We start from the raw sequence: 226,402 nt of genomic DNA, 5'->3' as shown, positions 1-226,402 counted from the left end.
TACCGATATAGGATGTATTAGAACAACTTCATATTTTACATACACAAACATGTACGTGTATGGATGACAACCACTAAGGAAATATCTCATTTAAGGTATATTTTTTTATACATGGCATGTAAAATTACATAAAGGTGTATTTTAATACTGTACATTTTAGATATGTGGTTTCTGCTTTCCTATTATAAACCTCCTTTAGAATAAAACATTAACGTTACTATGGAATCTAGTAAAACGTATTCTAACCTGAAAAATGTATGAACATGGTCTTGACCAAGCAAAAAACTTTCAGAGGTTAGTGTCAGTTGATCTGTAAAAGGAAAAATAAAATATTTTGACTGAAAAATAAATATTTGGACAGAAGTGTCTCAGACAGAGAAAAGTTTTATAAATTGGAAAATTCTTGAGTTGCTGCTCTGACATACCAGAAAAAGCTGCAGGAGCTTTTGGTGATTAGAGATTTTTTAGCAGAATAAGTGAAAAAGTACAGTCATTTTTGTAGATGTCAGTGTTGTCCCTTGCTGGCTGCATACAGGAATTAGTGAGAAGAAACAATTCATGTCAAGTTGTGGAACACAAGACCCTGTTGCACAAAAAAGTCTTTTTTACTTTCTGCAACAGTATCAAACTGCTTCTGGTAATAGTAAAAGGGAAAGTGATTTCTACTTCAAGCCTGGTGTGAAGTAAAACAGTCAGTGATGGTGGTGAACAGGGGTTTGGTTGGCTAATGAGTAAGTGGAGCTTGGCCTCACCAATGCTTTAGGGAAAATGATAAAGAAACTGTTTAAAACCATCTCTCCTTCCTGTGAGAGCAAGACAGCTTTTTACTAGTCCATTCTCCCCTACAGGCAATAGGGTTACTTTACTTAGGATCAGTAATTGAACATAGGAAAAGCATTTCCCTTAAAAATTATAATATCTGGCCCTCATAAGGGTATATTATATATTCAACATGATTTTAAAGTATGAAAAATTGGAAGTATGTAATAGTTTAAGTCTTGATAAGCATTATGCTACATTTTTAATAGATTTAAGTAATAGGTGATATATAAAAAAGAAGGAAAATGAGGAATAAAGAAAGCTTGATGACTTGTGTGATATCTATGTCTAGACCTGGGTGTAAATCTCCTTCTAGCAGCCCCCGGTGGGTTTCTTCACCAGTTGGTTTGTATGCTCAGCTGAGGGCCTTCCTCTGCCAAGAGGGAGGAGAAGAGTCATCCTGTACGGTGAAGAGAGAAGGGATGTGTCTGTCACCTCACCTGGAGAAGACTGTGAGTTATGAGAAGCATTTTCAATTGGTGATACAAATGACACCTAAGGGAACACATTTGTGTGTGGAGCAGGTCTTACTCTTCATGTTTGTGCCTGGGAACAAGCACAGTACCTTTTTAGTATTTGAGTTGAGGCAAAAAGCACAATGAAAATATTCAGTGTTAGCTATTCTAGATACAAAATATTCTTGAGACCTTTAGAACTGTGTTGTCAATTCCTTTTAAAGTCTTTTCTTGAACAGTACGTATGCTTTAATTAAATGTTTTATGTTGCAAATAAAATAAATAGGAGCTTGGAATAGATAAAAGAATTTGGATTACACTTCAAAAAAAAATTGTCTGTGATATTGCCAAAGCTATGTTGTGCTAAGGAGAGAAAGTACCAGACTGACACAAAAAGGATGTAAAGTGTTACAAGCAACTTCAGAGTTTTTAACATTTCCTTGAATTCTTTAGTGTAAATTACTACCAGTTACAAAGTTTATACCTACTTAAATGTGTCTATGCTAGAGGTTTGATCTGGCATATTTTTGTAACCTATATATGATGTTAATTCATATGCGACTTAAGCACTCTTGGAGCAGTCATTGAGCTTTAATTTAACTTATGATGCCAATTCTGTGTGACCTTGGACAAGCTTGGATAACTTTTCTGATGATCAGTTCAGTACTTGGCAGGAACTCTCTGAAACTTAACTACATGATAATACCTATAGGTAGGTGTAGATGTAGATGTAGATGTAGATGTAGATGTAGATGTAGATGTAGATGTAGATGTAGATGTAGATGTAGATGTAGATGTAGATGTAGATAGATAGGTGTTTAAATTTCTTGTATGTAGAGTATTATTTACTTCAAACAGTTGTAAAACACCTTTGTGAACTATTTGGTCGTTGAACTATGGTCACATTTGATGATCAGATTAATAGAGGACTGGGAAGGGAGGCAGGAAATTGGCTTCTGTTCTTAGCTGGACCACTGATCTGTTCTATGGCTTCCACCCTAACTCTCTGCCTGTCTTACCTGTTATCTGGGACATTGCATAGCTACTGGGGACAAGGGCTCTCTCTTGGTTTGTGAATAGTCTTGACCAGAATTGGACTTTAATCTCAGGGGGCTATCCACATTTCATTTACATAAATAATAACTAAGATGTTAAAATTTTGAATTGTTCTTCACATTGTGAATAAACGTTTCTTATGATATGTGTTGGTCTTAAATTATTTGTTTGATGGGTAATGTTGTGTTTTATTGTAAATTGGTCTACACATCATTCTTCTGGCACACATGTAGATTATGTTTTCAGACAAGTGACTTCAGACATGATCCCATGTCTACTGAACATAATAGATCAGTTCAGCAGAACCTAAATAGAACAGGTGGAAGGTATTTTGTGACAAACTGCAGCTCTTATTGCAATTAGACTGATGGATTTAAGGGTAAAAATATGGTTGTATGACAGGTAACTAAAAACTTATTTTGTGTTTACAGAATAGAAACTTGTTAAGCAGTGCCTTTTCTGTACCACACAGAGGTGTGGCAGGCTGTCTGAAATGGTGATTGAATCTTCTATTCCATTCTACAATTAGACAGTATAACTCAGAAGTTAGAAGAACCCACAATAAGATTTTGAGTCAATGGGAAATGTAGGTGTTCGGTACCTCTGGAAGCTGTAAGTTGTAACTGATTTCTCAATTCCTTTTTCTACAAATTTTCAATTGACTTGAAGGGCAATGAAAGAGTGGACATACTATACAAACACCTCCTCCCCATGTATTAGTATGAGAAAAATAAGTATATTTTGTCTTAGTTCACCATAAATAGGATTCATCTGATCTGTCTTTAATATCTAAAGGTTACTGTCTAGTCTTAGCTAGTTGGATATGGTTCTTCATTAGTCAATAGAGAGAGATGGCCTCTTCTAAAGGATGATTCATCCCTTCTGTGTTAAGGTGAGATAAACTGCTGTCTGGAGGTGTCTTTCTGTTGTTTATAAAGGGAACCTAGAGAATGAGGCAGCTAATGCTTGGTGAAGTGAATCCTGCTTTAAGTGCCATCTGAATTTTGTGATCTAAATTTGAGACTGAAAAGTAGCAAGCTCTGTCAAGATAATTCAGAAGTTACTAAGCAGTAATAGCTCCAGGATGGTGTTCTGGTTTGTATTCTTTCTGAAATAAAGTAATTGTTTACTTTAAAAAGCAAGACCAATGTATTATTTTCCTATTAATCATTAAGTATCCTCTCAGAAGACTGGAACATCTCTTTTCTATCTTTGGGCACCCTGGATGAAGTGCTATCTCCTGGCAAAAATCCTCTTGCCATGAAGACTGAAGTGGTGGCTTCGCTTGTCTTTTAATGAAACTGGGTTATGTGCTTGCATTTTGCACCAGGATTATTTATTGAGGATTGCAGTCCTTTTGCTTTTATAAGGGGTGAAAGCTATATTAGCATCCATTTGTAATCAACTTTGGAGAAATTAGAAACTCATCATCATTTATATCAGATTGGAAGCTGTTTCTAGGTGACGGTGATTTAAATTTACAAATAAGTTACTTCTGAAGGATAAAGGAAACAGTGACATTAAGGAAACAGTGACATTAAGCAGCTGCCTGATAAATTCAGGTCAAAACTCTTAACTAAAAAAGCATTAGGTATCTTTTTGGCTAGAAATAAAAATTATAGAGAAGAACAGCCAAAGCTATCTCACATAAACATTTGGAAAACTTGAAAAGTTAAGCTTAAATTAGGGACTAACCTGTGCAGCCTGTAAAACAAATGAACTTGCACACTTTCATAATTTATTTACTTTTAGTAGCTACCAGCTGAACTTCAAATATGATATAGGCAACTTTTGTTTGTATTATTACCCACTGGGAAAGAGAATTATTAACTAATAACTTTCATAATAACTTTTTTTGACCTCTGTTCTCCTCATATAGTATTTTCAACCCTCAAAATTATAAAAAGTGCTGGAGAGAGTTCACAAAAACACATCTAGTGGCAAATCAAAGACAGAGGCTACCTCCAACAGGGAGGGTGTAGCCTTTTCTGCAAGGTCATCTGTGTCTGGAAAAGGACATGTATCCACTGCCCATGCAGAAAAATCCAGTTAAATGGCGAATTAATGAAATATTTTGAAAAATAATTCCACTCCGTTTCTCAGGGATTTTTTCCAGCATTATAGCTTGCTAGCTACATAAAGTAGTAATTGTTTTAACCAATAAATTGAAATTGCTCAAGGTGCCATTTCATTTCCTAGGTCTTGTTCATAACGTACTTATAAATGTGCAGTTACTGAAAGATTTAAAATGTAAAGTTATTAAAGGTTAGATTTTTGGGAAGTATGGGAATCCCAAGGGACATTGCATGGGCTTAGCATCAAGGTTATGTCCTGAGCTTCTTAAAAATATCTGTGGAGAACTGGCATCCAAGAAAAGGGGCCTCAGAACCCAAAATAGCCTGGAATTAAACATGAAAAATGATCTAAGTAGGAATGAAATGTGGAAAATATGAGATGCTTTGACACACAACCAGTTCAGATTTCCTTTCCTGAGAGTCCTGAGTGTGAACATTCTCCTGGAGAAATGTGCTTAAACCAGATCATCTTCTTAGTCAGAATTTTTTTTGTAAAAAAAGCCACACCAAAAAAACCCCAAAAACCCTCCGAAAACCCCAGAGGGAATAAGACAGCTAAACTATACAATAGCCAGGATGTTTATATTGAATATTAGTGTTCTTTTTAAGTCCCTATACTGCCCAAATACAGCAGGGACTTGAACTTACACCTGCTTGGTCCCAGGTAGGTGCGCTGATGCTGTGCACTGTGCTCTCTGTGTGTCTGCTGGTGGTTTAATTCCAGCCTTCTAGCCGTGGGGTACTGCAGGTGATGAGTGTTTGGTGCTTTATGGATGAAGGAGATATGTATGAAGGTGTACAGACCCTGCTGTCTATTGACATCCTCGTATTCCTGATATTTGCCGTATAATAGGATTAGGACTCTCATTGTGTGATGGTCCAGGCCTATGCAGGGAATTCTGTTAGGGCATACTGGGTTATATGAGAGGTTTTCCTGGGCACGTAATAAGGGAGAGCTCAGGGCACTAGCTCACTGTTGGGGACTATGCCTCCTGCACTCGGGGGCTCCAGCAGGTTTGGAGTTTGCATGTAAAGAATTGGAGGGAAGAAGTGGCTTACATGGAAACATGGAAGGAGAATGAGGGAGGAGTCAAAACACTGAGTTAGACTCAGCACTGGTGACTCGGCAGGCTCTTTCAGCTTTGGGTGTCCTGGGTTTTGGCCTAAATTAAACTTCTCAACAGCTTGTTAGCTCATTAGCAATGTCACTTCCCAGTTGCTGAGTGGCAAAATGGTAAATATCTAGGGGTTTAGACATCCAGGAGTGTTAGCTGTGCCTAAATGATAGATTTAGTAGAGGAAATCCAGGTGAAAGTGAGAATGAGCATTGTAGTTCTCAAGTTCTGCAGGTATGCCTACACTGAGAAGCAGACCTACATGTACCAAGCAAAGCCCCTGACTTATTTCTTGGTGTGGCCTAACAGGGGCTTGGGCTAAAATTGCTGCAATGTGCTTAGGAAGAACTAAATCTCAGGTATTTCCTGCAATGTACATGGCTGATCCACACTGAAAGCAGGTCCAAGGCACAGGATTGAGGATTTATGGGGGGAAGAGGGGGTGGAAACGGGAAAGTCTGGCTTTGAGAATGTGTTTACCCATGTAGCTAGACTCCTTGGTATATATCAACAGAAGTGTTTAGGCAGCTGTTTTATCTCTTTAGATACCTTGTTGACTTCGGTGCTTTAACCCCATCTACATCTTAACCTTGTGCTTGAGACAAAGTGCATTCTGGTGCTGCTCTCTGCTGCTGACTGCAAAAAACTGTGTTCCATTTTTCTTGGTTTTGCTAGCTGACACTGGAATAAATACAAATTGTTTTAAAATGAGACACATTAGCAATGGAAATATAGATATGCTGTTCTTTATTTGGGAGTTAAATGTAAATACTGTAGATGATTCAAGACTTCCCTTGAAAGAAGAAGCATGAAGTACTTCAAGAGATGGTCAGTCAGTGTAGGTCACACTCATATGCCTTGTTCAAATACTGACAAAATTATTTTACTGCTGACATTTGGAATGACCTTCAACATATAATGTAATAAAAAGGATCACTGATTGACAGCCAACCCTGTAAAATTAAATTCTTTCCTTTCGAATTTACAAGGATCTTCAAACAAATACATAAAACATCTCATTGTATTTTTTTTTCTGAGGTGACAGTGAAGCACGAGAGGTGGTTTGAAAGAGCTTTGGGTCAGAGCTGGCTGAGAACCAGTCCCCTGCGATGAGGGGCTGGTGGAGCAGCTGGAGGAGCGTGCAGAGGGGGCCCGGAGCCTCCTGCAGGTCCTGCAGCTTTTGTGTTCATACTTAATTTTTTCTTTAATTTTACAGGCAATATTTGGATATAAAAGGACACAGTTTTCCACATTTTAGAGGACTTCTTTCAGTTGTATCACTGTGCAAGAGAAACTAGTACTTTGGCTGAAGGGAGTGGCTGTGCGTGCACCATACAAAAGGAAGGTGGGCCATTCTCGCAGAGCGCAGGACCCACGAGTGTGGTATAAGAAAAAGACCACTAGGACAAAGTTATGCTGGATATTTTTTTTCCCTCTTGAGATGACATTTTCAGTGTATTAAGTTTGCAGGCCTCACAGAAACTCTCCCCACCCTTCTATTTGGGGTGATCAGTGTGAGTATATAGGAGAATATACAGTGTGAACAGGTGGTTGAAGCTAGAAGCAGCTAAACTGAGGATGAGGTAGTGGTTTCTTTGAATTAAATGTGTGTTCAACTTTTTGTCATCCAGATTTCTGCAGCCTAGCCCTTTTGGTAGGATCCTGTGTGGCATTACTTCTTCTGAGAAGATGGCGAGTTTCCATCTCCCCAGCTACCTGCACCTTTTATTGCTTCACACAGGAATACTGGAATATGATCCACCATGGCCTGCCCAGGACAAACACACAAACTTCAGTTAGATTTAGCAGGATCCAACAGCCTACTGAATTACAGTTGTTTGCTTGGTATGATTCAGTGTTGCCTTTCTTCAAGAAAACATCTTAAGGTCTGGGTTTCCATACATTAGAAAACCACTATACTTGTGTGCTTTCCATCAGTTTGGACTGGATGAGATAATTTAGCTTATTACACTCACAGGAGCAAAACCACTTTGCTCGACCATTTATTCTTCCCTCCCGATCTGTGACAGTCCAAGAGTCTTTAGTTTCAGTTTGTGTTGAAAACCCTGTTTCCACCATTTCTTGTCCACGTGTTTGTCTGTTTGAGGGGTAGTAACAGCAAGTGGGGAAGCTGCTTTTAGTGTCTTGAGACAATTCAAATGAGTTGGTTTGACTTTTCTTTAGAATAAGCAGGATGTGCATTTGGAGACTTGTGTAAGTAAGTACTTCAAAAATATTTTCCCATGTTAAACTATGACATTAAAATTTCTATATTCTGTCAGTGTTTGTGATTGGATTCAGATGTCTCCATTTAGTAGGTGGACCCATTGACCTCAAAAGATGTGTGCTGTGTAATAACAGCATGTGTTACCCTGGAAGAAAGGCGGATATTACTGGACACTAGGATGAAAGCTGTCTTTGCCCCACAGTTACCTGCAGTATTGACGATACAGGGGAGGACTAAAAATGAAGAACAAGCTTACCATGAGAGAGAGAACTTTCACTGGGACAGGGATGTCAGTGGAGGTAAGCTGAGTAAGCATATGCTGTGCCAGTGTGGAGATGGTGAAGGGAAGGCTTGTATTGAGTTGTATTATATTGATATTACATTATTTAAAAAAAAAAAAACAACAAACAACACAACACCAACACACCCAAATCTAACTCCAGGAAATTAATAAGGTGTATGGACTTTGTTTTTGAACAGGTGTCATCATCATTTCTCAAACTTGTTTACATAAGGATTAAATTGGCTTATGCCGATCCATGTGTGCAATTTGCAGGTGTACCATTAAGAAGTTTTGCTGGCTATGACTCCCACAGCTGATTTAGTAATTGTGTAGTTGTGTTACCAGACACTGAAGTGGCTCTGAATCTGTCTGCTGAGGATGATTTTTTAAATGTGAAGCTGCTAAAGTTTGTTTAACATGTCAGTCATGTCAAAGTCTGTTTAGATACTTTCTAAGTTTTCATAGAATTGACCCATTTCTGTAAAAATAGCTCAAAAGGGATCATTATTATAGATTAATATAGATGAGTCCGCATGGCTATCATTCATGCATCATAAAAATTCCATTTAATTTTTAAAATCTGTTGCTATATTTTTATGATGCAATATAATCTTGGGTCAGGAAGGATAAGTAACCATTGTAATGCAACAAAACCGGCTTCACAATACAAAGGGATTAATTTAAGGGTGATCATTTAAATAATAGCTAATAAAATCAAACTCATTTAATGCACATTTTAAGAGCTAGACTAATCAAAGCTTAAAATGTGATAGGATAATAAAGCAAAGCTCATTAATTTGGCATAGTAAAAATACATACAACCAAAAAGAGCTGGAATAAGCACAAGCTTACGGTAAGAGAAAAGTGGAAAAGTGCTGAGCATTTAATCTTATTCTTGTTGAAATCATTGTAGAAATTCAGAGCAACTTCAGCTGGAGTCACAGCACACTGGTAGAAGGCCAGTCTCACTGTTATCAGCAATGCCTGTTTGGCTGTGCTGGAGGGATGTGGAAATTTAATGTAAAGGACGGCATTTCATAGTACCTACCCTTTGTGTTGAAAAGAAGGGGGGGGAAAAAGGAGAAGAGGTAACCCATTAACATGCAGTCATAGGAACCAGGGTTTCATCAGCAAAGACTGGTGGTCAATCAGGCACATTTCTGCATATTCCATAGATACATAATCTGGTAGAAAAATGAGGAATCATCAGAATATTTAATGGAACATTTAAATTGCCAGTGCAAGTTCAGGTGTTTAAGTAATTCTAGCAGAGTTATACTATGAAATAAATGGTCTCATTAATCTGAGCCTGTAACAGGTTAAGCTGTCCTTTCATTTTCTTTTGCTAGGTTTCCTGTAGAAGAAAGCCTTGTGCATTTTGGAGCCCCATCTGATTTCAACAAAATTTGAGAGACGGGTAGTATTCTTAAAGCTATTCAATTGCAATAAGAAAAGATGCCTGGGAAGAAGAGAGAAAAGCCACAAGTGCATCTCTCTGAAAAGCTGTCCCTCGGGATCACGCTTACACAAAAAAGAGAAAATTTGAAGTTCCCCAGGATAGGAAAAGCTTCAATCAGCCATGAGGTAAAATCCATAGTAAACGAGACTTCATTAGTTCCAGAGCTCACAGAACTTGTTATTATTCAGCTTGTTTAGCAATTTCAAATTTTAGACAACTCTTTTTCTTTGATATGTCACCTGAAGCTTAACAGGGTATTAGATCTCCTGCTTTTTATCTGTGTAAGGCTACAATGAAAACAAAAAAACCCCAACCCAGTGTTCCCTAGGTGATTTTCTTTCTGTGTGTATATGCATATATGTGACAGGAGAGGAGGAGGGGAGAAGGAAGGGGAAGCATAAAAGAACTGAAATGTCCTTTTTCAGGGTTTGGTAAGGGTGTGTATTATCCAGTCTGCTTTCTGCCTTCTGACATCTGGTGGCAAAACCTCTCCATTACAGTGCTTGCTCTGAATTTTTCAGAAATATGCCCGCCCCCCCCGCCCCCCCCCCCCCCAAGTCTATGGGCTTCTCTGACATTTGTGGGTGCTTAATTCCAGTGAAAACCAGGGCACTTATGGATAAGGAGGTAATTTTGGTGTCTGACAGGGAGCAGCAGATATGCCATGAAGCTTAAAGTGGGAGGAAAACAAAGAAGATTTATGTAGCAGGTTTATCGCTCTAGCAGCAGCAGCAGCATCTCTCTGCATCCCAGGCTGTGCCTTCTGTGTGGAGCGGAGACATCTGAGATACCTCTGAACTGCTTGGAAAAGCAAATTTTTCCACGCTGAGCTCTGAGCACTGAGCGTGCTTCCAGTTGCCAAATCCCTGCACAGCGTCCTGACACTGCATCTGCTATGGATGTGTGCTCCCCGACCACAAGTAAAAACACTCATTTTGCTCATTGTGAATACTGAATTTTGGGGCTTCAAGTGCATGTGGAAACGATTGGTCCTAAAATATATTTTTAGAAGAAAACTATAAGCAATTAAGCATTGGTCAGAATGAAAATGTCAAAATGATTCTCATGACCATACAAGATACATCCCCAAGGGCTCTCTCAGTTATTGCTTACCGTCCTTGCGTTATATTTGGGCTGGGTTTCAGAAAATAAGCATTACCCGCATCCAAGATCAAGCCAAGATGTTTATGTTATGTTTACCATGCCCCGTGGGTGAGAAAGAAATGGAAATTTGAACTGACTTGGTACGTGAAGCAATCTGGCAGATGGTGAAGTTCTTCAGGTTGGTCAGAGTTGAGGCAGTTGGTCCCTCAGGGCAAATGTTTTGGCAGGATGATGGATGCCAGGCAGGGCATGTGGGGTGCAGGGAGTCATGTGGTGACGTTTCTGTCCATCCACTAGTGGCTGTTTAGCATGGGTAACCAGGTAATAATTTCACCTCAGTCAGGTGAGGGTGGACTTCGTTTTAACACTGGAGAGAGGCACACACGAACTCTTCTGAGCAGGATCGGGGCATCCCAGTACTCTGCCATCATGCAGTCCAAGCTCTGAATAAGACAAGGTTAATCTAAAGGACTGCCAACTACAAATTTACTCCCTGCAAGGGAATCAGACGACAGCCACAAAAGCAGAAAAACTCAAAGGCACACATCCTTTAGCGTTTTGTACCATGTATTTGATGAAAGAGGAAAGGCTTGAGAAAGAAGGCAGAGTTCAGTCAGTCTGACTTCCTAGCCCTGCAGATCCTGAGATCTAAGTGTCAGTAATGCTCTCTAGGTACATATAGTTTTCTTTCATATTTATACAAAGAGAAATTACTTATATTAAGACTATTAACTATGTAATCCATTAGCTCCATATTTGTAATCTCATTGAAAGGTATAGCTAGTCTAAATAGAAAATCTAACTTTTTACATACACAGAGTGGATTTTTTTGATTCTGCATTAATCAGAGGCATTTTTTTCATGCTGAATTAATAGCTGTTTGTCCTTAGCCAAGCCAAAATACTCTTTGGTTCTCTTTTCTTAAAAAAAAAAAAAAAAAAAAAAAAAAAGTTGTTTCCTTTTGGTCTTGTTCTTGAAAATATCTTGAAATCTGAAATTCAGAACATTTAAATATGATCATATTCCATTCTTGTTTTGGTTTCCCTCCTCCCTCCGCCCAATTTCAGGCTGCTTTGGAATAAATACGGTAGGTAATATTCTAAATAATAGTACTTCTTCTGCTCTTGACTCTTGGAAAGCTCTAATTTTACCTGTACTTAATACACAGAAAGATGATCTCAAAATACACCTTTTTGCCTTACTATTAAAACACCATAGAATGCAAAGTCTGTAACAACCTTTAGGGCGTCTTTTAATGTTTTTTAATGCATGTACACAAGCCTAGTACATTCTTGAGTGCAATTCTCTTTTATTTTTCCTTCCCTTATTAAAACATAGGTGGTTAAAATTCAGAGGAAGAAAGACTTAAAATCAGAAAGAAATACTGAGGGACAGAACAACTTATTCTTATTTAATGCACTGTACCCTGCCCTAAACTTACTTACCGAAATTTGGATGATGTTATTTGAAAGAGGGTGTTGTAAGTATAAAACAGGCGTAGTATTATTTCTCTAGAAAAAGGTAAGTTCACAGTGACTTTTTTTTGCAGCAAACAACACATCTGACAACCCCCTAATTTATCTCCCACAGTGAGGGAACTGAGTTACTGGGCTAATAAGCTTTGACACCTTTTTTACCAGAATTTGTGATGCCTGTTTTTAAAATGACAGTACACAGATTAGAAAATGCTATATCATGAGATAATAAATGGCACCATGAATCTCTACAGGGAAGTCTAATCCTTCTTGCAGATGAGTTCTCAAGTCTGCCAACACATGTTGCCCTCAGAAAGAGGTTTCAGAAAAAAATAAGTATGGTTCATTTTGTGAAATCAGTTTGATCCTTGCTTACCTTTGCTACTCCTGGTCTGCCTAACCTCCTGTTTTCACAAGGTCTTCTTTTCTTTAATATAATTTAATTATATAAACATAATTAATTCATGAAAATAATTCAAGTCATAATTTTGGAAAGAATTATATTTATTTTAAAATTAGATTAAAATCTCATTAGGTAAGGAGGTCTGCTTTTTTTTTTTTTTCCCCATTTTGTCTATAATGCAACCTTTAATGTAAAATTGAAACAAAATTAACATACATTTAACCAAAGATAAAACATTTATTAATTTTGAAGCTCTTTGCAGCATGACTAAAAGAGCTGATGCTGTTTGATACACTGGAAAATAGGAACTACCATATTGTATCAGATTAAGACAAATGCATGAATGAGTTCTATAATATAGTAACCCAAATTTAGGCCAAGTATGTGTGAACACTTTTTCTCCTGTTTTTTTCCCTCCTGATTTCTTTCTCTGGATGCCTGATTTAGTGTTTGTTTCTATTTCCTGCTCTGAGTCCCACCGATGTAGGTGGAGGAATAGTTGTTTTTTTTTTAAAAAAAGGAAGAATGGCTAATCTTTTTTTTCCTGGATATAGTTTGGGGCTTTTCCCAAGCTCATGAATAATACTTAACGTACCTCCAATTAGAAACCAGCACTACACTTAATATTCTTGTAATTTACACCTTTGTTGTGCAATAGAGCCCTGTAATCACCCCCAAATATTTGGCCCATGGACTCTTCTTTTTGGTGTAATAAAACACAGACCTGTTGCTTATTAAATATATAATATAACGACACGAATTACTTGTTAAAAAGAAAATTTAAGACTATTTCCAAAACGTGGGGAGGCCAAGTATTGTTCTACTGTTGATCTGAATTCTTCTGACAGTTTCTTTCTGCTTTTCACAGGGATTGCAGACTACATTCAAAAAGAAATTTAGGAGCCACAGCACAAAATATTGCAACACCTAAAACTTTTTGGTACATGCTTCACCCAGAGCAAGACTCAGAAGCTATGCCTGGCAGCATAGGGTCTCTAATGCATAGAGAAAGTAAGGTGCCTTATGATGATATATAAAAGATTTAAAAAGCTCAGTAGTGACTTGTCAAGAGGTAGCAAATGAGAAATGAGGAGTGCAGGTTTTTAAATCTTTCCCCTTTAGGGAGCTTAGGTGTTTTACGAAGTATTAGAAAGAAGCATCTTTGTATTTCGAAATAGCTACAGTTCTCACAGCTTGGGGGATTTTGCTCTTTTTGATGAAATAGCATAAGAAGAAAAATCCATTCGTATGATATTCTGTGGGGTGAGTCAGACAAACAGCATACATCCCAGGGTTTCTTCATCTTTGTTTAACTCTGCTTTGTTGGTGAGTTTCGGGGAGTAAAGTACCACCCCTGATAGGGGAAGATCAATAGGGACCACTTAAGCAAAGTGGACATACAGTAGTTTGTGGGACCAGGTGCATGGAAGTGCCCTGAGGCAGTGGGCTGATGTCACTGTGAGTCTGCTCTCTATCATCTAAAGATGTTCATGGTGACAGGAGGAGGTCCCAAATAATTGGAAAATGGTAAATATGCCCATTTTCAAGAAGGCAAGAAGGAGGATGTGGGGAACTACAGGTCAGTCTGCAGGAAGATTATGGAGAAAATTCTCCTGGAAATCATTTCCACACACATGAAGGACAAGGTGATTTGAAATAGTCATTATGGATTTACTAAAGGCAAATTCTGCCTGACCAGTGCGATTGCCTTCTACAATGAAATGACTGGCTGTGTGGGGAAGGGGAGAGCAGTGGGTGTTGTTTATCTTTAGTTAGGCTTTTGACATGGTCTACCATCCTTGCAGCCAAACTGGACAGATATGGGCTGGATGGGTAGTTTATAACATGGGCGCAAATTGGTTGAACTGCGAAACTTAAAGACCAGTGGCTGGTCACTAGTGGCATTCCTCAGTGTTCAGTACTGGAGTACGTACTGCTTACAGTCTTCACCAACAATCTGGTTGACAGTGGCAAACACTCCCAGCAGGTGACACCGAAATGCGGGGAGCAGTCAATACACTGGAGGGCAAGGCTGCCGCTCAGAAGGATCAAAACAGGCTGGAGAAGTGAGCTCACAGAAATTTCATGAAGTTCAACAAAGACAAATGCAAGTGCAGCACCTGGGACAGAATAACCCCATGCAACAGTACAAGCTTGGCACTGACTGTCTAGAAAACATCTTTGCACAAAAATGCCTGTAGATGCTGGTGAACAAGTTGAACGTGAGTCAGCAGTGCGTCCTAGCAGTGGTGAAGTCACGACATACAAGAAAACTGAAAGCTGTCTTTGTTCAGCCCCTTTAAAGAAGGAAAGGAGAGATCTAACTGCTGTATTCAACTACTTATGGATGGTTACAGGGAAGGTGGAAGCAGAGGCTTCTTGGAAGTGCACAGCAAAGGGATGAGAGACAATGGACACAAAAGGCAGAAAGAGAAATTGTGAGAAATTTCTTTGGATGTAAGGAAGAAAATCCTTCATGATGAGGGCGGTCAAATGCTGGAAAAGGGTCAGAGAGGCTGGTAAGTAGAATCTTTTTCCTTGGAGATATCTGAAACCACAGGACACAGCCCTGAGCAACCTGATCTAACTTTGAAGTCAGCGAACCCATGACTGGGGTTTGGCTCCTCAGCCCAACCAGACCTCCAGAGATCCCTTTCAACCCAATTTTTTCTCTGATTCCTGGCTTTCTGTCCTCTTAAATGAAAACAACAAAGTCTTGCTCCCAAAATTACATTGACTATATACATGTGTCTGTTTTTTTTCATTCTGGAAGATGTCATTGCTCTCTGAGCAGCATTTATGTTGGCATGCATAAGCAATCCATGCCATTTTGTATCTTAGGAGAATGGTTCTAAATGGTAAAAAAAAAATCATCATAGTGTTTATCTATCACTTATGTGTTGTAGAAAAGAAAGGTTACTTCAGTTATTTTTTGCAGTCAGCTTTTCCATTTTATCTAGAAGCTTTGAAAGATCAGTGACGATTCCAGTATGCTAGTTAAAAACCCTATTTCCTTCAAAATCCAATAACCAGCATGACTTTAATAAATGCCTGTGGGAGACTTATTAAAGAACCCCAGAATAACTTTGCTCCATTGCCTTTTCATTTTCCACCAGCTTTTGAGGAGTCAATTACCTTTATTTTTGTATATGAATATTTGGAATATACCAGAGCTTTTAAAGAACTTTAAATTTGATGGACCAGAGTCTCACCTGTCATAAAAACATGATCATGTAACTGTGTGTCTGTACCCACATTGTAAAGGGGACTTTTAGGCACTGTTGGACTGTCCCAGCTCACAGAGCGTCAGGATGATAACCACAAATAATGTACAGCTGCTGGCTTTTGGAACCCATGCTTCCTCTTCCCCAGCTTTAGGGGATGGCAATAAAGGAATATTGTAGGATGCTGCTGCACATCAGGCTCTAAGCCACTATAGGTCTCCTTACATTGAGGTATTCCTGATGAGAGCTGTGGTCTGTGTCACTGCTTATTTTAGTACCTGAAGTTCAATATTAAGAGGTATGGAAGACCCGAGTAAAAACCTAATCTTTATGAACAAAATGAGAAACCAAGAACCTAACTGCTAAACTGAAGAACAGTGCCACGACTGGCACTTTTAGTTAGTTTAGGTTAGTGGCATGGTGGGTGATGGGAGGGGAGGGGTCTCTTGGGAAAGATAAAGGAGCAAAATTGTTGGTAGACATTAATGAACTCATCAGTTCTTAGAGACAAAATCTACATGCGGCTGCCAAAATATTAATAGTCTTTTTCTCTATTTAGCAGCTCGGAACATGCATGCCTCTGAGTAAAATCAGTGTTTAAAAAAGATACATACCAGATCCACATATATGCAACTTCAGAAACAAGTTTTTATTTTCCTGATTTTATGCTGTGCTGTTCACCTTGAAATGGAAATGCTGAAGTTGTTCCAAACACTATACCTGTTGTGAGTGCCAATGCCCGTTTTCATGTTTTATGCTTTTCTTTTAGCACGTGGAAGAGCCCTACAAGTTGATGAAAAGTAAGAAATAGTGACACTAATTCAAAAATGAAACAAGCTGAAGGAAGAAAGAGAGAACATTCATATAATAATTGTGTTTTGTAACTGTATTGTGTTCTAAGGCCACAGTATTCAGCTGGGGATTTTCCAGTCAGAAAGATATAAATACAGGCTGTGTAGGACAAAGACTGCCAATCTGGTATTTCCAGAAAATGGTAAATTTATCATATCGTGCATGTGCAGCATGTACAAATGCACCTTTGGAGATGAGTCAGGCTTACTAAGCAAGCATCTGTAAAACCAGCTGCACTGTAGAGGTGCAACGGATCATTTCAGTTCTTCCCAGGAGCGTTGGCCATACTGCGAAAGCATGCAGAATAGCTTCCTGAAAGCATGTCTTTCTGCATGGTGTCACAAAACCTGTGTGTGAGTACCGCAGATTTGTTCAGATTTTCAGGTGTTGTGCAAAGCAATCTGGAACAACTGCTCGTGCGCAGCAGCATCACGCCGTAAATAATGATCACATTTTCCAAGATTTGCACAGACAAAATTCCTGGGTTTCAAAACAGGTCAGCTTAGCTATTGCTTTGTTTACTGCTTTTTCTTCTCTTGTTTGCATGTGACTTGTTTGTATCGTTTTAACTGGGTGATAAAAGTTCTGTGTCTTCAGATGTGTTTCCCTGATTTCTGTAACAGCAGGACACCAATACGAAACTACGAAGTATCCTCTGGTCTCACAATACACAGTTAACTTGAGTGTAACGATACGTGCAGCTAATACAGGTATACGTGCTCCTACAATTACAAGGTGTTTGCTACGTCTGAAGCGCAACAGCTGCTGTAGTTGCATTTTAGCTGCTGTAGTTGCATTTTCGGTGTGCTTTGACTGCTTTTAATCCAGTAACAATACTTGTGGTCCTACACTGACCCACGCAACAGGAAGGGTTACCCATTCCAGTATGTATTCAGGATCCCTGGTCATTTTGTACTGGTAGGGTAGGAGCATCCAACCCAAGTGGATCCACATTAGTTTGGATCTACCTCAATGTACTGAAATTACGCTGCTGATAGCAGCATGGTCTTGGTTGTTTCAGTTCCCTCTGCGTTATTTTTAGCTGTCTGCAAACGTAGAAACAGTTACCAACTAGGGAAATCGTGATGTTATTGTATCAGCTTCCAATGAATGAGATAAGACCACATTTGTCTTTACAACCAGCAGCCTTTTAATTTGGCTGCAGTCTGCATCCAGGCATGTATGTGTACTGCAGTGCTTGCTGCAACAGCGATTGTGACAACCACATACCAAGCTACTTTTAGCTTGCCCTTTCCATACCAGCCTCTTTGTATTTCACCCTACAGCTGCATCACTGTGTGCGGGGTAGTCAACATTAAGCCTTCATTTTGCCTTTTGTTTTTTTGACTGTGTGGACCTGGGGGTCTATATTTGCTTTGAAAAAAATAATTCAAACATTCTACAGATCTTTACTTACATGGAAAAACTCCAGCATGAACAATAACAACTGGGGAAGTGTTTCACTTCCCTCTTCTGTTTCTCACAGAGTTGACTATCGACATCATATAAGATGCGATGACAGTTAAGGACTCAACAAAAGCTTCTTTTCAGAAAACTTGCTGGTACAAATTAAAAATAGACAACAGATGATTAAGTATATCAGTACTTCTTAATGCTGCATGATTTCATCTCCATTTAACCTAGGAGTGGACAAGAATTCTAGGAGAAAACTGTCAATTTGACTCTGATATTGCTGTAATGAATGAAGGCCCTTTCTCACCTTCTTTGGCTCCCTCCCCTCCACCTCCCTGCATCCGCTCTCGAGCAGCACAAAACACGCTGAAATAAATGAGCAAGCTATGCTTTTACTTATCCTCGCCCGCCGACATTTCCCTCTATTAATCAATAGTCGTGGCAGACGACTGCGACCCACCACCCGTCTTTAGGCAGAGGGAGAAGAGACCGTCAGGACCTGACCCGTTATAGCTCCCCCACCACCTCCCCAGCGCAGGTGCCCGGACCGAGCCCGCGACCCCGCCGCTCGGGCACCAGCCGGGGAAGCGGGGCTGGGCCGAGGCCGCGGCTTCCCCGCCGCCGGAGCTGCCGTGCGTGACTCCCTTCTCCCTCTGGAGGGAGACACAGTCCAGCTTTTGGCTGCCGGCGCCGCCGCGGCCCCCTGCCCCTGCCCCCGCTCCAGCCGCCGCGGCCCCGGCCCCGCTCCCCCGGGGGAGCTGTCCAGCCCTGCCCGGCCCGGCGGCTCCCTCCCGGCCCGGCGCCCGGCCTCCCGCCGGAGGGCAAGAGGGGGCCCGGGGGAGCGGCGGCGGGGCCACCCGCTCCCGCGGCGGGGCCGCCGGGGATCCGCGGGGATCCCCTCCTCCCCCGGCCACGTGTGCCTGCGCGGAAACTTCGCACCCCCCGCCCCGCCGCTCGGGAGGGAAGCGGAGGGGAGAGAGCGGAGGGGAGGGAGGGTTGAGCAGCGCCGTGCCGCGCCGTGCCGCGCCGCGCCGCGCCGCGCCGCGCCGCGCCGTGCCGTGCCGTGCCGCGGGGGCGGGCGGGCGGGAGGCGGCCCAGCCCCGGTGTGTGCGGGCCGCGGGGGAGGCGGCGGGAGCTGCCGGCGGAGCCCCCCCTCCTTGATCAGCCAGAGCGGCGGCCGCGGGGACCTGCTGCCTCCTAAAGGGGCTGGGGAGGCGAGCAGCGAGCAGCCGGATAAACACCGGGGAGAAGGGCGTCCCTCCCGCCCCCCCCGGCAGGGCGCGCCTGGAGCTGCCTCTGCTTGTCCGGCCGCCCGGGGCAGCCCCGCGCCCCTCCGCGGTGCGGTGCGGTGCGCGCAGGTTGGGCGCGGGGCGGCCGCTGCTGCTGCTGCTGCTGCTGAAGGTGAAGCTCTCGCTCTCCAATTACTTTTCCCAAGAGGGAGAAGGAGGCAGCAGGAGGGGGAAGTCGTGCTGTGTGTGAAAGGCAAACCAATCAGAGATGCTCTAACGGAGGGACTGCTGCAGGACGCGCCGGCTTTTCCTCCCTTCCTCTGCCGGCGGGGCTGAATCGGGACCGCACGCAGCTGGCGAAGGGACCGGAGCCGCACCGCGCTGCAGGACTTCCTCGCCCTCCGCTTTTCCGATAGCTAATCCATACTTGTCCTCTTTTAATTTTTTTTTTTTTTTTAATGCTCTAAAATCGTGCACGAGAAACACTTCAAGTCCCACTTACTTCACCCTTCCTCTAGCATCTCTTAGCCGGATTCCTGGTGTATTCCCAGAGAGGCGGGGGGACACCCGGGCCCCGGCGGACGGCTGCCTGCCCCAGCCCGGCCGAGCCGAGGGGCGCCGAGGGGAGCCGAGCGCGGCGCCGCTCCATGCCCCCGGGCGCTGGCGGGGCGCGGGGCGTGTGCCGGCGATGCCCGGGCGGTAAGGCTGGAGCTCCCCCCCGACGGGAGGCGGCCGATCGCTAGGTTTTTCCAGCAGGAAGCGGGGTTGCAGGTAGGTCCAGGGGCGTGTGTCTGTCTGTCTGTCTGTCTAGGCGCCGGTGGGGGAGGCCGGGAGATGCCCTCCGCGGCTGGCGGAGACCCCGCGGGGCGGCGGGCGGAAAGCGGCCGCGGCGGGGCCAGGCGCAGGGTGCGCGGGGCGGCTGCTGCGGGCTGCCGCCCTCCCGCTGCCCAAAAGTTGGGGAAAGCAGGGTGTGAGGGGCAGCTGCCTTCGCCGCCCTTCCGCGGCTCCTGCCGGGTGCCTGGGGCAGCCTGCTCCAGCCCTGCGCCCGGGGATCCGCAAGGCTTTTTTTTTTTTTTTTTTTCTCCTTTTAATTTTATTTTATTTTATTCGAAGGAACACTTCAGCGTTTCAGCAGAACCGTGGGGGGCCAGGGGAACCCAGCCGTTTTTCAGCCCAACTACTGGTGTAGGAAGGGTGGCTGCTAACTCGCAGCACCCCCTGGCCCTTGGGGGTTTACTCTGTTCTGGAGCCCGGACACCTTCAGAGACCGGCTGAAAGAGCGAGGAGTCATTTTATGAATCCTTTGAAAAAAAGAGCTATGAAGAGATGGTTCATGGCTTCATTTCTCTCTGTGTGTAATGCTCCCCAAGTTGTGGTGTAGATAGTATGAAACATATCTTGTCCATCCACATTGCTTTCTTTGCATTTCAGTGAACTCATTTACCTACTAAATACGTTGCAGGTTCTGTATGCCACAGTGAGACGGCTTTTCCCTTATTCCACCCCATTTATAGCTTTGCAAGAGAAAGTTTTAAAATAACCTGCTTTGGTCCTGTGGAGCTGTAGGATCGGACACCAGGTTATCTATGCAAAGACTAAAGAGCAATAGCTTGCACTGACCTGTTAGGAGTTGCCATGCATGGCTCTTCTGTATGTTTCATTCTTACCGGGAGGTAAAATCATTGCTTAAAGCGTTTTAAATTATATGTGTAGTTACAGTTGTCTCTTTCCAGCTTTTGCTTGGAGATTATCAGTATTTTTCTTTTTTAGATCACTAAGTACCTCACTTCTACCACCTTCCCCCCCCCAGTAGACGCCGGCTCAGTATTTAAAGAACCATGCTTTGACTTCTGCAGAACTGTCAATTTAAATAATAAACATACTCAACCTCTATCCCTGAAAGCGCCGTAAAGCATTCAGGGTCTTAGGGTCTTCGCACAGCAGTGGATACATTTAAATGACTATTGACTAAGTGATAATTGTTATCTGGTTTCTCTGTTTTACGAACTAGTTTCAGACATTAGCATTCAGCCTGCTATATGTTTAACACTTTAAAGCTACTTTATGGGCTGATCTAAGTGAAGTCAAATTGATAAATTAAGATTCTTTTCTGTAGCGTAGGATAAATGCTAGAAAAATAGTAGTTCAATGGCACTAGGAATATAGCTTAGCTGAAGTTGGGAAAGAGCATACTAAGGCATTTTTATTAGGGGTGGCAAAGGTTACATCTTTCATTATACTTTTTCACAGTAATTGTGCAGTCATTTCATACTGATGCCTAGTTTTGTAAGTGTATAATTAACAGCAGTAAAGGAATTAATATAAATTTCATTATTAGCATTTTATTTCAGAGAGCTGATACTGCTGAGGCAATACTCAAAGCTATGTGCTTTTTGGTTTCATAAAGTCCCAATTTCCAAAACTCCAGTGCTGTTATTCTTATAAATGTAAACTACCTAAGTGCCATAATTTCAGTGGAAAGCTTTGCTCAGTTGGTTGATAGCAAATCAGGATTACTACTCACCGGTTCCACATGTAGTTTGAACATAAGGGGGCTTTCAAAAATGTGGTATTAATTTTAAATATGCTGCTGGTAGTGGGTGACTTTGAGACAAAATCTTGATTCCTGTCATGCTGTTTTAACCAGAGAATGACGACTAATCTAGCAGTATCTTTTATCATACTGGACATACAGGGTAACCTTTTTACCTGTCTCTTCTTATGATCTGAGGGATCTCAGCTTTACGTCTAGATGCTTGTAATGCACTTGATAATTCTGGTGGGGAATACATGAAAAACTTGTTCTGAATAGAACTAAATAGATGTGTGTACAGACAGATATTGGAGATTGCTTTACTGGCAGGTTGCAAAGTGATGATTCATTGAACCCTATCTAGGTTTACATAAAGCAAATAATACTTTACACTGAATTGTGGTGGCAGAGAAACATGTAGCAGCCAAGAAGTTTCATAATTTCATCACAGGTGATGACAGACTTGATAAAGCACGTCTTTACAAATGCAGGCTATATGTTTTTGGTGAACAAAATATACCATGGAATTTTTCAGATCTGAGCATCTTCACACTTAAATTTATTGCTGGCTGTATTGCTACTTACCAACCTGTGTAAAGCCTAAACAGTGTGTTAGAAATATGTTGTGTTAGAAATATGTTTATGTTGTGTTATGTATGTTTTACTCACTATAAATAAGTAATAGAACAATGCTAACTAGTTATCACACTAAAGGAAATCACTGACTTTGGAAGACAGAAAATCACAATTACCTAATACTCATCTACAAAAAAATGTGATCACCATCTTGAAAAATTATTCTGAATGATACAACTATCAGTGAGCAAGCAGTTCTATGCCCCTGTTTTAACTTCTGCAGGATTTTATTAGAAATGCTTCATTAAGCCACATTATTCTGCAGCTGTTTGTTCACTGAAAATTAAAATAAAAATCAGGAAGTTTATCCAGCAAAGCAGTATTATTTCCTTTGTTAAGTACTGAAAGTTCAAACAAAAAAAAATCCTTTAGCATCAGTGTGCCAGAAACACTGAGTACATCCTATTTTTGTGATATATGGATGGCATTTATTGATGCAATTCATCAATGTATTTATTAGTCAAACGTCATCAAACAAAGCAAATAAATGAACGTAAACAAAGACTGCATGATGATACAGAAGCTAAAGCAAGGGAAGACCCTACAAATCTAATTAATTAATGTGCAGTCTCATATTTACAGTCTATATTTAAACATCTCATTTAAATGTCTTTCTCTCATCGATTTTCTGCTACATCTCCAGATAATTCAAGCAGCAATAGCTTTTCATTTGAAAATGCATTTTCCATTTATCTTTTGAAACACTGAATTTTAAAGGCATTGAGGCAAAAGTTGTGTTTGGATGAATATAACAGAAGGGTCCTGTGCCAGCAGAGCTGAATACTGACCTGTCCCTGCTCACGATCATTTTTCTGTGTTAAGAGGGGCATCCCCAACTGATGCAGACTTTCATTGCTCCATTGGAGTACTTGAAGCTCTGACATTTTAAGCCAGCTGGAGATTCGCTCCATTATCCTTAGATCACTGAATTTAAGTGTGCATTTTAAAAAGATTTTGCTTGCTTTTTTTTTTTTTTTAGGGTGAGAAAACATTTACATAGTATACTGAGCTTCACAGAATCCATTGTAAGTGCACACCTTCACATTTTAAATACTTTTTAAAAACAGAGGCCCACTCTTGGAGCTATTTCAACAGGAAATTTGGCCCAGGGATTTGTTTTTTTAAGCTGTTAATGTATACTTCAAAACACTCCTCCTCATAACTCAGTTCAGATTTAGACATAGGAATGAATGTGGAAACATCAACAGTAGTGTCGTTCATTTTTCCTGGTGACAGCTACAGAGCTATCTCCTTTTGCTCATGGTAGAACTTGGGAAGACAGTGATTTTTGTGCTTTGATTCTTTATACACCCTTGCCAGCGACTCTTGCTTACCATATGTAGTCAGTTATTTATCAAAAGAGAAGACAAAATAGTAATGGCCACCTAATGCACTTTTTCATACTGCTAAAGCAAAACAGTCACATTTTTAAGAGAAACAATTCAACGCATTTTTATAGACCTTCTTTCATGCAGTGTGTTTTGAAAAACGCTTTGGAGATAGAAAGGAGAAAAATAAAGACATCGTGCTTTACAGTATTAGTTATGGTAGGACACTACATGCTTAAATGGGATGAAGTCACTAAAAAAAGCTTACTTAGCTTTTTCTTCTGTTAAGATGCGTCAGGGCACTGATTTGTAGAATGTATTGTAGCTGTAGCTATTGCTTGAAGTAGCACTAGAAGATGCTTTGTATGGATTTGATTCTTAGTCCTTGTGTGAGTAAGCACTTATAGGAGTAGCTCCTGTATCTTTTGCAGTATGGAAGAATCACTTATATAATTGCATGTGTAAAAAGTGGGAAATTGTGGGTTTTTTCCCTTATTTAAAGCTTATCAAACCTCATAATCTGTACTATGTTAATAGCTTATGTTTTCCAGTAGCCTCACTTCACATCTTGCTGATCTTGTAATATGAAACTTGAACACAGGTCTCTCGGCACCAGGACAGCATTGTGTACAGCCGCCCCTACTGTGAGCATCCCTTTAACAACGCCAAGGGGAGAGCCATAGTACAGGTGAAAGCACACAGAGCTTTTTTTGGACTCGTGGGTGTTTGGTAATCTTATGCTTAAATCACGAATTGGAGCTAAGGCTGCATAAGGTGCTTTAGATTGACAAACTTCACAAGTAAATAAATGCACAAGCACAGTTCAACAAACCTATTCAGTTGTATAAATAGCAAAATATTAAGAAATAGGTTGATAAGTGTGAAATATTTTTGAAATAGTTAACCAAGCTTTTAGTCTTGGTTGTATGCTGGCCTCTCTCTGTGTGGAAGATTTCTTGCCTCTGTTGGAATATTAAGATCCCGTATTTGAAGATGAGGTACTGGACTAGATGAACCGCTGGCTTGATCCAATAAAGCAATTTCCTTCTTGAAATGCAAGGAGGCAGTATTGCAGTACTGTATATTTTAACTGACTTACTAGAACCAAACTGCAATTGCTTAGTGTACTGGTTTTGCTTTATTTTTCCCTTTTAAAAGCAGGCTATAATACATTTCTAAAATAAATCTCTCAGTAACATGCAGTCTCACACCAGCTCTTTTAGAGACAGGAGCACAGACCTGACAAGTCTCTCACATTCGCAGTGATACTCTTGTATTGGATTTCTTCCACTCCCCCACTGCAGTTTCTGTATCACATATTGATAATGCAGAGCTGTGGCCTCTGGTCCATCTTGCCACAAACCAGTTAGCTATGCGGCGTGTGGCCTTCCACTCATCTCTGTCTGACACGTCGTGTCACGGAACAGGGGAGGGGGTATGGCACAGCCCTTGGGTCACCAAATGGCTTTTCATGCTCATCCAAGCATCTTTATGCAGGACACTCTTCCTGGTTACAGGCTCTCCCTGTGGCTTCTCCCTCACCATGTGAAACTACACATAGGAGAGAACATGTCCCAAAGCCTCTGATGTGCAGTCTCAGGCTAGGTGCCGCCTTCTGCCTCGTGGCTGTGCAAATGGGAGATCTGTGAGCACTGCATTAAAACTATGTGCTCTAGGTCCCCTTTCAGTTGAGACTTTCTTGGTGTTTGTTCCCGCTTAAGATATCTGTTTGGCCTTTGGAGTTCTAGGCTCAACCATAATTCGTCATTGGCTGTTGTGTCATTGCACTTAATGGCACGGCAAAGTAACGCAGAATGACTCGATGGCTTTGAGGAAAGATAATGGCTTTCTGTGCCATTTGTATGTAGGAAACTCTTTAAAGTTTGGATCTTTTCCAGTAAGGGATGAGAGTCCGTACCATCTGAAGCTTGTCTCGTGGTTTATCTAAAATGAGTTAGTAGTCTTAGTTCGGTTTTTACTATAGAAGTGTCCAAGTCGCAAAAGTCACCACTAGCAAAAATTAGGATGTGCTCCTGCTTTGTGCACAGAGAGGCAAAACCTGAGATCTCCTCACACAAGGCATTTCAGCTGTAAGCATGTGGCTGTGGGACTAGTCAAATTAATTATGTACTTGAAGACTTTTCTGAAGTAAGCCTGAATAAACGTTGCTAACTGCTTAGAGTGATCCATGTTGAAGGCATGTAAGTGGGGTGCTGTTGAGACGACTATGTTTGTGTCTGTGTTCTGGGTATAAATTCAAGACTTGAGCTTTGTTTCAATGGCTTGTCAGTCCTGCACCTTTTATAAACATTCAATCCCCTTAAATTCAGAACAGACACTATATAACAGCAGGTAATTTTCAGAAAGATGCTACAAGTAGCTACCCTGTATTATAGTATTAGAAACTACAATTACAATCATGTAAATTTTCAAATGTGATGTTACTTGTGTGGCACTAAAGTAAAATATCACTTTCTGACAATGTATATCAGGCTATGGTATTCCTGCAAGAAGTGGGGTCATATTTAAAGCTTAATTGCAGAAAAAAGATCTGTTTCAGCACCATGACAGGAGAAGAATACCTTCTCTGGACTGTGTTACCTGTGTTTATTTAGCTTTGAAATTTTTTTATCTATGTATTGTAACAAATAAGCTATACTTAAATAAGATGGGAAGTTTTATCTTGAGGTCTGGTAGCAGCAGCGAATAAAGTGAGATAAGTTCTGGTTTATAAGCGTACTGGAATCAAGACAGAAGAAATATTGTATTTGTATGCTAACGTAACATGCTATAGATCAGACACGATATTATCAGCCAATATGCTTAATGTTGCCTGACACTTCTCATTATATGATCCTGCTTTTTTCTGTTCAGTCTAGAATCACAAGGAATATCCCTTGCATTGGAATTAAGGTAATACTTAAAACACATTACTGCCAAATTGTCCAAACCTTCATAATCAAGGCATTACATTGGTATTTGTGCGATGGATGTTCGAAGAAAGAAGTGGCCATGAATGCAGGTGCTGGTTGAGCTTCTGATTTAGGAAATTTTTTTTTTCCACCCATGCAGATTCATTTTCCTTTATGGCAATGAGATTTTATTATTTTCTTCTTGTAAACATTATAGTTTGATTGTTCTGGTTTAACCCTGGTAGGCAGCTCAGCCCCACCCAGCTGCTTGATCACTCCCCTGCAGTGGGATGGGGAAGAGAATCCAAAGGGCAAAAGTGAGAAAACTTGTGGGTTGAGATAAAGACGGTTTAATAGGTAAAGCAAAAGCTGCACGCACAAACAAAGCAACATAAGGAATATATTCACTACTTCCCATCGGCAGGCAGGTGTTTAGCCATTTCCAGGAAAGCAGGGCTCCATCATATGTAACAGTTACTTGGGAAGACAAACACTGTAACTCCAGATGTCCCCCCTTCCTCCTTCTTCCCTGCAGTTTTTACTGCTGAGCATGGAGTCATATGGTATGGAATATCCCTTTGGTCAGCTGGGGTCAGCTATCCTGTACCTCCAGTCTTCTCACTGGTGGGGCAATGTGAGAAACAGAAAAAAAGGCCTTGACCCTGTGTGAGCACTGCTCAGCAATACAAAAACATCCCTCTGTTATCAACACTGTTTTGGTCACAAATCCAAACCACAGCAACTATGAAGAAAATTAACTCTATCCCAGCCAAAACTAGTACAATCTCCACCCTTCATTCTTTACCATTTACATCATGCTCAGGTCCCACACTATCCAATACATCCTCATTAACCACCCCCCTCCCCTTCCCACCCTTTGATGTATACACAGGTGTCATTCCCTTAGTCTGTGGGCCACCCACATAAAATGTCCATTGAGTTAATTTAGTCCATGACTTGGGTTCTATCTATTATGGTGGTCACTCAGGACAGGAGAGGTGGTGTGTTGGGTGGAGTTATTGGGCACCAAAGTTTGGGTCACTGCTGCACTTGCACTGCTTTTTTTGAGGCTCATCCTCCATTGGTTTGGATGGTTCCTGCTATAGTACGTCCTATAATATGCAACTCAATTCATAGGTTACAATAATCTAAACGTATATCCATTACAATCTCGACCTCTGATCCCTTTGGACCAGGCTATAGGGTTTAACATTGCAATGACCTCCTCCCCTTGTCCCTGCTCCAGCACGGACTTATCCACAGACAGTCTCTTCAGGGGTATACCTGCTGCGGTGTGGAATTATCCACGGCCACTGACACTTCAAGGTCACAAATCCAAAACACAGCACCTTACAAGCTACTATTAAGAAAATTAACTCTATCCCAGCCAAACCCAGTACATTGATAGAAGTATTTTTGGTGATTGCATCCCAGATTTTGATGTACCACATAGATCAGTTTGTGGTCAAAACCTAACAAAATAAAAGGATGTAACTCTGGGTAACTTTCTTCCCCTTTTAAGCTGCTTGTGCTTCATCTGGGAATCTGAGCCCACATGCTGTAGTACTTCATACATCACTTTGTGCTTTTAGATGACTGTATGAGGTTTTAAGGGGCTTTTGCCCTCATGTTTGTGCAGGCTGGTGTGGCATGCATTTAGTTGTGACCATGCAAATGCACAGCTGCCTTCTCCCATTCTGATCATGTTTGTGTCCTCTCATGTAATTGTTGGGGTCACTGCTTATGTGAAAATATACTAGGAGAAAGTTTAAGCTTAGCTCAGGTGTTTTGAGCTTCTTTCATTTTGAGGCTGTGGTGTAAGGTTTTAGTTTTTTTTTTTTTTTAACAGTATAATTATTCCTAAATGTTTCAGAATTTCTTTGGAGTTGCTTTGATTTGTTGCATTATTATACATGTGTATTTGACATCTGGTAAATACACGCGTCATGCTTTTCAAAAATGAAGTATGCTTTTAAAAGCATACTCAGAGCAATGGGTATATAACAGTTACTCTATTTTCTTATTGGAAGAGAAATTACAAAATTGCTAATTATTCACCTATATGAATTCTACATAAACTCCCTCTGTGAGAAAAGTGCTGACACAGCTATCACTATAGCTGCATGAATACACTGAGTCTCTTTAATATAACACATTGTTCCCATTCCCACTTTAAAAATTGAACTCCCAGTAATGAAACTCATATTCTTCTCTTCCTCATCATCCTCTCAGCTGCCCATAACCTAGCTCTTTCTCCTCTAGCTCTCCTTGCCCTTCCTTTTCTCTTCACTGTTCACCTCATCTGCATTGGTGTCATATGATCTTTCCGAATGTCAAGTAAATGCAGACTGCAGTCAGCATTACCAAATTGCTTTCCTGCCAAAAAAGTCTCTTTTCATATGCCATGACCCATCAGCTCACAGTTAGCTGCAAGTCATTCTGATTCCCAAATTTACAATATATTTTCTATTTAATGAGCTATTAAACATTATGCACTTTTTAACTTCATCTTTTCTGACTAACTGCCTTCCTCCTGATAATTATAGCTTTAGAAAGAAACAATTAATTTGAAACCAATTCTGCAACAGAAGTGACATTATTTAGATAGCATTCCTCCATACCCATGCTCTAGGGATTATCTCATTATAATATATTTATATTTGGAAACTCCTTGAGACCATTATATCAGTCCAATAGCCACCATGTTGTCACCAGTAATATAGACAAGACTACTGTGTATGCTATTTTAATAAAGCACAAAATGAAAATAGATACGTGGATGGATGAATAGTTAATTTTTGCTTTGACTAAATAAAAAATATCAGTTTATGCTCTTTCTCCACTCCTGGAGAATGTTTTGAGTAAACTTAAGCACAAACACAAATAATATTCCGTATGTATTGCATAGATGTGGACATTTTGGAATTGGTATGTTATTCTTATATATTCTTTTGGTAATGGTAATATTCAATTTGTTAGAATAATTCTTCAAATTGAGTGGTTGTCTAATAAAAAGTTTGCAAAAATTGCAGATGAGTCAGTAACGATGAGTGAGTTCAATCTTTGTTGCTCACAGGTTCCATTACATCTGTGTATTTATTAAATCCAATAATATCTACTAGTTCAGGCTATATAATCCTGGTTCTGCCATTGTGGTTAATTATGTCTAGTTAATGGATACAAACTAAATGCCGTAAATGTGCATGCATTCTGCCAATAGCTTAGCTTGTGGTAAATCCCAATAACCTTTCCATGAATTCTAATTTTTTTTTCTCTGCTACTCAGAGTTCCACTTTAGCAAAATATGGAAATGATTAACAGGAGGAAACTTTGACCCTGCTATGGCAGAAGGTAGAAATGTACATTTTAAAAAGTCTTCATATTTCAGGTTTGAAACTTATGTTCAAGCTGTAGTAAAAGTAAGTCTCTAATAAACTTCCTTCCTTCATTGTGTATCGGAGCTCGTGCCTAGTTCGCACAGTCACTTTGCGGGAACAATATTGAAAATGTTCCTGGAGGGAAATTTCCTTTCTCTGAATCAGTAGATGTTAAATGATGATTTAAAATGAGTGCAATATACATATGATTGAAAAATGTGCTGAGAGGTTTTCGAGCTGCCTAAAATTCTCATCACCTTCATAGCTGAGGGGTGTGATGTGTATCCTCTGCTCTGTTGGATACTGTAAGTTCACAACTTGTGCCTTATGCACCTTTGCATCCCCTTTTGAGTAAATAGCTAAGTATACAGATGAGTAAGTAGTTAAGCAGATGGCTTCACTTCTCCCCTTATTTCTCTTGAAGCTGGAACTTTTTGGTTCAGCAATGCTTCCATTCAGTTGCAATCTTTTCTGGTTTCTTGGCATAGTAACGTGACAGGCCTAATTCTGTCAGTTGAAATAAAATATTATTTATATTATTATTAAGGTGATTCAAAGCCAGATTTTTAAAACAAAATATTTTTTGTTCTCCTAAACTTCCTACCCATTAAACAAAGAGGTAAAAGAAAAGTCTCTGTATAACCAATCCTACCTAAACTTTACTATGTTATTGGGAAAAGTAAGACGCTATGATTTAGTGCTTATGTCCACAGCTGTTCTGAGTTGCATATTTCAGTCTCTCTGTGTCTTTCTTTCAGTATCTTAAATCAAGCAGTTGTTGGTAATTCATGGCCTCCTTCCTGGAGAGACAATTTGTAGCTGTCTGGTTCTTTTAATTTCTGTATATATTCTGGTCTTGACCAGAAGATCTGTATGACTTTTATCTAGCACCTGGAAAGAACTGGCCAAGCTATTGCATCTTTAAAGTTATTGTCTCTCCACAGATGTATTTATTCTTCTTTTTATTTACAGCTGGTACTTCCACTTGCATATAAAATACATTTATGTCCCAATAAGAACAACAATCCTAAAAAAGTTATGAACTGATTTTATATGAATAGCTATGTGACAGTCAGAAAATTAGTATATATCAGTCCACATTATCAACAGAAACTGTGAGATAAACATGCATAATTTTGCCGTATATACAATACATTCCTGGTTCAGCAGCAGGCTGTGGAGTTCAGATCATAGTAATGATAGATTGTAAAGATTTAAAGGTACATCTGTCTCTGTTTACCACTTTTGGGGTTGTTGTTTGTTGGCTAATGATCATTTTCTCCATTGGTCTTTGCCAAGGGATGAGTCAGGCCTACCATAATGGTTTCGGGTATTAGATGATGGGTAGTTTTGGAGGTAGAAGGGATGTTGGAGCTCCTAATGATATGTTGGCTCCCACAATGTGATTAGTTCTAGTAGAAATTATTATTTGAAAATACTTTTTCTCTTTAATCTCTCCTTTCCCCTCATGTCAGGAGAATTTTTAAATTTAAGTTAATGTCCATGAAATAAGAAGTCTGTGATTGGAGCCCACTGGAAAAGGAAACATCATAATGGACAAACAATTTCTCTGTTTTGTTTTCATCAGCTGTTGCTGATGTTCTCCAGTGACTATGGCCTTGATAAAGACATTTAGTTTTTATCCAGTAGTTCTCTTTTGTGAAGGAGAACTGAAGTTGCTCTGTTAAGGAACTTCAGTAATGGCTAGAGCCAGACAACTCGTGGGACTAGACTCTAACAAAAGAAGGAAATGAGAATGTGAGAAAATACTGCTTCGTACTTCGACAAATGCTTTGTCATATTCTTTCTGTTGGTTTATGGTAGCCAACGTTTCATGTAATACTGTTACAGGAGGTCTTACATAACGCTAATTTGTGCAGGTATTGAACAGCTGTTCCCATTTCAGAGGAAAGAAGCTGTACCTGGCCTCTACTTTTTGTTCTATTTTTATTTTGTGCTCTTTTCACATTTGTGGAAGACATTTCATTAGTGTTTCCCAGAAATGTCTAACCATACATCGGAGAAAGACATGTCTGCCTATGACTTTCTATGGAACCCTGCTTTGTAAGGGCTTTTCATTCTTAACTATTGTAAATACTTTCTGGCATTGAAGAAGACAAGAACATAATTGGTGAAGAGGAGAATGATGGAGATGATTGTGCATGTCCTTCCTTTTTAATTTAAACAATCTTTAACTTAGGATTCTATCCAGGAAACACCTTCTTTGAAAAATGAAACCAAATCTATTGTTCCATTAGATTTTTTTCAGTTTTTTTTTTTTAATTGTGATTGATTGAATGAAATAATGTCTTTGATGAGTAGCTGCATACTAACAATTAAGAGCTTCTATATACTTCTAAATACATTCTTCTACAAAAATTGGATTTATAAGTTAAATATTCCTCACCCCAGTGAATAATAATGCCAATTACTTTAGTACTTGTGTCTAGTAAGAGAGCACAACTCCTTGCTTTTCTTTTTACTAGCATAATAATTTATAGTAGTAATTTTCTATGAGAGTTTTAATTTACCAAATTTCCGATGAGCTTGTCATGATTCCTGAACGAGGTCTGCTTTTTCCCCTTTCTTTGCCATTTGAGGGCGCTTGCTCCTACCTCTGAATGCTTTCAAGCCCCTATCCCTTTATCTCTCTTTAAGCATAGCCATTATTTTGCCATCCCATAGTACACACTGACTTTCAACACCAGGCTTCCTTGGCGGGTCTAACAGATTTGTGACCACGGTTGAATAAAACAGCCAGAAAAATTTTAAATCCAAAGTTATTTTTAATACTAAGAATCGAATATAGCAAAATATAAAATGGATTTTAAAACAAGGGCCATCCTTTCTGTCTTACTCTTTAGTTTATCTCTTCCAGTTGGTAGTCCAGGTTGGTTTGGCTTCTGCAGTTGCTCAAAGATCTGTGTAACACAGTAGCTTTTTTGAGAAAAAGTTAAAGGACTTGAGCAACAGACTCCACAAACAGGACAGAGATGCAGCTAATTTTGCAACTGCTTGCAGTTCTGTCATTAGTGTTGGTTATTAAAATAGCATCATATCCCTTCATGGTTAACTCCATGTGTTCATTTTCTCTGCTAGCCTTCAATACTATAGAGCTTTCAGACTGAGTACTGCATACCTCCTCTTTAATTTCAGTCTCAAAGGTGATGAAGGAAGTTTAAAACCTGCTCAGATGGCCTAGATCTGTCAGAGAAAAGAGAGTCGAGCCCTTCACATAACCATTGCAGTTACTCTGAAATTCACTCTATGAATCTCATATAATAAAAGCTCTTTGGGTGGCTGATTTTGATTGAAAAGGTGAAGGTAGAGCCACCTTTCAGCATTTTCAACACTAATAAAACTTGTAGTTGGAATTTACCTTTTTACTGACATTAGCAAGTCCGGAAGCTGGAGAACAGCTACAATTGTGTTTTATCACCATCTTGTATTGCTTGATTGGCCTGAATATCTTTTTCTCAGTGATTAAAATTTATGATTTGGAATGATACAGCTAGGTGTAGCAGTAGTCTCATAGGTCTCATAGTATTATGTTTCTTTGCCTGTTCAAAAGTATGGTAGTAATTTTATTTTTTAAAGTTATTCTTTTTAATCTTGAAGCCTTTGCTCAAAAATGTATTAAATCCCCTGGTATTTGGAGAAGAGTAATAATGGTGCATCGTAAAATAAAATTCCTGAGCCAGTATAAAGAATCTGAAAAGAACACCTTTTTAGACATCTTCCTCTCTTTCTTCAAAAAAAACCCAACCAAACAAAAACAAACCCAGCACAAAACACAAGTTACACAAGATTAGAAGTAAATACACCTTTAGTTGTGATTCATTTTGTTGTTAGATAATGAACCTTTGCAAAGTTACATTCAAAGTTACAATGTCCTATTTTAATGATAATAGAAACTGCTTCTTCAGAAACTTTAGTGATGTGCAAAGGGTAAAACACTTTGTGTGTCACCTTGTTGCCGCTTTGTGAAGTTTAAAGGAGTCCAGGGCTGCTTGGTTTTTGGTGTTGGAAATTCGGTCATAGCCTACCAAAAAGGACAGTAGAGGCAGGATTGAGCTTGAGATTGACACTTAAAATAGGTGTCCAATTGTAACTATCTACATGTGAGGTAGTTGCTTTAGCTTCATAGCCAAGGGAGATCCAGGGTAGGGTTCAGGTGTGTAACAAAATTTAGAACACTCCAGAGTATCATCTGGCCTCCAAGTGCTACTTCAGATGGGTGCAGAATCCAGTCTGAATCAGATGCAAGATACCTTGCATCATATGTGCCAATTTCTTCCCTTGGGCATCTCAGATGGTTCTAGATGGTTATGTTCAGGCACCTGAATCCTGTTCCTTATCAATAGACCTCTAGACCGATGCTGCTTGCCCTAAAACATATACCTACTTTGGATCAGCTGAATTGTACTTCAAGTCACGGCAAGTTGGTCAAGTTGAATAACTTGCCCTAAAAGTGTATTTTAACTACCTATCTGTAGTGACACATTTTAAATGTGTCAAAGTATCTAAGATACTTGGATAGGATATATAGCACTGTATCAGATCTATGACATGTGACTCATGGGCATGTTGGATACCATGTTTAGTCAACTGAACTGAGTACTTATGTTTCAATGCCTAAATTTAGGTGTCTTAATCTTGAACATATTGGTACCTGTGTTACTGACAGATACCAGGATGAATAATAGCATCATACACAACAATTATGAAATTAATTAACCTTGGAGGCAGTTTTTGCTAAAACTTTATTTTCATCTCTTTCTTTGTCTGTCATTTAGTGATGTAGTCTAATGCAAAATCCTAACTTGTGAAAAAATACCTCTGTTCCCAATTCAAAGGCTGGATCTTCAGCTGAGGACTGAAAAATCTCACAAGTTATAAGCCTGTTAGCCAAACTGGGTAAGCTAGATTTAATGTTTCTGTCAATTCTAAGAGAAATAAATAATCAGAGAATGGCTTTTTAAAAGTAGGTCTGGAAAGGGTGATTTCAGCTTTCCTTCTAAATCATAAAGAGCATGACATTAATTAAATTTTATTTCTCAGGTCAACTTTTGGTGCTGAGAGCACCATCTAGAAGGATAGTTAACTTCAGAACAAGCATTTATTGGACTATGTTGTAATAGCGGGAAATGAGAGGAAGAGTTTCCACATGAATGAATAAGCATATAATGAATGCATGTAAAAATCTACTTAAGGAATTTCAGAGCAATAAACCAAATGCGCAGTCCTGAAAGAGGAATATTCTGTATTAATTATTTTTGTGACAGTGGCTCTTAGCATAACCAGTCAGGAGTGAGGTGCTGAACAAAGACAAAGCAAAAGGTTTTTCTGTCCTTTACTTTGGTTCACTTGCAAGACTGACCCTTGCAAGAGAATCTTCAGTCCTTAGTCCTTACTGCAGCTGCCTGCCATTAGGTCTAAAACTGTAAGACAGAACACTGTCCTAGCTGTGGCAGTGGTCCATGTGCCTCAACCTGTGGGAAGTGGGAAGTATATAATTTCTAATGTTTAGTAGTGTTTTATCAAAACAAACAATGAGAATGTTATAAAGATTTTCTTTGCAGTTTTGATTTTCCCATGAGCGACTTGACTGTGATTCATTAAGTTTCTTTAGTTTTGGCTCTTTGTAGAATATGGGTCTACTGGCATCAGTCCCCAAACTCCCATTTTGCTCATTGGAACTGGATAGAATCAATCTACAGAAAAAAACCACCAACAGAAAACAAAACAACTCTCCTTTGTCTAATGGGAGTAAGTAATACAAGTAGTACATCTTCTTTACTACCTCTTAGATTATTCTATGATTCTATGATTCTATGATTATTAAAATCTTTACCCCAGAATTACAGAGAATCTTAAACATAAGATGTAGATTTGCTTATCGTTTGTGTTGAGAAGTGATTCTTAGTGTAGGCAGCAACAGTTAAAGTCACTAAGTAAACAAAATGCTTGGGCCCCAATCCTGACATGATTAGGCAATGTACCTTCTTTCCTCATCCCATATCCCCCTCTTTTTTTCTTCCCCAGAATTCCTCTCTTCATTCCTCATGATCAGCAAAATAATTTTTGACTGTATTTTAATTTGCTGAGGGTCTTCAAGGCTCCTTACTATTTCCAGACTATGAAGAACCTGTCTTGATTCCCCCCAATACCTGTATTTGAGAAGCTCTAGTTGCAGGACACTTGTATTAGCAGAACGTCAATATCTGACTAATTAGAGATGAAATGCCAAATAAGTATTGAGTAATGCAGTTTTCTAACTTTCTAATTAATTGCAAAACACATGAAAATGTTAATTATGGTTGGAAAGATCCTAAGTACCATTTTGTGAAGAGTTCTTACAATTCTAATTGCAAGAAATGATGCAAATAACGAAAGATATAATATTTGAAATAAAGGTTTCTCATACCACTTAAAATACAGGCATAAAATATTTTCTGGCAGGTAAAATGGTAAGCTCCTACAGAAATATGAGGATTATACTTCTTTCAGTGAATAAACATTATCCTTCTTATGTACTTAGCTGCCTCCTTTTATAACCAAAAAAGAAAAAAGAAAAAAAAAGTTTTAAAATTTGCTTTTAAAATGCTTATACAATGAAAAAAAACATTTAAAAATTCCTAGTACATTATTTGTGATAACTTGTGATAACTGTGATCACAGGTTTCATAACTAATGACCTAATCTGTCTTTAAATGTTAGAGTGGGTAGATGTACTTAGATTGATGGATACAGTTTAAAACCCTAGGGCCTGTCTGTAATAGAAAGAATTAGCATCAGCAATTTGTACAGCTGAACTGTAGAGTGATGGTGAATGCTGTTTAGATAAAAATGAATGAAGGATGAACTTTGTTTAGCCCTGGTTCAAAGTAACCATTACATATTGGACTAGGTTTTGACCAAGCCATGTGCCTGCGTATGGCTAGAATGCCCACGAGCAGTGCAATAGCATCTTTAAAGCAAGACATCTAATGGTTAGCAACAAGGCAATACTACATCTGCTTTAGGCCTTTTTTTTTGCTGAGTTCATGCAAATGCATTTCACAAAAACGAGTACAAACAGCTGCCCAGCAGTACTTGTGCAAAATGAAACATTTCTGCTGAACCCATTTCATTCCACTCTCTGTATCCCTTAGATGGAATAGATGTACTTGAAGGTTGTAACAGAGCGTGGTTTCTAGGAAGCAGCTCACATGCTATACACATGCATATGTACCTGCTGTAAACAAATGCAGACTTTGAAAAAGAACAGGAAATAAAACTGATTTATCTACTTTTTGATTATTTACATGGTAGCTTTTGTAGGACCTATAATAATCAGGATACACATATATTGTGTTTGTAGTGAATATCTGTCAAGAGCTGTTAAGTTCTTTCTCCGTATTAAGCAGATTGCATTATTAACTTGGGTTCACTATTTGCATTAAATTTGAAGCATTACCTTTGTAGCTTTTGGCAGGTTTTATTTCAATTGCTATACAGATGCATTTATAATCAGCCTCCATGTTTGTAATAAAAAAAGAGGGAGAACTTTGGAAACCCTTCTGAATTGTTTCACCTTTCGTTTCCTGACAAGCCTTCCCAAATGCATATACTAGAATCATTTCCTAGAAGAAATTTTGCTACTCTTACTTAGTTCTTCATACAGTTTCATTTCTTTTCCATAGCAGCATGGAAGAGAGCATCAGAAAAACTTTCACTAGTTCATCCTACTTCCTACTCTAAACGTAGAGCAGGAAGTCTGCTTTCTGGGGAGCTCACTTGATTTTTTGTAGTGTCCAGCTGACCTGCTGGGCTACGTCAGCAGGACCGCTTAATGCTAATGGGAAAGAAACTTCGACATGAGGAGACAGCAGATTTTACCTCGGGTGATGCAGATGTTTTTCTCAGAGCCAATAAACCCAATCTTCCCACCCCCTCCAGTCAAAGCATCTTTTGGACATGAGGTCTGCATTTTCAGCTGCTGCATGCCCATGGTACTTTATGTTAGGGATATGAAGTCTTTATAGCTTCCATTGATCTCAGTTATAATTTGCAGGTCTGCAGCTTAGAGTGGAAACTTTCTATAAGCACAAATTAAGATCGCATGTGTAAATTGTGAGACAGCCTGCATAACTTACTGTCATTTGTGCATGTAAAAAGATTATGTGCATACAATTCAGCCCATATGCTGAAAAAACAACACTGTGTTTTAATCAAATTCCCTAATTAAATCAAATTTAAACTACTTGTTACTCTATCTGCCCTGAAGAGTCCTGACTCAGATATGTATGAAACTCTTCTCTACACTAAAGAAGCAGCCGTTGCCAGGTCAGAATTTTGAAAAATTACTGGAAATACAGCTTACTCCAAAGGCAGTTAGGAAGTCCTGGAAAAAGGAGATGAACCTTAATAAGTTTTGTATTCAAGTAGTCTACTCGAAGAAACTAATCCCCATCTCACCTAAATAATGTTTTTGCATACTTTTACTATAATGATATCTGCAGTGGGTTTTATTTCCAAGGACTTCTGCAAAACATTCCCAAGAGAGAGTAGTTTGGTGATTGCAAATAGTGTCGTGTGTTGAATTTCTTTTTTCCCCTTTCTTTCTCTAACATGTAATTGAAATTTTTGGCTTCAAGCCACATGTGGTTTAGAATATTTTTAGGTCGTGATCACTGAACAAGTTCTCGTAAGAACTGCATCCTCATTGCACAGAGGATGAGTTGGTATTTCTAGTTCAGATTATTTAGTTCAGTGATTGTAGCTATTATGCAGTACAGATGACAAGACAGACCTTTGCCTTTGTGCTTTAGTTAGAAGGCTTAGTTAGCCAGGAGATCCTGTCGTGTCAGCTACAAGGTTAGAATCACTGTGGACTTTGGATGCTTGGGAGAGCTGTTACAGCCTTAAGATAAAAAGATGTGGCTCTTTAGTGCAGGAATTGATATTCAGTGCATTTTTAGTTGTGGCATTTACTGTTTCAATCCCTAGTGAAACAACCTAGAAACAATAATCACATTAGCTAATCAAAACAGAATTTGAATCCCTTTTTCTGATCTAGACAAAGCTATCAGGACAGCTGCATGCTAGTCTGAGGATCCAATCTGAGTTTTCTGCAGGTGCTTTTGATTGGTCCATAAATATGCCCAAGCTTGGGCTGCAGGCAGCAAAATTTCAGCTGATCAAACTTGTGTGTTTTCCTGTAGTTTAGGACTAATAGATTTTGGGCCTTGATATGTGTTGAATTTTTTGAAATTCTACAGGGGAATGCTTTTATGACCTTGCCTGTAATTATTGAAAATGCTGTCTTTCCACATCATAGTTTGGAGAGCAATTTTCAAAATTGTGGAAAATGAGAGCTTGAATAGCTATGCAGTTATCTATGATGACCAGGGCAATTTGTATTGACCTGTTTTAATTTTAAAGAAAAAAGTATCGGCTTTTACAAATCTTACCTCACTTACACATTCTGTCTGATTTCATGATATCGCTGTATTGTTGATGCTTCTGTATATAGGAAATTTGCCATCTTATGTTGGGGATATATACAGTGCATCTCATACCAGCTGCAGTAGAGCATTATTGAGCCTTAGTGATCACTTAGTCAAATTGGAGCATCTCATCTTGTAGGAAGATTGGTAAATCAGGCTTCCTTTTTTCAGGGCTGGGCTGAGGTACTGGTTTTCAGCCCTTCAGTTTGAAGGACTGAAACTTCTCCAGAAACAGTACAGGGAAGTTGGGTGTGAAACTTGTTCTTTGACATGGGAGCAGTTGAGGTCAAAGCAAAACATACTCCATGGGAGACAGCGTCCTCCATTTGGGAGCTGCTTGCAGGTAGCAGACTCTTGGAAAAAGGACTTGGCACTCTGAATAAACACCTGACACCAATGAGTACTCCAGTGCAGTATGCAACTTGTGCTCTGTCTGAAGCTGAGTAAGTGCTTTCAGAATCTTTACTTAGTCAACTGAAGTTACCCACTCCAGTTATGATGTGTCCTTCAAAGGGTTTACGGAGAGGCAATGTTCATGAGATGGGAGTTCTGTAGAGAAAGGTCATCCTCATATTATCAGAAAGTGTTTTATAGTAAACATAGGGGCCAAGCACTTGAACCTGTGCATCTTGAAAGGAGTGCTAGATAGAGGAGTGTGACCACATTTTAAAAAATAAACAAATAAAACCCACATAATTTTTCAATTCAGAGCTCAAGACCTGTTTTTAGAATAAAATCTGTCCTCGATGGTTAGCTTGAAATAGACAATAAAACGTTAAGGATGCCTTTCTTTTTTTGACCTTTCCCGCTTCATACGTCTCAGCATAATGTTGTTTACAATGTAAATATGTTTAAGTATTTTAGGAACAAGAAGCAAGATCTCAAGTTCTGGAAGGAGCTGAAAAATGAAGTGGAACTTTTGGCTGCCCTTCAAAAACTTCAAATCCACAAAATCTTAGATCAATGAGCTTAGCTCATCTAGAGACTTCTCAAAGAAAGTGTTGTATGTATGGATCTGTGGCCTAAGCATAGATGTTTTCTGAACCATGCCTGTGAAAAATGGATCAAATACTAGATTTCACTATCTACTTTCTTTGATTGCCTGGAATAGAAGACTGTTCATAAAAAAAAAAAGTTTCATTTCTGTTTTTAAAATAAATTAGCTGTGACTTTAGGGAGATTATTTAAAATGAGATTTTTTGGTAATGTCCTTGAAGAAGACGTAATATATAGCTTTTTTTCTTTGTTTGGATATTTTGAGGACTTTTAGATGTAACTGTCAAAGAGAAAAGTATCATGCTAATATGAATGACCAATAATAAGCTAATGTTGATTAGATTTTTTTCTTGCCTATTGAAATGCTGTGGTTCATCTACTTTGATCGTTACAGAAGGGGAAAAGAGTCAGCTTCTCTTTTGAGCACTCTTGGGATATTTATTTACAATTCAGCATCTATCCAAAATTGTAATTTGGGGTGTGGGAGAAGTGATTTCCGAAGTGATGGATGACATTTGTGTGTGAAACCAAATAGATGACAGAGTCCTTTTCTTTGTCACATTGAGAACTCACTGAGAGCTGTTGCAAGGCCAGTGTGACAGAAGCAACTCTGGCACCATAAGTGCTGGTAATTGTGTCCAAATTCAGCTAGCTGCTACCTGGGATGTGGGATGCCCAGAACTAGGGTAATGGTTTGAATAGGCAGTGCCAGCAGCTGGAAGGAACACAGAAAGGTTAAAAACAGTCGTGGGGGAATGGAGGGAGCAAGAAGGCTACAGGGTCCTGCACATCAGTAGCTTTTGCTTGGAAGTGTGTTTCAAAGTCAATGAAATTTATTAGTAAATAAGCTGGAAAGGGGTTGCAGATGACCCAGTTTCTCTTTGCAGTGCTTTTACTCCCGAACGTATAAATATGTACGACTTGTGATCGATATGTAAAAGAAAATTAGTCTAAAATCATAGCTGGCTGTAGAATTTGCTGGGAATTGGATGTGCAGAAGCAGAGGTGTGTGTGGCTGTTTCCTTCTCCCTCCCATAGACCACTCACGTCAGTGTTTATCTGCTTTGCTCACTTCGTGCACAGAGCTGACCTTGTTCTGGCTGGCCTTGTACTTTCTCATTTCTTTGTCTCTGTTAAAGCCAGCTGGTTCTCTCTATGGAAATTCACAGCTAGGACCCTTTCAGCAGATGTCTACATGGCTTCAGCAGCTCTTTTCCTCTGCCCTTCTGTGGCACCATTAGACTTTTACCCTCACATTACAAAGTGAAAGCTGGGTTACTCAACTTTCTTGAAATGTGTAGCAATTTGAAGGCTATTTATAGTTAGACTTTAGAGCATATGGAGTGAGCATAGCCAAGATATTTATGACCTCCAGATCACTGCCCTTTCTTCACTCAACCCCCAGATTTACGTAAGACATTGTAGCCTTTTATTTTTGAACCAGGATCTGTCCTGGTGCATATTGTGATTATACAAGAAGGTTTTCTCCTGGAAACTGCAGGTAAGTTAGGCTGCTTTCCGGCAGCATAACTTCACAGAAGTTTTCACGGAGTTTATAACAAGATTATAACTGTGAAAAGGGCACTGTTTATTCAATGTGTAAGGGAAACTGAGGTTGGGCTTGGAAGATGGTATCGCCTACAAGACATGCTGAGAAGTCAAATAATAGCATTGTCAAGGGGGTGCAGCAAAGGACATCTCTATCTCTGCCAGTTTTGGTAAAAACATTTGACAGTAGGTACTGGCTACACTTCTGTATTGCAAGAGAATTCTTGCTGCTTTAGCAAAAGGCAGGCTCAATTTGCACCAAACCAGGTGCAAACCTGGGTGGAGGAATGATCTATATTCAGGGCTTCTTATGAGATCTTCTTTCCCCTGTGTAGGGACACATTCTTGAGAGTATTTTTCAAATAGAAAAAGACAATGGGTGAAAATTGCCCATCCTAGGTAAGAGCCAGATTCCTCTTGTGATATAAATTGACTGAGGTTCACAATGAAAGTTAAAAGTGCAAAAAATTTTATCTACTACCAGAGAGTATCAACTCTACTTCATTTTCATGTTTTCAGAATTTGTCATTATTCTTGCAGGGAACTGAATAAAACCCTTTTCCTTTAAGTTTTCCTCCAAAGTCAGACATCTATTTTGGACTTCAGCATGAGGTGTTTGAGAGAACAGGTGTGGTGTCTAAAGTGGCCTTTTGGTTGTAGAAGGTACTTAGGTTCAGGTTCACTTTATGTGATCGTTCTGGGATGGGAGACTGCATAAAATTGTCAAAAAGGCATTGTGGAAGGACTTCTTCATTCCCTGGTTAGTTCCTTGCCATCTGTCTACAGTGTTGTGACCACCTCTAGTTAATTATTCCTTCAGGCTCACAACAGATCCTGTACCTTCCAAGGTGATGCCCTGTGGAGGTTATGGTTTTCTTCAGGCACTTGGTAGAGCATGTTCTCTTAGCTGGAGATCTCGTTCAAACTCCAGTAATTGAAAATTGTGTCATGACTCCTAGGTCTTTATCTCATATGCTTAGCAACGAGGGTTGTAGGGAATATATTACAACATGCTTCCAAGATTGATAAGGTTTTTTTTTTTTTGTGTGTGTTTGTCATAACAGCTTTGGTGTTATGCTTCAAGGTGGTGCTATTGATCTCTGTTTACCTGAACTTGCCTCTTAACTACCTGAGAAACCAGTAAGACAACAGGTGCAACAGATTGCAAACATTTAACCCAAATAAGGTGATACTCTGACCTACTGTTTCTTCACATAACAAAGCCAGAGAACAAGAGTATTAATTACAAAGATGGGAGCCTTAGTCTTCTGCCAGGAAGAGTCCTGAAATGTTCTTGATATCAAGGCGAATACAACAGGCAAGTGGCATATGTAGTTCAGAGTGTTTGGAGGGATCAAGCTTTGTAGTAGATCAGCTCTCTTCCATGCAGGACTGATCAGCTAGGGATCAGGAGATTTTTAAGTGCCCTAGGTTGGACAGAGTGCTGAAAGAGAATGAAAGAAACCCCAGAGTACGTGAGGGAAGGAGGAGAAGAGAGAGGAGAATCAGACTGGGTCTTGCAGGAAGGCGGAGGGCATTCTTTGCATGATTTGTGGTTGAGCTGCAGAACTCCTCCTCCTGCAGGATGTTGTGGACTCTGAAAGTTTACATGGCTTCAAAAATAGGCACTTCCATGAAGAAAACTCTCCCAAGTTCTTATTAAAAATGATAATGCCCTCTCTGCCTGAGGAATTAACTGAGATGCAAATTGCTAGAGGTTGGGAGCATGTTCTGGGAAAATTATCACTGCATGTTTACCTTGTTAAAAGCTCTGTATAAACTTCTTACAAAGCTCCTCCTGTTGATGTCTGTTAGAAACTATTTCCTGGAGGAGATGTGCTTTCAGTCTGACCCCATACACTTGCTCTCATGAGCAGCCAGACTGGGTTTCAAGAATGAGAAACCTGTGAAGAGTAGATTGCCTTCTGGTAAGGGGAATGACTCTCTCATGTCAGCTTTCTGTGGATTATGAAGTAAAGTAAAAGTCATCAGAAAAGATGTGAATTGTGAACGATGCATTTTCTTGACAAGAGAGGGTGGCAAAATGCCTTTAGCTTTTGACTCCTGGTATAATTACAGGTCACTTTGACCAAATTCACTTCCCGTAACAACTCAGTCCAAGATTTGACTCTGTAGGAACTGTCTTATTGGAGGACCTGTGAGCTTGCTATTTGGGAGATTTTTTTTTTAAATTGCTTTTGTTTCTCTGATTATGTGTGAATGTGAGGAATGATATGGAGGCCACACATGACCCTGCTACCAATCAGGATAAAAGGTGTTATACCTCTTTATTGATGTTTCAGTTGTTGATTTCCTCTAGTAATAGAAGCTAATTTTGAATTATTTTAAAAGAATCATGCCAGGCATTTATATTTAATGATGGATTTTAAACACAATTTAAGATGCCCATTTAAACTGACAAACCCTTGCTGTTTATTCATTGTAGATGTGATTCACATTATTTACAGTTTCTTCAAGACTTTGCATTGATCTATTTTTCAACGTTCCATAGCTGAGATCAAAACAAACTCAAATCAGAAAGTATCAGCAGCAATGGTAGAAAAAAACTCTCCCTCTAGACAGAGGTTCCATTTGAGAAATACAAGGCAGAAACTGATCTTTTAACAGAATGTTTAGGTTAATAAAAGGTTATCAGTCTCAAAAATGTCTCACAAGCTTACGCTTAAGTTTCTGTTGTGCTCAATCAAAAGTGGATGGCACAAACTTTTCAAAATGTTTGATCTTTGTAAGTGAGCTTTTAAATTTTGGATTAAGTTTTCCTCTTTTTTTTTTTTTTTTTGAGAAACTCTTACTTTTTATGTGTTGCATATGGTTTGTCTAAATACAGATCTAAGATTTCATTATATCTAATGAGACTCAAAAGTAAGTAGTCTTTAAATACTTTAAATGTATGCTTGAGATTTTCACTGCTGTCTCTGGGATTTAGCCATGCAGCTCTTATGGAAATCTTCCAATGGACTTTGGAAATTAATACCACAAGAGTGACCAGAGCATGCAGGTATACCTATGTGCATTTCTCATTTATGCATACCATGACAATATTACTGGAGTGGAACGACTTTTTCCCATCCCAACCTGCCGACTGTGGGTTCCCTTCAGAGCTACACTAGGCTGCAATTTTCCTCCAGTCTTTTACTGTTTTCTGTCACGGTTTTGGTTTGTCAAACATAAGATTACCAGTGAGGTTCCTCTATAGATGTCATGACAAGAGTGCTACTTACATGTGACATTTTGCTAATCTTTTATGAGTCATTACACTTGTTTTGACTTTCTCTCTGTATAATCATTGCAAAAGAGAAAAATACCATTGAGTATAATGTTTGCCTCACCTCTTCTACAGCCTTTACATGCAGTCCTTCAAAAAGGGAATGATGGAAAAGATCAGTGAACAACAGTATGAAATAACGTAGCACTGACATTTGGAGATTGCAGTTTACACAGTGTAACCTTTTTATTTTACATATCCTGAAATAAATTTTCGCCTGGTTTACAGGTTCAGTGATGATGTTGTAAGGAGAGGCTGAAATGTGAAATGGGATGCAATCTGAGAAACTGATTTGGTTGGGGATAAAAAAGGGATTTTTGAAAACATAAAAATGTTCTTAGTTTTTAAGGCAAACATCCATGCATTTATTTTCAGGAATACACAGAATGTTCTTATGTTATAGAAATGAAATTATTTGATTTTTACTTTGAAATGACATTTTTCTTTTGAGGTGACCTGAATTCTAAAATGGTTGAATAACCTAACACCAAAACTGTAAAAAATCCTGTTTTGAGTCAGATGAAACTTATGAGTTTAAACGGAATTTTTGTAGTTCTTTTTTGTTTGCTGAACAGAAAACTTTTAATTTTAATTGTTTTTGGTCTCTGTTTCATTGCCTCAGCTGCAAACTCCAACATTTGTACAGATCTACTGAAGGATGGTCTTTGATACGCTATGTAGGGCCTGGCCATTTTGTCTTATTTTATGCAAATATAATGGGATTCTTTTTCCATACATGTGAAAATCACATGTCATTCTTTTTTTGTACTTGTAGGTAGTGATGCAGTTGCTTGGGAACTAGCTTATATACCCTGGTGCTACTTGCTAAATGAGTTCTCTAGTTCTGATTACCAACAATCTCTTTTGACATCTGCTACTTTATTTCTGGAGGAGGAGGGGTCAGAAGTGTCTCTTCCTTCCCAAAGAACTGTGCTGCAGGGTGAAACAGAGAGGTTTGGGGGAACTTCTCTCCCTGTTCCTCCTCCTTCACTCTGCAAATGTGCTTGTAATATGTAATACCTTGCAGTGCACAGTACAGCATTTCCATCAATGTCCCTTTCAACAGTTATTAAAAATAAATATATGTCATGGCACTGTACCACGTTGCACACCTCTGATTAGTTCGTTAATCGTCTTACCTCCCAAATGCTTCACAGTAATGTTTCTTATACAGTAAGTATGATATGAATAATTCAACCCTGCCATACAGTTTTGTGTTGAAAGTACTGGTAATTGAAACAAGCCCAAGTTACCAAACCATCAAGTCACTTTGTAGAATCTGGATTTTTCTTAACATTATTTCAGATTAAGACAAGTTCTGCAAATCTTATGAACAATAATTGTACATAGTAATATTTTTATCTGTGATCAAGAATAGATCCTGTGGGAATCACTGGAGAAGAATTATTTTTTGAGATCTCATTTAATCAGTTTTTAATCCATTTAAGATGTGCTGAATTGATTTTGTGTAATGCATTTTCATCAGTATGTCAGACAGTGCTGTGTCAAAGGCCTCATAGGTGCCTAACTATGTTATATCAACTGAAATTGAAAATATCCAGCTTCTGAGGATATATTTCTAACCTATAAGAAATTTAATTTGGGGGTATTTAATGAGATTAAATCTAATAAAATCTACTTTCTGATTGAGGACTTGATCAAATATCTCTAAATGACTTCCAAGCAGACACACCTTACCATGGCAGCTTAGGAGTCCTGTGGATGTCTTATCTTTTATACAGAAGTAGTAGACTACAAACCTTTTACTTTTCTACATGCATTGCTTCAGCCTAACTCACTCCACCTTGATATGAAATAGCATAATGTACTGAAAAACTGTTGTTATTTTTGGTGCATGGCATGCTAATTTTAAACATGGCAGTAAGCGGGAGTATTTCATATGGTGTGCATTGGCTAACCTGTATTGCGTGTTCCTCTAATCTACCTGTTTCAGCAAGTGTCTCACCTAAGATTTCTTTGAACCTGGAAGACTTTATGTGAGACTCCTAAATTTTCTAGTATATTGACGTGCCCTGGCTTTAAGCTGAGCTACCACTAATTATGGATTGCTGTTCTGTTTTCTCTGTAAACAGAATACAGTTAAGGAACACTTACAAATTATGCTTATTTTATAAGCATACAAGTCACCTAAACACTCAGAGCTTCCTGTACAATTATTTTCAAACATGCGCATGAGTGTGTTTGTGAACAGATTTAGAAAAGGCTTCTGCTTGGATACTTATATTTACTGAATAACAGAATGAGATGCCTCTGTAGAGGGGGGGAAAAAAGCAGATATATTCCTCTGCAAATTATTTGAGCTGACAGAAGAATCACTGAGGAGACAAAACCTGTCACATCTTATATGAATTTAGACTGATATCTATCTGACCCATCTGCACCCATATCTGTATTAAATGATTCCTAATACGTATAGACATTCTGTTTTTAACTAATCTGTCTTCAAAGCTTTCTGGTTCCTTGTTCTCTCAACTTGAGAAATTCTCTGAATTTTCCTGACATAATCCTAGACATTTTGAAGAGTATAAAGCTGTTGATTACAGAGGCTGTATTCAACTGCTCCTTTTGTCTACCTTCATACTGAAGGCATTGCCGCCAAAACCTGAAGAAATGTGTTTGTAGTTCAGTACAATAGATGAAAACTATCTGAAGACTAATGTTTTTCAATGATAGCTTCGATATTGTTGTGTCAGCATTGCTATTCTAGCATGAAACATAATCTCATCCTGCTTGAGACTTCTGACATATTAATAAAAGCAAACCAAGAGAAAGGAAAAATTATTTACTCTTCAGAATGCTCTCTATCTTATTCGTTGTGTTTAATTTGTGGGACAATTTTCAAATAAAGATAATATGCATCTGTATAGACCAGTCAAATAGTTTTCAAATAGTAGCCTGTACAATCATTTGAATAGATCTGCATAGTGTATGTTCTGTCGCTAATGTAACCTGATTATAGTTTTCCATAGGCAGCACAATGATTCTTAAAAACTCTTAACATTTTAAGTTTCATTTTGTTATTTAAGGTACGTGGTTAAGATGATTATTTTTGTCTGTCACGTTGTTTTTTAACTTTTCTCTCTCCTTAATTTTTCTGGTTTAGAATGTGGATTTGCTGCATAATCTCCTGTTTCACAAGAGTGTGGAAAGCAATTAAGAATACTTTTGGAACGGTTTGGCTCACAAAAGCCTTCCCCTGAGATAATTTCAACATGCTGAAAGCAAACTCTGATTCTTGGCAGCAGAAAGAATTAAACCTTTTAAAAAGCAGGCTCCCAGTAAGCACAATTAAGTTATTCGGCCAAGCGAAGGTTGAATTTAGCCTCTCAAATAAACAACTCTGCCAGCTGCATCAGTACCACACTGGTCCCAAATTCCCACTTCTTTGATCTGGCATGGCAAATTCATGAAGAGGAAAAGGCGAGATTCTGCATTTATTTTATAGTCTGTCAGATGGAGTATAGACCAAGGCCAAACTCCACAGTTCCCTGTAACATCAGGAGGACTCGTGCAGAGATCATAGGGAGAATAAAGCATTTGTCCCTAAATTTATTTGTATGTATTGTCACTTGGACACTCTGCTTCTTACCAAGCTAGTTTTCTTCCCGCCTTTTGCTTTCTTTTCTCCATCTTTCTCTCCTTTCTTCTGTGTTGAGACTCCCTCTTTTCACACCACCCTCCCTGCCGCATTGTTTCTGCACCCATTTGCTTGCTTAGCTCGTGTGAAAGTATTACAGGCTGTGTCTGTGTGACACTTCAGAGGGAGCAGTAAGCAATGAGATAGTCTCTGTAACGGTTTCAGGCTGTGTGCAAACTCAGGAAGCCCAAGCTGACATGGTGTATGTGACTCTGTTGGCGTTCGGCTGTTTATGATACGTTCAGAGGAACAGGAACATGGGCGGTGATGTCCCTCAACGTACCCTGCAGCACCAAAAACAGACAGAGAAGGATGCACTGCTGCATCGAACTATCCCAGTCCAAATTTTATGGCTTCTAATAATACTGCGATCAGTCTTTATATGATATTCATTAGTATTTCTCCTAATGCTAAATTCTCACTGAATAATTCTTACTGTTTAACAATGTTAAACCCTCACATATAATATCCAAATACTCAAAAGAATTAAAAAACACTGGGGCCTGCAAAGCTACGAAGGTGTAGGAGAGAGTCTTGGCTCTTTCTTGGTTCCTTTCCTCTTCTGTGGGCAGCACTCATCTTGGGCAAAGAAACTCCATTTTAAGTTAGAGAGAATTTTCAGCTAAACTAGAAGGAGAGAGAGAAGCTATCTAAGAAGCTGAAGTAACCAAATTTTTATTCTTAGATATAATTTTAATAAAATTTTGTTATTTTTGGCATTTTGCAATTTTGTTCTATGCCTGTTTCCTAGTAAACATGCTTATTTTTCTTAGATGCTATGTAATGGTAAAGTTAGATCTGAGTGAACTGGCATACACCAAAGCTTTCCGCAGAGGAGGGTATGGCAGATCTTGTCTCCTGCATACTGGGACACCTGTACATGTGCCCTGTTCCTAAAATGCTCTTTGAGAGGAACAAAAATTCAGCTAAGTATACCTCTATAAAAATTACACAGAACCACTGCGAGACAGTATGTCAGTGCAGCAGAGGACAAATTGTCATTGAGTACTTAAGAAATCCAAAAATCATTACTATATTTTAAAAATTTATTATTATTCCTTTGCTCCAGACAGCTATCTTAGTCCTCCCTTGGCTTTTCCTGCAGTCAATAAGGACCATAGGGCACATCCAGAGGGCAGTTCAGAGCATCCATATTAGGTGCTTTGAGCCGTCCTGCAGATGATCTGTACTTTATCCTCATCAGTCTTCAGGAATAAATCTTTTCGTTAAAGGGGGCTGCCAAGAATGCCTTAAGTTTTAAAGAGGATTTGCTGTGTCAGCTTTGTGCCACTCTACAATAGTGATCACATCTCTATCTATAAGGGAATGCCCCTCATTTGTCTTTTGTCTGTATAAGAGGAAACCCGAACCAAACAGTCAAACTTCTGCAGAGCAACACTAAGCAATATAACTGTGGATTGATTCTTTTTCTGTAATTCTATTTAAGAATCAACCTAAAGAAACCTTGTCTTTTTTTGAGCTTTGTGGTTAAGATTTTTAAAATTTATCCAATTAAAACTTCTCCCTTTGTATCGTTGTAAGATGCACTGAGTTGCATGCAGGAAATAGAAGTTATGGTGGCAGCTTTGTATTTCAGATCTTTCTTGTTAGAGCTTGTCATTACAGCAGGTCTCTGTTTTTTTTTCACTTGCTACCTAGCTAAGGAAATGCAAGGATAAAAATCCTGGATTTTTTTTTTTTTTTAATTATATAAAAAGCAAAAGTTTGCCCCATGTAGGCATCTGTGAGTTTTACTTCAGCTATTCAGTGAATGTTTTGCCCAGGGTAGAATACAGTAGCAGGCCATCTTCTTCTGATGGGACGTGGAAATTCATATTTGTGGCCTTAACAGAGCCACTGGTATTTCCATTTGATTTCTGCAGCCTGTCATAAAAAGAAGCTGACCTCATCCCTTGTTCTTCTTCACGGCAGTGTGTTTCTTGCGCTCTGTATTGCTGAAATGACCGTTACAGGGATGCTTCAAGGGCACATCGTAGAACTGGGGAAAGAAATCGGATCCTTTTTCGCTAAGGACAGGGATTAGGTGAGAGTTTCAGAGAAGAGAGAACTGAGGCAAAAGATCCCTCAGATCCTATGATGAGGTTAATGGACCTCACCAGCAAATTAAGAAGGACTTAGCAAAATATTATGAATAATCACTCAGTCATAGGGGACCTCTCAATGGGTCATCAGAACAGTCCTGTGTGCTTGATCTGAAGCATCAACAGCTCACACCTACATATCACCTGCCCAGGAATGTGAGAGGATCTCACATTTAACCAGTGTACAGCCATGAGGGAAATGCACAAAGATGAGTTTTGAACTGTACTTCCAGAATACATATGGTCCACATAAAAATGCTGCAAATTGGATTATGTAGGTACTTAAATATTTTGTGTCCAAACATCATTTTATTCCATGTATTTGTCATGGGGATAAATATTACACAGAGAAAAATGTCAGAGGTCTATTGGCTTATACACAAGGATGCAAAGGTAACAAAGCAAATATGCTGTAATGTTGAGCTGAACGTTATAATTTTTACCTGGTTGAATTTATTTCTGGGTTGGGATTAAGATGGTGATTGTGGCTGTTAAAAAGTCAGAATACTCCGGATAGTGGGAAGAAGATCTGCAGTTTCCAGAATGAGTGAAAAGTTACTTTCCAGGAATTAGTGAAGATTGCCATAAAGCTTACTGTAGTTTATGTAGAAGTAGTTTCTTAATTGCTCATATATAAGATGTGTAGTGGGGCATATAATTCTAACATGTGTTCCAAGAATTCTTGAAAATTTTTGGTTGCTAATAAATGTCAAAATAAAGAAAAAAGCAGGATGATTAATGAAGTAAAAGCTGTATTGACTAATCTTTATGAATACAACAAAAAATTAAAGAGTAACTTTGGTCTAATCTTGGAACAGAACAGATGTACATCTTGGTAGTGCAAATGTTCATGTGTATTCTTCCTCTTCTTTTAGTTGAGAAAATAACTAAAGAGTCGATTGAAAAGGGCATCAGTTTCTTTGTGGTCAGTGAATCCTGAAACTGTGGAATATTCAGATGTTTTTGAGGGTTATCATTACTGTGCAGCTGAAAGGGGAATAGTCCGTTATCTGCATGACTGTTTTCAAAATAGCAACAAAACTTCATTAGGAATATTTGGCAATACATAAAAATGCCAAAATGGAAGTATTTGAACACAGTGTATCCTTATTTGTATTTATTAATGCTAATTTTAACATGGATAGACATCCCTCTGCTTTCAAATGAATGGAACTTATTTGCTTCTAGTTATTTAACCAGCTTATATGCTGCATGCTATAGGAAGATACGAGAGAGATAGGTTATCACTTAGTCTTAGGACCATAGGATCACAGGGTAATTCCGGGGAAGGGGCCTCACAATTCCACTCCTGCTCAAAGCAGGGTCAGGTCTGAAGTCAGACTGAGTTCTGCAGAGCTTTGTCTAGTCTTAGCTTGAAAACCACCAAGAGGGGAGACTGCACAACCTCTCTAGGTAACCCACTCTGCTGACTGACTGCCCTCCTCAGGACAAAATTTTTTTCCTTAAATCCATTCTGAATCTCTCATTTCAGGTTATGCCCATTATCTCTTGTCCTTGTGCCATGAAGAGCTTGGCTCCATCTTCTTGTTTACCTCCCTGTAGGCATTGGCAGGCTGCTGTTAGGTACCCCCAAAGCTGTCTCTTTTCCAGGCTAAACAAGCCCTGGTCCCTCAGCCTCTCCTTGTAGGGCAAGTGCTCCAGCCCTGACCATTGTGGGGGCCCTCTGCTGAGCTCCCTCCAGTTTGTGTGTGTCTTTCTTGTATTAGACATGGTTAGATGAGGTCTAGTGAGTACTGCATGAAGGATTAAAGGAGGATGATCCCTTCCCTTGATCTGCTGGCTGTGCCTCTGCTAACACAGCCCAAGAGGCTGCTCGCTGTCCCTCCTGCCAGGGCACAGGGCTAGCCCATGCTCAGCTGCCCACCAGGGCCGTTCCTGCAGAGCTGCTCCCCAGCCTGTCCCTCCCTGTCCTGGACTCCTGCAGGGGTGCTTCCCTCCTTGGGGCAGCACTTGGCTCTTCTCCTTGTTGACTAGACTAGACTATGCTAGACTCTTGCAGTACTCTTTTTCTTACTGGCCGGGATCTTGGACCCCACTATTGCATGGTCACTACAGCCACAGCTGCCACCCACTGTCACGTCCCCAGCCAGCTCTCCCTTGTCAGTGAACAGCAGATGCTGAGAGCATCGCCCTTCTTGGCCCACCCAGTACCTGTATCAAGAAGTACCTGTATCAAGAAGTACCTGTATCTCTCTGACACCTTCAGAAATCTTGACCACTTATGTCCTGCCATGATGCCCTTTCAGCAGATGTCAGGTGATCTTGAAAGCTGTATAATGTAAATTTCCAACCACTTCTCTTAATCTACTAAAACAGTTTCAGAATTTCATTTGTCAGCTTTTAAGACAGGAGAATATTGAGGCATGACCCTTCAAGGAAATTTTCTCTGTAATTCTGTAATAAATCTCCACAGGTATGGAGATATGAATATTTTCCGGTTCAATATTTGCTTTTGTATGCTAGGCGGTGATTGGCCCCTTGCAATTTTTGTCTTAAGAATTATGAAGGTGGGAATGATGGAAAGCTACTTCCCATGATTGAATGCTACTTCTAGTGCATCTACAATATGCAAGAAGTTTTTCATGATGTGATTATAGTAATTATGACAGTCTGATGTTGTGTGCACTGAAGTTTATGTCATAAGGTATTCATTTAAGTGCAAGTGACAGCAAAGAATCAATGACAAATCATTTTTCCATAACTGTAACTTTTCTCTGAAAATGAAAAATGAGAAGGAATTTCATTCAGTGGTATAAATTAGCTCAGAGGCCTGGCCTTAGATTTTGATTTCATTGAATGAAATTATGTTAGCCAATAATCATCCTGACAGGTTGAAACTTTGTAGAGACCTAGGTATGGATTGTTGGTATGAGGAGCAGAGCACAGGTGGGCTGAGCAGAGCAGGTATGCTGCTTCAGAAATCTTGTGCCAGCAATTATTCTTTCTTCAGAGCCTAATTCTCTCAATTTTCAAAACCTTGGGGAATAGAATACGTCGATTCCTGCCTCAAATTCAGCGGTGAAACTAATGTTTTCCCTATGTAAACAGACTTGAATAAATTACAGATACCAACCAAATATTGATTCTGTTAAGGCCAAGTTTCAAATTAATTTTAGTTGTCCATGTAAAGAACTTTATGAATAGATTTAAAAACAAAAATGTATTAAAGCTGATAACTAACATCTAAAATAATAAATTGAAGCATGTGATAATGTAGTTGTATATTTGAGGGTGGCAGAAATATACATTGGAGAGAAACTGCATTATGCCAATGGCATTTCTGCTCAGAATCTCTTTAAAACATAATATTATCCATAATTTTTTATTCATAAGAGGTTGTCACCATATTCCCTTGTTAACATCTTAACACTTAATAGCATTCTAAACAATTGTTGGATTCATTGCTGTTGCTAATTTGCCATTTTAAAATAGGAAGTTGTTATTGCTGGCTAATAAATGTTTCATGTTTGGAAATTTGCTTCTTTTGCTGATCTTTTCATTAAGTGAAGTGGCTGCTTAAAGGAGGTTCTGAAGAACATCAGTTTTTCACAGGGTGATAGTTACATTATTAGTCTTGTTGAGTTAGATAATTAAGGGGGTTTGAGTGTGAGAAAGCCAAGCATTTAAATAGTTTTCAGGATTGCTGGATGAAGATGTGTATTGCAGAAAAGCAACAGCTCTAATGAAAGTTTGAAGAAGGCTTCTAGACCATCATGTTTTGTGAAAGCAATTTACATGATTTTATAGCAACATATTTAAAACAATGGAGTTTTTGTAGAATCTCCTGTTTTACTATAAGCAGAACTTTGTAGCTTGCCACAAAAGGATCCCTGTGTAAGTTGGTAGGGTGAATGTTTAATGTTTTCTTTTTCCTGCGTATTAGGGGTGTTTTTTTGCCCAGATTTTGGGCAAAGCTAGTTCTTTTTAAGAGAGAAAAATTCAAGAGGCCAAGCTGATGACAAGCCAGAGTTGTACATGTGTCATGGATGGAGTGAGAGCTTGTAAGAGCAATATGTTTATTGATAACAAAGTTTGATAATAAATGCGACAGTGGTTTAACAAGATTCGATGGCAAGATACACTTGATTATTTACTGCATAGAGGACAGGGTCAGACAGCACTGTCAGGGAGACCCTCCCGTTGAGTCATGAGGTTCAGAGAGGACCCCCTTGCTTTCTAAACTACTTCTCAGAGAGGAGTCTAGGTGCGGCTGGATCCAATCCTAGTCCCAGACTTGGTCAACGGTTTATGTCTAAAGGATTATATATGAGCAATCAATCCTTTATATCACTTAGCTAAGATTTCAAAGTTTAGCATGCTATTAGTCACTTACCGAGGATCTGTTGCGGCAAGGAATCTCTCAACCTCGAGGAGTAACCTTGAGAGGCGTCCCTACTCAAGGGGGGATCCTGGCGTGCAGCCCGCTGCCATGCAGGAGACTCTTGGGCTGCTCACTATTTGTGGGTGTTAGATGATTGACTCATAGTCATATTTACATACCAACTCCATATGTTAGTTTCTTCCAAATCTAGCTTGAGTTGGACTCTGACCAACACTGTGGTTAGGTAGACACATTGCCATAAATTAGCCCTTGGCTGTTGTGTTGTTATCTGTCTCCCCCGAATCCACTCCGAGCTGGATGCATCCATCACAACTGCCACTGGTGATTATCACTTGAGCAGGGCCATGGGAAAAGGTCAGATGGGGGCGGCGAGGCAGGAGGGTACAGGGGGACTACACTGCCACAACATGACACTGCTTTATGTGGTAAATTGTTCCTACAGCTTGAGTATTGACTTAGTTTGCCCTTCACAAATATGTACTCTCTGTTAATATGTTGTTTACAATGTACTAATGTTCCCACAAAGCCCACTGAAGTAGAGCAAATTGTCCCATTTCATTAGTACAGGACTCTATCTTTGAATAATTTTATTTCATGTCAAATAGCTTTTTAGCTCTGCATCATCAATGTAACCAGTATTTATTGTTTTGTAGAACAAGTTGTTGCTGTTTCCCATTTGTCATCTTTCTGCCTTGCTGACTCACTCTAGCCTTTATTCTGTGGTCTCAAACCATTCACACTCTCCTAAAGGTATTGCAGCTAAATGTAACAATTTGCCTTTTTGTTCAATTTTTACTCTTTTTAGGTATCACGGATAAATGGAGTCATGCAAAGGAGGTTGGTTGAGGATACTACATGAATACAATACATTCTGTCTTTATGTAGAGAGGAGTAAACACTTTTTTCCTATTTACTCTGTTCAGGACAGGAGAAAATTGTGTTTCTCATATTATTACATGGCATACATGATCTGTGGGCACACTGTAATTCCAGACGTGTGTCCAGCACACTTGTAACAGGTGGCGTTGTGCTTTGCAATGAGTTTCAGTCTGGTTCTGTGTGTTTGCTCCTTAGGTGATGGTTTATGGCATCAATATATTAATATTCTTTGCAAGGATATAGCTCATCTGATCTACATGGAGCGATTCATATGCATAAAGCTAAGGATGTGTTTAGATGAAATGAAGAATTATGAATTTGTTCAAGTGCTGGACTGAGATGTGTGTGTTCAGGCAGCTTGAGGAGACGTTTTCTGCCAGCCCTGCTTTCATTGTGTATCAGATGGTCCTGTAGGAAAATACATGACAGAGATTCTAAGTGTAATGAATATATTTTACCACTAGATGGTATTGTTATATGAGATTAAGCATTTGCTTTGTGCGAGGGGATGCTGAAGGGAAGAGGACCTTTAATGGCTGTTACTCATGTGGGAAGATGCCAATGGCTGCTTCTGAGCGAAGTGCAGATGGCCCCAGGAATAATGCTTAGCAGTTAATTAAGCCATAATTTATGATTTTTTTTTTTCTCTAACTTGTAGGCTTGTTTGAATAATGCAAATCTTTGCCAGTGAGTAACCTCAGTGTGTATGCTGACAAAACACTGAAAAGTGGGGAATGCCTTCATTTTATATATTGTTGTCCACTAAGGATTTGATTTTCATTAAACACACATCTGCTTGACAAAGAATATTTTTTCAGGAAAGGTATGAGAAGGGAAGATACCTGTATGAGCAAGAACATGAACAGATACGACTGTTAACCTGTGCGAGGCGGTGATACTCACATGCTGCTCATCTGCCAGGGCATTATAACTTAAAAAACTGTTTTATCTTGCTGCTGCATGAAAGGCATTATTCACTTAGCTCGGGATAGGGAAGCAGTTCTGCGCACAGCAAAACAGACTACTGCCTTCATTTGAAAAACTCGACAAAAATGAAGAAACACTTTGTATTTTTTAATAACAACTTTGACACTGCCTTACAGATTTGTTTTCTTAAAAATATTGAGAGAAAGCATTTTACTTCAGCTGATTTGGAGTTTAAATTGCTTTTTCATGCCAGGCTTTGTTTGAAAATCTGCTGATTTCCTGCTTGAGTCACAGGCAGATGTATTGCAGGATCTCAGTGCTGTGACTGACGTTTGCGTTGTTCCCATGTTGTTGCTGCGGCAGTCATAGACCAAACCCTATTTTCCTGGGAACTGTATGAATCCACAACAAAATAAGGTACTTGCCCCAGAGTTCATATTAGTTCATGTATTTAGAAACAGATTTCAGAACAGAAAAGTGGCAGTCAACTGAATATTTTTCAGTCGTGCTGAGCCCTCGCAGAGTCTTCCCCAGCCACCAGCAGCTCACAGTAATCTTAGGGAAGATACATGTACAGAACTCACAGTGTTGTGAGGAGAAGGTGGAGCTCTTGATGCTTGTTTCTCAGTCATGCTCTTTGTTTTAATTAGACTTGAAGGTATAGCATGTTTAAAATCTATGCAAAACTAAAGCCTGGCTTTTCAGAGTGCCTCCCTGGGTGGATGGCAACAAGCTCAGGAGCAGCCGTTAGCAGCATACGGTTGGTCTTCTTCCCCTTCTGGCATGTGGTGCTGCCTTGAAGGCTCCCTCCTGTCTGCAGCGAGCATCTGCCGGCGCGTTGGGCAGGCGAGCCCCCGGCGCTGGCCCATGTCACGCTGGCTATGCTGATGGGACACTCCAGGCTTCCTCTCTGCATGGCAGCCAGGTCTGATCTTGAGAAGGGCCTCCAGGACGCTCTGAGAGACAGTGTAGATATAATCACCTCATGTATCACATGCGAGGGAAAACATGATTTAAAAGATTGGGTTCCCAGCAGGTATAAATCACTCCAGTTCTTATTCATGTTGAAGAACTGGTATCCGAAATTCGATATCGAGCGCAGAATAATTACTAGGCTAAGGTGACTTGCAGATGGTAAAGTCCTAAAGAGAAATGCTGTGTCATGCAATGCTGCCAACCAACCTGTGACAGAGAAATATATTTCATATAAAAAGTCATCAAGAATATTTTAAAAGAACATGAAGACTACTGGAACTGTAAAATGTCATCATGCTTGTTTCCTACAACAGTTTCTTCTTGCATTTTCTTCCTTGTATAGTTTTCCATCAATTGGATAGTGCTGCTTCTTTTTCCCTGGATTTCATTTTGCTTCTTGTTTCAATTAACTTCATGATGCTGGTTATAAACATTTGAGAGGAAAAATGAAATCTACCTTTTTTTTCTGTGTTTTACCAACTTCTGAGATTAGGTGGTCTGTGTTTCCTTTAACAGTTTTCTGGTGTGAACCCTTGGAAACTGCTGAAGCAGTTTCATTTTCAGTGAGGGAATCCACTATTTGAGATTTTCTTCTACTGTTGATATCAGAGGTAGATCGTAGTTGGGGAGGAATGCCTGAACAAAGTCAATATCTATTTATGAATATGTATTTGTTCTTTAAATAAGTGATTTTTGGATGGACAACATAGTGAGTGATTGCACTTGCGATTAAAATAATGGTACTATTCAGTTCTACCAAAAGACTTTCAGGAATACAATTATTTTAAGTGTATTCCAAAAAAGCCCAACCAACACAAAACCCACCTGGAAAGATTTTCTTTCATTCTTTTCCCCTTCTAAACAAAGTTAGACAAACATAGTTGCACATGGTAAGCATGAAACCTATAAAAACACGATCTAAGAACATTCAGCACAGGATTTCTTAATCTGCAGGAAAGTGCAGTGCTTTTATGTTAAACAATACTAAACTAGACAATAGTGTAACTCTTATGTTATCAATATTGTTTTTAAGAGATATATACCAGGCATACGCAGTCCTGGTAATTATGAATTAGATCTTCATTGACTTGTAGGGAGTTTAACAAAGGCATTAAGAGAAAATCCAGCAATTTCAGTGGCTTGTGGGCTACCCTTATTAATTAAGGCTGGAGAGCACATTGTAACTGAAGAAAAAGAAAGCATATTTTCCTTATTTTGCTGGCAAATGCTGGAGAAAATGATCAAGAAGGACAGTAGTTGCTACAAAAGATACTATTCTCTGGAAGGGAAAACTCACTTGTAGCCAGTCTGTGCTATGGAAGCAGTTATGACCCTCTTGCACAGAGTCCTTGGGGATGTTCAATATTGGATTTCTGTTTTACCACACACTGATGACAGTGCTAAGCTGTGCATGTCCAAGATCTAAATTAAAACTATTAGTAATGATTCAAATAATGCTTCATCTAAATAGTCAGATTGACTGGCAGAAGGACCTCAGATATTGCCTCTGACTTCTAGTTTGATTCAAACCTTGCATTTGGTGTTAGTATTTCATAGCTCTTTTGCTCAACCTGCCAAAAAGGAAGTTGTATTTTCCTTTAGTGCATGTGCACTTAAAGTGTACCATGTATTACCTCTGCAAGTTTAGCTACTGTGTTACTATAGTGATAATATCAACAGCTTTGATTTATATTCCTTTAGCAATACTACCTAACTTCTTGTTTGCTTTCTTTACTACAACTGGATACTTGGCTAAAGGCTTTAAAGGATTTTTCTGTAATAACTTGCAATCTCTTTTTATGCTGCAGAATCTTTCTTTTAGCTGATAGTTTGTCAGTTTGGTTCTTTGTTCCAGGGCTTGTCAGTTTGCATTCATCTACATTTGCTTTTGGCAAGACTGGGTCTTAAATGATAGAAATCTTTTCCTCTTCAATTCCGATTTCCGTATGATATGTTGTGGCTCCTCATCTAATAACACTTACAGACTTTGAAATATTCCCCTTTAACACTGTTGTTCGGGTCTTTTAACAGGAGAAAAAGACAAAACAAAAAAAGAGAGGACAAAATAAGGCATTCAGGGACACATCTCTGACTTTTGTAGCATCTTTTTGCTATACACTTCTTAACCTGTTTATGTCCAAAATTTGACCAAAATCTTAAAATTGATATAAATTTCCAGATTGAAAAATGCACTTCGTTGACTAGATTATCCGCCATTTATTTTTATGCTACTCTTCCTTCACTTTAAGGACCATGTCCTTTGTTGTAAAAAGCACATCTCAGTGAGGTATGATTTTTTGGTCCTAATTCAACATATCATGTAAGTCGCTTCCTAACTGATTAAATGCTGAAATGTGTTTAACATTTCTTAAATTCTGTGAAGTGAATGGACTTGATTAAAAAGCTGAACATTTGCCTGCAGGTTCTTCTGGTGCCTTATTTGAACCCTGTTTAGTTTCCCGGCAGAGACATGCTGTGGCTGCTCCAGATGTGGGGCATCAGACTGCTCCGGTCCTCGCAAAATCCTTGTGAAGGCAGCACTGGTGTCCCTGTGCAGGCCAGGTGTCCCCATGCGTGGGGACACCTGGCCCGCGCAGGGGAAGAGGTCTTTGGCTCTGTCAGCCTTGGCACCATTCCTCATCAGACAAAATCTCTTCAGCCAAACAGTGGTTTTCTGGGGGTAATATAGCAGGGTGGGAGGCAGAAGCTAATAAAGTAGGGAGTTAAATGCCTCTGATTTTCTGAGAAGAAAACAGTGCTTGCTTGGGTTCATTAATGCATGTTTTGTGGATGCAGCTCTTATTGCCAGAGCCATGCTAAACAGAACTATAAAAAAACAGGTTAATTTCTCACTGTTTGGAAATGTTATCTTTCTTAACACAAGGTGTTAAAAAAATTTGCTGAATGGAATGTCCAACATTGAGGGCGAGACAATAATTGTCCTTACTTTCTGGGAAGGTATTTCAAACACTTGAGAACAAGAATGGGTATAAACTGTGAAAGGTCTCTTGCTCAAAGATATTTCCACTTGAATCTTTTACAGCCCTTCTGATTTCTGCCCTTTGGCCTCCTTCCAGTTCGGTGGATGTCCTAGTCCTGCACCAGGGAAAGCTTCACACTGTTCCATCAAACTTTTGTCAGATGATTCTCCAGATAAAATGTAACTGAGTTATTTTTCACGGCCTCTTTTTCACCCTGTCAGAACAGTCAGAGCAGTGATCAAACCATCAAGCCAGTGGTGTGGAAACACACCATGCTGGTATTTTTGGCGTGGCCTAGAACATCCTTTTCTTGGGAGGCACGTGGAAGGGACATTTAAGAATAGAGATTTCTTCCCATGCCTTCCTGGGGTGATGACAAGGGCACTGAGGGGGGCTGCCCGCAGATGGGATCTCATATCTCCAACACAACCATCACGTGGAAGGCCTGTCACAGTTTGGGCCCCTTCCCTATGTTTATCTTCCCCCACCGTGCACCTCATTGTTCATTTTAGATCATCTGCCAGATCACCTCCTGGGGAGAGCTGTTTTCGTCAGTCCTCAGTAGGAGGGTTGAGCAGAGCGTGGACAGTGCCCAAAGCCCTGTCATTTTTTTTCGATGTTGCCAGTTTGTGCTGGGCATTGGATAGACATTGTCCATCCTGCTTATTGCTCCACTGCCTAGTTTAATCTCCTGTCTGCCACTCTCTGATGTCACAGGACCACATGCACAGGACTCCAGGGATTGTGGAGGTGGACATGCCACCAAGTCTGTGATGAATTTATTGTTTTGGCTCGTGTCAACATTAGTTCAGCATGTGGCATGTTTTCCACTGGATCTGTTCAGCTTGGTTAACCTAACACGTCTCATTTCTGACTTTGTCATAAAAAGAAGCCTGCTCCAACTCTTTCTTGCACTCGCAGGGCTTAACCTTTATTTTTAAACTAGATTTGAAGACACTGTGTTACATGGTGGAAAGCAAAGGGGAGAAGGTGGTTGATAGCTTTTTAACAAACAACAGAATCAGAGAGGGAAGTTTTCTCAAGGACTGTAAGAGTCACGTAATCCGTCCTGGCCCAAGACAGGATTAACTGAACCTAAAGCATCCTGGGCCATGTTTGTGCAGCCTGTTCATTCATAAAAACTTGCAGTATTTGGGTTGGCTGTCTTTTCTAGGGCTTCACGAGCCCTTATCACAGAAAATGTTCTTCATGCCAACAAAAAGAGGAAGGCAAACAGCAGGGTGGCTTTGGGTGGTTTAGAGTGGAATCTGAAACTTGCAGGCATGAGGTAAGTACTGAGTTACTTGCTTGACTGAAAAATTATCCCCTTAGTGTGAACAGAAGTCCAGAGGAGCACTGGTTGTGGGTGTAGTTGAATCAACACAAGAGCTTCTGGGTTGTGGGAGTTGGAAAACCGGTGGGGTTCCCTTGGTGTCTGTGTGCCACAGCCCTGCAGGGTGCATTGGGGATCAAGGGGGGATCAAGTACTGTTCCTCCATTGCAGTCCCTGCTGCACAGCACAGCACCGCTGCTGCTCCAGCCCCTTCAGGTGGCTGTGTGGAGCATGCTCTTTTCCCATGGATCTGCCCCCCTTTCCCACCAGCTCCCATTTTGGAAAATCAAAATGGTATAGCTGTGTCATATCACTTTCCTCCTGCCCCTATATCTCCTCTGCTTTTCTAGATGTCTTGCTGGGGGGTCCTCTAGCCCAGCAAGGAAGGGATTGCCCAGCTTTCCTTGACGTGCCAGTGGTCTCTGGGTCTCTAAAAAAGTTAGCTGGATGGAGAAGTTCCGGGAAATGTTAAAACAGATTTATGCAGCACTAAACTGCTGAATTTTGCAGGAAGGGAAGAGCTGGAGGATGAGGATAAACAAGCTCTTCTCTGGCAGTCTGTGTTGTCAGTAAATTTTTATAGAGTTGATATTTATTCTAGTGTCAACCTGGTGTGGCTGTATATAGTGGGAGCAGGACGCAGTAGCCTGTTTAAATAAAAGCTGTTTGGCAGTGTGTAAAGCCACCCTTCTGTTTCATTGTTAACCCCTTTCATGCTGTTCTTCATCTGAGTGATGCTGTGCATGTTAATTTTTCATAGAGGGAGAGAGTGGGAGACAAATATTTAGTCACAACTCCCTTTGTTTGGCAATGTGTCAGTTAAGAGAGAAAAACATTACAACTACCAGTCCCTTGTTCCTTTTTTTTTATGGTACAGTCTTTGGTAGCTGATTGATGTTTATTCCCAAAGGCAGCTAGAGAAAAGCCCACCCAGCCATTGGGTGCTTGGTGTGTTGCTCGGGCATGCGCTGCAGCGTACTCACCCCCGCTCCCCGACAGCCTGGCCTGGAGGCAGCAGCAGGGACTGCTGGAGAGGGAGGCAGAGCAAAATGTCTAATGTGGCATCCTGTGGCCATCAAATAGCGGTGTGCGGTTCCTTCTCACTGATCGCATGAGGCCATGCAGCTGCAGCACCAGGGAGTTTCTGCAAGCTGGCAATTGCAGAAATGATTTCTTACAGAGGGCAGCCCTTCTGCTGGTATACAAACACAGTCTGGGTGAAAGGAAGATGCTTAAGAATTAAAGCAAACTGTACTGGAACAGAGAGCTTTCCTTGTGAAAGCTTACATAGTACCTGAAATAATACAGAGGAAATGCATAAAACAGCCAGAACTGTCTAACTGGAGAATCTTCAAACAGGGAGTGATGTTTGTACATAATTAAGTCAAATCTGCAATGTCAAAAGCAACCAGAGATTTTGATACATGTTGTAACGTACTAAGTAGAAATCTGAAATTTTGAAATATTTTTGGTCTAAAGTAGGACTGTATAGTGTAGACATACTTTGTTTCTCAAGACACTTGGAAATTATGGCATTTCTTTGATGTTTATTTCAGATTTTCTGCAGAGAAATGCTGTAACAGAAGGTAATACATAGTCAAATTAAAGAGGAATTTAGTGAGAAAAATAAAAAACATTGACATTGGAAGGGCCTGGTATTTTAGTAAGAAAATCTAAATATATGATACCATCAGAGGAAGGTATGATTTGCTTAGAAGAGGAAAATATATCAGTTTTTTAAAAATAAAAAAGAGAAAATAACTTCAAATTAAAATTAGCATGTGCAAGGCAGAGTTACAAATAGAAGACTGAGAGGAAACATCCTGATCTGTTGGAGTCTAAAAGGAAAACCATTAGAAAAAATGGCATTACAGTGATCTTTTAAATTAGCTGTAGGTTCACATAAACTGAATTATCAGACATGAATCTGAGAAGAAAAAATAGCAAGTTCTGATTAACTTGTGTTGATGCTTTCTCTCAGCCCCACCTTCAGAAAATATCTAGCAGTAGTGTTAGACGGCATCCTCAGCAAGTGTAACTAATTTATTTACTCATTTGCATGATCAGAGAATTTGGTCTCATACTACGTGCGTGTGCAGTGTTTGTGTGCGTGTATATATATATATATATATATATATATATAAAACCATTCCTTTTATATAACATTGATTTTTCTCACAGTTTTATAATGATCACAGCTTTTATTCCTGGCAAGAAAAGTCTGCCTTGCAGAGAGTCAGACAGAATAACTGTGTCAAATAAGATTTATTTCAAGGAATATAAATGCAGCTACCTTTACTCACACAAAAGTAAAGACTTAAAAAAAAAAAAAAAAAAAAGAAAAGAAACTTTTACAAACTCCTTTTGCTTGCTTTCTCACCTGACCGGAGCTCAGAGCCAGCCAAAGACTCCCACTGATTGAAGCAGCTGTGGAGGCTAAATGAAGTTTTTAGGTGAACAATTTAAATTGAAGCTGGCTAGGAGGTTCATGAAGTAATTTGAACTCTCAGTGTGTGCATGTGTAGTACATAGATAACAGTATTTTACCCAGTATCACCTCAGAAGAAAACACTGGAAGTTATGGATGTTTGGGAAGTTTGTTCAGACACGTTCTCATGGAGGGTTAGGGCATACATATGTCTGGATTTTCTCGGCTGAATTCTCTAGAAATCTTGGCACATTTTGAATACTTTATAAATGTGTCTGGGATTTAGGGACACCTGATAAACCTAGCCCAGATGCCCCTGCTCCTGCTGCTGCACATCAGCATTTCATAGTAGTCTCATCTGGGACTCTGGACATAGAAACGATCTTATTTGGAGCCTCTGAACATGTGTGCTGGTTGTAGAGCCATGCATTATAAGTTTGACACTTCTGGAAGGTCTTCTGGGCCTGTACCATCCATGTACAATGGTTCTGATCCCTCTCTGAAGCCAAAGGCTTAATGTGCATATGCTTTACAGTGCGCACACATTTCAACCCAGACAATTCTGTATACGGAAGTTGATTCTGGCCCCACTGGAGTCCTCAGACATTGTCAACTTTGAGGGTCAGATTTCAAGTGCCGTACTTTTCCTGGACAGAAATGTTTTTTTCAGGTTAGTCTTTAATTTAGTGTGGCATGGCAGTCCTTCAAGCTGGGCACTCAAGTTAACAATATAGTTTTTTAAAGAAATTGTATCCAACATAGCTTGTACATTTACTTCTATAACTGGATCGTTCTTTCTGGTCAGCACCTTTCAGATGCTTGATCCCCTTTTCTAACATAAAACTGATCTCTTTTTCTGGTATTTCCTCACATGACATAGGTGCTGCCAGTAATAAAAAGCATTATCTTTTCTCTGCTTAGCCTGTCCTAAGTGGCCTGTGTTTTTCTTGACCTGGAAAGGAAATACTGAAATAAAAGTATAATTCTGTAATGAGTTAATGTGCTGTAGATTCATTACTATTTTTGCAGAAATTATTCTCACTTCATTAGCTTGGTCTCCCCTTCGACCCATTTTTATGAGAATTATTATGAAGCCAGAACTTGATTAGTGCTGCCTTTGTCAATTCAAGTTATTAATGATTAGTTAATTCTCTCAAGGACTCTATTTTGACTGTGGCAGTATTCATTTTAAGCCATTGAATCTCATGTTTAAACATTTTTAGTACTTACTTTTCAATTATGTAGTCACAGTAGAGTAAAAAAACCTTAAATACTTCCTTAAAGGTGACTCGTGAAACAGGAATGATTTATGTCTGATTTTCGCAGCTCTAAAAATAGCGCACAATGTTACACTGTATGTGATGCAACTCATGAGCAAAACAAGAGAGAAGTAAGTGGGATTCTAGTCTTAACTTTGAATATCACTTCTGTAGAGGAACAAGTGACTTCTTACTTAAAAAGAAACTCATTATTTCTCCACTAGTAGTGGAAGTGCAAAATTATTACGGTGATTTTCTTGTTAATAATTTAAGTCTTGTCAACATTTTCTCAGCTCTTCATAGTGATTGAAGAGACCTTTTCCTTCCAAAACTTGCAGATGAGAGTGTCAATTGTATGTCTAGAATGACCTGACCTGGTACATAAAAATGACTGTACTGTGCTAAAAATGACTGGAAATTTAAATATGAATCAGTGGGTACAAGATGTAGGATGAAGTAAATAGGACAATTGTTGGCTGGGTTGTCTTTTTCTTACATCTTTGTGGAACTGCAGTCAAGAATAAGTAACTAATGTGTGCCTTTTTGAAGTTTAAAACTGCCCTATTTGCATTTTGTATACTGTGTGTGGATGTGGAGAAGAGAGAAAAATAGAGCTCCCTGCAGAATGTACGTGAGAATATGCGTCAGGTCTCCAGGGAGTGTTTGTGTGGCTGTAGGAACAAACTGCGTAGTCTAGAGAGGGACTAGGACTCATGTCTCGGGAATATTTTCTTACTAAGCCTTTGCGTTGCAGTGCAGAAATACCAGGAGTGTCTCACGAGGATACTTCATGACAAAGTCTACAGATGGAAGCAGTTGGAAGTGTCTTTGCTCACGGCACTAGGGTAACCAGCCCCTTAAGAGAAGGTATAGCTGTATTTGAAGTATAGCAATGTCTGGGATAGTCTGCATAAGATCCACTACCTCTTAGGTAGCCTGACTGAGTAAAAGATGTGGAGACAGAGCTCACGGTGCTTCAGAAGCTCCATCCTCCACACTTTCTCTGGTTACGTTAAGGTCTCATCATTGCTGAAAGCTCCAAGTAGGACTCTCCGGAGTCACTGTTTAAGAACCCAGGGCCCTTAAATACCCTCAGTTGGCTCTGTGTCCTTTTTTCATCTCACACAGACAAATTAAATAAGTAATTAAGTGCATATTTTTAGTTGCTGACTTGCAGGATCAGATAATGAAAGGTTGTATGGTGTTTTAGGAGATTGTCTGCTTGCTGGTATTGTTAAAAATACTTGATGTCCGCAATTTTTTTCAGGGCTTCTCATATCCCTTCTACAAGTTACATGCTCACAATTCCATCTCGTAATTTTTCATGAATTAGTACTCTATGTTAACAATATTCTGCTTGGAAGATTTGTTCTGGTAAGAAGGAGTGACTTCGTAAATGTTCTCCAGACATGAAGAGTATCATTACTCAATGGGCTGATATGCTGTTAATAGTTCTTTTCTGTCCATTGCTTGCTGACTGTTGATGTCAGATTTTTGGATATACCAGCCAAATTAATAGAATTCCTTTCTTGCAACAGTTGAACTCCAAGTACTTATGTAATCTTTTGCATCTACTCTTCTGTCTGTTTTTTTGCTATTCACATGCAGGGTATCTAGTATGAAATTTAATTCATTTTGTCAAATTAAACACCAAGTTTCCCATTCAAAATTTGTTAGCCTGCTAGACTCCCTATACAAGTGGGACTTTTGGTGGTATATTTGTTATAGGATAGTGGTGATATCCAATATGATTTTAAATTTCTGGTGTTTTATGTAAATCCATTAAATACATCTAGGCAAACTTACATTATGTTGTCAATTTTTGGCAACATGGTGTTAAAACCACTGGAACTGGGTTGACTGTTTCTGAAGAATGGTTCCATTACTTAACTGGGCTCTGGAGATTAGATATACTGAATGGCAAATTCTTTTTCTTTCTTAATTCATTTCTGTTTCATGGTTAAATAGACTATGTGCTATCTGAACCAATTCAGATTTTCCAAGTATTCCCAATATGCTTTTTATCAATAGCTATGCTCTGCAAAGTTATCACTGCATTTTAACTGCTTCATCACTTTCTTTCTAGTTATTAGTAGGGATAAAGTTGTTCCAGGTTCAGGATTTGTCTTGATTCTGTCTCCTTTGTAATGGTCTTTGTTTTTTTCCCGTAATCATATTTGAAAAAATAATTTCTTATTCCCCTTTCTCAAGGATTAACTCATTTAGTTTTCATTCTCTCATTTAATTTCTCTTGTGGATATTTCACAACTGTGCATATCATTGTCTATATAAATCACCAGTTCCCATTTTCAGGAAGGTTTCTTTTTATCCTCAAACCTCCAATCAATCCCTCTGAAGCTGAACTGGCCTTCTTGTTGAGCACTTACAGAGTAAAATCCTGTCCCTATTGAATTCAGTAGGAGTTTTGTCATTCATGTCAATGACTTCAATGCTTCACTCACAGTTAACATGCATTAGGTTTTAATTATAATGCCTTTTAGGTACCTCCAGCCTTCTTGCTGCTTCATGGCTTTTAATTACTTCCCAGTGAGCACACTATTTACTCCTCCTAATTCCACTCAGCTTTTTTTTTTTCAAATGCATACTTTTTCTCATTGCTTGTCAGTCCACAGGAGAAGGATGATACCTTAGGAAAATATAAAGATAGCCAAAAGGGAATTATGGTAAATGTTAAACATTCCTTTTGCAAATCATTCTGTGAAGGCAATGTGCCCATTAATTTTGGTGGCTTCAGGGGAAACCTGGACTTCTGCATGCCACCCAGTGAGGGAAAGGAGCCTTACAGAACATGATTACCACATCTCAAGCACAAAGTGTTAACCGTTTAAGAATAAAGAAATGAAAAAAAAAAATGTCTGTGACACACCTTGTGTCCTAAGATAAGGAACTTCTAAGCTTTTTTGCCCTAAGGAACACACAGTAACAAAAACAATTAATAGCAATTGCATATCAAAGTAAGATAAACTGAATTTGTGGCCAGCTGCTGTTTATCAATGTGTTGATGACAATACCATGTTTACCAAAGTACTGTGGCTTTTTAGTATTTATTGGCTTCCTTCTTTTTAACCTTTTGAATACTAGTTAGACAATTTTGCTAATTACATTCATATAAAAATGTTCCATGTCCAAAGAATTCATGGCCCCATGACCTCTATAAATGAAATAAATCTGAATCACTCTATTGTTTGTGAATTTTTTTGTGGCTAGTCTATAGTTCTGAAGTTGCAGATTAATTAAACTAGTAAGACAAAGAAGATGGTTTTCTATGTTTATCTCTGCGTCTCATGATCATATGGCTTATTTCTTACATGGGACAGTATCTGTCATTTGCTGCAGGTTTGTGTAACACCTTGAAGAATAAGACCTGGTTTTATTGGTTTCTGCATTCTCTGACCTCCAAAGCTCCTTCTTCTTTGCTGCATGAGACCATACTCTGGTGGGTCATGAAAAGGACAGAGGTAATGGTGCTAAATTTCTTTGAGCAAAATGTTCTACTAAGAAACAGAACTACTGGGAATAGCAGCTCAGTATCATGACCTCTGGCTTTTTGACATGACTTGCAAAACATAACTGGTCAGTAATATCTGCCAAGAAGCTATATGCACATCTGCAGACTGATGAAGGGGAAATCATCTACTGCACTATGTAAATGCATGAGTTTCTTTCGTGGTGGAAGCATGTGAAGTGGAATACCACGTTGTCAATCAAATGCTGAATATGTGAGGTTTAAAGTGTCAGTATGCTTCTTCACGAATAATTTTAAATAAAAGCACTATGAGCAGAGGAAGAGAATATGTTGCCTGTAAATGTCTAAGCAGAAGTAGTGGCATTGGCTTGTGGTCAAATAATAAGTATAGTAGTCCAGTAAGGTTATGTTCTTTTTAAATAACTGGTCAGTTTCAAAGGGTTTTGACAGGATCAGTCCCAGAGAATTGAAGAGTTATCTGAAATCAGCATATAGTTTTCAGACTTCAGAATACAGCGAAGTAAATCTTGAAGAAAAGTTACTTCTGCAGTGATGAGAGCAACTGTCCCCTTGTAGAATTATTTTTTCTCTCTGAAGTATTGCTGGTGACTGGAGTACCACTGCATGCAGCCATTCCATCATCATGGGGTGTCCTGTCCCTGTCCTGGCCACACACTGGAACTAGTGAAGAAAGCACTCTGACAATTCAGTCTAAAAATAGTTTTGACAAAAAGCAGGTGAAGAAAGCTAACTTAGTAGTGGGCAAGGCAAGAGTGCCTTCTCGTTTGTTACTTACCGTGGCTGGTGCTCCCAAGCTAATTCATTTTTTTAACAAAACTAATCTCTCCTTTGTCTTCTTGTCTTTGCAGAATTTAGATTTTGACAGTCCTGAGCCATACATCAATCACTTTGCCTTTTAAGTACTAAAATGTCAACATCAATATTCTGAGATTTCAGCTTTCTCTTTGATGTCTTTTCTTTTTTGATCAGTAACACTAGCTGAGTCCTCCGAGTTGAAGTCATTCTGTAGCAACAACTAGAATTAGGTCATTGCAGAATTTGTACATACTGTTATTTTTCTGACAATTAAGTAACATTGTTTCTTTTTTCCCATAGTATTGGTAAAGGTGATTTAGCCTCTTCATTCTTCCTCTCAAAACCTTGGAAGGAGAATCCTAGTTTGTTTGAGACCCATTTCCTGGAACTGAACCCCTGGGAAAGAAGTTTGAACAAAATATTATGGCAAAGAGATTAGGATTAGCATTGTGGGATGGTTGTTTCCAAAGTGTTGCTCATCAAACTCCTCTGTAACAGTCAAGAACGTCTTGTAAAGGGAAAATAAAAATAACACCAAAAGAATGTCAGATAGCCAACTCAACAAAACTGCCTCCTGACAGAAAACACTAATCTACTTCCTAAGTACTTAGCTATAGCTAGTGCTGACTGCTTTGGGGAAGCAATTCTGAGGCTTTGAAATTCCTATGTTTGCCTCTTCTAAGGTCTTTCTAATATCTGCTGTTCCTGTGTGGTAAGGGAAGCTGCAGATCCACTGTCTTGAACAGATGTGCTGGGGCTTGAGGGAAATAGGAGGAGACGTAAAGCCTCCGGATGTTGCTCTTTGCTTCAAAGAAGTCATCTGATCCCCCATCATCAGCTGATGGGGGCTGTGTTTTGCATATGGGGAGCAAGGGGAAGCTTGTAGTGAGATGACTCCAAGGCTTTGTATACCCTTTCTAGAGTTTAGAATAACTCAGTACTCTGATTGTTGCCTTCTGGGACCTAAGAACTTCAGAATACTTTCCAACTAATGGATTGGCTAGAAATCATTCTTAAGAGTGGGAAAAATATTTATCTATTGCAAAGAAGGAATTTGTTATGCAGAGGTGAGATAGGGTAGGTATAGACCAACTCTGTCATTGAGTCTAATCCCCTGCAATTACTGAGGATTATTACAATTATTACAACAGATGTCTTGTTCAGAGGTTCACAGAACAGCTGCCTCACAGGATCTGATGTCTGCAGAACATCTGCCACACAGATAGTCACATATCATCGACCACAAAGTGGTTCCTGCTGCTCTGGGACAAATGCTAAGTCAAGACCAAAGTAGTGAAAGGCTAAAAAGACAACTACAATGTCACAGTAAAGAAAATAAGAGAGATTGAGGGAGTTGCCCATGTCCTGTGCATCTGGGATGGCAAGGATTTAGCCAGCTACAACTCCTGGATGATCACAAGAGGCAATCACATTGTCAAAAGTCCAGTGACCCCAGCTGATTCTTCTGGAGGAAAAGTTGAAATTCTTTCTGATGTGAAATCTGAGAGTCGTTTGAACTCGCAGTGAGGCAGTAACATCCATGCTCCTGGATCCTCTCTGTTTTGCTTTTACCTGGAGTTAAACTCCAGTGCTTCAGGAAAAAAAAATTAGGCTGCCCCTCAAAATGAGTCCAAAGTCATACAAGAGTAGGACCCAGCTCTCTTGATGTGCAATGTTTTAACTTCCCACCCTGTCTCTGCTAATACAGCATCCATCTTCATTAGTGTGAGCTATCTGTGGTTGAAAGCTGTCAGAATTACCTAGCAGCACAATTTCATTTGAGAAATTACTAATATCAGCTCTTTCATACTGTTGTTCCAAATCTAGATCCTTGCTAATGAAATGAGAAAAACTTGTTGGTAATGTCAGCACTTTAGTTTGTTTATTACTTGTTTGCGTTTTTTCCTGAAATTTGTGAAGCTATATGCACTAAATTCTGCTCATAGAAATGTATTTTCAGAAAATGATCTAGAAGAATATTTTGAAGGAAAGAGTCCCATCTAATGCCCGTTCTCTGCCTGATGAGCTGGGACACTACTGCATGCATATAATTCCATATACTGCATGTCATTTAACACAATACTTTGTTCAATATCCTATTTTTCTTTTGCATGGAAACAAAACTATATTAAAAGAAGTCTATCCTATTTTGTTCATTAAGGTTCTGAAAGTTTAAATACATTGAGGAAGATTTCTTGTAAAGTATGCACTGAGGAAGATACTTAAAATTAAAATAGGCAGTTCTATTGCCAGATGTAGGCCTCTCTGTTAAATTCTGTTCCCTTTGTAAAAAATAATAAATCCTAAATAAGTTTTCAAAAATCTAGGATTTATTTCTGTTTGTCAAGTCAGCAAAAGAAAGTTCCCATGTTCATGGCACAGCAAATGAAATCATGTTGTAGTGAAGTGGCAACTTCTTCCTGTACTGGATTTAGAAATGACAGCTGTGATGATTAAAAACATAAGGCAAGGGTTTGTTCAGGTCCTCAGGTCATATTCTGGTATAAGAGTAGGAGTTACACAGATGTAAGGCCTCTTATAAGATCTAGGAATAGCTAAAATTAGTAAAACTAATTAATTATATGTTGGGTTCCTTTTTCAGTCATGGGAGCTAATCAGGTGTTTTGTGTGTGTTTTTTTATAGTGTTTGTGATCTTGTTTCTTGTCAGTAGTAGGAAGGTAACATTAATTAGTGCTTAATTTACTTTAGGAAAAGCAGAAGCTTGGGTAGTTAATAAATTTTAACAGAGGATTTTTTCTAGAGCTGTTTGTGGGATTTCCCAGTAGTGCATCTTTATCTGGTACATTTTTACTCTCATCTCAGTTGATGTTATATTAAAAGTGTCCATAAAGAATTATTTTGGCATCTTTAAAAGTCTGACCTAACATGTATGAGGCAGTGCAGAGAAGCTTTAAACAAAAAGACAGTTAATACCAAACTCAGAAGGGCCTTACCATTGTCCAGTTTCAGGTGGATTAGTCACACACCTCAGTGACTTTATGGTCCCCAAAGATACCATGTTGCCTAGTATATTAAAAAATTCTTTAGGATAGTGTTTCATCCCAGATTTTTAGGAAGGACCTGGGATTTTCCCTGTCTTTCCCTCTTAAAGCACGATTCTGCAACTAACCCACTAGTCACGTTGTTAATGCTTTTGCAGGAAAGAAGTGCCAGGTGCCACCATTGTATCTATCAACATGAGAGAGAAATGCTCCTGGTTTCCTGTCTTCGTGACAGGTCACACAACCCAAGGCACTGGTGGACAGCTGAGGATGGACCAGCTACATGCCCAGGAGCCTCCTGGTCTGTATAAACGGAGGCACAGCCAGCAGATTAAGGGAAGGGATTATCTGCCACTTCTTAGACTGCATCCAGATACTGCATCCAGTTTTGGGTGACCTAGCGCAAGAAGACACAGATAAACTGGAGTGAGTTCAGTGGAGGTCTATGAAGCTGGTTGGGGGCTGGAGCATTTGTCCTGTGAGAATATGGGGGAGCTGGGTATGTTCAGCCTGGAGAAGAGATGGCTTCAAGGGGACCTCACAGCAGTCCCCCCATACCTAGGGGGATGTTAACCAGAAGACAAGACTCAGGCGCTTCACAGTGGTGCATGGTGGGAGGACAGGAAATAATTGACGTAAGTTGCAACACAAGTTATTCAGACTGGATATACGGAAAGACTGTTCCTGTGAGAACAGTCAGGCAGTGGAGCAGGTTGCCTGGAGAGTCTGTGCAGTTTTCTTCCTTGGAGGTCTTCAAGACCTGACTGAATAAAGCCTTGGCCAATGTGCTGTGACTTCAGGCCTGACCCTGCTTTGTGCAAGAGGCTGAACTAGAGAGTTCCTGAGGTCCCTTTCAGCCTGTGTCCTCTGAGGTGGAGGTAGAGATGCACGCAATCCTTACCTCAACCTGAGCACCTTTTTCATCCTTTCCAGGACTAAAAAATGTATCAGTTGCTTATTTTAAAACACAGTCAGACATGGTGGTGGTGCCATTTTATGTCACCTTTTGCTGTTAAGACACTTGCCTAAGAGTGGGAGACCTTATTTCGTGTCAGTGATCTCCTCAGGCTGAGGAGGTTCAAAGTCACATCTCCATCTTCCCAAGAGACTACCCATAACCTCCAAGTCACAGTCTGCATTTACCATGGACCTTCTCTCTTCTTGAAACAGTGTAGCTGCATAGCCGAGAATGCAAAATCCAAGGGTTGGAGAGAGAAGCGGCAAGAGTGGGTGAGATTTGCAGGTGAGTTAACACTGCAGGAACTGTCTGTTTAGGTTTGGTCCTGGGTTCCAGGCTCTTTCTCTAATGCTGCATCTGACTTTTAGCTGGTAGCCATTTATTTACGCGTACATGAGCATTCATGGAAGAGAAATCCACATCTTCTAATCTATATGTCTTAATTGCTCAGGCAAGAAATCAATTGCTTGCTTGTTCACTCTCTTCTTCCGCTCTGCTCTTTCCAGTCCACATCAGTCTCACCCTCCTTACTATACAGCTGGAGCAAAAGGGATGGAGTATGTCATCTGCATAATTCCCTGCCACAAAAAATCCGTACTCTGAAGACAAGAGCCTGAAAGGTGGGAATATGTTTCTATTTTCTCAGGCTGCAGAAGCCTCTGAACCCATCCACTTCTTGCTGATACCTCCAACTATGAGGCAGTATGAGTCTTTTCCCACTCAAATGGCAGTTTTTGGATGAAAATGGTTATCACCCTTTTGCTTTGGCAAGTTTTCTTCCATTACTGTGTATTAGGCTTGCTATAGACACTTCCCAGATCACACCTCTGATAGGAGCACGAATGCTGTCTTTATAGAAGCCCTGCTCCTCTCTTGCAACTTTCATTCCAATTATGAATTTTATATCCTGAATTATTTCCGGTGATCAACAGTTACTAATGGTCAGGCTACATTTTCATCAGTATTGCTGATTTTGATCAGGAAGGACCCTCTCCTAGAAAATATGCAGCGTTCTTAATGTCTTCAGTAAAGGTAATCTCCACTCTTAGTGAGGTCACTGGAAGTCAGCTAGCGGTTTATCTGCATTTTCAGTTGTCAAACACTGCTCGTGGCTTCAGCCCTTGAGAAATCCATGGAGCTGTTTGTTTTGCTTGGGGAACAGAATGTCACCATTTATTGAGAAGTACAAGGTGGAAATAGTTTCATTAGAGGGTGTTAAATTTTATAGTTCCTTCATCAAATATGTCAGATTAATAGGAATAAAGTGTTTTAAATGGTTGACTTTAATTAGAAGAATGGAGAAGTCTGCCAACAACAATAATCCATTTCTGGTGACCAAGTGTTTAAGTCATTTAGAAGTTATTCCATTTATTCTTAATTATGTTCTCATTTATTGAAGTTTAATCTAGTTGGAAAAATACCAGTCCTAATGGTATGCTTCACAGACCATGAATTATGTTGCAGAATATTTAAAATAATACATTATTTTCTAGTCTCTCCCATTTGCTATTACCTTCTGTAATGCTTTTAGCATCATTGGATACATCTGGTCACAAAGTGTCATATCGCTCTTAGATTTACCATTTGGTAAGTATTTGCATCTGTTACAAAGGCTCCTTTATAGAGTCTCTGTATCATTGCCAAGCCTACACCTTGATCAGCAGTAAAGATACAGAGATGCTGATTAATGCTTTTGTCATCTCAAGAGCTGATTACTGTAATTCACTCTTTCAGGGACTTTCAGCCCATGCTGTTAGGAAATTGCAACTGACACATTATGCTGCCATGCGGATTCTCTTCAAAATAAGATTATTTGAATGTATTACACTGATTATTAAATTAAAAAAAAAAAAAAAACCAACAAACCCAACATGATTTGTTAAGTAGAAAAAATTCATATTAATTATTACATATGTTTGGGGGATCTTAGAGCCTAGTATGAGCCTATCATGTGAGTAATCATTTTGCTGTTCTGATCTTTCCTGCAGATCATCCAATTTACTGAGCTGTCCTGATGAAGTCTATTAAGATTTGTACATCATCAGGAGAGTAAATTATCTATTGATATTCTCTAAACTGAACTTGTGTTGGTTTTCAATCAATGTGGAAATGCTTTGTATTTACTTGAACATCTGAATTGCAGGTTTTCCTATTCCTGTTTTTAATTTGTGAGCATATAATTATGGGCTTGGATGAGTCTTCCTGAAAGCTAATTAATCATAGGTATTGAAATTCACCAAATGACTGTCCAGATTTGATGATAGTTTTGAATATTAAAATTTCATAGAAGACATAAGAAGTGTTATTTTTACAGTTTTTCTCCAGCTATTTTAAATTTTGACAGAAAAAGGAGAAATAATTCTCATTCTTTTTCTTCGTCTGAGAAAATCTCTTTTTCACTGCTACATGGGTGAGAAAATCCTGGGTTTTTTAGCTGTCCTAAGCAGAATAATCAGGGTGGTTTTAGCAACATGGGTAATAGTGCTAACCTGTTTATGCATGCCAGTCAGCACTCTCTAATTAGCAACCTTATGTTAGTGAAGTCTTTTTCCCTCTAAGAGGAAGCGTGAACCTCTATAAAGTCATTTTAAAAGGTCAGTTTCAAAGGAAAAGCAGCTTATGCTTTATATTATAATGACTACATGAAAGCTTTCTATTCTAACAGATTCTTGCATAGCTATTTTTTGGTCACTTCTTAAAAAAATGAAGGTCTACAGCAACACACAGACTTTAGAAAAGCGCAAAAAATCCACTCCAGTGGATCCACTGGATCAGACATAATTCTTACAATTTAGCTGTATAACATTTCCCTTCAATCTACTGTGCCTAAAGAAAGCATCTTCCAATGTATTCTCTTGCTATTTGAAACATATTGTGTCATATTCTTGAGCAAAGAGAATATACAGGCAGACAGGCTCCAAAACTTGGGAGCTGAGACCTGGTTTATGCTGAATAACTTTTACTTAGCCTCTTTTTCACCTGCCCCAGATAGTGTGAGGTGAGGAACCAATAGAAAATGGTGGCCTTTTATCAAGTCTGTTGCCTGTTGAAGAGAAATACATTATTTGCACTGAAACGGAGAAGGAAGTGGAGCTGGGTATGTCTTTGAGAGGGAGAAAGGACACAGGCTCAGAGCCGCACTCAGAAGATGAAGTGTTGATGTACAGATTTCTCCTTCAACTTTAGTCCCTGAGACAGGTTAAAGGATTTTCCACATGTGATGCTAAAGTAGCCAAGAAGGACTCTAGAATAGTTCCCTTTTGTAACCTGGTTTCCAGCCTTGTAATTAAGAGGTTGAAATGTGTTGTTAAAATAAGCACATTGTATTTTGTAAAGCACTGTAAGAGTCTCGGTTAGGCTGATAGATGGGATATATTCTCTCTCCAGGGGTAGCTAACGTAAGTAAAGCAGAATATATAGGCATTTTCATCTGCATAGTTGTATATAAGCAGCTTGTGAGCTGCAGGGAGCTGGGAGCCTGGATGTGTCCCCTTGCTGGGCACCATGGGGGTGAGCTGGGTGAGCTGAGCCTGGCTGTGGGGCAGAGCCAGCCCCTGCTGCTGCCTGTCCTGCGAGAACCTGGCAGCAGAGAGACAAACCCTGAACCACTGCAGTGAGGAAGACAAAATAACTTACTTCAAACCAGATAATCCTCCAAACACAATGGAAGGATTTTCTTCTCTTTTATCAGACGTATTTAAAACTTACCCCAGAAAGTAAAAATGTTCCTTGGAGAGACCTTTGACTGGGTGGTTGGTGTTTCGATGCTTGCCTGCATTTATATTTTTGGGCTCTAAATTCTTTAGGGCAGAGATCATATTAATTCACATTTAGTTGAGTACTGTGTGCTTTTCCTGGAATTTAATTATAGTATTTGCAAGAAGTCATCACTTCACTAGGGAAACCTATTTTTCAGCCAAGTTAATGTGGAGCTTGGCCTACATAAGAGCCGTGGGATTTGAGCTGAGGACATCATGATTTCGTTAATGTCAAGATTTATTATCATAGATTTATAATGTGAATTATTGATCTCAGATCTGCCTTGGTCATTACCTGTTTTGGGACTTTAGTACCTTTTGATATGTTTGTTTTATTGTTTTCTAATTTAACAGCATTCCTGAAACCATCAGAGTTGAAATAAACAAGTTTCCATGTCTCAACATCTTGAAAAAACTCTCTTTTTTCATTTTAGCAACAGTTTAGAAGGGCAGGATTAAAAATGGAGAGAGTTTCTGCATTGTAAAGTTATTTTGCTTTACATTATAAACTTGGAAAGCAACATCCTCAAGCCCTCAGTAAACCTATCATATTTCAAAACATTTATTTTGCTGAAATCTGTTAATGTTCTATCAAAATTCTGGAAAAAGTTTATCCTATGCCAAGTATCTGACATCGTTCTATTTATTACAAAATATTTCTTAATGTTATTCCTTTATTCTATAAATGTAATCTAAGAAAAGGTAACTTTTTAGCTCAAGTACTATGGTAATGCTATGTGAGAAAGTTTTTTCATGTTTTCCCACATGAAAAGTTTAGATACTAAAAGAGTATGATCCATTCAAAGTTATAATAAGTTGCTGTAGAGATATATACAGCATAATCATTGTAGAACTAGTTGAAACTTGTCTTCTTAAACAGACAATTTGAAGGTCTGTTCAAATAAACTCTTCTTTGAGATTGCATTTCTCGCTACTGGCTGACTTGCTAAGCTGCTTAATCTCTGCTTCAGTTCATTAGACAGCAATGCGTGTTTCCAGTGACAAAAGCTGTAAGCTTGACTCCTGCTGACAGTAGCGGTGTATCGGTACATGCCGTTGTTGCTCCTTACGTAAGCGAATGAGGCAGCTGAAGCAAGAGCAGAGGCCATTAACTTTCCTTTAGTGGGTCCAACTTTTTACTGTTTAGTCTTGGTAGAACTTATTCTATATTGCAGTTTATAGCAGTGAATTAAGGAGACAGGACTTTGCTCTGATAGGCTGAATCTCACATACTGGAAAAAATAGCTAGGGAACTATAATGACAAAAGAGGTATGCTTGCAGCTACATAACTGAAATAAAATGCCTCTTCAGCTTACGCAGCATCGGTGGTGCTGAGAAATCAGTTTTGTACTGATAAAGGTGATGTTTCCTGACTAGAAAAAGAGTTAGTGTAGTAGATAATGTGCAGCTGCCCCTTTTTATGGAGGTCCCAGTTTGGGAGGGGTGGTTCCTTAAGCTGAGGGAGCAAGCGTGGCCTGAATTTTACTTTTCCACTGTTCTCTGTCTCACTAAGAAGTTGTTCTTCCATCCTCTGAATGTAGAATAATTTTTGTGTAGCCATTGGTGCCTTTGTAGATCTGATAGGAGTCTCTTGTGTTTCACTCAATGTTGAGATTAATTTAGAATATGTTCAGAAATTTAGAAAGATACAGCGTGCAGCAGTGGGCTTCTTAAACAGCGTCTCTTTCAGCGTATGTTATATGAGACTGTTTGACAATATTCAGCTAGTAGTTCTAATATGTGAGACCACATTTTATTTGAAAATCATACTTTTTAATCCTTGTGAAAAAGTAAGTCACCTCTTAGGGACTAGCAAAAGCAGACAAACTGGATCCCCCCTTGTTCCAGTACAGTGGAGTTGGAGTGACATTCTTCAGGAAAGGAATCTCATGTTTCCCTGTTCACTTGAAGCTGTTGAATTTCAGGGTATACAGGGCAGTCTAGCTGCTTGTGCAGGTATATTAAGGGTACAACAGGACAGGAGCAGACCCTCTTTCTGTGGCTGGGTGGTTTTATTATTTATTGAGTCTTGGATTTAGCCTAACAGGGCTGTTCTCGTACTATTCTGTTTTTACAATATTATATTTTAATTGATATAAAGGCACCTTATTTTATAGTAAATATAGTTAAAGTTACCATGTTTCTCTAATGCTCTCCAAATATTCCTATATCAAGTAAATACAGCTTTGAAATATCTTCAAAGTTACTTATACATAATGAAATTGTCACTTAATTGCTATAGAAGTATGAAATGAAAGCTACTAAATTGGTTAAAAACTTTGTGGTGTTTTCTAATATGCTAAACAATCATTTGGTTTTCAGTGTCCTTTAAGTAATACTTTTTTGCATCCATCATTTTGCCATTTGTTAGACACCAGTATCTATAGTTGAACCATGGCAGCCTGAGGGCTATGAATGTCACTGGGCACTATAGATGAGGCAATGGGGTTAGGAAGCTTGGAATTTTTAATGGAGTTTTAATTTTTTTATAGTAAAAAAAAAAAAAAAAAGGCAGTGACATATATGAGTAAGGTTGTGATTATGAGCTATTAAATGAAAATGAATACAAAATGTTCCTGCTGTTAAAGTCCCAGTGCTACAGGGTAAGCCGTGGGTAATATGGCTCTTTCCTAGAACCAGCACTTCAGAAATGTCTCACATTCCTTTTCTAAGATGATCCCAGTACTGTCAGACCTGTCTTTATTTATCCATTTTTAAAGTTTATTTTAGAAGTTGCAGGAGTGGGTATCCCTGGGAGTGTTCTTGGAGAAACAAGAAGCTAATATTTTGGGGTGTACATCAGACACAACTTCAGAACATCCTGTTCAGTTTTCTTTCCTGAAAAGACATTTAGGAGATGCCTAACCCCTTATTGAATAGTCATGTCTCAGTTTGTTTATCTTGAATAAAGCAGTTCTGGAAAACATGAGGGTTAATTCTTTTGTCAGTTATCTTGGATTCACTAGCAGTCTTTTTTGTAAAATAAATACTAATAAAAAGTGACTTGTATATCAAGACTTCTGACTGTTCAGTAATCCATTGATTAGTCATATGACAGCTATCAAACCTGTGACATGGAAAAGATTGGGAGGTCAAAGAGACGTCAAGATTCCGAGTTAGCTGGCCCGTTATTAGCAAGTGTACAGTAATTTATGATGATGTTTCTATAAATACCTTAAAAATGAATGAAGGCAATGAAGAGAAACAAGTTTTAAACAGATCAATATAACATACTGCTCTTTGAATGGAGGACAAATCCCAGACAAAGAAGATAGATAATTCTTAGCGCTAACTTCATATGACTTTCAGTCAAACCCATTGGGGGTTCCAAAGTTGTTCCTGTAGAAAGCACTCTGAAACTTCTCATTCACTTCACTGGCATCAGCAGCATCCATAGACTTTATTTTGTTTTGAAATATTTTTGGGATCATGAATAAAACTGGTGTATTATTCTTACATCATTAAATATCTGCTGCCTCATAGAAGTCTAAAGATCTAATGATTAGAAAAGCTCTGCTATCAAAAATAAAAGCTGTTTAAAATATTTGGTGGGAGGAGTCTATTAAAATTATTATCTTCTAAATGCTTACTACAGTTTAACTCTGTGAAGCAAATAACTATAATCCAATGATATGATTTCAAAGCATATGCTGAAAATATAAACAAATAAGGAACATGCATAGTATGAGAAAATGTCAGGATTGTTTTATTTATTTGTGACTATATTTTCTAAGGAACTCATGTACCACTCATTTGCAAGTTTGAACTTTATGGCTGGAGTTTAACTTTGCTTGTATTCCATGAAATCCTTCATTTGCATCCTCTGTCTGAGTGTGGGGCTTATATGGAGGAACTTCTGACTTGTTAGTAGAGTTGACATCTGAGCAGGGGATATAAGAACAGTTACATTTTTTTAAAGGTGCAATTTTTCATGCCCAGTAGTCAGCTTCTGCTTAGCATCCTTGTATAGAATAATAATCATGTTCCAAATACAGTTCTGGCTGATCTTTAGTAATTTACAGTTCCTTAACACTTTTTTCAGCACACTCAAATCTTTGGCCAAATATAACTTATATTAAGACAATGCGTCTGAGTCTGTGAGAGACAGAAAGAGAAATAATCCATTTGTGTAGCTCAGGTAATCATCTGCCACAGCACATCTTGGTGAATGTTCAAGAGATTGCAGTAAGTCCTTGTTATGATTTTTAAGTTGTTATTTACTTCACAGCAGTCAAAAGTATGATGACAGACATTTTATACAACAAGGTCCTTGCTTTGGCAAAATAAGCTAAAATTATACGATGAGGTAACTGCAGAGTGTCATAAGGATGAGAGGAAGAAATGCTGAATGAAATGACAGTAAGTTGATTTTTGTGATGAAGTAGTCTCTTCTGGAGTTGAGAGTGTAAGATATTCTTTGGCTAAAGCACTTGACTGGGACTCAGGAATCAAGCCCAAATACCCCAAATCAATGAATTTATTGTACAGCCCTTAATGTAGGAAAACAGGACATGAGAGGGCAACCAGATCATCAGGCAAGCTCCACAGTACAGCATCCTTCCTGTAAATTGATTCATCTCAAGGGGAATGCCTAATTTCCCTGTTCTTTGACTCCTCAGCTGTAAAACAGGATTAACATTTTCCTTCCTTATAAGAGGAAGGAATGTGGGAGGATACTGTTATTAATTACAGCATTATGCTCAACAGAAGAATGATGAAAGTCAGACCAATAAACAAATTAGTAAGATCCGTTAATAAAAGCTAAGTTCAAACAATTAAAACACGTATAATGTCATGTCTGACTGTCACAGTTCTACTCTCTGTGCCTTTTACTGAACTATTGGATTTGGCTGATTATAAATTCATTCATAAGTTTTTCTGTGTATTGAGAATACGAGAACAGCTGTACTGGGTCAATCCAGCCTGGGCTTCCTCGGTGGATGGAGACCTGTGGAAGGGCAGAGAACAGGACAGGCTTTCAGACGTCCTGCCTGCTGGTCATACCCTTGCAGCAGTCTGCATTTATGGACTTTCTGAATCAGAGGTTGCATCTTTGTGTTTAATAGACTGTGAGAGTTTTCTTCCATGAGTTCATCTAACTGAACCCATATAAACTAGATATCTACATATCCTGTGACAGTGACTTCCATAACTGTATGCTCTGTCCAAACATTGTTATTTGTATTTGTTTTTAACTTTTTGTCTTATTTCATCTGATACTTCTTAATTAGCATTTAGTATTTATTGCGAAAAAACAATGGATGATAATTTCCTGTTCACTTCTCCATGCCACTGCAAGCCCATTTTTCTTGTATTTTAACTGTTATTTTCCATAAAATCACGCATTTAATTCCCACTTTCAATTTCACTGGAGAGAATGGAGCATTCAGGAACTATAGAAGACCGTCCTGTTAAGCTGCGTAGCTTTTTGACACAACAGAGGAAAATGCAGTTTTAATATTTCAGTAGCTGAAAGAAGAAGTTCAAAGAGTGTAGGCAAACAGTGATGAGAATGTGTTGACAATGCATGAAATTTCTGATGTGGATTGCTTTATAAAATAAAATGATTTTTCAGGGATGCAAAGGTGACTCTTAAAACCTCCAGTTATAAGGCCTCAGGAGAAAAAAACCATCCCTTTGGTTTTAGCATTGTTCCCCAGCTGAAAGAGTAATGGATGATTTTTGATAAACATCTTGTAGTATGCTGGTAATCTCTTCTGATTTTTTTTCTGATTCTTTATTCACTCTTTGTAAGAAATTAAAATAAATTAATAGAAGGTGGGATTTTTAGAAGAAAGGAGTAGGATTCAGGAAACAGACTGACAAAATCGATACTTTATTTACGTGGTTGTGTAATATTTGTCACAGAATAATAGAATATAACAAACTTTTTCTATGTCCCACTAAAGAATAAATTGTTATCTGTAGAGTGAGAGCCCCAGTGGAAGCAATGGTCATCTTGTATATTATGGACATCTTATGTTTTATGCACACCTGAGGCACAAATAAGAAATGAAAGAGTTCAGTTTGATTCCATCTTATAGACACAGTTCTGCACAGGTTGTGTTGTACTATGTGATGTAGGAACATGAGAAAGCACTCTGCCTTGGAAAAGTTGAGGCTGTCTTCTGCAATTCATGAGAGAGGAACAGAGGCGCTGAAATCTACTGCTCGCTGAGGCCCTGGATGAGGTCTTCCAGCACTGCAGAGACCATGGACTGTGAGAAACCTTCCTAGTAGGCTTTGGAGGGACAGTTATGTTGCTTCCTGCCTTCTCAGCTACTTAGAAAGCCAGCAACAATGTGTTTTATTGTAGCAAGTAATTGTTTTCTCAGTGGTCCTCCCATCACTTGACTGGGGATCATGGTAAAGAAGGACCTCCCCATCCCAATCAGATTGCTTCTGTTGATGGATGCTTAACTGTTGATGGACATTTGTGTTCCTTTCACAGACACAGTGAAGTGCTCAAATAATGAGCTCTTCCTTACTAAAATAAATAGGCCAGATACTTGAAAGTGCTTTAATGAAAAACAAATACTTGTTATTCAAATAACTGGGAGTTGGTTGCAGTCTTTGACTTGAGCTTATATTTATGACTGAGTTCCCTAGATGGAGAACTAAGCTGAATGACTTTCTAATCTTCTGGGAACACCTCTGGAAGAATAAAGGTAAGATGTGGGGATGGACTGATCTCCTTAGAGAATCTGATATTTCCTATGGAATTTGTGAGAAGCTTTCCTGAAATATGGTCACACACAAGACCTCACAGTGTAGCAGCCAACACGATCATCTCCCAGCACCTCTCCAACTCCAAACTGGAAATAACTGCCCTGGAAATAATCATGAGTGTTAAGCCAGTGCTCTTGGAGTAACAGCACTGGTTTTGTTGTGCTTACAAGTAGGCACGATCAGGAGTGTGTAGGAATGGTACTGCAAGCATAAGTGTGATATTTGAATGATAGTATCTTTGAAGCAGTAGCAGAACTTCGTCCTGCAAAATTCACTGCAAGTCTTCAGAATTCAATGCATGGAGGTGCCATTTCCATTACATATTCATTATTTTGTTAAGCACCTGCCTGTTTTTCCACCCCTAAATGTTGCTCAACATTATCAAGATCTGGCTGATGAAAATGGTGAGAAATTTTTCTACAGTGTCAGGCAGAGACAAACTCTAAACGAGGTATCCTGCTCAATATGATGTCCTTGTTCACGTGAGTTCTTTAAACCATGCTAGCCCTTCAGCAAACATCTCAGAACAAACACAAGTACTACAGGGAACTCAGCCCCTGATAGTTCTAATGTTAAACACAAGCACATAAAACATTTTTACCTATTGGGGATTTGCTTTGCAGCAGACTCAGTTTGCCACCAGAAATGAGTATGGTTTTCTTTTCCTGATTTCTCAATATTTACATGTCTACTTCACAATGCATCACATTCATATCTTAATTGGAAGATTATATATTAATGGTATTTATATGATCCACCCTTGTTAACATGGTATCTGAGTGTTTCAAAATTTTATTTTATACTGTCAGACGATTATTTATCTTACTACGCCATCTAGTTTTATGGATGCAGTCTCCATGTAAGAAGACTGGATTCCGCAAGGTCCTGTAGGGAATTTATAGCAGTTTAAAGAACTGAGGCAGGTTCGTCTAAATTAGCAGCTCTTGGCCTAACTACTGGACTCACTTTTCTTTCTGTCTGAAATGTTTGTTGCACAAGACAAAGGAAATTGAAATGACAGCTGTTACAGATGACTGTGCTGTACTGAAATTAACTTCGAGGGAAGGATTCATAACATGTAACTCAAATTATTTCTGTATCCGTATCTCTTGTTCACAAGGATGCAAATATTGCTTTTGATAAAAGACTAGTGAGATACAAATACAGAACTGTTTCCTTTCAAGCATGCAAACAAACATCAGGCATCCAGTACCTCTGAAAATACCTGAATAGTGAACACTTCATTATCTGAAAGAAAAGGACATTTCACAAGGTGAGAACCCAGGTGGCTGGAACTGGCAAAACCTCTTGCTGAAGAGGTACTGAGAAATCTTCAGATAGAGGAAATGAGAATTCTTTGAAAGATCTGGATTTCTGTCAAAATTAGTCATTATAAGGGAGTAGTGTCCTTGATATGATACTTTCACTGCAAAGATGGAGAGGCTGGGAAAAGTGTCTGTGCCAGTATGTGTGACAGAGAGAGAGACAGATTGTTAGGTGCAGCAGTACACTTAATTAAAACATTGCAGCTGTTCCATTATTATTTCACCTTCAGATATGACTGTATTATATAATACCTATTTAAAGGAAGCTTATGGCTCTTAGGACCATAGGGTCACAGATAATTCAGGTTGGAAGGGACCTTAGGAGGTCAGCCAGTCCCTCCCCAGCCTGGGCTGCTGCAAGGGTTCTTCCTTCCAAGGGGCAGTGCTTTGCATTTCTCCTCATTGAATTTCATGAAGGTCCTTGAAACTCCTGTCAGCCCATTTCTCCAGCCCGCCTGGGTCTCTCTGAATGGCAGGCCTACCCTCCAGCATATCAGCTGGCCCCTGCAGCTTGGTGTCATCTGCAAACTTGAAGAGAGTGCACTCCATTACCTCCTCCAAGTCACTAATAAATATGTTAAGCAGGACATGTCTCAGGATAGACCCTGTGACTCCACTTCTTATGGACCTCCAGGCAGGGTACAACCCATTAACCAGTACCCTCATAGCTCTGTCATCTCAGCAGTTTTTACCCATCTGGTTGTCCACCCCTCTCAAGTGTAATGTCTTAACAACTGGGAGACAGTGTTGAAAGCCTTCCTAAAGATGAGGTAAATGACATCCACTGCTCTCCCAGTGTACATATGCCATCATTTTCACCTTCATTCTTTATGAAACTAATCATAAACTAAAACTATAATAGAGTTAGTATGTGCATCTGGACAGACAGAGGACAGAAGCAGTGTGGACGTAGCAATGGGCAGCTCCTTTTGCCAACAGACCAGTGAGTTCTGTTGCCTGGCTGCTTCAGTTCAGCTGGAGAAACCACATGTAGGTAACAACACTTAGCACTTACATATATGTTTAACTGTTGTGCAAACAAAGGTTTTAAATTAATGTAAGTGCTGTTATAATGTCAGTATACTTTTTTTCTCTATTTATTTGTAGATTCCAAAAGAGCTATTATAATTCTTAGTAGAACTGTCTCCTAGAGTTCCAGTGACACCAAAGCTGTTTTGTTGTTAATAAACCTTCCTCACAGCCAGGCTTTGACATCATGAGAGCTCCCAAAGAGCTTTTTTGCTTTCAATGGAAGGTGTACAATTATTTTTCAAACATTTACTTTTTTGACCAAATTTTTCATCTTTGTTTAATTCAATAATTTTTCACATGCCCCAAAAAACCTCTCCTCAAGCAATGTCTCTGCATGCTTCTTTGAGTTCTTGAAAGACATTTGTTATGTAAAACTTGCTTTGCAGTAGTTGATAATAGACATTTTACAGTGCAACCAGCTATTTTTGGTGCCCGGTAATAAAGGCACTTTTAGTAGGCCACATATATACTTCTGCCGCCCTTATTCTTAACTGCTCCCAGTTAATTGGGAGCTTGCTAACCTCTCACCTGTCAGTTTCACACTTTCCATAACTCTTACTGACATAAGAAAAATCCTGGGGGGAAAACAAGTAGATCTAATCCCAATGTACATGTATGAACTGAAATATATGAACTATATTTGAAATATATGAGCTATACATGAATTATATGAACTCAAATAGCCACTGGCTAAACAGAACTTGCAAGAATATTGGATGGTAAAATGTTTCCTAGGTGGCTTTAATCTAGATTCTAAGTCCCCAATAACGTTGTCTAATGTATCTCTATAAAACTGCCTGTTCTTTGAACTGACGATTCATTTCAGAAGCTTTAGTATAATTAGGGACTAATATATGTAAGTCATAGAAATTAAAGATTGAATTTCAGCCTTAATTCTAAAATTCTGTGATTTTTAATGGAAAACTTATCTCGGGCACTTTAATATACTTCCCCATATACATATACCCCATGTATGAAAATTAGTTCAAAGCAAGTATATTTCATCTCTTTAAAAATCTGTAAGGAAAGTACTCTGGATGGTATAATTTTCTGATATATACATGAGGTGAATGAAAAATATTCCTCACCAAATACACTGTATGGCCCTTCCAGATATCAACTTCTATTTCAAGGTGTTGCAGCTGCTACTGTTAAGGAATTGGGGACTGCTTTGATGGGACTACCCTGAGAGACTAAGGCACCAGGCAAATCTCAAAACTTCAAACAAGCCTTTATTTATGCTCAGCAACTGGAAATTAAGTATTCGTCAAATTAGCCAAGCCTTGGGTACACAATATTGCAAGTCTAATGTTATGTTGTTGGCCTTGATGGCCAAAGTGTTTGGTGGTTCTCAGGTGGCTGAGGTCAAGATGTCCTGACTCAAGAGCTCCTCAGTGAGGAAAACTGGAGCTGAATATAAATGTCTTCTTTTTTAACCAAGCTCCACTTGCATCACTGGCATCTGGATAAACATTTTGCATGGATTAGGACAAGTCTTGTCCAAAGGATTACTTCATCTTTCTGCAGGTGGGAATGAATCTGTTCCAGCTTGTCCAGGCAGGTGTTATCCCCTCCAACGCTTGTCTGTCCTGGTCTTTTCAAATGGGTATGGATGTTTGCAGACTGGTGCAGGTTATCTGATACCTTCAATTAGTTGTAGACTGGGTGCTGTTATCTTAGTTTTACTATTTTTGTACAACTATGCCAAGCAGGCAGATGTTATAAAATCATTCACTTTCTAACCTAAATCACGTCATCTTGTCGTATGTCTAGGTAGAAGACAAACTGGATATGCATCATGTTTTGCCTTAAATCAAGCAGGCTTGTAATACAGTGCTAGTGAAAGGAGGATACATTATGTAGGCCCTCCTGCTGCACAGGGCTAGACTCTCATGCTATATTGATGGTACTATGTTGAATTTGCATTTTTAATTGGACTTTCAGCAGTCATACTAAAAAGGAAAAAGAAGGAAAAAGACCTACACCAGCATATTGGGCAGTGTTTTCTTTATATGACTACAGTTTTGCCAGGGAAAGTTAGATTAAATCTGTGAGGCATCTAGAGATAAGAGTAGCAATGAAGAAAATAGGTGTGACAACAGTCAGTTTAACTTCAGAACCCAAACTGTTATTTCAAGATCTGATGCACACAGTGGGTGTGAAACTTGTGCATTCAGAGTATAGTAAAATAGTTTTTCTTAGTATTAAATAAAAAATTCTATGTCTTATAACATGACTGAGCAAAAGTCTCCCGTCTGCTCCCACAGGATTCACTCTTAAGCCTTAGCAATTTTTTGTCTTATTTTGAAATATGCTAAATACTACAAGATCTTTGCTTTAAAAATCCAAAAAAGGGGTAAATATAAGAAAAAAATTATTACAAAGTATGTGATTTTAGAACATAAACATGCCTTCTTTTTAATCATTAAAAATTCAAAAGGAGTGGGTCTATATTTGTGTCAAGATGGATTTTGCATTGAAACAATGATAAATAGTTTTTAAATACAATTCTGAATACTATAATAGTAGAGATTACAGTAATACAAAATTACATTTTTTGATGTAGAATTTCACAGAATTCATACTATGGATTTGCAGAGCTCTACTTTGGTGAAATAATTAACTTTAATTCAGATCCAGTATTAACTGAACCAAACATTATTAACAACACTTTAGAATATAAATGCTAGTTTAATAAAGAATGATGGATTCATTTAACTAGGCATGGTCATCCTCTTTGCTGAATTTTCTCATTTGCTTTTAGTTTGCAGAGGCTCATGGTACAAATCAGGAACAGGTCATGCATGGTTGCTTAGTGGTTTCTTAATTAGTATTATAACCCATTTGCTTTGTTAATAGCTTCATATTTGCAAATATCGTATCCCATTTTGCTGAGGAATCATCACTGCAGCTATTCAAGAATAGGCCTGTTAAGGAACCAGTAGAAATGAAATCCTGTATAATCTTGCAAAACATGTTTGTCATGTTTTGTGATCCAAATACATGTTTTTTGTTGTGGTTTTCTTGTCTATCATTCTGTGAAACCTGGGCTGAGATATGACCTGACTACTAGACTCTATCTTTAAAGGTGGTGCTATCATACATTGTGGCTTTAGCTAGAACATACTAAATGCAAAAGTTCTTGCTACATGTAGGCCAAATATATAATCTCTGCTAGTTTTTTGATTTCTAGTAAAAAAGGAAAGCAGTGTGTTATCAGAATGAAGATACCTATAGAGTGGAGAGATCGCTGCATTGCTTACTGTTGAAAAGCTTTCTTAAAATGCCTTGCATTGCACTGCTGAGAAATGCAGATGTTGATTTTGCATGGTAATGAGAAGCTAGAGGTTGTGACACACAAAGTCATACATCTGGTGGGTAAACGTTTGCCATGGTTTCATGATGTACAACTGTGCTGGATCGGTGGGGCCAGTGGTACTGCAGAGCGCTCCGCAGGCAGGCAGAGCTGACCCCGGTGTTCAGTGCAAAGCGAAGCAGGCTCTGAGAGTCCCTTCAGCTGGTGCTCCTGGGCACTGATACAGTACAGTAAAAGGTGATAACTATGTACTTCCAAAAATGAAAGCCTAGTTACCCAGAGGACATGGTTACCAATGCTTTCCTGTATTTAGGAAGAAATTTTATTTTAACATTAAAAATTACCAGTATTTATTAACTAGAAAGAAACCCTAATTTCCTCTTTTCTTACTACAGAGAAATAAATAGAGTCATGTAGTATGAGTTGAACTAATGATGGTCTTGTTTAACGATTATTCACCAGCTCATGAAAGAGGCTGCAGAGTATAACAAAACCAGAGTACACTCGCTCAGTACTTGGTCGAAGGTTTATTGGAAGTTCATGCTGCACAGATGGGTAATAGTTTGAAAGTGCAGATGGAATTGAAGGAACAGCAAGTTCAGTGGGAAAACTACTGTATTGAAGAGAGGGAGAAAACTGAACGAACCAACAGCTTGAGAGAAAAATACTGAGATCCAGCTGGTTATTACACAAATTATTTCAGCTTCTCCTAGCATATAAACTGTGAGGACAAACGGCAAATGTTCCAACAGGAATTGGCTGCTCACTCACTATTCTCTTATACAAGAAGTGCCTCTCAAACCTAATTAAAATACAATTTTTTTTTTTGATTGGGTGATGTTTTATTGGGAGTTACTGGAAGAGAGAGACAAGGGTCTATCTAAAAAGTGAGTCAGAGCTAAAGGACATGAGTAGAACAAAATCAAGTGGCTGGAGATTTTAACCCCAGGATTTTTTAATCCCAAAAGAAGGATTAAAAAGCCAGCCTGGTGAGAAGAGAAGGGCCAGTGGGAAAGGCAACCTGCTGAGCTCACCAGTCTGCAGGTCCTGCTTGCATTGAGTGCTTGCCTCTTGGCAGGACTTGTTTCTGCCCGAGTCCTTCAACAGCATTTTCCTTGCACATTCTCCCAGGAGAGGCAGGGCACAGAAAAAAGTCTTGCTACTCTTTCCCCAAAAGAGTAAAAGGAAGGATACTCCCAGCTAGGTTTCAGCCACCTGCTTCTTTCCCTGAGCTGTGTCCCCTTGTCAGTCTTTTGCATTTACCTGCTTCCCACTAATGCCAAAATTAAGTTGTGTCTGCAGCAATTTAATCTCATGCCAGTGCATTGTAGACTTTAGCTCTTGACTCGTTTCGTTACCTGGGGATCTGTTTACTCTAAACCTTCCAGTCTTAGCAGAGTGGTACAGTGTCTCATCATAATCAACTAACTGAGCTACTCTTTACTTTCTGATTTTCACATCACAGTTTTTTAGAAAAGTCTCATTCAATAAATAAGATCTGATAAGCAAAAAAATATAAAATTTGGTGAAAACATGTTTTTGTAGAACATTTACATATTTTCTATTATTCTTTCAGTTCACCGATTTTCTAATATTTCAGTAATAATTATGTGGCAGATGTTTTTAGCTAAGTTTTAAAACAAAGGAAATTATTTTTGAAGTACTAAATTCCGTATATATGAAATTCCAAGAATAATGTGAGGTCCATCATTCAGAACAGGAAGAGAAGCCTCAGCAATAAATTCATTCCTTCAAGCACTGATTTAAAAAGAGAGAGAGAGAAGACTAAAATTATATAATCAGATGAATTAAGACTATAATGTATTGCTGTGCTCTGATTTATCTCCTGCTGCTAGAGATTGTCTCATAAGTGAAGCCACAATGGTTGAGCATTTAAATTCAAATTTTTTTAGGCCTGAATGTTTTTGTCTTCAAAGTTGTATGCTTCTATATATTTAAATTCTAGTTTATTAAAAAAAAAACAACAACAAATACCTCAGAGCTTTCAAGGTTATTTGCTGAGTATAACTAATTTTGTATGCAATTTTCATTGTAGGAGACGAGAGTCTTTCTTCATAAATAAAAGGAAATAAGTAGTAAGTTGTTAATGTGTTTACTGGATCCAGTACTCAGGAAGCAAAAACGTTTCTGGTTTCTCTGTTTCCATGAGCTGGGCTATTTCTTCCTGAAACACATTGAGATTTACTGTGCTAGCTTATCATTCTTTTGTTTCTTTAATTTTATAAACAGTGTTGGTTGTTTTTTTCAATTTTGAAGTAAAACTGTTTTTGTGGGTTTGGTCTATTGGTAGCATCAGTGCCCTTACTGACCTTTGATGGAAAAAAAAAGAAATATTTTTAAATATCAATTTTTAACACTTTTAAAAGGGAGCCTTTCTTTTTCCAGTCTGTTGACGATTTTTTTTTTCAAGGAGTTTATACTTCCTATCAGACAATAAAGAAAGTGAAGGATGTTTGTCTTCTTTTTGAAGGAAATCTTGATGCTGACAGGATCAGAGAAGAGCTTCTTTTTGAAGGAATCGCAGCATGTGATTGTACCTTCCAGCTAAGAGTTTATGACTGAAAACAACTGGAGAGGACCTTGCAAGGTCATCTTAAAGGATTTAATAGGGGAAGATCCAAGCATTTGTATCAAGGATCTGTTGATTCATTTTCTGGACATAAGATAATAGTGGTATTTTCAGCCCCCACATACAAAGAGTCCTCTGAGCCTCTAGCAGGAGTCTGAAAATGAAAAAGAAGTGCTAGTGCTATTCAGGGAAAGAATACTCATTCTCCAAAGTTAGCAAGTCAGGTCTTGTAAAGACATGTCTATAAAGCAGTGAATTGCCATGCAGATGTACCCAAGAGCAGCCATACAGTAAGTGTGTTTCACCCCCCAGCTAGTCAGCTTTACTGAGAAATTGGGTATAATGACTCATGGAGTGCTGTGCTAAGGGAGTTATACCTTCTAGTACCTAAGGCTAGTTTTGTCCGTGCTAACCTGAGCATGTCTGTGTGGAACTTCTCAGAGCTGTGCAGACATACCTTTGGTTAGTAGAGACAGCTTCCTTGAATGCTTAGAGAAACCAGAACTGTCTGGGGCTAAACATGGACAGCATTAGACCCCACTGCCTCCTACTCCCTCTAAGTGTTGCTATGGAAAATTTCCTGCCTGTACTGGTGCAAGCTGGACTCAGTGGACTTCCAGTGGTTTTGGTTGCACTTCGAAAGAAGACCTGATGCTGGGTTGTAGGATGGTAGTTCTGATGACTCAAAGCAGAAGTGGTTTTACGTTAAACATTATTGTACCTTGCAGAGTAATGTATGGAGGTCCCACAGTGTGAGTCTGCATCAGCTTGGCGTTTAGAGAATAAACACTTGCAAAAAACATTCTTAAGTAGAAGGTTACTGACCTAATCTCATTAGTATTATTAGATAGCACTATCACTTATCAATTTCAGTCATTGGCTTAAAAGGAAATACCAAGGAATTTCTACCTATGAGAAGGTGACTGAAACTGACTGTTCATATTTTGATAATGACTGAAGCAGCAGCTTTATAAATAGAGAAACTGGTCTCCACAGACCTCTGCTATATGTACCTGACTGTAGGAAGGGGATTGGGTTGAATGAGGTTAAAAACTCTAGCAATGAATTTATGTTGCTGGGCTTTTGGAATGTCAGGTTCCCTGTATAGCTGGCAGGCAGAGTTAAGCAGCTTATCAGGAGAGTGGAAAGCACTGGTGCTGGTTAGCCATCAGCTTTCCACCCTTGGTGCCAGGGACTACAAAAAGCCAACCTTCACTTTTGGTCATGCAGCTCTGTTAAGGAGCACAGGACCCCAATATTAGATGGTATAGATGGACAGAGTTGTTCCTGTCTTGCCTGCTATGAACACAGGACTTGTGACTGCAGCTACCTTGCTCTATGAGTATTGGTCACCAATGATGATCAGTGGCTCTTTCTGTAAACCACACAGCCTTCCTGACTTCTGTGGTTATTTATGAATTTTATTTCTTTTTTATGAAGAAGAGAATAAAATGAGCAATTTCTCTCCTATTTCTGGCTTTTCACTTCAGATTTTAAATATCCTCCTATTTTTTTCACAGTCTTTAGTAATAGTGGAAGGCTGACAAAAGAAAAATGGATATGCATGGAATATAGAGGTACATTCTTTGACCTTTTCCCCTCAATGGTACAATATCTCCTAGTTTAATTTCTGAAGTCCTGTTTTCTCCTTGCTCTTTCGATCCACAAACAGAAAACAAAAGTCTGTGCTTTCAGCACAGGTTTGATGTGCCCTTAGGGCCTACTAGTGCAGAAGAATTCAATTTAAAAGTCATAATTCTTATTAATTTCTTTAAGCATACAAAGAAAAGGCCTTGACTCCCCAGCTTGAGTGAATTAACAGTTAACAGGGCATGTGAAAAGCCTGGATGCTGGCTTGTCCTTGTCCTTTCAACCTAACGAGCAGTTTCTTGTCACATTCGGTTCAGATTCGAGGGCTGTGGAGAGTAGAGGGCTCCAAAGGAGAGCACGGCAGGGCTCCCGTTTTTGAGGGCCTTCGCAAGCAGTGTTGAAATGCTGTCACTTCAATGGTCTTATCTTTGCTACTGTTCCCCTTGAGCACCGAGTACTTTGGGAGAGGACTTCTCCGTAGGCTGTTAGATTTTTGCCCTTTCCTCTTGTGTTGTTCAAAGGGTTGTCAGGGAAATATTGTGTATCTTCTTCTCTCAAATCTATTTTTATTATTTAGTCTGAGTAGCTCAAAACTTACACGTTTTTAATCATTCTTTGATTTCCCTTTCTGCAGAAGAAATAAGTGCATCCTGCTTGAGCTATGTGGTGTCAAGCTTCTGTCAAGGCATAGAGAAAAAGATCAAAAACAAAAGGGATAACTTTTGGTCCTCATCTTCTCTGATACAAGTGCCAATCTTTTCCTCAGTCAAGTTTTTGTAATTAAGTGTTTTAAGAAGAAGAAAAGGGCATACATGCTTTGAAGTAATTTGATAAATCAAGGAGATGGGGATTCAATGGGTTTTAAGTATAGGCTTCAAGGAGGTCATTAGGGATTTTACCGAGGGTAGTTTTAGTGGAGTGCAAACAGCAGATGATGCAATTGAAAGGAGTTATACAAGGAAAACTTTATATGCTGGATGTCCCTAAAAATAAGATTTTTTAAATATATCAGAGATAAAATGATGAAATGTGAAAATCATAGCAAAGAATAAAATATTTTAATAAGATCATCTATCCATAGGTAATTATATGTAAAATAAAGTAAAATGTGTTAAAAAGCAGGTATCTGGTTCTTTTAAGACTAAACTCAAATAAACACTTATCTTTAGCAATGGAAATTAATTTTTCTGTCTGTATTTACAGTGTTCTTAGGGTTCTGCTGTTTTGTTACTGAAATACTTGGAGTTTTTATCATATTCTGTTCAACAGACTACATAAAGAACTTTTAAAAAATAATTTTATTTCTGCCTGATTTTGGAAAGGAGCAATAGGTAGATGGCTCTAGTGCATTCTGCTTGCCTGATTTTTAAAAATTTTACCACATAAATGTTTTTGCCACCAAAGCTACAGAAGTTTTAAAATAGTCTCTGTTATTTTATTGATCTTTATGATGCTTCTGAAACTTCAAATCATTATAGTGCTCATTGATATCATATCATTTAAGTTCCTTTATCTACAGGGAGTTTGATTAAACAGAGTAGTTTTCATTAATGACAAATCCTTCATAAATTCCAGCTTTCTATAATATTAGAGATTACTGTGAGATTAGTGTGAGAGAGCTCAGCTTTTCACTGTTCATGACAGAAAATTTTGGTCCCTTTGAAACAAATCTCACTACTGGTATGGTAGGCATGTAATAGCTGGAAGGATTCCACTGTCCAGCCTCACTGAAAAAAATATGGGTTTTTGGGCAAGTGTTTGCCCAGTTTATGCCACCATTCTGATGTGGTTTGCTGTTCTTTGATAATCCTAGAAGTTGTAAAAAAGTTTACAAAGTGAAATTTACAACATTATTAATAAAATTAACACCATTATTAGTTATTTATATGACTCTTCTGCCAGATGCTGATTTGCCATAGCAAAGACCAGATTCAAGGGATTGTTAAAACACTGCACTACCTTGCACTCTACAAAGCTATGCAAGGCTGAGACCTGGGAAACCGAGTAACATTACGCAAGTGTTTGGTGAGACATACTGCCCCTCTTACCAAATTAAACAGGCTTGTACAGCCAGTATTTTATTGGCTAGAGAGAAGAAGGAAATATAAAATCATACTGTCTCAGAAACTTCCAAAAGATAAAGTGAATCCTCCACCAAGGAATATGCAATAATTCTGCCCCATCCTCCTCTGCAGTGGGGGTAACTGCTGCCTTACCGAGCAAGCATCTCGCTGCTCTGCAGACCTGGGCTCGGGAGAGTCCACCTTGTGGTTTTGAAGTAGTCTAAGCCAGTAATCCCAGCCTACCTTTAGTCAATGGTGAAAAACAGGCAACTCCAGAGAATGATTCATGATCTGGCCTATTTTGAAACTATATTTCCCCCTGATCTGGCTATTTTTCTCCACTGGCTGGATTCGTTGGTTATATCTTGATTACATCTGCTGTCCATTACTGACCCTTTTCTCTCTCCAGTCTTTTGGGTATTTTACATTATCTAAATCTACTTCTCCAATGAATCTGTGGAAAGGGATGTATCATAGGAGCAGGACCAAGTCAGTAGCCCAGCAATGAAACCCACTTGAGTAGACGGGATGTACTGTAGGATCCAGTCCCTGCTTCTTGTAAAGTTTACACATAAACCTATTGCTGAATAATATGCACTGGAAGCTGAGACTGGAATCCAGAATTTGTACTTGCTGATTATTTGCTTACTAAGGGATGTCAGGAATTTGGATGCAGGGATTTTGTAGATGGCCCATTTTGAATAAGTTGATTAAATGGTGCCTAAGTACTATTGTTGACATGGCCACCAGCCTTTTTGGGAGATTCAAGTAGGTATTTCCCTGTAGGCTGTCTGCATTTTTAGGTAATTAATCTTCTTAAAATCTTATGTGCCTACTTTACAACTCATAAGGAAATTAGTACATGATACAGCTTTTTCTGATCCAGTTGTGAATGTATATTCAAAAGACATTTTCTAGAAAAATATTTAGCTACAAATACTTATTTTCCTGCAAATGCATTCTGACTGATGCAATAGAAGTTATAACTCCACCCTCTAATCATTGACTTGCTCTTACAACAAAAGGATTATGCATCAAGACATGACATCTAAAGGTCAGTCAGTCTGCATTTCTGGAAATAAACTATATGGTCCTTAGAAGAGGGGTCCAGTTGTCCTTCCAAGTACCCAGGGCACCTGTATGTATGTTGAGGTCAGTACAGTAACTCCTAATAGCAAAGCAAAATGTATTTATTTTCATGCACAATCTAATTCTGCTACTCCATCTTTAAATTGTTCATTTTTATTGACCCCATTTTAATTACACAAATAAGATCCTCATGAACTTTTCTGGGGTGAATCTTTATAAAGTACTGTAAATAAGATTCATTTTTTTAAATCACAAGCCCTGGGAAATGTTTTGAAACAATTTCTGTGAACATTGTTATTTTATAAAAATAAAGAAAATCATAGCTTTTTTTGTAGACTAATTTATTTATAGTCAGAAACAGTTTTCCCTAATCAAAGAGCAGCTTTACTTCTTACTGCAGTTTTTAAGTGTTTTTGACACACAAAATATGTGAAGGGAGATAATAAACTATCCTGTCTCTTAATCTTATGGCACAAGAAAACTATTTAGAAAAAAAAGAGTGTAATTTACCAGTTGGAGACATGAGAAACCCAATCATTTGTATTCTCATTTCTCTCTGTAAACAAGAGAAAATGGCCACATTTCTCAAATGTTGTTTGAAATGGTACAAAATCTAAATGTTTCATAAACTCTGTGAACTGATAGCATCTTAGTTTTCACTAATAAATATAAAGTCTCTCACATTTCTGATTTATTTGTTCATTCTGTGCCACCTAAAAAAATAATGGAAGAAAATATTCCTAAAAATATTTTTACTGTTGTTGTAAGACTGTATACCACTTGTTTGACCATCTTGAAGTTTCTTTGGACAGGACATCAGGTATGACTTAACAGGAGGAGATCTAAAGCATGGCAACTTGTGCTGTGCAAATGTAAAATTTGTATGACCAAAATACGTAAGAGACCATTAGTAATAATAGGTTTTTTATCAGTAAATTGGTAATTCTTGCATGTTAATAATGACTTTGTACACAATTGAGAGCAGTTTTCAGAGCCTCTGTTTCTCTCATTCTCTTGGAGGTGTAGTAGCAATAGTTGGCAGCTCAGTATCTTGTCATCCCACTAAAGCAACCTTTTAAAAAAAAGTGCTTATTAATGCTTTGGTCTGCTGAAAAATAATTGCTCAGAAGCCACGATCATGCAGAGGAATATACAGTACATGTCTCTGGTCTTTCTTGAGTTGTTTATTTCTGTTGACCTTCTATTTTCATTTACACAGGACCAAAGTCAAGTCAGAATTCTTTCAAAATGTCAAATATCTAACAAAGTAGTCTTTAATCCATTTGCTGAATATGCAGTGTAATTCAGTCTTCAGTATTTCTTCTATTTAACTCTGCACTGTGACCTCTATGTAAACCTGTAAATGGTTCTCCTGCGTCTATGGGGATTGCTTTGTACTAGCCACGTTTGCAGCACCATATATTGCTTTTGTACCCCAATTGTTTAAAACACCTTCCCCAAAATAAAACTAGAAGAAAGAAACATCTAACAAATCTTTGCCCTAGAAAGGTCAGACACCTATATTCATTCAATTTTCTTAGCATGCCTTATCCCGACTGGATTGTGCAAATTGTTCTTGCCGACTCCAGGGTGCCAGAGTGACAAAACAATATAGCAAGACTTAATCTTTTTTTCTTATTATGAAACAGTTATAGCTATTGCACAGTTAAGGTTGAAGCTAGCTTCCGTTACAAGCCTGATCTACAACTCCCATCAACCACTTGTCCCCAAAACAAGCCATTCCCTGTGAAATTTCACATGTCACATGTCATGCAGAGCTAAATGTTTCTATGAAGGCTAAGGAAAGAATACAGAAAAGGACTTTTAAAGTTACAAAGCTTGATTCTCTGCTGCCATGAACTAGTTTTAGTCATCATAAACAATGAACGTGTCATACACTGTGTATGTGTATATATTATTAATGGGATTGCTAGCCCTGCCTATTGTGAGATTACCTAATAAGTGCTGTCATAGGACCCCATTTTCAGTTTCTTATAGCTTTAATAAATGTTTACTGTCTTGGGATTTTATTTCAGCCTGATGTTTGTGTTTATGCATGGAGGTATGTGTAAAATGTCAGCCAGCTCAACGCAGTTATTGAGAAGAAAGACACTTGAGCAGCAGATCAGTCCTTAGTTTCTGTAAAATATTAAACTGTGTGTTTTAGCCTATGAAATGAAATGTAAATGAGTCAAAAAAAAAAGAAAAATGAGATCTCAAGAATGGTTTTAGAAGAGGCAGAAATGTATAGCGATCCTCAGGTTTGTGGATAATGTGCCATGTTGGCACTGGCAGAGAATATGCATTGTGTTCTACTTGGTGAAGTTCACGGCAGATTTCAAAAGGCCCAAATACATACCTGAAGGTAAACTAGCTTCAGTAAATGTTCAAAATGTTCAAAACTTTATAATAGTTTTGTGTTTAATATCACCGGTCTATAGCATGATAAGAAGTTGCAGAAAAGTCTATGTGCTACTCCCTCTCTCCCTACAGTATGCATTGGCATTGTTAAACTACATTTTTTTTTTCTATTGCTTGATCAAATTATTCTCTTAATTTGATTAGGAACCAGTTGTGCTAATTTCAAAATGTAGTCAAATGTAAAAAAAATAATTTTTGAAATTGTTGCTCTTCCTTATCAAATAATTTGCTTTTGTAGAATAATCAAGACCTACGCCTTGAAATCAAGATTTTCAATATTCATGTTAATAAGCTTTATTTTTTTATAATGACAATCTAAATATAAAAGGGGTAGAAACATTTTAATAGTTGTCAAATTTAAACAAATATGTGTAAAAAGTGTTAGACCTATTCACTTGATCTTAGATACCTTACAACATTTTTTACTTCCTTTTGTAACTCATTAGACAGAGCCTATTCACAATTGTGAGGAGTTTCTTTTGTGTGGGAGTTTCCCACGTAACTGACAGTTTTGCCCTGGAATAACCTTCTTTTATTTCAGTAAGATATATCTGTAGAGCAGGCTATCAGTTGCGACAAATTGAGGTTTTATTCTGAAGCTCACAGACTTCCTTTGGATTAGCTCCATGAGAACAGTAAAGCTCATTTTCAGTCCTGACTTAAACTCAGTACTGAAGAGCTTTTGCACTTAACCCTATGCACCACCTATCTTCTCATGAACAACTTTTCCATAATGAACATATGAATAAAACTCTCATTCTTCAAAATCTATTCCATGTTGAACTAGCAGAGTTATCAACTTTTAGCTACTCAAGAAATACCAAATATCTATCATCTTCATACTTTTAATACTGCATGTAGTTATTTTGCACTAGGGAATGAAATAAATCACATGTTATGTTGTAGTACTGATGAGAACAAATAGCAGAAGCTATGTCTCCTTGTGTGCTTGGAATGGATACATCATGAAAATTATCTAAAACAAATAACAATAAATACACCATATTGGGTCTTTTGCACAACTCAATATACGGATATACTGTGGAAGTCTAATTACTGTGATTGATAATACCAGCCATTTATTGCACGTCTTAGGGCAGCTGTACAATGTGTAGTGCTTGAATTTTAGTTGGCCTTATTAATTATTAAGTAGAGCTCCCCATTGATTTCTTTGCACTGTTCTATTTAAAAATTGATGGTGTGAAAGGAGATGGTCTTATCAGGGCTGAGATAAAACTGGAGCTCATAACTTTGTTTAAAACTGTAAGGTGTAACAGACTGTGTGATCTTCTTGGCATGAGACCTCTGTCAAATAAATGTCAAAGTGTAGTTCCTTGCCTGGGTAATTAAGAGACCTGACTTTTTCTCCATTAATTTTACTATTCATGTACATTAGAGTGAAATGGTACATTTTTAATAATGGGAACACCTCTTTCTTTTTGTATTCTTTACATTTATTGAACTAATTTATATATTAAGAAATGTTTTACCAGGAAAAATTCTTGTTCCACTATTAAGTCAAACTGTGAGGATATAATAAAAGATACGTGGGAGTATGAATCTTGATTTCCTTAGTGCATTCAGAGATCAATGTATCTTCCTCAAGATTTCAAAAGTTTGAATTAATTCAGTATTTTCTTATAAAGTGTAATCTTGGTTAATTTACTGTCCTGTATTTTCATTGCTATTTGTAGCAGATAGTCCCAGTGAAGCTGGTAGGTGTCTGACAGTGAAATGCAAACATTCAACAATAGGCTTAATTTGCTCGACAGCATCTTTAGATAATCTAAACATTTCCTTTCAGAACATGCATAACTTTAACGGTAGAGCCATGAAAGCCTCCTGGGCAAAGAATTAATTTTCAACATTGTAATAAGAAAGCAGTGTGTGTATCAAGGGTATGCAGCTGTTCTGTTAACTGGAAAAATTTTACTGCATGTCTGCAGCAGTATACTTGCAAATCTGTTTTGCAGTGAAGGTACAATACTCTCTTCAGAGTACAGATTTGAAGGATTTTTTTCAGACTCTCAAAGATGTGATGAAGAGGAATTTAAAAAATATTTTCCTAAAACAGAACTCAGGGTCTTTCTTTTTCACTAGTTGGGGAACCTCTCATAGTCTTCAGTAAAACATTATATCTAAGGGAGGCTGAAGAAGAAGGGACTGATGTAGAGCCACTGAAGAATGACATGTCTACAGCTGGTTCCCTCTTTGGGCAGGGAGAACATCTAGTGACTTTCTAGTTTTGTCTTTTCTGTGAAAAATGGAACATTTCCCAGTGGGATCTGGGTCAAGATTTGGGTTTGTAATGATTTGAGGTTTTGGCTACTTCCGTATTTAGACAAGATTATTTCAGTAGTGTTTTGGAACGGAAGAATACAGGCAAGGGTATAACTGGTTTTTGTATAGTGAAAGCTGTAGTCGTTGGTTTGAGAGGCATCCAGATGAATCTACACAGGAAAGCAGTTTAAAGGGTAAAGCATAAATGAAAGGGAATTCCTTTACATCTAGTTTTACTCCATATCTGTAAGCTGGAAACAACATGTGAACTGACTTAATTTTAAGGTCAGTTTTGATTTTTAAGTGCCTGTGTGAGTGGAATAGGGAGAATATATACACATAGACATATGCAGGACAACACAGCAGGGCATAAGCAATCCAGGAGGTTCCTGGAATGCATTGATGATAACTTCCTTCTCCAAGTGACAGAGGAGCCAATGAGGAGACCTGCTATGCTGGACTTTCTTCTCAGCAACAAGGAGGGGCTGGTGGGGAATGTGAAGCTCAAGGGCAGCCTTGGCTGCAGTGACCATGAAATGGTGGAGTTCAAGATCCTTAGGGCACCGAGGAGGGCACACAGCAAGCTCACTACCCTGGACTTCAGGAGAGCAGACTTTGGCCTCTTCAGGGACCTGCTTGGTAGAGTACCATGGGATAAAGTCCTGGAGGGAAGAGGGGCCCAAGAAAGCTGGTTAATATTCAAGAATCCCCTCCTCCAAGCTCAGGAGTGATGCATCCGAACAAAGAGGAAGTCAGGCAAAACCACCAGGAGTCCTGCATGGATGAACAAGGAGATCCTGGACAAACTCAAACACAAAAAGGAAGCCTACAGAGGGTGGAAGCAAGGACAGGTAGCCTGGGAAGAATACAGAGAAATTGTCCGAGCAGCCAGGGATCAGGTTAGGAAAGCTAAAGTCCTGATAGAATTAAATCTGGCCAGAGACATCGAGGGCAATAAGAAAAGCTTCTTTATGTACATTGGTGATAAAAGGAAGACCAGAGAAAACGTGAGCCCTCTCCAGAAGGAAACGGGAGACCTGGTTACCTGTAATAGAGAGAAGGCTGAGGTACTCAATGACTTTTTTGCCTCAGTCTTCACCGACATGTGCTAAAGCCACACCACCCAAGTCGCAGAAGGCAAAGGCAGGGACTGGGAGAAAGAAGAACCACCCACTGTAGGATAAGATCAGGTTCAAAACCATCTAAGGTATCTGAAGGTGCACAAGTCCATGAGACCTGATGAGATGCATCTGCGGGTCCTGAGGGAACTGGCAGATGAAGTTGCTAAGCCACTATCCATCATATTTAAGAAGTTGTGGCAGTCCAGTGAAGTTCCCACTGACTGGAAAAGAAGAAACATAACTCCCATTTTTAAAAATGAATAAAAGGAAGACCCAGGGAACTACAGGCCAGTCAGTCTCACCTCTGTGCCTGGCAAGATCATGGAGCAGATTCTCCTGGAAACTATGCTAAGGCACACGGAAAATAAGGAGGTGATTTGTGACAGCCAACATGGCTTCGCTAAGGGGCAAATCATGCCTGACAAATTTGGTGGCCTTCTACATAGGTGTTTAGAGTGTTGGTGGATAAGGGAAGAGCAACTGACGTCACCTACCTGGACTTGTGCAAAGCATTTGACACTGTCCCGCATGACATCTTTGTCTCTAAATTGGAGAGACATGGATTCAATGGATCCCCTCGGTGGATAAGGAATTGGCTGGATGGTCGCACTCAAAGAGTTGCGGTCAGCAGCTCAATGTCCAAGTGGAGACCAGTGACAAGTGGCATTCCTTAGGGGTCAGTATTGGGACTGGCGCTGTTTAATATCTTTGTCAGCAACATGGACAGTGGAATTGAGCGCACCCTCAGCAAGATCAGAGACGACACCAAGCTGTGTGGTGCAGTGGACATGCTGGAGGGAAGGGATGCCATGCAGAGGGACCTTGACAGGCTGGAGAGGTGGACCTGTGTGAACCTCATGAAGTTCAACAACGCCAAGTGCAAGGTCGGGGCAATCCCAAGCACAAACACAGGCTGGGAGGAGAATGGATTGAGAGCAGCCCTCAGGAGAAGGACTTGGGGCTGTTGGTTGATGAGAAACTCAACATGACCCTGCAATGTGTGCTTGCAGCCCAGAAAGCCAACCGTATCCTGGGCTGCATCAAAAGAAGCATGACTAGCAGGTCGAGGGAGGTGATTCTCCCCCTCTACTCCGCTCCCATGAGACCCCACCTGGAGTACTGCATTCAGCTCTGGGGCCCCCAACAGAAGAAGGACATGGACCTGTTGGAGTGAGTCCAGAGGAAGGCCACAAAGATGATCAGAGGGCTGGAGCACCTCTCCTATGAAGACAGGCTGAGAGGGTTGGGGTTGTTCAGCCTGGAGAAGAGAAGACTCCGGGGACACCTTATAGCAGCCTTCCAGTACCCGAAGGGGGTCTACAAGAAAGCTGGAGAGGGACTTTTGACAAGGGCATGTAGTGACAGGAGAAGGGGGTAATGGCTTTAAACTGGAAGAGGGTAGATTTAGATTGGATATAAGGAAGAAATTCTTCACTGTGAGGATAGTGAGGCACTGGAACAGGTTTCATACAGAAGTTGTGGATGCCCCATCCCTGGAAGTGTTCAAGGCCAGGTTGGATGGGGCTTTGAGCAACCTGGTCTAGTGGAAGGTGTCCCTGCTCGTGGCAGGGGGTGTTGGAACCAGATGGTCTTTAAGGTCCCTTCCAACCCAAACCATTCTATGATTCTATGATTCTATGATATATAGGCATATATAAATAAATATATAAAAAATCTTTAGTTCAGATAACAGGCTCATTTTTGAAGAAGACGTTTGAGAGTTTGTGAATATGGAGTAATGTTACCATCTCAGTTCCTAATATTTAGGCATATAAACATCTTTTTCTATGAAGATATTTTGCTGTAGCCTAGAAGTTTTTCATATATATCTAACAAAAAGTACTTTTAAATTCATTCATGCAACCAGAGTTCAGCAACTCAGTGCCAGAGGAGATTGGCCTCAAAATGTGATCCCAAAATAATGAGGGCTCAGCTTAGTTGCCCTTTTGCTGCTTTCTCTCTTTTCCTCCATGCAAAAGAAGAAATGTTAATGCTGACAGAGCATTTCCACATTTAGCAAATAAAAGGCAACTTCTATTAGTCAGCTTCATCATGCCGTGCATAAGAATGTGATAGAGTGGTGATTGCTGCTTGATCCATCTGTGTGTGTTATGATTCACGCTAATGGAACATGCAAATGCTCTGATGAAGAGGAACTTAGTGCAACGAATTCATTTAAAAGATATCCTCCAAAAGTCTCCCATTCTTTCAGTCCTTGAATATTTTTTTTGACTCAAATGGTGACAACATAAAGTCAGCTCCCCAGCTTGAGTAAGTCAACTGACAGGAATATACCAAGCCATAATAACAAATGATCAGGACTCTGATATACCTCATTACTAGAATGCGCCTAATAAACTTAGTTAAATTTTTGACATAGCATTATGCTGGAAACAGTTAATAAAATGAGTATGTATGAGGTAGAAAAGATAACATCAGTGATGGGATTATTTCAGAAGCATAGTTACCTAATACCCATATTATTTTCCTGTAAATTTTCCCAAATCCATGTCTTCTGCGCTGCTTAATATGGGGCTTAAATGCATGGCTGTCAAAATGACATATTTTGAAAAAAAATACAAAGATACTCCAACTTTTTTTTGCAGTTTGAAAACATTTGGGTGGTATTGAAGTGAAAAAAAAACCTGTGGAAATTGCCTGGTTTATGATAAAATTCTAAGTGAAGTAAGAGATTTTCAGAAGAACACATGAAAATCAGAGATCTGAGTTTCATATCTGAAAACTTGGGCAGTTATCTTATTTTCTTCTGTTGTGCCTACACTCTGTCTTTAAGAATGTTTATAGAACTTTTGAACTCAATCAAGGAAATGTCAGTGGTTGTTAAAAATGTATTTCTATATTCATAGCTTATAGGTAACGTGGTAACAGTAGTCTCACATTCACTAGAACACATTGATACAACTAAAATCCACTTATTTTCTCTGGGCCTTCGGCGTCCTCCCTTCTTTTCAAAAAGTATTATACTTTTAGTAATTTATCCTAATACTTATCCTATCCTATCTATCTTAATGTCTTCTAGAAATTATCCTAATAGATATCTCCTAAATATTCAACACAGTTAGTTATATATGAAAGGCAATTATTTATACAAAAATTTTGATTAACTGGTTTGGGAATGTCGAGGTGTCTCCAAGCAGTATTAAAAGTTGTGGAACAAAATTGAAACATGCAGCTTCTGCACACACAGTTGTACTATAGCATATGCAAAACAGCTGTGCTTGCTGGGGGTCCCGGTGTGAGAGGGAGGAAAGCTACTCTGCTGCAAGGCAGTGCACGAGGTGCCCTGGCTGCTCTTTCCATGATCCTGCAGAGCATTTTGCTCGTGGCATGACCTGAAGAACCAGAGAGAAACAAGCTGGAAGCTGGAAAGGCTGTTATCCAATTCTGAGCTCTTACATGACTACCCCTGCCAGCAGCACACAATTGACTGTTGCTACAGCTGAGGTCTGAAAATGCAAATTCTTTTAAATGCAAATGGTAATCATTAATTATATTGATAAATAAAAATGCCTTATATATATATAATGTATACTAGAATAAGGCTAATTTCTGTCACACAGTCAATTTGATTTGACATTCTAGTTCTGCAATTATTTTGCAATATTTCAATTTTTCTTTCAGTTTTTCTTTTTTTTTTATTAACTAGTAATACTATTTTAAAATGTTATACAAATAAATATAAACAGTCACTTTTTTTTTTTTTTTATAAGGCACACAAATTAGTGGATGTTCCTTACCTTTATTTTATTTGATTGGATGATTGTTGTTCTTCAAGCTTATCAGAGCAGAAAGTCTTTAACAAAGAAGAAATGGGGTGGTGGATAATTTGGACTATGCAGAGGAATGGGCAATGCTTGGCAAGAGGTGTGTTCTTGGTTGACCAGGGCTACTGAAAATATAAAATGTGTTGGAAGAATCACAAACCAAAATATTGTGGTTTTGAACTAAAAATTAAAAACTATTGTGTTTGGAATCCAAAGGAAATACTTTGTTTTTTGAATGTTTTAAACTTAAAAAAGGATATTTTTGTAGATGCATTTTGAAGTGAAATAATCTTTAAAAAGTTACAAATTGAAGCAGACATTTGTTTAAAACATTTTGATTGATTCAACATGTATTCATGAATTTGTTGGTTTTCTGCTTAGGGAATGCTCTGCAAAAAAAAGCTTTCCTGGAAAGTTTCATGGAGCTGTAGTTATGCTACAGCACATTTTTCATCCTGTGTACAGCATATATAGCTGTCACATTCCAAAGCTCATGGTAAGAATAGACTCAGTCTAAATAAAGTGATGAGATTTTTATAGCTGCCATTAATTTTTGTGAACTCTTTTTGCAGTTGGATGGCCAAATATTTCTTTCTGTATTGATACGTGCAGGCAATCTTAATAAGCTGACCAGTACAGGATACTAAAGGATGTGTGAAAATGTGTTCTTCAACGTAGGTTGTGTTATCGCCTTGGTATTTACAACTCCCAAGGATCTTAGGATGGGAGAATGGATTGTTTAGTGAAATAGTAACAGGATTTGAAGACTTTCACCTCTAGGGCATTGATTTACGTCCTAGACTAGGTTGGCACTGTCTGAATGGAGTTATCACCTGAGAGCTTTTGTTTGGCCTATGTGAAATGAAAGTCTTAAATTTGTAGTGGACAGCTGTCCAAAGCGCAAAAATACCATCTTGTTTTGCACTAATTATGGTCTTTCAAGTTTCAATAAAGACACAAGGATTAAGCAGACATTAAAACTTCCCTCAAATCTGTGGTGAGCAATCTTCTTTGTTACGGCATTTTGTCAGGATATCCTTGACAGTCAGATGCTGCTGTCACCATGCCAAATACCTGTTTAATCAGTAATGAAAAAACCTTCAAGACTAGAACAACACTAACTTAAAAAAAGCCATAGAAAAGGTTAAGGATGAGAATTTCTACTGTATAAAACCCTGTTATTTCTCAAAGACTTGTAGGGCCAGCAATCTCAAACTCAGTCATCTCAAATGGTTGATTATCGTGTGTCTGATTTCAGTGAAAAAACAGTAAAAAGTTGCATGCACGAATCACATTTATATTTTTGTATCTGCTGCACTACAAACTGATGCAAAGCAGAAGGTTCACTGGATAGAAGCAATTCATGCTGAAATAGGGGGAAAGTTCTACTCCAAATTGGCCAAGGAGAATATTAAATACAAGAATAGTACCCGGCCCACTGAAGAAGGCTTCACATTTTGTACCGGCTAGTTCATAACTTAGTGGGAGGAATATTAAAACTTTGTTCTGGATTTGCCAGAGGTGAATCAGCTTGGGGAGACAGAAATTGAATCTGACCAGAGCACTCCAGGGTGATTACTGCATAACTACAGAAAAGACAGAGCCACACCCTTCCTGGAGATGCACAGTGGTAGTATGAGAGGCAATGGGTGCAACTTACAACATGGGAAATTGAGCTTAGATAGGAGAAATTTAATATTTTAATATTTTATAATTTTTAATATTTTTAATATTTTAATATTAATACTATTTATTATTCCCCGCCCCCCCCCCCCCCCCCGAAGTATGGTCAAACAGTGCCACAGGTACCTGAGCAATCGGTGATTTCAAATGTCAGGATGTTCCCAAACCAAAGGACAGTGATCCCTAAAGCCCAACTGCTGCAAGAGTAGGAAGCACCCAGATCCCCAGGATGTGCAGCTTGAGGAAATCCAAAAGTGAATGGGCTATGTCTCCATTGGAGCTACATAGGTCAGATCTCGTATCTGAGGGCTCAGGAATGACAAAAGTGTCTTCCAGGGACAAGCATTAATCAGGAAGATTCTCTGAAATACTTCAGTTAAGGGAGGAGACTCCTTGACTTTGGATTCCTAAAGCATCATCTAACAAAACCAGAAGACTCTAGATAATTAAAGGCTAATCCATTTTTTTTTAAGGTCATGGCAGCTCTAGGCCCTCCTTACTCCTTGCTGGTAAAGTACATGCCAACCTAGGTACTTGTGGCCATGTAGCTGCACAGTCCCCTTCACTGTAGGAAATTATCAAGACTCAGTGTGAGATCTTGTGGAAGAGGAAGGTGGGTTTATTTTAAACAACACTGTTTTAATTCATATTCATTCTGTCACAGATTTCACTCATTCCTGCTCTCACCCTCACATACTCAACAGCACTGAGATAGGTCTGTCAAAGTGACTTGGCCAAGATGACTTGGTGTGACACAAAGGACATGGGATGCTGGCTGCTGAATCCTCATCACAGCATTTGAGTTTTCTTGGTTGGTGATGACAAACAGGGTTTTGAGCAGGCCTTTTATATCCTTCAGGATTCAGCTGTTACTATGGCATGATTCTTTTGCCTCAGAATTTTGCTTACTTCAGCCAACATAAATTTTGGGCAAGTTTGCTGGACATTGTTTATGTTTCCTGATTTTAGGCATCTCAGAGTTGTAACCTATCTTCCTGTTGGGCTTGCAAGAAGAGGAACAGCTCATCTGATGTGCTGTAACCTTGCTGTCCTCCTCCTTTTATCAAAGTGTAGGGTCTTCCACTCTTGAGTCATCTGTGCTGTGGTCTTAACAGCGCACAGGCCCCAGTCTCGATGGAAACATCACATCCCTGAGAGTTTCATTGCTGTTGTCTGTGTTGTTGGTTGTCAGTATGGGCCATTCTTTTAACCCTATTCTGCTGTTTCCTCTGGTGCTTTCTCATGTATATTTGCATTCCACTTAATATTTGCATTCAATATAATATTTCAGTTCAGGACAGATCAATTATTTTGGGCAAGAAGGCAAAATAGAGGAAACAATAAGAAAATGCAGTTTTGAGAGGTCTACTTTTAAATTTTATATGTGCCTGTGATACATGTAAAGGGATGTTTACACTGAAGAAGAATACTGAGCATTTACTGAGTACAGGTCTGGGGCAAAAAAACTCATTAGTGGTCTGCAAGGTGAATTGGTTACATATTTGGGACTTGACAGACTTCTGGTGGATATCAGTGACATTTTTTCAGTAGAGTGGGAACAGAATAGCAATAATATTTCACATTACAAACCAGAAAGAAGACTTTCTCCCTAAACTTGAAAAATGCTGGATTTTTTACAGTCATTTCTCTAGTTGATTCATTTTACCAATTAAATCACATCTTGTAGATGCAGCTACACTATATTTACATCACCATTTCTTTTTATTGTGTAAGCTACTAAATTGATGATTGGTTCTTCGAAATTAATTGTTTATTACCTCATTTGGGTATTTTTTCTTCATCTTTTTTCTTCATCTTTCATTTGCCAAGTCAACAAATTGCCTCATTTTTATGAAAGCCAGCTTTTAACATAGGCTGGTTTGTTGGTATCATTAAATAAAAGACATTAAATGATTACTGCAGTTGTAGGGAGTTATATAGTGTAGTTTCAACCTTTAGTGAGTAAAACTTACTACATTTGCAAAATTTTGCTACTGAAATCTGTTACTAGCTTCATCGGCTGGCACAGCAATATACTAGAAAAAAAAGAAACTAATCTTTTTGGAGTAGTGCAGTGATAAAGTATGTGGCATTGTCTTTTGGAGAAAAAAAAGCTCAAAGGGAAATACACTGTGGGTTGTGTTGCCCTTGGTTCCCTTTTCCCTTCTGGTTTCTTCCAGGTTCAGTGTTGAATGCTCATGTGGTTGTTTATTTAAAAATGCCTTGAAGATCTTTTTGGCTGTACAGTTTGTATAGATCTAAATGGATTTTCCCCTGCAGATTTCCCCTTCCATAGGAGCTTTCCCCTCCCATCCCCATCCTCCCCTCCCCCGCCCCCCCCCCGCCCGAGAAATCTCTTTTTAGAGGTAATGCAGGAGGTAGCAGGGCTAAGTGGGGCTAGAGAAAATGATTGCTGCAGCAACGAAATAAACTTGGCCAGGCAGCTGGGGCTCCTGTAAATTGTATTTCAGAGGCAGCTGGGTTGGGTGAGTTCCCCAGGGCACTGGTTTGCACAGGTGAAGGGCAGCTCCTTGGGCTCAGTGCTGCTGCCCATGTGCAGTTGCCTCCTTATGGGGCTGTGTCCAGGCTGACACTGCCACCCACGGTCTGGGCTGCCCTGGGATGTGCTGGGAGGGACCAGTGGAGTAAGGGAAGGGGAAGGGCTGTGGTTCTATGGCTTGATTAAAGCAGGAAGGATCCACTATCTACCTACTGCTTGCTGAGCAGACACAAGCTGCTCTGTGTGTGCATGTGAAGGATGTAACACTAGGTCTGAACCAACATGTTCCATTTCTCTGTAGGGCTGGTTAAGAAGATTTGTTACTAGGAAAACTCCAACCACAGCTTCTGGCTGGAGACTCTGCATAGAGCATGAGCAGGGCCAGCCCTTGCCTGCCTGCAAAATAGGCATTTCCCTGACTGAGCTTACTGAAGGAGGACTCACCTGTTTTTGAGGCAGAGAAAAGGCCTTAATCTCCTCCTGGAGTTGTTGTCAGAGCATTTTCTGATTACACAGAGGTGCCTTAGAATAACTGTTAATCATGTTCAGCTCTCAGGATGGGCTCTGTGCTGCTCTTGTCAGATTAAGGGCTAACAAGATGATTGCTTTCTCCCTGAGCTACTCATTGGACTCTGCTTACTGAGATTGCCATTGCCACTTCATTTGATAGCCTTAAGCAAGCCTTTGAGTTGTTGTCTGTACCCATCTTTGGTTTGCCTGGGCCAGCAGGCGCAGGGGCAGCGATTGGAGCTGGTTCTGCAGATGCTGCCGCTGCAGCTGCAGCAGCGCCAGTACCTGTCCGACACACTCACTGTCTGTTCCCACTGCTCTGACCCTCCTTAAAATGAGTGATTTTGTTGGGCAGACAGCTGTTGCAAGAGGTTCAGTTCCTCCTCTTAGTGGTGGTCTCAGTTATCCATTTTAGCAAGGTGTTTATATCCATATTAATTCAATGAGGAGAAATGCTCAGCGCTGCCCCTGGGAAGGAAGCACCCCTGCAGCAGCCCAGGCTGGGGGGTACTGGCTGGGGAGCAGCTCTCTGGGGCCCTGGTGGGCAGCTGAGCATGGGGCAGCCGTGTGCCCTGGCAGCAAGGACGGTCAGCAGCCTCCTGGGCTGCACAAACAGGGTCACAAGCAGTAGACTGAGGGAAGGGATCATCCTCCCTTATTCAGCACTCCTTAGACCTTGCCTCACTGTGTCCTGTTTTGGGCCCCCCAAAGAAAGACACAAACTGGAGCCTGTTCAGCAGAGGGCCCCCATGATGGTCAAGGCTTGAGCATTTGCCTTGCAAGGAGAGCCTGAGGGACCAGGGCTTGTTCACCACCTGGTGAAAAGGTGGCTTTGGGGGGGACCTAACAACAGCTTACTGGTACCTACATGGAGGTTAATGAGAAGACGAAGCCAGGCTCTTTGGGAGACTGAGAGATCATGGGCATAAGCTGAAAGAGGAGAGGTACAGACTGGACATAAGGAAAACCTTTTTTTCACCATGAGGCTGCCCAGGGCAGTTGTGCTCTCCGTCCTTGGGGCTTTTCAAGACCTGACTGGATAAAGTCCTGGGCAACCTGGTCTGAACTCAGAGGTGACATTGCTTTGAGCAGGGGGCTGCACTAGAGACGTCCTGCCTCCTGATGTCCCTTCCAGCCTTGCCTAACTAAAATAACCTTTCCTTTGCTGGTGGGAAAGGAAGTGGATGAAGGAGGATGAAAAGAGAAACTGTGCCAGTACATCCCATTTTTTTTCCCTAGGACACAAGATATGGCTTTGACACAGTATTGCCATTGCCTATGGCTTGAACTGTTCTGCCAGTCTGCCAGACCGAGGCATTCACAAGGGATTAACCCTGCAGCTGGTTCTGTGAAAGTCTATTTCTCAGAGGATTATTGACAATCCAGAGGAAACCAGCCACTAATGGCCTAATATAAAACATGACATGATTTTTTTTACTTGTATCCTGCATCAGTGTTGCAATGTTCAGGTCAAGCGGCATTTCCAGGAGAGGCTGGCTGTTCTCATGCCTGGAACTGACTGTCTCTGTGGCTTTGCCAGAAAGAGAGTGGTGGTTTTTCTATGCAAGAATTTGCCTCTGAGTCAGGCTATGCTTTTGTTCTGTTGTTTTATTACCTGACTGTGCTGTATTCTATTCATTATATGAAATGTTTTTGTTCTCCAATATGTTCTTTTGCATGCCTGTGGCTCAAAAATATACCTTTTACCTGATCAAATACTTCTTAGCAGTTCCTTTAATGCTTATGGGTCATGGAACATTAGGCACCAAATAACGGCTGTCTCTAATAGTGCAGAATGAATGGTCCTCCTGCTGCAAGGCCTCACTTATCACTGTCATAAAAGAAGCAAAACAGTATAGCGCAGTGGGCACTGGGTTTTGCTGCTCAAAGAAATCAGCAAGGCACTTGGAGCAAGAGTTAGGGTGTGGGAGAGACCCTTGCAGCTGTGTCACAGGTGTTAGTGACTACGGGAAGAACTGCAGCTCTTTTTGCAGGGAAATGTGAGTACAAGGCTTTGGCACCTGTATCCTTGTGAAACCTCAGCTGCTACTGCTAAAGGCCAGGATGAAAAAACAAGAGGCTAGGAAAGGAGGTGGCTTTATTTTTTATTACATAAAATCTCTGTGCTCAGAAGCCTTTTGGCTTTGATAAAAGAAGAGCTCATCACTTGTAGATTACTGTCCTGAAATTCAGAAAACAAAGTAATAGGTTAGATTTATTTTGTGGGCTTTTAATCTAGTAATGCTTTTCAATAGTCCTAGGAAATGGGTTATGCCATCAAATGGATTTGCACTAGAGGATACAGAGTTTATTTGCTCATGTTCCAAATGTCTAGCTTGTAAAGAACTTTTTCTAACTTTGACAATCTACATGCAGAGCAGAGGAAAAAACAAAAAAAAGTTATAATCGTAAGCTTGCATCTCAGTGTTCATTGAATCTAGTGTAGACACTGATGCAATTTTTCAGTGATCGGTTGACCAGATTAACTCATAAACAACCAGCAATATCTGGCTATGGACTGTAGTAGTGTTTCCTTCAGATTGCTTTCATACTGTTTTTGAAATCAACTTCATTTGAAAAAGGTTTTGTCAATACACATCATGTTAAATGCAAGTGGCACTGCACATGACATTTTTTCTTTAATTTAAATTAATTTTATTTATATGAGGTGTTGCATAATTTTGTAGATATCTATGTAGGTGAATTTTTAATCTCTCCCATCAGTTAAAGACAAACCAGTCTATTCCTTTATTTGGAGAAAACCTATGATTCATTATATCAAATAGAAATAAGATACCTTTATCTCAACAAAAAATCTGTTTTTATCAAAATTAAATTTCAGCAATGAAAGGGTTTGTTGGAATTGCCACTTGCTTAGTCAGAAAGATTTTCTGCTGTTATTTATTGTGCTTCTGTAGACACATGTTCACACACACACACGCACACTCACACACACACTTCATATATGCTGTCCAGACTCTATTAGCAAGAGTTTACAATCTAAAGAGCTGATATTGGATGGCGCTAACTTCCTGAATTGTCTGTATTTGGAGTTGATCCCTTTGTAGGATCTGATTTTCAGGAGAACCTTTGTTATAGCTCTAAGCTTTCATTTATGGCTGGGTTCTCCGAAGCACTAGTGTTACCTGCTGAGCTTTCACCAAACATGGGATGTGAAGTGTAATAAAGAATGAATCTTTTACTGTTTCTCCGTATTTTGTTAAGTATAGAGCTCACTGCCTTTAGTGTTAGAGGTAAGGTTTGAAAATATTGCACTCTTTGAACATCACCTTATCTTGGACAAATTACGCAATTAGAAGCCTAATATAAGATTCGCATTGTGTTCTAATACACAGCAAGAAATACCACCAGTTGCTTACGTGTTATACACATCAAAATAAGAATTAATTATCTGAAAGAAAATGATGTTGCGTATGAAAATCAGTTATGACTGTACTCTGGCCTCTGATTGGGCATGTGATGAAAAAAGTATTTGCATTTTAATTGGTAAAATAAATACTTCAGTTGAAAGAATATAAAATTTTTAGAACAAGCAAACTGGAAAAAATCACATAAGACTTACATATCAAAACATCATCAATAATGTACAAGATAGAGTAGATCAGAGTGATTTTTGATGAAATCATTTCTAGCTGGAAAACATTGATGGGACTGAACTTAAACTGTTTGTGGGAAGTAACTTTTTTGATTAGTTTCCTCATTTAAAACTATTTTGAAAAAGTTTCAAAATTGTGGAAACATCCCATTTTGCCATATTCCAAATGAAGACTTTAGTCTTTCTTAATAGAAACAATTGTTTTGAAATGTGTATTTGTTATATAGTAATATCAGCAATGGAATGAGAATTTAAAAAATGAAATATTTTGACTTGCCAAAGTATGTCTTCTGTTGGCATTTTCAAATTACAAAAGGTTTGAAATTTTGGCCTGTATTTTCCTGTGTATGGGAAAACAAAGCTGTTGAAATCATGAATATTTTTGTGTGGTAGGAAATTGGTTTCCCACTGAGACCTGTTACAGTACATGAAAAGAGATAGCATGCAGCTACCGTAAGGAATCCACTGGGTGCAAAAATATAAGTGGAGCTTGAGGCATATGTGGTCAAGAAAGAAGGCCTCCCCAAAAAGGCCTTCCCAAAGTACTTGACACTTCCTGGTTTAATATGCCTAGATAGCTCTTGAGCAAATGTAAGAAGAATAGGCAACTGATGATGGGGAAAAAAACAATGGAAAAAACAAAACAAAATAGGGTTTGAGGGTCAAGGGGTCCAAAATGGATTGAGCGGGCTCAGTAAGAAGGCATGGAGCAGAACATGTCTGAGGAAGCCCATTGCTTCCAGAAGACATCTGGTGGTGATTTGCTCAGAGAGGTGAGCCGATGCAGATCCTTGCCATTATTTTCTTCCTCCTTGTGGTGTTGATGGCCAGCATGCCAGCACCAGGAGAAGGTGGAAGAGGAGGTGCAATAAGTTTGTGTGGCCTGAGAGAGAACATAAGAGAAGAAGTGAGGAAACCTGTGCATCCAGAGTATCAGCAAAAGGATCTGGAGGAGATGGAAAGGGGACAGTGACCTGGAGCTCTTGGGGTACACGTATGCCAGGGTCTTCCTTTCGCCAGTGAAGGCACATGAATCAGGACTCTATGAACCACTCCACAAACAGCATGTCTGTGCCCATGGCCTTCGCAGGATTGGCCAGATGATGTCCTGGAATCCCATGGGAAGAGGTCTGAGCAGAGGATGGCCCACCTAGAGAATTACAAGTACTCTGCCAGTAGAGGGGAAAACAAAGTAGGAACTTATGATAAATCAGTGTAGTTTGGGGGATAGGAAGGGACAAATAGAAATATAGAAAGTTAGAAATCTCCCAGTGGGGGAAGCTAGAAGATAGGCCAGGAGAAAAGCGTATTTCAATATAGAAAAAGTAACGAACATAAAAAAGGTGGGGACACTGTAGCAAGGAAGAGAAATGAGAAATGAAAAATACAGGTATTACAGCTAGGGTAGAACTCTCTAGACATACACAGTTAAGTAGAGAATAATAGAAAATAAGAACCAAAAGAAGTCTACTAATCTAAACCCTTGCTTCAGTGCAAGATTACGACCTAACCATGCATACTTAAATAATTTAAGCTACTGTATTTCTGGTATGATTTCATGAGAAGCATTCGGCATCATTTTAAGAAGTACTGTATTGCCTCAGGGGTCTTTCTCCTTGGAGAGGCACAGAATAACTGCCTTCAGACATTGGTTTTTGCTTGTCTTGCAGCAGCCTCCAAAATTCTCTCAAAGTGAAAGTGAAATTAAACCAGATATCAAATTCCTTCACTAAAAATCTTGAGAAAGAGCACTTGTTCAATATAATACCTAAAGAATTTAAGCTGTGTAGGTGATCTGAGTGGATAACTGAGAGAGCAGAGAGGATTACAATACCAGAACAGACGTAAGGGCGTATACTGTTTAGAATGAATTCTGCTTAGGCAGAATATTACTGTTTGTTGCAAGAGAAGAACTTTTCCTTCTGTCTGCTTTTTATTTTATTTTGAGTATTTCTGCTTTTTAGATTTGATCTTCATCAAATTAATTAATATAGTCTTTATAAAGAAATAGGAAACAGTATCAAGTTGCATTGTTATATATGCCAGAGAGATGAATCAATGGTTATTACAATTTCCAGACTAATTTGCATTCTTCCACTGACTTGGTCTTTGGAGGAACAGCAGATTAGCCCTTGATTACTGGGGGATGAACAATTCACAGTGAATAATTTATTTGGCAAATAACTTAGGACTTAGAATAATTTATTTCCCTAAATTAATTCATTGTATGTTGTGCAGGGCTTTTAGGTGAACAATTTTCATTCTATAGATTATTCATAATTGGTTATACAATTTCCATAATTACATAAATTTATATACTGAAAGCAAGATAACAGATCAAGTTATCTCAGTCCCTTTACCCTGCTACTGGATGCCCTGCTATGGCAGAGGTTTAGCAAAACCAGAAATCTGCAAGAATCAGTCGGAATTCTGCAATTTGGGGCCAAATGATACAATTTCCATTGACTTCTTGCTATTCCAAGTATATATTTTTGCTAGCAAGCATTACTTTCAACTTGTATCTGGTCAGCATGGACAAATGTTTATTGCAACTATGGAGCTATCTGTGTAATATATTTGCTGTTTATCTGCAGATGGCTTAAGTACAATGTTTTCTACTGATATTGAACAGCTTTTCCAGTAGTTTTGGCAGCTGCTTGTAGTAGCTGAAGCATCAACAGCATGATGAAGAGCAAGGACAGCATATGGAAGAGGAGCACACAGAACAACTGTATCTGAAAGTGTGTGTCTTAGATCAGTTTTATTCAAAGCAAAATACAGGCCTGGAGGCAAGCATGGATGTGTAGCTGACAATAATGGTGCAGATCTGAAATGATTAGCAGTGGCTTTCAAACTTGAGAGTAACAAAGACTACTTCTTTGATATTTATGGAAGCTATATACCACTATGAGAACTCTTAAACTATTTACTAGTATCTGGTAACACTGTCCAGAATTGCTGCTATTCATGCTAGGCTGTAGGTAGCAGTTAAGTATAGGTAGATAGACTGTTTAAGCTCCTGGGAAGGATATATATATACTGATAGAGAACCCAGTACTCAGGCACTGGCTCAGGCATTTGTAGATTTGAGAATGTGAGACTGAAAAATTACAGTAGCTGCTGATAAAATCCATATTTCTCTTTGCTTCTGCCCCAGACATTTGGGATTTTAACAGAAAGAAATAATTTTCCATTGAGCTGTAAGGTCCAGCTGATCACAGTAGAAGACTCTGATTGTTGTCTGATTGTTGGTTGTTTGTTTTTTTTTTTTTCTTTGCTTGGTGGACATTAAAGTGGTGCAATTATCACTGCTGTCCTAGGAGCTCGATTGATCTTTCACTACCCTAATAGAGACACTCTCTTGTTACACAACTGGATTGAGGAAAAGGGTTGTTTAACTGTTACCTGCATCCTGACCAACTGTGCATTTGGGAGACTGGAAGGAAAATGGTGCTGTCTCCTGACAAAGATAGGGTTTGCTGAAAAAATAGTTTCTGGATTTATGGCTGTCTGATGTGTGCTGCATAATATCTGGCAGTTCAGGGAAAGCCTTACTGCAATTTAAGAAATAATATTTGGACAGTTTCCAAGATTTACAAGTGACCAGTGAGATATTGATGCAAAACTACAATCTCTAGGGATATCTCAGCGATAATTTGTATTCCTATTTTGAGAAAATCAGATGATTTAAAAAATTAAGTAAAACTTCTTTCATTTATAATTTAGATTATTGAAAATTTCAGGCATTACTTCATGAGTGCTTCATGGACTATATCATAAATTGTTCAGTTGTCGCCGAAATATTTAAGTGCGAGCACGATGATAGAATGGGAATTGTCATAGCTGACACTTAATGGCTGTATTCACACTATTATCTTCACCCTTTACAGGACTTGAAAAAGAACCAAAGATGATCATGAGATGTTGCACAGTTTGGGATAGGGGCTCATCTTCCCACTTAAAACTTTGTTTATTTTTAGAATGTTTTGTATAATTTCTCTTGCTTTACTCATGAATATTTCATGAAGAAAATCAAGGGACATTTCATGTACCTTCAAATGATTTTTAAATTAAAATTCTTTGATATGGGATTATATTTTCCTTCTTGGGGATTTTTTATGGCACTTTTTTACAGGCTTTATGGAAGTTAGATTATTATTCTTTAAAACAAATTTAAACCAAAAGTAAAAATGAAAATACTTTTATTGCCTTAGAAACCTATGCAAATGTACTGAATTAGAATAGGAAGAAAAAACTGTGACAACAGGGCTGCAACTTCAACAGCAAATATCTACTAAAAAGTTTGAAACTAGCAGTTGGTCTCTCAGAGACAGAATAGGACTTGCAGGGATGAAGACTTTCAGCTCACAGCAAGGAGTTGCCATGTGCTCTGTGTGTGACTGCCCCTGGAGAAACTGAAGGTCTGAAATGCATTTAGGTTGGATGGCTGCTGATGCTGAGCAGTGTTGCTTGGAGGCTTCTGCACAGGTTACTGGTTATACTTCGGAAAGTTCCCTGCATTCAGCAGTACAGGACCTGAAAGCAGTGCTGGGAGAAGAGAAGAGAAGAGAAGAGAAGAGAAGAGAAGAGAAGAGAAGAGAAGAGAAGAGAAGAGAAGAGAAGAGAAGAGAAGAGAAGAGAAGAGAAGAGAAGAGAAGAGAAGAGAAGAGAAGAGAAGAGAAGAGAAGAGAAGAGAAGAGAAGAGAAGAGAAGAGAAGAGAAGAGAAGAGGAGAGAAGAGGAGAGAAGAGGAGAGAAGAGGAGAGAAGAGGAGAGAAGAGGAGAGAAGAGAGAAGAGAAGCAGAAGAGTGAACTTTAATGATACAGATTCCTTCAGTTCATGACAACACTGTTCAAATGTTCATTGTTGCATTATCTCCTTTTAGTTCCTCATGCCTGAGACCTTGCCCGCCTCATCATCACCTCTCTGTACTTCAGCATAGGCTAGCCTTGTTTCTTTGAGACTTTGAGAAGTTTACCCCTTTCCATTCCTTTTCTGTTGTTTTTCCCTTTTTTCTTCTAAAACTGGCCAGATACTGGGAGTTTAGGTGCCATGTCTTTGAAGTTCTGGCTTATTTCTCTCCAGCTCCTCTGGAAAGCATGAGAAACAGAAATGAAGCAAATTTGCTCTCTGTTCTGTTCCATGTCACTAAAAATATTCCCCCCCCCTCATTTTTTTAGTATACACCCCCAGTTTCCACTGTCTATGCCCTTTTGAACCTTGCTCATGTGAGCTACTGTTGGTTTGGTTTTTTTTCTTTTTCTGAACTAAAGTACCCTGAGGTTTATGGTTCGTTTTTATATTGAGAAAACTGATCAGTTAAGGTCACCGGTGGTTTGAGGGGAACAGGTAAATAATTGCACTTGAACCTCTTCCAGTGTTTTATATTTTGGACAATGTGTGGCTAATCCCTGAGGTCTGAAAGCAAAGGCGGCACCTCTCTAGGAAAGCAAAGGAAAGTTTGGACACTGATGTCGTTAACCAAAACAGTTTTTTCCAGCTTCCCTTCATAGTTGGAAAGACTATCTGTTCTGGACTGAGTGACAAGGTTAGTTTGCCCTATTCAAGCACTACAGAATAATTTCTATCACTAGAAGTCCTGAATTTACTGTGAAGGAACTGTCTTGCAGCAACTGCTGAAGTTAGATATTTGCCTCGTTACGAAGAGTGCAAGAGAGCAAGCTGACTAAGCTCAATTTGTTTATTGATTAGGACTATAAAGGCTGTGACCAAGCAAAGACATAAAGTTGTACTACCAATTCATCTTTCCTTTTTGATGCTTCAGTGACTGAAATAGAGAAATCTCTGCAAACAGTTTTACAAATCATATTTATATCTTGTTTATAAAATGTAGCACTACAGTTTGCAGCCTTCTTCAGCTGCTTATCTGAAAAGCAAAAGTACAAAGAAGTATTACATTCACAGATCATCCATGTTTGGTATCTGTTTCGCAATCTTGAAAGGGTAAATATGAAAGCACAAAATGTACAAATCATCTGGCTAGTACAAAATGGAAAAACTAAACAAGTTTTCAAAACTCTGGAAGAATAATGGTCATAGAAAGTTCAGCTAAATTTCTTGATACAAATCCTTCAGTGTTGTGGGGTTCATGTTCATAATGTGCCAGCATAGTCTTATAAATATTTGAATTGTACTGAATTAAAATAAGTTTAACATAAACCAGCCTGAATGTATAGAACTCATGAACATTTAAGTCATAGAAGCTAACATTGACCTGTGCTGCTGATTTTTTTTAGCAGATTACCAATGGTACATTTTCTTGCATTTCAGAAACAATTTATTTGTTACTAAGGTTTACTCCACCTCATTTCGAACAAGAAGAAAGAAAAAGTGTGTCACTGCTTTGAGAAACTGAAATGTTTAGATGGGTAGTAAATGTTCTTTTGGGTGGATGTTGAAGAAGGAGTGATATTCTCACTATGGAGACTTAGTTTGGAAACTGACTAGTAGCACCTTGATAAGGCAACATTATGAGTATATAACGCAAGAAGTAGGCATGACATTGTGGGACAGGGAAGACAGAGACCTATTGATGATGTGTTTTCCAAGATTAGCAAATAGCTAAGTAACCACTGAATCAATAGTTCATGACAGATTTCCTCTATAGCACGATTGCCATTTTTAGCAGATAACAGGAATGTTAGAACTTAGACTACTAACTCCCTAATGTAGCAGCATCCACCACGCATGAAGAGCCAGGGTTATAATGGTATGAGTCCAGACAGGAATAATTGCTGGCTGTGACTCTTTCCTTGAGCTGCTATGCTGTGTGCATATGCCATCCTTTTACATTTCTAACATCCTCTTGGATTCTCATGTAATGAAGGTGCCTTGCTTTCTTAGTTATACTTTTTGACTATTTGGATTTCTGTTGGTATTGGAATCCTTGCCATCCTCTGCTGACTTGGCATTTTCTCCAGTAAATTGTAGCTCACGGTGATATCCTGGGAAAAAAATGCTGATATGCTTCCTGCTACATAGAGGCCAGTGCCATGAACATTGCTATTTTTAGAACTTAGCTAAAGTTAAAGCTTGTAAGCTGTTCTGCATTCTTTGGTCTTGATCTGGTACTTCGAGACATCCTGGCATTTGACCATTCCATGCCTTTGTCTTTGGTAACATTTAAAAAGTCTTCTGAACTATGATCTACCATCTCACTAGTAAATGACTTATAAATAATGATATTGTATGGACTGTGGTCATTTCAATGTGTAGAAACTGAAAGCACTGAGAACTTGCATCCACTGCCACGTAAGGAAACCCCATGTTTTGGTTTTAATTACCTGACCACTTGGCCCAATTTGTAAAAAGTTCATTCTTGTGAAGTACTCTGTTGAAGATCTTAATTGAATAGAACCACTTATATACTTCAGTTAACCTCCTTGCCAAATGAAGACCAGAGAGCTTTCAAAGAGGCCTCTGGAGCACTTCCAGAGCAAATACTATTATGAATATCACTTTATCCTTGGGTTCATAATGTAGCTTCTACTTTCCTTCAATATTACAAGAAAGCTTTACTTACCAAATTTTCACCAAAAAAAAAAAAAAGGGAAAGTGAGGTAATACTATTGAAATGAATTGCTAGGGTACAAAAAGACCCGTAAGTAATTTTTGTCATATTCGGCCAGTTCAGCTATTGGCCAGTGTGATTCAGACATTTACTTCCAAGTAGTAGCCAATTTACTTGGCTATCATAAGAAACAAATAGAAAATGTCTAACTGACATAAGACGTCTATCTAGGAACTGGAAAAGATTAACTGAAAACTATTATTCTTGTTAGTATATAATGAAGTCAGACGGGATTATTTGATCCTGTATTTTGAATTGTTTAAATGTCCAAATGCCACAATGCACAAAAGTGTACCAGAAGATCATTCTGAGGCAGCAAAGTCAGCAATGAGAAAACAGAAATGAAAATTATAATAAAAATATTTAATCAATTTATGTAATTTTATGGAAAATTCAGTCAAAAAAATCAGAAAATGAAATTCAAATTCATGAATAAATTTGCTTTCACCAAAGTCACAGGAAATATTTGCAAATTATTTCTCAGTTGCATTCTGAAGAGAGATTTCTAGGAAGATGGTTCATCAAAGCTAGTGAAAAATTAAGCTGCAATGAGATAAGAGGAAAGGTCTTTTCTTAGACTAATAAATGGTTAAGTGGTAGGAAACAAAAAAAGAAACTATATTTTTTTTTCAGTAGGGAAAGGTCATTGGTGGAGTCCAGAAGAATCTATGCTAAGCCTGCCTGTTCAAGACGTTCGTAAATGATCTGGAAAAAGAGGTGAGTAGCGAGGTGACAAAGTTTGCTGATACTAATCTATTCAGTGAAGTGAAAATGGAAATTAACTGAGGAGAGTTGCAAAAGATTTCACAATACAGAGGGAGTGTGTGATAAAGTGCCAGATGAAATTCAGTGTTGATAGTGATGCACATTGGGAGAAAAAGCTAACTTTACGTACATAATGATGGGCTCTGAATGAGTTATTTCCACTCAAGGAAGAAATCTTGGAATTATAATAGATCATTCTATGAAAAAGTCAGCTCAGTGCGGCACATAAAATGAAAAGAATTGCTAGGAAAGGAATAGAGAACAAAGCAGGCAACATTATTATGGCATTGTACAAACCTCTGGTCTGTCTTCATCCGTAATGATTTGTACACTTCTAGGGTTCTAGTCCTGAAAACCATATAGAAGAATTAGAAAAGATAAAGAGAAAGAAGGTGTGACTCATGGAAGGTGTGTAATGACTTCTTTAAATACATGAAGAATGACTTTCTATGCCAGTGTACTTCAACCTGAAAAAGAGACATTTGACCAGCCCTGTGCTAAAGTTTTCTATAGGTAGGGAGAGTTTACCGCGGAATTACCATTACGTACTTTATTTTATACTGTTCCTTAGGTATCATTATTCACCATTGCCAGAGACAGGATATTGAGTTATATGAACGTTTGATCTGACATATGTGCCTCTTCTCCTTTTGTTATGTCTTGTGGCTATTAAGAGAAACAAGATGAAACATTTTCTTGTGATTCTGTGTTCACTTGTCAACTAAGAGTGGACCAGAATTTCTGAACTGAAAAAAAGTTATATATCTTTCTGTCTGTCTATCTGTCTATATATCTGCACAATAGTTACCTTGACCTTGACAATATAATCTGTATAATCACTATCGTCTGTTGTATTCTTGAAAGGGAGACTTTTCTCCTCCAAGTATGACATGATAATAACACATACTAGGGACTGAAAGCCAATGAAGTGCACGTATAATTTTATATTTTATTCAACCTCTGGAAAACAGTTTGAAATGTGGTGTTCATAGTATAAACCTACACTTCCATTTTATTTGCCTACCACTTCACTATTGTATATGATTAGTTGCAGTTTAACCGGATCACTATTGTAATTGAGATTTGTATTTGAGATTGCCATTCAATAAGAAGATTCAACATAAATTAAATTACACAACTTGAATTAGGAAGAGGACAAAGGAGATGATACTCACACAGCCTTAATTTTTTGCAAGTACACAGCAGTCTATACAAAGCCTATTTTAGTGTTAGTAAAGTGTTTAGTTACATGAAATGAGTAACACTGTGTTTAATTTGTATAAATTCTTAGAGAAAAGTAAAAACAGCTGTCATTGAATATTTATGACCTAAGAAAATTAAGAATTTGGCTGATGAGAGTTATTTCTGAGAAGTTGTTTGCAGTGCAGTCTTTCTGATTAATGCCATATATATATATACATGTATACACACACACACACACACACACACACTCTTTTGGAAATAAACTATTTTGTAATAAGTTCTTCTTGTTTTAGAATAAGAAGGTCCACACATGGAATTAATCTGATATAGTTAATATCTTGTAAATAAACACCTTTTCCCCGTTAATGTTTGTTCCTAGCTTTTGGAATAACTGTTTAATAATCTTGCACTTATTTTGGGTAATCAGCAATACAGTGATATTCCATATACCTCTCTCTGTATGTCTTCCATATTCAGTTCCATCTCTACATTTCAAGTCTGAATCCCAAAGGGAGAGATGAAAATGGCTAGTTTTAAATGAGCATCTCTGAAGTAAAATGGAGAGAAGATAATCAGAGAGATATGTATTGTTGGAGTAGAAGGTAAACAGAAATGACACACTAAGTCATGATGTGGATGGGTGGGAGCATTAAGTCATATAAGTATCTTTGTTAAAATGAATCACAGATTTGCTAGAGGCTTACATGGCATGCCTAAGTAGGGAAACGTTTATTATACTGCATTACTGAACACCTAGCCTAAATGCTGACAGTGAATTCCATAGTCTGGAGAAATACTGGATGAAAAGGGTCCTTCCCATTGCCTGTTGCCAAGTTTCTACTTGACAGTTTCACATGGATGCCTGTAGTTCTTGTACTGAAAGACAGAGTAAACGAGCATTCCCTAGATGAATAATCAGGGCCTAGAGAATTTGTAAAAGCAGAAAACACAATAATGTTTAGAGATTTCAGTTGCCTCCACATATGTTGTACAAAAAAATCTAAAAAGTTCCGCTGTTACTTTTAACATTAAAAAGACGGATTGTGAGAAAGTGTAAAGAAGCTGATTGAAGGGAGCAGCAACAAGGACAAAAATACTTGCAGGTAACCTTGATGCATTTAAATAAGCTATAAACTTAAATACTAATTGGAGAATACTTTCAAAATACTAAAAACATGTTAAATACCAACCAGAGAGAACCTGTTAGGACCCACAGACATGCACATCATGTCCAAATGAGGAAAGCGGAAATAAATGTAAACTTGGCAGTTTAAACACAAAATTGCAATGAAACAAGCCAAAAACATTTTGAGAGGCAACTTGCTAACAGAAAACTACAAATAACGCCCTCCTCTGGCCCCCTGCCCCAACATCGGAATTGGGAAGTTTGCCAGAGAATGTCGGCGATAGCTAGGTAGGCAGATAATCAGAGTCATTGGGTGTAATAAGGCCATTGTGCAGAAAATCTGAATTAATTGCACTCATTTATGCTCTCTGGAGAGAAGGTCAGGAAAATACCTACTCCGGAGTGGTTGTTTATGGATGATAAGTCTGAGGAACTGTCTCAAATTAAAGTGTCAATAAAAGACGTTTTGGAGCAAGTCAATAAAATGAATAGTAACAAATCACCATGATCTAATGGCTTTCATCCAAATGTTCTAAGGAACTTAAAAATAAAATTGCTAAGCTACTAATAGTAATATGCAACCTACAATTTTGAATAAGTATAAGGTGGAAAATGTGATGCCAGTGTTTAAAATGGGGTCTCAGAATGATCCTGTGAATTACATACCAAGAAATCTGACATTTGCAATAAGCAATTTGATAGATGTTATTATAAAGATTAGAATTAGTGGACACACAGATAAATACATGCAATATGCACCAAAATGGCTTGGAAACTAGAGGGATGTCATGAGTCAAAAATCTAGAGTTCTTTGAATGCATCAGTAAACATGGGATAAAGATGATCCAGATGATATAATGTAGTTAGAACTGGGAAAGAGATTATGACAAATTCCTTCAACAAAGACCCATATTGCCACCTTATTAAAAGATTGCTAGTTAGAAATCAATGGTTTGTTCTTATAATGGAGTGCAGTTACAAATAAAGTCCTGCAGAAGTCTGCGCTGAGCCTGTGCTGAACAGCATATTCATAAATTTGAATTTCACAAACTCATAAATTATTCAGAAAATGAGATGAGTATTGTAGCGACAAAGTTTGCAGACAAAACAAAGTAATGCCTAGTATTTAAAACAGTCTGTGATGAGATTCTGATGGTACAATACTGAGCTACTGGGTAATAAAATGGCAAATGAAATTCAATGTCAATAAATACCAAGTGATGCATGCAGAGGAAATGGTCTTAACTACACATACAGAATAACGACCTCAGAATTACCATTACTATTATCATTTAGCAATATTAGAATCACAGCAGGTATTTCATACAGAATGTCACCTCAATGCTGAACACTGAAAAGGAGAAGTAGATGTTGAAAATGTAGAGGTAAGGTTTTGAGAACAAACACCGGAACTTCATTAAACTACTACTACAATTACATGTTGCGCAAGCTTGTTTGAATACTGCATGCAAGATTCATTCATTCTGTCACAGAAAGATGTAGCAGAACTAGGAAGGGTACAGGTAATTTAACCAAATACAAACCAGAAGCATGGAGGAGCTGTGCTATTAGAAAAGACAATGTAAATTAGGACTCTTCCCTTTGGAAAACAGACAGCTGTGAAGAAATGTGAAAATATGTATAAAATCATAAATGATCACTCTTTCTTGTTACACTACAACTAAGGAGCGCTAGCTTAATTTAGCAGTTTAAGACAAAGAAATTGAAGTGCTTTTTCCTACAACTGATAAGTAAATTCTAAAACTCACCACTATAGGATATTTTGAAAGGCAAACACAGAGATGGTTTCTGAAAGTGATGAAACTAAATTCTGGGAAATAGGGCATTTATAGTTATTATTTTTAATGGTCTTGGTACAACATCAGATCCAGATACACTGCTGGCTGCTGTATGAGGGCAACATTCTGTGTGAACTCTGTCCTCTGTTGGTGATTTTGCAATACAGGACAGTGGCCAGACTGAGCAGTTCTAAAGTTGACTTGTCTCCAAGTTCACAAATGAACATGGAAGACCTCATTCTCAACAGCTTTGTGCACCCTTCCCCATGCAGTTGTCAGCACTTATGCAAAGAACATCTAATATAGTGCCACTCTTCTTTGGAAGTGTAATTTTTTTGGCTGGAATAGTGTTAATTTTCTTCATAGTAGCTTGTTAAGTTGCTGTGTTTTGGATTTGTGAGGAAAACAGTGTTAATAACACAGGGATGTTTTAGTTATTGCTGAACAGCGCTGACACAGTGTCAAGGCTTTTGGGCTTTTCATGCTGCCCTGCCAGTGAGGAGGCTGTGGGTGCACAAGAAGCTGGGAGGGGACACAGCTGGGACAGCTGGTCCCAGCTGACCAAAGGGATATTCCATGCCATATCACGCTGTGCTTAGCAATAAAAGCTGGAGGAAAGAAGGAGCAAGGGGGGACGTTTGGAGTTATGGCATTTGTCTTCCTAAGTATCTGTTGCATGTGGTAGAGCCCTGCTTTCCTGGAGATGGCTGAACATCTGCCTGCCGATGGGAAGCAGTGAATGAATTCCTTACTTTGCTTTGCTATTAAACTGTCTTTATCTCAACCCATGAGTTTTCTCCCTTTTACCCTTCTGATTCTCTTTCCCATCCCACGGGGAGGAGTGAGTGACCGGCTGGGTGGGGCTGAGCTGCTGGCTGGGGTTAAGCCACCACAGTGGCAGTTTTACAGTACTGACACACATGTAATGATGTTTCCAAACGGCAGTCTTGAGTCCAGTATCTTGTTTTCTGTGATGATTCAGGTATTTAGACACATTGCTCATTGCATAGGAAACCCTTCAATAATGAATCCTTTTAGCATTGTGCAAATTATTTTTTAATGGCTCATTGTACTGAAGAGCAAACAAATTCATTTTAACCAAAAATATCTGACAGCACAGTATAGGTTCAGATTCAGCATGCATTTTACAGTTTTACTCCAGCTAACAGAGCGTATATAAGGCAATGCTTTCTCACACGTTGCAGAGATATCATGTACGTATTGTTTACTTATAGGGTAATATTAATACTTAATTATGTGTGAAGCAGTGACAAAGCTGGGTAATTATGCTGAAAGGACAATGTAATTATCCAGGCTCAGCCCTCTCCTCCCTTTGAGGAAAGGAAGGGAATAGAAAAACTGGAAAGTTTATAGTCTGACAGCTGTATTTTATCTGCAAGGAATTTCCTCTGTGCTTGGACTCTCTTTAAAGTTACCAAGGGACTTGGCCTTCAGTCTCCTTTGTGCAATGTAGAGATACTTAATCTCCTGCTAAATGAACTACTGGAGTAACAGAAGCAGTCCAGCTGCAGTGGCACGCAGCTATATTTAGGTTGGCTGCTCCATTACATACAATGTACAGGTCTATCCCAGGCACTGGGATTGCTAGTTCCAGAGAGACAAGTGAGACTATAGGCAAGGTAATTATCTTTTTTTGAGTGCTGCTTCAGCAGAGCAAGGTTTTCACTATGTTGCTTTTAAATTATAGGAATCGTCACCGAGACACATATTTGGAAATACATGACATTTAAAAGGGAAAGATTATGTTTAGAACCAACTCTGTTTAAATAAAAGTATTTAATTCTTTTATCCTTACAAAGCCTTGGCATTCTGCAGCTGTGGAAAGATCTTATCCTGGAAGGATGTCTAAATTACATATTCCAAGCAAAGAAGGGATAAGAGGCTGGAAGGAGGGGAACATGCAGAGGAATGCTTCAGGTCACCATCACTATGTGGGGTTTATGTGTCCATTAGAAGTCCAAATATGCCTGCTGTATCCATGTGCAGGTAGTTAGATCAATTTCAATAGGAGTTTTATAAGGTAGATTATGTGAAAGAGATTTTCATTAATCTTACTTACAATTGGTTTTTCCTAATAATAATTTCAGAATCAAAATTTTCAATTCATACACATTGGTGAAAGAAGATGCTTAACTTCACACCTGAAACCTAAGTAAAATAAAAACTGCATCTGCATCTGTCAGTGTTACAAATTGTGATAAAATATCTAGGAACCAGGACTGTTTTCCATGTGGGTGCTATTTTGCATTGCTTCTGTCTCTGAGTAAGAGGGAAGGTAAAGTAATTGAATACTGTTCTTGAAAAAAACAGGGTTGTTTATAGTAGCAGATGAACCCTTCTAGATAATGAAATCTGCTGTATTTTTAAATCATAATGTTACCTGGCCTAAAAACTTGGAAGAAAGTTGCAGTGCATTTTTCTTCTTGGATTAGATTCAGGTCTATGTTCCTGGAAGGAGTGTCTCAGTCTGTAGAACTTGCTGGCAGTTGCACCTCACTCCTATGGATTTTGTCAAGGTAGAATCAGTAATGTTGACTAGTTTAGTGAACGAGCTCAACCTTATTCTTAAGGAGTAGAACACATCTTTCTTTAGTATGCTGAATATCTTTGCAAAATAAAGAAAAAAAAGTCAACATTTAAGAAAAGCAATGTGTAAGTGACTGAGTCCTCTCTCTAGAAGTGTCTGGTTTGTGTCCCAAATGATATTTTCAGCTCCTATAGACAGATCTCCTTGAGCTGTAAAAAGAGAGCATTACCTGCCAGACTGCCTCCGTTGATAGCCATGAGAAATGGAGAAGAGTCCTGGCTGGTCTGTGTATTCTCTGTGTGTCCTTCAGAGGGCAGGAGAGGAGGCTGACTAGATCTAACTGCATTTCTGGAGAGAATGGAATGTGTTCCCTAAGCGTTTTGGATGTAGTGCTTTTAGCCTTCCAGGAGAGAATGGTCAAGACTAACCGAAATGTTCAGACTTATTGGTCAGACATAGGACTGGTCCACATCCATTATAGCTCCATCAGAGTGTTATGGTGGTACCAAAAGAACAATACTGAAACTGAGAATGCAATTTGCCCTGTGAGACTCATGTATTGTCAGATGAATTCTCAAAATTGTGAACTGAGGTTTGAACTGAAATCTGATGTAACAGACTAATTTTCCGTGTTGTGTCACACCATGGACAGCTTCAGTCTCCATGTAACTAGAGGAGACCTGAGTCTAGGCAGAAGATACGTTTTCGTTTCCTGTTCAGGCTGCAGAGGTAAAGATTTCACATTTTGAACTCGAGATGTTGTAGTTTGGTGCAGTATCAACCTGCATGCATTTCTTTGCACTTAATTATTTAGGTAGTGTCTTTGATTCTTTTTTGCTCTAATTTTAATGCTAGCATTTTACCTAGATTTCGCTGAGGTTGATATTTTCCTCTTTGATACTAATTCTTACTTTTGAATGTTTCATTCCTAAAGCAGAAGCAGTGAATTCAATTACGTATTAAAATCAAGGATATTTGCTTTTTTGATTTAACTGTCAAAATTATTTTTTATGAAACCTTTCATTTTTTATATTTTTGTGTAGGTTACAATTTTTTGAGCCAGCCACTAGTCCAAAGAACCATTCTAGGTACTTAGGAAGGAACCGGTACAGTCCTTTCACTGATTTGCTCCGCCTGTTTTTTGCCAAATTTTAGGCATCTGCTTAAATTTGTGCCCAAGGAATACCTTCAATGAAGCTGCTAGGAACTGGTTATTAAAATCCATCCCTTAGGCTGGAAATTCTGTGGCAGTTCCCCCAAATGTAGAAGAAACCAACCTGTGGTATTGCTGTGCTGAAAGGCTGACAGAGCCTGCATGTCACAAATGCTGCCATCCTCTACTGCCCAGCTGGGGCAGGTACCACTTGTGCAAAAGTTTAATAATACTGTTTAGATGACAATGGAGTTTGACTTTGTAAATAATGGGCTTCTAGTGTTCTGTGCTTAACAGGCAGATGAAAGCACATATCACTTCACTTGAAAGCCATACCTGACAGTTTTGAAGGTTGCAAGTCTTTTTCAGGCAAATTATTTTGATATCCTGTTCACTCTGGATGTTTGTATGTAAAGACATGCCGTAGCTAAGATGGCATTGTTCTCTGGACATACAGGTTGTGGCCGTAATCTGGCATTCGTCAGATCTCCTGACAGGTTTATGCATGGCTGTTTACATTTACCAGACCTAATGCATTCTGAACATTTAATTGGCTGTGGAATGTTCTGTCTTTAGCATTACTTTCGTATACAGCTCTCTGTTTGACAGAATATTGCTATCGTAACTGTGAGGAAAACTAAGTGGTAATAACTGATGCTATTACCAGGCAGTTAATTTGCAAAAGGCCAAGAAGTAACAGTTTTGCTGTTTATGTGGCACACTAATTTTTCTGCAAAAGGAAATCAGCATTGATAAATAATTTAAATCCTGGTCCCCCTGCAAGTCTCCCTGCAAATCACATGCCCTACAGAGACTGGAGTACATTCTACTGTGAGCATTGTGCAAAAGATTAGTAGTTCCGTGATGGCACTGATGCTATAACAGTGTGAATTGCACTTTTGTCTTCCCATCTGACAGAGCACCTCATTATACTTTACAAAATCTATTTTAAATTATACTTTTTAAATTCTCAGTTGAAAGATATTTACATAAAAAAGGTGAAGATTAAATAAATTGTTTTAAGTCATATCAGCAAATAATTTAAATGAGAACGTCCTTTCTTCTTGCATTTGGAAAAGAATGTGCATTTTATTCCCACCATGTTTAGTTCCAGTCAGTCAAAACCAGCAATGACTGGATACAATTTTTTTTACAATACAGTCTAGATGTGAAATGTGTGATAAGCTCTACTTTGTGTCATAAAATTACGCAGGCTCTCTAATAACTAACTTGTTAGCTATCTTGAGGCTGAAAAGCATTTTATACAAAATCTTATATAAGACAAAAACTTGTTTTTTTCACAAGTAGCACTGAACAGAAAATTATTACTTTCTGTTAATCAGATTAAATTGTGAAGGAGTATACACACAAGGTCCTTTGGCACACATTTTAAATAACAGCATTACATTTCTTTCACTCCTTTTTGCCCTATTTGCGCTTTCTTAACTACATTATTGAAATTTAGGAAGCATAATAGCCGATCTATTTAATGGCACATCATTATCTTCCAATAGCATAATGCATACTATTCATTCTCTCATATTATTCATTAATCCATTATATTTATTCTCTCCTAGTCTTTGTGTAACTGTGTAAGGAATCAGACTTTCACTGTACAAATGAATAACATTTTGCAATATTCAAAGATCCCAATTAATATCGGTGACCTGTTAATTTGATGATTCACTTGTTGGTAGGATTTCATGTTACTTGGACACTGTTATAGCTCTTGTTTATTTCTCTGGGCATCAGCTGTTAGACTCAGTACTGTGCTAAGTGCGGTGCAAACGCCATGGATTGACAGTCTCAAAAATATTGCAAACTCACTGAAAGTAAGAGTGATTTGTTAACAACCAATGGACATTTATATAAGGCTTCTGTGTGAAGAGGGTTATATTTATGTGAAACAATTGTATTTAATACTTTCTTCTATAAAATATATGGGCCAGGTCCTTTGAGGTAAGGGGAGGTTTAGGAAGCTGTTGCCAGGGCACTTTGCTTCTGGCAATTCTTTTCCAGCAGAGTGCACCTCATGGGCTGTAGCTGCTGATGTGGCCTTGGCTGACAGCTGCCCATGCCTCAGTGGGGTGGCAGGAGCTCGCTTTGCTGGGGGACAGAGCTCTGAGATCAGGTCAGGGCAGACAGGCTGCTCCAACTCATGTCCCTAGCTGTATTCCTGTGCTGTGTATGGGTTGACAAGAGGTGGTTCTACTGCTTTTTAATTTTTTTTTTTTTTATTGTCACACAAGTTATTCTAAAATATTACTTTACAGTTAGTAATGATTGGCAAGGAATGGTGTTTGGGTTCAGATCCAGATCTGAGCTTCACAGAGTTCTGGGAGATATTTGAAACTACATTTCTGATTTATGTCACCTACTATGGTTTTTCATATTTCTTATTTGGCAAGCTACAAAAAATGAGTTTATGTAAATTCTTTTTTTTTTTTACACCATTGTTTTAGGTCACTCTTCATTTTGCAGCACCCATAGATTTAGCTTGTCAGTTAAAGTAGAATTCATTTAAAAATGAGTTTTTATTTTATACCTTTCTGACTTGTATTGCTGTAAATTACCCATATTTAAAACTAATATGAGAAGATATGTATAATGAAAGTGTAAATAATAAAGTCCAAAATGGACACCAGTGTTTATTAAGACCTCATATCTCCCAGAAACTGAAGGTGTAGTCCCAGTTTCACATATACTGGAACATGCGCTGAGTTTTAGTTGCAAAAAGTTGTCCCAGTGCAGAGTTCTAGGCTAGAGTGCTCAACACTTTGCATATTTGGCCCCTAACGGCATACATGCTCACGAGCTGATCTTCTATGTGTATACTGAACAGTGATTAGACTTCGTAAAGCTATGCAAGCATTTTGGAAAAGAAGTCTCACTACAGTTTTAAAAACAACTTCCACCATCTGCTTGGGAAAAGCAGTGGGTCGGTTTCTTGTGAACTTGGCAATTAAATATGCTAAAACATAGTAGTAGCAGGATAAAATGTTTGCCATACCTATTAAGAACAAAAACTAAAATCCAGCTAAATAACACGAAAACCTCAGACAAAGAGTTGCCATCTGGTTATCAGGTAAAAACAAAACTCTTGATACTCATAAAACACCCTCATTGGAACAGATTTTTAGTGAGGAATTTTAAAGCAACAGGAGTTAAATTCTGATTAAAAAAACAGATTTCTTGTTTCAAGTCTTTAAAAAGCTGTTAAATATGTAAGGCTGTATATTATGTGCTCTTTTATTTAGACTGTATTTTTCTGGCTCTGAAGAGGACAGCAAAAACTGCAGAAATTTCAGCAGTTTTCAGACCTTACACAGATTGAGATCTGCACAGAGACACAGTAGACTTAGTGCTCCAGCCCTTGGAAGAATGAAATCACAGCCTTCTTTGAGTGAAATGTCATTTCTGCTCCTTACAGTAATAAAGGAAAGCTAGCAAACATAGAATACCTTTTAAGGATATGTCAGGACTTCAGATATTCTGGAAAATGGTATTGAGGAATGGACTCACCTCTAAATCTCAGTGGGGTGTTCAATTTCCAGAGTCAGTGCCTTGGGGTAGTCCATCAAGAATAATTTCAGTGGAGAACTCTGTGTATGGCAGAGGAAGAATATAGTAAACATAATGCTTTCAAACAAATACATCTCAGTAGCTGGCATAGGTGTGCAGTTCATTGCTGCTGCTCCTACCAGGAGGAGGTAGTTGTCATAACCATGGGAGAGGAGGAGATCGCAGCTGTTTAATATACTCTTGCTGGGTAAGTAAAGGACTCCATGAGTGGGCTTCATCTCATCTAGCCTTAGACTTCTAGAAGTCAGATCTGTCTGTCTACACCAGTTTCTCTAACTCCTTTTATAATGAATGGGGGAAAACTTGCAATTGCAGGGATGATTCAGCAGCCCTTAGATACCTGTGTCAAGCTGCTGGGAACCAGCTCCTGAATCTGTCTTTGCCCCTCCATCAACTATAAGAGAAATGTAGACATTCAGATACTTAAAGATACTTAAGTAACAGGTAAATTCCAGCTTATGTGGCTAAAACTATGTTGACTCTCTACTAAGAGCAGACTAGGGAGTGGTTGAGGCTGCAGCTACCTTTCCAGCACTGTGCTTTGCAGACTGTTTCCAAATGCCCTTTCCAAACTTTTCTTTTCTAGATAACGTTTAATTGCTATGATTAATAGGGCAAAGATTACTTGTACATAGCTCAACTTGGTGACATGTCCTTAAGTGTTCTGAGCCAGTTATTCTGAAGGTGTTCTTGCCAATTCTAAGCTACTGATCCTTTTTGGTGGTGTGACACTCACAGTCTTATGTCCCTTGGGGAAGGAGGTGGGGGAATCTGTTGTTAAACTCAGCTTTTATTCTGGATGTTCAGCCCTTGAAATGTGCTTCTACAGTCTCTGGAATGCCAGATGTGTCCACAGTTATAGGACTGCCTTCCCTCTGAATTAACAAATTCTGATGTGACACTGAGATCAAAACCCTGACCTTGACGTGGCTGGGAGAGAGTGGCAATCTTTGCAGTCAAAATATTGTTGCACATCATAGCCAAGTGTGTCAGATACTGAACTGAAAAAGTCCCCTGATGATATCTGTTTTGTTTTAGAGATTATCTGCATTTTCTCATTAGATTCAGAAATTATTTTATTGCCCACAATCAACACCAGATCTCATTTCTTTACTTAGAGATGGTTTCTTCAGTGTTTTTGGGATTACTCTGTGATTAGCTCTTCAGTTTAGCTAAGCCAAATGTCTTATAAATACATCTAATTGCATATTTACAAACATGGCGTCAGCCTGCTTTAGTGAAGACACACTGAAAATTTAGGTATTTTAGAAGTGACTGCTTCCATGTTGTTTGATATATGGTGCATAGGAGGTCACAGCCATGAAGCTCAACTAGGTCTTTAATAATCTTTAATAGAAGAGCTGCTTTCAGGAGAATAAACTTGCAAATAACGTCTGTTTGCTTATTTTGAACCTTCAGTGTGTGTCTGCCGTGTAGGTTCTATGCAGCCTTCTGGACAGTAATTTTTCTCTCATCTTGTGAAGTGTTGAAAATTTCTGCAATTTTCCTAAAAAGATGACAGGCTTGTAGTCACTGGGTCTGTTTTCAATTTATGTTAATACTACTCTGACACTCAATGGCACAATCAAAAGCAGTGATTCCATTTCCCAAACCTAAACTACTTTCCTCCAAGCTACTATGTACAAAATATCTAGATGGACTTTCAGAGAAATAATAAGCATATGCATCTTGTTATGGCACATTCAAAGATTTGTCATAAATACCCTCTCCTTGCTCAATGGATGTGCAGAACAAAATTTAAGAGTAAAATAGTCAAGGTATTTGCAGAAAAGTTGAAAAGTTCAGATTTATTTAAAGCATATTGACAGCACTTATGTATTATCCTGGAGAAATAAAGGATCATAGAATTGCGTGTTCTCTTCTTCAAACTGTGAAAATCCAGTATGTTGTCTCAAAATTAAATTTTGCCTGCCAGACAAAGGCTATGTATGCAGTTAAAACTTTAACATGAGAAATGCCAGAATTCTGCATGGCATGGTCATCAGAGGTTTACATTACAAGATGTCAACTGATAGGTACAGAATGTCTGGTTAATGAGGACTCTAAGTCCATGAAGAAAAGTCTCATTTGCTCCATGCCCTGTGCACCCTGATAGTTATTATGGTGGAAGCAGGATCAATGTTGTACTCTTTCCTGGTTATGATGTTCATAAATTCTGAGCCATTCTGCATTGTACTGTAGTAGTGTGTCCATTTAAGAGGGTAGGTGGATAGGCATGGCTCAGATTTCTTTTTAGTAACTCTGAACACTTGGCTCACCTTACTTTGATCACTTCTGGAAAGCCTTTATTAAAAAAAAAAAACAAAAAACCAAACCACAAACCAAAACATAGATCTTTCCTCTCATGCAATTGAAAAAAATGCTAGAGGGATAAGAAATATGGTGTCTCTTACTTTTTTAATATAATGGCCATTATAAACTTAAATACTTTTTGTAATCACACTGAATATTTCTCAAGAATCAGAGTTTGAAGAGACATTGACTAGATTTTAAATCAGCATTTCACAGCACACCAGCTACATCATGGGCTCATAAATAGAGAGATGAATTATTTCCTTGATTCTTGGATTATAATGGCATTTTGGTGTGGTGTCTTTTTTTGATGAAATGTAGCTCGGTGATTCTTTTTCTGATGAACTGTGAGGTAGGCAGATGCTTTCTGCTGCTGCTTCTATTGATAGAAAAATAGTACTTCTGGGAATGTCAATTTGAATAATTTCTAATCATTCTGATACTTTGATTTCTTGGCATGCATTATTGAACATGTAGTTAAGGGATATTTTTTCACACTTTTTTTTTTTACTGTGTAGCTGTAACACCTTTTCTTAGTACTTGAAGTATGCTGTGCACTGACTCTTAAATTGTGTCTCCAAAATTTGCTTTAGCTGTAGCTAACTAATTCATAATTCTACAGGTACTCTAGAATTCTGCAAAAATAGGGGAAACTGCATATGGGATTTTACAGGGACTAGATTAACATGTATATAGTATTGTCCATGGTTTGGGGTAGATTGGTCAAAAATTAGCAGCTGGAACTTAGTCTTCGAGTCTCATTCTGAGGGATTGCAGTGGATTCTTTCAGCACTATCTAGTGCTTTCATGGCACGAGTATGTCCCACCTTCTTCCTTCACACATGCTCAGATGCAATGGCCATAGCTGTGGTTATCTGTAGGCAGTAGATTGGTCCCCAGAAGTGCTGAGAAAAGGAAATAGGACAGATAAAAGCAGGACAGCTAAAGAATCCTGCAAGACAGATTCATCATAAAGCTCCCTGGGCGCACCATACAGATTAAGGTTTTTCTCCAGTTATGCAGGACCACTTTCCTCTTCTACTTAAAGGGATTTGAGTTCACTTTTGCATGATTATGTCATTATCTTAATGACTGCAGCATATAGTTTTCACTTCTGTCTTGCACAAGGCAGAGTTGAACCAAGCCTTTTACCTGAGGTCAGTGTCATAACCACCAGAGCAGAGGGTCTTCTGAGATAAGTCTCCCACAGTATGTCCTCATGGCGCTTGTACACTGCATATATACTAAATAGTCTTTAAATCAGGGCATGACTTTTTAGTGCGATGGCTGCCTCGCTCAGATCATTCAGCTTTCAGTGGAATACAGGTCTTTTCTGTCTGTTCTGATGAGTATTTAATCACCTCCTCAAATTGTAACACCTTCAACCAGAGGACGTAGAAAATTGCTATAATTCAAGAACAGATTGTGGCCAAAAGCTGAACATGAAGTAAAACTGTGCTTTATTTCTAAAACTCACCTCTTCCAACATGTAGAAACTGTATTCTGCAGTATGTCAGGACATTCACATATGACTCCAAGCTAACTGAAACTAAGGCACTGCTTCTATGACAATGTTTTGTTATCACTTTGTCTGTGTAGATTTCAAATAATATGGTTTTCATAAATGGTCTTAAAGATCCATTTCACCTGCATTGAAAAATACTACTTTTGGTGTTATAAGAGCTTAATGTTTTGTATTTAGATAATTTTCAGAATCAAGGATTTAGATGCAATAGGATTAAAATAAAATGTGGAAATACTGAAACAATTTCAGGTTGTTGGCAGTCTATCTACTTGCCTCACCAGTTATATTGCCCCATTGAGACTATACCTTGTGCTTCCATTCTACCCTCTGATTTGCACTTTTTCTTCATATCTGCATTACGCTGTTTCCATAGGACTGAACAATCATTGTGCCTTGTAGGAATATTCTATCTCCAATTGCCAAAGTCCAAAGGATAATGTGCTGGTGGAGGCAGTGACCACTACACACCCAGGGTGATGTAGATGTAGATATACACAGGAGAAAGGGCAGAAAAGGTAAGGTTCTGTGGAAGCTCAAGATGACAAGATATCATTTGATTTTCATCAAATTTTCATTTGATAAAACCTAAATGAAGGTGTTTTTCTGTTTTGCTGTTGCTGAAATATTTTTTGGGGGTTTCGATGCATATTGTGTTTGAATTGAACAAAATATTTGACCAAAAGAAAACGTCTTACTTCTTTTACAGACAGTATAAAATAGCAAAACAAAAGCCTAGTCTTAGTCCTCAAAAAATGAGAAGAAACAGCTGCTTCTGTACAAAATTCCTTTAGGACATAGGTCACCTGTGTCTAGATCTCTCTTTTTACCTTGAGAAATTTGATCCAAGTAATGAAGGTGTGAATGGCTTGCTCCAAAGATTATCCCTTGATGCTTTTTCTGTTTTCTATCAAACATAATTACTCAGAGAAAGAGTGACTGCAGTCTGGTGGGTGGGACATTCACCTAGGAGGTAAAATATATATTTTTGATGTTGCAATGAATAATAAAGTTTTCCAGGGGCAACATTAGCTAAAGAATCTGAGAGTACCATATACTACTGCATACTCATTGGGATATTTTTCTGGAAGATGAAGGTTCATATTCCTTCAGCTACCTTCAAGGACTTGAACGTGGATATTCCATATCCTGGATGAATGACTTATGCAGTATTATTAAATTAAAAGTTCTGTTGCCCTGTCCTTCATTTTGTGTATTTAATTTATTTTTTTTCCTTCTCACAGTTGTCTAGGTGACCTCTGCTCAAATTTCTGCATAATTTTTAATCAATGAAACTGTATTTTCTCAGCAAGTACGCTATAGAACTTTCCTCCTGCTATAAAGAAATAAATTCTGTCCCTCTTTTAATGCATTTCAGAAGCTGAATAGAAGAGTTAGGATGTTTTAAGTTTGTTTGGACTAAAATTCTCTTCTGGATTTGAACTTTGCTAAAGCACTGTGGCTCTCTGATCTCAAGTTTTAATGTGAGCTCATCTTTATTTTTATCCCCTACTTTTCAGATCATTAATGCATATATACCTATTGGCATCACTCGAGCCAGAAGACAACAATAATAAAACATAGCATAGCATTATTGAACAGTATTTGGCAATGATCATATATAGAGGAACAGGCTAAAACAGAAAAAAAAAAAGTTACCTTGAGGCTCAGAGAAGAACTTTTTTTGGTGTAGAGGCTCCTTCTCATACTGCCTGTAGATGAGTATTTCTGAATTACAGCAATCATGAGAAATGTCCCATTTATCTTTTGCCTCACGTAAAAGATTTTCATTATAGCTGAACAAAGAATTGATATTTGATGAGCTTAATCTGTCTGACAGTACACTGCAAATATATAGTGGTTTATATTTATGGGAGCAATACATTTTGGGTGAGTTGCTTTCCCACTACATTCCGTTGTTTGTTCATGTAAATGCTTTGCACTTTTTGCAGTCAATGAGATGATGAATAGTTCGAGATAACTGCTAAACTTTCAGGTCATGGCATGCAACATAGGTTCATCAGCTCTATTTTACCTTTGGTGAAGTACAGTGAAAACATAGGATTCAAAAATGACACTGGTCTCATTTAGTGTGCAAAAAAGTCCCCTTTAAACACTTACTTTCTTTCAACTAGATTTTGGTCCTCCTTGTTCTACTGAAGAAGCTTGAATTGCTGCTATCAAATACAATATCTTAGACTGGATTTACAAGAGCAACCCAGCTACCACTGAAAATACCTAAAGACAAGAACTTTACAAATTCATGGCTCTTCTTTTTTCCAGAAATATGTCCATGAGAATTCAGCCTCATTCCTGCCATTCACAGGAGGCTAAGTCTTAGCAGCATTTGGGTTTGACAGTGAAAGCAAAATATGCATTGCTGTGATACCAGCAAAACAGGAAGGGACACCTACTATTACCTATTAAAAAACAGAAGAAAACAAAACAAGCAGTTTTATTTAATACACTTTTATTTTCATTTATCTTAGTGGCTTTTTGTTCAAGATATGTATTTCTGTGGTAACTAAGTTTCATCGTTTAGGCAGCATTTTTTAATTCGCTTGTGGGCTAAGCCATCTTGATCTTGAAATTTCAATTTCATTTTTCTCTGTGAAATTTCAAAACGTACGTAGGGAAATGAGGGGAAAATTCCCATTTCCGGAATTTGTGACTTGTTTTATGCAAATTCTTTACATTTCCAGTTGGGCGTTTCTATTAATTAGACATGAACGACAATGATGTAAGTGAATTTATCATAGTTAATGTAGCTATTCAGAACAAATTCTCCATACAGCATCTGTAGATAATTTGAAAAAAGAAGCATAAAATAAATAGGTAACCTCCACTGATTATTTCCAAACCAAAATTTGGCAAAACTTGCTAAACCTGATTGACCAAGAATTTAGGTTCATCTTTCTCAAGTTCTCAAGGCTTTCATACATGAAAATGGATCCTTTTGTTTTGTTACCTTTAGAAATCATATTTTCTCTGCAACTATAAAGGATAATTAAAATTGCAGTTCTTATCTAATTATTGGACTCTGGAAACTTTCAGAGAAACACCAAATATCAAAGGATTCAAGAAAACACTGGGAGGGCTGTGCTTGCTTCACTGTGCAATAGGGTACTGAAATGGAGACCCATTGTTAGCAATCACAACTGCAAATTATGCAAGGAGGAATATAAAAACAGCAAACATCCTTTCTTGTATCAGTGTCATAAGAAGAGCTTTCAGCTTTTACTGTCAAGGATTATGGAAAATGCAAGGCCGTGGTTAAAATTAACTGATGCAGGAGGAAATATACGTGTCGGCTTAGACTGAGCTTTGTTTCTCTTCAAGTTATGAAAACTGTGGTGATTTTCCAAAATTACAACAATGTGTAATGAACTTCTGATCTCAGTATGATACATATAGCTTCCTGCAAGTCTAGAAAACACATAATCATTTCCTTTGATGGCGATGGAAGTGCAATATCTATAATTGTGACTGAAATGGTATTGAACTATTATTATATCAGTTTTTTCTTAGTAATGTACGTACAGTATTATACCTGTGCTCTAGTAAATTATAATGCTCCCGTATTAAAATTAAATAACGATTTCACAGAAACAACCTTCTAAACGTTTCTCTCTCACCATTTATCTTCAGAAGTTTGGGCAATGTTCTGCTGTCTTTCGTTTTACGGCTCTTCTGATGTTGTACTAGCTAGTTCTCATTCTTATCTAAAGACCCTTTTCAAGTCTTGCACATTTAGAGAACAATGCTCTCTTAGCATAGGAGACACATGGAAAGCCTTTCTAAGACAGCACTAAAAGAATCATAGTGGACTGTACTGCTCTTGTATTTTACCAAATTTAGATTGTTACTGACAGCAGAATAGGCATTACTTGGCTTACTTCCTAGACAGTTCCAATTAATTATTGTAAAATGAAGAATGAAAAGAAAAAAAAAAAAAGCTCTTTTTAATCATAAATACCAGAAATACTGACTGTAACCCCTTCTTTTGAAACAAGATGCATGGAATCCTGAACATCTTTGTGTCTAATACTTGTGCTGTTAATGCAATTGCTATGAACATACAATGACATAACCCTCTTTAATAATGAAATACAGATGAAAGTAAATATTTTTTTTTGTTCCACTGAGCATGCATAAGAATGCAAATGCAGAGTTTGTTAGAAACAGTTAATCCTGTTGTAAATATGGTAACATCTGAGGATTTTCTTGGTCAAATCTGTATTAGGGAACAAAAACCCTCTTGAGTCAGATTTAATTTACTCTAATAAACTTCTAATTTAAGGACAGTTTACAATGCTAGGCTGGAATAAAAGAATTATAACCTAATTATGAATACAACCTTTATTTTTTTGGATAAAGTCAACTGAAATGTACTTGGGCTCTGTCCTTAACTGAAGTCCTGTCTGCCAGGGCAACATAAAGCCAGTGCCGTCCCTCTGGGCCAGGGAACATAGTGGGGTGGGCAGGGCAGGTCCTTGCTGGCCAGGGTCTGTCCCACCTCCAGTCAGTAATTTCTTAGGCTTTCTCTTTTGGCCTATCGTTTTCTGTTGTTCACCTAAAAGGGTCAACCTACACATCTTAAAAGTGTGGTTATTCGTAGCTTGGCTACCAGACGCAGGGAAAATCTGTCAATAATCCAATGGCTGAGAATGGCATGTATGGAGCTAGTAAAGTATCCAGTTTGACAGTTTTACAGTGAATTGTACTTTCCTTTGACAGTAGAGTTGCTTGTAGATTAGGTAGTACTCAGTGTGAAAAAAGACAGCAAAGCTCTTGTCTTTAATTTTCTGCATTGAAAGACAAGGGTTTTGCTGTTTCACAAAAAGGAGCAATTCACTGAGTAATTGGAAGTAATTTATTCTGTACCCTATGCTCTAAATTAGGGGGCTGTACCGCAGGTAGCTGTTCCCTGATTTTGGCACACAAGCTGTCCTTCCCTTTGCTGTGGTGTCACAGTAGGAATAATGGCCCTAAAATGCAGATCAGAACTTGTTTGAGGGCCTCCTGAGTGACAGGTCCCTTTCAATGTGTTGTTGAGGTTTGCTGAGGATCAGAAAATGCTTTTCAGATTAATCACAACCAAAAGGGCATCTCATCCAAGTATAAAATAATGATGATAATTATCTCCTTCCTCATGAGATTATAGGGCTGTGTCTACATTAGCAAATAGTTTATCCCTACAGAAGTGATTTTGGAGACCCAAACTGTTGTTGCTGAGGGCACAATGTTCACATTATATTCATTTAGTGGAGAAGGTGGTTGTTTTCAACTAGCTTTTGTCCCCTGAACTGAACACCCCTAAACTGTTGAGGTGCATTAGGTACACTCTCAGGTTTGTCTTCTGCTTTATTTTCATCTAAAAGGGATTAATTTCATGTCCTCCAGAATCATTCCATGATGTGATCCAGATCATAGTAAATGGAGGCAACTCGAAAATTTGTTTGAAGAGTGAAGTCAAGCTCCAAACTGAAATGCTAACATAAATGCAGCTCGTAAGTGTCTCTGATCCAGGGCACCAGAGAAACAGAACACTATTTATTGGTTTGTTTTGTCATTCACCCTCCTATTGTGCTCTACCTGCAAATCCCAAGCTACATATCATGCAGCAGGAAGACGAGTATAGACTTTCAGGAACTGAAGGTTATAACTGGCTATTTAAATGAGCTCCTGGCCATATTAAAATGCAATTGCAAGGCTGGCATAGTACATACCAAAGTGAGTGCATTGTTTCTGGAGGTACACTCACTTGGATGAAACTCAGGATTTTATGGTCAATATGGTTTTTATATAGCTGCTGGTACCCTTCAAAAGAGGATGTTTGAAAAGGGGCTGGGAAATTGATTTGATTTTTCAAGGAAGACTGGGTGCCATTTAGATACTTCAGCCATCATTAAGCAAATCCTGACCTGACTTCAATCCATTCCTAGTAAGCCATCACAGGAATACTCAATTTTTTTTCATTATGAGCTGGTTATTAATAATTTCTTACTGTTTCAGAACACTGATGAGGAAATAGAGACTGAGAGGAGACTTCAAAATTGTGTGGCATGTAGCATGATTCTCAAGACAGTTATTACAGTTCATGTGACAGATTAGATGATAGCATGCCAGGGCCAAAAAACCACCAGTATTTGATAAAACCCTGTGTATAGACAGAAAAGATGCTGTATTTTTCTACAAGTAATTTAAAAATTCAGATTTTCCTTGTGTGCCTATGTGGGCATACCTCTGCTGAGTACAAGGCTCTGTATCTGGATTAGCCACTGGACTTTGTGTTCTACTTCCCAGCTGGTAGCTGAAGGTTTTTTGTGCAGCCTGACTTCCTTTCTTTAGCATCTCTCAGAGTAAAAGAAGTCTTTTCCTATGCACTAGCTCGAGAATAGATATTTGCATTATGTACCAGATCCATATTTTGGAAGATCCTGGTCTAACTTTGGTCTCACTCTTTTTTTCCCTGGAAGTGGTGCCTATGGTGGCTGTGATGAATGAGCATGTGTTAGGACTTGACATTAAAAGTACAGAGGAATGTGTTCCAACTGTGTTTCAACTAGGTTTACTCCCAGTCAACAACTCTCCTGTCTTCCTAGTGTATTAAGTCAGCTCTTAGAGCTATTTTGGTCATTGCACAAGCAGGCTTCATATTTTTCTGTGATTTGAGCAACCTGTCATTTTTTATTTACACTTGAACCTTTGCCTTCAAATGTGGCCCAAAATGTGTAGGAGGCAGATATAAAATATAGATTGGGCTCAGACCTACCTATTATTTTCAGAAGTGCTACTATGTCTATTGACAGATATAATTGTCATGAAAATAGAGGGGAACTTAGTCTGAGTCTTGCTTCCCTGGTCATCTGCAGAGGTCTGTCACAGTGTTATTTGCTAGAAGAATTCTTTGGAAAAACAGAATTTAACCTTCAGTAGGGAAGTCATTCAGTAGAATCTGAATGGTTCCTGTGAACATACTAAATTTCAGGTCTGGCAAGATCGTGTAATATAACCATAGCACTTCATCCATATTCTTACATCCACGTATTGCTTGAAAGACATTATGTTTAAGACAGTCGTCACTTTAAATGGATTTAATAATAATGGAAATTTTTAAGTTCATGTATTCACACTCTTAAAATACTTCTAATGGTATTGTTTCTTCTGTTACTATCTTAAAATGCTTAATACATTTTTGAAAGTACATAGTTTTTGTTTTCTACATTTGGACTCTTGTGGAAAACAAGACTCCTTCATATCTTGACAATCGTGATGCTTGCCAGTTTTACGTTTCCATGATGTCAATGTTAAAAACAGGATGACAATAGGAAGATTTTCAATTTAAAGCAAAAGTGATAGAAAAGAGAGTGAGTTCTAAAAAAAGTGAGGGAGTCTTAATCATGGAGTAGTTACCCATGCTCAACAGTACGACTTTAATTCACTGAAGTTAGTCACAAAGCAATTTCAGTACTGAATGGTCCACCAATACAGCACTGTGTTTGGGTCATCTTAAATTTTATGACACAGAGATGGCAATTATGCCCTGAAGATGTTGAAAAATAAGGAGGAATATTCATCTTAATCAAATGTTCATCAGCATGGCCAATTTTTGGACAGAACCCAGCATGGGTTCAGGTCATTAGTGAGGAGCCTCGCATTTTTTTTTCACATAGGATATCACAGAGAGAAATGCTATGACTTTTGTTTTTTTGAGGAGAGTGAAATGACTTGGAAAAAACACTACACTAATGCACTTGGAAAGAATGTGCTTATAGTTTTCGTTGTGAAAAAACTAGCACTTGACTTCCTGTACTAAAGTACGAAAAAGGAATCATGATATTGATATAGAAACAACACCAGAAGAGACTTCCTGAATTGCTGAGTGTCCTGATCCTGCCTGCCGGCAAGATATCATCTGACCTATTTCTTATGGATATGTTTCTTGCCCTCACTGTGTTTACTTCCTTTCCTTGGTTTCTCTGTTTCCCTTCAGCCTTTGCTTTGCTCCACAAGCCAGGTTCTTTCAAACTCCTCCTGTGGTAGAGTCTTCATTCCTGTGACCATCATAGAAGACTGTCCCCATATGTTTTGTGGGTTCAGTTTTTCTTTCATGAAGATGAATGGCCAGAATTTGATAGATTATTTTGAATGATAGTTTAAGAAAATTCATACTTGTCCTTCTGTCTCTTTATTAGAAATATTTGATTTAGTAATTTACAGGATTTGCCTTATTCACAGCCATCTCATGTCATATTGATACAGATGTGCTCTTGGTGATCAACTGAAATAAACTCGTTTTTTTCATGTGTTGTTTCAAATGATGAATTCTCAACTTGTAGCAGAAATGCTATTAATCCCTGATACTTACTTTCAGTACTACTTGCTGTTATCACACCTGGATCCGCCTTTCAATTCTTAGAGTAATCCACTGAGTCTTCAGCTTAATGTGTAAGTTCCGGAGTGACACTGTAGAAAATGCTTTATCTAAATCCAGACAAATTATATCTACTTCATTTCTTTGCCTGGGAAATCAGTTATCTTATCAAAAAAGCTGTCAAGTTAGTCTGGCACAATCTACCCTTGGTAACACTGCTACATTTTATCCTATGTTCTGTTTACTTCTCTGTCTTTAATTTATCTTTTTCTTCAAAGCCTGTTCTAAGCTCTTGCAAACTGAAGAGGTCAGACTAATAGGCTTATGCTTGCCCGGATCATTTTTGTCCTTGCTTTTAAATATGGGCACTTCAGTTGCCATTCTCCACTAATATTTGATGCTTTCTCTGCCTTGATAGCTTTGGAGGCTTATCTCTGCCACTGCAATGGCCTTTATGAAATCACAGTATACCTAGTGATTCAGGTCTCAGTGAAACATTTTGTTCAAAGCCCATTGACTGTTATCCTTTTTTTTTTTTTCAGTTAAACTTTTGATTGGTTAGTGAGATGTGAATAAAGAATATTTAAATAACCATCTGCAAGAGGATCACATGTAAGATATAAGCAAATACTACTGCCGTGATGATTAAGTGAATAGATAGTACCCCCTACAACTTAAAGCTCCCTTAAGCACAGAAACTGGGAGAGAAAGAGTTTAAAGTGGCATAACAATATCAGAGAAAATGATGTGAATTGGAGTCTAAGTGCTTTCTAATACTGAACACTGAACTGTGAGAGCTTATTTCACAAGGGTGTAAGACATCATTGGGCAGATTAAAGATATTAGAATATCTTGGGTGTTTAAATATTCTGTAATGTTTTATGTTAGCATTTAAAAACACAATGAATGCCATGTGCAGGTCTACTGTTAGATTATTACTATTAGTTTTATATTTTCATAAATACATAGAAGTACAGAATCTAACCCCACAAAAATTCATGACATTTTCTTTCTGTGTACTTAGTAATGTGTCAGCGTCAATGTTCATCAGGTTAACACTCTTTTGCTGGTCCTGATGTAATGACCAAGAAAGAAATTTAATATATACACAGTTAAATACATCTGTATTTTTTGACGTGAAGCTGGCCAGGAGGACAGTGCATTTCTTGTTTACTCTTTGCTTTCTTTATTGCTTTCAGATAGGTGTTGCATCTGAAAATTAATGAAGGTGAAAATAAGAATCAATTGTGTCTACAAATAACTGGTGTTAATCTGGAAGCAGGGGAGATTAACATTGATAGCAGTTTAGAGGGAAGGCCATTCATCAGTATCATCTGTGTTTTCAAGGCGATATCATCACAACCATACATACCCTTTTGGAAGAAAAAAGTTTCCCCCATAATCTCTCAGGGTTTCTAGCTGTGAGGTGGCATGCAACTAGGTGGCTAAAGCATTTTATACCTCTGGCAATTTAAGCATCCATGCTTATCAGATTTTGGAAACAATAATATATATGTAAATTTCACATCCAAGTGCTATGAGATACTGTCAGCAAATGTAATTACCTGTATGTGCATCTCTCTCCAGTTTCCTGCTACTGGAAAACTAATCACAGTGTGTAAAGAAAAATGTTTTTTGCTTTATTGCATATTTTCATGTATTCCATAACTTTTTATTCTTCAGATATTTGAGACATTTTCTTTTCTTGAAACTGTGTCTTCTTATGAAAGCTCACTCGCTAATCATTTTTCCAGAACTCATGTTGAGTACATACATCTCTGTTTGGGAAAGTATGTGCTTAAATTTAAGTATGTGCTTAAGTCACACTGATTTAAATAAAAGACAAGTATGGGCATGCATGTCAATCATATGTACTTTTGGGAAGAAGACTTCATTTGCCTAAGTGTCTTAAGTCTTAGCACAGTAGCCTTTCAAAAGCCCTCCTTATGGCATTAAGTCTAAAGTTCTTCAGTCTGCTTCCACTGGTACACTTCAGCTGAAAGTAACAGTGACAACCTTACTGTATTGATCTGCCAACAATGCTTTAACTATTTCTGAATATTTCTCTATAGCGGGGCTAAGCTTTCTAGGGCTACTTATTCTGCTATTAAAGGATCCACACTGGTAAACAACAACTTTTTGAAAAAAAAAAACAACAAAAGCCACTCCTTTTGCTTTGCATACAGAGATTTCCTGTATGACTCCTACGTAAGACCCGCATGCTTTGCTAGGCTAAATGCCTATTCTCTTTCTTTCTTTCCTCACCTAGATCAAAGAAAGTAGCTTATGAGAACAGGTCTGTGTTTTTCCCCCAGCTTCATTTCAGAATCAGAATGCACTTTGTGTCTGTTACAGGCGGTGATGTATGAAGCAGAAAGAAGATTGATTTTCACAAGCTACCTTGTACCTGAAGTAATGAGAGTGGCAAATTACTTGTTCACTGAGCAAACATGACAGGAGTGTCATAGAGGGAATTTATATATATGCAAACACATGGGGGTCACATCGGTGTTACTTTTACAAAGTGACCTTATCCACCGGAGGGGCATTTTAAAATCTGCATTAGCTTACACAGGAAAGGCTAAATAAAACTGCAAATACCTGCATTGTGTGGGATGTAGAAACTAACACAACTAATAATTAATGCAAGATTCAACACAGTACAGAACATATTTCTGTAGAAGAGACTCGGGGTCAGAAGTGATTTCAAAATACTCATTTAGGGTTTTTCTGAAGTAGCAAATAAAATATTTCTCGTAAAAAGAAAAGTAAGAGAACATGGGACTAATTTTCTGTCAGGTTTTTTCTCTTAAACATTTCATCAGGATTCAGTAAAGAAATAGGCTTATGCTTCTCTTTACGAACACTTGCATTCATAGGGTGTATGTGTTTGCAGAAGACAAATGGGTCTTACTGACACTGAAAGTTTCTACGTATGTAAAGCAGGAACGAATGAATTTTGAACAGCTTCACAGAGGCTGATGTTTGTAAAGAAAAGAAAGAAATGGAGCAACAGAAAAAAATGCTGTTACTCCTAGGAAACAGATGAGAATTTTATTTGTGTATAAGCTCTTAAGGGAAGAATGAAAGCTATTATTTCCTTACATTTTTTTCTCCTCAACAATAAAGATTACATAAGGTTACACTTCACTTAAAATAGGAAAGCAAGGCAATTTAGCACTGGCCGTACAAAGTAAGGTAATTCCCATGTGATTCTCCTCTATTTCTGAACTGTCGGAAAGGTGGCTCATCTCAAGCTCAGAAGCAAAGAAGGAAGAAAGTGGAAACTCAGAAGATTATGAATGCTACATTGCTGCAGTGAAATTGAAAATACACATCTGCAGTTTCAGTACCGTCAAATAGTTGGGCCGCATCTGCTGTTGGGAGGGGGCTGACAGTGAGATGGAGCAGTGATGAGGAGAGCTGGTGCAACCTATTGGTGTATTTACAGTTTGAGCCATGGAAGCCAGGGAGAAGGATTTCTGCTGACACAGCAGTTCATAAAGCTTCTCTGCAGCATCAGATGTGGTTTCACCCTGAGAAAATAATCCTGCCATTTTTAACCTACTTTTGTCACTAATCACTAAAACAGTCTATTCTTGAGTCCATGATACCAGACTGGTGATGGTCTCATGGAGTGTGCTTCAGGTAAAAGGAATCTTATGGAGCAAAAATAACAAATGCTATGGATTTATTCATTGTGTTACAGTGTTAGTGAAGAGCTGGTCATGGCAGAGTCATCTCACACTCAGACACTGCCTGTTTGAATTACGTGGGTGACATCTTTTTGTTTTATTTTGAGTGTGTCTCTGGAATCACAAAAGGAGCTGTCTTTCTTTTTCCTTGTCTCTAAGCACATTGAAAAATGAACTCAAACATGGCAGCCTTTCATATCCTCTTTTGCATGAAAGTGCTGAGAATTCCTTGGGCTTATTTCCAATATGTTGGGATTAGAAACTAGAAGGAAATTTTTGTTAACGCATAAACTTTGTTTTTTTGTGTAAAATTGATTTTCAAATGTAGGCATCTCCTATAGCATGGCTGTTTTCAGTTTTGATCACCTTTGGCTTCTATGCCATTATTGAAGGCCGTAAGGATCACAGCGAGGGAGAAGTTCTGCAGAAAGGAAGGTAAATAGAAGAGGAAAATGTCTCACAGACAAAACCATTCAGGTTAATAGCTATAGTTTCTCTGTGGAGCTCTGCATCACCTCTAGTAAAAGTAGACCTCATTTCAGAGCTCGTTTGTTCTATTTAACACAGCCTGTTATGTTAGTGTAATAACAGTACGGTAATGGACTGAATTTTATTTCCTGGATGCACTTACTTGACATGGATCAGGGTTGCAAGAGGCTAATAGTTATGTTTCAGAGCTGAGGTCAAATGCTATCTAGTTCCAGTGTCTTCTCAGTGCTATATCATGGGCTGTTTTGCAAATCCACAAAAATAACCAGCATCAGATTTTCTGAGCCCAGGTGATAATGCACACACTCAGATACTGAGCATATCTCATGGCCTCTCCTTGTTATCTAGCTGTTTGCCTGCTTTGCTGATGAGGTACATCCATCCCAACCCCCTGAGTTTCTTGGACTACAAACCCTTCATTTTTTATTTCCAGGCCTGCGTTGCTATGGTGTGGCTTCTGTGTGTAGCAGGACTGCTGGGAGCAGAGTGCTTCGTACCTTGTTTGTGCTTATGCAGCCACTGGTCTGTCCTTGGACTGACCGTTGTGAGTGGCCAACACGCACACAACTGCAGGTCTAGTGTTATACTGCATAATTAGTTTGAAACTTAACATCATCTTCCATTTTTTTCTTATTTGAGCTGCTGTATGTTATGAATGCATTAAATGCTGACATATTTTTTTGTACTTCTGCTGATGCCCTCTGGACTATTAGTCCCAAGCTAGAACTGCTACTTGCACTGACTTTTCTGTTAATTGTGCCTATTTTTGTCCTTCTAAAGGTGAATACCACAAATACATAATGCGGAATAGTGTAATAGGCTTGTGGTACAGAAAGGGTGTATTGTTTTTCTCATGATTGGAAAACCTGGCAATGGCATTGAGCCCAGATTTTCTGCGTCAAAGCTGAAACCCTTCCCTTACTTTGCAGAACAGTCTCTTCTATATTCAGTGCTGGCTTACTCCTCTTTGGTTTGCTGGGCTGTGGGCAGAGGTTTCTATCTTCACTCTGCCACCTACCCTGAGGGGCTGCTGTTCACAGGCAGATAGGTTGGTTTTCTCTCTTTCCCTCTGCCACTACTGTTTTTCCTTATGTATTTGCATTTTCTGCTGTGCATTTGCTGCCAGCCTCGCAGCACAGTGGGTGAATCTGGCATCAGCAGAGTACAGGAAGGAACTGTATTAGATTCAACTTTGCTTAATGGTGCAAGTCCCACTGGGTTTTGAGCAGTGTTGGGTAGGTGAGGAAGAAAGATTTGATTTTAATGTGAGGTGACTTGGCAGCGGCGTCATAACAGGTGTGGTATGAGAATCCAGGAGTGAAACAGTTAATTCATATTCTGTTCACAGAGATAGCTGTGAAAGAGCATATGCTGAATGTGCATTCCAGTTTCATTTTTTGGTTCTTATTTACAGTGACAAATAATATATTTCCCGTTAGATTTGAGTGCTTCATAAACCTGGAGCTGATGATGAATATGCAGTTTACACTCCAAAGGCACTGGAATCAGTGCAAGAAGGCAGAGCTTGGTGTGGTTCACAGCACACTGTGACCTCCACTGTGATTATTAATCAGTCAGGCTTTCAGGGGCACATCCACCATCCTAGATATTACACTAGCTTACTCCTCTTTCTTTTTCCCTGACAAATGTCATATCTGAACCTCTGGGAAACACACTGCAGATGTGTGACTTCTGTCAAAGGATGCTGAGTTCTGCTCTTCAGGTTTAAAAAGGTTTGGTACATTCCTCAGTGGGTTCTTAATTTGAGTCGTAGTGTTTTGTTACACACAGCCTGGTGTGGAAACTTCCCAGTGCTTAACAAGATCTCATCAATCTCCTGGAGAGCAACATTGGCAGTTCTGGGGGAAGTGGTCTGGTTACAAGTCTGGAAATCATGAGTGGAATTGCAGGGTGTGTGGGGGTTACCTTATCAGCGTGTGGTGTTCTGTTAGAAAGCAATTTGCTCAGAGGAGAGGAATCGCTTTGAAGGAATGGAAAGAGATTTGGGACTTCGAACAGGCTACTGGTTAATTCTGTATTGGAGCAGTCTGCCTTTCACAGAGTTGTGGTTGCCCAAGATAGCGTTGTACACAGAGCAAAAGAGATGCTCTTAAATTCCTTTGGGCTTTTTATGAACATAATAGGAGACACATGTGCAGCCATACTGAAGCAATAAAGTTTTTTCTGCTCGGAAAGGAACCCTAGTTCCAGGCATTACAAAACAGCAATAATTTTGTTCAAGTGATCAAATTTGCAGCTTTTCTAGTATAAGTGATTTGAAATAGTCATCATCGCCCTATTGACCTATCAGCAGAAACATGACCATCATGCAGAGCTGTTTCTTAGCCAGCTCCCTAGGGCTCTTCTACAGAGAATGAAAAGTGACGGAAGGTTTCATTATTATACCTCTTGCCACTCTCTGCACAACTGTAATCCTTAAGCACAAGAGCTTACATTCCTGAACTTGTCTTTTTGGTAGGTGAAGGGATATTTTGTCTTTGGAGGAGGTTACTGAGAAATAAGTCATGTGTTACCTTGTGCTTAAACCACCATGGTGTCTTGCTGTCACAGTGAAAACATACAGAACAAGATGAGGGTAGCTGTGTGCAATTTCCCTTGGTGCAGTAAATCATATCTTTTCATTACTCAAAGATAGACAGGAGAGAGACTAGTGAATCCACCCTGCTCGAGTCCATGTTTCCAAACCACTCATGTCTTCCTAACAGGATTTCTCTGTAGGAGGGTTTGTACATGTGCTGGAGGTCTACTCAAATCTGTTATCACCTTACGACTTGTGGTCACAATCCAAAAAGGGTTGCAATCCCAAAAGCTAAAAACTCCGCTGCATGGTCAGAGAGAACCACATTGACCGTGACTGGCCCCAAACACACTAGTGGAACTGCTCTGTGCATTAAAACCTGCTGCGTAGCTGCATGGATTCATCTTTCTTGCCAGCTTTGGAGTCTGCTGTGGTTATGAACACTGCTTGTGCCTTGAGAGAAATGTGATGAAAATGTGATGAGTGGAGGTATTGAATTCTCCTGGTACTGACCAGGGTGGAGGAACATTGGCAGACCAGGGAGGGAGGTTATACTGATGCTCTATATGATGTACCACATTTAGAGCTAAGCGGAATTTAACACTTTAGGGTTGTCAGCCAGACACTTATAAAAACTTCTTGAATTCTCCTTAAATTAAGATAAAAAATGTATTTTAAACAAGTCTTAAGATAGATACTTATTTTTTGTGTATTTTTGTTTTCAGGATGAATAAGAGATACTTGCAGAAAGCAACAAAAGGAAAACTGCTAATAATAATATTTGTTGTAACACTGTGGGGGAAATTAGCATCTGGGGCAAATCATCATAAAGGTAAGAAATTCTGTTCTATTCTATTATACTGTCATATCTGTGGCCTCTGTCAACAAATTCAGAAGTGTTCAGTCTATGCAACCTTTTTTCCTTACGTGTATTTGTGTCTCCTGGTATTGGTCCACTAACCAGTACCAAAGAAGAAGAGTTTTCAATGGATAGACTTTTATTAATTTCTTGAGAATTTAAGTATTTCAGTCCCATTTTCAGCATTCTCTGATTTTAGGTCATTTTGTAATGATAGCACAGTTGAAAAGATGGTTAAAAATGATATTAAAGTAAAAAAAATCAAATAATGAATACTGTTTGTCTCATAAAAATAGATATATCAGATAGCACATACGTGTGCTACGGATGAATTCCTGGAATAAACCTTAGAAAGAAACAATTTTTAGTAACATGTATGCTGCTACTGTGTGCAGTTATCTGTCAAGGCTAACTTCATGGACAATATGTGCTGAATGTGATTATTTCATTACCAAAAAAAGACCGTTGCTTTGCAGTGTTTTCTGTCTTCTATGCTTCATTCCTAACACCAGACCAGGAACTTTAGTAGCTTGTGACAATGTGCGATTTGTTTCCTCTTGGTCATTCCAGCCCTTAAAATGTATACACACCAGCAGAAGCTGTGATGGTTTATTGAAGCTTGTAAAAAGGTCTCTTTTTTCTTTTTATGTGTTTCTGTAAACCCCTAATGCAAGGAACAAGCTCTCCGGATTCATGTACTAATATCTTCTTATTGGCTAATATAACTTGAAATGTGATCTGCAGTATAGGATGATTTTGAAGTCCACTTCTCATCTTCATATAGTGTCTGTTAGCTGTTTATCTGCTTATTCAGGATCAGAATAAACTCTAACAACTTGGTAAAGTAAGGATGGGACATGAACATTTCCAAGATCTAAGGAGTTAAATACTTGGGAATGATTCCAATAGCACCAGTCAGTTCATCTCTCTACGTTCATGTACATTTTATAATGTTTCCTCTGATGACAGGATTTCATGAGCAGGTATTTTATATATCTAGCTGCTAGATATTGTTCTGCTGTGTGAAGATATCTTTCTTCAAAATACCTCACTGATTAAGGACTTCAGGATGCAGAGGCACTTTCTGCAAAGTCTTTTGCAAGTTGCAATCTGGCTGCAAACAAAGCAGATTCTGATGTGGTCCTGCAGGCCACCAAAGATGGGCATCGTGCCAGACAGGAACCATGCTGGCACCCTTTGCTCAGCCTTTGCTCCCCCTCAGAACCAGAATATGGATTTGTACTGTGGCTTGCCAGTTTAGTCATCTATTGGAAAAGAGCCAAGATATCCCAGCCTGGATTCAGAATTCTTTTGTCTTTGAGTATCTTTCTTTAAAAATCAAAAAGCCCATCTCCAGATCATTTTGATCCCATCCACAAAAGCTGGTCAAGCTGTGTTTGCCTCAATCCATTTCAAACTTTGCCAAAGTATGCTGGCTACTGTTTTTGAAAAAATGATGAGTAAAACCTGTCATCAAGTATTTCATGGAAACAGATTATAATTCTAAGGACTATTTGGGGAACTAGTGCTTCATAACTGGGAATCAAATGATCCCCCACCAATTTTAGTTTTCCAGATACAGTCATGCAAAGGAAACCCCAGCAGAGCTATGCCATTAATTATCTGGACAGTACGTGGTGTTTGAGCCCCAGCATTAAAGCAGAAATAACTTGAGAAATATTGAATTTGATGTTTTTAGATAAAAAAATTTGCATATAAGCCCCCTGCAAAATCAGGTTGTTGGCTGTAGGGACTTCTTTACATTCCTGCAAGTTAACAAAAAGCTTTGGTTCTTTTTCTTTAAGTTGTAACTTTTCACCCCTTTAGCAAAATATATGAAGTCTTGCAGGGAACAGTAATAAGAAACATGACCAGAGTGTTTAATTTAGAAAAGCAACTACTATACAAGTTCAGATTCTTTTGGAAAGAAAAAATATTCAGAAGTATTTTGGCTTATGGATTTAGTAGATCTGCAAATCAGCTGCACTCACTGTATATGGGGGAATTATTTTAAAAAGCACAAATCAGAGTTACGCAGCTCAGCTACCACTGATTTCCAAAGAAACTGGGAGTTTAACTTCCCATTGTCTCAAAGAAAATCTTCCCCCTACTGTAATAGCCGAAATGGAGGTAAAGTGCAGTCGAGGAAAACCTGACACTGTTCACCTTTACATGGAGTTTCCAAATACTGAGATATATGCGAGTTTCTTCAGTGATAATTATCCCTAGCATCATTAATCTTCATTTATAGAAGTCCTTACTAACATTGACACGACAAACCCTAATGACTTTGAAGGACCCCTTACAATTTCAAAGATCGATAATCTACATTTTAAAAAATCTTTACTTCCCTATTGACTTAGTCATATTATGCATCAGTTGCACCAACTCTTAAACTCATCTCTTTTTCTGAAGGCTATTGTAAAAGAAAAGAAAAAGCAAAAGCAAAAGCAAAAGCAGGAAAGATCATCAATGTGTGAAAAATTTTTTAATGAGCATTCTGTGCTCCAGACAGACTTCAGCAGGGATATAAGCAGCTGACTCTGACAAGCCATCTCCAGGCTTGTTTTGCTTATTTCAGGGATATAGCACAAATGAGAAATCCCAAGTCAGCAGCAAGAAAAAACAGAGGCTGAGTCAGGGCACGGGCAGCCAGGCTCTGAGGTCCAGTTCAAGCAACAACCAGGGTTACAAACTGGGATTTCAGATTACAGCTTTTCAGTGTCAGGTGCATGGGCGCCAAGTCCATCCTTCTTTCTCTTGAGAAGACTGGTTTGAAGACATGTCTGCTCCCTTTATCTTGGCTGTTTGTTAAAGTTTCATCAGTCTGAGCAGAAAGTCCACGAGCTAAAAGCGATAAGAACTCACTGTTTAAAACAAAACACAAAGCTCACTTATTTGCTGCACACAGGACTCTAAGTCCTCCTGTGTAGTTCCTGGGTGTGCACATACTTATATTCCATTTATATTGTCTTCTGGAAAGAAACAGGAACTCTGCTTTTTCATTTTACTGGGGACCCTGATACTATGGTGGTGTGTGCCTTACCTGAGCACATACACCTGTGAATCAGCCCACAGTACCAGATCTATTTGTGCTACAGTAGCTGTGTATGAGAAGACAAGTAAAGAGTGGCATATCAATCTCCAAAAGGATGTTGTCAAGGTTATCAGTCCAAAAGCTGATATACCTTGAGGGTGGCTGAAAGAAATCCATAAGGATATTTTATTATAAGATTGATCCTGATCCTCCTACTCATTGCTGGCCCTTGGAAAACAAATAAACCTGTGCAAACATATCATGTTCACTGACAGATATGGGAGGCAGGCAGGCAGGCGTCAGTTCAGCATCACTGCCTGTTTGCTATTTCTGTCATAGCGAACGTGAATTGATTTGGTGACCATTGTTTCACAGCCTGTGTTTAAGGTTTCAAGTGTTGGACTGGTCCTTTTGCGAAGTATACTGATAGCCCCTTACAAGCACTCCTTTGTAGACAAGAGGCTACCATGAGACACAGTTTCTACCTTAAAACTAAAAACTCTATCAAAATTTGTATTTCTTTGGGCTTTTTGTGATTGCTAAGTTTTTTTACATTGATAATGCAATAAGGTAATCTAAATAAATTAAGGGTGCTTTTGAATCTGAGCATAGTTTAATATTCCTCAAAATACAAAACAATAAACTTTATATTAAATTTTAAATCCCTCGACAAGATAAAAAGCTACTTAAAAATATGCCTGATCATGAATGCTTGCTTGCCAGAAGGAATTTGTTATGGAATCAGAAAACACTCCAGGTAGATAAATAAAGTAATTGAGTATTTTTGGACTTACTAGATGAAAAGCCATGATAATTTATTTTCATTTAAAAAATTTCACTCAGAAGCTGAACTTATTCATCTGATGCCTATCATATAGTTAAAACAAACTAAATTCTTTATCATTTGTGATGCAGAATTCCTGCTCCAACTTGTCTGGGAATTTGCACTAAATTAGAGGTCTGAGGGAGTCTTGCTATTCACAAGAAGAAAATGAATCTTGGTTTCTCCTTGCAAAGGAGAAAATGAAAATGAATTTTGGTTTCTCCTTGCTGTTTGTCCTGGTTTTAGCTGGGATAGAGTTAATTTTCTTCCTCGTAGCTGGTATAGTGCTGTGGTTTGAATTTAGTATGAGGATAATGTTGATAACACACTGATGTTTTAGTTGTTGCTAAGTAGTGCTTACACTAGTCAAGGACTTTTCAGCTTCCCATGCTCTGCCAGGTGCACAAGAAGCTGGGAGGGGGCACAGCCAGGACAGCTGACCCAGACTGGCCACAGGGCTATTCCATACCATATGATGTCATGCTCAGTATATAAACTGGGGGAGCTGGCCAGGGGGCAGCGATTGCTGCTCGGGGACGGGCTGGGCATTGGTCAGCAGGTGGTGAGCAATTGCATTGTGCATCACTTGTTTTGTATACTCTTTTATCATTATTTTTTTTTTCTTCCTCTGCTGTTGTATTAAACTGTCTTTATCTCAGCCCACGGGTTTTACCTTTTTTTTTGCAGTTCTCTCCCCATCCCCCGGGGGCGGGAGGGAAGGTGAGCGAGCAGCTGTGTGGTGCTCAGTTGCTGACTGTGGCTAAACTACAACACTGTTCTGAAGCCCAGCTGAATGAAGGAGCCACTGAGCCACTGAGCTGCTAAAGCTGCTAGTTAGATCGCCCTTCCTGGTATGACTATGAGAAGCAAGAAACCCAGTAGTAGCAGTAGCATGCTTGCAATTTGACATGGATGGACTTTCATTAGTGGTCATCCTCTTCCTTGGTCACTGGGCTTCTTTTCTTTTGTTTTGTGAAAACAGTATAAATAAAATGTGTGGGACAGTCCTGGAAAGCCTAAGGAACTGACTGAAAATTTTAAGTCTTTGTGGAACTGAGTTAGAAATGTAGTTTAATTGTAATAATTGTCCCCAGCTATCCTATTTTCTTTAGATAACTCATCATTTCTGATTGCTTTGCAAGAGTTTTTAAGTCTTGTGTCTAGATTTGTCATGTTTTCTATTAGGAAAATGAACTAAAAGGTGTCAAGCCCTCAACAGGGCTCCATATAGTCTAACAGAAGTCCCACATGTGTGTATCTTTGAGAATGTAAACTTTTTTTAGGGGACAAAATCCCATAGCAGTGAACAAAATCAAATGTGATACCATAGGCCAGTGTGGACAATACTACACCTGGTTCTGGAGAGGGAGTGGAAGGGTTGGACTCGATGATCTTAAGGGTCTTTTCCAACCTTAATGATTCTATGATTCTATGATTCTATGACTCATAGCCCTTGCAGACAGATGGGGTGGTGCAAGTTCATTCTTTTTGCTTCTAGCATTCATCGGGGCTCTATTAGCAAGTGCAGTAATGCTAAGGCTGCACTGAATCAGCACATGACAGGCTCCTGGCTTTGCCTGACCCTGGGGCTGTGGAATTGATTTGTTCTGAGCAGAGATAATATAGCACTTTGTTAAAAGCTATGGTAATGGCCTGTGTGCATTGCCTCAACGCCCTCATGACTGTTTCATGCACAAGGGGTGAAATTCACTGGTGAGTTAGGACAGCTGTTTAGATGGCTTAATGGATGATGTGTGTTGTATTTATGGTTTCATACCACTAGGGCAGTGCAAGGGACTTGAGGCATGCTGGTGAATATTGTGCAATGCTTTGCAAACTCTTAGTGTTGTGAATTGTGCCTTAAAGATGCCGTTCATCCTCTGATCCTTGCAACAGACTTTCTCCTAGCCAAACTTTCAGTTATCCACTGACTGATACTCATCTAGTTGCCTATGTGTAATTCTATTACTATACATGGGACTCCATGCTCAGATGTCAGTATTTAAATTCTAGCACTGGCTTGCACTCCCTGGACTCCCAGGACAAAACTTTGTCATCAGAAGTATTGTATATTATGGACATGGGTAAATATACCTTGAAGTTTACTAAAGACGATGCCTAAGTAGAAATGCTTCTGAGCACTGATGATTAGTTCCGCTTATTTGTCTTCCTGATTTGCTGTATGTTTAAATCTGACGCAGCAGAGCAGAAGACATTGGTTTTCTTGTGCTGACTGCTTGCTACAGGCCAAACGAAACTGTCTTGAATGGGCTGGGAGAAAGCCTCCAGAGGACATGGGTGGTCAGGTAAAAAAGGAGAGAGACTAGCTTTCAGGAAGCCTACAGCAGGAGCAAAGACTGGGGGACAGCTGAGAAGGTTGATGAGGAGACAAACAGCTAGTCTTTTGAGGTGGTGGAAAGAGAGTTAAAGAGCCAGATGTGACTGAAGGGGTTCTGGTCTGAGGGCAACCTTGGAAAGAAGAATCCATCCCACCAAGGGCAGATTTATTATAAGCTCTTTTATTTTTGTTCAGTTTTACTCAGCACCACCAAGTTTTCTCTGTTTTAAAATAAGTTTGTGTCTAGGTTATAATAATGAATTTGAATTATTAGTCCTGATGAGGCTTTAGGGTACTCTGTAAGAAAAGGTCCACCACAGACCTCTGATTGACTTTGATCTCATTGTATTTTGTATGAAAAATCATATCAAAAGTTCTTGAATGTTATAACAACTGGAACATTGCAGAATATGTGTAACCGGTTCTACTACTGCGAATCACACTGGAGGTTACAGTAATTCAGAAGGGCTGGTGAAGGGCTGTATCAGTCCTTTACTCTGGTCTCTTGTTGCATTAAGACTGTGCAGGGTACTGACAACAATGTTCAGAAGTTTGGGTAAATACCTACAACACATTGCAGCTAAATAATGCTGTGTAGCTTACTTTATTCAGGCAAATTAGGGGGTTGCCTCTCCTTTTCTCTCCTTTTGGTGTTTGAGGTCTACATTCTTAGCATTTAGAGTCGCAGTGTCTAGAAAAGAATAGCCCTAACTGACACATGGGAGACCTCTGAACGATTCAAACCTTTGCCTTTTTGTAAAAGTCCCTTCATTATGAAGTTATAGTATTTTAGTATGAATGTACCTTTGTCCTTTCTGTTGATGATTTTACACTGTTTAGAAGACAGCATTCATAATGCAGAAATAGAGGGTGTTTGTATTCAATTTTAAAAGCAATAAGTACCCTTGGTGCAGAGGACAGAAACTAAATCAAAGACATCCCTTCTTCCAGCCAAGTACCCACTAGATAGCCACATGCTCCCTCTTCTTCCTTCCTGAAGGAGTCCTACTGGAGGTAATGGCATTCTTTGGGGACATAAGATATGTGGTTTGAACCTCTCTGAGCTGAAGAGGGCACTGAATGCAGACCTCCAGTTCCATGATATAGGCTGTAGTATAAAGGGTAAGCAGCAGCAGTACCATCTTTTCCTCGGTTTGCACTTTTTTGAAGTGCCTGTACCATAACATCTGGTGGGGGATCTGACCCTGTGGGTAAGATGTATGTGTTCAACATGCACCTTCTGGATGCGTGGGCCTGTCAAAGGATGTAAGAGTTGTTCTGCATATTCCCAGGTTCTTGACTGGAATTAGGTAGGAGAAAACTGCCTTATATTTAGATGAGGGAAGTTGCAAGCATGCAGAGAGATGTGTGTGGATGCCTTAGGAGCTACCAGGTGAGGCTGGAAAATGTCAGTGGGGTCTGTCAACATATTAGAGGGAGGCACCCACTCGTCTATTGTCAATCTGTCAGCACTGCCTCATCAAACTCTTTTGTCATATTTGCTAAATATCTCAAACATGGATAATCTTATCTCTTGTGGAAGTTTGTCCCAGAGATAGATTCTCTTAAATGAGAATGCTTTGTGTGCAGCTTTCACTAACTTAATTCTGAGTGTAATTAATGTTTAAATATAGAAACAAAGGAAGATGATAGTCATTTTAGCAGACATGGGGAAGAAAGATATTAGATGTTCTTATCTAGCTTGGGCATTAATTGAAAGTTTCAGTTATATCAGGATCAGAACCTGATCCCAAAATTGCCGTTTGCTTGAAGATAAAATAGAAGAGTCAGTCAAACACTTTCATATCAGTATCTGTCACTGCAATCTAAAATGTTAATACAGTGTCTGTTGGAATTCAGTAGATAACATTCCTTGGCCTTCTGCCAGGGTATAAAGGAAAATAATTTTCTCTGGTTGCCAAAATGCCAATAGTTCTGATGGTTCACTGGGACATGGGTGCAGAAATCATGTCAATAGCAGAGTTATGCCTATTTCTTCTTTGTGCTTCCAGCTCCACCACAGCAAATGGCTGCCTTCATTTTTGCCTCCATCCCCACCACTACCTTGACGATGAAACTTGGCTGTCCTTGAGGCAGCCATGGAGAGAGAAGTTGGAGAGGTGCAATGAGATATCATGCATTTTTCTTTATACTGATCACTTAAAAATATTTCTGTTTGTGTTTGGCAAATATTATGGTTTCTTGTTGTTTTTCTAAGACAAGTAAAAGGGAAGTGCATAACAGTTCTTTATTTTGGGCCTAATCTTGTAATCCCAATGTCAAATTTTTATTAACTTTCCATGAGTGAGTACCCAGGATCTTTTCCTTAAATACATTCAGATTTTGTGTTGTGATGGAAAGGAGATGATTCTGCAAAAGATTGTATCTTGTAAATGTTACATACTTAGTTGATTTTACAGTTAGAAATGCCAAACATTTTAACATTTTCAGCCCTTTCATTTATTAGTAATGTTATCTTCCCTTGGATAGCTGGCCCACCAATCAGCTGTTTTTTTTAGACCATTTCTGTTTTAGAAGATTAAGCTTTCCCTTTCTTTTTTGTTAGGAAAATATTGTAAGATGTTAGGACTGAAAAAACATTGATAGCATGCTTACCCTGCTGTTACTTTTTCCTACCATGAGTAAATGTTGACATTTCCCTAATACTGGAATAAGATCTACTTTTCCAGTGTCATATTTTTTTCAGATTAGTCCCGTTGATTTGTTATGTATAGTAAGTAATGCATTCTGCTAGATTGTGTATCTTTATACCTAGGAAAACAGAGTGCCTACATTTGCATGCCACAGTTTTGATTAAACCCATAAAAATAGTATGAAAGAAATTGTTAGCCCCCTAGATAGTTGTCTTTATTCAATTAGTCTTGGTTTAGTAGCACCACTCTCTTGGATCTGTTGATCAGAATTTTCCTTGTTTCATTAACTTGTTAAGTGCTCAATTAATGTAGCATATAGTAGTACATTATTGTTTGCAGTTCCAGATTTAAAATATTATTTTTTGGACTTACAGTTTTATTCTGAATTTTTCATTTTCCTAAATGTACATTGTATCATAGGTAATGTCTTAAGTAAACTTTTCCTTAGGGTAGAAAAAGAAAGCAATGGACGTTAGATGCAGTTTTGATCAGTGAGGAAGAGAAAAGGAAGAGAAGGATTGTTTAGTGACCTGGAGACTCCCATCATACACCATGAAGCAGGGTGCTATGCCACAGTGAGCTGATGGGGTTGCTGCAGTTTCCTGTACCCACCCTCCAGCCCCTTCTCCCTTTCTGGAAACATTTTTACTCATTGACTGTGTTGGCTAAAGAGGATCCTTCCAGTACAGACAGCTAGTATAGGAGCTATAAATGGGAAAATGATTGCAAAATTTTAATTGTAAATATCAGAGTGGATGTACACAAATAAAACCTTTTGAGGAAATGCCATTCTCTATTTTTATATAAATACTTAATGCTGATAACAAGGGACTACTGAGTTACTCCAAAAATGTGAATCCTTATGTGCAGGTTTCCAGCCTTGGAATTTACCATGCATTGTAGAAGAGCTGTGTCTGAATCTTTTGACAGCTTTGGAGCTCAGACAGTAGGATGACCTTGAGGTATATTGGAAGGTTATGACTAGTACAAAGTTTATGTCCAAGACCCTAAAACCAACTTTCTTTGGTGGAGAAACCAAGTAGATTTTTCTCCACTGGTATGACAGTGTTTGTTTTTTCCTGTCTTTTTCCTCAGAGAATTGCTCATAAAATTGTATTAATGTCTGGGACTATCAAACAAGAATATAATTGAAAAGAAAATCTGAATAGTTTACAGTTTTCCTTACGTTATGTTTTCTCCAAATTCAACATGTTAAGGTCATGTCATTTTTATACCTCAAATATAATGGGTCAATATCACATTATAATTAGAGTCTGACCCTTAACAGTATCCAGATATGTAAAATTACTGTAATGGCAGGATTAGGGCCAATTCTGTCTTCAAAGTCAAGATCTGGTTTCAGGTATGGAGGCCATATATCCCAGTGCTGGTCTTAGGGTTTTCTGCACTGCCCCTCAGGCTTTCCAATATACATTCCATACACCCAACATACATTCCATACATGCAGTGGTAACTGTGCCTGCTGGTATCTACTGCACACCCCTGTTATCCTACTCAGGGGATTTCACATACTCAGATTGGGAGGTTTGTGCCTAGAAAATCACATCCCATGTGGAGATTATTTCTATAGCATTCAGGGGATATGTTAATCTATCTTTCATCTGCATTAATTTTCTGCTGATGATGTCTAAAGACTATGCCCTTCTCTCTTGACACTCTTCACTGAATTTACTCTCTAGCAGTGTTAAGTGATTGCTTGTACAATGTCGTATTTTAGAACAGCTGTTCTTTAGTTGTACAAGTGCCAAGGAAATGTTCGGAAACAGTCAGCTATTCTGGGGAATAGCAAGAGAAAAATACTTTATGTGTTTTTGGGTAGCAATTTCTAAAGCTTCTTTCTGAACCAAAGTTTTTAGTTCTGTTCTTTGGGGGGCTGACAGGGATTTACCATGTTAAGGCTCACTGGGGCAGTCTTCCACTGCAGTAGAGATTTGTAAAAGAGTCTCACCTTTTTGGAAGATCAGGGAATTGATCTGAGCTGAAGCTGCACAAACCAACAGCTCCAAAGCAGCAAAGCCTGTGTCTGTATGCATGCATATGTGCATGCGTATGCATGCAGAGATATGAGAGACTTGGATGAAACAGAAAAATGCAAGGTCATCACTGATGAAATAGCTTACGTGGACCATTTTAGTGTTTTTAAAATGCTTATAATTTATTTATGGGAGCTTCACAAAATACTAGGCGCTTTTCAAACATAACTGAAAACTCAGGGAATTTTCCACAACATCCAGCTTTAGGTGCTCTGAAACACCCTTCAGAGCTCATTCCTTTCACAAAGTGGGAACTCAAGCTTTCAGTGTAGGTGTGAATACTTCCCTAAATTCATATACCAAAGAGTTTGCAAGCTACTGGAAACCTTCTGGAACTTTTGGAAAGTCTCTTGACGGGAGGACTCTGCTTGGATATTGTTCTTTTATCTGCCTAATAATTCTTCTCCTGTATCAGAGTCATATTGTCCAAATAAAATTGTAAAGGTCCTATTTTATTTTTACTGTTCAAATGGAGTCTCATGTTTCAGTTCAGAAGCCAGTGAAATTTGGTCTGTGACAGATTCATTTATATCTGCATATCATTCTGCAAATGTCATTCTGTTGTGTTAAAAAAGGTTTAGTTGTAAAACCTGGATTTGGTGTTTGCTCTTTCTTCTTGTTGAGCTAAAAACCACAGAAAGTCAGGAAGAATTCTTGAAATTTGCAGAGGGATAATAGGATAATACTGAAATTTTGACCTTCCTATTAAATTGTGAAAGTACCATTTGATAAAGAGGTGGCTGTGACCAAGAAAAACCCACTTCTCCACATAGATGGGGACAAAGCTGTGGCATACTTACTGGAGAATGGAGGCTGCCTTGGGGGTTTAGATGACAGAAAGCAGGAAAATCATAAAAGAGCAGTCTGCTTTGTGCAGCTTTCTTTTACCAAGCTGAGCAAGAATTCTGTCTGTAGTGATGAGGAGGCTGAGGCAGGAGCTGCCAAGTCTGTCTTGTTCTTTTTTTCCCCATAGATTTGTATAACTCTTGTACTCAAATTGTTCTCAAGTAAAGGCAGTAGGCTTAGAATTCTTTTTGCAAAATACTTCTGGCTTCAATATCAAGTGTCCTTGAATGACTGAAGTATGAAGCTGAATGCGTGGGTTATTCTGGGTGAATGCAGAGCTGTGGAAAGGATATGCCTAAGAAAGGAGTTCTGTTAAGACCAACACAAATCTTGGGTGCACTCTGCCATTGTATTTTTGGGCGCAAGTTATTAGAATTGCTTCAGCTGAGTCTATGTGCCAGGACTGTGTGTGAGGAGAGCTAGGGCTCGTAGGAAGCTGACTGAGTTGCTGGGAAGGTCAGAATTATTCTGGATCCAGAATTTGAACCCAAGACTATGTATGTGTCTGATGAGAGGGGAGCAAGGATGAAGCAGTTAAGCCTGTAATTCAACCTCAGTGAAAAGAATGAATCATACAAAAGACGGAATCATCATTAGATTCCTTCAGTGAGATGGAAGACTAAGGAAAACCAAAGTTAAGTTTTAAAAATATGACAAATAGCAGAAAGTATTGTACCTATGAACAACAAAATGAAAAGATTTTTAAAGTAAAATGCTTATTTAAAACTTTGCTCAGTTTTGTTATGTTATGTAAATTTACTACCGGTAGAAAAAAAAGATTACTGGTGCTAAACTTTCATCTAAGATGCATTGGCATGTGTCAGATTAACTGTGGAAATTTTGTGAAATGGAACCCAGAAGGTGTGCTAAATGCTAGACACCGCAGAGTGGAAAGTAAATATATTTCCAGTGAGTGAATATTGAGAAAATAAGCATCTGGAAGAAATGGGAATTTTGGATTCTTAATTGCATCATTCACCCCAGAACATCTGCCAGAGATATTAAGAGCAAATATAACTGTATCTGAGAGAAGATATAAGTTTAAATAAGGAAGGAGGAAGAGTAATATTGTGCCATCTTGTTACACTGCTGCACGCTGTGCATATGAAGGCTGTGTAAATCTTTCTTCTCCTAGTTTTGGTTCAAAAACACCTTAGGAGAATAAAAATACAGTTTCCATGCCTCTGTTTGCCTTTTCAGAACATGGGAAAATCCAGAAAATCTCATTTATGATAAGTAAATAATCCATATTTTTGCATATTTTGTCCCTCATGATAACAATACATAGTATACTACAAAGCTGGGTTGCAGAAGACAAAGGGCATCCTGCAGAGGTTATGCCCTGGAAACATCTGAGAAAAGAATTAACCTTTCATCCTACTTATGCCACTCCTGTTCATAGTATAGTTTAGATGTGCATAAAGGCTTCTTTGGTCTTTGCTGTTACACCAGCCCTGGAAACTGCTCTTTGGGGACTGAAGGAATGAAGTGCAGTCAGCCCCCCCACCTAATGACAGAGAAGAAGAAGGGATGGGATGTAAACAGCTGAAAAGTGGGGAATTAGGAGGATCCCCATTATGCCAATGCAGGGACAGTGCTCACTAGTCTTATCTCATGCCTTTCTTGATTTTTCAGTTTTTGCCCTGTGTCATTAGATGTGCTTTCTTCTAAGCTATTTAAGGACAGTACATATTTCCCACCCTTCCCTGGTCACAACGTTACTGTCATTACGTTTTCCTGGTTTTACTCTGAAAAACAGCTTGTGTAGAGGAAAATGACTGAAGAAAAGAGCTTAGCTACCAGAGAGGGGCTAGGTATATTGTACTTCACAAATCTGAAGTAAAACCTAAATATTAGGGAAAACGAAACAATTTTTAAACTGGTGTAATTTTAAATTTTCTTAAAAAAAAAAAAAAAAACAACAAAAACCAGAAGGACCACTGCATATTATTGCCTGTAAAAATGCCATATTCTAGAACATCTGTTCTTTAGTTATAGAAGTACCCAAAAAATGTTCATAATCAATTAGCTATTTTTAGAAATAGCGAAACACAAAAATCTTTTAATTATTTTGGACTAAGACCTCATTAATAGATTATCAACATTTTATGTTCATGTTATAGGCATTTAAAACTTGAGGATTTTGCTGAAAGTCGGAGCAAAACTAAATTTGAGCAGTCTGAATGGCATATAGAGATCATACTCTTATTTTTTGCAGTTCATGTGGTTTATTTCATCACAGGTGATATTTTGCCCTCATTCTTTTTTCATCTTTTTGAAATAAACATTGCTAATCTGTTGGGTACTAATGACAGTAAGTACTGAAAGTATTTCTAAAAATAATTAATTTGTTGAAGAAAATACCTCTCTCAAGTCTAGTTCTTGCTTCTATTTTCAAATATAACTTAGTCTAATGAGCATTTTTAACCTGTATACACAATAAATCCTGTGAAGAACTCACATTTAAAACTTTCACACCAAACAGTGGTGTATGGAAAATAATGTAAAAAGCCCCACTTATCAAACTGATATTGGCTGCCAGAAAAGCTCTCCTAAAAATCTGTTCTATTGTCCGAACAGATTTGTAGGAGAGATTATAAACTAATTTGCTCTTCTGCTGGGTGCTAGGAATACAACAGTCTACACTTAAGCAGCATTATGACCCACACTAAAAATATGAGAAAATGCCAAATTATGGCTTATCCTAATAGAGTCATTGTAGGAGAGGAGTGTTAAACTATAAAATATCACTCAATTTTTCATAACAATGATCACTGGGAGGTAACAATTTCAATAGTTTTTAATTAAGTTTTTATGTTTGGTGTTTATTTTGTACTTTATTGTATGGAAAAATCTCCTAGGTTCATGCATAGCAAAAATGAATAATTAAGGAGGAGACAGATGGGACATATGAGATTTCTTTCTTACAGACCACCTGCAGAAAAATGTGGAAATGGTATTTTACAGCTATTGAGTGGGATTTATAAGCTTCAGACTATTTCTGTGTCCCTTTATTAAAGTGAATTGTCTACAATGAGGAAATAAATCAGTGATGTATTTTAAATCCAGGAAGTCTGTCTGCACCCTCTAAGTTTAATTTTTTTTTCTTTGAAGGAGAAAGTTCACTGTTTAAAGAGAGCTTTGAAAACCAGTCTAGATATGCTGCTACCATAACTAGTAACATTTTAAAATCTCCTGAAATAATAGCTAGGGAAGTATGTTCCTCAAATGTCCTTTTGCTTCTTCCTCTGACTTTAGTGTTATATTTGGACGTGAAAGTCATTCCTCTGCTGAGTCCTGGCAATGTCTGAGATCTCAGAGGTCAACTTTAGAGTGGAGGATAAATCAGTGGATATATTTTAGCTTACTTTAGTTATACACAGATATTATCAGTCCTAGAGCAGATGTAGTTGTAGAGCACTGACCTATTAGGCCTGTTTCAGTATTGTGGTAATGTTAGATTCTCCTGAGGGCAATCTCCCAAAAGAAATGGCTAGCCAGGGACCAAGTCACATCTCTGCTGATGTAGCTCTTTCCCTTAGGGAGGGATCTAATCTTGCACACTTAAAATTCAGGAATTACCTCCTGGGGGTGCTTCTTTTTCTACCTCTGCATTGATTATACAGGGACATCCAGCTTAGATTAGATGCCAAAGCTGTAGGCATACAACATATGGTAACATGTGTCTTTGCTTTTGTAGAGAAGAGTGGAAACCCCACTTTCTTTACTGTCATAATATAATAAATGATGGTATAAAGATTCAGAAAGTGAATAAAAATGTCAAGATGCATTGCTGTGTTAAAGTTTTGGATCCTTCTACTTAGAGACAATTTCTTGTATGTCTCTGACCGTATATGTATGTATGTATATATGTACGTATGTATGCATATGTATAATACTTGAAAAAAATAAGCAGGAACAAAACTTCAGCAAGTCTCTCCACTTTGCAGGTTCAGACTGCTGTGCATTGCTTTTGGGGCTCTGAACCATGCATGCACTACTGAAATTTGGTTTCTGTTCATTCAGCTGACAACATATTCGTGTAATATGTGTGTTGCTAGACTCCAGAAGCAACTGTATGGGAAGGGAAATGTGGATGAACTTGCCACTCCCTTGAAGAGGTGAGACAGGATCAGAAATAATCAGATAGCATCCGTATTATGCAGCATATTTGCTAAAGTAAAAATCCAAGCAAAGAACAGCCACTAACCACAAATGTCAGAGTAGCTGTGTGTGAAATAAAAGGAAATTCACAGTGTCCATGTTTACTTTTATATTGTGGGTCTTGCTCCTTAAAAATTATAGGTGCCCAGCTGTAATATAACTCCTAGACAATGCAGTACTTTCACGCTATGAATCAGCTGTTAAAGCAAGGCTGTACCACTGAAGTCAGGAAAGGCTGGCTCACTCTGCTGCATCTTCAGTTTCTGCTTTCCCCATCTTTATATTTTGCTTTAAAATGCTCTGCTAACTACAGCTGCACCTGGAGGATATGCGCTAGGATTATTCTCAAGATTTCCCTGACTTGTGAGCCCTGTGAAGACAAAACTCCCCCTAGATTTGTGTATGCGATCAGACAAGGTATCTCATGAATGATGTTTTGTCAAATCCTACAGTGTATCCACTTGCTGTTCAGCTTTTAAGGCAGTGAATTAAAGGGGAAGGCAATTCTTGTTTTGTGACAGTCTCCCCCACACTTAGCTCCCTTCACAACATATCAGTGCCGCAGACCTGGACAGTTATTTAATGCTCATCTGTTTTTTCTGGTGTGCATTCTAGAACTAAAGCAGTAAAAACACTTGTTGTGAGCCAGTGTAGATACTCCTAAGCAACTGTGGGTAGCTGGTTATTTCCCCATAATAATTTCATCTAACCTTGAAAAGAGGCATGGCCCTGTGGATATTTATAAATGGCCACTCATCTGTTGTCATTTTTGACACGTTGTTAGGCACTGGAAGAAAAATACACTGTACTACTCTGTATTGTACATGGCGTTCAGCTTCGCACTTGGGACTTTTGAAAGAGTATATGCAAACTAACCCACAGATAACAACTGCTTCGCAATCTACTGATCTTTCAATTATTTAACTAAAATTCACTCTTCAAAGCAATCTGAGGGTTGAAGTTTTGAGGTTCTAAAGTTGACCTCTGTGAGGAAAATCCTACATTAAAGTAGCAAAAAGATCAAGGAATATGCAGCCATAAAAATATATACAGCCAGTATATGGATGCTATAATTTTATGTGCAGATGGTCATTTGCCTATACATTAAGTGCTTCCTTGCAAGTTCCTATTAGCAACATTTGAATTAAAATTTGACCATTTTTTTTTTTTTTTAAATTTTCATTGCTCCCTGAGGGCCCACCCCTCTCCTTTCCCCCCCTCAACATTTCACAGCGGTGAGAAAGATGTGAGAACTGTGAATGCCACTTCAAACTCTCCCTTTTGCATGAGCAGTCTTTGGCACTGATACAGTGCCTCATACCCAGGGGCTGAGGGAGCATTGCTCTAGACCTTGTGGGGGAAGGATGGATCTGGGTGTTGGGTAACATGGCAGAGGAGGAGCTGTAGGAGCTGGACCTGGTGAGGGGTGGGAAGCTTGCCTTGAACAGCAGCCCCTTCACCACCCCTTTCAGCAGCAGCAACAGCACGGCACTGTAGCCTTCCTTCTGTTCCATGGAAGGAGGCATGGTTGCTTGGCTGGTCTGTGAGTCTCATGTTCAGTCCAGGAGGTTTGACCAGTTTGGGCTAATGTAAAATTAGTTTACTAATAATTTACTTACATCCTGCTCCAGGTGTGCTTCTTATAGTCCTGGAAAGCTCAGGCCCAAGAGCTGCCCAGCGAGCTCTGCTGTGCTCTGTGCTTGCATCTCAGCAGTGGTCTAGATACACAAGGTGCCTGGCTTATTTCATGGATGGACAGTAATGAAAAGAGATCATGAGCTGGCCTGGCATGGCCTCTCGCATCCCTGGATGCACTGTATGAGCTTCTGTAGACATACAGGGTAAAATGCCAAGCATGAAGCCATGTCCTCATTCTCCAAAAAAGTCCCTGAATAGTTATGATTTTTTTTCTCTGTATCTTGTTTTTTAAGGTGTGAATTACTTCAGGTGCTTTCATTACCTGACAGTTTTTACAAAGCAGGCTTCTGGAGTTCTAGGAACTGTGATGTTTTTGCAGCTTCTGACTTTGGATAGCAGTTAGAGTGGTATATATGTTTCTTATCAACAGCTTCTATTAACCAAAGTTCCTTCAGAAACAAGTGCCAGGGAGTCTGCTAGGAGCATCTTAAAAGATACCTTTTCAACAGAGATATCTGAAAGTATTATCTTCTGGGAATCCTTGAGCAAAAATATTCTTGATTGCACAGCTCTGAATGGTTCTCCTGGCAGTTTCTCCTCTTTTATTTTGCTTGTTGAAATGTGCTTTCTTTTCCTCTGTCTTGAAGAATAGCCAGCCTCTTCCCAGGCCATCCTGTTTCAATTCATAGACTCTGTCTAGATACTTATTGATTCATCATGCCCATGGCTTAGAGACTTGCTATTTATATGGAATCAATAATGTAGTGGGAAGGTTGTAGCAGGGGAGATCAGTCTAAAAGAGGGGATTTCACAGGACTAGACATGTGTCTTGTTAGCAGCTTCTTTCTAAAGGCCTGAGTTAAGTTCCTCCCCTGACTCTGCACTTCAAAGAGCTTGCCTGGGGCTCTACAGAAGCAAGCTGAAACTTAAAATTAAGATCTTTCTTTCAGATGGCGAACTGTGTGCTGGGACATCCTATGGAGTTTCTCTTAACACTTGTTGGGGAGTCTGAAGCACTGTGGGGAAGTCCTAGAAGGCAGGCGTGGAAAAGGAAAAAGAAACAGTTATGTAGTTTTCAGAAGGGCAAGTATGCATACATGTGCCTGAAGTTTGTGGGAGGAATATTTCAAGGTATATTTGATAATTTGTTTTAATTGACGGATTAAGTAAAAACGCATTACAGAGCTGCAGAATGGAATGTTATGTATTATTAAAATATGTTACAGAATTAAAGAAACTTTAAATTAGTACAGAGATACCATTCTATCCAGTCATGAAAATCGATAAGGCAAAGCAAAACAAACCCAAAAAGAAAAAAATTGACACACCAACTAAAACTCTATCTGTAAAAAAACAACTAGCCAGCCAACCAACCAACCAAGCAAGCAAAAATCTTGGAGAGTTTTTAAAATGTGGAATTTCAAAAATTAAATGCTTTTTATAGATAAGTTATGTTAAATTTCATCACATATTTATGTGATGAATGTACACACACATATGAATGTAAGAAAGTATTTTCAGAATTGTATGGTATATTTTTATTTAAGTAACCTTTCTAGATGAACGGGTGCACAGGTGTAAACAACTGCCTTTCTGTATAGAAGAGGGATATAGACTGACTCAGTATTATGAATATTATGTTTGGAAAAATTCTGCAAAATGGGAATCTTGAAGTTGGCACAATTTTTGGAAGTCCACCTTGACCTTGCTGAGTAGTTTCTGTCAGGTCATCACTAAAGTCCCAGAGTGCTTCTGTTATAGAGTGTATTCTAGGTTTGATCAGCTTAATAGTTCTTCAATACAGGTATTAAACAAGCGATGTTCACATTCGTGCTTAGAAAAAAATCTTTGTGCTTCTTACTTTGAAAGTCATTGCTTTCTCTTTACTCTTCTTTTTTTGGTAGAATTTATTAAAGACTTTCCAAATAAATTTGGGGGGCTGTTGCTTTTCTAACCTTGAAGAATCTTAGCATGTGGTGAATAAGGGGCACTACGCATAATTTTTTAAAAAGAAAAGCAGAATAAAACATAAAGACTTTGATAATGGAATTCATGGTGACATTCAGGTGCTTAAATATGAATCGACCTTATTACCAAGATTTATTACCTAAATAAGTTTCTGCACCTTAATAAACAAATAAATACCTTAACTGTGGAAGCGAGATCACACATAAGGAGCTAGATGTGTGTTGAGATGGAAATAAAGCACAGGGACCCAGCTGCATCCTTCTTTGGGGAAACCATGGTTGTCCTTCCCTTGGCTTCAGCTGCTGTCTCCACAGAGGCACCTAAAGTTCACTAAGGTGCTTGAGCTATTTTCTAAGAAGCGTGAGAAGCCTGAAAGCAGGCTGTTCAAGAGGACTATTGAATTTACCTCTTCACCTTGTTAGGCTAATCCTATTTCATAGAGACTCCCATACACAGCACTTTTCTTAAGACGTTATTTCAGGTGAGGGTTGTGTGCCAGAAAGTAATTCAAATACTTGGGGGTAGAAAAAACCTTTTGGTTCTTTTTTTTCTGATGTGTCCCTGAGAACATGTTAATTTGCCATCTAGTACAATGTGCCTTGAGACCATTTGGGTCAGCTGGAAAGAAAAGAAAATTAATAATGAGTCATCTAAGGAAACAGGGGAAACATATTCCCCATAAACTGTGTAAACTATAGGCTTCTGAAGCCTTGAGAATGAGGAAAAAATGTGGGGTTTTTTGTATTCTGTCAGATGCTGAAGGCTGCTCTGAGACATGTGCTACTGCTTCTTGCTGAGTCGAGATATTTGGCAGAAGGCCCACAGAGAGAGTAGGAGAGAATAAAAAGTCTTTGTGCCAAATGTTCTTTTGAGTGCCTGAGAGTTAGATTGGTCTTTTTTCTCTCTGAAATCATATAATTAGTAATCTCAAACCTCAGCCTGTTAATTTACAAAATGTCTGCACACTTTAATATATCGTTTGCTTAACATGTTTGATAACAACCTCAGAGATACTGGGGCTTTTGACTTCTTGTAGTATTTATAAACTGCGCCTCGCCCTGGGTGTTTCTCTGCCAGCTCTACACAGGTTTGTCTCGTGGATGGTGTCAGCCCGCAGCTGCTAGAGAAGAAACGCGGGAAGCGTCTTGCCTGCAATAAGCAAAGCAGCTCCATTTCTGGCCTGTAGGGAAACACGCAGCCTTCGCTGCCATCGGCGTCCTCCCGTGTCTGCTCTGCTGCTCAGGAAATGTGGTGGCTACGGTGCAGCGGTTCCACCCCGGGCACCTGCAGCGGGAGGCAACAAGAGACCTAGTGGGCTGGCTGCAGCCAGGGAGCTGAGCTGCTTGTGAGGACTGGGTGAATGTGCAGAGCCGCTGCCTTCTCCTCCTCTTCTGGCAGATGAACATATAAAGAGCTGCAAGATCCCAAATGATTGCTGCTTGTGATCTTGTCTCCAAACACTTTGTGGTTTCGTGAGCCTAGTGATCATCTGATTTCAAAATTGAAAGCAGGACCTAGGGAGGGCGACACTCTAGGCTGAGAGGGAGCCATATGAAGAAGAGGAAATTATCCTTCAGGCTACCTGAAAATTAGTTGTGTTTTGAGTTCCTGTGCCTTTGGCTAAAAGTTTGGCGTGAAGGCGTCATTTGTAGCCACTGTGATAAAAAGGCTCTGACTTTTGTGAAAGAGGAGATAAGCTTATTTGAGTAACACTGGCTCACTCCTGCCAGAAGACTGATTGAATAAAATTAGCTTCAGTAAGGCCAGGAGGATAAAGTCAGATGGCTGTGAGCTCTCCAGGTCCAAGAGATCCTACATGAAGTGCTCCATCTGTGGTTTTATGCTTGTAAAGATTGTGACCAGATGGGACCATGCCAGCTTGCTGTATTATTCCCATAAGTCTTTTTCTCTCTTACTGGAGATAACTCAGCCCTTCAGTCCATTTCAGTGCATAGGTTTTACTACGGGAATATCTAAGGCTTGATCTCACAGGGTCATTAGTGGACTCTTCTCAGGGGAATACTTACATTGTTTTCTTTGATTTTTTTCCAAAAGAGGAAAAGTCTTCCCACACAGATGGCTATAACTGGTGGCTGGCAGACAAGCTGATGGATGAGATTTTTCTTTGGCACTGTGCAGAAAAGTATGCTTGGCAATGTGACTGTGGCAAACCAGTCATTAGCTCGTTTTTTAAAGGCTACCAGAGATGCTGTCTGCATAGTGTTGTCATATGAACTCTGCTTACCATCCTTCACTCAGGTGGACTAGCTGGGTTAATTGCATGGTAGAGGCAATCCAAGGAGAGGAGCTGGGCTAACATCTGCAGAATAAACACTTACCAGGAATTACTTTTGTTATTTTAAAATGGTTCTCTTGGGAGAGAAATCAAATTGAATCCAAGAAGCCTGGGAGGGGCTGCAGTTAGCAGGATCTTTTTGGTGTATGTGTTGCCTACGGGTGGCACTCCAAAAATAATCAGTCAAAGCAATCAACTCAGTTTTTTAACAATTCACCTGAGAACCTGTCCCAGGATGCAAGAGACATCCGAAAAGAAGAGAAATGAAAAGCAATGTTGTACTTTTAAGTTAAACTGATTCTCTACTGGTGTAAGCAGAGCATAATGTGTGTTCTATCTATCTGGACTTTTTCAGTGCTCAAGGTGACAAAGTGACTTTTAATAGCTATAGCTGAGGTGCAAGGCATAGAAATGTGAATGAAGCAAATAAGACCTCAAAGCCCTGTCAATAAGGTGTGTTTGTAGGGGTTTAGGAGATATTTGCGTGGGAAGGGGTTGTCCACATCACAGCATTACCCAAATCAAGCAAAAAAGAAGTCTGCATGGCCTCTGGAGTAGGATGGACTGTTCTGATCAAACAGGGCAACTCTTCTACTTGACTCACTGCAGTGTTTCAGCACGTGCCTCTCGACAGCTATTGATCTAGCAGGTAACCAGCCTAATACAAGAGAATTATCTTGACAGTCTGTACATTTCTTAGAAGCAAAGGTTGAGGGTTAAATGTGATTTTGCCAAATGCTGCCTCTGTCTTCCTTGCTTATTTTTGCTTTCCAAAGGTTTCTAATGCTCACATCTGTTAGAGGTTGGTCAATACAGTAGCTGAGTAAATGTGAAGCTGCTGTGGCTCCTTATTCCCAGGTTCTGCCAATGGCAAGGCTAAGCCTGTATGCTCCTTAGACACATATGGATGAACATATAGACACACTGACTCACACATGAACAGAACAAACAGAGTCAGCCACACAGATCAATGTAGACAAAACAAAATGCTTTTCCTGACACCCACGGTAATGCATACAGCAATCACACAAAGGATGGCCCAATCCTCTTCGTCTGCCCTGGCTGACTGGGATTGAAGTCTGCTAGTGGAGGAAGATACATATATATACAAATACACAAAATGGGTCACTCCAGTAGGTGGTCTTAGACATTCAGTCTGACTGGTAGCTGGTCCAAGGTGCCCCCATATTGCCAGTTGCTTTCACTTGGATTTACGAGCCCATGAGGTCTGTGATCTCATGCCAGTTGCAGGCAATCAGATCTCTTAATCTATCACCAACTAATCTGTTTTAAATTTTCCTAGCCTTCACACATACCCACTCAGAGAAGAGAGTTCACCCACAAAAAAGATAGAAATGAGATTTAACAAGAATGTAGGATAGCTTGCAGTGTTTGAGCACAAGGCTCAGCCAGAAAAGTGTACTGATCAATTGCTGTTTATCCTTCACTGGCCCCTCTTATCCTGACCCCTTTATTGACTCATGCTTGTTCCTTCCCAGACCACCCTGACCCCCTCCCATTCCTTGCCCCTGGTCCTTCCACTAAGCATCCCATGATGAGTCTTACACATTTCCACAAAATGTCTGATGGCAAATTTTACACGATCCCAAAATTCTGTTCCCCCTTCAGCCGATAACAGTCCCTATACCCTTGTAGGCAGTAACTCCCTTTAAACTGCATGGCTTTCTGGGGAGGCACTTTCTTGGGTTGACTCATCTCTGTGAGTTTCCTGCAAGGCCCAGGGGCTGATTGCTCCCTGTGGATGGCACTGGGAGCAGCAGGTCAGGGTTCTCCACTGGTGCTTGGACTCCTCTGGTCCTCCAGGGTCTCTGTGTTTAGCAAATTGCCAAGGTGAGGGCTATTTGGCACATCCTCAGTTCTAGGTATTTGGAAAAGCGGTCCTCAAGAGACTTAGAGAACAGCTTCTCCCTACAGAAAATTTGCTCTTTCAAAGTAAAATTTGGTATTCATTTTTAGTTGTACACTACTTCTGAATTACGTGAATGTTTTAAATGTGTGTGGCACCAATGGAATAGATAAGTTTTTAAGTAGCCATGTGAAATGTAATGATAGTGTAGAATAAGACAGCACAAAATTATCATTTTTTCCTGCTGATTCTATAGCGCAACACCATGTGTCATCTGGAAAATAAAGCAGCATGAGTGCCTTTCCTGAGATGCACCACAACTGTGGCATGCCTCATTGTCACCACTGAGGACACAGGAATTACTGCTGTGTCTGTAATTGATTTTTTAGTTCATTGGCCAAACAGGAAAAAAAAAAGTACCAAATAAAATATTTTGCTATGTTTTGAGAATTTTTACAATTTTAAGAATCCCTTGAGTTTTTCATAGCAATAAAAAAATTCTAAAAAAAAAAAATTATAAAAAAATGTGGAAACAATTTTTTTTACCCCCCTCTGAGGATGCCTACTTTTAGGTTCAATGTGCAACCAAATTTGACTACATTTAAAAAATAGTTACACTGCTTGGATACTATACTTTTAGTAAATGAGCTGTTCAATGAAAAACACATGACCACTCTAATGATGGTTTAAAACATGATTTAATGATCTTAATTCATGATACTTTTAGTCACATATCTGGACTATATGTCATCATTTCCTCAGTCACTGTAATAGGTACTATGTATGCAATCATCAGAATAAATATCTCAGGTGCAAATTCAGATGTTACCTTTATTGAAAATAAAAAAAAAATAACTCCATCATTGAAATTCTGATCCAAACCCACTGATCAAACCAAAACCATTGATTTCAAAGGGTTTTGAATCCGATCTTTAAAGGTCGTGTTCAGTAAGGTTCCTGTCAACGTGTATCTACCAGTGCTTCTTTGGGAGTCAGTGGCTTGCTGCATGCCAGAGGTAACAACAAGGTTATGACTGGTATGGGAGACACCTCCGCTTTTCCTGATGTCTGTCCTGCCAGTTCTCCCTCTGGCCCATGGAGCTGAAATGAAGGTGAGCTTTGTTTTTTGTTCACACAAGCAAACTGAAGCTTGTGTTCCCAAAATCTTGTCTGCTTTTTTCCCAATTACACTAATGACTGGTCAAATCTAAGATCTTATCTTTAACAAAAAACTTGACATTGCTTATGTTCTTATATCACACCACTGCAGCAATATCACCACCATTGCTGATAGATTATGAATAAGCCTAATTCAGGTATTTCCTTACCAGCTGTTTGGGGCGTATAACATAAAATATTAAAAAATATTGAAATTAGTTGAATGAAGGAACTGGACAGTGTATTTCTTCTCATATATCTTTGTCTGACGTTTAAGCAGAGAAAGCTTAGGTGGAAGTCCCAGCTTAGTTGTGGTTACATAGGATTTTGATTGCTTAGATGTGGCAGCTACTAGCACTTATTAAACTATTGAAAAAATGCAACACTACTGCATGTGAGTGTGTGTTTTTGTGTGTGAGAGATTTTGCAAGTTTATTTGTATTCTTCCTATCTATAGTGACACACTGAGGCTGATATGACATATTGAAATTGCTGAAGTGTAGCAGAAATAACCTACGTTTGTTTTCCATGTCAATCAGTATGAATAAAGTAAATAATAGACTATGTGAACAAGAAAACCCACTTTTTTCCCGGTCATTTAAGAGCAGGACAGTGATTTAGAGCATAACCAGGAAAATGGTACATTATAACCACTAATTTTATTTGTTTTTCTGACATCAATAACCTCCCCTCACACACTTTTTTGAATATTGTGGTATAGAATAGTGACTAATCACTCAGGTAAATGGATGAAGTGCATTGATAATTTGCTGAATTCTCTTTGCAGATGGTTATTAAAAACAGTAGTTCCCTTATAGTCCTTAATGCGATTACTTATGTGGATACGGTTTACATGAATAAAGACTACTTATGTGCCCACTTTGAAAGACTGGGTCACTATAGTATTTCATATGGACAGCTTCCTGATTATACCTAAGATGACAAGACCAAAGTTTGTATAATAGTAGATGTAATATGGATTGAAACCCATGGCTAAGAGTAATTTCCCTTCCTCTCCTTATTGCTGATCGGTTGCTTCATATTTCAACTAAAGATTTGTTTTTGTGAAAAGCTTTAAAAACCATGCAGACGCAAGCAAACAAAGCTTTGCATGCTTTACATAGTCTCTCTGACCTCAGAGGAATTACCTGAAATGGAATAAAATAAGATACCTTTATTCCATGTAAGAGCGCAGAGCTGCAGTGCTTGTAAGCTGATATAGGAACTGGTTTCTGCAGAAGGAGGTAACCACGTATCCGTGGCTGCCTGCTCCTGCTGCTTCCCTGTGGCTGAAACTGCTTCTCACTAGTCTCTGCACCCAGTTGTAGGAGCTAAACCAGTAGACAACTAACCTTACAAAAAAGAGTGGATATTCTGCCAGTCTAAATCCCTGGCTTACTGTCATCTCCATCAAATGACAGTGTTCATGCAAGCAAGGGATGAAAGAGGGCGGGAAAAGGGACAAAGGATCTTCTTTTTCTTACGGTAGCTGTTAGTCATTAGATTGGTTTAGCTGTATCACACAGTTGTGCCAGTGTCTTTGCGGAGAGCATATAATAGAGCCTTTTCGATGGCGTCTTTTCACTGTTTGTACGTGGCTACTGCAATGACAAGGAACCTGAGGACAGAAACACTTTGTGACTTTATTTCATTTAGTTCATCGCAACATGATTTCTTCCTCTTTGTTAATGGCCAGTGTATGTGTTAAAGCATGATCTGTGCAACTTTCAGGAAAGAAAAGGTTCAAACAGCCAAGCAGATGGGTGTCAGAAGTGAACATGAATGTTTAAGTGGCGAGGTTAGGAAATGGTGATCATAACAAACAATGGAATTCAGCAGACTTTCCTTGATTTAATGCTAGGTTTGTGTATAACACTGCATCTACACTAAATATGTTATATTTATATTTGTGAGTAGCAAAATAATAATCTTGAACAGTAACTTGCCTTCTTGCCAGGAACAAACTTCCCACAGAAGGAAAGGCGTCAGGGCCATAACTTAGTGCCAGATGTACTGTGCAAATATGACTGAAATGTCATTCACCTGAAGGAAAGAAATTTAAAGTTACCATGAAGGAACAAGAACAGGTAGAATTTATATATATTTAAAGGTCTTTGCTGTGTATGTTTAAACATAATCTTTAAGTGCATTCAATTTTATGTAAAATAAATAATAATAATTACTTAGCTTTATTTTTTCCAGGAGCATGATTATGAACACTTAAGTTTTTGGTGTACAAAATCAGACTGATTTATGAGATAGCTATTGATGATTTCACTACATGATAAATGCTATAAAAGTGGCAGGTTAATTACAGGATATACTGTTAATGGGTGAGATATGGTTATGTCTGTTTTCCAAGTTACACTCTCATAATACAGTGTTACATCTTCTGGAACATAATATATACATATGTTATGCATAGTCATCAGGAAAGCTTCACAGTCTGTACACATAGATATCTCTGAGTGTCTGTCTTCAGTCCTTCTGCAGATTGATTTTAGGAAGGATTACTTGCATTAGCAGAGAATGCAGGACTGTTTGCAGTGGTTTTGAATAATGAATTTCTGTATGATTCCAGAAATGACATTCAGTTCCTCAAATATTTTCTGTAAAGCAAGCAGCATACTTTGAAGTCTGTGCTAGGAGAAAAAGAAACAAAACCAAAATGCTAAATCCTAAAATACCATCCTCCTTTTGTGGAATAGTTCAGTGGCTTAATGAGGTTAATTTGTATTACGTTGTGGGAAATCCTTTATCTACTGTATAGAGGCTTTCTTTTCACATGAATGTGACAGATACTGTACTTACTGCACTGGAACTTAATTATTTGATAGCATAAGGAGCTGAAATCCCTACAATCCCTCTCAAGGAATATTCATTCCATACTCTAAATGGTAAATACAAACTAGAGGATCGTTGACCTAGATTTTCAATGTTTGAAATATCTTTGTATACTTTTTTGTTTGTTTGTTTTATACCTAGAAAATTTCAAAGCAGCTTTATTAAAGATTCCCAAAAATACTATCAGTAGTATGTGATTATTTTTGTTCTCTCCCATTTTCACATATCTTTTTACCCTTTGAAATGCTTTTCTGTATTCATGAATGTAAGAGACCGTTTCATTTAGTTACACTTTTTTCCCATGAAAGTCTTAAAATGCCTGAATTTCTCTCCCTAATTGCTACAAACCAAGTCTTTCAAAAGTTTTGTTTCAGTGTGAACATTTCCCTCACAGCATTTTACAACAGCTCTACTAAATGGCTTCCATTCCAGACGGCTATTGGTGCACATTGCACTTTGTTTTATCTTAGCAGGTATATTATGGCATTTCTATAGACCTAGTAGAGCTGGGTAAAGCTATTTAATATGAGAGCAAGGAGACAAAATTCCAGGATCAGTGATACACATCAGAATACTAATAATACTAATAATACTAATAATACTGAAAACTAATATACTGAAAAATTAAGTGAGATGAAGTTCACATCCTACCACTAAATATACTTTCTTTTTTAGATTCAGTGTCTGAGTTTTTAATGTACCTTTCATAAAATACAAATAAGGGAATTTGTGTTAACATGTGTGGGTATAAAATGTGTGATTGCTTATCAAAATAAAAATTAATGTGAACTTACAAAAGCAGCCTGTGTTTGTTCTACTATATATTATACTTTAGAAATATATCCTAGAATAACTTCTTAGCATATTCATAAATAAAAAAAACTTATGACAGTTTTATTGAGAAAAATGAATGTATTTATTTAAATTATTTTATTGGCATATATACCAGTGAAATTGTTTGGAAAATAATTAAAAGTAATTTTTACAGCAGACTGTGCTGGTAGCTGTAAAAATATTTGATCACCATCAAAGGTATGAAAATATCAGAGCAAAGTTCACACAGATATGAATTGCTTTCCTCATCTTCTATTGAATTAAAAGTGATAAATAGTTCAGAAAAAAAAAAGCATTTTTATGCAAAAAAGATTTTTTTTCTCCTAGATTTCTGATTTATATGTAACATTTCAGTGTATCACAATATGATGGATCATGGGTTAATTGTTCACATTATGTTAATTCATTTCAGCTATAGTACAGCATGATGTGATAGAGTATAATCTCACCTGACATAGTACGATGCAGTGAGTGACAACAAAGATCACAGACTGTTCAGTGGACTTTGTTCTACTGAAAAATGCATAACTGCCTGCATGAAATGTTTATGTTTATGTTTTGCTGATGAAGATCCAGAGTCTAATTGCTGCCTGTGGCTTTTGCCTCTAGGCACATTCTTGGGGTCCATTGCCTACATCAAGTTTGTTTTCCTTCCTCAACCCTTTTGGGAGCTGATACTGTGCAATAACAACTGAGTGGATCCAGAGATCAATGTTGGGCTCCTGAAAGCTTGTTAGTAGGGCCTTCTCCTTGTGGAAGCTCTCATTTATTGTTTGCCATTAGGGATATAAAAGGTAGCTGAAGCATTCACTACATAGACATTGCATAAAGCATACAAAAAGTTAAACAGCATAAAAAATAGAGGACTTAGGGGTAATATTAAAACACATATTGCTTTGCATAATTAATGTTCCTCCCTGTACAAGGTTGTAGGTCAATACCAGCAAAAAGTTCAGATTTCTTTCTCTCTTCCTTCTGATGGAAATGAACTATCCCCAGAAATATCTGGTCTTGTATCAGTCACCACTGAAAGTTCAGTTAAAATGACTTTTTCTGAACTCCAGATCCTTTGGTAACTGGCTGCTGAACCAGACAGGGTAATTTGGTAGTTTTCCTTTTACCAAATTGGTCCTTTCATAGGACACCAGTAGCATGATTCTGGTGATCAGTTAAAGCAGCATAGGTGTGGGTGATGGGTACTGAATATGGGATAATGAAGACTGTCCTGTTGCCTCCCTGTATTTGAAAAATTTGGTTCCCCATGTTCCCAGACTTTCTTTGCAGTGCCAGGCAGAAAGATTTAAAATGTGATTCCTTAGTAGATTTTATTTCTGGGTTCTGTTGGTGGGTTGTCCCAGTGTCCTGCCAGTTCTTCTCTGTCCATCTGTAGGAAGGTTTTGGGATATCATATCATGCATCTGCCCTAGACATAAAGTCTGGAGACATAGGTTCTGAAAACATATGCATGTATGGGTATTTTAACATTGATACATTTCCATTTCAAGATTTCTCCCTTAGGGAAAGGAAAAAAAAGTCTTGGTAGAGATACGCAGCTGTTTGTGGAAGTCCAGAAATTAATATAGTTTCTACGTTAGTTTTATAATGTTTCTGCTTCCCACTTCACTGGAACAGTCCCATATGCAGCCCTCTCCAATTGTTCTTTAGTCAGTGTTTTCTGCCTCAGAGAGTTATACTACGTTTAGAAATCAACTTTACATTCTGGTGTTAGTAGCATTGTAATTCTAGTTTCATGCATGGCAGATTGCCTTACAGAGCCAAGTTTAATGCATTTCTAATTAAAAAAAAAAAACCAAAACCAACAGTATGATGCTACCTTGCAATGTTATCAAATTGCTCATCTTATTTTCACAGCTCACCATGTTAAAACTGGGACCTGTGAAGTGGTGGCACTCCACAGATGTTGCAATAAGAACAAGATAGAAGAAAGATCACAGACAGTGAAGTGCTCCTGCTTCCCTGGGCAGGTAGCAGGTACCACCCGGGCAGCTCCTTCTTGTGTTGATGGTGCGACTACTCTATTGTTTCCTTTCATTGCATGTTCCTAGGGGGTTTTGCTTGCTTAATGTCACCAATGAGAACCACACCATTACAGTTAGCTATTTCAAATAAGAGTAGGAAGCCTTCTGCATTTTGAAGGGCATGCCCAAGGTGAATGGGAGGAAGATGGGAAAAATGAATTATTTGCTATTACTCTATGGAAATGCTATGCAAAATTATTAGATGCCAGTGAAAGAGACCTCTTGAGAAGCTAAATTTGATCTAACAGAGTGCCCTCAGAGTTGTATGAAAGTCACTTAATTAAAAGTGTTTATGCAAAATCTACATGAGCATATTGTTTTCATGTGCTGCAATCTTACATTTTATTTGTTTATTTATTTTTATCATACAGGAACAAACAAGCAAACAAGCAGAACACAGTTCTGGCTGGTTTTTAGTCTTTTTAAACCAACACTATTTTTCCTATTCACAGTACAATATTAATGTTTTATTTAACAAATCTGGCATAGGCTCGTATGTTTTATTTGGGAAAATACTAGCTGGTTTTTCACATCTCTTTCTCTGAAAGAGGACCAGGATGGATTCACCCTTTACATGATCTCTTTACCGTTGGTGGGTTGTTGGCTGTCAGAGAAGCTGTAAATATGTCATCATTGGAGAGTAAATTTAATCAGGCTATGCTAGACTACATGGCAGATCAGGCAAAATACACTAACTCAAAAGAAGATGTTCTACTTAAAACTTTGAAATCTGGCTGAGCAAAAAAAAAATGAGGGTTGGAAAGAAATGCTGTGAAATTTGTTCCTAAACTGCAGTAAATTTGAAAAAAACCCAAACAAACCAAAACCACAGTAAAGAGATTGACTTTGAAGCACATAGCACCTTGTGCAAATTGAGACCTAATTTCTTATGAAGATTCTGAGCTGGCTGAAAATCACAGACTAGTTGTCAGTCAATGTATTTCTAAGATTTTCCTGGAAAATAAAAGAAATGTTGCAACATAATGACATATTAAAGTGTCCATTTCAACAACATGAAAATGTGTTTGTGTTCCTTTCTTGCAGCTTCAATAGTGGAGCAGAAATGGTGGTGCCACATGCAACCATGTCTTGAAGGGGAGGAATGTAAAGTTCTTCCAGATCGTAAGGGATGGAGCTGTTCCTCTGGGAATAAAGTGAAAACAACTAGGGTAGGTATGATACCAACCTTACATGTTACCAACAGGTAAAAAAACCCAAAGTGCACAGGAAATTCAGTGCACATAGAAGACATCAGTTGAGAAGATTAAAGAAGTGTGGGAAGAAAGTCATACTGGGATTGGACTTCCTGGTCCTGCACACTTTTCTCAGCACACTTTGTAATTGCTTGAACATGGTAATCAGTGTGCCAGACCTTCTCAGGTAAGCAGTGGAGATAGTAGAGTTGACACCTTTTTCAACTACCAGTAATGATTAAATGTATTATAATCTGAACTGTATTTCTCTCTGAAACCAGTTGCACAAAGTCCATACACCCTGCTAAGCTCTTCATTCATAGGATAGCAAACAAGTGTATTTTTATCAATAACATGGAATTACCATGTTTCTACATAGAAACTGCTGAGTATGGTAAGCATTTAATGTGTCATGACAGTATGATCTTCTGGTTCTTTCTGTCTTGTATGACTGGGATTTACTAAAAAAATTTGACACAGTTTCAATGAATTCCTTTTCTCCATTTGACACTTCTCATATTATTGGTTCAAAATTACATTAACAGAAATACATCTGACATTCGTCATACACAATGCCTGAAACCAAAGTAAACCTGCTGTCATCTCAGGTTTTAGTGACTAACAGAAACAGAAGGATAACAAATTCTTCAGATAAACATTAAGCACTCAAACTTCCTAAAAATACAGTGTTGTATCTCTATAGGGTCAACGCAGTTCTTCATCACCATAAACCAGATTAAAATGCACTCTGAAGACACACATGCACATATGTAAGCATAAAAACCTTTACCCCTACACCCCACTACACATACTGATGACTGGTTTTTCTTGTAAGTATTTAGTAATTGTTTGCAGTGTAAGGCCATAATTTGCTTGTGTGCTGTTTACTCTATGCAGGTGTTTGAATGTCTACGTCATGTGATTGAAATCTTCCTTGCATAGGCACTAAATTTTTGGTACACCTTGGTTGTAGTGGAATGTAGTGTACAGTGAGTGAATTATGTTACTTCTGTTCCACAGAGAGCTCTACATCTCTCAGTTTCTGTATGTACAGGTCTTTAAAACATTTTGACATTCTTTGAAGGAAGGATACTTCCTAAATGTTTGATATACAATTACACTCCTACATCCTCTTTCAAATGTGTTTCTTCTGAAGCTAACCTTGCTTGAATGCTGGCCTCATTTAACTTTGTACATGCCAATGCAAATCTGATTCTATGCATGTAAAATGTGTGTGCGTGTATATTATAACCAAAAGGAACTAGATAGAATTTAATAATAGTAATAGAAAAAGAATTACATGTGTGTGAATTTTGAAATTTGTCCTGGCTTCTACTACATGGCACTACTAGTGTTAAAGAAAGCATGCCATTTTATATTTAATGTGTTTAACAAGCAGTAAGTCAAAATGTGGGTCTGGATTATGTTTCTGTAGGAAAAAAGAGTTCTCAAAAGGGGGAGATATCAATCAGAATCACCTTGAGGAGATTTCTTCCTAACATTTTGTCAGAATATAGGGTTTTTTACATTGGTCAAGGTTATGAAGTTCTGTCCACTGTTAGGAGTCTACAGAAGCCTAAGGCTCTTGTCCTCAAGGTCTTATGCTTCTGTTGCAGCCTCTGTCTGGCTCTTCGCGGGAGTTGGACTTTTCGTGTCCTCCATGGATGGTGGCAATCCTCAGGATTCATTTCATACCTCTCCAGAAGTGCAGTTATGAAAAAGCCAGTCCTTTTCTCTATTTGCCATCATATGTGCTGATTCAGTACAATGGCTACCATAACCTGCTTGCAGACCTACCACCACTAAAAGGAAAATACTAATCCCCTTAAATCCCCCACTATTTGTTCTGCCTTCTAATTTGTCCAGATACTATATGTTTGCTGCCTTCTTCCTTCATTTCCCACACAGCTGCAAAGCTGTTTTGAGATAATAGCAAACCTGAATTCAAATTTCTTACAGAGAGGTGGTCTCAGTTATTGAAACCAGGTGGCAGGTGAATGAAGGTCTCTGTCTTTCCAGACACAAAAGGCTGAGATTTTAACAGACATCATTCTCATGCCCAGAAAAATATACATTGCTATTGGAAATGTGAGTGATTCTTTGTGTTTAGAGAGTAGCTTACTATCAGAAAGTATTTTCCCCCAATATGTAGTGACTACAATATTTTTGTAGCTCCTCTTTCTGCTCCCCAAAGTCTATATAAATAAAAGGAAAAGTTCTAAAGTGGTCTGTGGTTTCAAAACCTTCTTTTTTTGAGAAAAATAAAAAGAACTGCACAGAGAATCAGTATTAAGAAGTAATGAATAAGTTTCTCACTGATGAATGAAATAACCCATATGTGATTGTCATGTATAATGTAAAAGCATAAAGAAACACTGGGAACTGAACAGCTTGGGTGATTTAACTTTATAGCAGAAAAGCCTTGTGAAGGCTTTCCTGAAAGGTTTAAGAAAGTCTATATTCACCTCCAAACATTTTCTGTAAGTTTTCCTCCTTCATGTGCAGAAAAAGTAACCCAATTAACCGCTGAAGTACTACCTTCTCTTCTACAGGATACCAAGTTCAAAAGCAGCACCTACATTTCCACACCCTAAGCTGTTAATAGTTAAGCATTATGTTAGAGAGAAAACTAGTGGAGGAAGCAGGTATTTTGCTAGTCTACCTCTGTTAGCATATTTAATCACACTGTTGTAAAAGTGATGATACCAACTTCTTAATACATATGGTATCAGACACTAAGCAGAAAGGCCAAGTAAATAATTGGAGAAAATGAACTGATTTTTAAAAATGTGGTCTACTTGAGGTTTTGCATTTTGTTCAGATATGTGGATCTAATAAGGTAATACATGAATAATGAATTAGAAATAGCATGAATGTTATGATACTCAGAATTCAAATGTTAAGAAAAATCAGGTGGAAGTCATTTACCTTCAGAATGCAAAAATAGATATTATGGAAAGATTAAACTGTTTTTCCTAATCTGTCTGCATTTTAGTGGGAGACGGCTGACATTAGGAGTTAACCATGGAAAAGGAATGAATACGGGGAGGGAAGTGTGTATGAATAAGCTGAGTACTGAGTTAACTTGTGCTGGTTTAGAATTGACGATTTTGGGTCTATGTAGCCTGCAGGAGGGGAAGGGGAGAAAATGCAATGACAATTTAGCTAAAACAGTAATTTTTTTGACTTCGTATAAAGAAATGCGTGTTTGCATTCCTGAGCATTATACCACAACAAAAGAGGATGTTCACTCCACATTAGGAGAATTATGAAATGATTATATGCATAGCTGAGATTTACCAGGCACATTGTGGCATTCTCCTCCAGACTGAGAAACTGTTGTGAGAGGAAGCAATTGAATTTTTTTCTATATGGCTGGCCTCAATGTTTTGATAAATAAACACAAATATTTTGTCACGTTACCCTCTTTAAATGATGACAAAAGTGTTAAAAAAAAGGGAAAATCCAAATAATTTTTTTTTACCTTTGAAATATCTTTTCTTCTTACAGCCTTTTTCTAATATAATTATTTTCATTCAAGAAGCTGTCTTGGTTGTGTTTCCTTTCCTTTTTGCAAAATAAGGAAAATGTCTGTTTAAAACAGGGGAATTTTCCCATCAGTTGAAAACTCCAAAATATAGCAGTATTATGTATAAAATTGACAATGACATTAAAAAAATGCTATGAATTTGTATTAAACAAAGAAGCCCTTTACAAAGACTGGAAAACAACATTTTGCAGTCAGATAAGAGCTAAGGAGAATTCATATTTCTCTCTGTTATGGGGTGTATTCCAGAGGTCTCTGGATAGGGGTTATTCAAGCGCAGATCCACATGCCAGGCTTTACTTGTATTTTTAAGAACAGTACGTTGTCCATTATCTTTATAATAGAGGCTGACTTTAAATAAGAGCACCAAAAGCTGCAAGCTAATGTCCAGTCTGAACCTCCCCAGCGCAGCTTTGAACCATTGCGCAGTAATGAAATAGTACCTTGTGCTTAAGCTTTTAGTTTGATTTGGTAGAACTGCTTGTGGAATAAGGTATAGTTTAAGGTTAAGTACTAAGTTCTGGTTAAAATACGTGGAGTGGAACTTACTGGACTTTGCTTAGGTTAGGGCTGTGTAGAGTGAGATGGCTAGCCTAAGCTCTAGGCTGTCTTTTTAGTATTGGAGAGAATTGTTCAATTCCAGAGGACAGTTCATTTTGTCCTAAGATAAGTCAGATGAATTATCTTCTGGAGGTGCTTATGTCTCCCTAATAACTCTAAAGCAAATCTATGATGACTAGCTTAGCGCCTCACATTTAGATACTTAATGTTGAATAGGAAGATGCTGGCTCAGAGACTTTACTCTCTTTGTTGTGGTCTTCAGTAGGAAGATGATCAAAAAAGCCCCTTCATTCTTTGTCAGTTTGGGAAGCTTTGGACTTTGACCACTATCAAATGCAATATAATATAAGAGAAGTTTCAAAAATGTTCATGTTCTGAGGATACACAGCTATGAGCTAAATCGGTAAATCATACTATGATGAGCAACATGTCCAGTATCTATTATTCAGCAAAAATTGGCAACCAGTGCATGTCCTTTTAGAAGTGACTTGTTGGTATAATAATAACAACAACAATAACAACAACAATAATAAACCAAAAAGATCAGATGTAATGGTATTGATTATTAACCTCTGAAAATCTCTAGAAGGTGAAAGTGAACAATGTTTTCCTATAAACAAGTGAAAGTAATATTTGCAGACAGGTCATAAAGGCCCATCTTTTGGAAATGAGCATCCAACTTCTGTAATAGCTGAGCACCCACACTTTTATGAGGGGCAGAAGGAACTGCAATTGTCACTCTGAAAACTGGCTATTATTTTTAATATGTGTGGAAAAGCACACTGCAGAACTGAAAGAAATCAATATCTAATATATTACTATGTAACTATATGCCAAACCAATATTAGAAATAGAGTACTGTAAAAAATAAAATAAATATTACAGGGGCAGAGAGAAATAAAAGAGAAATATTACAGGGCCAAAAATAAATCCATATTGAGTATATTTATCTACATTCCAAATCCAAATCTGCTTTGCAAATCAATATCAGAGATGGACGACTAGTGTGAAAAGAACAGAAATATTGCCAGGATGGAGAGAAATCCATACTGAGAATGTTTATCTACATTCCAAAACAATATTGGAGAGAGCCTGAAGTCAGATATTTTTAATATTCCATTTAATCAAATTTTACATTATGGTATCCAGAGTTTAAAAGAAACTGAAAATTGAGTAACGTTCTTGGAAGAGGAGAAAGTGTACTATCCAAACACACCAACTGGCTGCACATGAAGCCAAATGGTGTTTAGTATGTGCATTCCCCTACTCTGAATGAATGCAGTTCTGTTGCTATCTATAAATGCTGCTTATATCTTTACCCTATCTCCTCTTTCTCACTTGCAGATGCTGGATTGTTTCTAAATTAACTACAGCTGCTGAAAGGAGAGGCAGTAATATTATTTATGTTTCAATTTATAAAATATGCTGTTCATAACCCTTTCAGCAGAAGGAATGAAAGGACCTCTGTTAGGTACCTTTACATAGTAGTGCTTTGCAGTGGTTTACTGAGATTTCCAGTATCAGGAGGCAGCATTAGTGGTGACTTAACTACCAGTACTTACTACCAGTGCTGTCGTAACCACTGCTTGAGTAAGGCAACATAAAACAAGAGAGCTAAAATGCGTCCCTGGATATGAGAAGAAAATGGTGTTTTTCTTGTAACTGAGCCTGACATCGGTGTTAGCAATGCAGATACGCTAGTTGTTGATCTGTGCTTCTCCGCCTGAGCAACAGATGCATAGGCTCTTTAAGCAGCAGCAGACTGGAAGAAAATGGAATGAGTGTTACTGTTTTTTCTGCCAAAGTTGAAAAGAAATATTGCCACTGTGGTAGCCTCTTCCCTCAGGTCTTTATTCCTCTTCCTGCTCCAGGCTTTTCAAAACCAGCAGTAGTAATGACATGTAATTAGAAAAAGCAGAAATTTATCATATAAACATTGTGTATAGGTTATTCTAGGATGTTTCCGATAGGCCGGACGTATGGTAGTTGTGGTCAGTCAGTGCTAATAAGGCAATGTATTTCTCACATGCCATTTTTTCAGTATAAAACTGCTACTAACTTCCATCACATGAAACAATTTGCCTTTTGCTTTGACTGCTGTGAAATGTGAAATACTTACAGGCTAAATCAATGATCTGCCATGTGTCAGTAGTAAATAATGACAGGAAATGCTTTTCCTAATATTATTTAAGGGACTGTATGAATAAATTAAGAAACAACCTCACTGTAAAACTGCTCTATCCCCCTGCCTCCCTTCAGAGCCTCTGTCTGTAGACTCCTCAACTTCTACCTTAATTTCAGATGAAGATTTATAGGAATAATACACATATATACAGTGACTAGCAATACCTTGTGGTTCATAAAAAGGATGAGATTACAATACAAGTAAGTGCACAGACTGTAGCAAAATATCACCCATGGAAAAGACTGATTGCACTTGTGACAGCCTCTTTGTTGCTATGGTATCTCTTTCCATGCCTTTGGCTAATCTGTCACCAGGAGAAATTTGCAGCTGTCTCAGCATGATTCTCATTGCTAACTCAGAGACTTGCTGTATCTAATCTGTCATTAAAATAGCAATAAGTGGTATGTACACATTTTCCTAAAAATACATACAAGTTTCAGGGGGCAAATGAGCTGCTAACGGAAATAGGATGACATTTTCTGGGGTCAAGCTAGCTTTGTGTATTAGTCAGTAATTATTGTTTTGATCTAGCATCACAATTTTTTCATATTGAAACTCTGTATTTTTTGTAGGGCACCTAAACACTAATCTTTTGGGACACATGGACATTTTAATGAAAATAGCATTCTAGACAACACATTACAAGGAATCATCAGTATTCAGGGTTGTGCAGTTCACTGATTTTCTTAAAAATAGCTGCTATATACCAAATTTACTTCTTTAATGTGAAGTTAGTGTGCCTAGTTCTACCCTGTGAAAAGCTTCCTGTTGCAAGTCTACATTTGACATGAGTTTAGGCTTACAGTTTGATGATGTTCATTTGTAGGTCACAGAAATCTCGACAAGTCATAGTCCTTTCCTCAAAGGTAAATGTACTTAAAAATACCCGCAAAACACAAGTTATGATGAAAAGGATTAAAGGAAGAAGTGTTGTGGTGTGAAATGTTATAAGCAAAGTCATAGACTGAAATGTCAGTAAAACTTGTTGGGCAAATGAAGATAATAGAAACATTTAACTCCCAAGACATTTTCAGTCTCAAATTTTATTTACTTCTGTTCTGACTTTGAGTCCTATGGATATTGATATTAAGAACTGAAAGTGAGCAACATCAAAAGAGACAGTGGGTTAAAGGCAATATTCATAGGTACAGCTTTTCTGGAAAGAGGGAACCTGTTAATGCATTACTTGAAAGAAAATAATTTCTAAACACAGAATAGTATTTTTATTTTTTTAATTAGCAACTTTTGCCTAGAAGTTTGCAATTTTTCCTTATTTTTTTCAGTGCTTTGCTGCATCTCCTTGTGAATACACTGGGTCTTATCTCTAGCTATTCAGAAGTGTTACTCTAATTTTTTGTGAGTAGACACATGGTACAAATAATGAGAAATGAAATCTTTTGCAATCCCTTCATCACACTCACAGAGTGTTAGTAATATATGCTGTGTTTTATACATTTTTATGAGGAAATAGTTTTTCCTAAGGTAAGACTGCAGCTAGCATCCATCGTAAAGCATCATTTTAGCTTCTGCAGAACCTGAAAATTGACAGAATTAATCTGAAATCAAAGAGAAATATTTCTGCAATATTTAAAGAAAAATGCAAATGGTTTCAGTTGCATGTCACTAATTAACTAATCAGTGATTTTTGCAAGCATTACTTTCTTCCACGTGGGAATCCTCCACTCCATCAGTCCACCCAAGAGGTTTTCTGCCTTTGTCCCAAAAGATTCGACCTGTGATTTATTTTTCTTTCTTTTCCTTTTTCCCCAATTTGTCCTTTGCTGGCATGTTTGAGATATTGACCTCATGTCTGAAGAATAATTTTCTGCCTCTATGATGGAAAATGAGTTCTGAAGGCTGTATGTAAATTACTGGTTTTCTCCACTTCTCCATGAAGTGGAAAAGTCCTGACACCGAAATCAAAGACGTTTCTGCTCTCATTTGCAGCTCCATTTTCTGCCAGTCTCTTTGCCCTTTCACAGCTGTGCAAGAAGGGGTCTTTGAATATCTAGCAGTCCTTTTTAGTTTTCCTGGGAAATCTCTGTCAGTTTCTACTATCTTACAAGTTACCATATAGGAAGATGATATTCAAACGCCAGTATTGTATGAGTCATGCTGGCATGCTCTAAAACTAGAGCTTCTTCCTTGTCTCACCCTCCTTTGCAGTCTCTTTGCAGTCTGTAAGGGCTTCTTTGGATCATTTCTGCAAGTCAAAAATGATACATTTCAGCTCAGAGGGACTGGAGTGTTCTGAAACCTCAAATTACCTACTACGTGAATAGCTGCAGGGAGAACTCTTGCCTCTTTCCATGGGTATTTGGCACAGGCTTCAAAAACTGCATCACTACTTAGTTGCAGAACTGATATGAGGGAGTGGAAAAGTGGCCCCCAACTGTCCAAAAGGTATTACTTTCAATTCTCCAAAATCCCATAGTTTTCTCGAGATCTTTCCTTACTCATTAGGACTGTTTATAGAAAATCTTAGAAGTACTGCCCTTTTGCAGCTCTGCTTTTCTGCCTTCTCATAGGGAAGGAAGGAAATGGATAATAATCAATATCAAGCGGAGAAAGTCAGTCATACAGAGCATTATGCACAGTCACCGCTGGAGGAGTGAACAACTCTCAAACCAGCTGAAATCAGATTACTAAGATATTATTCACTTGCAGAGCAAAGTGAGCATGGCTGTAAATCTTGCTTATTTCTCCATAAGAAAAATGAAGATAGTTCTGTCCTATCTGAGAACTGTTCAAAATGAAGAAAAAATGTATTTCAGGCAAGAATAAGTGGAAGATTGATGTCTAGGACTAAATTAGAAAAGAAGAGGACCAACATAAAATTAATTTCTACGAGAATTTCAAAATTGTTCATCTTCATAGCTTGTAGTTTACTCCTTCTTCCACCACCTTGGTGAACACCAGGTTCATCTTAGGAAAGACACTACTGCTGTGCATGGAGAAAAGACTCCGAAGGACTTTATATGTTCTATAAAATGGACTTTGAGCTTTGTTCTACTGCATTATTAGCATACACAGATGATTCCTTCTCAGATCTTACAGTCCTGACCATCATTTATCCCCTTCCACATCTGCAATGAGAAATGTCATAGAGCTCTGAAGTGGAGATTCTGGGTGAAGCTACAAAATATCCGGTTCACTATGACTGATTTGTATGATGTGACTGGTATAATTATATTGGCAAGACCTCTAAAACCAGAAGTGAACACAAGTGTGTCTCCAGTTTAAGAAGATGGATATAATCTCAAGGAAACAATGGATTGTGTCTAACTCAGTAGTAACAGAAGATTTGAGAATTTTAATGGAGCTGCATATTTTAAGAGGTCCAAAACAGCTTTGCCTCTTCAGGTTCAAGAATGACAGAAAATATCTTACTGATGCCAGCCAGAAGAACAACAGCTTCTTCCTTCGTCTTGAATTCAAGCTTTGTGGCTCCGGAACCTGTCCCTGCCAAAAGAAGCCCAAGGGACTTTACCTCTGCTTGTGCTGTTACCAATTCAGGCAAATGCACTGAAAAATCAGAGTATTTGTTCTAGAATTCTAAGATCCCTCTGTCCTGCCTCCTTATCATCTTTTCAGAGTGACCTTGGAAAACAAGATCATAGCAAATTTACCATCCTCAAGGCATCATTCTAATTCCAGTTGTCAATAATTATTGTTCAATATTTTCAAAGTACGAAAAAGGAACGGGAGACTTTCTCCTAGAATGCAGCTTGGCAAATTTGAAGCTGATTACTTGAAAAGCCAATTTCTTTTTGGAGGGTCATTCAAGAAATTACCAGACTCCTTTTTCTCTCTCTTGACCTTAAAGCACATCTCATTGGTACTTACATTCCTGAAATTTGAAGGCAACAGCCTCTTCAGAGCCTTTTGGTCTTTACTTCATTACTTGAGATTTTAGAATACCAGTGACTAATTGTGATTAGCTAGTCTGATTCATTCATACTTACCTTGTCTTGAGTCACATACTAGTCAGAAGATAATGAGAAGATGCAGGTATGAAGACAACTGGCTAGGTTCTTTAAGAAAGACAAATTAAATTGAATACCAAAGCAGGTTCTTAGTTGAATTTCTAGAGTTCGTTTTTTCCTTTGACAGGATACATCTTTTCTTTGTACTGTGAAGTGCAGAAACAGTATTAAGGTGATCCTCAGTACAGAGGAGTTACAGGAAGTTGCAACTTTCACCTGGAAATCTCCATAATACTCAAGCAAGAAGACATTTCTAATCAGTTCAGGAATGATGCTAGTAACGTGCATCAGTTTATCATGAGCTCAGGGCAAATGCCAGGGAAAAGCATCAAAGCCATTATTTTCTGGAATTAATACCAGTGTGTTATGCTATCTTCTTCCAAGAATGTCACAGGAACTTGTGACCATTACGTATGAAAAATGAAAAAGAATGACAGTGAACTTTTGTCATCTACACGCAACTTCAAGCATGGATGGTGGATATGCTCTCTGTCTTATGTTTAATTTATTTACTTATTAAATTGACAGTATTAGTTTGTCTTTTCCCTTCTTTTTCTCTGATGACCAAGATGACTACAACTATCAGCTGGGAATCAGCAACCACAATCTTGACTACTACTTAGTGAACCAGACTGTGTGTATTTTTCCCTGGGCAATGAGAAATCCTTCTAATTGTTCATCTATGACAGCTTTTAGGTGAAAAGCCCTTGAGTCTTCCTTTTCCCCAGTTCTATTAAGACTTGAGACAGGGTTACAGGGATTATTCTGAAATCCTCCAAATCTGCCACGTTTCTTCTGTTTCTTATCTGTATTAGAGTGATGGCGTGATGGGTACTCATACTGGAGAAAGTTAAAATTAGATTCCCTTAAAATAATTTTATCTTCTCTGAATGGGTACCCACTACTCTGTCAGCACCCACTACTTTGGCTAAAATTTCTTCAAGCATAGGAAAGTCTTTTCTTCATGTGGAGATTCTAAATGGATGGAAAGAGAGAGAAAAATGATCGAAGGGTTTCAAGTTGATGACTGGTTCATTGTTTTTAAACATTTTTTTTTCCTGCCTGGATATTGCTCTGCTGTTTTCTAACTTGTTTTTTAGTTGTCTTATATTCCCTCAGCTGTGGCAGTATTCCTGGAGCCAAATGTGAGTGCACTACCTCAAAATGCCAGCAGTGGAAGCTGGTAAGCAAGTGGGGAAAAATCACCAGAGGAATCTCTGAAGCTTGGGACAAAGGCAGAAAACACATCAGTACTGCACTAACAGAGAAGCAGGTACCCTCATAGAGAAGATAAAATTACAGGTAAGGAAATAATTTACATTTCTATTTTGATCTCGTCCAAATGGCTTTATACTCTCCATTCAAAATCTCAGAAAAAATAACACACCATAAATATCTGAAGAAGAAAAAGATATAAAATGTGATGAATTTAGACTACCTGTTTTTTTTTCGCGGGGATAATTTAAAGTTCAATCTTACCCAATTTCTGAAAAAATATATTAAAAGACTAAAATCCATTATACCTATTAGGCAATTTAAAACCTCAACCTAGTTTTAAAACAAGACTGGGGTTTTGTTTTGGTTTTTTTTCATTTTTAGAATATTAAACACACGAAACTGCTTGTTACAGGTTTTCCTTTTCAATCAAGAACAACAGTAGGCTTTTCTTTAGGAAAGTGAGGTCAGATAAAACCAAAGACAGAAGGACTCTGTTCCTGTCCCCCCTTCTCCATTTACTTTCTCACAGTTGGAAGGGTAGCATGACTATTATGCTTCAGTTTCCTCATCTGTAAAAAGGAAGGAGGTTGTTTTTATCTCCCACTTGAGATGACTAGATGGAATAAGTGGTGTAAAAGAGAAGAAAGTTACATTTGTTTAATTAATTGTCTTGCAGTCTTTTATGCCGCCATGCTGCAGTCCCACTATGGAGTTGTGATCACCACAAAAACCTCAAGAGGATATATCCTTGTCTGAATTGCTACAGTTATTATCTGTTACAGAAAGTAAAATAAGGTTTATGTTTAAGTCTTCTTTTAATATCAAACTGTTGTCTGTAAATGAAAAATTTTGTAAGTTAAAACAATTCTACCATGAACAATTTCTCTGCTGAGTTATAAAAACATTGGGAAAGTTTGGGTATGCACATTGTAGTGGCATTACCTTTTGTAAGAGAATAAAAATGAAGTACATTCAAAAGACTAATGAATTAGCTTTAGGCTTGACATAACTTATATGTCTTCATCGGATATACACTATGATAATTGTCCCAGTGAGTTGTATCAGCTAAGTTTTTTTTGTAAACTATCAAGTTCAAGGAAATAGGAATACAGAGCCATGCTAATTTGTTTCATAGTATTTAAGTGTGCAGAGATTTTATTAAAGCAACAAGTTATCAAAGATATGAGTTTAATCTTGTAACGTATGTTTCTAATGATCCGCAGCATGATATTTAAGTCAAAGAGACTAAAGAGAAAAAAAAAGAAAATAATAATCTTTTTGTAAGCATTATTTAAAGACATTTAGGTGATCTTTTGAGGTGCTGTGCAACCCTTTTGGGAAGCAATCATTATCAGCTCAAATGTCTAGATAAGTAACTAGCTGTCTGAATTGAATATTGTCTTTTGAAACGTATCATCTGTTATTTTATGGTGTTTCCTGTAATCTACTAACCATAGAAACGACTGTAAGTAGAGTTCTCCTCAGAATGTTCACATTTTCAAACTTTAAACTTTCGTGCGTTTTGGGTTTATTTTTTTCTTTACTTTAAACATATATGGGAAAAACACACTCAAATCTTTCATTTAGAAGGAATCGTGTTGTGACTTCATGGCTCTTTTCTGTACCACAGGTTTATCTATGGACTTATTTTCAAATAACTTTTCAATTACTGTTTTGTCATAGTTAAAGATTGTTGATATATTTGCAAAAATGAATGTTATCTATCAGTTTCTATTGTTTTTTGGTGACAAATCAATGAGTTTGAATTTCAGTATGTTTAAACCTTTTCCTTTGGGGTTACTGATATTGCTTGGGGGTGTTTTTGAGATCATGCTCTTTTGCTAAGAGAAGTTGCTCTGATTCTGAAATATGTTTTTTCCTGTAATTTTGTACTTTTCCTTGTAATTTAAAGAAAATTTCATCTATCCCAGTTTTGTTTTCTCTAACTAATTCCATAACAGTGTAGTACTTGACATGTGTTTGTTTCTTAGGCAAACGTGTAAAACTCCTCAAGTCCGAATGGAGAAGTAGAGAAAGGAGGTTTCTGCTGTGCCTGATGACAATTTTTGATTTTTCCACACACACAAAATATTCTGGCTCCACGTTGGAGCACTAGTTGTGATGAATCCTAGTCTTGGTCGGATTCTAAGGAAGGGCCAGAACGTTCGCTGAGGAATAAAGAGTCAAACCACTCCAGAAAATGTGTTCCAGCCCTGGTTTATTACTCACAGAGCAGCAGGTGTGTACAAATACAGGTTTACACAGTATTAACAGGAATCGTTGTAGCTTACTCCTCATTGTAGTTGCTTAGTTTGCTTCTGATGCCCAGGAATTGTGGCTTATTTGGGCAGAGCTTCAGGAGGGTGGCTGGAGAGACTCTGCATTGCACTCCTAAGCAGCCTCAGTGTGTCAGTCAGATGCTTCTGGGAGCTTTTCAACGTCTTTCTTCACTCACTGTCCTTTCAAAGGTAGACCCAGTTGATAAACTTTAAAGTTACTCACTATCATGGGAAAGCAACAGGTGCTCTGGAGAAGAGAACAACACTTAAAAAGGAAATACATCTTGGTACGTTCAGTTAGGTGTTGCTTTGTAGTTGAAAGCTCAGCATCCCATACTGGTTTACTTAAAATTCAGAAAAAGTTGGGAAAGGTGTATTTCCACTATGTTCCTAAGATACAGTAGATGTTGTCCGTTTAGTCTTAAAACCATGTTTATGAGGAAGAACTCTGCCATTTTCAGGAATGGATGCCATGCTCTAAAGCATTTTTCCTTTGCCTATTTTTCTAGTCATAACTTTAAGATTATTTGAAGCTAGTGGAAAGCTCAATTTACATGTGAAAGATTTCCAAACCCTTTTAGTTTTAATTACAATTTTTAATACTGATTGGCTAGGTCTTCCTTTTAACACCAAAAATCTTCTGCTGAAATAATTAAGAGCAATGGGAAAACATGAAATATAGAATTATATTTCAAATGACATTGTGTGAAATGAGTTTTCAACATGTTTGTTTCTTTCTAATGGAAGGTCCTAAGCACAAGAATTATCACAAACGAAATTCTGGTTAGTCACAGTGTAATAAAAGGATGAAAAAATTAAAAGCTTTAGCATCTGGTAGTTATCAAAGACATTGGGAACTTTTGAGCCATTTAAGCGTACTGGGAAATGTTCTGTTTAATTAATAAAATGAGTTAGAGATGTTTGCCGAAGGACAGACCTGAGGTTCTAGAATTCTAAATTGCTCTATTACGGGCTTAGGAACATGTTTAGACTAACACTTTTCATACTGCAGTGTCTAAAATAAAGTTAAGGGAAAAATTTAAAGCTCTTGAGTCTTGATAGCAAAAGTTAGGTAGGGCCAAAGTTTTACAAGTGGGAATGAAGCGTCTGAAGACTTGAAAAAAAGTCTATCAATATGTAATCCTTACTGAAGGTAAATGAATCCATGTAGTTACCATTAAATATCTGTTTCCCAAACTGCGCACAAATCACTCAAATTTTGCCTTTTGTCATCAGCCCAAGTCAAATAACGGTCTGTGAGACTGAAACAAGAGCCTATTTCCTAACTCACAGTTCTCTGCTGCAGTTACTTTATCAACCATACCCTTGAAATATGGTAGGGTCACCTTAACATTTCTCGGACTTTTGTAATGGTTCCTTGTGCACCCAGAAACTTAGTTATCTGGTATAAATACCCAAATCCACACCTGTCTACTGTTAAGAGCATATGCATATAGGTGCCCTATTGCAAAAATGCCCTTAACAGCTCTTTTTGTCCAGCTTCCCCATTTCTTCAGAAAATAAATTACAGGATTCTCAAGCTGTAAGGAAATTGTGAGCCTGTCCTTTTTTAACATTTGCAAAGTACTTTTGAGTATCACTGGTACGAGGTAGTAGTATTAGATTAGAAGCACCTTCCAAGCTTACAAGTTGAACTGTTCCAGTGAATAAACATGCACAAGTGGCAATGCAAACTGTCATTTGCTTTCATAAGCCATGTATGAATGATAGCACATGGCAAACACACAGTATGGATTTTGAAGTTCCAGGAAATAGTGCGCGTCCATCTGTTCAAAAGATTCATTTCCAACCTCGACCTCATTCGCAGAGAGCATAAGTGGAAAAAATGCATTGGCAGATGTTTGTCTCTGGTTGTATGGGCCCTTCTGTTTCTGCATTGTAATATTTGTATTAGGTTTTAACTACCAAACCAAAGTTATTTATGTAATGGAAAAATATGACTGATATAGCCCTCTTCAAGTCCATTCCTTATTAGGAAAGGTTTGCTGAAGAATCACTTTGTTGACCATGTTTTATTAATTTTTTTTGTGGTCTGTTTATGTACAGTATAAGAAAGAATATAAAAATAAGGACACGAAATGGATGGAAAGGTACTGCATACAAATAAGGGCTGTCTTGGTATGAGATCTCTGGCTTATCTCCATGTCTTGGAGGACAATCCATAACTAGGTGTTTCTTCAAGCCATTTCTTAGGCCTCTTTCTTCAAGCATTTATTTAAGGGATTCTTGTGACATTCCCTGTATTTAGTTTATCTCCTGTATTTAGCTTATCTCAATATATTTGTGAGCCCCTTTTTATTTTTCAAAGAAATCCCCACACGATTTTTGTTTTCCACTGGCCTTTAATATTTTACAGAAGAGTGCTAGGAGTACCAAGATGGCTTTTCTTTGTCTCATGAAATTCCACTTAGCTCAGCGTGAGCTATTGATTGCTTTTACAAAAATAATTTCCTTTCTGTCTCTTACGTACCTCGGGGAAAAAAAAAAAAAGATAGCTTGATGATTCTTGAGTATGCTCAGACAACACTCAGGCTATGAACACACACACACACAATCCTATACAGTTGATGGAACAATTCTAATTACAAAAAAATCCCAGTATTAAGTTCTTTCTGTTTCTTGTGTTTATTTATATTCTTTGGCAAAAACCTGGAAGAGAAGGTCCATCATAGTGCTAAATCATCTGTGGAGGGAGGAACACTGGCTTAAAAGTTTGCCTCTTTCAGTATTTGCATTGATACATAGTCTTGACAACATTATAATAGGCTTCCCTCCAACATTCCTCCCCCACTAAATTCTGTTTATTGTGCACGATGGAAAAGAGATAGAATTGGAGTTGCAAGGGCACCTGTAGAAAGGCAAGCTGCTAACTTTCAAGTGCTTGACTTTGCAAACTCAAGAGTTTGCTTTTAATATGGATTTTGTGTATGGTTCGTAATGAACATAGAAAAAAATGGAAAGAGCTGCCAGTCAAAAAAATAGTAATGTACAAAGTTGTGTTATGAAATGTTCCACTACACACTTATTTCAATATGCCACATATTGCTACCTATTTTCTTCTAACATTATTAAATGATAATGAATTATGTGCCTCATTAGCATGTATAAACTATTCTGTACTTAGCAAACGATTAGTGATATATTTGTTTCTCTGAAGAAACAGAAGATTTGTACTATACCTAATTGTGATCCTGTAACTTTGATGCTTAGGTGGCTGAAAGTAAGGAAAAGTGCTTTACTATTCAGAGAATATTCACTCAGCCATTCTTTAAATCTTATAGTCTTGATTTTCCTTCCTTCCTCTTCTAAGGCAGAAGGAAGTCTTCAGAAAAATATCAGGCTGTTTTTTTACTGGGAATCTGTTCTTATGGAATAGGTGGTATTATCTGCTGTATTTATCAGCTGTGGGGATTTCACAAGTGAGGATATTTTTCCCCCATTGTCAACTGCAGTGGAATGGAAGCTGTCCAGAAAATCTCTTGAGCTTGTAGCTTTTCTAATACACTGCCTTTGAGGTCTTTTCTTCTCTGGTCTATTCTGGGTTACCCAAAGACTGAATCTGTTTTGAACGTTTAGTGAGCAGAAGAAACGTGGAAAACTTCAGTTGCGTTCAATTATATATTGTTTTAAAATAAAACAAGTGACTTCACATACAATTACAGCCAATTTACAGCAGCCACTCACTGATTTAAATTAAAAAGTCTGCAACTGCAGAGTAATTATACTTTAATTGCACATTTAGTACAAGAAAGTGAAGAGAGTCTAATGCATTGTATTTATGATATAACAACCATGTGAAAAAATATATTAGCATAAAGGGAGTAATTATGTTCCAAGAATGAACAAATTAATTCAAATCAACACCTAGGATGCTAAAGGTTTTATGTCCTTTTTTTCATTTGTATTGTTAAACAGCAGCAAAGTTAATTTTCCGTACATATTAATTATTAACTGAAAAATTGATTAGACTTGATTTGCACCCATTCAGTGTGTTACTGTTCTCTTAGGATTTTAAAGATCAGACAGATGCTGCTATCAGTCCCCCTTGTCCTATAAAGACCTTTGGCACAATACCTTGCTTCCCAGCCACTCAAACCAAATAGCTTTTACTATATCCAAAATTAAGCATTTCTGGGAATACCATTGCTAGATATTAGCTAAAATTTCATTGCTTCTTTATCAAACTGCCTTTAGAATTTGAGAGGTCTATTCTCTCCCTAATGTGTAAGGATGTATAACTTCCATTAATGTTAATGTCTGGTCGGTGCTTGCACATAACAAATATTACCTTCTTACACAGAGGCAAATGTGGGCTACTATGCATGTTACTCAGAGTAGCATTCTGTGACCTGGAAGTTAACAGAAAAAAAGAAAAGAAAAGAAAAAAAGAGGGCAGGTGGAATAATAAAAATTCTGGCAAGGGAAAGCAGTTAAAAACTCCAATCATATAATCATAAAAACTAGGAATATGCAGCTTGACTTCCTGCGCAGTCTGTATAAACAAAATGACCTTTGTATATGATTAGCCACCTGTTACAGAGCAGAGATTTGAATGGCTATCTGATTTTTTTCTTCTTTATATCACCTATTTATTCTATGTAACAGTGTATGTTGCTTTTATAGGGATATTTTCACCACACAGTTGTAGAGCTAGATGGGGGACAGCAGATAGGCCTGCAGATTATGATTGTACTGAGTTTCTTTGTGACTGAAGAGAACATAATTGCACTTCCAAACAGCCATGTAACTGAGCAGGCGTGTGTGTGAAAATACTGTTTTTACTAGCTGCAGTATATGACCTTAGCCTATGCATTGGCAGAGCTGGATGTAATAGAAATAATAAATCACAGAGTGGTTAAGGTTGGAAGGCACCTCTGGAAGTCCAAACCCCCTGGTCAAGCCACCTAGAGCCAGTTGCCCAGGACCAGATGGCTTTTGAATATCTTCAAGGATGGAGACTTCACAACATCCTTGGGCAACCTGTGCCAGTGTTCAGTCACCCTCACAGTAAAAAAGTGTTTCCTGAAAGGGAACCTCCTGTGTTTCAGTTTGTGCCCATTGCCTCTTCTCCTGTTACTGGGCGCCACTTGAAAAGAGCCTGGCTCCATCTTCTTTGCACCCTCACTTCAGTTATTTGTACACATTGATCTTCGGCAGATTGAACAGAGTCCTAGCTCTCTCAGCTTTTCCTCATATGAAGATGCTCCAGTCCCTTACTTGCCTGAGTGGCCCTTTACTGGACTCTATTCAGTAGCATTATGTCTGTCTTGCACTGGGGAGCCAAACCCAACCTGGACACACTACTGCAGGTGTAGCCTCACCAGCACTGAGCAGAGGTGAAGGATCACCTCCCTCAACCTGCTGACAATACTTTGTCTAATGCAGTCCAGGATACCTTTAGCCTTCTTTGCGGCAAGGGCACATTGCTGGGTCATGGTCAACTTGGTCTCTCGAAAGTCAGCTGGCAAAGGTCTACTCTGTGGGTATGTAGGCAGAACAGAGAACTCAGCTGAGTTCCAGTGACTGTGCCTGTCCAGTTCTGCCTCCGAGAAAACCATCCTCTGATTCTGCTTTGGCTTTGGTCTACTCTGTTGTTTGGAAAAGTAAGAAGCTTTGACCCTTAATCTACATGGCCTCTTTGGGAGTCTCACATCCTTTGATCTGTCTTCAGTGTGCTTTGCATATATATGTATGTATATCAAGTGAAGCTAATAAAAATCCACCTGCAGATAGGATCAGAAGACATGTATTTCACATCATGTAGCTCAGTGGCACCTGGGTCCATGAGTAGAATTCCAGCTTCTTACAATAAAGCAAAAAATAAATAACAATAAGATGCTGTGTCAGCCTTTTGAGCTTTCGTGCCTAGAAATATGTTGCCTGACTTTTAAATTAATTCTTCGTTATTTTTTCAGGCAATCTTCCACTATAGAAGGGGCCACATGAGGCTGTTTCCAACAGCAAGAACAAAACCAAATAAAAGCAGTGTAATAAATAAACCTATGTATCATAAAAATCACAAAGCACAATTTTATTATTGCCTTCTTAAGTGCAGTTCCTAGAAACAACTTGGTGGAGAAGGCAAACCGAAGTAATGAACTCCTTGAACAGTCCTTTTAATATTCTGCTCTACGTTCGTGCTCTGCAGAGCTGAGAAGAGCTGTATGCAAACAGGTTTGCTGAGGGCAAAAGAATGTTTCATCATTAAGGAGCATGACTCTTCTCACTGTGATCAAAATGAAAAGCATATGCCCCTTGATGTCATAAAGTGTTATTGTGACCGTTCCAATGGGTTGTTCCTCAAGAGCTGGGATGTTGTCCCCTGACACAATTTGATGTTAGAATGTTACATGATCATTAATTGTATCCACTGACACAGCAGAAATATTCCTCAAAGTTATGTTTCTTCGATATGATGGATTTATTTTTTTTCTTTTGATTTTTAAAATCCAAATCAGACACAGGGAAAGTCCAATTACTGTGAAATGCTTTGTCTCACACTCTTTCTCTCTGATCCTTCTGTTCCACTCTTGTTTCCTGTTAGGCTGGGTGAAACCACTCTAAGTGAACTCCGTCGTAGTTATTTTATACCTTGTGAATAACAGGATATAGCTATCTCTTGTTTACGTATGCATGATTTTTGTCCTGTTTCTCCGCAAAGTGATTATTGCTTGGTAAGATGCATTTAGCCCTTAACTGGACATTGCATTCTAAGGTAGTATGCAAAGAACAGAAAAATACGTCTCCAGTATCAGTCATTGTTATACTCAATGGCTGACAAAAGCATAGTTGTTACCATGCAGAAGTTCTAACATTGAAAAGGATGAACAAAATACAGAAATTGTCCTTGAAAGGAATGCTTTTGACATTTGTGGGTTGGTAATATGTGACCTTCAGATTTTTTTATTATATTTTTAAGCATAGTCACATTTCAATTTCTCCTTGTCAGGTCCAATTCCAACAAAGCACTTAAACACACAGTTTAAGTTGGGGAGCAATCCCATCTATTACCATTGGGAATTATTCACTTATTTAGAAACAATGGAAAGAGCTTTGCTGGACAGAGATCTTATATTTCAGTCTTGGTTTCCAGTACTTTGGAAGTAGATTCTCTATGTACAGTTTTGATTTTCTGATTTTCTTTTTCTTTACAGGTAACCCGATAGCTAAAGACAAATCAAGTCTGTCTCAAGGCTGATAACATTAAACACAACACACAGGAATTTCATTCCTCCAGGCAATCCTTGAAGTGAAATTTTATATTGCTGGGGTGTATCCTTCAGAATCAATTGTTTCAGTAACAACCTGGCTTGTAATCAGCAACAGCCTTGAGATCAAAACTACTGGAAAGTTATTTTGAACTTCTGTGTCACAAAGATTTCAACTGATTGAACTGTGTACACTTGTAAAATTGCACTTGCTGAGGAATTTACAGCTGTAATCACAAGAATTGATATTCAAAAGGTGCAGAAAAGCAGCAATCTTTCGGATTCTCCATTCCAGGCCGGTGGCTTTTCGTCTTGATGAAGTCAACCTCCAAAATGTATTGGTTCCTTCTCTCTAAAATGATCCCTGGTCCACCATTCAGATTGCTGGTGGGACTGCACACCGCTTTAATTAAATTTCTGTTGCAGAAATTGTCCTCTGGCATGGCGCAGTTTTAGACATTTTTATTTGTATTCTAATCTTGGAGCTCTCAAAGGTACATATTTCAACATCTTGAAGTTGCTTTTGTTATAGGAATGGAAATATATATCCATTGTTAATAATTATTGTTGACAAGTAATAGTTATCTGAATACATCAGTCATATTAGAATGTATAGTCAGGGTGACATGTTTCCCTAAGGCTAACCAACTACTGCAGCTCTTTGGCAGTTAAAAAAGTAGTGGTCAAAACTCAATTACCACTTCCATTATAAGGCATTTTATACCTTTAAGATATACATTTCCATTTAGTTTGAAGGAGATGGGTGTTCCTGACATGTACTTTACTTTCCCAACCTTTAATTCATTGAAATTCATGGTAAGCAGTCAATGACAGTATTTCATCCCTTTTTATAAAGGTAGGCAGGGATGTAAATGAGTTTTGCAATTATGAAATTGGATGGCAATCATTCAAAATTTTTTGTCTTTTTATTAAAAAATAAAATCTCTTGCTTGAACGTAAGTACTGTTGGATGCTTATGTAGATGTCTGCTCAGTCTGTTTGCTATAAAGGAAAAAAGTCCTAGTGCCCTCCCAGATTTACAGTTTGTGGGTATTTTGCTTGCTTACAGTCATCCAATTCAGATCTGATCCTTGCCAAAATCACATTTACTTTTTTATTTTTTGTTTCAGTAGCAATTTTTGAACTTTGTGATGTGCTGTTACATGAAAATAATCCTCAATATTTAAAGGCCTTAAGCATCTATGAGCTTTTTTTCTAAGTTATTACAGAATGTATAATTTTATACTCCATTTAATGTATATTGTACCATCTGTAATATTGATAAAACAGAAATTTGGCAATTCCTTGTAGTGACACTGCATAAGCATGCTGACTGGAGAGGGTGAGGGAGTTCTGACTGTATGCTTTGGTGCATTGAAATGAAAACCACACACACTTAATGGTAGTCAAAAGTATATATGGGCAAGCTTATTTAAAAGTCCTGTGTGGTTACCAGACTCCTAGAAAAAGAGGGAAATGATTTTATCATTACGAGCCATTGACATGGCTAGGTAGTTATATATTAAGTTCCATGATGGATGAACACCCTGGAGTGCTCCGCCTGTCACAGTAGCCCCTGCTGTTCCAAAACCATTTCATTACCTCTGCTGTATTATTGCACAGGAGAGCTTAAATAAAATAAATGACTGTTGGGAATAAAATTGAGAAGTATATTCTATCATTGTACTGAGAAATAATAAAAAATGTTGGCAGGGAAAGATATTCTTTTCTGATTAAAATTTAATTAGGATAAACGGTTTGTAGCAGCAACTAAGTATCTCAGTATTTTAGGATGGATTAATATTGTATGGATTTGTGCTAACAGGTACAGGACAGAAGGTAGCATCTTAAAGAGATTGTCTGGGACAGTGCAAAGTGTAAATGTGCTGTTTTGTAAAACCTGAATATGGCCTCTCTTTGGTCAAAAATCTACATCATGCTTCTCAATATTTGTTTTCTTTGTTTCTTTGTTCTTAAACCAACTCTGAAAATACTGTATTATATACAAGTGTAACACATGCATATCAATAAGTGAAAATAAATGGATTTTCAAATATACTGAATAGATTATCTGCAGTAGATTAATGTTGTGAATATTCATAACAAGTGAATAAAATTGTAATATAAAATAGAGCTCCCTGTATGGATGTGCGCTTTGGAGATCTATTCTGTTTACCCATGGAACAAAATAATTTTTTTTCAGTGAATAAGAATCTCAAGGGTTATATTAATTTTGTATTTCTTCAGTAGAGCTGGGAATATCTCCTACCACTTTGAAAGATCCTTTCCAAAGGAAACTGATATCTAGCAGAACTGTTCTAGCATTGTCATGGGAAATTCTGGAGGGCATACTGTTGTTTTCAGGCCAGACTGAATAATTTCTTTTTTTCTTCACAAAATGGGAATCCTGAAAAATTCTCATTTAGACCTTTTCAGTAGCAACAGGACATGGTAGACATTCCTGAAAAGGTAATGTTTCAGGTTAATTTGTTGAACTGTTTAAAAGAAAAAGAAAAACCAGTTCACCAGTGAACTCTGCTTGTGCATCTTGAAGCAAGCTGGGAATCGTAGTTCAGCTGTCCATATTGCCTGTTTTAGTGCTACCTTTGAGAATGGAGTACAGGTGACTAGATCAGCTATGGTCATTCATGTTGTAGGTATGTGAAGATGAATCCTGCTTCAATTACTCCTTTAATTCCTTATATACTGCTTCCCAGATTGTTTGATTTACCCATCTTCATCTGATTATAAAGATGATCAGGCATTGTGATCAGAGGGAAACCCATATTACCCTTTGAATTCAGTAATCATCAAGAACTTTGAACTGCAGGAGAATATGGGTTCCTATTCTGCAGTTCCATCTGGCAGTGCATTGCCAGGGAAAGAAAACTCACTGCTTTGTTCAAACCTTTCAAAATGAAATGTATTGGATCAGTTCAACAAAACAAAAAGGAAATCCTGATATGAGGCTTAGTGAAAAAAATTTTCAAATCAGATCTAATAAATCTAAAATAGAGCTTAAAAAACATTCAAGTTGTATCTGGCTTATTGGTAAGTGTTAACCTTTGAAATAGCACTGCTGCAAATACCACTGTTACTGCCTTTAAATCCACCTATTATCCTATATTCTTTAAATCTTCCTATCTATCCTATATCTTAAATCTTGAGCTCTGCTCAGGAACGTTACTGGTGTAGGGTTTCAGTACTTCACCACGCCAATGCAGCTGTTTTGTGTAGAATCTGTATGCTTTAAAACTGGAGACAGAGTGCATCAGATAGATTTGTTTTGAAACTAAAAATCTACTATAAAGCATGTTATTTTGTTAGATTTCATAAAATATATGCAGGGTTTTTTTGCTCATTATGATTGTACAGCTGGCTTTTATAGTTTCCAGGTAATGCATGGATGTCTGTAACAACAAAACAGAAAGATGTGATTGGCATCCTTTTCTGTTGATTTACTGCCTCCTTCTTCATGCCTTGAATTTTACACATCTGTTGTTAACCAATATATTGGCAAGGAAAAGGAGCACAGTTTTGGTTTGTAACAGAAGTGTTGCCTTAATCTCTAGTTGCTTTTTGCCAATATGTCCTGGTTTCAGCTTAGTTAGTAGTGTGGTGCTTAGTTGCTGGCTGCGGTTAAACCATGACACAATAGTTAGATAGCTCTGTATCAAATATGTCACACCTGAACAATCTGATGTTATTAAATGATTTCTCATGGTTTCAGTGGTATTAAACTGAGTAATGAGAATCACCTAATCACTTTGTTAGTCTTTATAACACAGTTTGTATCCTGAAAAACTTTTGTGTTTATTCTTTTATAGAATGAGAAAGCATTTCCAAATTATACCTTTGATCTTGTTTCTGTAAGAGCTTATGTAACTTTCTGATACCACTTTACAGTCAGTCATTGCAAATATTTTAGCAAAAATGTCTTCCATGTCTTGCATGTACTGTATTCATCTGCACTGCACTGGTGATTACAAAAGGTAGTATATGAAAAGGCTGAATTTCCCACAACTTTGTTTTGATAGGTGATGACAAGTGTTGACAACATCTCTTAATGCAAAAGTAACTTAAGACCATCTGGCAGGAGGACCACTGATGGTGATAACTGGAAACCATTGTATAAGAGAATGACTGTTCTTCTTTCTCAGACTGCTGTTAGTGGGATGCCAGCCTAGGCAAAACCATTGTAGTATGGTTTCACCACCAGAGATGTAGGTTCTGGGGATGTGGATCCTGCATAGGAACACTAGGGTACAGTCGGCATCCCGAAGCTGGGGCTGTGGTGGTGACAGCAGGTCCTTAGGCCTGTTCTCTGGGGTGGTGGAAAGGTCTGTTTCGTGTCTCTGGGGTTTGGTCTAAAGCCAGACCGCAGAAATGGCAAGGTGCCTTGGTGATTTCAGTGTGGTTTGGATAAGGCCTTCAGCTGCATTTGAGAGTGTTCAGCATTTTGCTCAGAAAATTCTGAATGGGTAAGTTCATTAAAACTCACGTGCCTGTCCTTATGCAGGTTAATGGCTAAAGAACCTTCCCTGTATTTTCAGTCCCTCCTTGCTACTACACAGGTAATTCTGTGTGGCAAGGGGAAGTGAAATCCAGTTATTCCTTGATAACAGATTTTCTTGATTAAATATCCCTAATCACATCAATATTAGCCATGATTGAGAGACTTGAAATATATTTGGTTTTCAGTTCTGAAAACCAGTTTATTGCCCAACTAAGTTCAAGAAATAGTTTGGGTGATAGAAATATTGCCCATATGTAACTTTAACTGTAAAAGTTCTATATTAGCTCTTTAAATTATGTTTATATTCATAACTGTAAAATTTTGTTTAGATCCTCTATAACAGCAGAGCCATTCTTTTTTCCCTGTAACATTGAGGTAACCTAAAGACCCTGTAGTTTGGGATTTATGGCTTTGCTTTCACTGCTTCAACTGCACAGCTGGGAAAACAACATGTAAAAATACTGATGTTACACACATTGCTGAGATATTTTTCTTGAATATGGTGAATAGGTGGAGTTGCAAGTTTACCCCAAAGCAGCAATTGGTTGAATCTCTTGATCTCTTTTCTCCTTACTGTCATAACAAACATGACAAAAACTGAACTTGAATTCTCCAGCCTTATGTCTTAGTATTTAGATCTGATATCCAGAACTTGCAGAATGTACGCTAGTTGTTTTAGTCACTATGTCTCCATATAAAAGAGGTTTTTTAGTCTGTCTCTGTTTATGATTAATTCTGGATGCCATGCCAATATTTGGGTGTAGAGAATATAATCCTCCCTATTACTGATTTAGAGTTTGGGTCTCTTATTTTTTGTTGTTGTTCTTTTTAGTTTTCTTTGGTCATTTTCTCTTTACCTGGCAACCACTCAGTTCTTATGAAACTTCAGTAGTGGTGAGAAAAGTTTTTTAATACATAGTGGCCTGAAACTGAACACAGGCTCTTCGTAGTTCTTCTTGGAGAGAAGAGAGAGAGATGATGTGTCTCTATAATTTTCTCTTAAAATGGTTTCCAGCTTAAACTATTCTGTCTGAATAGAAGCATTTTTTCCCAGCTATAAATGGTCTATGTTTCAATATGCTCTCTGATCATAAAGCTGATGAAATGGTCCTCTCTGTATGGCAGATTACCTCAGCAGAATTTACAAATGGAAGATGATGATTTTGCTAATGTCCATGGGCAGGTAGACAGAATTTGGTCCCAGATGCTCTGCCTAATGTTCATGGCAAAAGCGACTCAAAAACAAAGCCTCCATATGCCGTAATTGCTGGAATTATTTCTCAGGCATATTCCCTTGTCATCCCTCATATGTAGAACTCATTAGATTCCTAGTGGGAGAACATATGGAGAGGAGAGATGATGGAAAACATTGTAAAACAGATTGTGTATTTAAATTTATATTATAAAAGACCTCTGTGCCCAGGCAAACTTAGTGGAGAAAGTTCAAACTCTTTCTTCCCACTTCATAAAGAAATCAACATTTATGGAGCTGTTATCTCAGTGCATTCAAAGACACTTATAGATGATGGGTTAAAGCCTGGCTTTAGCGATACTAGTGGGAATTTTGCTGCTATTTTGAGGTCAGGTCTGTATTTTCTACATTATTTTTCTAAATATTTAGTTAAACTATAGCTGTGTAAGATCTTTTCGCTAATAGGAATGTCCAGAAGTCAAAGTTCCACCCATACAAATCTGTTGGCAGGATCAGGCCTTTGGCTGTGGATTTGTGATTTCAGTGTCAACACAACGACTTTTAGAAATACCTTGTTTGTGTTTCACAAAAAAAAGCAATAAAGTTTCTTTCGTCCAGCTCATCTGACTGATGGATGGGGTTCATATCCAGTGCAGAGCTCTTTTAATGACTACTAAATATTAATAATCAATTCTTTATCCTTTCTTATAGTTAAATGAAGCAAAAAAAAAAGCTAATCATAAATGATTTCAAAATCTTATATGCTGACGCTTGTGATGCTTTCTTAATTACACTTATGACTCTTCCCTGTTTTATGGTAAAATTTTTCTCTTCTTATTTTTTACTCATGCTGACCATGAAGCTGGTTTCAACAGGGAGCATTTGGGGTGCTATAAAGAGTCCCAGTAGTGGAGGTGGGCATTAGCAGAAGTTGCGCAGTGGACAGACAGGAGGTGGATAGACTCATGTCTGGGAATACCATGACTTTACTGCAGTGGCTGGTGAAATATGGCCTATCACCTAGAGAAACAGTTCTACAGACATCATTGTTGCCCATCTCCTAAAGAAACAATTCTGACAGGATAGCTCTTATTGCATGGAGCTGAATCAAATGTCATACCTAAATGAATATTGGAAGGACACAGAGAAACCATGTGGTCATCTCTCACAGTGTGACTCTACAGGCCTTAAAAATGTCAGATATGTCCACAGGATGTTTCCATCTAGGTCATTGCCTTTCTAAAAGGAGACACAAAATGGCTGTTTAGGTAGCATTTGTGGTAGAGCTGTGTGTGTATTTACTGGTAAATATCCCTGTGTAAAGCCAAGATCTGGTGACATGTCTTGAGAGAGGTCCTCCAGAAATTTAGATCCAACCCTCCTCCGTTACTACTGAAACTGGACTGTGTTACTATACTGTTCTTATTATAGAATCATAGAATCGTTTAGGTTGGAAAAGACCTTTAAGATCATCAAGTCCAACCGTTAACCTAGCACTGCCAAGTCCACCACTAAACCATGTCCCTAAGCACCACATCTACCCGCCTTTTAAATACCTCCAGGGATGGGGACTCCACCACTTCCCTGGGCAGCCTGTTCCAGTGCCTGACTACACTTTCAGTGAAGAAATTTTTCCTAATATCCAACCTAAACTTCCCCTGGCACAACTTGAGGCCGTTTCGTCTTGTCCTATCGCTTGTTACTTGGGAGAAGAGACCGACCCCCACTTGGCTACAACCTCCTTTCAGGTAGTTGTAGAGAGCGATGAGGACTCCCCTGAGCATCCTCTTGTCCAGACTAAACAACGCCAGCTCCCTCAGCCACTCCTCATACGACTTGTTCTCTAGTTCTTCTAAGTCAGAGTTGCATAGTAGGCTGCTGGCAAGCTGCACCACTTGCCCTGCACCTTTTAGAGCAGAATAGTTGCTCTGACAAGCTTCAGCAAGAAACAAAACATGCATTACCATACATGATTTTGTCTTATACTGACAACCCTGATTGTTCTATATGTCTTTTCTGACAGTTATAGGATAAATATTTATTATTAGGTAGAAGTTTAAAATTGATTGTTTTGCACCAGTCTAAACAATGCACTTAAAAGATGTATTTTGCAGCTTCTTATTTGTTCATCCTATTACAATTTATTCATTTGTGCTATATATGTATTAGCCTTTCTGTCAGCTACTGGTGGCACCTTTTAAAATAGTGTCATCGGTTAGTGACTTTTTTGTTACTGCAGGAAAATGCTCTTTGGGTTGTAAGTATTTCATTAGCATGTTGTGGTTTTTCCGTTCTGTCAGTACCAGCATTAGAAACTAGATGATGAAGTAGTAAAAGAGCCTTGAAGATGTACTGATTTAATTACTCTCAGGCAAAGAGATAGACCCTTCTCAGTGAAGGAAGTTATAGCTCCTACGTGTAAGATTGTGTTCCATCATTCAGAATATCCAGCCCTCTACTTTGATTCAAATTTGATTATACAGAAATTTGTGCAGCAGTAATATTAATATAAAAGATTAATAGCTACTTGAAAGATGGATCCTTAGGTATTGATGTATGCAATGAAGTATCCAGGACATCTCAAATTCAGGGCTTTACCTAGTGTTCCTAATGGATGAGGAAAGTAGCAAGTATTTTCGCCATTTTTATGTCTTTGGAAGGAAATATAGATATACCAGAAGACTGTGAGCTAAAGTGCTGACTGGACTTCAGTTAATGATGTGTTTATTGCCAAAGTCCATATAGCTTGGATCTTACCTCATATTTTGTCAAACCATGTAACATAAGGACCTTAAACTAATCAATTTCTGCAATTAGCAGTTCTGAAAGGAAACACAAAAGGAAGGGCAAGGCAGTTTGTGCCTTGGTTGGCTCCACTGTCTTTAATGAAGTTATTCTCTGTGTAAGTCTGGTCTTAAGCATTCTAGCTAAATAATTTAGAAAATTAAGCTGCAGTTAATTTGAACACCTAGATGAAAAGGCATGTGAAACATCAAGGGCTTGGGTAAGAGCAAAATGTGGGTGACAAAACATTTGGATCTCCTTTACAGTTTCACCCGATATCATATTGCTGTATAATTGTGGGAATTATATGGTTCTGGTCCCTCCTCCAACAGAGAAATATGTGAAATTCAGTCCTGCTCTTAGTCCTGCTGTAAAACACACACCAAAGGCAATTTATGAAAGGCATTTGGCATAAAACTTTTCCTCTCAAAGCCTCAGTTCAAGGTCTCTACTCCATGCCTGTGCTCCTTAAATCTTGAAAATAAAGCTTTCTGAGAACCTTGCTGGTGACTTAAGCTTCTTATGGACTTCTGCTCATACTGACTACCTGTGCCAGCTGTTCCAAAAACTTTATCGTTGGTTCAAACTCCTACCTGTCCCCACTTTGTTGTTGGTCAATATAGTCAAAAACATGCTTTGTAAATATTGTCTTTACATTTGACGTATTTGATTGCCTGCAGCAATTCCAAAATGTCATTTCTTAGTTTGTGTCAAACTTGGAAATTATTAAAATATCCTGAATACTCATAAACTCAGTCGACTCATTCACAATAAAGAACTGTGATGCCTTAAGCTACTTTTTACCAGTCAGAGTATTGTCAAGGTGACCTTTCATGCTGTTTCAATTGCATAGCCTTGCCATTATTTAACTATTAGAATGATGGAAAGCTTGCACTTTGCTATTTCAGTGGCAACATTTCTAGACACAGGGACCTGAAAGAATGGAACATATGAGGGGCTATAATTAATGTACCACATTAAGGAGTTAAGGATAAGCAGCCAAAGAAAGACTAAACCTGGTGGAGCAAAGCAGCTACAGTCTAGTCTTGAAAACTAAAAATCCATTTGGAATGCTTTCTAGAATCCTAATATCTCCTGCTGGTGACAAGTCATTAACGGTAGCTCATTTTTCCTGCACTGTGTCTTGACCATCCATCATTATTAAAATGTACAGGAAAATGCAGCCTCTGGAATGCTATTAAAATTCCTCTCAAATTTAAATATTAGTGAAGTTAATGCCACATTACATTTTTACCTTCTATTTAAAAAAGAGAGAATTAATTTCTATTTATTTTAAAATTTTTACATATGTATTTATACAAGTAGAAAGAGTTAGAAAATACTGAACATCTGAAAGCTTTTTTTTTTTTTGTGTAGAAATAAGGAGTGTTAAAAAAGTTTTAAACTGTACAAAAGCCTAAAGGGACTAATATACTAGACCAGAATTAGTGATACACCACGTGGTTTAATATTATCTTGCCTACCCAGGACATACCCACTGTGTAAAGAGGAAAGGTAAGCTAAAGCAAATAGGACCTGTTGTACATCACTCTAATTCTGCATATATATGTCTGTGCATGTCTTCATTGTAGGACAAGATATTTTGTATGATGTAAAGGCAACATGAAGCAATAATAAAAGGAAGTGAAAAACCCATCTTTTGGGGGGCAGAGGGGTAAAAAAAGGGAAATAGTTATCTTTGTTAGCTAAAATGCAAGTTTAGGAAAATAATTTTTCTTTTTTTTAATAAATTGAAAAGAAAAACAAGAGTTGTTACTGTACTTTCTGAACAATAATTGAGAAATAATAATAATTTGTCTGCTAGCAAATAATTTTGCTGTAATCTTAAGTCTGTTCATTACCATGTTTAAAACGTAGTTGTTTCATGACTGTATGATTAAATGTATTCTGTCTACATGAAGCCTGACTCATGTTGACAGAAAGCAAAATCATTAGAAAGACATGGCTGTTGAAAAACCTTTTGTCTTCACAATGCTATTGGAGGAGGTTGAACATCACAGACTGTGGAAGCTGTGTAAAAAGCAGAGCAGAAAAAGGTTTCTTTTTCCATCAGCGGTTAGGTGATTTATATACATGACTCTCATTAACATTAATGAGAGTTATCTGCCTCATTTTTTATGAGCCTGATGTGAACTTAATGGCAGTCTTCCCATTGTCTCTAGTGGGCTGTGGATCAACCACTAAGTGCACAAATGAGTTTGGTTGAAATATTGGTGCTTGTAGGCTTAGAATTTCAACATGCTTCATTCACAGTTACAACAAAAAATGCTGTGTGAATGCCTAAGAGTGTGAGCCGAGGACTTTAATATTGCAGAGTCTGCTGATCTGTGTGCACTTTGGGGCATCCACACAGCAGACTGCAGAAATGCCTGAGCCAGCTCGCAATGAGCTAGTGGGAGCAGGAGCAGTAATCAGCCCAGCAGTATGAGCTGATTTACTTTTCAGAGATCTGAGCGGGAGGGGGTGTAATGGGGTCTGTGGTCTGGACCACATGACTGGGGAGCTGCAGTGGCATGCGATGCTGTACTCCTATCAGTAATATGGTAATATGCAACCCTGCTTTTTTGAAATCTACCCTGAGATATGTCTCTGTGCTGTGCTCTCCTTCTTTTTTGTTTGGTTTGGTTTTGTTTTTTTTTTTTTTTTAATATAGAAATCATATTTTCTATGCAATAAACCTTTCATTGACTATGTATGCTTTGCAGTTGTAACAAAACTAGACTGTACTGCTTTTTCTTCTGTGAGGAAGGGAAGGAGTCCTCATATTGCCAGCAGAACTGGAAGGACTTCTAGACACATCTGTGTTCCTTATTACGAGCCAGCCACTACAGGGACAGATGACCAGCCTCACCATTAGTGAGGAACATTTCTGGCCACACACAGACTAGCTGGTACAAGACAGCTTGCCTGTGGATTGGGAACTCCTCTTATGGTGACTCAAGTTCATGCTAATGTATTTGCAGCAGTGCCAGGTTTCTCCTTATCACAACGTCCCATTGGTGCATGCATGAAAAACTGGTCTCCAGAAGATTGTGTATTTTGAAACTGAGCTTCTAGTAATATTCGGGTAAGCTAGATCCTAAGGACTTTAAGACACAGAGAGTTTCTCCTCCCAGTCTGCCAGACATGGCCACTGCTGGTCCCGATTCCAGGCCCAGGCTGTAGCAAGGCTGAGCATGTACTTTGAAGATACAAATATACACACAATACAACAGAGATCAACACAGGAAAGACTGGTGCCTTTATCAGCACCTGCATAAACACACCCAAAGGATGCACATAGCCACATGCAACACAGACCGCCCAATCCCTTCCTCTCTCTGGCTGATCAGGATTTAAATTTGGTTGTGGGACCTATGCAAAACCCCACTCTCCCAGTTCCCAAGTGCTCCCACATCTGCAGGTCCGTTGAGTCTTCATAAGCTATTGACCAGGCATGCGACTGTCCCATCTGACTTGGCGGTGGAGTGGGAGTCCTTCACCATGACAGGGCAAAATCAGGACTTTCAGCTTAATCCATCTGGCCTAAAAAATTGGCCTAAACCAAATGGCCCAAATGCACTGATACAGCTTGCTGCAGCTGAAAGGCGCAACACAATGCAGTTAATTTCCACCTCAGGCTGAGACTTTGCTATGGTCTTTCGATCTGTGCAACATCATGAAATGTCAGCTATTGCAGATGGATTGGATTTTCCCCAGCTCTGGGTTCCTCACAAAGTTTCAAAATAAGAGCAGAGAGAATCAGGGAAGGTGCCACACAGTATTGGTAATCCATCAGGTAGCGAACAAGTAAGTACCCAAATAAGGGATTTACTAGCTACATTCACATATTTTAGGAAATGCACAGCTCAAGTAAATGTGGGACAAACTGGACAAATACTCCTCACTTGTTCAGCTCTGGTATGGCTCCACACCATGCATAAAAGAAAAGGTAGGTGCAGCAAAGAAAATGGATCACTGCCATTCAGTTTGCCTGTAGGAAGTTTTAAAATGTTATTTACAAGCTGTGCTTTAGTTTTAATTAACACTTTTTTTTTCTTTTTCTTTTTTTTTTCTTTTTCTTTTTCTTTTTCTTTTTCTTTTTCTTTTTCTTTTTCTTTTCTTTTTCTTTTTCTTTTTCTTTTTCTTTTTCTTTTCTTTTTCTTTTTCTTTTTCTTTTTCTTTTTCTTTTCTTTTTCTTTTTCTTTTTCTTTTTCTTTTTCTTTTTCTTTTTCTTTTTCTTTTTCTTTTTCTTTTCTTTTTCTTATTCTTTTTCTTTTTCTTATTCTTTTTCTTTTTCTTTTTCTTTCTTTTTCTTTCTTTTTCACTAAGCATTGTTTGATAATTTAAAAAAGCACTTTTATACCTTGTTAGCAATCAGCAGGTTGGACTGCACTGCTCTGAAATTTTTTTATTGCATATATTTGTAAGTTTAATAAAGTTCTGCATTTGTATTAAGGACTTGTTTTCTGCTTAATTGTAAGGAAATGGGAAACCACAGCAATGCCAAAGGGTTTTATTAAAGTATCAAAAATCAGCAAGCAATCTACCCAAGCCAATTAAATAGCACTTTATGTCCCTGAAGTAGAAAGCATAGAGGCTTGCACTTAAATTGATACTTTCTTTGACAAAGAAATCAACCCTTATACAGTCAAACCCATAAAATTTATCAGGTGCAATATACTAAGTGCAGGTTAGCAGTCCCCTCACCATAGAAATGAAAATAAATTAAACACATAGTCCTTTAAAGACCTTATAACCTGTCAATACAGCAAGTTTTAAAGTATTTTGCATTTGCAATCAATGATTATTCTAAATCACCATATGCACCATAGATGTAAGCATTCACGTGGGTGCCAGAGTTTTCTTGCCTGCATTCACCCAGGGTGTTTTCTAGGTGCTGTGATAGTGCCGTGGAGTACACTGCAGTACATGAAGCCCACTCCACAAGAAAAATCTCTATCCTTTGTGATGCAAGTGCTTCTTTGGTGCCTGAGTGCTGGTGCAGCCCCTCTGAAAGGTAGTTCTATATGATTAGCATTGGAGTGTGCTTACAGACAGCTCTTCCAATGCATCCTGCTTTTGACTTCACAGCAGACACACAGAACTGATGTGTGCCTAGCCAACAAAAATCCCTGTCACACTAAGATGAGTCCTTCCCCACTGTGCATCATGTAGCTATTCTTTGTACAGTTCCATACATTACTAGTAAACCTGGGATGACCCTCAAAGCATTCTTGTGCTAGAGGTGAGAATCAGTAAGGATATTTGAATGTAGGCACTCAGGGCTATGTGCTTTTTAGACAAATTTATGAGGATGGGGTAGAAGTATTATTCTCATTGTGTTCTGGATGTAGTTCCAGTAAGCCTTTCCTGGGCCAGAGTAAAGCCTACTATAAAGCTAACAACCATTACAAATTAGAATAATTCCTTGCAGTCTGGCTTGGAATGAGAAAGTGGTTTCCATTTCATGGGGATTTTTTTCCCCAGTGGATCTTGCAAATCTGTTCACTCTTTCACTCATTTCTATCGGATAAGTGTTTGTATTTCAAAGTCATCATCATTAACATCTTTTGCTGGCAGCTTTATCACAAAGGGTAAGGGTAGAATGATCATTAAGTGTTCAGTCTTCACTTTCAAGGTGACCCTTTATTGCAGGACAGCAGTATGCATTGTGATCTGTGGACACTATTTTTCTGGCACTGAATGTTACTTAGCTCTTTAGTGGATTGACAGAGCTTTTTAGATTCCAGGACTGGTAATAATCATCTGTATAACCAAAAGCATGAAGGCAGATTTCACTTAAAATGCTCAGCAAACAAATGGGGATTTTTTTATGGTTACATCACCACTACAGTTTACCCTTCATGAAAGCATAAGAAATGAGGCTCAAAGAGGGTTCATTTTCCCCAACGATGTTTAATCTCCTCAGCCCACAAGATGAAGTGAACTGATGTATTCTAATATATGCTAATGGCAAATACCAGCTAAACTTATTAACAATTATCACATCTGAGCAACAAACAAAATACGTGCCGTTATTTGATCCACTTGCATTAAATACACATTCCAAAAAGGTGTGAATTTGTTGAATTTGACAGGGTTTGAAACACGTGCAGCAGATTCTGATTGGAAGTTAATATACAAAGTCCGGAAACCAGTGCAGAAAATAGATTAATGATCAACATCCAGCTGTATTTAATGTTCCATATATGCATCTGCTAATACTTTAACTTCCTATTCTATATTTGTCTTTGCAAAACTCTTCTGTATGTAGTAATACATAATATACTTTCTTGGAAGAAGGGAAATAAGAATCACACATTGACAGGCAAACATAATGACATTCCATACCATTGTAAGAAAGTTCTATATCATTATAAGCATCTTATTGAGGTGGCAACTGGTAAGACAAGAAAGAGTCTATACATAACTTTTATATGACTTTCCAAGTAAGGTAGTTTATTTATCCTTTCTTGGTTCATATATGTCCACCAGTAACAAATGCTTTGTCAACCGCTTCGTAGCTCTTAATTGCCATGGACATAATTTAAATGGAAAGAACAGCCTTGTTCTCAGGAATGCTTTAGGAAGTATAAATCTCCCACACCATCAAACCCTCCTTAACTCTATTTTGCTTTTAACATATTTACTCTTCAATAGTTTCATGTTCTCACAGAGAAAGCATGACGTTTGAGCATCCCACCAGCTGCTGCATGTTCAGCATAGTGAGAATTTTCCCCCCTGTTATGAATGACTGCTTTTAAAGGGCATCAATTTCTCGCCTGAATGGAAATCAGAATCTTGTACATAGTAAGTCTTCTTGTTGTTGTCAATACTCATAATGCTATATTTATGGAAGGGACATAATTTTGTCAGTATTTGTTCCGATTGCTCCCATTTCTTGCATTATTGTTTATATCTTTTACATTCTCTTCCACATTTGCAGAAAATTTTAAGGTAGAACTGAAGGAACTTGAAATAAAATTATGAACCATTCACAAGCAGTATGAGTTAACCAAATTAAACAGGGACAGCAGGAGCAGAGTTTTAGCTACATCTGAGCTTTACTCAGGTGCAGTGAGGAGATGTTTACAGCTTTTCATTTTTGCTTCCTATTGCTCCTTAAACAGTTCCCAAGCAGCATCCCCAGTTTATATTTATCAGATGACTTTATGCACTGTTTCAGTACTGTTTCAGCACTGTTACTGTGAACTTTTCCTTCCTATCGATTACATTAAATAAGATGACAAGGGAGGTGGCAATTCCACCTTCACCATCTTTCTGTCAATGGAAAGCTCCTTGGCATAGGCATAATTCTTGCCAGTTATCAGTGATACCCTTCATGCTGTTTGAACAGTGGAAAGTAGGTTTAGCTGACAGAAGAGTCCATCCCAGAAGGTCACAATGAATTGAAAAAAATAATGCAAACATGAACTTTGCAGAAACACTGTTATGGCAACGTAGGAAAGCAAGTACTTCAAGAGTCTGCTCATAGACTATTGCCAAGAGAGGAGCTATTGGTACATGTCCAAGATCTGTTGCCTCATCCCTGCAGGTTAAAGAGACTGACAGCTCATCTGAGTGGATGGCTCTTCCATGAAACTCACCCTCTTCTTGTGTCATAGTTTGATGACATTTATACTGACAGATGTCACAAAAATGACGTTCTAAAATAATTTGGGTTCAGGCTCAATGGACTTTTTGGTTTGAACTCAAAAATTCTTGAGGTAAAAACACCCCAAACTTCAATGCCATGCATCTACCCACAGTTGTAACTGATAGCCCGTGGAAGAGACATCTGTAGATATGACATGTTTACAAACTTTTCAGAACCTGCCCACTGCCTTGGCTGCTTTCAGATATGCAAATGAACTTTCTGATGTACAAAGTTTTTTAGAATCACAGAATCACAGGACAATTCAGCCCAGAAGAAACCTCAGGAGGTCTCTAGTGTAACCTCCAACACAAAGCAGGGTCATCTCTGAGATCAGACCTGGTTACTCAGGGCTTCATCCAGACTGGTCTTAAAAATCTCCAAGGATGGAGGGTGTACAACCTTTTAAATACACCTTTCATAGAATCATAGAATCATAGAATCGTTAAGGTTGGAAAAGACCTTTAAGATCATGAAGTCCAACCGTTAACCTAGCACTGCCAAGTCCACCATTAAACCATGTCCTCAAGCACCACGTCTACCTGTCTTTTAAATACCTCCAGGGATGGAGACTCCACCACTTCCCTGGGCAGCCTGTTCCAGTGCCTGACTACCCTTTCAGTGAAGAAGTTTTTCCTAATATCCAACCTAAACTTCCCCTGGTGCAGCTTGAGGCCATTTCCAAATGATGGAAAGTGGCTGGGCAAGCTCCTCTGCCAGCTCCCTCAGTATCCTCGGGTGGATCCCATCTGGCCCATAGACTTGTGGGCATTGAGGCGGAAAAGCAGGTCGGTGACTGCCACCTCTTCAACAACTGGGGCTTCATTCTGGCAATGTTTCCTTCCGCATCCAACAAAGGAGAGAGATTCTCCCTGGCCCTCCTTTTGTCGCTGATATATTTGTAAAAACATTTTTTGTTATCTTTAATGGCGGTGGCCAGCTTAAGTTCTAGCTGGGCCTTTGCCTTTCTAATCTTCTCCCTGCATAACCTCACAACATCCTTGTAGTCCTCCTGAGTTGCCTGCCCCTTCTTCCAAAGGTGGTAGGCTTTCTTTTTTTTCCTGAGTTCCAGCCAAAGCTCTCTGTTCAGCCAGGCCGGTCTTCTCCCCTACCTGCTCGACTTACGGCACATGGGGACAGCCTGTTCCTGCGCCTTTGAGACTTCTTTCTTGAATAACATCCAGCCTTCCTGGATTCCTTTTCCCTTCAGGACTGCCTCCCAAGGGACTCTGTTAACCAGACTCCTAAACAATCCAAAGTCTGTCCTTCTAAAGTTCAGGGTAGCGGTTTTGCTGACCCCCTTCCTTACTTCTCCAAGAATTGAAAACTCTATCATTTCATGGTCACTGAGCCCAAGACAGTCTCCGACTACCACATCACCCACCAGGCCTTCTCTGTTTGTAAACAGCAGGTCCAGCGGGGCACGTCCCCTGGTTGGCTCGCTTACCAGCTGTGTCAGGAAGTTATCTTCCACACACTCCAGGAACCTCCTAGAATGTTTCCTCTCTGCTGTGTTGTATTTCCAGCAGATATCTGGTAAGTTGAAGTCTCCCACAAGAACAAGGGCTAGAGATTGTGAGACTTCAGCCAACCGCTTGTAGAAAACTTCATCTGTTTCCTCATCCTGGTTGGGTGGTCTATAACAGACTCCCACCAGGATATCTGCCTTATTAGCTTTCCCTCTGATCTTACCCATAAGCACTCAACCTTATCATTACCTTCGTAGAGCTCTAGACAATCAAAACACTCTCTAACATACAAGGCAACCCCGCCACCTCTCCTTCCTTGTCTGTCCCTTCTAAAGAGCTTGTAGCTGTCCATTGCAGCACTCCAGTTGTGTAAGTCATCCCACCATGTTTCCGTGATGGCGACCACATCACACTTTTCCTGCCACGCAATGGCTTCCAGCTCCTTCTGTTTATTGCCCTGCTAGTGTTTATTTCACTGCTATTTTCATAAGAAGTCTAATGAGAAAAAAGGGTTGATATTGTGTCTTTATGCAGGGAAGATTAGTGTAGAGAAAGCTTCTGACAAAATGGACTTGACACGTTTTCCCTATT

At 38.5% G+C, this 226,402-nt stretch overlaps 1 protein-coding gene across 3 annotated transcripts; it reads left to right on the top strand.

Annotated features, from left to right (window-relative positions):
* Positions 1-19,051: 19,051 nt before the first annotated feature.
* Positions 19,052-210,368, top strand: TAFA2 (TAFA chemokine like family member 2). 3 transcript variants are annotated; one of them, XR_015706878.1, is made up of 7 exons: positions 19,052-19,960; positions 124,099-124,182; positions 155,302-155,408; positions 185,829-185,981; positions 187,040-187,164; positions 200,677-200,924; positions 208,140-210,368. XR_015706878.1 is itself a non-coding variant. In XM_087767506.1 (6 exons), exons 2-6 carry the CDS (start codon positions 124,166-124,168, stop codon positions 208,149-208,151), a joined length of 414 nt encoding a protein of 137 aa, XP_087623632.1. In that variant the 5' UTR covers positions 19,052-19,960; positions 124,099-124,165; the 3' UTR covers positions 208,152-210,368. The 3 variants fall into 3 exon arrangements, 1 of the variants encoding a protein (XP_087623632.1); XR_015706879.1 differs by lacking the exon at positions 124,099-124,182; XM_087767506.1 differs by lacking the exon at positions 200,677-200,924.
* The last annotated feature ends 16,034 nt before the right edge of the window (positions 210,369-226,402 follow it).

Source organism: Nipponia nippon, unplaced genomic scaffold, assembly GCF_047370975.1.
Source record: "Nipponia nippon isolate SJK-2023a ecotype South Korea unplaced genomic scaffold, ASM4737097v1 scaffold_3, whole genome shotgun sequence".
NCBI lineage: Eukaryota > Metazoa > Chordata > Aves > Pelecaniformes > Threskiornithidae > Nipponia > Nipponia nippon.
Note: the sequence above shows the minus strand (reverse complement) of the source record. Positions and strands in the feature narration are given on the sequence as shown.

What these genes read in the sequence shown, in the direction of transcription:
- TAFA2 (XM_087767506.1), top strand. An exon ending in TGGGGCAAATCATCATAAAG is followed by an intron (nt 155,409 to 185,828) that starts GTAAGAAATTCT and finishes TTATTTTCACAG; the next exon opens with CTCACCATGTTAAAACTGGG. An exon ending in AGCTCCTTCTTGTGTTGATG is followed by an intron (nt 185,982 to 187,039) that starts GTGCGACTACTC and finishes CCTTTCTTGCAG; the next exon opens with CTTCAATAGTGGAGCAGAAA.